This window comes from Lepidochelys olivacea, assembly GCF_965140295.1.
Source record: "Lepidochelys olivacea isolate rLepOli2 genome assembly, chromosome: 8".
NCBI classification, from domain to species: Eukaryota; Metazoa; Chordata; order Testudines; family Cheloniidae; genus Lepidochelys; species Lepidochelys olivacea.
Genome location: NC_140418.1, coordinates 21736261 through 22022544, shown reverse-complemented (window position 1 = coordinate 22022544; position 286284 = coordinate 21736261). Strand labels below are relative to the sequence as shown.

Here is a 286284-nt window from a genome sequence, read left to right as displayed (position 1 = left end):
TCTGCCTGGGCAGGGCACTGGAGCAGCAGCCAGGCAGTACTCAGCAGTGGCACACAGCTCACCCGAGAGTGCAGCCGCCCGGGCTCCCTTGCTAGCCCGCAGTGGATCAGCGGCCAAGCCCCCCACGCCCGCCTCGCTGCACAGCGCGGACAGCCCAAGCACCACGGTGAGGGGCACACAGAGAGCACGGGGGGCAGGGGAGCGATCGGGGCCAGGAAACGCTGTGGACGGGGCCCCTGTGTGATAGGATGAGTAGCCGGCTCCCCCCGCCTTACCTGCTGGGCCGCCGAGCGCCCAACGAGAGCAGCGAGACGAGGTAGTGCCGGGCCGTCCGCAGGGACCTGCCAGCCATGCTCCCGCCTCCCTCCCTTGGTCCGCTGGCGTGTGACTGAGCGCCTCCCGCCGGGCAATGCGCCCGCCCCCGGCAGAACTACAGGCCCCGTCGGCCCCCGCGCCGTGGCGTCATGGACTCCAACTCCCATTAGCCCCCGCGACAGCGGGCACAGGCCTATGTACATGCTGCCGGCAGCACAGGGCGGTGGGGACTATAACTCCCATTAGCCACTGCACACGCGGCGGCGCTCCCCATCCCGGCAGGCACCGCGCGGAGCTGCCCTTTAAGCCAGGGCTTGGGCGCCTGTCGCTGGAGCGTGGCGTTGGCAGGAGGATCATCCTTGCTCTCACCCCCCGGGTCCTAGTGCCGCCCGCGGCTGCAATATTACACGCCGCCGCCCGTAGCGGTGCCTAGCGTCTAGACCAGGGGTTGGCAACTGTTCAGAAGTGGTGTGCCGAGTCTTCCTTTATTCACTCCAGTTTAAGGTCTCGTGTGCCAGTAATACATACAGAGGGTCTCTTTCTATAAGTCTATAATAAATAACTAAACTGTTGTTAGATGTAAAGTAAATAAGGTTTTTAAAATGTTTAAGAAGCTTCATTTAAAATTAAATGAAAATGCAGATGGCCAGGATCCAGGCAGGATGAGTGCCACTGAAAATCGGCTTCTGTGCCGCCTTTGGCATGTGTGCCATAGGTTGCCTATCCCCGGTCTCGACTCTAGAGGTCCCTTGGGCTACCCTGCCCAGGCTCTGGTGCAGGTTGGGGGAGGTAGCCTGTCCCAAGCTGCCCCCTCTGTGAGATATGGGTTGCCTGTCTTGCATAGTCTGATGGCTCTGCCCTCCCCCATCTTCTGGAGGCAGGTAGGGTTGCTAATTTTCTAATCGCACAGAAATGAATACCCTAGCCCCACCCCTGAACCCAGCCCCACTGACTACATTCCCATTTCCCTTTCCCTTAGTGGCTTGCTCTCCCGCACCCTCACTCGCTTTCACTGGGCTGGAGCAGGGGTTGGGATGTGGGAGGGTGTGATGGCTCCAGAGTGGGGCCAGAAATGAGGGGTTAAGGGTGTGGGAGGGGGCTTTGGGCTGGGGCAGGGGGGTGAGGGCTCTGGCAGGGGGTGCAGGCTCTGGGGTGAGGTCAGGGATGAGGGATTTGGACTGCAGGAGGGGGCTTAAGTTTGGGGGGGCTCAGGGCTGGGACAGGGGGTTGGGGTGCAGGCTTACCTCCGACCACTCTCAGTCAGCAGCGCAGCGGGACAAAAGCAGGCTCCCTGCCTGTCCTGGCTCTGCACTGCGCCCTGGAAGCAGGAATCAGCAGGTCCAGCCCCAGCTCCCATTTTCCAGAAACCACGGCCAATGAGAGTGCGGAGCCAGTGTTCAGGGCAGGGACAGCGCCCGGAGCCCTGTGGCCCCTCCACCTAGGAGCAGGACCTGCTGGCTGCTTCCAGGGCACAGCATGGTGCCAGGACAGGTAAGGACTAGCCTGCCTTAGCCGTGCAGCACCACCGACCAGAGTTTTAACGGCCTGATTGGTGGTACTGATCAGAGTTGCCAGCGTCAAAAACTGGACACCTGGCAACCCTATGGGTGGCATGTGCCCATCACACTGAACTAGATGATCTATCGAGGTCCCTTCCAGTCCTACACCTCTGATATTTAGAGTGCTCCATTACTTCACTCCTCTTTGGACTTGAAAAATCACCTGGACTGTACCACATTTTAAAAATGTTCAAGACAGGTCAAAGGTCTGATGATTAATAGCTGTTGGGGAAGGACTCCTGCAATCTGTGCTTGTCCTGACTGACATTCTCAAAAACAAGACCACTTTATTTCTGAATTTAAGTATTCGCGCAGGGGTTTAAGGTGCTGTAATTTATGTGCATCAACTCCACAGCTGTGTCACACCATCTGCAGGCCCTTATAAGGGAAAAGGATAAAGGAAATTGAAGGGGGAAATGCTGCTGTTAATTCCTTTAATTTAAAATGCTTTAATTGGTTTTCCATGACACCCACACAATGGCAGGCTGCAGACACAAACACCTCTGGTGGTGAAGGAGCAGTGTTAGCCACAATCCATCTGAGACTTGTCAGGCTCTGAATAATAATTTAACACCTGAGTCAACATTATAGGCACTTAACACTGAGAACAGAAATGTGTGCTTTTATCATGGGGTAACTTATGCATTAGCTATCCCCCTGTAAAAACATAGTGGAGACAAGGTACATTGGTTTCTCCAAAAGGCAGCCAATGCAAAGGAGTAACAGGCTAATTCATCTTAAAAAATTGATTTTGGCAGTGAAAATCATAAAGAATATCACTGAAATGGATCATAACAAATCTGTAGCATACATAAAAGGCATTAATAGAAAAATCAACATTTATGTATGCAACAAATGAAGTAATAGAAGGGGCAAGTGTGCAAGTCAGTGTTTGCAGGACAGGGAATTACATACAGAAACAAAAAGAAAAGGAGTACTAGTGGCACCTTAGAGACTAACCAATTTATCTGAGCATAAGCTTTTGTGAGCTACAGTTCACTTCATCGGATGCATCCCATACAAAAACTTTTTGTGAGGGATGCATCCGATGAAGTGAGCTGTAGCTCACGAAAGCTTATGCTCAAATAAATTGGTTAGTCTCTAAGGTGCCACTAGTACTCCTTTTCTTTTTGCAAATTCAGACTAACACGGCCGCTACTCTGAAACCATACAGAAACAAGGATTTTTAATAATTTTTCAATAAAAAGGGGGGGGGGGAATCACATATTACTGGAAATCCAAAGGTTTCAGAGTAACAGCCATGTTAGTCTGTATTCGCAAAAAGAAAAGGAGGACTTGTGGCACCTTAGAGATTAACCAATTTAGAATGTTATACGAGTGTACAACGATTTTAGGTATATGGATTCTTTGGGAAAGGTAACAGCAAAGTATGAAGCTAATGTGCCCTAAAGGCTCAGAAACAAAAAGACAAATTAAGAGGACTCTAAATGTATTTATTTAATTTAATGACTTTTTGGTGTAGAACATGGTTTTTGAATACTTATGGTTGTCAGTTTCTCTCAAGGTTGTAAATGTATATTTACTAAACATCACAGTAGAAGTTTGCCTTTGAAAAGGATTACATACAAGGTAGTACAGTATAATGCCCTTAGGGTCAGATTTTTAAAAGAATTTAGGCAACTAATAGGATTTTCAAAAGCATCTAGGTGCTTTCACCCTTTAAAAGTCTGGCCTGTGGTGAATATTTGGGAACCAAGTTCCAGACACAAGTGATGACATGAAAAAGCACTAGGGTGTTAGATAAAGATGCAAAATAACTGTTGACAAAGGCAATCCCCATTGGCGGCTCAAAGGCATCTGAAAAGCTCTGATGTCAAACCAGGAAATGTCAGCCTTGATGTCATATAATCCCAAAAAATAAACTTGTGCATAAAAAATGAAAACAAACAACACAAAACTTTAGAAATAAAAACTAATGTTGCAATACCAACCAGAAGTGGTCTACTAGAAACTCTGTGAGACGTTGTTGCTGAAGCTACGAGTAATTATTACTATTTTCAATGATTATTTGCTATTAAAATATCACTTAATAGCACAATGACATCCATCTGCACAATGCTGATGAAGCTAAATGACGAAGTGCTACGAGTAATTAAAATAGCATTTTAAAAAGGAAATAATTTAAAGGAGTGACACTCCATTTACAATGGAGTACAAGAAACAGGCAGTCCAATTCAGGCAGTGCGAACAGCAGAAGAGACAAATTTGTCTATGAGCTATGAGGCTTTATACAGTCTCTAAAAACTGTCTGACAATTACCATTTCTGGAAGGGGATGTATGTGAAATATTTCACTGACTCAAGCCTCCTTCGGCAGCTCAAGACATTATTTCAGACGGAAGAGCTGCCTTGCCTAGGCATTGGGACACATGGTGCTTTTAAGAACACAGCTCGGGGAAGCAAGTGCTGAGCTGTACTGTCCTCTGGCTCCCTCTCCCTGCCCCCAACACCCTATTTTTGCAGCCACTGCAGGTGGCTCACTCCATCTGGGGTAACTTTTATCTTCTCTGCCCCTGCTGATGTTGGGTTTGTCCCCCTCTGTCACTGTCTGGCAGCATCTCAAGCTAGTTCTTAACTCCAGCTCCTATCTTCTACCCCTGATTTTCCCCCCTCTTTCCCCTGCCTCCAGCTGTTTGACGTTCCTGTGCATTCAGTCCCTCCCCCCACCTCTGACTCAGCCCATCCCTCCCCTCCAATTTGCCCCCTCTTATCCTATTGAGCAGCAGGGAGTGGATTGTCATCACAAGGGAGGGCAGCGGCTTCAGCAGATGTTATGGAGCAGCCCCACTTCACGCCATGTGTCAGCAAAGCCACAGCTTCTGAGGGGCAGCAGTTTGTAATCTTACACCTGCCCAGCTAGGGATCAGGCTGTGGGGCCTGCCCCTGCCAAGGTCCCAGTGTGCACACCACCAGCTCTGCTCTGGCGACCCCAGGGCATGAGCAGCAAGCCCGGCCTGTGCAGCATCATGGTGTTGGGTTGCTGCACCAGGCCCCCAGTGGGAGTGAGCAGCTAACCCCTCCCCTTGCCTAAATCCAGCCCAGGCCCACCCCTGGCTGAGCTCAGTAAATGCGCACCGCCTGGGTTCTGAACAGCAGTCTCTTTATTAGGGGAAAGGACACAGCTCCATGAAGTGCAGATGGTTCTTACAGAGGAAGCATGGGGCACAATGTGCTGAGCCAGGCGCCTTCCACCCCCACATCCAAAAGCAGGTGGCACAAGGCTACCCGGGCAGCAGGGAGGCCCACCAGGTGTGGCCATTCCCACGTTTCTGTCTCCCCGTTCCTGCTTGTTTCCCTCCCCCTCCCAGCTTCTGTTAAGGCGGCAGGGCTGAGAGACGCAGAAACCGAGCCCCCATCCTGTAATCATAGGGCACTGGGCAGGCACTGTCCGGTGAAAGCCTTAGTTTCTTTGTGGGAGGTAGCAGCATATGTCTGGCTCATTAGTGAGCGAGCACACCTGTGCCCCTGCTGGGCTGAGTTATAGGAGAAAAGGATGGCTGCCTATCCTGAAGTGACACCTGCCTTCAGCCAGGAAGACCAAACAGAACTGCAGGAGACAGAGGGAGCAGTATGCCACGGCAGGGACATGCTGAGAGATGCTCTAGCATATGGCAGGAGCAGCTGTGGTTGCTCGCAGGGGGACAGTGTTTCAAGGAACAGAAGCATCCAGTTCCCCTTCTTCCCACATCTTTGGAGACAAGGCCCAGCCTTCAACCAAACTATCAATTAGCACCAATCACAGCGTAGCCTTGGGCATGGCCAGGGCAGTGAGACCAGCAATGTTCTTTAGCAGCCTCAGCCATAGCATCCCACCACGGCTTGGAGACTATCTAGGGGGCCAGGCCAAGGTTACTGGTGGGGGTAGGGAATGGGGAGTCTCCCCAAAACTGCACTTTTAGGAAGGAGCATAGGGTTATCTAAGTGCGCCATTCACTTCTGTTCACTCATGCTGACTGCATCCAAGGCAGGGAAAAATCCCACTCAGGTACCTACTGGTGCAATACTCTGGTTTGACACTAAGACAACTGAGGCTAGCAAGAGGGAGAGTGAATCAATATTAACACTGCTGCAGCATAATCTACTCTGAACCGTACTTTGACTGACTGTAAACCAGCTTGAGCTCTTGTGTATGTGGATGCAGGGTGCATTCAAATTGGATGAAGAACAAGTGATGCTGCTTCCCCTCCTCCCCCTATGTATTTCTTTAGTGAGGACACTAGCTGGGGGTGGGGGATTTACAACTACCAAACTGCTCACGGGCTGCAGCTACAGGAAGGAACACACAGATGGTTTTGAGCCCAGCAGCTTACTAGCAGTTGCTATTTTTATTAATGGTTGCTTAGCTAGTTATCATACGAACACCCTGCGGCAGTGAGTTCCACAGGTTCTGCTGTACTGAAAGCTTACTGGCACAGTGTTCCTGTACTGCACCAAAGGGTAAAGAGGAGTGCATTGGGCTTTCCCTCTAGTCCCCAGGCTTCCTGGTTCTGCTTACTCTTCTCCATACTACGCTGGCTGAAATGGTTTCCCTTCTCTGTTCTTGCCCCCTTCTCTGGCCCTTCTCATCTTCCGCAGGCTGTCGCTGAAATGAAGGTGCCCTGCCCTGCCCTGCATGCAGTGTTGAGAATGTGCCATTATTTCAGGCAATACCCTCATCTTCTCCCCCCCACGCCCCTCGCCCATCCCCTTCTCCACACAGCTCACCGTCTGACAGTGCTGTGAGGAAGCAGCTCCATATGGCCCCGCCAAGATGCTGAGCAAGGCCCAATGGGGGTGCTTTCAAGTGTTGGCAGCAGAGCTTCCCCAGAGTTTGTTCTCCAAAGGCAGTCAGCCCTTGCCCTGCAGGGGGCAGCATTGCCCTGCACCACAGCCGTTTCCAGCAGGAAGGAGACAAGAAATAGATAAAACAGTTGAGCAAGAAGTTACGAACTTGAGACAAGCTGGCCCCCCACTGCTTAGAGGTGCTGAGCGCACAAGCTCCATGTGCAGTCAGGAGAAACTGGGGGGGAGCAGAGAATTAAGCCCAGGGTGGCTCATGAACCCCAACACAAACATCCAAAATCAGTGGCCACTAAAGTTTTAGCCTCATTGCTGTAGTAGCTTCATAGCCTTCCTCTTCCCCCGTTGTGCTGAATTTACCTGACGTATAAAAAATATGAAAGGACACCTGCAATGAGACAGAAGAGACTGCAAAAGGGCAGAAGCACACCAACTAAGTCAGAAGCTCTAAGTGTCGGAGATCTAACAAACAATGCACAAGAAAGCCCCATGGTGACATGGTCACCTTCTTCTAGGGCCTCTGGGCTTGGCCGCTGCAGAGGGAGGAGACTAGGCTAGCTCCACACAATCTCTGCTCTGGTTTGGGAGAGAGGACTAACTGCGCCAGTAGCCCAATCCAGTAAAAATCACACGTAAATTGCACCACTTCCATGTAATGCTTATAACGAAAGCTCACCCCACCCCTTGCTGGAGGATAGATCATACTGACCCACATTTGAGAGAGGGGGGAAACTGAGCACCAGAAGGTAAAGCACAATCTAAAGTCACAGACCACCTGTGGCACAATCGAGACTAGAACCCAGGCGCTTGGATTCTGAGTTACCTGCACTCTCCCCTAGCTCACGCTCCCCCATGTTTCTGTTAGTTTGTTACCAAGAGCAAAACACATCAATGGGGACGGCTGACGTTCCAGTCCCAGTGGGGTGCTCCTCCCCAGAGCTGGGCATTCCAGCTGCATGGGAGCCTTACTCTTGAAAGATTCCCCCCGCCCCATTCCCAAATATCCCTCCCCTCTCCCTCACACCCAATCTTGTCTGCTTGCCAAAATGTCCCCACCCTTGGAAAGTGGGTGCTTTCCCCATGCCCTCATCCCCCTGCTGGAGATCCAGGCTCGCTAGAATCCTCTTCCACTCTCCCTGGGGAAAAGGGGCTTGTGGCTCTTCAGTGTGTCCCAGGGCCCGAGTCTGTTTGCTGCAGGCAAGGCCTGGCTGTCCCAGTTAGGTTTGCTTCATCTCCCACTCCTGCAATGTAAGGAAAAGAAAAAAGTTTCCAGGCGTGTCGGCATGAAGAAAGAATCAGGCCCAACAGCTACAACTACTGAGCCCCATGCTGTAGACCCTCAGGAGCCAGCAGGGGTATGTCTACTCTGCAATTGAACTCCCGCAGCCAGCCCACAGCAGCTGACTCAGGCTCGCGGGACTGGGGCTGTACAATTGCTGTGTAGACGTTCGGACTCAGGCTGGAGCCTGGGCTCTGGGACCCTGGGAGGGCAGAAAGGTCCCAGTGCCTAGGCTCCAGCCTGAGCTCAAAATGTCTACATGGCAGTTTTATAGCCCCGCAGCCTGAGCCCCACGAGCCCAATTTAGCTGATACGGGCCAGCCGCGGGCGTTCAATTGCAGCACAGACGTACCCTGGTGGGCCAGGGTACAGCTCTGAGTAGCTTCTTTAGCTTGTGAGAGACCGTGTGGAAATTAGAGATGGGGAAAGCCTGAGGAGGCCCGATCTAGCTCCGCCATTCAGGGACCAAGCCAGGCCAGCTCCCTGCGCTACTGCCTGCTACAGGGCTTTGGCCACTCTAGATTCCACAGTCTTCAGTGACTGAGCCACCACCATTGCCCTGGAAGTCGGGTCATAAGTTGGCACTTCCATGAGCTCCCCCAGCCAGCCTGGTTCCTCCCAAGTCCCAAGGCTTCCCACCCCCTCAGCAGCCATAGGGCAGGCGGCTCTGCAGAACCTGGCAGAGCGACTGATGCATTAGAGCAGGGGTGGCCAGAATTTAACCAATGTACGTTGCCAAAGAGCCACAGTAATACGTCAGCATCTCCCCCCCCACCCCGCCCCATCAGCTCCAGCGCCTCCCACCCACCGGCAGCCCCGCCAATCAGCGCCTTTCCCTGCCCACCCCCGATCAGCTGTTTTGTGGCATGCAGGAGGCTCGGGGGCAGGGGGGAGCGAGGGCACGGCAGGCTCAGGGGAGGGGGCGGGAAGGGGTGGAGCGGGGGCAGGGCCTGTGGCAGAGCCAGGGGTGGAGCAGTGAGCACCCCGCGGCACACTGGAAGGTCAGCACCTGTGGCTCCAGCCCCGGAGTTGGTGCCTAGACAAAGAGCCGCATAGTAACTTTGGAAGAGCTGCATGTGACTGCAGGGGTAGCCACAGGTTGGCCACCCCTGCAGTAGAGAGTGTGGTGTTGGGGGAAGCCAGGAATGGAAGGGGGAGAGGTGACCAGCTGATTCCCCGGCCTCAGGGTCTAGGGATGGTGCAGTGCCCAAACACCGGCTGGTGAGGCGGAGGAGGATGCTGCTGGGCTGGGAGAGCACAGCTGTACCTTGGCCTTCTGCAGCACTTTCCCCTTGTTGGCAGGGAGGATGGAGGGGCTCCTCTTCCTCATTTCTGCTGCACAGTTCACTGGGACCAAGTGCTCTGTGGGGTTCCCATTCGGCTTATTGCCAGTCTCCTGGGGGTGAGAATAACCCTTTAGAGACCCAGAAAGCAGTGACAGCAGGAGACAGGGAGACAGCTAGGGAACCCAGATTAAAGCACACTCCACAGCTTCCGAATGTGGCAAGGAACATTTACCATCCACTAATGGACTGCTGGGATAGGCTGAACATTGAAGGGCACTGGCAGAGCTGGTGGAAGCCCAGGCCTGGAATAGTAGAGGGGTTGAGGGGTCACCACACAGCTGGAGAAGATCCTAGGACTGGAATGGCCAAATAGCAAGACAGCCACGGGCTGCAGGGCAGGGCTGCCTTGAGTGGGATGGGGTGAGCATAGCAGAGGGGAGGTTGCGGGTCTCAAGACTGAGGTGCATTGGCCCTCCGCTTGTATCCCTATGTCTCCCACCTGAAGCAGGCACAAGCCAATAGAAAGAAAGAAAAAAAAAAAAAAAAAAGAGTCCCACCCTTCTGCATTAGTAGGAGCATTGCCAGCAATTTGAGGGAAGTGATTATTCCCTTCTATTCAGCACTGGTGAGGCCACATCTGGAGTATCACATCCAGTTTTGGGCCCCCCCACTACAGAAAGGATGTGGACAAAAATCGGAGAGAGAGTCCAGCGGAGGGCAACGAAAATTATTAGGGGGCTGGGACACATGACTTACGAGGAAAGGTGGAGGGAACTGGGCTTATTTATTCTGCAGAAGAGAAGAGTGAGGGGGGATTTGATAGCTGCTTTCAACTACTTGAAGGGGGGTTCCAAAGAGGATGGAGCTAGGCTGTTCTCAGTGGTGGCAGATGACAGAACAAGGAACAATGGTCTCAAGTTGCAGTGGGGGAGGTCTAGGTTGGATATTAGGAAAAACTATTTCACTAGGAGGGTGGTGAAGCACTGGAATGGGTTACCTAGGGAGGTGGTGGAATCCCCATCCTTAAGAGGTTTTTAAGGTCTGGCTTGACAAAGCCCTGGCTGGGATGATTTAGTTGGGGATTGGTCCTGCTTTGAGCAGGGGGTTGGACTAGATGACCTCCTGAGGTCCCTTCCAACCCGGATATTCTATGAACCCTAGTCTTTTATGATTCTGCAGGGGAGCAGGAACCCTCTGGGAGACCAGGGTTGTGGAAAGGAAGGCGACTCCGTACCCCATTTTCAGCTTTGCTGGTCATGATGAGCCCCAGAGCCGGCCCTCCTGCTAGCGACTGTTTCAGCCGGTCCTTCACCTCCGTCAGCTTGAGCTCCAGGTCCACGCGCTGCTCCTCCTTCCCTTTGCACTGCTCCTCCAGGGCCGCCACCCGCTCCTCCAGCTCCTTCAGCTTCCTCCCTGATTGAATGAGACAAGGAACAAGACCAATCAGGTCCCATCGGCTCAGCACAGAGCCAGGGAGAGAGAGAGAGAGTTTGTAGAGTGAAGGAGACTCCAGAGCCCAAATTTACCACCCCCTCCAGTGAGTGTGGTTTGCTGGGGGCAGCAGTGATGTGCCAGCAGCTAGGAGATCGCAGATCAGCTGTTCTGGTGAGGGCCTGTTTCTAGTGTCAGATACCTGTTAACTATGCCCTGCTGCAGCCTCACTCCTTTGCTAGGATTTATTAGTACGGTAGAACCTCAGAGTTACAAGCACCAGACTTACAAACTTACCCGTCAATCACACCATCAGGCAGCAGCAGAGACAAAAACTCCCAGTACAGTACAGTACAGTGTTAAATGTAAACTAACAACAAGTAAAGGGAAAGCAGCATATTTCTTCTGCATAGTAAAGTTTCAAAGCTGTACGAAGTCAACGTTCAGTTGTAAACTTTTGAAAGAACCAGAATGTTTTGTTCAGAGTTATGAACAACCTCCATTCCCGAGGTGTTTGTAACTCTTGAGGTTCTCCTGTGTAGTACTAGTACGTTTCCTGCTCTGGCTTTTCAACCTTAGAAGCTGAAAAGGAAACAATACAATGACCTGCCTCTTTTACTGGAGGGGGACACACCTGTTCGGCCACTAGGTGATGCTGTTAGGCACAGTTTGAAGTGGCCACAGCAGCAGGTGGTCAGATCCCCGCTGACTCAGCACGACAGCTGGGCCCCAGTGTTCTGCCCAGCGGAGTGGAAAGCACTAGCCAGCCTGGCAGAGGGCTGAAGGCACCGCCCCTGCTCTGAAAGGGGTGCCAGGAACAAGGAGTACGAGGAACAAAGGAACACAGCAGCTCCAGCAGAGAGCTTTCTACTGCATCTATGCTGGTGCTGGGCCAGCAGGGAGCCAGCAGCACCAGGGCTGGGAAAGAAGATGGTACAGTCATGTGCAACCCCTATGGGGGAGCAGGGGTAGGAGTGGGAGTTTGCTGCTGACTAATAGTTGGCAACTACACTACTGGCTAGCAAAGAAGGGAGGTGGGCCTGTCTGTTCAGTTGGGAGGGGAGAGAGGAAGGGGCTTTCTCGGGTTCAGGGTGTGGCCAAGGAGATGACAGGACTGTCATGCTCATGAGAAGCCTGGAGGACCAGCAGGGAGCCTTACCGGTGGGTGGCCAGAGCTGGGACCAGAACAGGTCAGCAGCAGTAGGTCAGGCTAGGGGGCATTGGCAGAGCTGGATGGAGGAAACTTGCACCATTTTGCTGGGTTCTATTCACCCTGACTCATCCCTGCTTTGTTGGGCATTAAAAATCCACCAGCCTCATTGCTGAGATGTTCTCTGGTCTAGTGACTGTTGCCATGATCCCCTATTGCGGGGCTCGGGTCAGATCAGCCAGGGGGGTATTTCCTCTCCTTCCCAGGCCGCAGCAGGCTCCATACCTGTGCTGCTTTTTATGGCCTCCCGGAGCTCCCTCTTTTCCTTCCGCAGGGTCACCAGCTCATTCCGGATAGAAGCTCTCTCCTTCTCCAGCTTCTCTTTCTCCGTCAGGAACATCCTGGCATCCTCCTCAGCCCGGTTCTTCCCATACTTGTATTGGTTGGCATCTACCGAACAAGGACACAGCTGGTCAAGCAGGGAGTTTGCACACTGGCCTCTGCCTCGATCGAGGAGAGCGCAAATGCAGGCTCAGCGAGACGAGTTCAGGACTTGCAGCCTTGATGCCTCAGTTTCCATGATGGGAGTGTCACAGATGAGCCGGTCACTCCCAAGGCTCCACTAGGCCATGGTGGGGAGAAGGGGCTGCTTTTGGGAACAGGGGCATCACATCAGTCTTCCCAGGAGGCACAGGAGAACGCACTGAAGCCCATGCAGGATCAGCCTGAAACTGGCACCTCCTTCCCCACTGCCTGTGGAGGGGTCGCTTTTCGTTAGTGAATTCAGGGCAGGTGAAAGGTGCCAGAGGAGCAACTGAGTCCCCACTCTGTCCTTAGCAGGGGCAGTTCACACTTCCCACTCACCACAGCAGGCCAACATACCAGAGCCCCAGCTGGTAAGGAGAAGCTGCAGGCCCCTCAGATCATGCGACCAGTTACTCCAGTTCCTAAAGGACACATGGCCACCTGTGACCATCACTAGCCCACGTGGGACTAAGACCCCACCAGCTCATCTCATGGAACAGCCAGGGCTGGGAAGGGCTTCTGCCATTAGTGACCTAGGGCTCGATAGGAAATGGTGGCCAGAAATGGGAAGTCCCAATTCCTGAGCCAACTAGCCCCCTCCTGTGTGGCTGAGGTTTGGTCCCAAAGCACATTGGCCAGCAGGCGAATCTCAACCTACTTGATGCATGTCTCTTGACTTTGACTTGCGGGTCCACACGGCGTGATGACTCACTGCAGGACGAGGCATGGCGCTTCACCTGGGCCCCAGACGGCCGCGGTGGCTCCTCTACCTGCATGGATGAATGCAATGAAAAACAGATCCCAGCAGAGACGCTGCATGGCATCACTACAAGGCAGGAGCAGAAATCCGCACTAAGGGCAGGGTGGCTGCTGAGAAACCATGGCCCCAAGTGCCACTGAGAGGAAGGGGGCGCCTGTCTCCCCAGCATTCAGTTACTTGGGGGTTGCAAGAGGTTGGGTGGGAGAAGGACCATGGCCTTTCCGGGGGGAGCGTGATAGGAAGCAAGCCACATTCGTACCTGCACCTTCTCGTAGGGGACGTCATCATACACCACCCGGGAGGAGTCAGCCTGGCTCTCGTGGGAGGCGCTGGCCCACCTGGGGAGGAAGGGACGGGGAGATAAGAGTATGTCAGCCCTGACCCACACAGCGGCAACATGCCATCCTTCTCTAGCTCCTTCCACCCAAAGATCTCAAAGCAAACTTTGCAAACTTTCACGAGTTAGCCCTGCCTCCCCTCCCCCATGCAGTCCCCAAACCACTGCGAGCCAAGTCCTGCTTCAGGGAAATGAAGCCAGTCAGGCACTGCCTCCCCACCTCTCAGAGGCAGGTGCCCCACACTTTTGGAAATGTGGTAGTAGATATCCCATTCCAGGGGCAAACGAGGCACAGAGATGCGGTGACTTGACCAAGTCCACTCAGCACAGCCAGAGCTGCCAGGTCCCAGTCCTGAGCACCAGTCCCTAGACAGCTTTTATAAGGCACGCATGGCTCAGGGCCCCACAAATCATAACCCACCGCTGCTTTCCCCGCTGCATGTCCCTACCCCACAATGCTACTCATGCGGCAGGTGGTTTATTCTGGCTCTGAGGCTGCATTCAATGACTTGGGGCTTTGTTGCCACCAGGGTTTGAAGACACAAGATGCATCCATGGTGGAAGTGCTGGCTGGGATGGCCTCACAGGGAGTTTTGCTCTCCCAGGTCCAGGCAGAGAGGGAGTGGGCACCAGGTGAGCCTCATGCCGGAGCTGGATCACACCCCCCCATCCACCCCCCCCATTGCCTTAACAAAAGCTCTGAAGCAATGGGAGGAGAGCCCCTTACAGATAGGAGTGTCGCACAGCAGTGACTATGTTGGCTATTGTCTCTACATCCACGTAATCATAGTGCAAGGCCTCCGGGGTTTTCTGGGAGCCAGTCTCAACCAGCAGGATGCCAAGCCAGCGGCCCAGATCTTCAGAGCAGTTTGCCTAGTGGGTGAGAAAGCCATCATCGTGAGCATCTGGCCCCTGGATACGCATCTCCCCTTCACATCTCTCCAGGTAGATGACCCATATCCTGCAGAGCACGGGCACGGAGTTACAGCAATATTTCCCCTCACCCCCCAAAGCCTCCTTGCTTTGGGTCTCCCCACACCAGCCCAACCCACCCATGCCACACAAGAAAGCACAGGCCTCTGCTCACATGCAACACACGTGCTGAGACGCAGTACGTCTTCAACCCTGTGTAGCGAAGGGGTTCCCAGGGGAAATGGGAAGACGTTACCCTCCCTAGAGAATGAGGTTGCTCTCTCCACACGGTACCGAGCTGGATTCCATCAGCCCAAGCACCTGCTAAGCTCCGCTCCTGTGTGGAGGAGCTGTTGGGTTGAAGCTAAGAGTCAAATGAGTTCATTCACCTGCCGTGATTTGCCTGGTTCAACCAATCCAGCAGCTTCTCTGTGCAGATACTATCAGCATCTGGGCTGCCCTTATACAGTCATTCAGACCCAAGTGAAATTACTTTGTATATTACATTCACTTGTCTGAAACACATTAACAGGGCGCCCCACGCATGCCTGCTTTAATCAATTATGGAATAAAAACTTCACATAGCCTAAGGGATCTTGCCAAGATAAAGATTAGATTTAAAAGACCCCAAATCCCTTGCTTGTGTAACGAGGTGCACCACAGATGATTAATGAAAGAATTTCAGAGGCTGCTCAGCATGGTTTATGTGATCGCATGCATTCGGCTGGGCTCAGCAGTGAAACAGGACTTTGCTTTTTGGTTCTAGTCAATTTCACTTGCCCAGGCCATGCACCAGCCCACCTGGCTGAGTTTGGGGTCTCAAAGCACAGCCAGGGAAGGGGTAAGTTAAATTGTCCCTGGAGGTTTCCCATTAGACTCTATTCTGTGTCTCTGTTCAGTTCTGGGTTTCGTTAAACCCTTAAGGAAACAAACAGCCCAGGATTTGGACCCAAACTGCCCGTCCATACCTTCCAGAGGGAGACAGGAAAAGCCTCCACAGCCTGCGTGCCTCACTTGGAGCCGCTGAGAATGAAACACTCACCTCCAAGGCAGAGACCTCCTGCCCACTGCGAAGGATGCGGAAAGCAAGCGGGTGTTTAGGGCCCAGGCCTGGCACCACCTCGCAGCCACGCAGGACGATGGCATTCACGTGCGTCCGCAGGTCGGAGCGGTCCTTGTGGAAATAGAGCGTGTTGCCTTTCAAGCAACACCAACGCTCCTTCCAGCACTGGTTAACCAGGACATTCAGGTAACCTGCAGGGAGAGCCAGTTCCCCAAGGGAAGAGAGTCTCAGTGCATTTCAGCTGGACCTAATGAACCAACAAGCATGATGCTAAGGGGAAGGTGAAAAGCGAGAGCCAATAGGGGCAGTGCGGGAGGCTCCAAAATGTTGTCTTGTCTCGCTGTACTTCTGTCAGAGGGTCTGTCTACACTGTAATTAGACACCCACGGCTGGCCTGTGCCAACAGACTCAGATTCATAGGGCTCGGGCTAAGGGGCTGTTTAATTTCAGTGTAGACGTTCAGGCTCAGGCTGCAGCTGGGACCTTCCCACCTCACAGGGTCCTAGAGCTGGGGCTCCAGCCCAAGCCCAAACATGTAGACCACAGTTAAACAGCCCTGCAACCCAAGCCCCAGAAGCGCAAGTCAGCTGGCACAGGCCAGCCATGGGTGTCTAACTGCAGTGTAGACAAACACAGAGTCTGAAATGCTGCTCTGCAATATCCTACCAAGATACGTCCAGGCCTGTCAGTGAATCACTGCCCATCTCCCTACCTTTGGGTAGGCCTTGTTCCCCCACATTGTTCCGGCAGTGGAAGCACTCCACAAAGCACTGCACTGGGGCAGGACCCTCTCTCTGGGCACCCAGAGATCTGCCCCTTAAAACTGCAGAACTCAAACATCAAAGGCCCAAGTGCGGCTTGGTCTTTAGTAAGTTCATACTCTGCAAAATCTCTGCCGAAGTCAACGGGATGTTTACCCAAGTAAGGACAGTAGTATTTGTCCACAGAAACTATAGATGCAGAAGCCCTATGCGGTCACCATGCTCATCCCCTCCCTTCTGGGGGCAGAATTTGTGAGGTAAATGGTCCAGTGGTTAGGGCACTAGCCTGGGACTCAGGAGACCGTTTCCAGCTCCACAGCAGATAGTCTGTGTGATTGATCACTTGGTCTCTGTGCCTCAGTTCCCCATGGAATAACAGCACATCCCTATCTCCCAGGGGTGTAGTAAGGATAGCTACATCCCAGATTGTGATGCACTTGGGTGTTATGGGAATGGGGGCCAGTATGAGTATCTCAGACAGACAGACAGACATGGAGCTTCATTTATTTTCTTTAGCAGCATCTTATCTCAGAGGATGCTTATCTTCTGAGCAACTTACTAACTCAAAAAAAACAGGGTGGATGTGGCCCATTTCCAACAGTTGATAAGAAGGGGTGAATATCAATAGAGGGGGAAATTACTTTTTGTAGTGAAATGGGCCACATCCACCCTGATTGAATTGGGCTCATTAGCACTGACCCCCCACTTGGTAAGGCAACTCTCATCTTTTCATGTTCTGTATATTTATACCTGCCTACGGTATTTTCCACTCCATGCATCTGATGAAGTGGGTTTTAGCCCACGAAAGCTTATGCCCAAATAAATTTGTTAGTCTCTAAGGGGCCACAAGGACCCTAGTTTTTTTTTGCTGATATAGACTACCACGGCTACCACTATGAAACCTGTTACTAACTCATAGAATCATAGGGCTCGAAAGCACCTTGGGAAGTCATGAAGTCCAGCCCCCCGCACAGAGGCAGGGTCACGTAAACCTCGATCATCCCTGACAGGTGTGTCCAACCTGTTCTTAAAAGCCTCCAATGATGGGGATTCCACAACCTCCCCTGGAAGTCTATTCCAGGGCTTAACAGTTAGAAAGTTTTTCCTAATATGTAACCTAAATATTCCTTGCTGCAAATAAAACAATTACTTCTTGTCCTACCTTCAGTGGATATGAGGAGCAACCGATTCCCACCCTGTTTATAACAGCCGTTAACATATTTGGAGACTGTTATCAGGTCCTTCCTTAGTTCTCTTTTCTCAAGACTAAACATGCTAGTATTTTTAATCTTTCCTCGTAAAAGATTTAGAAAACCTGACCTATCATTTTTGTTATTCTCCTCTGGACTTTCTCCACTGTTAATAAACCCCAGAATAATTATAGCCTTTTTCGCAACTGCATTACATTGTCAACTCATTCAATTTGTGGTCCACTATGTGGTCCCAGATCTGCAGTACTACCATCTAGCCAGTTATTCCCCCTTTTGTAGCTGTGCATTTGATTTTTCCTTCCTAAGTGAAGTAGGTTGCACTTGTCTTTATTCAATTTCATCTTGTTGATTTCAGACTAATTCTTCAATTTGTCAAGGTTGCCTTGAATTCTAATCCTGTCCTCCAAAATGCTTGCAACCTCACCCAGCTTGGTGTTATCTACACATTTTATAAGCATACTCCCCACTCCATTATCCAGGTCATTAATGAAAATATTGACTAGTACTAAACGCAGGACTGAGCCCTGTGGAACCCCACTAGATACACCCTCCCAGTTGGACAGCAAGCCACTGACAACTACTCTGACTAAGTGACTATTGTCTTTCAACCAGTTGTGCTCCCACCTTATAGAAATTTCAGTTAGACCACATTTCCCTAGTTTGCTTATTAGAATGTCGTGTGGACTGTGCCAAAAGCTTTACTCAATCAAGACATATCACATCTACTGCTTCTCCCCACACACTAAGCCAGTAACCCTGTCAAAGAAGGAAATTAAGTTAGTCTGGCATGATTTGTTCTTGACAAATCCATGCTGGCTATTCCTTATAACTCTCCTTTTCTCTGGGTATTTACAAACTGATTGTTTAATACAGGGATCGGCAACCTTTGGCACACGGCCTGCCAAGGTAAGCCCCCGGTGGGCCGGGCCGGTTTGTTTACCTGCCACATCCGCAGGTTCGGCCGATCGCAGCTCCCAGTGGCTGCGGTTCACCACTCCAGGCCAATGGGGGCTGCGGGAAGCGGCGGCCAGCATAACCCTTGGCCCACGCGGCTTCCCACAGCCCCATTGGCTTGGAGCGGCAAACCACGACCAGTGGGAGCTGCGATCTGCCGAACCTGTGGATGTGGCAGTTAAACAAACCAGCCTGGTCCGCCAGGGGGCTTACCCTAGCAGGCCACGTGCCAAAGGTTGGCGATCCCTGTTTAATAACTTGCTCCAATTGTTTATGTAACTTGCAGGCTTTAGCTCTAGTGCTCTAGCTTGGAAGAGAGAAAACCAAATCACCCTGTTCAAATGGCACTTAACATAGAGAGCACCTAACAGCTGTGTAGTCCCCAGCACCTCCACAGATGTGTACCCGGAGTGCTCTGCCCTGGGTGAAACAGTCTGGTCCTGCGATCATGGACTAGGGACACTGAGCTAGAAAAGGTGTGTGTGTCTGGGTGTATATACATAAGGGATGGAGGAGGTCAATCCCAGGCTACATGCTTGTAGCAAGAAATCCCCTTCCATGTCATGGCAGAGTCCCCGATGCTGTCACAGGGCTCGTGAGCGATGGGTGGAATTCAGAGGAAATAGTGAAATTCCCTGTGTCTTGGATAGCATCCCCATCCCTCTTCTGGGTGGTCTGGCCCGTGGGCAAGAGAAAGGCATTGTGGCACAACTTACACCTGGCACCAAGTCCCCTAGGAACAACATCCACCTAGACCCAGAATACCCCTTTCTTGCTCCCATCTCCCCAGAGCCCTAGGTACGAACCACAGCAGGGGAGGTCTTCCTCGGTGGAGGACGTCTGCGTGTCCTCAGGGGACGGCTTCTTTTTGGAGAAGCTGATGATCCTGGTGATTTTCCTCCCTGCTGCCCGGCTCACTGAGCCCTTCAGTTCAGCCAAGCCGCTCTTCTTGCCTTTCCCTGGGAACAGGGAGGAGAGCTCAGCTCAGGAGTAAACAGCAAGTCCCCCCACCAAGGCTGGCCAAAGCGGAGAGGTCACTATGGTGCTGTCCTTCAGGCTGGGATTTGCAATGAGAGCAGGAAGGGGTTTTGGGTGTCAGACAGTGGCAGGGAGGGGAGGGCAGAGTGGGAAGAGATACACTGACTGGGAAAGAGCAGGACATCCCCACCCCCAGCAACTGTTGCACTTCAGAGGACTGGCGCATGGAGCCAGGGGCAGATTAGGCAGAGGATGTAAATATTCCTCCGTGGTAGGGGCTTTAGCAACTCCACCACATGCAGCAGGGCCGCATGGCAGTGCAGGGAAGCTGTGCCAGCAGGCGTGCCCCCTTCCTACCTCCCTGCAGCAGGCGGCTTTTTGAGACAACTGCAGAGAGGTGATGAGGTGGGAGGATGCTTTCTACAGTGGGGTGGACCCTCCCCTCCCCACAGCAGGGCCAGCTCATGGGCCCACAATGGTCAGAGCAGGGCTGGGGCTCTCACCGTGCTCCCTTCGGCTCATGGGGGTGCAGTTCTCTCCTGCTGCCACGCTGTCAGAGTCAGATGCCTGTTTGTCTTGTGATAACCTCTGTGAGGAGGAGGGCAGGCATCCATTTCAGTGCAGTTCCTCTCCCAATCCCTTCCTCCCGCACGAGTCCCCATGGCTTTTAACCACTTCAATGCCGCACTGAGTGACCATCCCTGACCAGAGTTCTGCGAGTCTGGCAAAGGTCGGTGTCCAGCCTAGCTCCTGATAGTCCCACCCTAGGCAGGGGGACAGGAAAGGGCATATGCCCCACCCCCATCTCCATTCCAGGGCGGGCTGGGGAGGTGGTCTTGGCTCTTTGTCACCAATTGGAGGGGGTCCCCTTCTGCTACCATAGGGGGTTCCACAGAAGGGCCATGCAAACATTGGGAGCAAGGCTGATCTTGTAGAACCCAGAAACCCAGCCTTCAGCTGCCTGATTCCTGTGAGTTTAGTCACTGTTCCCTTCTGCTGTGTATCACTAACCCCCAGGGGAGAGACAGAGAACAGGACACCTTGTCAAGGTCCATCTTGCAATGTAGCACAGGGGATGTAGGGGCTTCAGTCCCACCTGTTCCTTCTCCACTGGCACTGCTCCCTTCCTTTATCACCTGTGGAGACAGACCACTCAGCACCGGCCTCTCAGGACCCATTGGGAGCGCCTGAGCCCCGAGTCGTTACCCCAGTAACCGGGGAGCTCTGACCACACAGCTTGACCCAACCACAACAAACTGCATTTTGCTGTAGCTGTTTATGAATTATCCCTTCCTGGAATGATTGATCCCGTTCCCTGCTGCCTTCCAGAGGGGACAAAGCAACAAGTGGCACCCTGCAAAGCTCCCTTTGGAGCAGGGTCTTCTTAAAACTCCCTCCACAAAGTCCTGTTTGAGATAATAAACGGTTTGGCCGTTAAAAAGGTTTAGGGGCATTTAACGAGGACTCAGAGGACAGTCACAAAGGCCCCTTGGGTTCCAGCTAGCTGATCTGGGAGGCTTTGTCCATCTCCTACAGGGGTTCTGCCCAAGGTACCTATACAACCCCATCACCATAGATGGCGTCTGAGCACCTCACAATCTTATGTACTGATCCCCAGGAAGGCTGTAGCAGAGCAGGGAATTGAGCCTGCATCTCGTAAGTCCCAGACTAGGGCCTTGACCATCCTTCCTGTGAGGTTGCGGTGAACCTAGGCTCTCTGGGTAGATGGACACGGCATGAGGACAGCTCACCCTACTTCAGCCTTCCCACGTCCCATCCCTGCCAGCCAGGGAAAGGAGAGGGGTGACGAAAAGCTGCTACAGTCATAATGTGGGCAATAAGTGTGACCAGAACTTCTTGCTAATCTCCACACAGGTTCAGCCTGGGAGAAGTTCTCCCATCCCTCTCCCTCCCCTACATGGCCCTTCACCAAAGCACACGCAGTAGCCAGGCTGGGTAGGGCAGATCTGACAGCACCAGGAGCCCTGGAGTGCAGTGTAATGGGGCAGGGGGGGCAGAAATGGGGCAGGCTGGCGTCCCAATCTCTCAGCGGTGAAATGCCCCACATCGGCAGATTTGGGATGGGCAGGGGCTCATACTCCCCAAGGGCAAGATGGTGCTATTTAAACACACTCCTGTTTCAGGCCTTTACACACTGCCAGCTCAGAGGCAGATCTGGTGACTTCACCAAACAGCTTCCAAGCTACACAGCCTCCCACTGGCAGAACAAAGGCAGGAAAAAGGAGGGGGAGGGTAAACAAACAGCTCCCCTCTCCCTTTGCCCATGGGACTCCAGCCTATCACACAGGGAGCGGAAAGGGGCCAAGGCTCCCTGGGCCTGGTAGCTCACCCCACAGCTGGTGTCCCAGTCTGGCAGGAATGATAAAAGAAGGGTGGAAAATCCCCTTCCCTTCAGAGATAAGGCAGCCCTGGAAGCCAGGCCTTTCCCAGGAAGGCAGCTATCCTGCCTACCCACTTATGTCAGACAGGGATCACAGGAGCTAGGCCATGTACTGAGACAGCACCATACCACGGAGGAGGTTCCACCAGAAGGACAAAGGCTGGTCAAATGGGGAAAGGCTGGATTTTGTGGGGGGAGGAAGCCTGTGTGGCCAGTGGCGTGGGCTAGGGAGAAAGGCATAAGCTGCAGTAAGAGGTACCTTCAGCCACTCCTCAGCCTGCTCTTTGCTCTGCACTGCCAGCACCAGGGCCTCGGCCCCTGGCAGAGAGAAACGCAGCTCATGCTTCTTGCGGCGCCCATCCTTGGGCACATAGATGACGCTGCAGGCGCTCAGGGGCACCTCCAGGTGTGGCTGCCGGTCCTTGGAGCTTTTGTAGCACTAAAAGAAGTGGAGACAATTGTTTCCCACAGAGTCGAGGCCTGACTGCATCTCCTGCCAGGCAGTGGAGCGTGAGCATGCTAGCACAAAGGGGGAATATCCCTGCTGAAGCTCTGTCTGCCCTTACACAGGGCTTCATCTAGCGACCTCGTAGTAATTCACAGAGGTGGCACAGTATCATTAGCCTCATTTTACGGAGGAGGAAGCTACAGGGGAGTGAATCAGCCAAAGTCACAGAAGGGGCCAGGACCAGAACCCAGGAGTCCCTGCTCGCACCACCAGACAACACTCCCTTCCCAGAACCAGGAACAGAACCTGGATAGTCCTGTACCTACCCTCTGGGCCACACGGTCTCCCAGCTAACTGACCTGCATGATGACTTTACTCATGACGTTTTGCATTAATTTTTCCAGTGACAAATATACAGGGTGAACCCAGATGGCTTCTGGGTAGAGATCTGGACTGTGGGCCTCGCGGTATAAATGCTTCCAGGGGTGCTGTTATCCTGCACGGCAGGTATGGATTAGATATGCAACATTGCCATGAAAGGCAGTCTTGGCCCCACTCACATCCCCATGGAAGACACACCCTTTCATTTACTCAAGCAATTCACTGAACATACATGGTTAGGCCACTTGAAAGCAGCAGCTTTGCCAATCCCTGTCTGTCCTTTGGTGCACTTGGCTCACTTGCACCCTATACACAGGAGGCTCCCCGTTTCTCCAGCCCAGGATCTCTCAGACTCTGGATCGCTCCAAAGATTTCCTGTATCCTGGGTCCCCCTGCACTCCAGAAGCTGAAGTCTCACCAGAAGTTTGTTGTCCTTGATGACCGTCAGCTGCTTGGCCCACTGCCCAAAGCGCTTCTTACGCAACAGGAAGGCACAAATCCTGCAGTCCTTCACCAAGTTCATAGAAGCTTCCTCTGATGGCCATTGGTGTGTCAGCCGCTGGCCCTTCCCATCCTCCTCCTCTTCATCGTATGACTCATAGGAGCTGCTCATCGCATCAGAGTCATTGTCTGGAAGGAAGCAGAGACCCTCCCAGTCACCCCAGGATGCTATCGACAACGGAGCTCCAATGCCCTGCACACGGAGTGGGACTTCAGCCTGGAGGATCACCTTCTCCTAGCAGTGTCTTGGGAGAGAAAGCCTTTGTGCGCGGGGAGGGGGCAAGGGGGAATGGAGGATCAAACTCTGGATCAGCAGCAGTTCAACGCTAACGATTTCCATTTTCCTCCAGCTCCTATCCAACTTGCACTAGCATTTCTCTTTATGAAATATGCAAAACATGGAGGGTTCTAAGTGACCTCTTACATGTGACAAACCTTCTCTTTAGATGGAGAGATTCTCTTGGATCAAATCAATGGCTAGGACATGCAAGAGGCCTGACTGTTTGTTGAGCAGCCTGTGTAAGAGCAGCGTACATGTCTGAATTGCTCAGGGACTACTGACCTCCAGGAGATACTCCAGGATGCAGCTCTTTGCCCAGGCAGCTGAAGAGACTGGACAAGGAAAGTCCCACCTCTTGAGTTGTGCTGGAGCTTTTCTCAGGTTGCTTGCTGCTGTCTTTGTTTTCATTGCACTGGTACTTTAACTCAAGTCAAGGGCTCCCAGAGCAGCAGGTGGGTGCCTCTTATACATGGTTATAAACTGCCAGAAATAAATAAACCCTGGCTCTCTTCCTCGCTCTCTTTGCGACACCTAGAGCGATTCCTGCCTTGAAGGCCACAGAACTACCACTGATGGTTACCACAGGGCTGTGGTCCAAGCAGACGCTTAGGTACTCTTTGGCTCTGTGTAGGATTCCCCACCCCCATCCATCAGGCTGATGGCTCATCCCCTTTGGCTCTTTCCCCCTGGTTAGGCACCTGTCTTGAAGAGTCTTTGCCCTGGTACCTACAGGAGTTTTTCTGCTCCCCATTCATCCTGGTAACAGGGTAGTTGCTGTCGGCATCCTCATAGTAGCCATCCTCGATTGAGTTGGGGGGACTGGAGCTATCTGCAATGAGAGCAAAGGGGGTGAAATTTGTGATGGAGACCCCTGCATAGGGGCTAGGATATTAATGCGGCACATGCATGGCACAGACACTGGTGACAGGACCCATCAGAAGGCTGCACTGAAGCAAGTCATGCCACTGCTTGGAGCTCTCACGGTTGCCAACATGAGCTGCGCAGCAAGGCCAAGTGTAATGGATTAGACATGGGTGCAGTTATAGCTGGATAGAAGCACGAAGTGGTGGCATAAGGGGAGGGACTTTGTCCACAGGCTAAGCTGAAAAAGCCTCAGCAGCAGAAAGCCTCCCTCCCTTCCTCTGCCAGCTCTCCAGGAGCCACCGGAAAGCTCCACCCACAGGAGGAAGGAGACCAGCTGCCAAGTGACATGGTTTGGGAAAAGCACCCCACTCCTTTCCTGACATTCCTCCAAGGTCGCAGCCACTCCCGGGGAGGCTCAGCACTCACTCCCCCTTCACATACAGGGTCTGGGAGCGCTCTGTCCCCTTCCCCTCAGGCTGCCCTTCACACAGGCATGGAGCTCAGCAGCCAGGAGATGAGGGAGCGTTTGAGGGGCTATATCCTACAGCTGAGAAGACCAAGCAAAACCTCCCACTTTGGGGAAACCTCTTGGTTTCTTCCTTCCCTTGGGGAGTGTTGGCGCTCCGGCCCAAGGGAGCTCAGGGCAGCTGCCCCATATCAGGCCCTGGACAGTACCTCCTTGCGAGCCCAGTAACATCACCCCCGAAGGGCCTGGCAGGTGTTGCTACTGGGTGGAAGATCCCCTTCACTCTCTCTGCACACAGCAGGAGCCAGGACTGGGGCTTTGTTCATTCCAAAAGCCTCAGAGAGATCAGGACTTGACGCAGATCAAAGCCAGCTCCCACTGAACCCTCTGCCCCTTAGCCACCCCCTCTCCCTGCCCTAAGCCAGCTGTGGGAGAGACTGTCTTGCCTCAGGATCTCAACGTTCCTGGTCACTCAGCCCTGACTGAGGCGTTTCCAGAGGGGTGGGTGCAAACAGCCCCTGGTACCACCACCACATGAGGATTGGAAGGCAGCAGGGACAGGAGTGCCATTGCCCCCACCCCAGGTCATTGCCTTCCCCAAGACAAGCCAGTGAGGGCTGCCCCCTGTGGGACTCTGGCGAGGGCCCCTTGTTTTGATAGGCTGGCATGGGAGCTGCAGAGCCACTGTACAGACATGCCAGGGGCCAGCCCGCTGGGTGTTCTCCAGTCCCCTCCCCACAGGTGCTTCCTGTTTACCAGGGTTGGACTCACTGCGGGAGGTGATGTACTCGGGGGCCTTGCCTGGACCCAGAGGTAGGGCCTCCTCGTAGTAATCTTCAGGTGGGGGGGTTGTGGGAAGCGGTGGAGGAGGGTCCCTAGGAGCCTACAAAGGAGACAGAGAGAGACCAGTGTCAATTAGAGTGAAGGAGCGGGACGGGGCTGAGTTACAGGATGTCCAAGGGGCCATCAATAAGAGCTGTTCCCAAAACGGCAAGAGAAGGGTAACAAATCTCCTCCCCATCCTCCTGGATCTGTGGGTGCCTCTCCCTGTCCAAGAGGTTATCAAACCCAGAGCCCAGCCCCTCCCCCTTTTGCTGTCTGCTTCCACCCACTCAGAGCAGACAGGGACTGTGGCTTGAGAAGCCCCAGCCCAGCCACCCAGGAGCCCAGATCCACTGCCATAGTCACGTTCCAATCCAATTGCTTCCAATTCTTGTCCTTTCACTACCACATGACTGTGACAGGGCCCAATGACCTGTGGGGATGGAGATTTTGGGGCTGCTGGACTCACATTTTTAGATGGATGGCTCCTTGTGAGCTCCAAGCCAATGCCCTCGCTGGTGTCCCCATCGTCCTCCTGCATATCCTGGAGATCCCGCAGGTCACAGTCTGGAGGGGGGTTAGAGAAGGGATGCTAAGCCAAGCTATGATGCCAGGGACAGGGCTCCCCAGACAGACCTTCAAGGAAGGCCTTTCTCTTCCTCAGTGCTACATACACTGACCACCTCTAGCCCACACCAGAATTAGCTTGTTGTCACAAGAATGTCATTTATAGTCCACTTCACACCACATCATCATCTTCCCAAGCGGAACAAGTTTTGGGGTTTCTATAGGCGAGTTCGTATTTGGGTGCCCCAAAGTGAGCTAGATATTGGGGAGAGGGGTGAAGGAACTGCCTAGACCAGTGTGACAGCAATGGGGTCACACCCCGCTTTGGGCAGCGGATCTGATTTTATTGGTGCTGTGAATGTTCCCACTACACCAAGGTTACATCCTGCTCTTTCCATCCCTGCCTTGGGAGTGATCACCTGGGCAGCCAACAAAGAGGGGCTAGAGCCCTTGAGTAAAGGATGGGGCTTCACTCCCAGTGCTGAGGGAGTCAGCCCTCTGCCTGGGGTTGTGGGAGTTGAGCTCTCAGCCTTGTAGGCTGGAGCGATAGCTAGAAAGTCACAGCAGTTCAGCTACATGGCCAGCGAGGTGTGGAAGGGGGTCTCCAGACCAGTGATGAGCTGGCTGAGCTGTACGTACCAAACTCTTCAAAGAGGGACTCCACGAAGCTGGTGCTGTTCTGCAGGGCTGCTGTGTTGGCGTACATGTAGTCCAGAGCCTTCCCTGGGAAGGAGAAAAGACATTACCGCTGTTGGGGAGGAGCAAAGTCAACTTCTGACTGCAGGGGCAGGGCAGGATGGCATGGCCAGCACAGAGATCTCTTTGTTGGACCCCACTCATCAAATGGGCACATGCCCAGCTCCCCAGGAGTTGTAACCCAAGAGACCACCGCAGCCATAGGGGCACCCAGCCAGGCTAATCAGACTGTGCATGCTCATGTGAGGCACCCCTCACGAGGGCACCTGGTTCCCAAGGACAGCAGCCCGAGGGAGGGGAGAGCAGCAGGGAGGTGGCTGGCAGAGGATTGGGAGTGCACAGAACGACACAGAGCAAGGATAAGGAAGCAGAGGGGGAAAAATCTAGAACTCCCCATCCCACTGAAGATCATTTCAGAGGGTCCCACAGGGATAATTTTCACTCTGCCATGGGGAGGAGGCGGCCCTCCAGGTGTGAGGCCTGTTGGGATTTCCATGGAAATCCCCCCTCAGCAGAAACTGCCGGCAGGAAGGCCGGTGGGAATGAGCGTTTCCACAGGAAATGCAGAGCAATTCCAGCCCAGTCACAACAATTCCCTTCCCTGGGCTGGGCCTGTTTGCACAGGAGCTGCCGGTGTCAGCGTGCAGCGGCGTGCCAGGCGGCCTGACGTACACCTGCTGTGTAACTCGGGTGCCCGACAGCTGGGGAAAGGGGAAAAGAGGTCTCATGGGGGCCCTGCTGCGGCAGGGATCTGCCAGGGTTTGCGAAGGCCAAAGGCGCCAAAGGCCGACATGAGCAAGCGCTTCAGCCGAGGATACGGAGACCCGTCGCACCGAAACCAGAGAACTTTCCGTCCCAGAGCACCTACAGCTCCCATCGCACGGCAGGTGAAGTCATAATAAATACAGAGAGCTCGTCGGTACCCAGAAGGCATGAATAAGTCAAAAGGGTAGAGCAGCAGGATCTTGCCAGCTATTGTTTAAGGCCGGTATCTCTGCTACTCAAGGTCAACTGGAGGACTCTTTCTTTGCACAAAAAAACCACCAGAGGGAGTCATGCGCCTCATCAATAAAGGGGCCTGATATGCAGCCAAGCAATAAATGACTCTCTAGGGAGAGATCCAAGGGCTGGGCGCTCCACCTTCCTGGCTGGATGCTCTGCCTGATGAGCTAGAGGAGAGCCAATGCTAGTTCATTCATGCCTCACCTCAGTCTTCTGCATCCCCATTTTGTATTCACTGCACTGGGTGAAGGAAAAGGCAGTTTCTACGGCTGCTCCAAATTACCTCGCTGCTGCAGAGGAGTCTAGTCCTGAACTACAACCTCCCTCTGTCCCCAGCCAGGAGATCGCAATGTCTGTTTGCCATGGACAGTCCTTGGCTGAGACAAGCTTTTCTCCTCCCCAGCTCCACGGACAGATCTGTGAATCCCCCAGGACGGAGATAGGCTGCAGGAGCGAGGGCCTGGGAGCTGCCTACAGGCAGGCTTTACCCCAAAGCACCAAGAGGGGTTCTGACATCTAGTCTAATTTAGAACCAGGCTTTTCCATCCAGGGCATCCTCCAAAACGTAATGCTGTAACAGCAAGTGCACTGCATAGAGCAGGCCTGCGCTGAGGCTGTGCAGGCTGGAGGTATGACACTGCCCCCCGGCTCTGAGTCAGGGGCAGAGCCTCCTTTGTAAAGCCAGTTAAACCTCAGGGCAGTCCTGGAGAGAAGTGGGGGGAGAAGAAGCTGAGGGTGGGTAGAGTAGGGGCAAGGAGCGCTTACTGACCTGCAGGGGGCTGCAGCTTCTGCAGGATAGTAGAGACGGCCAGTTTCTTCTCCATGGTGGTAGCGCTCAGGTATTCATGATCCAGCAACTTGAGCAGCAAGCTGAGCTCCGGGAGGAGCTGGTCCAGCACTGGGAAAGCAGCAGAGAGAACAGGAGTCAGGGAGCCAGTTGGGGGAGGAGAGAACAAGATGATCCAGGCTGAGGGGTTTGGGCTACTACAGAGGCTGGAGGGGAAAAAGCAGCTTGGGGCAGGGACTCTGTGTTTTGAGTTTGTACAGTGCCTAGCACGATGGGGCCCTGGTCCGTGATTGGGGCTCCTAGGTGCTACGGTGATACAAATAACAAAACACACACCACCACCTACTGAGTGTTTGGACAGAGCTACAGCAGAGCCTACGAGGGAGCTGGAGACTCAATAACTCCATTTCCGGCTGGTCCCACAGGAGGGCACCCACACTGTCAGGTCATCTGATCCTCGCCTGCAGGCAGGGGACCCTGCTCCCTGCTTTTGGATGCCCTCTATAAAAAAAAAAAACCCCTCTCGGGGGTCATTTACATATTGATTTGAAGCCAGGGTCCATTTTTCAGACTCCCTGAGGTTTGGGGCCAAAGGGGACGTCAGATAAATAGTCTCTGGTAAACTAAATGCACTTAACCCAGAACTAAAAACATATTGCGCATGTACAAGCAGAGGCAACTGCAGGTGAAGAGCAAAGGGGAAGATGGGCGAGCAGAGACTCTAAGAGTACGTCTACACTACGAAATTAGGTCAAATTTATAGAAGTTGATTTTTTAGAAAGCGATTTTATACAGTCAGTCAATTGTGTGCCCCCCCCCACACTAATGCACTAAGTGCGTTAAGTCGGCGGTGTGCGTCCACAGTACTGAGGCTAGCTTCGACTTTTGGAACGTTGCACTGTGGGTAGCTATCCCACAGTTCCCGCAGTCTCTGCTGCCAATTGGAATTCTGGGTTAAGCTCCCGATGCCTGATGGGGCAAAAACATTGTCACGGGTGGTTTTGGGTACATGGTCATCAATCGCCTCTCCCTCCACAAAAGCAATGGCAGACAATCGTTTCGCGCCTTTTTACTGTGCGGCCGCCATACTGCTTTCAGCGGATGGTGCAGTAGGACTGCTAAGCGTAGTCATCGAACCACTGCTTCCATTGCCACTCTGCTCTCCTGGTGGTCTTGCAGGGCCACTTCTGCTGCAACTCTGCTTGGCTGCTCTTGTCTCGTCATAACACAGCAAGCGTGCAGTCCGCTCAGCTGTTGTGTCCTGGCAGCAGATGATGCAGTAGGTCTGCAAACCATCGTCACTGAACAACTGCTTCCGCTGCCACTCTGCTCTCCTGCAGATGCCATACCACGGCAAGCATGGAGCCCGCTCAGATCACTGCAGCAATTATGAGCCTTGTAAACACCTCGCGCATTATCATGCGGTATATGCGGAACCAGAACCTGCAAAAGCAGGTGAGGAGGTGATGGCAGCATGGTGACGAAAGCGATGAGGACATGGACACAGACTTCTCTCAAAGCACAGGCCCCGACAATTTGGTCATCCTGGTGGCAATGGGGCAGGCTCATCCCATGGAACGCTGATACTTGGCCCGTGAAACAAGCACAGACTGGTGAGACCGGATAGTGTTGCGGGTCTGGGATGATTCCCAGTGGTTGCAAAACTTTTGCATGCGTAAGGGCACTTTTATGGAACTTTGTGACTTGCTTTCCCCTGCCCTGAAGCGCAAGAATACCAAGATGAGAGCAGCCCTCACAGTTCACAAGTGAGTGGCGATAGCCCTCTGGAAGCTTGCAACGCCAGACAGCTACCGGTCAGTCGGGAATCAATGTGGAGTGGGCAAATCTACTGTGGGGGCTGCTGTGATCCAAGTAGCCAACGCAATCACTGAGCTGCTGCTATCAAGGTTAGTGACTCTGGGAAATGTGCGGGTCATAGTGGATGGCTTTGCTGCAATGGGATTCCCCAACTGTGGTGGGGCAACAGACGGAACGCATATCTCTATCTTGGGACCAGACTACTAAGGCAGCCAGTACATAAACCGAAAGGGGTACTTTTCAATGGTGCTGCAAGCACTGGTGGATCACGAGGGACGTTTCACCAACATCAACGTGGGATGGCTGGGAAAGGTACATGATGCTCTCATCTTCAGGAACTCTGGTCTGTATGAACAGCTGCAGCAAGGGACTTACTTTCCAGACCAGAAAATAACCTTTGGGGATGTTGAAATGCCTGTAGTTATCCTTGGAGACACAGCCTACCCCTTAATGCCATGGCTCATGAAGCCATACACAGACACCCTGGACAGTAGTCAGGAGCTGTTCAACTATAGGCTGAGCAAGTGCAGAATGGTGGTAGAATGTGCATTTGGACGTTTAAAAGTGCGCTGGTGCAGTTTACTGACTCGGTTAGACCTCCGTGAAACCAATATTCCCATTGTTATTACTGCTTGCTGTGTGCTCCACAATATCTGTGAGAGTAAGGGGGAGATGTTTATGGCGGGGTGGGAAGTTGAGGCAAATCACCTGGCCGCTGATTACACGCAGCCAGACACCAGGGTGGTTAGAAGAGCACAGCAGGGCACGCTGCGCATCAGAGAAGCTTTGAAAACCAGTTTCATGGCTGACCAGGCTACGGTGTGACAGTTCTGTTGGTTTCTTCTTGATGAAAACCTGCCCCCTTGGTTCACTCTACTTTCCTGTAAGCCAACTGCCCTCCCCTCCCCGCTTCGATCACCACTTGCAGAGGCAATAGAGTCATTGTTATTGCAAATTTATGCATTCTTTATTAATTCGTCATACAAATGGGGGATAATTGCCAAAGTAGCATGGGAGGGGTGGGAGAGAAGGGAAGGACAAGGCCACACTGCACTTCAAAACTTGTTGAATGCCAGCCTCCTGTTGCTTGGGCAGTCCTCTGGGGTGGAGTGGTTGGGTGCCTGGAGGGCCCCCCTAATGTTCTTGGGTGTCTGGGTGAGGAGGCTATGGAACTTGGGGAGGAGGGCGGTTGGTTACACAGGCGCTTCAGTAGCCATCCATGCCTTTCCTGAATCTCAACCATACGCCAGAGCATATCAGTTTGATCCCCCAGTAGCCTCAGCATTGCATCTCGCCACCTTTCCTCTTGATCCTGCCACCCTCCTGTAGCTCCCACCACCTGTCCTCGTGTTCACTTTGTGCTTTCCTGGACTCTGCCATTGTCTGCCTCCACGCATTCTGCTGGGCTTTCAGTTTGGGTGGACTGCATGAGCTCAGAGAACATTTCATCGCGAGTGCATTTTTTTCGCCTTCTTATCTGTGCTAGCCTCTGGGACGGAGATGCTAGTGGCAGCGTTGAAACATTTGCAGCTGCGTGAGGAAAAAAAGGGGATGGTAAAATTGAAAAAGACACATTGGCCATTTAAAAAGGAGGGGCTGATGTTTTCGGGTTAACATGCAGCACAAACCCAACGAACCTCCACACACACCCAATTCTCTGGGATGATCGCTTCACCCCTCCCCCCACCACATGGCTAACAGCAGGGATGATTTCTTTTCAGCCGCAGGCAAACAGCCCAGCAGGAACGGCCACCTCTGAATGTCCCCTTAATAAAATTCCCCTATTTCAACCAGGTGACCATGAATGATATCACTCTCCTGAGGATAACACAGAGAGATAAAGAATGGATGTTGCTTGAATGCCAGCAAACACCGGGACCACATGCTGCCATGCTTTCTTATGCAATGATTCCAGACTATGTGCTACTGGCCTACCATGGTAAAGTGTCCTACCATGGAGGATGCAATAAGGCTGCCCTCCCCAGAAATCTTTTGCAAAGACTTTGGGAGTAGATCCAGGACAGCTTCATTGAGATGTCCCTGGAGGATTTCCGCTCCATCCCCAGACATGTTAACAGACTTTTCCAGTAGCTGTACTGGCTGCAAATGCATTCCAAGTCTTCAGGGCAAATCATTAAACATGCTTGCTTTTAAACCGTGTATTATATTTATAAAGGTACACTCACAGAGGTGCCTTCTTTGCCTTGAAGGTCCAGGAGCCCAGGTTGGAAGGGTACTGGCTCCAGGGTGATAAACAGTTCCTGGCTGTCCGGGAGAACGGTTTCTCCGCTTCTCTGGTGTGCGCTATCATATTTCTTGTCCCCAAAATCCTCATCCCTGTTGCCCGAGACTCCCTTGCAGGAGTCCACGTACAGGTGTGGGGTAGTTGTAGGGGCACCCCCTAGAATTGCATGCAGCTCATCATAGAAGCGGCGTGTCTAGGGCTCTGACCCCGAGCGGGCGTTTGCCTCTTGGGTTTTTTGGTAGGCTTGCCTGAGCTCCTTAAGTTTCACACGGCACTGCTGCGGGTCCCTGTGATAGCCTCTGTCCTTCATGCCCTTGGAGATTTTTTAAAAATATTTTGGACTTCCGTCTTTTGGAATGGAGTTCTGATAGCACGGATTCGTCTCCCCATACAGCGATCAGATCCAGTACCTTCCGTTCGGTCCACACTAGAGCTCTTTTGCGATTCTGGGTCTCCATGGTCACCTCTGCTGATGAGATCTGTACGGTCACCTGTGCTGATGAGCTCACCTGGCCAAACAGGAAATGAGATTCAAAAGTTCCTGGGGCTTTTCCTGTCTACCTGGCCAGTGCCTCTGAATTGAGAGCACTGTCCAGAGCGGTCACAATAGAGCACTGCGGGATTGTTCCCGGAAGCCCACACTGTCTAATTGCGTCCACACTAAGCCAAATTCGACCCGGCAATGTCGATTTCAGTGCTAATCCCCTCGTTGGGGAGGAGTACAGAAACAGATTTTAAGAGCTCATTAAGTCGACAAAAATGGCTTTGTTGTGTGGACGGGTACAGGGTTAAATCGATCTAATGCTGCTAAAGTTGACCTAAACTTGTAGTGTAGGCCAGGGCTAAGGGAGTGTCTACACTGCCCATATCATGTGTGCAGTGTAGTCACACTTTATCGCCGGGGGAGAGCTCTCCTGGGTATAAAAAGATAGCCACCCCGAGGGAGGGGTGGTAGCTTTCTCGCCGGCAGCGCAGCTCCTGGCAATAAAACATTGTCTATAATGGTGCTTCTCAGTGCTAAAACTTTTGCTGCTCAGGGGGGTGTTTTATCACACCCCTGAATGACTAAAGTTTTCGCGCTGAAAGTGGCAGTGTAGACACCGCCCAAGCCTTGAGACTGAGCAGGTCTTAACCTGACACCCAGCTGCCAATAAGGATGGTGTCAAAAACGTTATTTCCTCCTATTCCTTGACCTGAACTTCAATTCCTATCAGGGTTTTTTAAATAATCCCCCTCCCTGAAAATTTGGGAATTACGTTCCTTATATTTTTTTTTTCCCCCCGTGGGGCATGGACACATCACTGGTATTTTAGGGTAGCTCTTGGGTGCTGGAAGCCAGTTTCAGAGGAAGAGCATGGGAACATGGGATGTTTTGAAATCAGAGCTTCCTGAGGACCTTGCAGGCCTAGCATTCTGAGCCTTCTGACTTCAATGCAGAGAGGGGCTGCTTCAAAGAGTTACACATGATTGATGTCGTTTTAAACTGGTTTAGGAGCCCCTTTTGCTTTGTGGCTTCTGCTTCAACAAGGCCAGCTGGCCAGAGACCCCTCAAGCCGCCTCTGGGCTCCTGCAGCTTTTCACACCCCTGCGTGGAATGCAGCAAAAGCCAGCTGGTATCGTCAGAGGTGCTAAAAATCAAGCTGCTGCTACAGAGCAGGGAGGGAGAGAGATAAGAGGGGCTGAAGGGTGGGGTTGACGTTGTGCAGAGCACCCTTTGTCATCCAGAGAGCGGCTGCTCTCCTGTCCAGACACCTCTTGGACAGTGTTTACTGTGCAAACACACACACATACAGACTCTTCAGACCTTGTGTCACAGGCAGGAGACAGCTGGCCACCTGCAGAGCTCACTCGGGAACACTGGCCTATCAGATCACTATTCAAATGGCTCAGCAGGGCATTCCTCAACTTCTGATTGGCATATAATACAGTGCCCTTGTCTATTATTTATCACCCATATTACCATAGAGCAGAGGTGGGCAAACTATGGCCCGCGGGCCTGGCCTGCAGGACCATCCTGCCCGGCCCCTGAGCTCCTGGCCTGGGATGCTGTCCCCTGCTGTCCCCCCCTCCCCTGCAGCTACGCAGTCACGCAGGCAGCGCTCTGGGCGGCGGGGCTGTGCACTCATGCAGGGCATGCTGCTCTGAGTGTCATGGTAAGGAGGCTGGGGGGGCAGTCAGGGGACAGTTGGATAGGGGCGGGGCAGTCAGGGGACAGGGAGCAGAGGGGGTCTGGATAGGTGGTGGGGTCCCGGGGGGCGGTTGGATGGGTCAGGGGTTCTGAGGGGGGTAGTCAGGGGGCAGGAAGTGGGAGGGGTGGATAGGGGGCTGGGGCACAGCCTTCCCTACCTGGCCCTCCATACAGTTTTGCACCCCAATGTGGCCCTCGGGCCAAAAAGTTTGCCCACCCCTGCCATAGAGCCTAATGGTCCCAGCCAGTGTGGAGCCCCATTGCGTCACCTACCGTACAGGCAGACAACCCCTGCCCCAAAGGGCTCACAGTATTCTTGAATACCTACAGGAGGCCTCCAGGAGAGCTGACAATGCAGCATAGACTCAAGTGCCATCAGCACACAGAAGACTCTCAGCTCTATAGTCTGTGTGTCAAATGGGAACTACACCATGGCCTAGTTTTCTCCATGCCTGGCCCAAGTCAGCAGCTGCGTGAAGAACAGCTGGCTAAAGTGGATCCTAGGCAATATTGGAGGGCGTGGGGAGGATACTAGCTAGATCAAAACACAAACTGAAACTGCTCCACAGAACTTGCCTCCACTCTAGGTTTGTCTTGGCTAGGTTTTAAAGGCGACGCTGTTAGTAACATGGTCTAGTGGAGACAGAGGACGACTCTGCCCTGTCTCCATCAGGCGTTTGGGTCTGTCAGCCCAGCAAACGAAGGCGCGACTAGCGCAGACAGGCATAGCCCTCAATCTAGCTAACACCGATAGCAATAGCGGGGAAAATGCAGCAGCACAGGACAGCAAGTAGGAGTACAGGCTCGCCGGGGACCTGAGGTAAATACTCAGGTTGTGAGCCCATGCTGAAGCCTGTACCACCACATCTACACTACTCCTGTCGGTTGTACTAGCTAGATGCCCATGCTGGTGTCAATGCCTACCTGTGCTACAATCACACTTTCACTGGGGGTGTAGAAGTACCCGTCGAATGTGTGAAAAAGTGCCAGCTAACCCTGCACCTTTAAATCTTACTGATAGCAAGCCTACAACATCCCCTTCTTTTGAGGGCATCTGCCCTCAGCCTGGCAAATCACTACATTGCCCAGTGCTACTGGATACCCAAATAACCATGTGGTGAAACGGGCCCACTTCTGTCTGTACCCGATGAGAAGATTGCAACCCCTCCTAGAAGACACAGGCCTGGCTACCTTGATCTATGCACTCATGACTTCTGCTTGATTATTGAAATTCATAGCTAGGAACAAAGCACTGGGTCCCAAAAGAGATTCCAGCTGGAACAAAACATGGCAGCCTGTCTGCTTCGCAATACAGACTGGCATGAACTTGCTCCCGGCACTGGCTCCCCATCGAATACAGAGCCCAATTCCAGGTCTCTGTTCTGTTATCCAAAGCTCTCCATGGAATTGGCCCAACTACCCAAGAGATTGCCTCTCTGCCCATGGCCTCGGCCTCCAATGGCAGTAATGGTCCGCTGGAACCGTGAACCTGTTGACCCTCAGATTAGTCCAGGAGGCAGACTGCACTTGGACTATGGCCACAAACTATAAGAATGACCACAGAACTAACCACTTCCACAACTGAATGCAAGAGTCATTTCTTCAACTTAGCTTTCCCGCTCTTTCCTACATTGTTATTTCTGGTTGGAGAGGCTTGGAGGGGCTCAGACAATGTGCTGAGTTATGTGGGGGTGAAGGTGGGGAAAGTGGATCTAGGAATCTATATAGCGAGCTACATTCCAATAAGCAGGTGTCCACCACATACCTGTTAACCCAATTCCTTACGCAAGTTCCCATCTCCGTGCACCCCACGGCAGACAATACCCTAACCAACCATATATACTACAAAAACACACTCTGCAGCTTTCATAGCGCTTCTCCGAGTATCCCTGAGGCTGAGTGGACTGGCTTCTCCTCCCCAGCACAGAGCTACCATCCAGGGGTTTGGCCTGCATAGGGAGTGCAGGTTTAGGCTTGTCGGATTAGGGACGTGAGAGCTGGGGCGGATAAGATCCAGACAGGCCACAAACATCACACAGCCTGAACGAAGCTGCTGAGAGTTAACGTTTGCCCCTCTACTTTGTTTCGTTATTTTTCATTTTCACGCTGTCCCAGGTCCTAGCGGGACCAAGTCCAAAAGTGCTGCGTGACTGGGCCGTCCTTGTGGTACTGCTGGTCCAAATGGAAGCAGCATCTCGCTGGATCTCTCATGTGCAAGCATCACACAAGATCTACAGCCCAATTTTGCAGACTCAGGAGATTCTGAGGAGGTCTGGAAATGCACCTGAACTTCTGGGGGCTAGCTTCGATCTAAAACTAACCTTTAAGGTTTGCCCATCGCTAGTTATGGCACAGCAGAGACTTCAACACTTTAAAAAAAAAAAAAAAGGCAGCTCTTTGAGAGCAGAAGGCAAGTCAGATGCAGAGAACACCAGGGACAGGAAAAACCTGCCATTATAGAACAGCAAAGGGAAGAAACATCAGAAGCCAGAGATAGAGTCTTTCTTTAGGCATGTCTGAGCAATCACCTGTTGCCAGCAAATCTGGGAGGACAGGAAAGTGTGGGCTAGGGAGGGAAAGGCTGAGGACCCAGTGGGAGAATTGCAGTTGAGCCAGCCACTCATCTCTGTGTTGATGTTAGTGTAAGTCATAGGACCTCCTTGCACCACAGTTACCCAGATGGTAAAGAATAGGCAGTGAAAAGAAACCAATGAACCAGGCCCAGCATGAGCCAAGATCCCCTGGGGGAAAGCACGGAGGAGGAGGAGGAGGGGGAGGGGAGAAAGGACTTGCATGCCCCAGTCACTGCAGCTTGCTCGGAGGTAGAAAGCAGCATTCCCAAGTCAAGAAGAGCTCTCTGCTGATTTCATACAGCTCAGCAAGCCCTCCACCTGGGACCCTGCCCCGTTGTGGGAACCTTCTCTCTCTCCAAACTACCTTCAGCCCATCCCTTCCCCCACTGCCTTCAGGGAATCAGTGTGTGTCATCAGCACAGCAACAAGATACCCCTGAACTAATCTGCCACTGGTGGGATGAGTTTGTCAGCTGCTGTTATCCTCCCCGGCACACCCAGTTCTTGTCTTGCTTGTGGGAGGTCGGAAGAGGGAATAGGACAAGAACAAAACTATACCCAAGCCCAAGTTCTCCTTTGATTTCATCATGGGTCCTGGAGACCCAATAATAATCCCTGCCAGCTGGTCACCATATGAGGCAAGAGTGTATTGAGTGCACCAGTGGTGGGTGCCAACCTGAAGTCAGGCTCTGAAGGGATCCAGGACGTCCCTCCCCTCATTCCAGGGCTACCAGCAAATTTGGAAGGCAGAGATTAGTGAATCCCAGTTCAGGGGGCCAGAGGAATGCGCAGTGAACCCCATTGCTGCAGGGGTTGCCAAGACGATCCTGTACCAGTACAAACATCAGCCAGACCCTGTTCTGAGATGTGCACGAACTGCGGGTCAGCAAAATCAGAGCCCATTGCGGTTCACAGCAGGCTCCAGGTCTCCGCAGCCAGAGTGGTGGGAGGCAAGTTCCTGGGGCTGACCACAGGAGGATTCTAATGTGCTGACGAATGGAGCGGGGCGGACGGTCGAGATATGCAGCATGTGCATGCAACAGCCCCCCAGAACAAAGAGCTTCAGTTCCACGGCGTGTGGGAGGTGAGCAATCTGGCACTCGAGGGGAGGGTGCCACCCCCTAGATTGGGATGCCTGCACAGCAATCCCCAAACCACACAGGCCTCTCGTTGCCATTCGAAATGGAAGCCTGGTGAGCCACCTGGCCTGGGGGGATTTGGTGTTGTTTTTAAACAGGACTGGCAGCGAGACCTGCTGCAACATCTTGCCATCTGTGTTAAGGAGGTCCTGAAAGGAGCAAGCAGCTCCAAGAGGAGCTCAGTGGGGGTGCTCCGCCTCCTACGGGGTGAGTATCAAGGCAATGCTCCCGCATGGTGCCAGGGGGTGCTGTGCTGCATAAGGCATTGGAAAAGACGGGTCCCCGATTGCTAATGTTCATTAAAGACCGTGTGGGCATCTTGCAATAGTTGGGGGAAAAGCCCACGTCCTGTCCAAATGCCAATTCAGACAGCGGTCTATGGTCCCTAAATTCTCCCTGCAGCTTCTATGGGAAAACGGCTTTGCTATGCAGCTTCAAGACAAGATTCTCCTTCACTTGGTGTGGTGTTGCTTTATGGCTGATGGCACCTGCCACCTTCCATCCCAGAGGCAGCTGCATTTCAACGGAGCTCAAAGGGATGCCAGTGTCTAAGCGCTTGTGGACAGAGTCCAGGCTGGTTTCTCAGGAGTTCAGCTGAGGCAAGGTAGGGCGAAGCTGGCTTTAAGCCACCCCGAGCAGCTCAGGCTCCAGGCTGAACTGGGGGCCACAGCACAGCTCTCCCTTATGGCCGCCGTACACGGTGGGCTGTAGGTGCTCTGGCCACTCGCACGCCTGCCCCCAGCACACCCCTCTGCCATTTCCAGCGCTGGAGGGAGATGGCGCAGGATCAGATGGAGCAGCTCTGCATGGGTGGGGGGGAATTCCACCAGGGGTTGTTCCAACCCCTTTGTGCCCCAGGAGATGTAGATGGGGCCTTGTGAGCTCGTCATTGTTCAGCTGCTGGGCGGGGGTGTCTCCAGCTCAGCTCAGGCAGGTTATGTCTCCCTCCGGGCGAGGCTCTGCTACGGAGGAAGGATGGAGAACTGAGCAGTAAGCAGGGGGCAGTGCTGGCCCAGCTCAAGAGGGAGGGACCCTGTAGAAGTACCCGTCCGGCTGCTACTCCCAGACCTGGCGAGAGACACTGGCTTCTTCCAGATTTATTTCCAAAGATGCTCTGGTCTCAGATGGAGTCTCTGTCCGTGACTGATGGGTTCACCAGCCTTGAAACACGGCTGCTTTGATAAATGGACTGAGAGCCAGAAGCTGTCTAGTTCCATGATCATGCTTGTGGCTTCTGCAGAAGCGGGAGCTTGTAGTTGCATGCGGCAGCCCCCTGGGAGCTGGCACTAAGCTAGGCTGGTCCATGGCTGTGGGGAGCAGCAATGCTAAGCAGGCAGTCCTGGCCAAGCTGGAGAGAATACAGCTGAGGTCCAGCTTTGCCAACTCTTCCGATTGTCTCTCAATGTTTGGGGGGTTTCTCAGAGCCCCAGCTCATGGTGCCAGAGGACTGTGAGAATCTTGGCTTTCTTTTTAAAAGTGAGCCCACGTCTAGCCCTCAGGATTGCAGAGAGCAGCCGGAAAACAGGAACTCTAAAGGCTACGAACCAAAGACAAGAACCCAACATTTTCAACGTCTGGTTTTGGGGGGCCGGACTTGAGTTTTGTTCACTTTGGGGTGGTGATTCTGCAGGCCTAGAGCTGATGTGGACTCTGAATCTGGTAGAGATGGGCCCAGCCACACTCAGGTTCCCCCTACTCTCTCCCCACCTCTCCTCTGGCTGAAGGTGACCAGACAGCAAAATGTGAAAAATCAGGACGGGGGTGGGGGTGGGGTAATAGAAGCCTATATAAGAAAAAGACCCAAAAATCGGGACTGTCCCTATAAAATTGGGACATCTGGTCACCCTACTCTGGCTGGACCTGAAGCCCTGACAGCTCTGGTTTCTGCGGGCAGGTTTCTAATCCAGGTCACTGCCTGTCCAGGATGCAGGCAGGATACGGCCCTCACAAGCCTCTTCCTGCCTCCTCAGCTGATGCACTTCTATCTCCACAAACCTTCTGTTTCCTTCTCCCTCACCAGAGCCAAGCTAGACATTAACCCCTTAGCACCTTGGTGGAGATGGATTTGTCAGTGCCTCTCTCTCCACCAATCTCCATGCAGGGGGTTTGCAGACGCCCTGCTCTATCGCTGGGCTCCAGACCATGAGGGGCTAGGAATCAGATCTCCACCCCTCTCCGGAAAGCTTAAGCAAGGCTTGGGAGCAGGCCCCACCCAGGTGGTCTGTGGTGGGAGAAGGTGGTGTGTAACACTTGGTTGAGAGAGACCAGGGCTCCTGTGGACTATAAACACAGCTGAACTCTTGAGTGGGAAAGAACAGAGACACGGGACCAGCCTGCTTAAAGAGTGTCAAGCTACTGCAGGAAACCCCCTCCCCTGCTAACGGCTCCAGAGCCACAGGGCCCAGTGTGCTTGAGGTTAGGGTTGCCCATTTTGGTTGGACGTATTCCTGGAGGTTTCATCATATGACATTAATCTTTAATGAAAGGTCAATCTTTAATCCTGGAGGGTTGGCAACCCAGGCTCCAGACACCACCAACAAAATAAATGGATTTCTTCAAGCGCAGAAGCTGGGGGAGGGGTGAATGAGGTCAGATAGTTTAACGGGCTGGGACAGTGCTCAGCTGCCACCTAATCAACCTTTCATTGTCCTCATTCTCCAGGAACCTGTGGTGCGGGGTGGGGGTGGGGTGCCTCCCAGTGGGACAATCTCTCTTCACAACCCCTTGAGGTCTACACTGGAATATCCCCTCAGGACACTGGACCAACAAACCGCAGCAAAAACCACCACCACCACCACCACCACCCAGAAACACAAGGATGCTCCACGGGCCAAGAAAGCAAATCACCCCTTTGGGGTGTGTGGGGGGGGTGTCATTCCTCCATAGCTCAGGAGGGGTGACAAGCTGGTGGGGCACAAGGGTTGAATGAAGTCTCTGGGATCCTCAGTCTATTGTGCCTACTTGTCTTTTGGCACATAGCTGACCCAGGAGCCTTGTTGATAGGCTCCGGCAGCAGACAGGGAAATTCAGTCCAGCCAGCATAGGGAGCGTGTCATCCACACACACCCTCCCACTCCCCCACATGGATGGGAAGTTTGCTGTCAAGACCCCACCTACCTGGCAGCCTCCACTATAGTTCTCTCCCCTTCCACTTCTCAATCCCTCCTCCCAGTCACTGACCCAGTCATTCGCTCTGTACGTTAACAGGGTTTCTGAAATAAAAGGGACACTCAGTTGCCCAATACCTCTACCCTCAGCCACCTTTAGTTATTAGCGGTTCACTCAGCTAAAGTGACATTGACGAGCGAAGTTAAAAATCACCCAAACGAGCCCACGTCATCTCCACATTCCACCACCGGCTGGGGCAAAACCAGGCTTAGGGAAAGGGAACAATGCAGTCCAGGAGCATCAACTCCTCTGGGCTGCCCTACTGCAGAACAACCCGTATGTCCCCTATAGCCATACTTCTAAAGCCGACCTTGGCCTTGGCGGTTAAGAAAAAAGCAATGCCCGAGGGCACTAAGAAACGCCCTCCTCCCATGCAAACAGGGCTATTCTAACAAGTGGGACCTTTGTCCTAAACCTTGCACACCCCTCCCTGCCGTGCCCAGACTAGCCACCCATACCGGGCACTAGACCTCAGTCTGTGGTGCAGGCTAGGCCCTGGCCTCTTGCCAGCCTGAGTCACAGCCACCAGCTCCTGCCCGAGGGGGTCAGACTGGCAGAGGGTGAATGGGACTATTAATAGACCAGCCGCTTGCCCAAAGCAGGCGCAATGTGGTATGAGGGGGTGACGGGGAAGGGTCAGGAGACCCCAGTGTGCACACAAACTCCAAGCAGCGTCTGCAGAAGAGGCGAGAGCCCTGATAAGGGAGGCTTGTAACGCAGCATTGCAAGCTGGTGAGCTCATCCAGTACTGCCTTGACGGATGGCTCTGGAGTTGGGGTGCATGAAGCTAGGATCCGGACCGGCACTGAGGGCTCCTTTGTTTTCCCCTTGGCTGTCCCCGCCTGTCTCCCTTGTTAAACGCACACCAAAATACAAATTGAAGGGGGGAAAAGCCAATCAAAGAGGCCTGTGATCCCAGCTGGGGGCATGCGAGTCGCTGAGCTGAGTCTGCCCTGGGGGAGGGGAGGAGGGGAAGGAATTAATTTCCGAGCTCGTTAGGCTCCCAGCCCAGATAAGGTTAATGTGGTGGCTGCAGGAAATGAGAGAGGAGACTGTCTGAGGCTTGGTTCTCAAGGGGCTCTCCCCCACCCCCATTTTGCCAGCAGCTTTTGCTAGAGTTTGGGGTGCTAGGCAGGTAACCAACCTCCACTGACAGTGGGGAGTCCCATCTTCACCCTCACCTTCTCATTTACAATGGGGTGGTGCATGGTAGCAGGGAAATGTCAGGACCTTCCTACTCTTCAAGAGGGTACAGCCACGATACAGGGGGCTGGGGGCAATGGGGTAGTATATGGCACCCTGCTAAAGGGAAGATGCATCAAGGAAAGTCCCAGTTAAGGCAGGGAAATCTGAGACATTAGGTGTGCCTTGCATCTCCCCTCCCAACAATGCAGGATTGCTCCCTGTACTGTGTTCTCCCATCTAAAATAGCTCAAGAAATGAGGCTTCTATCATTTTGTGAATTTTGTGTCTGCTGGCCAGGCCCCGTGGAAAGCACTCAAACCCTTTCCCTCCCCCGTTTCTGGAAGACACCAGCACTGACCCACACAGCTCTATTAATGCTGAGGAAACCCAGGCAGCCATTCACTTCACCCCACACACACCTCCAAACCCTGTTCCCTTTAATGGGTTCCCTTCTGCTCTCATAGTTGCTCATCAGTTTGTATCTGAGCATAGTATAAACCCTAGGTAGGCTCCCACAATATTGCTCTGCTTCACTCAGCACTGTACAAGTGCTCTGTTCAGCCATGGACAAGTCCTCTCCAGCCGGTAAGACTTGGAGCACTGGAAGGAGTAGAGGGAAGAAGAAACTATGCCGGGTCAGGAGAAATGGACTTTCCATTAGCATAGTTCAGAGTCCCACCTCCCAGCACTGAAGCCCAAGTGACTAGATTGTCACCCGGAGGCAAATGACTCAATGGCAGGATGGAAACAACTTCCAAGACAAATACAACCAGTTAGCAGAGATCTACCTTCGTAAAATAGATTGTAATAGTTTGCCCTTCTTTAGCACCATCCATCATAGGAGCCAAAGCTCTGTACAGACATTAATTAATCCTTCTACAACCCTGTCAAAGTAGGCAAGTATTTTTACACTGATTTTGCAGATGGGGCAACCGAGGCATAGATCAATCACATGAGTTTCTCACGGTCACACAGCAGACCAGTGATAGACCAGGAAAAGGAATCCAGGAATCTTTCTGATTAGTAGATCACAGTCAGAAGTGGTCTTAGCTGTTTTGCCAGCAGGGCAGAAGAGATTTTCACCCCCCTTCCTCCCCCCCCCCCCAAAAAAACCCAAAAAACCAGCAGAGCAAGCAAAAGAGCTGGACAATCGAGAGCAGAGCAATATATATATATATAGCCAAGTGGCAAGCAGTTCAGTGCCCCCTGGAGGTCGGTACCCCAGTCCTGATTGCACTCCCTCATGGATATTAAAGAAATGACATAAGCAAATCTACTTCTCTGAGATTTCTCTTTGCCCAAGAAATTGAAGACTCAGAGCAGAGGCCCCCCCAGGAACCAGAGCACCGAGGCAGGGGCTGTGCAAGGCCTTCCAAATGGCCTGGTGTTTTGGGGGGTTTAATGTTCCGAGTGGCTGGGCGTCTCGTGTTCTCCCTCGAAAGCATTTGTGTCAAACAAACAATTCTGGCCTCAGGGGCTCGATCAGCCGCAACCGTGAAACCACAGAGCCCTGGAACAGAAACAGCAACTGAGACATCAAAAGGGCCTTCCTGCTCCCCAGAGGGGAAACTGAACTCCACATCAAAGCTGGCCAGAGGGTCTGAGCAGGTGAATGCAACCAACAGGAGACCCCACGCCCTCACCACAGAGAAGTAGCCTAGCTGATGAGGCATCTCTAGGGGGCTTCCTGCCCTTATCTGGCTTTAATGAATGGCTCTCACCTGTTTGTTTCTTCAGGGACTTCACTAACTCGCAACTGCTTGTTTTTAACCCCAGACTTAGTTACCTGGAGCCCTGCGGGGCTGAGAGGCCCCTGGAAGTAGGTGAGTCTAGGATGGAATAGTGACAGAGGCCTTTCTAGGGCAGGGGCAGCCTGGTCCCTCCCTTGGTATCCTGGACCTTCCCCAAGAGGGAGCTGGTTTCCAGCCACTGCTTTTGGGATTTGGAAAAGGGAGGGAGGGATTTTTAGTTTGTTGGAGATAGGGAGTTGTGGAAGCAGCTGGTTTGGTGCTGGCACTGACTGCCATAGTGGGGAAGCGGAAGTGACTCAGCTGAGCTGTTGTGGGAAGCCCAAGCCTGGAGTAGCAGAGGTCAGGACTGAGATGCATTGGCAGAGCCAGTGAGGTGGGACAGCACTGGTCTGCCCACACCATGCCTGGCTCTGGCCAGTGCTATCAGCCCTTCGCTTTCTTGAATGCCAAAAATACCCCACCAGAAAGCAGATGCGCTGGCTTCCCTGCTGGCTGTGCAGTCAGCCCAACCCCTTCGGGGGGCGGGGGGGAGGGTTGTTTCTATCCTCCTGTGCAGAAGGGAGAGACTTGACCAGTCCTGCCATCGTGGGTGTACCTCCTCTTCTGTTTTGTTTCTTCAGTGCAGAGAGCTCTATCTTTGGAGCACCGCTATTTCCTCAGGGGGACGGGGGACATTCCCACATTGCTGTGCCATAAAGGCATTGTTTGGTAGCAGTTAGCAGCTGCTGGCCCTCCTCCGCGGTGCTGCTGCTAGGCGCACTCCCATCCAACCTGCAAAGAGCAGGGCACAGAAGAGCTTTTGCAGCAGTTTCCCAACCAGCGGAGCCTCAGGGAGGTTTGTTTCACTTGGAAAGGGCAGTGGCTGGACTCGTGGCATTGATCCATACACACGGGCTGGTGAAACTACTATGCGATAAGGCCCAGCCACTTACAAGGACAGGTCCAAGCCGGTGGCTAGGAGTCTCACTGGGTTAATGCACTGGCCTTTCACCTTGGTTCTAATCCTGCCCGGAGGTCACAAGCAGGATATAGAGGCCCTCGCCTGCCCCCATGTAGGACAGGTGGGCATGGTGCCCCCTCCCAAGCCTGATTGGCCAGGGAAGAGCTGTAATGAAAGTTGATGAGAAAGCATCTCTGGAACCCCCTGTATCTTCTCTGTGCTTGGACTCCCATCCCCAGGTCTGCAGCACTAGAATCACTGAGCTGCTGAAGCCCTGACGTCCTGTCCCTTCCTTCCTCTGGCTGGACATTTACAAGCATTTCCTTCCGATCACAGGTGAAGGCCAGGAGTGGGAGAGTGAATGGGGGAAAATGATGACCATTGTTTGTAGCTAAAATAAAATACACACTTCCCGTTGCTGTAGGCAGGGCCCCAAGACAATGCAGCTGCCAGTGGAGGGCTGTTTAGAGCAGCAAACAAACCAGCAATAAACAGAAACATTTATAGTGCTACTGACCCTTGGAAAGCCATAAATAGCCAGGGAGCCCAGGGACAGCCATGGAAGGGAGTGAAAATTGGGGAAGACCAGGGGAAAGGGAATTAGCCTGCTACATTTCACTTTTACAAAGGTGAAAACTCACCCCTGCTGGAATTGCTCAGCTGCCTGGATAGAGTAATGCACAGAGAGCAGCTCTGATAATGCAAGATTCATTTGCTTATCATTTATTCAGTGAAATGTGGCCAGCTTCATCAGATAAATTATTCCCATCCACTCTGCATCAAGGCTAGTCCTAAACAGACAGCCTGCGGGCCCATAGGGGATTCTTCACACTAGAAGCCGGTTCTCCTAACTCCCAGACCCCCGCCTGTCACACCATGCCTGGGTTTGGCTGTTCTGGCCACTTCAACTGTAGCTCACATCAAACTCGTGAGCCTGGTTTATTACAGCCAGGAAGGTAGGTCAGGACACCATGGTTCTTCCCTACTGGTTTGGGAAGTGCCCTTAGATCTTTAGTGTGCACCTGGACAGCTCCCCAGAGAAGAGTCATGTGAAGTGAGCTGTAGCTCACGAAAGCTTACGCTCAAATAAATTTGTTAGTCTCTAAGGTGCCACAAGTCCTCCTTTTCTTTATGTTTGTGACCATGCAGGCCCCTGCAACATGCTCTCAGAGGCACTCCCCCAGTTCTGCTGCCTGCCTCCCTCCCAACCCATCCACAAGCCAGCATTCAAGGTCTTGTTTATTCACTGTAAAAAGCTGCGATTGCTGGAGCAATTTGCTCAGGGTCCCTGCTCGTTCCCCACACCTCTTCCATTCACAAGCTGCATTCTTTTCAGTGGGGAAGGAGGTGGAAGGGGTGGAAAGCACAGGCCCCAACAGGCAAGGAAGCTCCCTGGTGTTGGAAAGCTCGGCTCTCCCACCATTGTTCCTTTGTGTTGGCTGTATTATTCTGAACTTCCAGAAAAATCGTTATGAAGCTGGGAACCTGCAAAGTTTGCTCTCCATTGGGCCTCTCCCAACGCCTCAAGAGAGGTCCACTGGCACATGCTGTAGTGGGGATGGGTGTCCTAGGAGGACTAGGTGTACGCAGCTGGGGCAGCAAGAAACATGGCAGCAAAGAGGCTGAGAAACACAATGGGGAGTAGGAAGGACTTTCAGAATCCCCCACCACACCAAAGTCCCCCGCAGAGCGTGGGAATGGCAGGGCTCCCTGTGGTGCCTGCTCCCCACGAGATAGCGCTCATGCTGTTGGCCCCCCTCCCGACGTGGCTGCGTTTCAGTGGTGATGCGTGCATGCAGATGAAGCACCTTGGGGACTCACTCTTCGCTAGAGTGCTTCGGTCATTAAGAAGCCCACTTAGGTCTTACAAGACGTTTCCAGAACTGAAGGCCTTGGGGATTCATGCAAGCCTAGTACCCATACTCAGGCTCATCTGGATTGTCTGGCTAGAGAACACCCAACCCTCATCCCCTTCTATTATTCAAGTGCTGAATACTCTGAGGACTGGGTTACTAGAGGCAGTTTGCCCTGGAAGAGCCTCTGCTAGGCTGAGGTGCTCCTTGCGTAGCCCCTGACCCCGACACTGTTGTTGCATTCTAGCGCCCCATTGCTGAGCAGGAGCCAATGCTAAGCTCTCCTTAAAAACCATCTCCACTCATCCCCCCCCATGTGTGGGTTTGCAAGCCTTCTGACCTCATTGGACCGCCCTGGAAGGGAATTTACCCACCCCACACATACAGCAATCCTCCCTGCAGCCTCCCCAAACAGGGGACTCTAGGATCAGAGACTGGCCGGCTTTGCCTTTCAGAACAGGTTAAAAATCTCCACCATAAGCCAACATTGTGTGAGTCAAGAGAGGGATGTGTGTCTCCCTGTCCCCGTGTGGTGATTAATAGCCTTACCTGATAACGCTAGAAAAATCAGCCTTGAAGGATTAACATGAGAGCCACTCAAAGGCAGGGGGAAAAAGGGGGCGGTGTGGTCTCAGTTCACAATGTAATTGCTAGCTGGCTTCGCTTTTTACACAGGATGAAGGAGCCTGCAGGTTTCAGAAGAGGCCCACCGGCTCCCTTGTCCTGTCCCAGTGCTGGGGGAGAAGACATGGGAGAGCCAGAGATTAGATAGTAAGAAGGCTGCAATAGCACTGACCTTCTTCACCCTTGGCTCCACCGGGGACCATGACTCACTGCTGAGAACAGCTGGCAGCAATGGGCTCCCCTCTGGGCCAGGCTGAAATGCTAATGTAGATAGGCCCAGACCATTTTCAGTAGCGTTACAGCTGCCAACGTTGCTAGCTGCACTGCATTCAAGTTCAATTTGGCTCCTGACCTGAGGAGACCAGGAGTCCCCCTGTTGATAAACAATTGCCTGGAATGGACCATTTTCCTGGCATAAATAGGGCTTTTGCTAGGGAGCGCTTATCACTTATTAAGTGTCAAGTCTCTCAATTACACAGGAAGACGCAGAGATCCTGGTCCTAATTCTCAGTTATGAACTTGTGGCAGGAGCAAAGAGTGCAGGGGGGCGGGGGGGGGGGAGGACAGTGCAAGTCCAAAGTGAAGATGGGCCCTGGGAAGCCCACGATAGCTGTTGTTCAACGCGTCCTACATGGCCTACACCCTTCCTCCTCCTGCCCCATTTTCTACGCCAGGGAACAGTGCTGGTTTAGAGCTCTTCCATCAGCTCAGCCCCTTCACCAGCCAGAGAGGCCCACAGAACAAACGGTATTCTCAGGGAGTTCATTCTACCCCCTTTAAGAAGCCAGAGCAGCAAAAAGGGGCCTTAGTGTAACAGGACGGGGCCTGCTACCTTCAGTTCATAAAACCGAGTGCACGTACCAACAGTCCAAGACCCAAGGAAGGGGCTGGAGGGAGAAGGAACCCACAGTTCTCCATTACAGTAAGGGATTCCAGCTCTGTTCAAGCTTATGCGGCATTTTGCTTTTAAGGTTGCCAACTGGCCCTTAGGAAGCAACATACATATATCTCTACCATGTTCTCTAGTTTGGTAGGGGTCAAACCCCAAATGGAGAGAGCTGGAGTTACAAACGATAAACTGATTTAGCACAAAAAGCCCTCCTCCTTTTGGACTCTCCAAGAGCCAGAACACACTGGATTTAGGGTAAAATCAGGCAATGTGATTGCAGCATGTGTAGACATACCTGAGCTAGCTTTGATCTAGATAGCTCTAACAACAGCAGTAAAGCCACGGCAGCACAGGCTAGCCACTTGAGTATATAAACCAGGGTCCCAGGTGGGCTTGTACTCAGGCAGAAAGCCTGAGTTGACACCCACATTGCTGCGGCATCCCTGCTATTTGAGTTAGTGAAGGTACGTCTACACATGCTGCAGTCACACCTCTGACTGCAGTGTAGACGTACCCTAGAGACGGGGGTAGCTCCACTGATTCCAGTGGAGTCCCTCCTGACTTGCCCTTTCATGCATGAAAGGGCACCTGTTGGGGCCTGATTGTCTGCTGAACCAGGGGTTTTACCAGCTGGCTCTTTAGCTCACACACACAGTGGGGTTCACTACCTGGCATTTAAATACTGTTTGCGTATACAGATAGTGAGGGAACAACAATTAAAAAAAACCCCCATTATGCTTCTTTCCTGTTCCCCATGGGTGCCATTGGGAAAGTCCTGTAGGATGCGGGAGCATCAGGACACTGCTGTTGGGCAGTTTGGAAGCATTTGCACCCCTCTGCTCCCCACTTTGGTGCCACTCAAAGCTAAGGATCTGCAGATTATTGCAAGAAGCATAAAGGGGCTTGTGTGATCCTTTAGCTAATCACTTATGTATCTTCATCATTAAATGGATGGAAGTAGCCTGTGCATGAACCTCAAATCCACATCTAGTGACAGTAGGCAAAAACTCCAATTGACTTCAGAGCAACTCTACTCACTTAGACCAGGGCTGGATGAGGGCCAGCCCATTCTCCTCCAGACTGACTTCTGTCAACTCTTTGCACCTCCAGAGGTAAATCTTCAGCTCTGCGGAGTTTCGGTTTACCATCCCTTGCCCCACACATGAGCCCCTTCAGTTCAGTAGTCAGACTGATTTCTCATTTGTGGCACGGTACCTCCAATTAAGTCTGGAGTCATGCCAGGGATGCACTTGGCTGAAGGAGTGGGGTGTTGACTAGCTTTCAATAATCCAGCTACTGGGATCATTTTCAAACAAATGAAAACTCCAGGCCTAGGGCACCTGGGGGAAGAAAAGTGTTGCTCTTCACAACAGCATAACCAAACAATGGCTCAGACCCAAGAGATTCAGAACTATACCCTGGCATTTCTAGTGCCTTTCTCTGAACTTGCTGAAAGAGGAAGGTCTTCCACTAGGTCACGTCCTTGTGGTTGTCTGCTTCTTATAGCATCAATAGAAACAGGGGTGAGGGAGTGGGTTATGGTCACTGTATACTGAACAAACACAGGTCAGCAGTTTGTACATGCAGCTAGTTTGCAGTTCCACATTCTGTCTGGGGAGTTGCAGAGTTTGTGCATGTAATTACGTGGCTTAAAGAAATACAAAGAGCTGGTATTTATTGTCACCTGTAGGGTTCAGAATTAACATTATATTAAGGCGAAATGGGACACTTTGTGCTGCTCCAGACAGACATTCTGAGAAACCCCAGGCACTCACACTGGGAAACTTCTTCACAAGCACAAGGCCTATATATTTTTTTTTTTTAAAAGTAAAATTTTGCAGAATCAGAATCTGCCAAGGAGGCCGGATAATACCTAGATGGGAGTGGCCAGGAGTAGGACACCCCAACCTAGTCCAAAAAGCACTTGTGCCTTTTACCCACACAAAGCTTCAGCCCTAGAAAAGCCAGACTGAAGGCTCCAGCATCGGATTTGGATGGGCAACATACCTTTCCTCATATGAGTAGCCATGCTGAAGTCAATGGAACAGCCCACATGCCTAGAGACTAACTGCATAAGCAAGGGTCTGCTCTTGCAGACCCCAATTGCAGTTTGGTTGCAGAGTCAGTTGCTGTCATATTTAGACGTGAACTTGGAGACACTTTTAAGACATTTTAGTGACTCAAGTCATTTTTCAACTAGTGAAACTCCAAACTAGCAATTAGAGCAGGGGACTGGGAGTCAGACTTCCTAGATTCTACACTGACTTCTGCCATTGGCTCAGTGAGAGATCTTGGGTAAGTCACCTCCCCCTGACCCTGCTCAGTGCCTCAGTTTCCCCATTGCTAAAAAAAAGGATTTGTTGTGAAGCTTAATACTTTTAAAATGCTTGGGGGGTGTGTAGATGAAAGATCCAAGAGAAGGGCTAATTATGTATTTTCTAGAGTTCCCAAATTAGGTTGTTTTTACTGGCATGAGCATCACACATGTGGACATTAGGGATGCGCATTAACACATACTTTAAAGAAAGTGCGTGTGTAAGATTTAATGGATGTTAACAAGAATAGCTAATAGAAATGTATGCAGTGGTGTAGTCCTATCGGTCCAAGGATATTGAAGGGACAAGGTGGATGAGGTAATATCTTTTACTGGACCAACTTGTGCTGGTGAGAGAGACAAGCTTTCCAGTTTACACAGAGCTCTTCTCTTCCGGTCTGGGAAAGGTACTCCGAGTGTCACAGCTAAATACAAGGGGGAACAGATTGTTGAGCTTAAGCAGTTAACACATATGTCAAGGGACCACTTAAGGTCAAGTGGCCTGTTGACACCCCTCCAGTCAAAGAGGGAAAAAGATGGGGGGGAGGCAGCTGGGGGTCATTGTTAGTGGGTTACAGGTTGTTGTAACAAGCCATAATTCCAGTGTGTCTATTCAGTCCCTGATTTTTAGAGTCTAGCTAAATTATGAATTCAAGCTCCTGAACTCATCTGTTGAAGGTGTTGTGGAGGTGTCTTCTGAGGATGAGGGGAGAGGGAGAATGATAGTTTTGTAAAAAGTGTTCACCCACAAGTGACAGGGTGTTTTTCTCTTATCATTATCCCCATGTTAATCACTGCACTCTGGAATGAACTGTCTGAGGTAAACATCTTTAACGGTCCCTTGAAAGAGATGTTAACTACTCATGCTAAACTCTTTTCAGCCCTGTATTTAGTCCACCCTGTATCTGTTTACACTAGGGACCTTACAGCGGCACTGCTGCACTGGTGTAGCTGCATGATCTCCCGTGTAGCCGCATGATCTCAATGTAGAGAGAGAGCTCTCCCACTGACATAATTAAACCACCCCCAACAAGCAGCGGTAGCTATGGCAGCGGGAAAGCATCTCCCACCCACATAGCGCTGTCCACACCGGCACTTTTGTTGGTGTAACTTATGTCACTCAGAGGGGTGTTTTCCACACGTAAATTATACTGACAAAAATGCTAGTGTAGACACAGCCTCACCTACCTTGTCTCTCTAATAGAGATAGAAGAATACAGCTGCCTTCACACTGATTCATAGAAATGGAAAAGCCCCATTAGGTTACCTAATCCATCTCCTGCCATTGGAGAATTGTTCTCTTCGGTATATTCTCCAGTGTGTAATAGAGAATAGCTGCACAAATTCAAAACATGAGCTATCCAGATAATTATTAACAGATCATTTAAACTCACACAAAACATCCCCAGTAATTGAATTGGATATAAAAAATAAATTAAATTCACACAGCTAGATACACAAGGGTTTGATGGTTTCTTTAGAGACCTTGAAGTCTGAGGATGGGGAGGTGCCTGAGAAAGAGATTATTAGCAGACTCTCTGAAAGGTTTTTGTGGTTTGTTACAGCTAACCAAGGAGAAAAAGCAAACTGAACTCTCCTGAAATGGACAAGTTGCAGCTGTCGGTCCACTGGTCAGAAGGGGGCTATTGTTTTGGATTTTCTTTGGCTGAGTAAAACAAAACAAAGAAAATACACTACTGTATATATTCACAAACAGCGATGCCATGCCTGACTGCCCCTTGTGCAATGTAGAACAGGTCTGCTCACCTGCTATGGAGACCCCTGCAGCTCAAAGCCATAGTGTGGCAAGTGGCTCCATCAGTGATGAATTGCCCAACTTTGATCAGTTCCTATACCAGCCTTTGCCCCCCCCTTACCTCATCTGCTCTACAGCTATATACAAACACACACAAACCCGCATTGTTTCCCAACCTGGTTACAAACATGGTTCCAATCTGTAGTATTGACTGGATTGTAACCATAGCCCATAGCTTTATAGGTACTTGAGACAGATTTTGCCCAGGTAAGGATTACAGGTTTGGGTCATTTGATTAAAGGCCAAATTATAATCTCATGTACAGTGTAAATCTGGAGTAGCCCCATTGAAGTCAATGGAGTCACACCAGTGTAAATCTGTTGCAATAGAGATCAGAATGTGGGTGTATATTTACAACCACTCGCTTGAGAGCACTTCATGATGTCTTAAACAATGAATGAAGAGAGAGGGCTGAAATGCCCTTTTAAAGGAATAGCCAGCCAGGGTGCAGACCTGCTGAGTAATGTATAAAAACAAACAAGACCAAAGGAGCGAGTGTTCAGATTACTCAGAACCCAGAGTAAACTCTCTTTTTCAAGCCAAATGCTGGCATCGGTCTCTTCAAAACAAACCCTGTGGAGTGCAGAAAGCAGCAGGTTTGCCTGGCCTCCGTGCATGGCCCTCCCCTTAGATAGGGGACAAGGGCCCAGGAGACCACAGAGACTGGAGCAGGGAGCTGCTCAGTGGCACAGTTCTGGAGGGCAAGCCAACACAGAGAGCCAGACCCCCTGTCAGGAGGGAAATGTCTCCCCCCACCCGGTAGTCTCTTTAAGCCCCCAATTAAAGCTGCCCCAAGGGACATGCATTTCCGGTACTGGGGTTTTCTTTCCTGGATTGGTGTTGATTTTGGGAAACGAAAGGATGCAAATAGCTCATGAATAAAACCCACAGACAAGGGGGCTTCAAAGAGCCTCCAGGAAGCTGCAGCCAAACAGACAAGGACAGAGGTTTCCATCACCTCCTCTGGGAGGCAGAGAACAAACACGCAAACAGGAAGGGCCCCGTAGTATGGTAACACAGCTATTTATGCCTTCAAAGCACTCAGTGACCAGCTCTCTAGTGAGCTGTCCCAACCCCCAGCGAAGGAAAGGTCCATATCCTTAGCCCTATTTTGAAGATGGGGAAATTGAGGCAGACAGCCACGTGTGATACTTATACAAAGGGGTGACTGCCATCTAACTAGCGATGCCCTCACAGAGGTGACCTTAACAGAAACGTTCTGGGCTCATCAGAAGATTTCTCAGTGGAGTTAAAACGAAGGGATACCCACTGGGCAGTTGGATCTCAGGAGCTACCGATAGCTTTTTGTCCTCAGCAGCCTATCTCTACAGGCATTACGAGAACCTGGAGGCAACATCAGGAAACCCTCCCAGGCCGAAGCTTCCTCACTGCCAGAGCCATTAGCTCATGGTGCTGGGAGAGGATCCAAAATATTGGGTTTGTCTTTGCTTACCCACCTCTCTCTCAGAAACCCTTCGGCTCCACCGTGCCTCCCCCATCAACCTCAAGCTCCAGGACAGCTAAGATCACTGCTAATTGTGTTCACTGCGGTGGAAATTCTGCACACTCAGCACTCCAGGGCTCAGTTACTCCAGCCATCATTACAGCTGGCCCCCTGGCATCACTTACTGCTGAACGCTGCAGAGACAAGGGCATGGCCTCGATGGTTAGCAAGGCACAAAGGTGGATCTCTAGAGATCCTGTAGGGCTTGAGTATCCTCTGGAAGGGGGTGGGGACCCTCCACTCCTATTAAAGTCAATGGGAGCTGAAACCACTCACAACCCTGCAGTATTAGGCTCATATAGATGTCACACAATATCCCAATATGCTTAGGGTTAAATAATCCATCTTCAGGAGAGAACAGCTGAGGAAGGGGGAAAATAAGACACAGAAAAAATATGTTTAGATTTGGCAGAATCAGTGAGGGGACATGGGGAGACTGGTCCAGACTTCCATGAGCTGCAGAGCAGAAGGCTCTTTCGCCAGCTGTGGCCAGAATGGATGAACAGAAAACATGAAGCTGTCGCTAGAGCAGCAGAGGATGGAGCAGAGTGAGATCCAGCCCATGAGGTCAGCAAACCCACGGAGAGTTTAAAACCCCCTCACCCTGGGCAGTTTTGACCTAGAACCTGAGAATGAGCAGGGAGCCAAAGGGGCCGTGTATACAAGACACACAGTGTAAATGACTGAGCACCACAGGAGAGCAGCACAGAGTCTGTCGATGGCTCAGCCACCCTCAATAGCCCAGAGTGGGAGCTCCTTTTCGGAATTCTTTGCCAACCTTAGATTTTTTTCCTGAAGCGAGGAGTTCCCGCTATACAGAGTCTCAGTTTAAAATAATAAATTTTTAAAAAAAGCACAAGAAGAATTTGGAGGCACAGAGTTACATGAAAAAGTTCCCCAAAGCACCACTTTCTATGCCTGGCAAAGGCTGGCATGTGCAGCAGGCATGACTGCCACTGCACCCAACTAAACAGTGTTAGCAAGTGATCAGGAGCCCAAGGGCTACTCTTAGTTTACACAACCTGGATCTAATTGCAGCACAGCCACCACAGCACCCTACACCTTGAGCTAAGCAGCTACTGAAGAGCAGGATGCCATGGCGAATGTGTGCAGGTAGCACTTTGCTCACTATCAATACACAGCATTGGTGTTTCGCAGGGAAAGTTGCCACAGAGAAAGCAAAGCTGCATGCTTGGGACAGCAGTGTGGTAGAAGGAGATTCTCCCATGAATGACTGTGCACACTGAAGGGATATTGTGCTCTGTGATTTGTGTTCCCCAATAGGTTCCTTCGAGCCCAGCTGAGAGCAGGATAAGGGTATTTTCTCAGCCGAGACCAGCCCTTCCCTTTCCGCTCATTGCGGAATGCCATCAGAAGAATCAGGTGCAGCATCAAGGTCGTGGATTTCCTATCAGCTTAACCCTTCCTGTGCTGGAGAGGACAAGCCAGCTTATAAACTTAACCAGGAAAAAACCCCCAAACAAAACCAAGACACCACATAGTCTTGGACGCATGCGGAGATTTCCGATTGGCGGTCATTGATGTCACGCAGGTTTATAGACAACAGATCTGGGCATTTCCAAGTCTGCATTCAATTTCAGGACAGTGCCTGCTCAGGGGACAGGAATTGGGGTTGGTGGGGTGTGTGGTAGCTTCTATTCCTGACTCGAGCAAGTCCTAAGCAGGTTTCTATCCCATGCTGTGCCTCAGTTTCCCCGCTCTGTAAAATGATACTAGGTCGCTACAAAGTACCAGCAATGAAAGTCAAGCCCCTTGAAATGAGATGTCACATTTTGGTTTATTTCATTGAAATTTTACCAAAAACTTGCAAAGTTCCAGGATTTTAAAAGTTCAAAAATCCAGAAGCACCCCCCACCACACACACACACTAGTCGAACCTTCCTTCCTAATGAATTACCAGGATGTCTCCCTGCTGTTCTGACTCTTGATTAGCAAAAGACATTTGGTGTCACCCAGCAGTTGGGTTTACTGCGGTTCTGCTTTCAGGACCGAGTGTGTGAAAACAATGCTGTTGGAGGAAGAAAACCCATGGCATTTGTAAAATTTCTAATTGCAAAATTCATTACAGCAAAGATTAATTTTCACATCAGACTATATGAAACATCAATAGTCTCACTTATTTCCAGCAGAAGCCTGCCTTTTTTTTTTTTTTTTTGCAACAAATGTTATGAAAAGCAAAATGTTGGGGCAACAGAGTTACTCAGAACTAAACTGCAAATACAGGGGAGTGAGAGGGTTGGGTTGGTGAACCTTCTTAAATAATACACTTATTTATTTTCACACAGTGCTGGGCAAGCCTTTCCTAGTGCCTAGAGGGAAGGATAAGGTTTAAATGAAAAGTGCTTTGAGCTCCTTGGCTGGAAGATGCTACAGAAGGGCAAAAAGATTTTAGTACTGTAAGTGGATGAAAGCCAATGCAGTCTCTTTGGCCTCATGTGGGTATCCACCAGTCCCAGGTGGCCTGGATGAGCTCTGCTCATCAGACTTTTTGCAAGCTTGATGGGGTAGTGCATGGAGCGGTTTATTCATGCCATGTTCCAGCGCGGCTGGGCTTGCGTCATCTACTGCAGCTGAACAACAGAGTCAGAGGGCCTTGACGCGAACAGAGTGATCATTCTGGAGAACAGCATTTCCAGGTTACAGTGAGCTCTGGAAACTGGGCACCGTTTCCACACCACACTTTATGCAGGACAGCCCTCTGAGTGATAAGTGGCCTGCCCTGCAATAGCCTGAGGAGTGTGGAACAAAACAGATATCCATTGCCAGCAAATAGTAAAGTGCACAGGCCTGCTCATGGCTTTTCTCCAACCCAAGTAGTCACCCTCTACTGATATGAGGAGGCTGGCAACGTGCAGGATGGTATCACTCCAGATATCCAGACTGAGGTGCTGGGGAGGGAACCCAGTCACTGGAGTCACAGCTGTTCCTCTTTTCCCAGGATGGTCCTTTCTGAAATTTATTTGAAACTCGTGCTCTAGCAAAAGGCACTCAGGACAGAAAACTTTGCCCTAATTAGAGATAAGCCTGAACCAGAACCCGAGATCTAAATACCGCCACACTTGGGGCTCCAATCACATCTCTAGTTACAACCTCCTCTGATCCAGTAGATGCAAAGTAAGGAGCAGATTAGGACTTAGGGATCTGGAGCCAGAGGAGCTTGAACTCAGCACTGAGCAGAAGCTAAGCAGCAGGGCATGGCTAGTTGCTGCTGGCCACTCCTAGGGGTGGTATGTGCTGCCTTGTATGAGAGGATGATCAAGGATTCAGGAGTGTGAGGAAACCTGGTGGGGCACTGGAAGGTGGAGTCCCTCCACGGAGGTGCAAGCCTAGCAGGAAGCAGGGCCAGCCTCATGGGTGGGCAATGCCGGCAACAGCTCAGAGCACTGTGACCAGGGGCACTATAGTCAAGAGCTGTGTTTCTCAAACTGGTGGGGTCCCAACCCAAAAGGGGGTCACAAGGCTATCGTAGGGGGTCAGTCGGGAGAGTGGCAGCTGGGCACCCAGCTCTGAAGGCAGCACTGCTGCCAGCAGCAGCGCAGAAATAAGGGTGGCATGATATTGTAAAGATGGCACCAAAATATAAGCTTGCCCAGGGTGCCGTTTCCCCTAAAGCTAGGCCTGGAAGGAAGTCTTGTTTACAGAATGAGCTGCTGAAGTTATTGGAGATCCTGATGTCTGAGTGACGGTGGGCTCCTTGTTGCCTGCAGTTCCATTCACAGTGCCTGCCCAATTACCTTCATCTTCCCCTGGAATTGCTGCACTCCAGGCTGATGTTCTGTGGGTAGAGTAGTGGGGGGAAGGAGCATATGCAGCAATGGAAACCCATCCAAAAGGACGGGCTTCCATTGCTCTTCTCTGGTTTGCACTGAACTATAAAAAGCGGCTGCCTTTTAGTCCGGTTAGAATTGCAGTGGCTTAGTTTCCAGAGGAAGGAATGGCTGCAATGTGGGGGAGAGCTCTCCACTTGCCTTGGAAACCAACAGCTGGGCTGATACAATATTTCTCACCCCTTCACCCTCTCCACACGCCCTTCTGCAGGGCTGCATTTTAGTAGAGGCTGGGATTCCTGCAGCAGAATTTTAGGCAGCAGATCAAGTATGATCCAGGGTCCCTCCCACCAAGCCAGTGCCTCCTTGTTCCTGTGGTGAGATGAAGTCAACTTTAGCCCTGGTGCATCTCTATTGGCATCAATGGATTTACACCAGGAGGAATTTGGCCCGAGAGCTGGAATTTTAGAGAAGTCAGGAAAGAGCAAGTAATGGCAAGAAGCAATGGGTCCACGAGGGCTGTATCCATAGCTGTCTAACACAATGCTCAGATTAGTTGCTTGTGCTGGCCTGTCTCTTGTTAAACTAAATGGCCCCCTCCCTACACCACTCATGGCTTGTTGCTAAAGGCTCAAAAACAGGAACTCGTCAACAAGGGAGATCAGTGCAAACACATGCGTGCACACTCAGAGCATTATTACACAAATCACAAGAGTTTTCAAGTTCCACTGCTCAGGAGCTTACAGGAGGGAGCAGGAAAGCTGGACCTTTCCCTGGGGACAAGAGTTTTCCCACACACCCTCACTTGCAAAGCATTTGGTTCACCTGGAGCATGAAATCCAGTAAGGCTAAGGGCCAGAGAAGCACTAAGCAGGGACAAGGGGCAGAGCATGTGTGACATGGAAGCAGCACTGGATGTGGCTAGAGGGCAGAACATAGGCAATGCAGGGGGGACATGTCTTTTCTATCCAGGGTGAAGGACCCAGCAGTTAGGAAAGGGGAGCCCCAGGACACATCTGAAGTTTCTCTCCAGTCACTGATGCTCCTTCCAGAAACCACACAAAGCATGGAGGGCTCCCAGAGCCTGCAGCTGATAAACAGAAGGGCAGCAGGACGTTTAGATTAGCACAGAGCAGCCCGGGTGCCAATGGCAATTTATTGTAAACATGAAAGGAGAGTGCAATTGCTGCTGAAGTTACCATAGAAGGCACCTAGGAGAGAGAAGCAGCAAAGCAGAGCTCAGCACAGGCAGACCTCAGCCCCTACTTGGAGAGTCACAGCTGGTATACACTGAAGAGTTACATCGGCATAGCTATGTCTCGCAGTTAAACAGCCCTTAGCACAAGCCCCATGATGAGTCTGAGTCGGCTGGCCTGTGCCAGCCATGGCTGTCTAATTGCAGTGTAGACAGACCCTCAGAGTGCCCAACTGGAAACTCATCTTACTAGGGAACCCCCTTAGTAGGGAAATGCTGGCATTTCACAGACATATTCAGCCACATTTTTAAGGGGCCACTGATTTTGAATGTCTGTTTGGAGATGCCTGAGAATCAGGCCTTGGGTGTCTCAAGTTGCACACTCAGGATCAGTGGCCTCTTTTGGAGGCTGTGTGTATCAGCCCTTTAATTCCTTCAGTCCATTAGTTTGTTAATCTGCTGGTCACAGGAGTGCAAATGTTAACACCCAGCAAAGGGGATACAGTGGACTCCACTGAAATCCTCTGAAGTGAGGATGGGGAAAATTAACTCCTTTTTTTAAAATTCAAGCTGTGGCTTCACAAGCCCAAATAAAATGGCCACATACAAGGGGTTACAAGCACAGTACTGTGTCAGCTGCATACACCTCAACCCCTTCCTTTCCCGTGAGGTTAGGATTAGCCCCATTGCACAGGTGGGGAAACTGAGGCACGGAGAGGCAACATGACTCTTCCCCCAATTCCCAGAGGAAGTCAGTGGCAGAGCTTTCTGTAGTCTGATTCCCAATTCCCTGATCTGACTCCCTAGACAGACACATGGTCCAAGTGGCCAAGGAATGACCCTTGAGCACCATTCTCAGTACTGTCCTGAGCACCACACACCCAGCAAGGCTACCTCACCTGAGAGAGCACCCTGCCCCAGCTGTGAGAAGTAGTCCCAGCTCCTTTGCTGACTAGGACAGGTCCCTATGCCAGATGGCTGTGCAGCAGATAGGGTGACCTGAGTTAGTTAATGAAGGAGAGGGCTGTCAGCCTTCCCCCCAAGCCCCATCCTTCACGGTGGATAGGCAGTCAGCTCTGAACACTGAGCAACCTTGCAATGAAAAATAATAATAAATCCCAACACAAGTTTCCTCTAGGAGACACCACCCATCCTTTTACATAAAGGGAAGGGAAACACTTGACTCTCAGAAGATTTGTCTGCTGCTAATGCAGGGCTCAATCGAGCTCAGAGCATTCCCACTTTTCACAGCAGAAGTGACCCCTTTGGGAGGCTCATTCTCCTAGTCTCTCCTTCATCCCACTGGCCCTGTACCAATGCTCTACAAAATGCTAACAGTGCTTACATTGGAGTCATCTTGCCTTTCTGGTCCAGGGATGCTCCTCCCAGATCTGAAAGTTGGGATCTTCATCACAAGTTGCTGGGTCAAGCAGGTTTATTTATAACTACAAATCAAAGCCATGTAGCTAAATGAGATTGGCTCCAGAGACATATGCAGGAATGCATATACATAGAGGAGGTATGTATAGCACTTCCAGAAAGGAGCAACACTCCCATCTGAGAGCTACCCCTGCGGGTATCCTGGGTTAGGAAGCACCTTCCACAGATGGTCTCAGATGGCACTTCCCTCCTGGGCTGATTCACTCAATGCAGAAACACAATCCTATATTACACTTGAATGCAATTATTTTTCTTACTGTTCTTATTCATCCCTTAAATTCTTAAAACATTTAAAAACAAAACAAAAAAAGCTAGGCTACTTTCCATCATTAATTTCTCCCAGTTTGGACAGTGAAACATGGACTCTATAGTCACTAACTTTTGTTTCTAGTCAAGGTTGCTCTCAGCTTCTCCAGCACTAGAAGGATACTGTGATATTTGTGTTGCTGACACTAAAGGGGAAGGGTTATTAGTTAGAGCTGCTGGCTCTGTAATTTCCAAAAAGTTTCAAGGAAACATCTCTATTGATCTTAGGTTTTTGTTAAAAATACATACAGAGCTTGGGCCAAATCTTGAAGTCCTGCTCAGGCAAGAAATCCCTATTGACTGCAATGAAGATATTGTCTGAGTAACGCCTGATTTAAATCAGTTTAAAGAGCCTGAGGATTTGGCCCCGTTAGTCTGGGGATACATTGGGCCCCAACAGCCTCCCTGCAAATGGCTAAGCCGAGAAGGGGAGCTGGTTTACAACCCACCGCGCAGTGAGAATGTAGGGCCCAATCCTCCAACACGGTCACGCAGCTCTTGATCCGCGAGCAGCCCCCCCGACCCCAGCGGGGCCACCCCCGCCAGCGAACGCCAACGCCCCGAGCCCAACGCGCGCCGGCGCGGCGCCCCAGCCAGCCCTGGGCCCAACAGCCCATCGCGGAAGGATCCGCCGCTGGGATGAGCGGGGCAGCACAAAGCACGTGTCTAGGAGCGCAAGGCCATTGGGTGCCCAGGTGCCAGGCAGCGCCACCTGGCCGCAAGGACACTGCTCGGGTTTCCCAGCCGTGCCTGGGTCCCTCGGAAGCGCCTTAGCGACGGGAGACAAAGACAGCGGGGCGGCTGCCGTGCCGAGCGCTCCAGCCCCCCTGCGGGAACAGCCTCCCCCACAGCGCTCTGGCTGCAGCCCCTGCGGCCAGCCCGGGCGGGCGCTTGCTGCTGCCCCAAACACGCACGAGGTCCCCTGGGACGGGACCCAGCCTCTCGGCAGACCCTGGCGAGTCCCGCAAGCCGGGTGCTCCCGCACACAATGGGCGGCCGCCCCCCGCGGAGAGCAGCGGTGGGTGTGGCAAGGCCCTTTCGGGCCAGGGGGTGGCAGGGGATCGGACCCTGTGCTGGGTGGTTATGTCCTGGGCCTGCCCCTAAGTCCCGGGGGTTCTGCCCGGGCTGGGCAGCCCCGGGGCCGCAGGAGCGGTGCCGGGCGCACGCCGCGCTCAAAGCGAGGAGCGGGCAGCAGTCCCCAGCGCCGCGATCCCGCCGGCGACTGGGCGCTAGGGACCGGAGCTGTTCCCGGGAGAACCCACCGCAGCGCCCAGACGGGGCACCTGCTCCCCGGCCCGGCCTGACAGAGCCAGTGCCCGCAGCCCCCCGGCCCGGGCTAACGCACCCAGCCCGTGCGGGGCAGCACGGCCCCAGCGCCCGGCCCCAGCCCCGAGCGAGCCGCGCTTACCACTCAGCCTGTCCATGCTGCCGGCGGGTGCACGGGCGCGAGGCGGCAGCGAGGGGTGCAGGGTCCCGACCTGGAGCGCCCGGTGTCCGGCCAGAGGATGCGCCTGTCTCGCCTGGCACAGAGACGTCAACCTTTAAACCAGCTGCCCCGCCCGCCCTGCGCTTCCCCGGCTGGGTGCGGGGTCTTAGCGCCCGCCCAGCCCGGCCGCCGCACCAGCGGCACGGCCCTGCGCTAGGCGCAGCGGGGAGGACACCTCTGCCGCCTCCTGCCCCTCCTCCCCGCCACATCTCCCCAGCCAGCCCCCGCCCAGCCACCTCTCCGGCCCCCATATTCCCCCAGCCAGACCCCACCCCACCCACTGCTCCTGCCCCCCCAGCCAACTCCCCCACCCCAGCCACCTCTCTGGCCCCCACATTCCCCCACCCCACCAACTGCTCCTGCCCCCCAGCCACCTCTCCGGCCCCCACATTCTCCCCATCCAGCCCCCACTCCAGCCACCTCTCCTGCCCTCCCCATCCAGCCCTCACCTCTCCACTGCTCCTGCCCACCTCTCTTGCCCCCCACAGCCAGCCCCACACCCTCCCATACTTCTGCCTCCCAAGGTCCACCCCACAGCCACACCTTCCACCCACACACCTCTCCTGCTCCCCCACAGCCAGTGCCTCACTCCACCCACACACTCCCCAAGCGCTTCCACCCCCCTGCAGTAACAGCCTCCCCACAGCACTCTGGCTGCAACCCCTGCTGCCAGCCCAGGCGGGCACTTGCTGCTGCCCCAAACACCGAGCCCCTCACCCCAGCCACCCAGCTCTCCTGTTCCCCTCTCTGAGCCAGCAGCACCTCACCCACCCCAATCCCTCAGCCTCTCACCGAGATCCCTAGGCACCGTGCTGCAACAGCCTGTTCCACCATACACACACCAGCTTTTCTCTCCCTCCCCAATACCTGTCCACCGGCAAAGCTCAAATATGGTGGGGCACTGAGCAAGCCAAGAGGAACACAAGCAAGCCGCAGATCACGCAGAGCTGAACAACGGGGGATACTTTTAACAAAAATACAACTCTTGTTTCCTGAGTCAGCACTTTTACTGTACATAGCCTGCCTTATTGGAAATCCTGGGGTGAGTGCAAGTCTGTGTGGGGTGGAGGAAAGCTGAGTCTAAAATGAGGGGCAGTGATCAGGATGTTCTCCCCCTGCCCTTACACTAACCCCTCCCCATACTCCCCCTTACTCATTTCCATAATGATAGGAGCAAGGCTCTCCTACCCTGAGAAATAGGCCAGCTTTCAGTTTCCTCCCAGGTGAAACCCTAATCACTCTCCTTTCCCGCTGCTGTGCTTCTGTAACTCCCAAGCTGCTCTTCCTTTCAGGGTTCTGGGGTGTTTCCCTTGTACTCTAGATCTTGCATCACAGCTGGGGTGACAGGCGACACCTCACATGGCAGGCAGCATCTGGAGTAGCAGAATTCCCATAAGTACACAGTCTGTGTGGGAGTGAAGCCCGAGAAGTTCATCCTGATCTGGGCTGGGAATTCGTCACCTGCTTATCTTCTGCTGGCTTTACAGGATGGATCAGCGTAGGGCATGTTGTTGATAATCACTGGGACTGAACAGACACACCTGGCAGTGCTCCTAGAATGCTTTTGTGAGGTTCAAGGGTGCAAGGGGTAGAGGTCAGCCACCAGCCAGTAACATTGACGCTTCTGGGCTCCAACCTGCGCAGACAAAGGGACTGGCATGTTGTGAGTCCACCACACCCAGGTGTGTGTTTGGGAAAGATGGATTTGCACTGTTGTCTACCCAGAATAGATGAACATGGACAGTGTCAGTGGAAACTCCCCCCACAACACTGCCTTCCCTATGTTTCAAAGTCGTTCTGGAAATACCAGCTCTATCCAGAGAAGTTCAGACTCTCAGGTCTGCTGGTATCTCAGCCCCTCTGCTGAGATTGTAAACACGGGGGCCAGTTAGTGTTTCTCCTGGCAGTCATTTCCATGATGTGCACATTTGTCTGCAGAGAACTCCCAGACTCGTGTCACGGGACCTTTCAGATCCTTGTGACTTTTAGGCACTACCACTCCCAGACCAGAGCTGAATGAGTGATACAGAGGCAAATAGCTCCATAGCCCATTAGCACCCCCAAGAGCCAACTATTCCCCAGAGGAGCCAGCTGCCTTCCCAGACACGCTCCCTCCCCAACCCCATCCGGGAACCCAGATTACTTTCTTTTCTCAGAGCACATTGGGTTTGCTGCAGCTAAACTGCAAATAGATCTTTTCCTCCAATTCAAATTCTGGTTAGTGGTGGAGGGCACACTCAGGCCACAGCTTTCAAAGCAACTATAGAAATGGCCAGCTGGGCCCAGACAAGCTTGTGGTTGTGGCCTGCAAAGCACTAAAATTAGCAGATTAGAACCAGCCAGAACAATGGTCTTCATGGAAAGGTTTTAATGCCCCCACCTCACCCTTCTCCTTGTGGTGAGCTCCTGGGGGAGCAGAGCATAAGGCAAACACTGCTCGCTGCAGGGATTGGCTCCTTCTTAGAATTCAGTAGGCTGCCTCGCTGGAGAATAGATCTGGTGGGATGGGAATACAGCCTGTACTACAGACATGGTGGACACCAAACACAAAGGTGACAAGGAGACAGCCCTGTCTGCTGCCCCCTTAAGGCATATACAGGAACAGCACATGTCTGCTAGTAGCATATTCCGCCAGCCAAGGAAATTGCTCCCAGTGCTGTTTGGTAAATCTTCTTGCAGCCCTGCCAGGCCTTTTGCACCTTCCTTGCTTTTTGAGAGCAGCTGCCTCCATTTGTCCTTTGTACTTTCATTATGTTTTGACCTTTCCTGTCAACCTCTCATGGGCCCAACAGGAGTTTTGCCTTTGATTTCAGTGGGAGCTGGTTTGGCTCACCAGTATTCACACATAGTTTGCTGCTGGGGTTAGGTAAGTGAAGGAAGGTGCTTTGCCTCCATCATTGTGGGCCCTTTGGCATGCTGGCTAAAATCTGTGTCTCCCCCGCTGAGGCTTCTGTTCCCAACTTACCCTAAAGACAAAGGCCTGTGTGGGAGAATAGGGCCCTTTGTCTCCCCTGCCACAGAGTGAGGAGCAGGAATACCAAGGCCAGAGGGCTCATGCTGTATGCACTACAATGACAATGCAGTGGGACAAACTACACGAACAGGGTGGCAGGGTGCTGGGCTTCAGCTTTTCCCTTTTGCCCCTCCTCCTGAAGGGCCACGCAGGGGCACCCCACAGGGCAGCTGCCCCAGGGCACACTACATAGGTACAATATTAATAAATGGAAACATCCAACCCCAGCACCTAACAGATGGCAGTCCTGCATCTTTCCTAAAAGATCCTGCACTTCAACTGAGTCTGAAACGAAACTCAACAATCACAGCTGCAAACATCTTCCTTTTTGACAGGTTCATGGGGAGGATGTTTCCTGGTAGGTTCCCCCTGGAAGATCACAAACTTGGAGGGAAAGCCCTGCCTCCCCACATAAAACAGTTTACTACTGTGCCCCCAAAATATATATCAAAACTACCTGCCAGGAGCAGGGATCAGCAATTATATTCTGCCAGCGTGAACTAGTGGACTGATCACAGGGCTGGGAGCCAGGGATTTCTAAAACTGGCTCTGTCTGATACACTGCAATAAGTCACTTAACCACTCTGTGCCTCAGTTTCTCCACCTGCACCACAGAGATAAACACACCTCTCCCACCAGGGGGATGTGAAGAATATTTAGTTAATACTTACAAAGTGTTTTGAAAATGAAAAGTGCTTTGTGAGTGCTAAGCATCGTTATGATTTGAAGCTCTGAATCCTCTAGAGATTATCACGGGAGTTGCTGCTGGAGACTGAGGTTTCTCATAGCCCCAAATAGCTGAGCTTGATTTAGGGAGATGCAGTTTTATGTGGGTGAAATCATTATAAATACAATTGGCTGCACTTACTGCTGTGCTAAAGTAGACAGAAGCAATTACCAGCACAATATTACACTCTTCACTTCATTCCACAGCCCATTCCATGCTGAGGTAAAGCTTAAAGACCCATTGCTGCTTGTTGAAGACATATTTTCTTCCTGCTGCTCCAGTCTCATGGTGCCAGCCAGGGGGATATGCAATGGTGCCATGTACCAGCACAGCAGGGCAATGGGCCAGAGTGGGTAGTTCCCCTATCGCACATTGGGAATCTGATGCCAGTTCTTTGTGTATTGAGTTTGGTGGCCTCAGCCTAGAAAGTAACATGAGGCAAATGCAGCACAATCAGCAGCAAGAGGCTGGTTCTCTCTGGGGAGAATTCAGCATTCACCTGAGGATGGCCTCAGTGATGGTGCTCACCTGATGAAGGGGATGAAACCCAGCAGATGACAGAAACCAGCATGGAAAATTCCCAATACAGGTTTTAAAGATAATCACTGATAATCAAAGAGCTGGAACAGGCCCATTAGGCCATGGAGTCCTTTCCCTTTGCAAGAGCAGAACATTAGCCTCCACTCCCATAACAGAGAACATAACAACTGATATGACACTGGAGTGTGAGCTTGCTTTGCTGGGCATGGACTGGAGAGCATGGGGTGGGCACTCCTGGGACCTGCCTGAACATTCACTCAAGAGACCAAACAGGAAATCAGAGAAACATACAAGACAACAGGCAAATGGATTTCTGTTGAAATAGCATATTAGTAAAAACACCAAACAAGCAACAAAACTCTACAATTCCCCCCAGAGTTATAGAGAGTCCTTGCAAATGTCTTTATTACCTCCCTCCAAGAGGCTGCTCTAGCAATTTGATCTGGGACAGGGGACGTTACTAATGGCTGAGAATCAGGAAAACTCCAGCAGATAAAATAAAAAGGGGAGATGCAGCTGATTCAGTTTCTAACAACAGTCTAACATGCCTCCTTCCCCCTTTTCCTACAGCTCTCAACCAGCTACTTACACACCCGCTTAAAATCTCATGAGTAGACAGACTCCAAACAGACCCCAAACCAGCTGCTGCTACTTCAGGACAATTCCTAACCAGAGAGATGGGGCCTAAGCTACAGAGTTCAAAGAGTAGCATCCCAACTCCCCCAAAGTCCAGGCCTGGATGGATCTGGGATCTTGATTCAGGCCCACTTCAAATCCTTACAGCCACAAAACCCCTCAGCAGAGGTGCTGTTAGGGACATATCCACCCCCGATCTTGGGCTTTATGCATTACACTTTGTAAACGGCTTGGATCTGTTACTCTGATGTAAAATTACTAACAGTGGCTTTGGATGTGGGGGGGGGGCTCTGATGAGGACAAACCACCGTTCTGTTACTTGCAGGAGAAGAAATTTGCAGGTATGGGTGGAAGGAGCCTGGAGCAGCTGGAAAGGAGTAGACTAACACGGCTGCTACTCTGGAGCAGCTGGGACACTGTGGTTTGGAAATATGAAGGTTGGGAAACCTATTTCATAGCACAGTACTGACAGAATGACTCCTGTGATCAATGTCAAATCACTCTGCCATGGCCTGTTATTAAAGAACCGCCACCAGTACCAGGGAAACTAGTGACAAATACTCCACCCAGAACAGTTCTGCTTCTACTGCCTATATTTCCTTTCCCCTGTGCTTTAATTCCCAGGGACTGTTTTCAGGCCGTGGGGGAACATGTCTCTTGGAAGCCTCTGTTGCTGCTTATTTACTATTCCTCCCTCTGAAGTCATAATCATCTGCTTGTGACATCCCAGCTGGCTCTGTGGAGAGACATGTGATCTCACAAGCAGATAAGTACTTTTGTGGAGGGGAAAGGAATAAGCCACAGAGGAATGTAAGACCCTGATGGGATGAGATCCTGTTTGCAAATGTCCCCAGTAATTAAACAAAGAACAGGGGAAGGGAGATGCTGGGAAGACAGGGTCTCTCAGGAGGATTGTCCCCCTGAAGAAGGCTTTGCAGAGTTTACCATGTCAGGCTGGTGGCCCTTTAGATAGGACAGGGGGATGGTAGGCTCATCAGTGAGCCCTCTGGAGCGAGAGGTAGCACATGTTCCAGTCTCTCAGCTCTGGGCCCTGGAAGTGTTGCAGATGACACAGATCTGACACATCTTGTAATGTTAGGTTTCAGAGTAGCAGCCATGTTAGTCTGTATCCGTAAAAAGAAAAGGAGGACTTGTGGCACCTTAGGGACTAACCAATTTATTTGAACATAAGCTTTCGTGAGGTACAGCTCACTTCATCGGATGCATTCAGTGGAAAATACAGTGGGGAGATTTTATATACACAGAGAACATGAAACAATGGGTGTTACCATAAAGACTGTAACCAGAGTGATCAGGTAAGGTGAGCTATTACCAGCAGGAGAGCCGGGGGGGGATCTTTTGTAGACAGCCCCCCAACCTGAAGCAAATATTCACCAGCAACCACACACCACACAACAAAAACACTAACGCAGGAACCTATCCTTGCAACAAAGCCTGTTGCCAACTGTGTCCACATATCTATTCAGGGGACACCATCATAGGGCCTAATCACATCAGCCACACTATCAGAGGCTCGTTCACCTGCACATCTACCAATGTGATATATGCCATCATGTGCCAGCAATGCCCCTCTGCCATGTACATTGGCCAAACTGGACAGTCTCTACGTAAAAGAATAAATGGACACAAATCAGTCGTCAAGAATTATAACATTCAAAAACCAGTCGGAGAACACTTCCATCTCTTTGGTCACTCAATTACAGACCTAACCCTTCAAAAACAGACTCCAACGAGAGACTGCTGAATTGGAATTAATTTGCAAACTGGATACAATTAACTTAGGCTTGAATAAAACTATTTCCCCATGTTTATTTCCACACCCCCCCCCACTCTTCCTCAGACGTTCTTGTCAACTGCTGGAAATGGCCCACCTTGATTATCACTACAAAAAGTTCCCTCCACCCCGCTCTCCTGCTGGTAATAGCTCACCTTACCTGATCACTGTCCTTACAGTCTTCAGAGTAACAGCCATGTTAGTCTGTATTCGCAAAAAGAAAAGGAGTACTTGTGGCACCTTAGAGACTAACCAATTTATTTGAGCATAAGCTTTCGTGAGCTACAGCTCACTTCACCCATTGTTTCATGTTCTCTGTGAATATAAAATCTCCCCACTGTGTTTTCCACTGCATGCATCCAATGAAGTGAGCTGTAGCTCACGAAAGCTTATGCTCAGATAAATTTGTTAGTCTCTAAGGTGCCACAAGTCCTCCTGTTCTTTTTACATCTTGTAATGATTCCCTATGATTTGCATCAGCAATGCCCTGCAGGGTTTGGCTGCCCCTGAGCTCCAGTGCAGGGGTATTCTCCCCTGGCAGCTGGGGATGGGAGAGCAGGAGAGGGAGAGAACAAAATTGAGGCGCTGCCAAATTGGGGTGAGGGGCCATGTCACTTCTACCAGGTGCCAACACAGATGGCATCTAGGGAGGGAGTCTATGTTAGCAAGGGGTGGGGTGGGCCAGGCCAACTCCATTCACTTTCCTCTTTCAGTTCAAGCCCAGCGGGTAGGACTGATGAAGGGGGAGGGAGACTGCAGCCCCCTCCCCCAAGCACTGAGAAGAGGGGCAGTTTAAGTATACCAGGAACCATCCTACTATCAATGGCTGAATCAGATGGCAGGGCCCCGCCTGCTGGGAACCCTGGTGTGAGGGAGGGAACCTCTTCCTCTGGCTCCTGAAGGCGCCTGGCCAGGCTGTGCAGCGTGAGTGATACCAGGCCAGGAGCCCAGGGTGTGAAGGGGCAAGGGAGGGAAAAGGGCCAGTCTTTTACTGAACATGTGTTGCAGATACCCCCTCCTCCACTGGCCTGGGATTTCCAGCCACTGCAGGTGAAGGTGGGTGTCTGAGATGGCCTGAAACTCCAGAAGGTTCAATACACAAACATTCTCACACCCCGCCCCCAATCGTATTAGAATAAAAAAAGAACATAAAGGAAACAAAGAGCATAAAAATATCTGAGAGACTTCAATTTGCTCTACGGTGTTCCAAAGAGAGTGGCCGTTCCTCCTATTGTACAATAGAGAGAGTTATACAGAGCTTCAATATAGAGATCTTTCTATACATATATATATATATATTTATAGGTATGTATATATTTATAGTGCATTGCGTTTAAAACAGCCGTGCCTGCTTCTTCAGCTCGTTCCTCTTCCACAGGGCCAGGCGGTCGAACTCCGCAATGGTCATGCTGAAGATCTGATAGAACTCGTCCTGTGACAGGTGGCGCTGTGGGGACAGCAGAGAGGGGCATGAGGCTGGGTGTATGGGCCTGTGACAACATGAGGGAGTGCGGCTGCCATGGCTCATAACTGAGAGGGCCTGTGCAGATGCCATTGTGACTCTGCGGGAGCATACGCAAGCGACTGCCTCTGTATATGTGTGCGTGTCTGTGTGTGCACGCATGTCATTGTGACTATCCAAGTGTTATTGTGTGCAGCTGTGTGTGTATCTGTGTATGTGCAATTGTAAGTGTGATCAGATGCAATTGTGGCATGAGCACACACAAATGCCTGTGAGTGTGCGATTGTGGCTGTGCAGAGCTGAGTGTGTGCGATTGCGGCTGTGTGTGTGCCTGATGAGTGTGAGCGTGTGTCTGAGTGTGATTGTGTGTGAGTATCTGTGACTGTGGCTGGGTGTGAGCATGACCGCATGCCAGCGTGTGCATAAGTGACCCCCTTCCTCAGCCTGCGGCTGGGACACAGATTTGCACTGCCAGTGCTGAACCCCGAACACCGCGCTGGTGACCTCTGACCCTCACCCAGCACTGGGGCTTTTGTTGGCTTCCGGCAGCCAGCCCCCCACAATGGGTCAGTGACCTTCTAACCTGAGCTTTTCAAAGGAGGGAAGCTTGGGAAAGAGCCGGCAGGGGGAATCCCCTCTGAATTGTCCCAGAACTCGATGGGGTGGGGAGGAGTGATAGCATTGCTGCGCTCAACAGGTGATGTCCATGCAGACAGCATTAACCCCTGCTCCATCTGCAGGGACCTTAGCTCTGAAACACCTCAGGTCTCCATGCTGGGAGATGACATCTAACAGGCAGGAGGGCAGCTACCCTTGCTCCATTCGGACCTCCTGCCCCTGCCCTAGCTGCACTGGGGGAGGAGGGAGACAGTGTCAGAAGGGAGTGTCCCAGTGATATTCTCCCCAGCAGGGAAGGCTTTGCTTACCTCTAACCGAGTCCTGTCCACATCCTTGGGCAGCTGGTTCCTCCCCCTGGTGGTCACCATGAGCAGCTCATAGGGGTATATCTGCAGAGATAGATTAAGAAGCGTGGGTAGGCTCTCTGAGCTGAGGGAACCCACAGCAACAACCCAGCGTCTAGTCCTTGGGTCTGTTCTGTTTGGCTCAGGGGTGGTGATTCTCAGGGGCCCAACTCTCACGGCAGAATGGAGCTCAAGCTGACACTGCAAGGCAGGGGAGCTGCTCTGATGGAGAGGCTGCCCTGAGGGGCGACACTAACCCAGCTCCCTGTCTGCCCATCTCCAGGCTGACGGCGAAGACCGCTTGGCTTGTCACAGAATGGTTCCAAAACTTTTTACTCAGGCAACTCACCAACTGCATTTTGTCTTTTTTTGCAACCCACCATTACGTACGTGCATCCTCTGCCCTGGCACCTCAACCCTAACCCTGGCCAAGTGTAGAGGAATGGCCAGGGAATGAGCCTGCCCCGCATTCCCCCTGCAGCAGTGGCTCCTGTCCCATGAGGCTAGAACCGGCTCCCTGCTCTGGGTGTTGTGACCTGGCATGCAGGGTTGTAGCACTCGGGTTTGGTCCAGTTGGTGGTGCTACAATCCCATGGGCCAGGTTGCAACACCTGGAGCGGGGAACCAGGCCCAGCCCTGCGAGACTGGAGCCAACAATGTGGGGCGACTGCGGAACAGGCTCACAATTCATCTCCCCAACCCATCCAGGGTCTCCCCTCTGAACCAGGCTGGGAGAAATGTATGTTTGCCTAGGCCAGCGCCCAGTGATGCATTAACCTGGTTCTGGACATAGTGACCCAGCTAGAACCTTCTTGGGACTCACTGGTGGGTCAGGACCCACCGTTTGGGAAACACTGGTGTAGGCGATGACCTAACATCCTACCTAGCATCCCCTCTCCCCATCTAATAGGTTCAGCATCCACAGCTGGGTGGGAGCTGCTGCTGCTGAGCCCAGCACGACAGCTGTGGTCACCCACCTCATCAGTTCTTCCCCCAGCATGCAACTTTGCTGGGCAAAGCATTTGGAGACACCCGCAACGTAAACCATGCTCAATTGCAGCCCATTCTGTTGGAGCTGATAATAGCAGGAGGGACAGGGTGGCTGGAATTGAGGGAAAGTGAAGCCAGGGCATGTCTGAGGGAAGGGAAGGTGTCTGGAAAGGCCTCAGTTCAAACATGGGCTCCGGAGACCAGCCCAGGACACAGGAGATGGAGGGACAATCCCCAAGGACCCTGCCCTGGTGGCATTTGGACATTAGATGGCATCACTGACTGGATGGCAGCTGTTCCCCTCTCCACGGAGAGTTTTACCTTGTATTCTGTAGGGAGAGAAAGAGAAGGAAAGAGACAAGAAACGAGTCAGTCAGCAGCCTCTGAGCCTTCCCTTTGCCATCAGGCGAGAGCCCCGACTCCCCACAGGAGACATGGCCCCAGGTGTGTTCTCCCCTTGTCTGTCTTGCCTCTGGCAGCTGCTCCCAGGGGGCTGGCCTGAGGGTGGGGTTACAGTGTGCAGGCTGCTCTCTCTCACTCCCACAGCTCCTGCCTTCCCCACTGCCACTCTACACCTGGCATCTCACTCATGGTTTCTAACGCAGCTCAGGAGGAACGGAGGCACCAGCAACACTGCGGACAGTTCAGCCCAGCTCCATTGAGAGTGCTGGTGAAGTCAGGGCCTGATCCTGCAGGGTGCTCAGGGCCCTTCTGCAGCATTGACTTCATGGGAGTAGAAGGTGCACAGCTGCCTGCAGCATGGTGGGGCCTATGAGAGATGCTACCAAGTGTTTTAGGCCCTAAAGGTACTTGTTGCTTTTCAGAGGTTTTTAAAAGGCTTTTCATAATATGAGCCCGAGTCATCCCTGCTCTGGGGCTGCACTCAGCACTAGGCAGAGGAAAGGGGGGGCAGTGGTGGGTCTCCAACAACTAACCTGACCCTGCTGCTAATGGCCCCTAAGGAATAACCAGGGGGCAGTATTGTTCAATGAAGGGGATATGAAATGCCCCTCATATGCTCTATGTGCTGGGGGTGGCTCTCTGCCAGCCAGAGGGAAACTCGCTGTCATGAGAATTCCCTGGATGATAGGTCAACCACCATTGCAGCCCCTTGATGCAGAGATGAACTGGGCCCAATATTCATAGGAATAGTTTCATTACAGTACTTTTACATTGCAAAGGAAACAGTGCTATGGTTTAACTTTAACCGTTCCCCTGCTGGGTTTGTAACCCCAACACTGCAGGAATTTGCTAGGGAACGAGAACTGGAAAGAAAAACTAACTGGACAGTGACAAAGCAAGAAACTGATTAGCCTATTTTCATTCCCCAAGCTGGCAGAAATGCAAAAAGCAATAGCAGGAACAGTGACAAATCCACGGATTGTTCTTTCAGTTTTACAGTGTCAGGGACCATCGGTAACACAGCTTTGAAATGCATCATTAGCAATGTTTCAGAGTAACAGCCGTGTTAGTCTGTATTCGCAAAAAGAAAAGGAGTACTTGTGGCACCTTAGAGACTAACCAATTTATTTGAGCATAAGCTTTCGTGAGCTACAGCTCACTTCATCAGATGCATATCGTGGAAACTGCACCAGACTTTATATATACACAGAGAATATGAAACAATACCTCCTCCCACCCCACTGTCCTGCTGGTAATAGCTTATCTAAAGTGATCATCAGGTGGGCCATTTCCAGCACAAATCCAGGTTTGTGAGGGTGTCCCTGATCTGCTGCCACAGGGCCAGCTGGGGGCTCTAGGCAAGAGCACAAAACAGTGTCTCTTGTGCAGGACCTGCAGGCTGTCGTGTTCAGAGCTCACAGCTGACTCTGCTGCGCAGGATCTGGAGGAGACTATCTAGCAAGCGCTCACTCCCATAAGAGGGGCCATTCTAGGGCCTCAGCAGGATGGTGGTGTCCCTTTTAAGCACATTGCCACAGGCTCTAGCAGCACATACTGTAGGACTGCTCAGGCTTCCCAAGCACTGTGCCCTGCTTACCTCGCATCCCCCAGTTGACAGCGTTTGTGCTGTCATAGTGGAAGAGTTCAGCGCTGGGGGGCTGCAGGAGAAATGAGCACACAGAGGGGTCAGCACAAGGGGAGTCTAGATAAATACTCAGCCCTTCTATCGCACCTTCCATCTGGGGATCCCAAACCATTTTACAAATGTTCTAATTAATCCATCCCGAAGTAAGTGTCATTCCCCTCATTTTACAGATGGGGAAACGGAGGCACAGTGAGGTGAAATGAATTGCCCAAGATCACATAGTGAGTTAGTGGCAGAGTCAGGAATACCACCCAGCACTCCTGACTCCCAGACTGGGCATACAATCATAGGACCATTTCTAAAGTCCTTGTTGCCCAAAGTTACACAGCAAAGACATCACTCTGGAAAACAAACACCTCCCGACACTCTGAAGCAGAGGTTCTGTTCCCCTGCATCTGAACTCTAGGAATCTGGAAGAGATTTTACTTTCAGGGTAGGGCACTTGCCACTCCTAGATTCCCAGAACTGGGTGAGGCTTTTCTGATCTCTAGTTTCTACTTGGATTCCACACAAAATACACCTGGGAATCTCTGGATGTGTCTTAGCAGAGGTTGCAGCGCCTGGAGGCAGGTGCTATGGCCAGGGTGCCTCTGTTCCAGGAATGCATGTACCTCCAGAAAGAACTCCCCCAGTTCTGAGGATCCTGAACCCCAGACTGAGGATTCTGAACCCAGGCACAAAGAGGTTTCAATAGCCATGAGGATACTGCCCTAGAACTGCTCCCCCTCCCCATTTCACAGGAGGAATAGGTACCCCACCTGTGCAGCCACTCGCCCATGAGAAACACTCTGAAACACCGCCACCTAGTGGCAGGTCAGGGGTAGCCAGAGACACTCACCCTGTGCAGCCCGTTCCTTCTGTAGGCAGGGAGGGATGCAGATTTCGAAATGAGGGGATCTGAAAAGAGAAACAACAAACTGCATAATCCCAAGAGCAGGGACTTGTGCCTTAGAAACCCTCAGCTACTGAGCCAAGGCCAAGGCATCTGGTCCCCAAACACAGCTCAGGTTTAACTATGAAGAGGAAGGAGGACACCTGCAGGGTCTAGCCCAGGTGACGACACTCCCTCATAGCCACAGCATTGGCAGGTGCATCAGAGAAAGGAGAGATGCAGTGCTGCAGCTGGTCCCTTCTGCAGGCGAATGCAGGAGCCCATTGGATACCTTGCCTGGGGGGTGGGTTCCTCTGCACTTTATATTCCTGGGTCTACCCTGGCAGGCCCCTGTCCCAGTCACTTCCCTCCCAGCTGAGGGCTGGATACCCCTTGGGGTCCTTGGATTCTGCTCCCAGTGGCTGAGTGGGCTGTTTCCCTGGGGAGTGAGACACCAGGACAGAAACTCAGAGCGCTGAGTCACCTTGGGCCCAAGTGGCAGGCTGGGAGGGGCCTCTCAGGACCTAGAAGACTTTGCTATATGCACTCTGCCCCTCCACCTGAGGTGACAGACACTAATGCAAGAGGCCTCCCATCCCCACTAGGAGCTGGGTACACAGGAATATCACCATGTTCCATGGGGGAAACAGACTCAGGACGCCTACAATTTTAAGTCGACCTATTTTAGGCCAACGTAGGGCAATGCCCACCAACTCTCCTTCTGTTGGTGGTGCACGTCCTCACCAGGAGCACTTCCACTGACTGAAGAGGGGAAGTGTAGTGGGCAGACAGCCAGACTCTCAGCTCTGCACAGCTCCCCGCCAGGAGCCTAGTTGCCCCCTGGGGCTTCTCACCTTCCTACTCCCAGCTGGGAGCAGTGGGGAAGCCGCCCGGGGCTTCTTGCTTCCGGCGGGGAGATCCACATCCAGAGTCCAGTCAGCTGCCATGCTGCCAGTAGGGAGGGAGAAGCTGGGACCCTAGTGGGCAGCAGGGTTCCCAATAGGGACCTGTGTGGAGCTGAGAGCCCGGGGTCTCAGCCCACTACGCTTCCACTCTGCAATTGATGAAAGTGCTCCTGGTGAGGATATGCACGACCAGCAGAAGCTTGGAGAGGAGGCCTGGCAGCAGGTCCAGCAAAGCCATGAAATTGACAAGACAGCCAACAGCCCATGTAAGGAACTCAGCATCTGCACAGACCCTGTGTCACCCTAACTACACCAACATAAGCCCTATGCCTCTCGTGGAGGTGGAGTTATGATGTTGATGTAGTAGGGCACTTACATCAACTGTCTTATGTTGAACTAACTCTGTAGAGTAGAGCAAGTCTGAGAGAGAAGGGACTTACCCAAGATGACAGCAAATCAGCTGCAAAATAGAGACTGGAATCCCGGAGTTCTGACTTCCACTCCCATGCTCTTATGACCAGACCACACTCCTTTCTAAAGGAAAAGCCACCCTGGCCTCTCTGCCTGCAGTGGAAAACCCCCTCCCCACCCCACTTTCACAAGGCCTGCAGATGGAGGATCACAGAGTGGAAGGGAGGGGGAAGATATACATACCACTGTCAGCTAGGTAATGTGTCCGGGGAGCTGCAATGAGAGACAAAGCAGAAAGTCAGCACATCAGAGGCAGAAAGGCATTTACTGTGATAAAAAGCCCTACCAGGCAAGAGGATCTGGGTTTTCAGAGACCGGGATCCCTCACCTTGCTTCCATGGCCAAGGACAACCTCACTTCACAGCATTCTCTGCTTCTCCCAGCACTACCCCACCCTCCCTCCCACCGCTTTCATCTCCACAGCATTTACCCTTTCTCTTCACAGCACCTTCCAAGTGAGCATCTCAAAGTGCTTTATGAATATGGGTGAGCTGAGCCTTCCTGCCTGTTGTGGTAACTGGGCCTGCAGACTTACTCTATGAGCTCAGCTATAACAAGTGAGTGGAAGTTTATAAAAGGTCACAATGAGCTGTAACAACAGATCTTGATGGGAACAGGTATGCCAAGGAGACAGAAAGACTGAACAAGTCCACACACAAAGGCCTATTGATCTAACGCAAGGGCTGGGTTAAGCTCATGCGCGATAAACAAGAAAAGTGTGGAACCAGAAATCAGTGAACCAAAATTGGTGTGTCAGAAACTAGGCCTAATTGGTGGACAAAATGAAGGGATGGGCTATTCCACCCATCACTCCCTTTTGGGGTCCTTAATGAAAGAGACACTGGGGGAAAATTAACTGCTGGAGAGAGCTTCACCATCATGGCTGCCAACCCCACCATATCCTGGACCTTCTTTGTCCTAATTCTGACAGATGTCCTGATCAGACTGGGCCAGAGACAGGGACCTAAATGACACCGCAACTTCCACCAGTTCCAGCCTAATTCCAAATATCACCTGGGATGTGAGATTTTCTCTCTCTTTCCTCCCTGGCATATGTCCTCTTCCTTGCCCATCTAATTTCCTTTCTTTCCTAACTCTCTCCTTTTTAGCTTCTGTCAGGCTTAGCTGGCCAAGACTATGGATTTTGCAACAATGCTGTAAGTCTGTGACCAGAAAGAGGCAGCTAAAAGCAATGCTCTAAACAGCGCAATGCTGGTACGAGTTTTCCAGGTCTCCGATTGGCTGATAAAACCATGTGATGGGCCTGTGTGTCTCCAGCAGAGAGGTTGCAAGTGAAAGTCAGAACCAGAGACAGAAGCTGCATTTTCCATCGTTGCTGTTCTTTTCTCTCCCCTTTTTGTGTTTATCTTGTTTTCTCTTCTCAGGAAATGGGACTGGACTTTAACAACAGCTCCAGCCCATCTCAACTAACTTCTTCTCTTTTACCTAAAAAGGACAGTTATTACCATCTCTCATACCACCTAAGAAACTGTCAAACAACGTTTTTTTTTTAAAGGGAATGAGGGACGTTGTTAAAATGAAAGCCCAATTTAATATTTGACATTTCAAATGCTTTAACTAGTTTTCCATCTTTTTCTGTATCTTTAATAATGGGTTACTAAGGATTTTTAACAGGGTGTTTGCCATGGTACTAAACAGACTGACTGAAGTCTCTATATACTAAACACCGAACCTTGTTTAACACTGTTTAATGTTGGACAGAGACCGGGTCATGTTAATACCTTTAACTCTCTGTGCCCCTTTATTCCATCTAAATTAATACAAACCCTCCCACCCACATTCCCAGAAGGATTTGCCCTCATTTTACAGATGTGGAAACTGAGGCACAGAGCGAGAAAGGACCACACAGTAAGTTAGTGGCAGAGTGGGGATTAGAACCCAGAGCTCCTGATGCCTAGATTGCTACTCTAACCACTAGACATGCTCCCTCTCTACAAAGGCCTGAGAGCACGGATGCAGTGGGCCCATCCTCCATATCACTATTCGCAGCTCCTGCAGCATCTTGCGAGCTTGGCCACTGGGGCTGAGGGAGGTGGCTCTGCCCATCTGCAGAGGGGAGACTGCATCTGAAGCCTTGACGAGACTGCAGCCTTGGGAAGCTCAGAGCTGCCTTTTAAGGCCACAATTACTCTGGCCATATGGAGAACTGCTAACGGGTCTGTTAACAGTGGCAGCAGGTTCTGCCTCTACTGCTCCCTCCCTCTGAGAGCTGATGCGATTATGGGACCTCAGCCAGAGCAGCAGGGCTTGTGCATGGGCAGGAACCTCCCCCTACTCCATGCCTTATATCCCCTGGCGGACCCGCCTCCAAGCAGCACTGAAATATCCCTGTTTTCAGAGAGTGGCACTACTGAGACCCCATAGCGGGCAGGAGCATCACCACCAGAGCAGCCAGCGAACTCCTCCATAGGAACTCAGTCCAACTAAGAGGCCAAATGGAGGATGAGCTGGCAAGTTGGCTACGGTGCCATCTAGTGACCAGACAGGTGTGTTATTTCTTTGTAGGCCTGAATTTCCCAGTCCACAGAAAATGAAGGTGGGACTGACTGCGTGGCAGCCCTACGAACGGGCACCCCTAACTCACAATGACAAGGGGCTCCCAGAGAAACTCAGCTAAGCCCAATGATCTCGGGAGCTGTATTTGTCTTTGTGTTTGTCATTTCTTTGCCTCATGGATATAGCTATGGGACCAAACTAACACAAGCTCTGGTCTCCTCAAGGCTTCTCCACCATCTAGGCGCTCAAATACCCTAACAGACGGATCTGATGTTATTCTGGCTCCCTGAGGCATTCAAAAAACCAAACACAAGCACCAAATACCTGAAGCATAGACCCAAACACTTGGCCTTGTACACATGCCTAGGGGAGTGTGTGTAAAGGACAGATGGTTCCCTGATGCAGCCAGCAGGGGAAAGAATTGTCCAAGACTAATTTCTTGGGGCAAACTATGTCCCTTACAAACATCCAACCTCTCCAGCCGTGTTGAAAGGCTCTGGTTCAGGTGTTCTTTCTTCCCCACCATGCCAACACCTCATGCCAGGTCGTGCCCTTGTAATGGAAGTAGAAGTGGGAACACAGTATGTGGTGGGAAGAAGAGATAGCAAAGCCAATGGCTGATTTTTGTGATGTGGCCACATAGTCTGAGACCCACCAACTCATTTCTACCCCCCTCCCCCGGCCACAGAACAGCCCCCTGCTGGGAGAGATTGCTGGCCAGCCCTATGGATCCTTTCACGCTCACATGGCTGGATCCGATCCAGCCTGTGTACATCTGGGCATTGGGGGTGAAAGACTGTTTATCTCATTCACAACCCCAAACGTCAGCCAGCTCCCAACCAATTAGAAACCACAAGCTCTTCATCTTGTGTGATCCGAGAAGCCTGCCCGCTGCTGCTATGGTGCTCTTCGCATTCCTTACAGCCGTTCAGTGAGCTCTCGTAGCCGGCTGTGTGCAGGGCCTCTCTGCTACCGGCTGAGCTGCGGGGCGGCGTCCAGGGGTCAGCGTAAGAATTGGATCGTGCCTTCATCTCTTCCTTCAGGATCAACCTGCCGATGCCGCTCTGGATCTAGGCACCGCGAGGGGAGACGGAAAGGAAAACGCTTCAGACACGGACGGGAAGTTCTCTGCCAACCAACAGCGGCAGCACAGCTGCTGACATTACCACGGCAGCATCACCCCATCACGGTGTCAGCACACAATGCCACTAATGCTGGAGTTTGCTGGTCCTGCACTCAGAGCAGGTAAGGCCAGCCCTCCCTATGGTTCTCACATCCAACCCAGCACCCAGCCAGCAAAGAGGGCTTGGTGCCCCTTGGTGAACACATTGGCTCCTTCCCCTCCCCAAGCAACACCTGCCCCATATGGCAGCTCCACCCTCCCCCTGGTCACATTTCATAGGAGAGGGTTCTTAGCCAAAGTCATTAGGTCTGTGGGTGTCTGTGCAAGGAAGGAGAAAGTCCATGAAGGGAAGGAAGGCACCAAGGAACAAGTGGGCCTGGGCGACCTAGTGCACCGGCTTCCCCTGGAAAGGCCTGAGCCTGGAATGGAGGGGCCCACAGCATGTAGACGGCACAAGACCCACTCCTGGGGCAGAAGCATCTGGAAAAAGCAGATGTCACAGATTTACCCCAGCTGTGATCTCCGAACAAGGAGATTGGGCCAAGGCAGTCTTTCCTGGCTCTCTGCCATGATCCCTGCCAGGGCGTGTGGCCTCCAACCTCGCCACCAGCTCTCCTCTTGTTTCCTCTGTTGCATTTCTCTCTCAGGGGAGGAGTTGAGAGGAGATACCAGTGGGTCAGTGGGGAAGGGATGAGACAGCCACTTACCTTGTGCATCCCCTGGTCAAACCCGTCCTCTTCTCCCCCTGATGAGAATCTGCGGGCTCGCGGTGCTGCAAGGAGACAGGGGTCAGGCCCAGTCAAATGCACAACATGGACAAATACAAACAGCAGGCAGACACCCAGGCGGGATTGCTAGCGCTGGGACCCAAGGTGAATGTGCATGGCAAATAATCCAAAGGCTGAGGGGACTGCAGGTCCTAGATGAGTCATCATCTTCCATTGGTGCCTACCCTTGATTTAACTTACATGCCCTCAGCACTGGGCCTTGCCTGGGGAATAAGGGCTCAAAGTCAACTCCCTCCCAGAAAATGACACATGCAAAGGTTGTTATTGGGCTTCCTGTGGCCTTGGTCGCACCCAGGGCAGGTCTGGGCTCCCTCATTACCTTTGGGCGAACCTTGGAAAAGCCAGTACTCGGACTCTGAGTGGTAGTATGGGTCCGGGGAATAGGCTGGGCTGTATTTGGAGGACTGTGCAATGTCTTCGCTGGTTTTGCTTTTGGTGGCTGCAGGTGGATTGTCTGCAAAAGCAACAGATCGTGAGATTTAGGAAGGAAACCCAAGTTCTGGAGGAGATGCTGTCAGCATCACCATGGCTGTCCCACACAGACAACCAAGTGCCTCCCAACTCCAGTAAGTGGAGCCCCCTCAGCTGGCTTCAGTTTGGAGAGAACAGTTTGGAGAGAACAGCTTCTCCCCAAAGCCTGAGGGGCCAGGTATGTCCCCCAAGTAAAGGGCAGCCAATGGAGGTAGTGATCTGGCTGAGGCTGTTGGGTCACCCAATGGACCTGGAGATCCAGCGGGGGGTGTGGCACATCCCCCTGCTCCACTCTCCCCAGTGGCTTGAGGTCTCCTGTCCTGATTGGTAATAGTCCATGGTCAAAGTGCTGGACAAACATTAACTGATCACACCTCGCACTGCCGGGAGGTCAGTAGCATCACCCACATTCTACAGATGGTGAAGCGGGGGCACAGAGAGGGGAAGTTAAGGTCATGCAGCAGGACAGTGGTAGAACTGGGAACAGAACCCTGTAACTCCCAGCACCCAGCCCCAGGCTCAGTTGCACACAGCAGCTCTGTAGAGAATCGGTCGGAATAGGTTGCCAAGCACTCGGATTGTCAGGGCTCTGTCCCCTGCACTCCACGCCAGCCTTGCATCTTGCTCTGAGTCCACGGCGCTGAGGTGCAAATGCCATGACATCATGATGCAGAGCCTTTGGCTGCCAGGCTGAGTTACAAGGTAGCCACCAGGATGGTGCCGATCCAGAGCCCACTGTGATGCTGGCTGGTACTAATTTCTTACTCTTCCTCTTCAACCTACAATTTTCCTACTGCACCAACCAAGGAAGCAGGAAAACACTAGTGCTACTGAGACCAGCTTCTCCTCCCTCCCTAGGTAACCTCACCCCAGGAATTCAATGTCATCACCAGAAAAGGGCAGTAAAAGTGTCCTGGGGACTTTTTGAGCCTGAGCAGAGATCCAGAGGCAAGGGGCACAGCCCCGGGACAGGGCAGAGGGAAGGCGTGAGCTTCCCAAAGGGCGTGTTTGAAGGGATGGGGGAGGTGACGTGGTGGGTTTTGTGTGTGTGTGTGTGTGTGTAAGGGGAGCCCCATGCACAATGTTGTTGGCTCTAGTTACAGCCATGAATTCAGGCCCACAGCTCCTGTGCTGAAGAGCTACAGCCCGCAGCAGCAGTGGGATGGGGTCACCCCTCCGTGCACAAAAGGACTCTAGGTTGGCTTCAGGCCAGACGGCCAAACGTTGGAGGCTCCTGCTCATATGGTTAAGAAAACAAAATGGCTGCCTCTTCAGAACTAATCTCTTCCTCAGCAAGCACACGAGGGGCAGAGAGCATCCCGGCAGGATTGCTGCCACCTGGGCTTATGGTGAGCTCAGAGAGACGGTGCCAAACTCAACCTCAAGGCCTGGCCAGCTAAAAGTGCTCAGAGCCCCCCAGTAACATGCCAGGGGTCAGTCCAGAGAACATGGCAAAGGCAGCTACTTACAGCGCAGAGGGGTGCAGACAGTCAGCAGGGGGCGTTAAGGGTGTTAGGCAGACAGGACAGGAGAGACGCACGGAGGGAGAAAGGAGAGACAGAGTTACGGTTTCACAGGAAAAGCTGGTACACGAAGCAAGTTGGTGAGCACACAACAAGTCCTCCTCAGCAAGGGCCTGGCTGGTGCCAGGCGCCCTTGTGCCACCTCCCCAGACATCTCCCACTCCCACAACCCCAGCCCTCACCGGGGTTCACTCTCTCCAGGTTACCAACACTCTCTTTCAATCTGTAATGTCCGCCTGGGACGGTCAGGGGTTTTCAGGAAGTTGGGATTCCCTTTTTAGTTTTTTCCAGGTAATTTATATTATGGCTAGTGTAAAAAAAGCACTTTCTGCTCACTCCTCTCTCCTCACAGTTCTGACAGTGCACCCTGACCCGCAGCACACCTCTTATTCCAGCCCTACACTCTGCTGTTAATGCCCTTCAGGCTCTTGACCTGCAGCACCCTCTCATCCCCTGCCATTCCAGTCCCTGTCCCCCCCATACTCTGACACTGTCCCTCAGTCCTGACCTTCATCACCTGCTTTCCCAGCTTTGGCAACTGCTGAGCACTGGAGACAAATATCCAACCTGGTGTTATATTTGAGGAGGGGATTGAACCTCCAAATAACAGGTAAGCAGATAGATCTCCTGTGCCACTCAACTTCTCACTCCTACCTCCTGGGCTTTTTGCTGAAGGCAATGTGAAATGTCACAGCTTTGTGCCTGCACTAAATCCCACGCCCGAGCAAATGCCGCCACCACCTTTGCCAGCACCTCCAGCCTTTCTCGCCACCTCCTCCTGCGCCTGCCAGGGCATCCCCACAACCTAACCCTCTGCCTAACAATGCCATTCCCCTCTGTCCTAGATTAATCTTATCTCGGTCTCACACCGGTGAGAATCTGGAGTAACCCTGTCCTAGTCCAAGAAGTTACTCAGCAGCGTAACTGGTCCCTAATCTCTGTCTGGCCCTTCCAATGTCAGGACTATTAAGTAATTGGCAATCACCCCAAAGCAACACTCAGACTATACCGTGTCGTTTATAGATGGGGGGTTTCCGGTAGATGTTACTCTCTCCGGCAGCTGGAGAAAAGAAAAGAAAAGAAAAGAAAAGAAAAGAAAAGAAAAGACATGGAAGTCAGTGTGTGTTTGCTGGGAACAGTGGATATGGAGAGGGCCTGGAAGAGGAGGTGCAAACCCCCAGTCACTCATCTGTTACGTTCAACGTTTTTCACCTCCATGGACTTTAAGCAAAAAAATGCAACCTAATTCCAAGGCATTTCATCAAAGATGGATCAGTGTCTGGTTTGACTTCTGAGGTGGGGGAGAAAGAGGGTTAAACCTGTTTTGGAAGCTAAGCACCCGTATACTATGGTGATGGGTGCTACAGAAAACCCTAGGGTAGAGAGGTCGTGTGTGTGCTAGAGGACATGCAGTGAACATGCTGAGTGTTAACACCATGCACTGACAGAATGGCAGATGCTTCTTCTTCCTGTCCCCACTGTTGGCTCTTCTCAGACAAAGGTGTCTCGGAGGGGAAGAGGGAGAGGGGACACCTAGAGACCCAGGATCTGGGGATACGTCTCTGTCAGTCAGCCCCATGGAGTAGTTACTGATGGATTTTTAGGAGGGAGATCATTTCTTGGGGGTGCAGGCATCTAGAAGAACTATCCATGATCCACCTGAGAGCAAACCAACATCATCAGCCAAAGCCTCTTTCAGCAAGGGAAATAGAGCTAGCTGGGAAGAGGAAGCAACCTGGAGACTGTGCCTATAGCTACCCTACCAGCGCTAGGGCCTATCAGCTGAGCTGGCGGAGCAGGGATGGGGCCATCCATAAAAGACATCAGCAAACGGGCAGGGGACCACATATAGCTGTGGTGGTGGGGTGGCCAGACAGGGAGAGGGTGGAGATAGGGCCATTGCAAGGAGCATGGGACCCTGCAGGTGTGTGTAGAGCTGGTCACCATGGTGATGGCTGCTGCCATGGATTGGTTACATGGGCAAGCATGAGGAGAAGGCTGTGAGGCTGCAGCTCCAGTCCAGGCCCTTGGTATCTTCCTTGAGAGATGCTAATTCTGCACTGTGTATGTGCATACTAAAGGTGGCCTGGATTTTTTAAACACCTCCCGCAAAATCTGGGTGCCTTTGGTCCCAGGTCACCAGCTCGGCCCACTCTAGAGACAGGGGCTAACTGCAACATAAGGAATCTAGGTCTGCAGTCAGCACCCCACCACCCAAGTCTGTGGGTTTGGTTCAGGCCCATCTTGAAGGTGAACTTGAGAGCCAGTTAAATGGCTTTAGAAGGGGGCACAGGTCAAGGTCCCTTGAACTTATTAGGGTGGGTTTGCTTTACGTGGACTGAGTGGATAGTTTTGGATTTGACGAATGGTCCAGTCTGTCCCTGTGACTGCAGCTGGGAGGGGGAGTGAGTACCTTCTTGCTGCCCTAATGCGTATCCTGAAGAAGTGGGACAGGTGCTTGTTTCCCTCCCAACCCCTCCGAAGATCTGTGGATGGATTGAGGGGGCAGTGGGCCTTACCTGGTGGCCCCCTGGAGTCCCTGCTGGAGGGGAGCAGCCATCTGGCAAGCCCAGAAGACTCTGGGGGAAGGGTGCACCGGGCCCTAGGGGGAGTAGGAGGAGTATAAAATAAATCATCTGTAAAGAATGGGTATAGAAAAGGTTCTAATCAGAAAAGCTTTGCCTTGTGATCTGCTAGGGAAGGGAGGGCAGGGTCCTTGCAGGGAATTTCACTTTGTGGGGGGCAGGAGGCAGTGGGAAATGGCAGGGGAAGGTATAGCAGACTCTGGACGATGGGAAGTTTAGGTGGGGTTAAAGCTGCAGGTCTTGTTTATGGATGGCCTTTACCGTAGGACGTGTCCTGCTGCTGCTAGCTGACTGTAGGCAGGCAGTGGTGCTACTCATGCGATACACACATACAGCACATACATGCATGCAATAGACACAGTGCTCCCCACAGGCCGGAGGTCTCCAGAGCCTACCTGGAATGTGGAAATGCTTGGGAGCTTGGTATGAGGTTGGAGTAGAAGACCTCACATCTAACTGGCTATAGTAGGGGGAGCTGCGCCCACTCTCTGTGCCTGGAAAGTGCGGATCAGAGGGAGTGACAGTGATTGAGAGAGAACAAGAAGCAGAAGAAAACTGGTGTTAAATGCAGCCATGTTAGAAGAGCAGCAAGCCACGTGTGAGTCAATGGCTGGGGAGGAAGGAAGGGATGGATGGATGGGGGTGGGGTTTCCTACACACGTCGTGAGGGAGGAACTCAGGGTTTATAGACAGGGGTAGACGGGAACCAGAGGGAAATCCACGGGTGCATGCCATTCAGGGGCCTAGCCCAGAACCCATTGCAGGGGCCCCAGACTCCTGTCCAGGATTCCCCTGTCATTCTCACTGGTAGGGCAGTCTTTGATGGCGACTGTGCTAAGAGCTTTATCTACAAGGGTTGGAGCCTTACTGAACAACACGGCGGGGAAACCAGTCTGCCAGACTCATCTCTCTCTGGGTTTTCCTGCCCATCGCCTCTCCCCTCAGATCTCAAGGTACAGCTGTGCCCTGCTTCCTCACCCGAAGATGGGCTAGCCGGGGTGTGTGTGAGGAGTCACCCCCCACGTTGACAGGTACATGCATTCTGATGCATCCCTCGCTTCCCACGATAAGCAAGTCGAGCACCAGCTGCACCTCTAGTTCCAGTGCCGGCATGGAGCCACCATCTCGGATTTTCTGTAGTGATGGGGCGACGCTGTGACTGAGTTGGTTATGAGACAGGAGGAAGGCCTCAGGGAGCGGAATCGGCTGAACTGGATTGTGCATGAGGCAGCCAAAGGCAGGTCACTCCACTCTCTCCGGCACACACACCTCAGAGAGGAAATCCCCTTTCCCAGCATCCTACAGGCACTGTCGAATTTAACTCCTCCTTGTTCGGAGTTGGGATTTCCCCAACATGACTTGTGCTGCTGCCAAAGGGATGGCCGAGGCCTCCGGGAGAGGCGTGCGTGTCCTTGTGATCCCAGCACGCTGCTCTGCTGCTCTCCACTGGCTGTTTTAACCAGGGCCAGGCCTGGTGGGGGGTGGGCCAGTGTCCTTACCTGAGCGGTAGTAATGATGTGGGGAGCGTGGGATGGTGGGAGACATGCCCTGGCGGCTGTAGGTGGGGGAGTCGATGTAGCCCGGGCTGGAGGCCCGTCTCTGTCGTATGTCAATACTTTCATAGATATCCTGGATGGGTGAAAGGAGATGTGAATAAAGGGCATGGGTCGGAGAAGGTACATGCGCCTCAGGCTGTGGGGCATGGAGATAGCTGAAACAAGGCCTCATAAAGGAGTCATAGAGTGGGGGAAGGAGGTGTTTGTCTAGGCAGAGTCACAGCTTTTCAGGAAGGCAGGGTCTTCTCTTTCCTTCAGGGAAACTTCTCCCCTCCCCCCATGGCAGCCAGGGTCACTGACTCTTCTCAGCTTGGACAGGGTAAAGCCTCTGTGATGTAAAGGTGCAGTGGGTGTGGTGAGCTGGGTGGTGCACAGGCCTGTGTGTGGCTGTGGAATGAGTGTACAGTGCAAAGCAACCATCTGGCACTTAGAGACAACAAGTCATGCATCTCCCATGTGAGCTCTGCTCCTCTCAGCATGCATGGGGCTTAACAGAAATAGCTATCTGGAGTCGTGTGTGTCCCCTGCAATGGATCTTTGCAAGCAGAGCCGCTGAGAAATACCACATTCCCATTATATGGTGGTTTGACTTTCTTGGTGCCTGGAGAATTCCCTGTTTGTTCCCCTCACAATGTCCCCAAAAGCGTGATGCTTCCTCCTCCACCCACTGCTTTGGCCAAGGAGGACTGGATGCAGCTCTCTCCAGAAACTGTCAACATTGCTCCAAGATGCAACTGATGGGCCCACCTTTGTGTAACAAAGATCTCCCCCCTCTTACATCAGGGCTGAGCACCCGGGCCCTGTTCCCTGTTCCACAGCAATCTCAGGAAAGCATGGCAGGACTGTCGGGCTGGCACTGCAGTCCTAACTTGAAGAAAGCAACTTCCAGTAGAATTACTGCTTTAGCATCACAAGCCAAATTCACTCTCGGAGTAATTCCACTGACTTCAATAGAGTTACAGCAAGAAGGGATTCAGCCCAACAACTGCCTCCATTCAGAAACTGCATTGTCAGGCCTGAGGGGTCCCCTTGGTCCAGCCAAATCCTTCAGTTATAATTCCATGCAGGTCCCACCCACCTCCAGCCTTGTGGTCCCAGAGGTCTCCAGAACACAGTGTGCTTACCTGAGAATATGGAGACAGCGTTCCAAGGGACTGGAGGGGGCAGGAGGACCAGAGACAGCGCAGGAGGGAGAGAAGAGAGAGGGACATGATGAATGGTCAATGTGACTGACCCGGACCTCATAGCACTTCATCTGCCCAAAATTACAGCCCTCTTAGTAAAACCACAACCTCATTAAAATGGCCAGGCACTGAGGGAAGCCTGTGGAAGAGAAGGCTCCATCACTGGGAAATACATAGCACCCTGTCCCTCCACCTCAGCTACTCTGAGTCCAGGCTGGAGTGCAGCGGGGCTGCTTTGATCCCATCCAGCCACTGCTCCAGGAGAAATGCCTGGTGGAGGAACTCAAGGGAGCAACTCATTTCTCCCCCATCTCCTGGGGAAGGGAAGAAAGACTTTGGGGGAATTCTTCAGCTTCTGTCATTTGATGCAGAATATCCCCCTTCCCCTTCACTGGAGCTGGCAGGCAGGTGCTCCCATGGCCACGCTGGTATTTGCCTCATGCTGGGATACACAGTGTATGGGAGAGTGAAGCCATCCAAGCTTGGCTTTCCCAGTTTGGAAACAACTGAAACAATCAGCCCTTGGAGCCCGTAAATCAACTCCTTGCCTGCTCGTGTCTACGGAGTCTGACCGGTTCACAAAGTGCCCAGCTCTGCATGCTTGTAGCAAGACTCCAGATATAATGCTAAGTCCAAGAGGGTCCTGCTCTTGCCAACCCAGACCCTAGCGTTCAGAGGGGATTTCTCCTCTCTCCTGACTGTCTGAGTTTCACATACAAATGGTGACATTACAGCAGCTGCACAGATGAGGAAGGTGAGGAGAAATGCCCTCAGAGGATGAGAAGGGACAGGCTGAACCTGGGAAGCTCCAGATGCGAATGTCTGGCTGTGAAAGCTCCTCGCTGAGGCGTCCCTTGGAGCTCGTGAAACAGCCACAACTAACTCAATGGGGAGGATAAAAACAGATGGGAGCTAAGCGAGGTCAGCTGGGTTCACAGGAGACACCATCCCACTATGAAACACAGCCTCGTGACCTACCATGCACATACAGGGGTCAGAAGATGCCACCAAGAGCAGCACTGGGCTGTCTGTACAACACACTGAAATTGCATCAATCCAGGGGTTTATACCAGACAGCAGCAAATACAGCAAGACCCACCCACAGCAAAAGGTTCCAAACCCCACCTCACAGCGTTGTGAGCCCTCGGTAACAGCATGTTGCTGAGCCATCTGATGGACAGTAGCTTCCCATGCTACCTCTCTGTTGCCCTCTCAGTTGCACTATCCCCTGGTGTTGGAGGTCTGTGCCACTGCATGCCATCTCTGTCTGTGTCATAGGCCATGTCGCTGTCCACAAGAGGCCCTGACATGGCAACCTGCATTCTCTGCTTTATCCAGAGATCATTTGTAGGCGCAGCTCATATAGATGAAAGGCTGCAGAGCCCCCAATGTACAGTGCTGTAGAGAGCCTCGGGGCAGTTGCCTTAGCCAACTCACAAGCCAACCACCCTTAGACCTGGGACTAAGACACAACTGAGAAAAAGCAGAGGTGCAAGGAATCCAGAAGCCAGCAGGGGTGTTTTCTTAGCTTCCCCTGTATGGTGCTTTCCAGAATCCAGGGACCCATTCTCCTCTTGCCTACACCAGTTTTACACTGTGGAATGTCAGCGACCTCCATGGACTAAATCTCAATTTACACAGGTGTAAGGGAGAGAAGAACCAGGCCCTCAGTGCCCCAAGGCCCTGATCTGAGGCCATTAGGAAAATCAACACAACACAGTGAGCCTGTGTCCTGAGCTATGCTTCACGGGCAGGTGAGAGCCCCATACAGCTCTAGAACACTGCACACAAAGGACAGCGTCACTGCTCCCACCTTGGTGCAGAGGGCACAGACAGCGGAGTGCTCTGGATGGATGGCTCATGATGAACCCTGGCACCTGCTTCACACTGGAGATTTCAGAGAAGTTGTTGCCGGTTATTACAAAGGCCTCTTCTGTGACTATTTTAAAGGGCCCAGTTTTGCCCTCAGCTTCTGCAGTCCTCAGTGGGAGCTGGATCAGGCAGGACCTGGCTTCCTTTCAGGTCAAATCCATGCACTCATCTCCTTCCCATTTAAGTGGGTGAAATTGTCCAGCAGTCCCAGTCCTACCTCCAGGAGTAGAGCAGAGGACGTGCCATGCCAAGGGCTGTGTTGGTTTCATTCCACACAGCTCTTTCTAATATCCCCGTGGACATGGACAACACCATTCAGCTCCCTGCCCCCTTCCCCTTCCCATCCAGTGGAGGCAGCATTAGATAAGGGCTGTCCTGCCTAGGCCCTTGCTCTGCGGACACTGGTGAGGCTTCCCTGCAGCAGGCCATCTGGTGACACTGTCCTACACCCCATGTAAGCAAGGGAGCGTGCCCTTTGGAAAAGGGACTGCTGGGCAAATAGCTGCAGTTAAGGATCAGATTTTCAACAGCACCATTTGGTGCGTGAGCAGTTCAGGTGCCCATAGAGTGATCCTGCTGCATATCTGTCCTTATAGTCTATGCTGGGGCTGAGGGTTATGCGGCGACACCCTTTCCCCCTCATTCATTTCCTGGGCTCAGATGGACTAGGGGACATTCCCCAGAGGAGCCATTCCTTGGGGCTGCCTTTCTCCCCAAAACACTCCCTTCAGATTACGTGGTGTGGCCATCGCTAATGGCCTCCATCAGCATGGGCAGCCTCGTAGATTGTGGCTAACTGATGCTGTAGCAGTTTTCTGGCTCTCAATCTTGTGGCCCACAGTGGAGGAGGCTGGAGCCAACGCTCCTGTCCCGGTCCATCCTGGATTTCCAGATGACAGACAAGAATCCTCCTTGGAGATGTTCTAGGCCAGATTCTGTTCTTGGTTCCCCCACTGTAAATCTGAAGTAACCCCACTAATGCCAATGGAGTTATTCAGGATTTACACCCACCGAACTGTAATAAGAATCTGTGTCATCCCACCCACCACCCCATAACCCTCATCAGATCCTGAGGTCCCTGTCTGCAAATGCTAAGACTCAGTACCTCCCCATAGCTATATCTCTCCAGCGTCTCGTCTGATGTGTATCTGTGATAGGGCTCGTAGGAAATGAGGTCGGGACGCTGCACCTCGTAGATGGCTTTAATCTTGGGAAGAGCTGCCAGGTCTTTGTAATTAAGGATCTCATTATCCACTTTAGCCTAGGAGAGGGAGAGACAGAGGCAGAGAGACGGAAACAGAGAGAAAGATGAGGAAAAAGGGAAAGGGAGGGTGGAATATACAGTGTGAAGCTCTCATCAGAGCAAACTGATGTGCCACCACAGGAAAGGGAAAAATGTAAGGAGATGTCCTCATGAGAGGCACAACATTCTCCCAGGATGAGAAGAGGCTGCAGTGGGGAAAGGGCTGGGTGGATTATGGTGTTCAACTGCCTTGGCAATACTCTTCCGAGATCTCCCGTTCATCACAGAGGGCCTGCTGAAGTCAAGGCAGACAGACACTAAGGGTAGACTTACCCCCCAAGACCCCTTTCCCATCCCCATCACTTGCATTGCAGATTGGAACTGAGAACCTGCTGCTCCCAACCTGATCTGTGCAGGGAGATCTCCTCCTCCTGTCCCCGCTGGAACACATGGAGCCACCCTTTCCCCATCACATTGGAGACTGTGCGGCAGAGCTGTACTTACACAGATGACTCGGTTGGGGGAACCAATACTGGAACCAGGGGGTGAGATGGAGGTTTCTGATGTTCTTCTGTGCTGTGTGCATAGAAAACCACAAACTGGTTCAGAACTGAAGCTGACCATCATTCAAATCATGGAGACTGAGGGACCAAATCCAGCCTTGGCACAAGGCAGGCATAACGCCATTGAAGTCAATGGAATTTCACTTGCTTATATGAGGGCTGAATTTTCCCCCACTGTATAACTCCAGGACAAGGACAGCACCCCCAAAGTCCCCCACACCCCCAGCAGCAGGCTATAAACCTGTGAAACTGCCCAGCAATGCCCTCTGTACTCCCTCCTAACCACTAAGATTGTTGTATATCGGCATTCTGTCCGGGTTCGCATAGTCCAAATGTGCAGTTCTCTTTAATGGCCAGATTCTGATCCAGCGAGACAGGCCCTGCCCATTAAAATCGAATGATTCTGAAAGACATGTAGCATGTTGTCTGCTGGTTGCAGACACACATGCCGCTGTTAATCATACCTAATGGTAACTGAACAGAGCAGCAGTGAGTAAGTGCAATACAGGCTAGAGAACACTAGAGGGAACCTGGGGCAGGGCTTGGAAGGGAGAAGAGGCAAGAGGGGGAAGGACTGTTACAATCTTTGGGTTTGCTTCCATAAAAAGTTTGTTTCTAGTGAGGACTTCAGTCCTTCAGACCAACCCCCACAACGGCCTGTCAGTGAATTGGCAGGCATGGTTTATTCCAGCATTGCTCTGGCATTTTGCACCACAGCTGACAATGCATGTTCAATGTGCACCTGAGGACTGTGAGCATGGTCAGCAGCCTTGCCATGGACAAAGGCCTCCCAGTGCTTCTTCTGAACGGCGCACAAAGAAGAGGTTTGAGCAGGCCAAGTCATCAAACTTTCCAGCAGGATGGAAAGGCGCTTTACAGCAGCTTGCATCCTGCAGTATGGCTGTCAAGCTGTCACTGAGACAGCAGGGAAGCAAGGGACTGATCTGGCTTATCCTGATGTTATGAAGGGTGCAGAGGCAGGCAGCTTTGATGGGCCATATGGTGACTGCTCTCCTGGCCTGGAACATTCCTGGGTTTGTGTCTACCTACAATTTAACAATCGGAACAAACAAACACCCACTAAAGCACAGAGAGGCTGGCCGGTCTCTGACTCTGTGGGCTGGGCCTGGAAGCATCTCTCCGCAGGGGAGGAGGAAATGACATATGGAGTATGGGGGAATGATGCCTCCTCACACTGCTCAACAGCACTCCCTGCAGACATTTACAGAGCTGCAGCTGCTCTTCAAATGGAGTCCTGCCCATGACTCACCATGGCTAGAAGGATGATGGCTGCAATGCAAAACCTCTGAGGCGGGAGGGGGATCCTCAAAGTTCTGGGTTGCAGAGGACCCTTTGGAAAGCAGGAGGCTGAATGTGCTAACCCTTGGGCCAGGGTCTTGCAGTGTTTTTGGTATGGCAGGTCCCCCTCAGTTTGGGTCTTCCCCCCATAACTCATTTCCAGCCAGGGACCAGAGCTCTCAGGGGCACTTTCAGAGATGTCTGGTTGTCTTGGAGGCACACTGGAAAGTGCTTCTGGCCCAGCCACCTGTCACAGAAACTCCATCATGAACATCTGATGCTCCAGCTTACCTTCAGTTTCTTCTCTGCCCTCGCTGCCTGTTTGCAGATCGGGTGCCACACTTCAGAACCTGAAAGCCAGGAGAACAGCAGAAGATCAGAGCCTTTCAACTCTCCACTGGAGAGACAAACTTTCCACTCACAGTCAGAACCAGATGTAATAGTACCCCTTCATCCTGACTGTCAGCACACCCAGCTAGCTTAGTCCTGGACCTGCAAGCAGCTCTGCAGATGCACTTCAATCCTGCCTTACAACTGCCCTCACTATTATAGTGCTGGATCCTACAGCTCCGCTGAGAATTCCCAAACCTGGCCTGCAGCATCTCCTGCTGTTCCAGTACTGGGGTTCTTGGGAGCAAAGCCTGGAAGTCATATGCATCTTTTAGATCAGGGGCTCTCAACCAGGGGTACGCATAGCCCTGGGGTACACAGAGGTCTTCCAGCATCAACTCAGCTAGATATTTTCCTTGTATTACAACAGGCTACATAAAAAGCACTAGCAAAGTCAGTACAAACTAAAATTTCATACGATGACTTGTTTATGCTGCTTTATATACTATACACTGAAATGTAAGTACAATATTTATATTCCAATTGATTTATTTTATAATTATATGGCATAAATAAGAAAGTTAGCAATTTTTCATTCATAGCATGGTATGACACTTATATTTTATGTCTGAATTTGTAAGCAAGTTGTTTTTAAGTGAGGTGAAACTTGGGGTACACAAGAGCAATCAAACTCTTGAAAGGGGCCCAGTAGTCTGGAAAGATTGAGAGCCACTGTTTTAGATTGTCAGCTCTTTGGGGCAGGGGCTGTTTTGAGATCTGAATCTTGTACAGCACCAAGCACATTGTAAAACAATGAACAGGGATGATAATGTTCCTTCAGAATTAGGAGGAGACCAGCAAATTCCTTTCACTTGTGATGTAAACTTGAACTTGAATCCAGGTCTCCACAGATAACAAGCCAGTGCAACATCCCCCTCCTACACGTATGCGTCTGTCAATGGGAGACCCTGTGAGCCTGTAAATGGTGCGAGTCTACATCAAATCACCAAGACATTCCAATGGAGCCCTCACTGATGGAATACTGAGTGAGACTTAGACAGCATAGCTGCACAGCTGCTCCCGGATGGGAGGAAAGCGACAGGCACCCAGGCCCAGCAATGTCTTTGTTAGTCTTTGATTTGTCAGGTTTATTGACTTTCCTGGGCACCTTCTATATTATAGTGTGGCCACAGGAATGTCCTTGGACTGGGGCTGATGGATAGGAGGGCAAGGCAGAGGCACTGGACCAGTGCTGTAATATGATCTTTTGTGCCTCAAAACAATGCATAAGTCTTCCTTTCCAATCCATTGCAGCCTCTCTAGCTCCTAAAGCCCGAGATTACTGGCTGGTAAAGGTCAGTGTAAGCTCACAGATCCTCGGTTCTCTTGGCTACATAAGTCATTCACTGTTGAATCTGATTGTGCGGATGGGTCGATAGAAGACTAAAACACCACCAGCCAAATGCCAGACAAATAGCTCACCTCAGAGGTGAAGGAACAGATTATTTAAAAATAAACTTTCAAACAGAAGAAAGGGAACTTGCAGGTAGAAAACTGACAGAAACAACAAACCTCGACTGGAAAGTCCATTCCCCATTTACCTACCTACCAGGACCTGTGTTCAGGATTCCGTGCTTTTCCTGGAAACAGCGGAGCAGTGTCCTGCCCCATCCCTGCTTTACGTGGCCATATTGGAATCAGCTGTTCCTGGGGCAACACAGAATCTTGAACTCAGGTCTTGGCTGGTAACGTTAGACGTTCACCTGTGAGATCAGGAACCAGCCCCCAAGGGAATTCAGGATCAGAGTCAAGGTGAGAACGTGGCTGTAGCAGCCCCAGACTGGGCATGTACCCAACACAATCGATCCGATAGTCCTGGTTCATAAATTATCAATGCCAGAAAACCAGACCCCTTCTCTTCCTTCACCCATTTGTTGGTGTCACATTTTGGGCCCCTGGATGCCATGATAGCACCGGTCTGTCACAGGCCATGCATTAGGGATGACAGCCAGGTGCAGAGCTTTCATAAAACATCCCTCCCTCTCCACCAAACAAGGGGCACTCTTCTGGGAGCATGCTGGCTGACATTCCAGCGTGACACTAACAGCATGGCCACTCCCCTGTATTCGTGCCAACACGATTAGCATCTCACGGAGGAGTCAGTCAGCCCCGGGCAGAGGGCTCCTGCCACAAATCCTGCAGTGTGAGAGCGGGAGGGACCCAGCCCTGCAATTACCCCTCAGACCTACAGGGGTAATTAATGACTCAGGGCGACAGGCAGCTGCAGGTTACCTAAGGGAAAACACATCCTCCCTCAGAGCTGGAAATAGCCCCAAAGGCAGCTTCAGCGGGGGATGAACAACTCCAGAGACCCGATTATTTATTTCCTTCTTGCTGAAACCAGTCAAGCACACTACCTGTGCTGCATGGCTTAACCCCTTCAGAGCTGCACTCAGCAGAACGTGGAAACAGAGGAGGGTTGGTTTTGTGGTTAAGGCACTGGCGTGGGACCTGAGAGATCTTGGTTCAATTCCCAGGCTCACTGTGAGAGCTCAGACACCATGTTCCTTAAACCAACAGTGGCCCGTGATTGTGTGTGTCTGTTTCTCAAGTTGGGCACCCAAAACTTGTGGCCATTTATGAAAACACTGGTCCTGTTCTCTCTGTGCTTCAGCCTTCCCACTGCAAAATGGGAACAAGGAGGCAGCTCCTTACCTCACAGGGGATGGCGAGGGCTAACCTCTGAACAGTGTGAAATGCTCTAGACACTACAGTGCTGGAGGCCAAAGAAGTTCCTAGATCGGTGGCTCTTTAGCCATGGCTGGGAATCCCCCACCTGGCTCAATGATCCCCAAAGGGATCCAGTGGAAGATTCTCTGACACCATTGGAACACAGCTAACTTGCATTAACCACAAGTTAGCAACAGCTCTGGAGATATGATTGCATGAGCCAGCCAGGACTGAGCCTAATGTGATAGCCACTCCAGAGGGCTCTTCTGGGGCAAGTCACCACAGGGATTTCGACTCCTAGTTCGCCTGCCAATTTCCATCTGCTTGCTGTGATTGGGGTAACCCCACTCCCAGTTCAGTTCACTGCATTGCTGGTTTAGCATGCGACACTAGTGACCATCGGCTGGGGGAGATTTGTACAAGGCCACACTCCTGACATTGCTGGGCTCAACAAATTATGTTACAGGCAGAGTTCAGTGACAACAGATCTGTGGGGCACAGAGGAGGTGTTTATCTGCCCATCCCACAGCCTGAGCTTTCTCCCTGTGGCGAGGGTGTCCATACCTGTGAGGTACATCTCCTCCCCTTCCGTGAACATCTGGTGGCAGCGGACGCATCTGGCACAGGTTGGGTGGTAGTGCTTCCCTCCTGCCTACAAACAAGCAGAGGAAAATGGCTCCTAAGCAAGCAGAAGATGCAGATACACTTTTGTCTCCATTCCTCTGAGTGTGAGCTGCCCAGTCCCCTCCACACTCCTTTGGCTTGCAGTGCAAAACACAAAGCAAGATGAAAGAGCCTAGCAAAGGAGAGCTAGGGCCCCAACAAGGAAGCACAGATGGCAGACCAGCCCTAGACTCACTAGGAGACTAATATCTTTGCCATAATGTATGAAGAGAACCCATGTCCAGGGTCCCATTTCCTGCAAGCAAACTGAGCGCAAGGTGGATGTACAATGCTACAAGCTCTACCTTTCACACTCACCTGGCAGTGGGGTAAATGACTATCCAAAGTGCAGGGCAGCAGAGAATTAGGCCCAGGCAGCCCCAAACCAGCAAACTGGGGACCAAATCCTGCAAACTTTGACTCCCACAAGCACACCTCAAAGTCAACAGTATTACTTATGTGAGCAAGGGCTTACAGGATCAATTTCTGCATTTGCTTTTGGAAGGATTCTGTAGCTGTAGCTCAAAAATGTCCTATTGTTCAGCTATGGAGCCATATTTTTCACCAGTTCCCACCCCAAACATTTCCACTGGAGTTGGACAGAATACCCACTTTGGCCCAGGGGCGTCACAGCTGTGAAATGTCACAGCTGTGAAATATCATAGCAGTGCCATAGTCTTCTGTTTGGCAAACTGTCACTGGGATTTTTACCATCTTGGGAGCGGGAGAGACACACCCACAACAGTACAAGGGGCTCACTAGGTTTCATTTTGCAGCCCACTCCAATGGAGCAAAAGCCAAAATGATTCCTGCTTTATTATTTTTTTCCCAGCCCTGATTTCTTGGGACTCTCTAGAAACTTTTCTGCTGCCTTCAGTGCAAATGATGCCCAAACTTTAGAAATAGCAACCTGCTATTTTTCCAGTTGTGATGTAGCTGGTCTGTTCTCCCTGAACTCTGACAAGGATAATAGGTTTAATTAGTAGCTTGTTTCCACTCAGAATGTCTGCAAGAATTTCAGTTATAGACTCGTTTGCTGGGCTTCCAAGCTCAGAGGCAGCAGTTGGCTCTGGGCTGTACTGAGACCTGGTCTGTGCTGTATACAGCGTAACCCCCAAGGGACATTTTACGATAATGTCAGAAGGGGGAAAGACTATTAAGGCTGGTAAAGGAATGAAAGAAGAAGGAAGGGCTGTTGTAATTTACTGTATCTAACTTAACTGTTTCTCTTGTATCAGGAAACAATGAGGAGAATGGGATAATTTGCTAAGAGGGGATCACTGACTCCATCATGAGAAAGATTCTTACTCGATTATCTATGGGGCACTGATAATTGTATACAGAGCTTTTCACCATCCTAGTCTTGTTTCAGTTTGACCCAGATTGGTTTAGATGGAAATGTTACTGTCCAGTGGCTCTTCTGCAGCTTGTGTATGACATGAGTGGATGGGTCTCAGCAGCAGATGTCAACATCATGCAATGCACCCACGCGACTGGTATTAACTGTCTGTTTCTGGTTGGCAGCTTCATCAGACAGGCCCAGGACCAAATGGACCACGGAGACTGAACTCCCCTCACCAGGTATGTTGGCAGGGTCACTGTGTGAGGGAAGCTCACTCTGCTGCCCATGCAGTCCATGTTTTGTACACAAGCAGAGGAGCTCAGGGGCTCGGGCTGCGAACCCAGCATCCATACTTCACGAGTGCCAAATTTCACTTCCAAAAGAAAGGACGAAAGTCAGAAAAGCCACTTGTGGCACTAGCTGTGGAGAAGGATCTGACACTAGTGCAGAAGAACGAAGGGCCCAATCCAGTTCTCACTGAAGTCCAGAGGACTTTCCATTGCCTTCACTGGGGGCTGGATCGGTCTCTAAATGAACAAGGACAAGTGGAGCAGTCTCCACTGTCCAGAATGCTTTTGGACCACATCTTTCTTTTAAATATATTATATATTTTAAATAATCTGTTCAATTGTTTCAAGATTATGCAAATCCTAACCCTGCCCTGCCTCTAAAAATCTAAAACACGCCCCCCTTGGATTTGTCAGGAGTCTGCTCTGTATTTCCCATTGTTCAGAAAGGCTTTGGCTATTTTTATTCCAGACACTTTGGGGAGGTGTACCCTGTGACTGGAATAGCAAGGGTTATTACAGGTCAGGTCAATACTGAGCTGTATTGGCTGAGCTGTGTGGAGACACAGGCTTTAAATAGGATGGGACACTGCTGGTCAGCACTGAGATACACTAGCTTGGCTGTGCAGAGCAGAGTACACCACAGTTCAGGCTTATCTTTCCCTTTAATCACAAGCTCTGAAACAAACATCCACAATTTAAAACTCAACAGTCCCTCTGCAAGGAGAAGTGATTACACTTCAAAGCAGAATGCAACAATCTTGTTTATTTTGTATTGATTACAATTACAGCCATTGTAAAAGCCTGATGGAAGCTGTGAGTGAAGAGAGCTACTCATTATTACGTGGGGTCTCTTAAAGATTCATTAATCATTCAAGGCTGACTGCACAACTCACAGTCATTTGGAACACCCAGAGGGTCATGGGATAGCGCAAGAAAGCTCATTAAGGCCTAAAATTATTTAAAGGAGCCTCTTCTATTTTGAGCTCTGCCAGACAAGACAATGAAAGCCTGTTGCTTTAAGGAAAATAATTCAGCATCCCACCCTAGCCTAGTGACTGGTTTGTGATTGGCACTCGCTGGCCAGAGGTGCAGAAGGAGCCCTCTTCAGAGCAATGCAGGAGCAGAAGAGACACGGGAGAAAGGTGAGGGGTCACTCACATTCCAGGCCATGACTGAGGAGGGACACTGCACTGGCTTTCTAGAAAGATAGGTCAAGTAGTGCCCCAAGAGCTCTCTGCGTCTCCATCTCTCTGCAGCCTTCACTGCACAGCACATCCGCTCCCCATGCCCTGTTTCCCTCAGCTCCATTCCAATAGCTGGATGAAAGTCAGTAACAGAGTCTGCCCAGAGGTACCCCAGAGCCCAGCTGATTTATTTCCAGCCCACTTGGTCACTATTGCACAGTTCCCTTGCCTGGGCACAGGGAATCCCACCTGCCTGTTGCAGCAGAGATCTCAACTAACGGGGCATGGCTAATGTTCAGAACGCTGCACAGACATGAATCAATTCTTCCCCACAGCAGGCCATGAAAGGATCATTATCCCCCCATCGCAGATGGGGAGGCTGAGGCAGGAACCAATGACGGAGGTGGGTGTGAACGGTGGTGTCAGTTACAAGCTGGTGAGGTGGCGTAACGTGGACACAGAGGAGGCAGAAGAGCAGTGTGGCAGCATGAAGAACAGCCCCAGGACGGGGCAAGAAGGTGGAAGGCAAGGCAGCTCCTCTCACTCTATATTTCCCCCTGGTGGTCACTTTTCTGGTACAACTCTGCCCTTTTGCTCTCCAAGCACGTGCACATTGACCTCTGATGGAATGGATCCAAAGAGGTGAGGTGATTTGGCTGAGGTCACAAAGGGAGTCAGTGTCAGAGCCAGGATGAGAGCTCAAGAGTGCACAGCACCCAGGTCTCAGCTTCAGCCACTTGTTAGCGATAGTCCCCTGAACGGGATGGGGAAAGGGTTGGATGGCCCAGGGGGCTTGGTACCAGCATCCAGAGATTTTCGCCTCAAAGTCACTGCTTTGGAGCCAGCCCAGTTCAGTAGGGGACCAAAAGCAACTACCATCTCCCGGCTCTTTGGTGGCTCCTGCACAGAATGAGTGAGAGAGGCCTCAGCCCAGCTACCACCACAGTTGCCGGCTGGCTCAGCAGGGAAGCCACAGAGACGGTACCCCACTCCCTCCAGGGCAGCGACGAGGCACACTCCCCTGCAGCTGCCCATACAGTGCCCATCATGGTGGTACACACAGGACCCCTCTCCAGGGCACTAAATTCACTTGAAAAATTTCTTTCAAAAAACAGCCAAGTTGAGTGAGAGCAGTGGCCAGCAGGATCACTCTGCTGGCACCTCTGGATTTCAGGCCCCCTTCGTGTCCCTGAGGGTGTCGGAGTTAGAAAAGCCCTCCATGCCTTCTGCCTAGGACTAACCTGGCGTGGGAACCATGAGGAGCCCAAGACACCTCCTTTGCAGTGCCCTCCCTGACAAACAGCACTTGGAATGAGCTCCATTAAAGGGACGGAGTTCCTCAGACGTTCTTGTTAACTCCTGGAAATGTGCTGGAAATGGCCCACCTTGATTATCACTTCAAAAGGTTTTCTCTTCCCCCACCCCACTCTCCTGCTGGTAATAGCTCATCTTAAGTGATCACTCTCCTTACAATGTGTATTTTTTCATGGTCTGTGTGTATATAAAATCTCCTCACTGTACTTTCCACTTTATGCATCCGATGAAGTGAGCTGTAGCTCACGAAAGCTTATGCTCAAATAAATTGGTTAGTCTCTAAGGTGCCACAAGTCCTCCTTTTCTTTCTACTAAAGAATCACACCTAAAGCCCTGCTGGGATGTAGAAACTAGCCAGGTCCTCTGTGCTGCATCCTTGCTAAAAGAACAATACAATGCTGCTTGGACTCGCTAATACCATTCACATGAACTCCCGCTTCTCCTCTTGACTGGCCTGTCTCTCTTGGATGCTTGCTCTTCACCGCTGGCTCATTCTACCAGCCTAAAGGGCGTGGCTAGTGGGCTTGGCTCGGGCCTGCTGCTTCCCCTTGCAGACAGCTCTGCACCTCTGCCAAGCCTTTCCCCTGCTAGTACACAGCCACATGACTAGCAGCCCTGTTGGATGTGTTGCCATGGCAACTGGTAGGGGGAGTGGAGTCTGGCTACAATCACGCTCCTAGGTGACTGTATTGAGAGAAGCATCTGAAAAATATGCCAGTGTCACCAGGAGAGCAGGGGCAGTAACTGATGGTTATCATGGGTGCTCAGCAATGCCCATGCTGCACCTGGGAGATCAGACATGGGCTGGCAAAGTCCCTGGCCTCCAATAACGGGGGAACGTGGCTAGGATTGCGGAAGGGGCAGGGGGTCCCTTTGGAGAGGCACTGAATTCCAGCTCAGGTGCTGGGGCAAGGCTCTCTGTGGACAAATACCACACTGCCTCTGCCCATCCATCCATCCGTCCCCGGTGCTCAGATATTATAGTGTGGGACATGGTGCCATATTAGAACCCACGCAGATCTCTAGGAAAACACCTATTAGACACCCACACTACATACACATGCTGACACCTGCCATCTGGGAGGACTGAACCAGGGGATCCTCCTTCACCCTGCCACTTGTGCGAAAGGAATAACTTGCTCAGCTTCGAGTAAGTAGCTGGCTCTTGTATGTACCCATCACCTGGGCCACATCAGCCAGCCATTTCTATTACCACAGTCACCTGTACCACCTCGCCACTGCCCTGCAAAGCAGTGCTGCTGCTTCTGTGGCTATGACTCCAACGCCAGAGGCCAGTGCTGCTCTGTCCCACCCCAATCCCTGGGAGCCAGCCCCTTGTGCATTCAGGATACCGAGGTCAGTCAGCGTCCATACCTCCATATTATAGAGGAGGAAACTGCGGCCCAGCGACAGCAAAGGGCTCACCCCTAGGTGCACAGGGAATCAGTGGCAGAACCAGGAATGGAAGTGAGGACCTGCAGTGCCCTGCTCTAGCCCATAGATCCCACTACCTTTCAGTCGTTTGCATCACCCAAGTGTGACCGGAGGAGCTGTGGGTTGCAGAGAGTGTGATTTAGGAAACACCCAGTTAAAATGGCTCACGACAGTGCTTAGGTCAATGACAAAACTCTCAGGGGGTCCCTTCTGCAAAGGGCTGGCTAGATGGTTCCTCTGCACCGTGGGTGGGATTCACTCGCCCAGCCCTCTCCTGCTGGAAGGAAGCTAGCAGTTCTCTGCCTGCCCCAACTCACCTCCAGGACCCTGCCACTGATGTACCGGTCACAGGTCTCACACTTAATGCCGAACTGGGCATGGTAGTCAGATTCGCAGTATGGAACACCGTCCCTTTGGAGGAGAGAGGGAGACAGGAAGTGAGAGGAGTGGGAGGGCACGCAGCAACTGAGAGACCCACCCCACACACACACAGACGATAAGTGGCTTTCACTGCATCAAATGGCTCAGCTGACACGTGGCCTGTATTAGAACGACCTCCCCAGAGGGGTGTTTGCTGGGAGGCTCTTCTGCTATCAAGGGAGCAAGCAAGTGACCATTGGAAGGTTGGCGGTGAAGCAAGAGGGCAGCTTCTTCAGTTGTCACCCCTCCCACCAGAGGCTCTCCTCACCTACCCCATCCCTGCCCATTCCCACCCTCTCCCCCCACCCCCAGGCTCTCCTCACCTATCCCATCCCCGCACCTCCCCACCCCGAGGTTCTCCTCACCTACCCCAGCCCCGCCCCTCCCCACTCTCTCCCACCACAGACTCTTCTCACCTACCCCTGCCCTGCCTGTACCCACCAGCTCTTCTCACCTTCCTGGCCCCTTCCTACCCTCTCCCGACCACAGGCTCTCCTCATCTACCCCAGCCCTGCCCCTCCCACCTCTCCCCTCATCTACCCCATCCCTGCCCCTCCCACCCTCTCCCCCCACAGACTCTCCTCATCCTTCCCTCCCCACCCACTCCCCTGCAGGCTGCCTTTCCTCTATCAGCTTGTTTCCCCTGCAGGCTCCAGCTCATTGCTCACTCCACACAGGGGCAGGGCGAGGATTTTATTACAGGCTTCACCTTCACGCTTCAGTGCTTTTCTCAGAGAGCAGCAGGAGAGCAGTTCCAAGTGCAAGGGGACATCTTCCTGCAGGCCAGGTGCCTGATCCCCCCACACCCAAGCCAGGCCAGGCTCATGCAGCCCCTCCGCCCCCAGAAGGGGATGCAGGGCTCCCGGGCTGCCTGTCAAGAGGGCCCCATGCTACCCTTGGTGTCTCAGACCCACCGCATCTGCACAGACCACAGCAATTGTATGTAAGAGAGCACTATGTCTCTCTTACAATTGCATTGTATGTAAGAGAGCAGTGTGACTGCTCAGAGCTCCGGTATGAAACTGCAGAAAAACCTGAGTGTCTCTGTATTAAGTTTAGAAGTGTGAGCAACAAGGGTGATGTTGTGGTGGGAGTCTGCTATAGACCACCGGACCAGAGGGATGAGGTGGACGAGGCTTTCTTCTGACAACTAATGGAAGTTACTAGATCGCAGGCCCTGGTTCTTATGGGAGACTTCAATCACCCTGATATCTGCTGGGAGAGCAATACAGCGGTGCACAGACAATCCAGGAAGTTTTTGGAAAGTGTAGGGGACAATTTCCTGGTGCAAGTGCTGGAAGAACCAACTAGGCGCAGAGCTCTTCTTGACCTTGCTCACAAACCGGGAAGAATTAGCAGGGGAAGCAAAAGTGGATGGGAATCTGGGAGGCAGTGACCATGAGATGGTCGAGTTCAGGATCCTGACACAGGGAAGAAAGGAGAGCAGCAGAATACGGACCCTGGACTTCAGAAAAGCAGATTCTGACTCCCTCAGGGAACTGATGGGCAGGATCCCCTGGGAGAATAACATGAGGGGGAAAGAAAAGGAGTACTTGTGGCACCTTAGAGACTAACCAATTTATTTGAGCATGAGCTTTCGTGAGCTTGATTATCATGCACATTGTGTAGAGAGTTGTCACTTTGGATGGGCTATTACCAGCAGGAGAGTGAGTTTGTGTGTGGGGGGGTGGAGGGTGAGAAAACCTGGATTTGTGCTGGAAATGGCCCAACTTGATGATCACTTTAGATAAGCTATTACCAGCAGGACAGTGGGGTGGGAGGAGGTATTGTTTCATGATCTCTGTGTGTATATAAAGTCTGCTGCAGTTTCCACGGTATGCATCCGATGAAGTGAGCTGTAGCTCACGAAAGCTCATGCTCAAATAAATTGGTTAGTCTCTAAGGTGCCACAAATACTCCTTTTCTTTTTGCGAATACAGACTAACACGGCTCTTACTCTGAAACCTGTCATTATGAGGGGGAAAGGAGTCCAGGAGAGCTGGCTGTATTTTAAAGAATCCTTATTGAGGTTACAGGGACAAACCATCCCGATGTGTAGAAAGAACAGTAAATATGGCAGACGACCAGCTTGGCTTAACAGTGAAATCCTTGCTGATCTTAAACACAAAAAAGAAGCTTACAAGAAGTGGAAGATTGAACAAATGACCAGGGAAGAGAATAAAAATATTGCTCGGGCATGCAGGAGTGAAATCAGGAAGGCCAAATCACACCTGGAGTTGCAGCTAGCAAGAGATGTTAAGAGTAACAAGAAGGGTTTCTTCAGGTATGTTAGCAACAAGAAGAAAGTCAAGGAAAGTGTGGGTCCCTTACTGAATGAGGGAGGCAACCTAGTGACAGAGGATGTGGAAAAAGCTAATGTACTCAATGCTTTTTTTGCCTCTGTCTTCACGAACAAGGTCAGCTCCCAGACTGCTGCACTGGGCAGCACAGCATGGGGAGGAGGTGACCATCCCTCTGTGAAGAAAGTGGTTTGGGACTATTTAGAAAAGCTGGATGAGCACAAGTCCATGGGGCCGGATGTGCTGCATCCGAGAGTGCTAAAGGAGTTGGAGGATGTGATAGCAGAGCCATTGGCCATTATCTTTGAAAACTCATGGCGATCGGGGGAGGTCCCAGAAGACTGGAAAAAGGCTAATGTAGTGCCCATCTTTAAAAAAGGGAAGAAGGAGGATCCGGGGAACTACAGGCCAGTCAGCCTCACCTCAGTCCCTGGAAAAATCATGGAGCAGGTCCTCAATGAAGGACTTAGAGGAGAGGAAAGTGATCATGAACAGTCAGCATGGATTCACTAAGGGCAAGTCATGCCTGACTAATCTAATTGCTTTCTATGACAAGATAACTGGCTCTGTGGATGAGGGGAAAGCAGTGGACGTGTTGTTCCTTGACTTTAGCAAAACTTTTGACACGGTCTCCCACAGTATTCTTGCCAGTAAGTTAAAGAAGTATGGGCTGGATGAATAACTATAAGGTGGCTAGAAAGCTGGCTAGATTGTCGGGCTCAATGGGTAGCGATCAGTGGCTCCATGTCTAGTTGGCAGCAGGTATCAAGTGGAGTGCCCCAAGGGTCGGTCCTCGGGCCGGTTTTGTTCAATATCTTCATAAATGATCTGGAGGATGGTGTGGATTGCACCCTCAGCAAGTTTGCAGATGACACTGTACTGGGAGGAGAGGTAGATACGCTGGAGGGTAGGAATAAGATACAGAGGGACCAAGACAAATTAGAGGATTGGGCCAAAAGAAATCTGATGAGGTTCAACAAGGACAAGTGCAGTGTCCTGCATTTAGGATGGAAGAATCCCATGCACCGCTACAGACAAGGGACCGAAAGGCTAGGCAGCAGTTCTGCAGAAAAGGACCTAGGGGTTACAGTGGACGAGAAGCTGGATATAATTCAACAGTGTGTCCTTGTTGCCAAGAAGGCCAATGGCATTTTGGGATGTATAAGTAGGGGCATTGCCAGCAGATCGAGGGACATGATCGTTCCCCTCTATTCGACATTGGTGAGGCCTCATCTGGAGTACTGTGTCCAGTTTTGGGCCCCACGCTACAAGAAGGATGTGGAAAAACTGAAAAGAGTCCAGCGGAGGGCAACAAAAATGATTAGGGGACTGGAACACATGACTTATGAGGAGAGGCTGAGGGAACTGAGATTGTTTAGTCTGCGGAAGAGAAGAACGAGGGGGGATTTGATAGTTGCTTTCAACTACCTGAAAGGGGGTTCCAAAGAGGATGGAGCTCGGCTGTTCTCAGTGGTAGCAGATGACAGAACGAGGAGTAATGGTCTCAAGTTGCAGTGGGGGAGGTTTAGGTTGGATATTAGGAAAAACTTTTTCACTAGGAGGGTGGTGAAACACTGCAATGCGTTACCACGGGAGGTGGTGGAATCTCCTTCCTTAGAAGTTTTTAAGGTCAGGCTTGACAAAGCCCTGGCTGGGATGATTTAGTTGAGGATTGGTCCTGCTCTGAGCAGGGGGTTGGACTAGATGACCTCCTGAGGTCCCTTCCAACCCTGATATTCTATGATTCTATGATAATTGTTTGGAACTGCTGGCCCTTGACCAGCTTCTGAGGAGGGGATGGAGTGGGACTCCTGGGGCAGCTAAGCTGTGCTCTGGAGTCTGAGGAGGAGGAGAGGAGTGGTACGAGGGTACAATAGAGTTGCTCTTGCCTGCTAATGTTACTGAATTTGCCTGAAGCCTCCTAGGGGCCATCTAGCCTGGACTGTAAAAGCCTGACAGTGGGCATGCTTCATGAGCCAAGGCTGTGCCAGAAACCCTGCAGCTGGCCAGCATGCAGAGCAAGAAACCCTTTCCCTGCTGCCTGCTCTCAGCCTCAGACAGTCACAAATACACACGGAGACCCATAGCCCTCGATGCCGCTGCTGTGCCCAACACCACAGCCACCAAGGGGTGAGGAAGAGTGACAGCCTGCCTGGGCCAAAAGCACAGGCCACTCGAGCTAATGGAGACTCTGCCCCGGGGGACCAGCACTACGGCCTCTGACAGGTACTTGAGCAGATGCGCTGTTCCATTCGGAAGAGGGCATGCGTGCCACATACTCACCAGCCGGCCCTTTCCCTGTGCAGTAGCATGTCTTGGAGGGATTCCAATGATCCCCCTCCCCATCATGGTGAGCCCCTTCCCCAAGTTTCCTCAGAGACGTGTCTAGCACTTCCAGGATGCATCCTTCCCACCCAGCTGTGGGGGTGTGTGTGGAGACAGGTGATCAGCTGGCTCCCCACCCAAAATCCATTTTTGTGATATGATCTTCTGAAGCCCCTGCAGCCTGAAGGACGAGGGAAGTCGTGAGCCTGCAGCAATCCCAGGGGCGTACACTAGCCCTCGGCCTCCTTGCTCCCTCCCCAGTGAGTGGCCATGGTGCAGTGAAGGATGCCGGGAAGGGATGAGGAGACACTCACTTGCTGATGTACTCGCCGGTCAGGATGATCCCGCAGGTTTGGCATTTGAAGCAGCTGACATGCCACTGCTTCTCCAGGGCCAGGAGCGACTGGCCGTGCTTGATCTCCTCCTTGCAGCCCGCACAGTCTGGGGAGACAAGGGATGGGGCAGAGCATGAAACCACCACAGCTTCCTGCCCCAGGGGGCTCTGCAGCCTGGCGAAGGCGCAGCTGGCAAACCCTCTGGGAAATCGCAAGAGTTGGCAACACTGAAGCCCTGCTCTCATCTTGCTGTCACCTAGAGCAAGGCACTGTGACTCGCATATTTCAAACTCTGCCCAAGCTAGAGGGGACATATTGAGACACTTTGTTGACTTGTGCCATCATTCCCTAAAGTCTTGGGAGCCGGGACAGGATCCTGTGCACACCGAGAGAATCAAACGCACAGCCCCACACTTACAGCAATGCACACAGATACACACACAGACTCACACTGAGGGTAGGTCTGCACGGCATTCGGCAGTGTGATTGCAGCTCAGATGGGCATACTTGCACTGGCTTTATTCTAGCTAGCGCAGCTGAAAATAGCAGTGAAGACCCAGCAGCATGGACCCTGGCACTGGATTGTACAAGCTTGCCCAGAATCCGGAGTACATACTTGCATTGATAGTCCACACTGCGGTCCATGCCACTTTATCTTCACTGCTATTTTTAGCCAGGCTTGCTAGAGTCAAGCTTGCAGTGTGAACATACCCACAGGTACACACAAATTTCCATGCACAGAATCAGAGAGAAGTGCGTGCACACACACACATGTAGAATCAAACCACTCTCTCCCTGAATCAGACACCTTTTCATCCTCCGATATGGGTGCTGGGAGAGAGGCCTCCGATGAGAGCTATCCCAACACACATTGCATTTTTCTTCTAATGGGAATATGCATCTTCAGCACGTTCCCTAATGAGTTCCAGCACTTTGCGTATTGCGTAGCAAGCTTCTACAGTTGGTGCTAAGAAAGAGCTGGGCTCCTCAGAGGAAAACTGGGTGGGATGGCCAGGACCACAGACAGCACATGGGCAAAATGCACCGGGAACATGCCATGATCCTACTGAGCAACTGGCACCCCCAGCCTTGCCCAAAGCAGATGGCCTCACTTGGTGGGCATCGGGGCGCAGCCAACCTGCTTGGTTTGTCCTGGTTTTCGATCTGCTTTTCTGAGATTCTTAGAGCGAAAGTTGGCAGGAAGTCATGTTTGGAAGGGGAATAAATAACAGTGACAGCCACTTCCCAGCTTGGGTGGATGGGGATGCAGCAGTCTGGTGTAGCCAGGGACTCTTTGCCAAAAATTTCCCAATGTTGCTAGCAGCAGTTCAGCTCCACCAGTGGGAGCCCTGGTGCTGAGCAAGATTTACCCATTCGGTCATGAGCTAGGTGACCCTGGGGTTAAAATACTGGCAGGCCTTGAATCCTATCTGTATTACTGCTCCTAGCATAGCTCCCCCCTCGGGTAGCAATGGTGGGAAGTGTCTGGCAGCAAGCCGAGCATAGGAAGGGCTGTTCTCTAAGCTGTGTCTACATCAGTCCACTGCAGTATTTACCAGCCTTCCTTCCTTTCCCATTTCCCTGGGCTCCCATCAAGGCTGGAAGCAGGAAGCATATGGGCCTTAGAGCCCTGGCTTTGACTCTTCTCTGCCCTTCTCTCTCTCTCTCTCTCTCTCTCTCTCACACACATCAGGGACTCTCTAGGATTTCAGGAGTCTGTGTGATACATGGACAAGGTGTTCCTTTTTAACCTCTTTGCTGCTGGTCTCCAGGGAGATTTCAGTCCCCTGTGCTACACGAATGCAACAAATAAGGTGCATTGCAAGCCAACTGAGTGGTAATCTTGACAGCACCAAAGGTGTGTTTTACCCAGCACACTTCAGGGCAGCCTTGCAGCTGCATTTTACCCCCATGCATCTGCCTCATTGGCCAGCACTGGAGGGACATTTTGACCCTATATACCTGGCACAAAGAGCAGCAGCTCAATTAACCTCTTCTCAACGTTAGTCATTCTCTGCTGTGCTCTGGCACGTGCCCCTACATGGCACAACTCCCCCGGGTTTGCTGCTCACGCGCCTTTCAGATTTGCTCCTGTTATGTTGGCAGTCAGGAGGCTTTGGAGGAGACTTGCAGAAGCAGCCTGCAACCTTCTTTGGGGATGTCCTCATCTGAGAACTTACTCTTGCTTTTGCTACTAGACCACAGTGGCACTTCCCTCACCTCCCCTAGGGGTCCGAAGCTCTGCAGTCCCCAGCTGGCTGCAGTGCCATGGAGGTGTTAAGGGTGCAGGCCAGGAGCAGTGAGAGAAACTGTCTTGGCTCATGCACATCCTGGATGCCGCCTGCAGCTAGTTATGAATAATCCATGCTGCCCTCGGGTAACCTCAGCTCTGCAGCCTAGCCGAGGAGCGTCTGAGAGCGGATTTCAGAAGCTGTGGTCTCCAGGGCACCTGACCGGGAAAGGAGATGGAAGTAGTTGGGAGGAAACAGATGACACACGTGGCTCCTCTTCCCTTCCTCTCTGCCAAGAGCCTCCTAATGGACACGGGGCGGGGGGTAGTGGTGGCGGAAAAAAAAAAAAGCAACCTTGTGCTGACTCAGCGCTAGTCTGCTCTAGCTCGGATAAAACGGGCCTTGCTGCTTTCATCACCACCATCTGGGGTCTGTCATGTCCAGCTCTGCCAGGAGTGTCCCCACTGGGGCAATGGGTTCACTGGCCTCTCATGCCTGGGGCCGACAAGAGCACACTGTAACACGATGCCAAGGCCAGACCCCTGAGCTAGGTTCACACCAGGTCAAACAAGTGGCCTCTCCAGTCCGGTTCCCCATGTCTGCCAGTGGTCAGTACCAAATGCCTCAGAGGAAGCACTGTAACAGACAGTAATGGGATAACCTGCCTGGAGGGGAGGTTTCTTCTTGACCCCATCAGTTAGTGGCTGGCTCATGCCTTGAAGCAAGAAGGGTTATCGCCTAGATACATTTTAAAATTCTGTCCAGCGTAACTGTAGCCTCAACTCGGGGGGGGTCACGGGATGGAGCGGACACACGAGAGAGAAGTGGGGGACTTACTGTTTATGGGTTCCCAAGTTCGGAGCAAACCAGACCCCCTTAAATCAAATTGAAATTAAAATGAACTAGATTTAAATAACAAATTGGGATTTCCCCCCTCTGCTTTCCCCCACACCTCCAATGCAAGAGCTCCCTGAATCCGAGAGCTATGGCGGGAACGTGAATCAAGCCCACGATGGGAAACTCCACAGTTCAGGGGCCCACACCTTGGCCTTAGGCCTCGAGTGGGAAAGCAAAACGTCACCACTTCCCCTGCCCAGTGGCGTGAGGGCAGATCAGCCAGCGCCGTGGGGTCTGTCTGGGTTCACTGGGTCAGTGCTGTGACTTTCACATTCTGATCCACAGACTTCTTTGCATTAAAATCCCATTGAAAACAGAGAAACAGAAGGAAGAAGTCTTCCATGGCAGTTTCTAAAAATGGACATTGTTCTTCGGAGAGGCTGAATCTCCCTCCATTTGAGCTGTCACCTGCTACCCTCTATGGCAAACACATATGAAAACTTCTCCACAAATGTAGGGCTGGCTGCCCAACACACCCTGTCTCCCACCCACCAGCTGACACTGGTGTGCTCTCTTGGGCACCTGCTGAACAGTGCAACATTTGCAGGACTCCCGCCAGACTGGCCTGGCAGAGCAGTGAGTGACTCCTGCTGGTCTCAGGGGTGTCCCTTACTGGTGCTGCAGTGAGGGCTTGTGCTCCTGCCACTCAGCAGTGTGGTACAGCTGATATGACAGGAGTTTGGTCACCAGGGGATGGCATGGCTCCCATTTATCTCAGTCTTCTGCCATCTGCGCAAGAATTATGCTGATGCAGTACTCCCATGACTTCTCCCATACACTGTATATGTGGGTACCAGCAAAGGATAGACCAGTTATTAACTCATTGCAATCCCCTTCCTTGGACAAGGGCCTCAGCCTGCTCCCTCTATGAATGGCTCATCAGTGGCATAAAGTCCCATACCCCCTAGCCATATATTGGGCATTCAGCCACCTTTGGTTGAGGGCAAAGCCAGATGCCCCCTAGCCAGCCCACAGAGCAGCAAGGAAAGTCTTTGCAGTCACACAGGCTGCTAAGCTGAGTAGACAGAGACACAAAGGGAGGGAGGAGGTAAGAGGTGAGAGCTCTAAAAGCCAAAGTGCAATGTAACTGGGGAGAACCAAGACAGAAAGAAAGAACGAGAAAGAGAGAGAGAGGAAAAAAAGAAAGATACTGTAAATATAAAAGAAACAACAAGACAATCCTAGGCCTAATCCAAAGTCCATCAAAGCCAATGGAGGCTTTCCACTGCCCCCAATGGGCTTTGGATCAGGCCCTGTGTGTGAGGGTTTGGGAGGTGGCTGTTCAAACCCAGCTACCATAGCAAGGTGAAGTGAGTAAATAAAACCCTAGCTAAAACCAGTGCCTGTTTCCCCTGGGTGGTGCTGCTCATGTACAGAGAGAGAACCCCTGGAGCTCAGTACATTTCTGAGGAAGAACACAAGTGAGCAAGCAAGACCCTGCTTTTCCAGAGCAGCTGCTGGCAGCCCCAGCTTCTACATTGCTCAGTTACCTGTGATCGTAACAAGTGCACTGAATCTTGCTCTCAGGTGTCACAGAGTGCCTGGCTTGTACCTCCTGGGAGCAAGGGCAGGAGGAATGACTTGTCCTCCTACTCCTTGCCTTCCCTTAACAGGGCAATCCCACCTCAGACTTACACAGGCGAGGTGAAACACAGCATCCGCATGAGGATCACAGCACCTTGTCCTTCCTCCCCTCCCTGCAGATTTTGGGTTTGGGTATTGTCCCAACAATCTAGTGCTGTCTTCAGAAACGCCGCTTCAGACTGCCTCAGGCTGCAAAGGGCTCGCTAGCAAAGCCCTGCCAGGTCATGAATACAAAATGGGATTTCCAGACACCAGTGGGCCATAAGGAAAGCCCAGGTGGAACTGGGAGATGCCCTGTCTGAGATGCCTCCCCCATCAGCTCTACAAATGAACCCTAACCACACCCGCTTCACCAGTGCTTCACTACACTGCAATACTGGGGCCCTTCCCGTTATTTCCAGCACTGGGGAGAAATCCAGCATTGGGCATGTGCACCACAAGAGAAGTCCTCTGCCCTGGCTGAGTGTCTGTGTTCTAATAGCATCTCTGATTGCTTGTGGGGATGGGAAAGCGTGGGTCTGTAACTGTGGTAGGAAACATTGTACAACTCTTCTCATAGCCTCTGAGTACATTTAAGGAAACACCAGGGAGCAAACAGATCACATTGCCGGCCCCGCATATGGATCCAGCTGCTTCTCTTCCTGGTACCTGCTATTGCTGGGTCTCTTAAAGACACAGGCTACCGCAGCCATAATGACCTAGCATGGAGCAATTGCTCCAAGATGGGCTTTCTCTGCCAGGTCACATGATAGCACCAGGGATCAGAACCTGCAGGATCACCTGTAATTAACCCTTTACAGACAGCACACATGAGAGAGCAAGATCAAATCTATCCAACTTACGGCTCGGCCCGTGAATCTTGATAGGCTTGGTGCTGATCAGCGAATGGGAACAGGCTTGGCAGACGCAGTCTTTCCCACTGAATGTCACTTTGTCTCCAATGGGGAACGGCTTCCTGCAGCCACAGAGAAGGCAGGAAAGCATAAGAAACACACCTCCCCTGCTTAGAGCTCCAGCTAGGCTTCATGGCTGCTCCCTGGGTTAGTCTGTCCTTCTAATCCCATCCATGGGCCTCCGCTTATTCCCTCATGGGGCAGTCATTCAGGGCAGGGGCACCAGCTGCAGCAGTCTTGGTCCCACTCAGGAGTGGTTGCAAAGAGCTGAGCTGTACCTGTCTCTTTCCTAGTTTCTCCCCTGGTGAGATCAGGCTGTCCAAGGGAAGGATGAAGCAGGTGTGGGGAAGATCTTGGGAGAAGAAGAAAGGGTCTAAGGGGCAGAGCAAGCAGGGTGTCAGCTTGTCAGGGGGAGGATTGAGGCAAGACAAAGGATTGCTTTCTTCCCCTGATGAAAAATGGTGATATAGGAAATGTACACACGCACCTAGATGAATGCACACACCTACAATCAACCACACAGTGAGACATACACCAGCAGAAGTGTACACCCCTACATCCAACCACAGCTACACACATAGAGATACCTCTCCCTGGAGAACGCACACAACCACACACAGAGGCATGCACCCACCCCCAGAGATATGGGTGCAAAACATGGAGAGAGACATGCACAAACATTAATGGATTCCAAAGGCACAAGGGACCACAATGATTATCTAGTTTGACCTCATATAGAACACAGGCCAGAGAACTCCCAAAAGTAATTCCTAGAGCAGATCTTTTAGAAAAACATCCAATCTCCATTTAAAAATGGTCAGTCATGGAGACTCCACCACAATGCTTGGTAAGTTGTTCCAGTAACTAATTACGCTCACTATTAAAAATGTGTGCCTTATTTCCAGTCTGAATTTGTCTGGACTGTGTTATACCTTTCTCTGTTAGATTGAAGAGCCCACTATCAAATATTTGTTCCCCATGTAGGTACATATAGACTGTAATCAAGAAACTCCTTAACCGTCTCTTTGGTAAACTCAATAGATTGAGCTCCTTGAGTCTATCACTATCAGGCATGGTTTTTAATCCTTTAATCATTTTCGTGGCTCCTCCCTGGATCCTCTCCAATTTATCAACATCCTTCTTCAATGGTGGACACCAGAACTGGACGCAGCATTGCAGCAGCGGTCGCACCAGTGCCAAGTATAGAGGAATGCATCAAAAACATGCAGGAATACAGCCACACAAAGGCGCAGACGTCCACAGGGACAACACCCGCACAGAGACACGGACACGCACACAGTCACACAGGCAAAACACAAATGGTTATCTCTGCACTGCTGCTCTGCTCAGGTGGCAGGGCACACAGAGTAAGGCGCTGTTGGTGGGGAGGGTGAGTTTCAGTACCTGGGTGTCAGAGTACAGAGCCAGATAGGAATAGCATAGTGGGCTACGGATTAGCATTGAGAGGCTGCACCAGAGCTGGGTTGGGGGTCCTAGGACTGGAGTAGCAGGGGTGATGTGAGTCAGGAATGAGGTGCCCTGAAAGGGCAGTTTGAGGGGAGCCTGTCCAGTGCCTGGTTCCAACCCGCTTCCTTTAATGGTCCCTTGATTCACTCACAGTGTTAAAGTAATAGACCCAACCCTCTCCAGCACTGCTCAGAGCTGCCCTAGAGGAACAGTGTCTAGCCCTCTCCAGACAGATTTACAGTTCCCCGTGGACATTAATAGCTCCCTGTGACACACAGCTGGTGGTTCACTGCTCCGTGTCAGCAACTCTTCTCAGGACTGACAGACTCACTACACCCAACACACTGTTGTCATGAGATATACCCAAAACGTGGCATGCAATATATCACTGGAAAACTAATAACTCACTGATAATTAATATTCCTGCCTGATCTGTATACAGTAAACCCACAAATAGATAGATGCTGGAAATATGTGACTGAAATGTGTTTAAACCAGGCATGTCAGGGGGAGCTTAAAAATTGGTTTTCTCCAGACAAAGAAAAGAGGCCAACACCTCATAACAGGTGTAGCCAAATTCAATGGGCTATTCATTGGTATGAGCGGTTGCAGGAAGAGATAATTTGCATTGTGAAAATCACCAGCAGGAGAGAAGACAGCCTGGTGTCTACACCAGAAAGCCTGGCATTCACACCCAGCAGGGAAAGGAACTTTATCTGGGGATACATTTCCGAAGAACACATTTCAAAGGTTCATTGGACTATAAAGACAGGGGGAGCGAACCCCTAAGTTATCCTTCACCTGAGAAGACAAGGAAAATCAGTGCCTGGGAGTCTGTGGGGAGCCTGATTAAGAGCTACCCAGCCATTGCTGGAGGAGGAAGATTGCTGAGGAAACTACCTTGAACAAAGACTGTAGCTTGTTAAGTTAGGCCTTAGCCATTAGAAGGGATATTTTTACTTTGGGGAGGGTTGTTTGTAACTCTTTCTACCTTTATCCCTTAGATCTGAGCTTGCTTAAAATCTCTCTCTTTTTGATTAAATAAACTTGTTTCACTTCTGCCTAAAACAACCCAGTGCTTTAATTGAACTGAAGTGATTATTAGCTCCAGTCCAGATAATACACTGCTGTTTCTCTTCTGTGAGCGTTTCAGCAGAGGACTGGGCACGGCAGGGAGACAGGTTTGGAGATATTTGGGACAGAGTGTTGATGTCACCCTGCAGCAAACAGTAACTGGAAGGGAGATGTGACCTGCATGTGTGTATGCTGGCTATTGGTCTCCGGGCTGAGAGCAACAGCAACATAGCATGCATTTAAGACACCCAGAGCTGCAAGGGAGGTGGTGACACAACCCCTTACAGATCTGGGTTGAACCCCAAAATGTCAGACCCCTTCAGTGTCTGCAGTAACGTTTATTCACCTTGTACTAACATTTAACACGTCAGATCCTGACATGCTCTCAGTCCAGCTCATGCACCTTGGCAGTAATTACCAGCAGTGCGAAAAGGAAAAGCCACAGCAAGTCAGCTCATTCCTTTGCACACGCTGGCTCAGGGAGACATATGGCCATGAAGACCTTAGCAACACCTCTGCTGAGGAACAAGCTCTCCTGCTAGTTAGTTAGTTGGTTTAGTTCATTCTTTCAAAAACACAGTTCTGTGCAGTGTCTCTGAACGGCAAGGCCATTGTAAGCTTCTCCCACATGATGCTGCTACCACACCTCACCCCTGCCCTTAGCACCTGCTATTCTAGTCCTGCACCCCCACAGCTCCCTCAATGCACCTCAGCCCTGCCCGTAGCACCCTGCTATTCCAGTCCTGCACCCCCACAGCTCCATCAATGTACCTCAGCCCTGCCCGTAGCACCCTGCTATTCCAGTCCTGCACCCCCGCAGCTCCGTCAATGCACCTCAGCCGTGCCCTTAGCACCCTGCTATTCCAGTCCTGCACCCCCACAGCTCCATCAATGTACCTCAGCCCTGCCCTTAGCACCCTGCCATTCCAGTCCTGCACCCCCGCAGCTCCGTCAATGCACCTCAGCCCTGCCCTTAGCACCCTGCCATTCCAGTCCTGCACCCCCGCAGCTCCGTCAATGCACCTCAGCCCTGCCCTTAGCACCAGGCTATTTCAGTCCTGTGTGATGAACAGATTATCTCCATTCAGCCAAGGTGGGGATTGTGCAAAGCCAGAGGGTCTGGTTAGGAATTCACCAAAGCTACTTTCAGTAGTAAACTCATCCAGGATTGGAACTCAGTTCCCCAGGGGTGAAAGGTGAGGGTTCTGACTTGCTTTGCTGCTTCCCTGTGGCTTTCACTGAGGCAGGAAATGGAAGACTTGCTTATTGGGATGCCAGACTTTGGGCAAAGTGGAGTAAGGAGAGAAAATCCAAAGAATTGATGTATGTCGTTGTCGTCGTCGCCGCCCCCGCCCCCCGGCACCACCCACTGCAATGTCCCTGGTGGGAATAGCATGTTTGCTATGTCTTAGGGCACCCATTACACCAAGCTACAAAATACATTCAGGGCATTGCTGAGACGGGTCCTTTGCCCCAGCACTGGCCTGAAAACCAGCAGTGCCTTCCGAGCTTCAGGCATTGGCCTGCCCCTGGGGAGGGGGTGTGGTACCCTGCAGCTGCATGTCCAACTCACCTGCACATGCTGCAGACAAAGCACTTGGGGTGGTATGTCCTGCCCAGGGCAGAGATGACCTCTCCAGTGATGAAGTCGCGGCAGCTGTCGCAGCGGGTCCCATAGAGCTGCTGGTAGTCATGGGTGCAGATGTATTCTCCATTCTTAAAGAAGAAGCCTGACTGGGCCAGGTCACAGCCGCACACTAGAGAGGGAGAAAACAACCCCAAGGGGAGAACAGTCAGCTCAGCAGCGAGCACCTTCACAAGCTGGGCATGTTTCCTCCAAGGGCTTCCGAGAGGTGCCACGCGGTGGGACTTTCCTGAGTCAAAGTGAAGTCACAGGGGGGGTCGGCCTGGGCTGGCATGGTCACAGCATCTCAGCAAAGCACTTGGAATGCTCCAGGGCATGCTGCACCCAATCCCATAGGAACAGCAGCTGAGGGCACGCATGGAGTGAGGCCATGTGCTCCCCCAGTCACCTTTACAGAGGTCCCCTCGGGGCCCCTGTATCTTCACTCCTGGTTTTCACATTCCTCCCTTTCCTAGAGCCCCACCTTTTTTTTTTTTAAATGGTTGCAACGTGGCCTACGCACATGGGAGCTTTGAATTAAGCCTCAGAGAATAAGCATTAAGGTGAAGCACTAACTCCGTTGACCAACATAGCCCACTGGGCTGGACTTCTCTATAGAAGTCACTAGCCACATCCCAGTGCACACCGAGAGGGTCTCCGGGAAAACCTAGCATGAATTCTTCAGCCGTAGTCTCCCAAATGTGATTGTTCCAAAAACTTGATCAGGAGCCTTGGGGGCGGGGATCTGGCCTGGGAACTGCAGACATCTCAGTAGGTTCCTCCCTTTCCACAGCTGGCCAGCTCTGAAATGCTGAGGGGCCGGTGGGCACCTCCTTCAGCCCCACAAGATGTCACTGTTGGGCTGCGGGCCCAGTCCAGGATGAAGCCTCCTGGTTTTGGAAAGGGATGGGCCCTGCTGAGAGGAAACTGTAGGCCGCACGCAATGGTCAAAGGAACTCGCCAGCAAGATGATTCCAGTGCAGAGCAGCCTGGCACGACCGGACATGGATTAGGCTAATCCAAGAGCTGCATTATTCCCTCGCCCTGCCCACCACACCTGATGGCACCTACACAGGGTCAGGCACATCCCTCTTCCCTCTACATTGTGCCTTTACAAATGTAAAAGGTTTTTTAAATGTTAATTGCTTTAGTGCTCATGAAAGTGATCTCCAGGTAGTATTAGCTAGCGCCAGGCATGCTGGGGACAGGAGCCATGCAAACTTCCTCCACCCAGCCCCAGCCCTAGGGCTTACGCACTGGCAAGCTCTTCCTGCAGGCTTGGCTAGGAAAGAGGCCACGTAGCTGCAGTAGCTGTCCAGTGGCTCTAATGGATAAGCCTGGCCCCAAGGCTGCTGTGCCAGGTTTGGAAAGGCAGCCACCACCCCCTCCTTCACCTGCTGTGGCATCAGATTACAGTGGCACCAGCATGAGGTGAGTGTCATGATTACGAGTCTGACTTTTACCTTGACTCTCTTTCAATACCAATAAAGCACCACACGCTCCAGGGATTGTCCTTTGAGCAGGGGTACAGAACTGAGGGTTTTCCAGTGAAATCCCCCCTTCAGCCTGGGAGATCTGCTGCAAGGAGGTGCAACTGCAGAGAGTAGCAGAGCAGGCAACCGAGCATTCAGTGGCACAATCCATCCGGCCTGGATGGTGCATCTTCTGCTCCCTTAGTTTTGCCCATGACTTGGGACTGTTACCAGGAGCTTTTAAACCACCCCAGGAAGCTCCCATGGGTGACAGGTGCCTCTTCAGTTTGTTTCTTTTAAAAGAAATCAAGAATCAGCAGGATTCAGCTGCTGCTCCTGCTGCTTTGTCATGGCAAAGGCATTCACAGCCCTGGAAAATAGCAATGGGAGTAGGAGCACAGAGCTGCTGATGCTGGAGACAGGAACAGGACTAATCTCAGCCCATTAACTTCTCCAGGAGAAAGAGGCTGCCGTTAGAACTGCCATGCAGGTGGCATGGCTGAATGATGCATGAAAATGCCTGTCGGGGGCTGAGTGGCCAAGGGGTGCTGCTTGCTTGATGGGGCAGACAAAGAGCTAATTCTGGTCTGCGAATGGATGGGGCCCAAAGCCCTGGCAGGGTGTGTGTGTGATTTAACATCACTGCATCAACTCAGGAGTGCAAACTCATGCTTCAGGCTCTCTTATATGCCCTCTCATTCCACAAGCTCAGCAGAGAGATCCGGGCACCCAGGAATGAGGCAGGGGAAAGTGCCAAGATTATCTCAAAGCACTTTATTGACATTAATGCCCCACAGTCCCTCTGTGCCATTGGGCAGTATCACCATCCCTATTTTACAAGTGGGGAAACTGAGTCAGGGGAAGGGTAGTGACTTGGTGCTCCAAGGTCACACAGGAAGTCTGTGGCACCTGCCACAACACGGATTAATCTGGTTCCATGCTCTAATACCTCAGGCTCCCTCCCCTAGCACCAAGTTGTAGAACAGAACAGCTAAGCTGTGTGGGGAGTCCAGCTTACAGTCAGGGTGGCTGGGTCTGCACTTGGAGGGGCGGACCGGACTTGCATGGTGCTTGGAGAGACTTGAACACTCAACGGAAGTCCAGCAACCCCTTGGGGTATTTAATGCTAAGCTGCCAGCCATGCTCTGTGCAGCTCTCCTGTGTGCTTGTCCAAGGCATTGCAGGCCTGGGAGCAGATATCTGTCCAGCCCTCTGAGCCTTATGCCCTGCCAGGGACACTTATCTGCAAGAGGAGCTTCTCAGAACAACCCTTCTTCTCACTGCCTCCACTGATACCTCCAGCTTCCCCTCTCCTGCTCAACCATCAGTGCCTGCCCCCACCTCCATTCAGAAAGCAGCTGGAATGCCCAGACCTGCAGAAGCAGCACGCAGCCCCCCAAAGTCTGCAACAGCTCTGTGTAGTGCTGTGTTTCTCCCACCTTTGCACAGATGTGCGTCCACTCCCCACCTCCCCGCTGGGGACAGTGCCACCTGTGGGGTAACGCTCAGCTCCCCGGGCCTCTCGGAGCAGACAGTGCTGTTGCTTCACTCGGCAAGCAGCCCTGGGGCAGAACAATAGCAGGTGCCTCCTCATTCCTCCTTCTGCATCCTCCAGGTGCCGCAGGGATGACGATGGACAGAAGGACGGACCAGCTCTGTCAGACTCAGCGCAGGCCCAGACACAGAGGCAAGAGCTGCAGAGGCAGGTTTTGGCCCCATCTGCCCCAGGGCCAGAAGCACGTTGGCGCTAACCGTTGGGCAATCGCTATCGAGCGCTCTGGGCTGAGGGCAGGCAGGGGAGATATGGGAAGCCTGGCGGGGGAGCAGGGCTGCAAGCAAGGAGGCCAGCACAGGGGTTGGGGAAAGGTGAGGCTGGGTGGGGAAGAAGCTGGGAGGGGCAGGTGTGGGAGAAGGGTTTCCTCTCATAATTTATTCCCTTTCACTTTGAAATCAGATGGCAGCCGCTGCCAAGCTCTCCCCGGTGGCTCCTCGTCCCCTTTGAAGCTGGAGCCAGTCTGAGCTCTTTGTCTGGTGGAAGACTTTGCTGTTTCGCACAGATAACGCAGTGGGGGAGGGGTTTCTGCAGCAGAGCGCCATGCACCTGCAGGCCAGCCCCGAGAGAGGCCTGGGCCCGGCGGTGGGGGTGTCTGGGAATCTGGGAATCTAAGGCTGGCTGTAACCTGGGGGGGGCGGGTCCCTGTGTACACACAGGGCGGTGTGTGCATGCAAAGGAGATGTACGTATATATATATCTACAGAGAGAGAGATAGTGTGTACGTGGGGTGGGCTCTGACTGTGCGAGAGACCAAAACTACCCTGGAAAGAGACACCCTCCTCCCTTCCTGTGCATGAAGGAGTCACTAAGTGCAGGTGATTTGTGCCCAGGTTAGCGTGAGGGAACTAGGAGGGGTAGAGGTTTGTAAGAAAGAAACCCTAGTAATTCTGTACTTTACAATTTATAGATCCCATTATTGGCCTCATAAGAGCGGCTCTTTTAATAAACGGACTAAGGAGCCCGTTAGCATCTGTTCAGGGCCATTGGCTTTAACGGCCTCTCAGCTCTGCTCCCCTTAAAGCCATCCTCAGGACCGGGGAAGGAGCCCAACTGGCCCACGTTGCTCTCAGCAGTCACGGCAAATGGCCCAGAAAGAGCACAGGGAACTGGTGTGTTTGGGCAATGCACAACGGTGGGCAGGGGGAGCTTTACGGCTCCAGGAGGCAGACTGCAATGCTGCTCAGGGCACTGTGCCAGGAAGGCCTTGCCAGCTGTTGGGAATGTGATGGCCCCTGCGTGAAGTGAGTTGGTGGCTCTCTGTGAAGTTCCTAGTGGCCAGGTGTCCACAACACACAAACCATCGTCACAACCCTACGCCCCATCCTCCACCCCCCGTTGGCTCATTCCCAGAGTGAGGCAAGTCCCAGGATCCGGCTGAAATTAGAAAGTAAGAAGCCCACACTTCTCCTACACAGGTTGGTGGGCCTTGTCAAATGAATTAACTGCTATTAACCTTTCATTTATCCGGTGCAGCAAACGTATGTGGGGCTTTGCGGATACAGATGGGGTCAGGTGTATTTCCCATCCCAGCTGCTGCAGGAGATGCACTGGGGCCAGGCTTAACATCTCTACTTGGCATCTTCACTGATCTGCCTTATTAAGCGTGAGAGTGTCTTTGAAGCCTTGCAGCAGCACATGGCCAATGGGGAAGTTGGGGGTGTGCAGGGCGTTTCTCCTTTGATCAGCCTGTGTGAAAGCACCTCTGGAGCAAATGCGCTGTCCCCCAGGAGTCCCCTGAGGGAGTTTAGCCCTAGCTGCAGTACATGGCGTCCTGGAGCACATTGATTTCATCTTCATTTCATATCAGTCGACTTCATTATTGTGGATTAGTCAGTTACCAGTTGAGGACCCTGCCAGGAGCAGCTCTTGGTTTCTGCCCCCTTTCCTCCAGGTTTTATCTCAGCTGGGGCCAGCTCGCTGTCAAGGAAGCCTGGGGGCAGCAGCAAGGCTCAGAACAGCTACTCTCTTCTCCCCTCTCCCTGGGGCAGGAGGACTACTAGGATACTGGCTGAGGCAGACAGCAAGGCCATGCATGCAGATCAGGATCATGGTACATGAGCTGAGCTGTGCAAAGGTCCAAGACTAGAAAAGGAAAGGGGGGCTGTAGGGCAGGATTACGGTGCCCTGGAAGACCCATGTGGGATGCCAGGACTAGACTAGCAGAGAGGTTTGCAAATGTGGAATTGAGGTGCATACACAGAGCTATTGGGGTAGGAGAGAAGGGGGCGGAGTTTGCGCAGCACTCCCCCAAGCCTGGCTCTAGCCAGCTCTCTGTCTCTCCTGTGCACAAGCACTAAATCCCCACCCAGGGAATCAGAACTCCTTGTGAGAACCACGTAGGTTTCACCACGACTCAGTGGGGCTGGATTAGTCAGACAGAGGCCTTTCAGCTTCCAGCACAGATACCAGGTAGGTGGGGCAGCACGACCAGAAATCCTTAAAGCTGTAGCCTCCTACCTTGGCAGGTGAAGCACCTGATGTGGAAGTGATTGCTCTGGACGCGCACCACCTCTCCCTTACATGTGTCTCCGCAGCGGTAGCACTGGATGATGGTGGAGCTGCCCCGGGAGCTATACGGGTTTTGTTGATAGGGAACTGCTGGTGAAAAGGAGAGAGTGACAAAGACAGCGTGTGTTATCACGAGGGAAGCAGTGTGTCCCAACGGGGCACTGCCCAGCTGGCTGCAAGTCATCAGTCCAACACAACTTAAACTGTGAACTTAAACCATCTTTTTGTTGAGTGTTTGTAAAGCACCTAGCACAATGGGGCCCAGATCCATGACTGGGGCTCCTAGGTGCGACTGCAATACGAATAACAAACACTAGTCATAATAGTGATGGAGAAGAGCTACGTAGTGAAAACTGTCAGCAATTCGTCACCTCTGTGAAAACCGTACATGCCCCAGATGGGCTGTCAGTGAGAGGTAGCTCTACTGAGCAGAGTAAGGGACTGGGAGTCAAGAAACCTGGTGTTCTGCTCCTTGCTCTGCCCCAGATTCACGGCAGGCCACGGCCCCATCTGTGTTTCCCCATCTGCACACTGAGGATAATGAGACTGACCCAGCTTTATAAGCTCTGCAAGGTCTTGAGACAACAGGTTTTAAAAAGGGCAAAACATCATTCCTTCTCCTCATTCTAGGTGAGCAGGCTTGGAATAAACCACCAACTGCCCCCCCACAAAAAAAGATGGGGCAGTTCTGCATTATGGGCCACATGCAAGCCATGTACCCGCTTCTCAGAGGCTCGTCAGTTGGCTGCACAGAAATGGAGGCCAAAAATGGAAATTGGGATTGGCCACTGGGCCCTGTCTCCCAAGGTGCAGCCCAGGACTCACCTGGCCCCAGATTCTTACTGGCTTTTACCAAGCAAATGATGCCAAGAACCTGCCGCCTGGAAACGTGAGAGCCCAGGAGCAGGAGGATCCGTGGGGACACGCACTGTTCTCCCAAACTCAAAGAGCCTCAGGTCTTGCACTGGCAGGTGGAGGTCCCTGAGTCCCTGCTATCCCAGGGGGCCAGGTGGGGCAGGGCACTGGTTTTCTGAGGTTCCTTTCAGGACTGGTGTAACCATGTAAAAAAAACCCCAAAACGTAGCTGGGAGGATGAGAATTGAAAGCACATGCATCCTGCAACCGTGCTGAGAAGTACAGCCCCGAAGGAGCCTGTCCCTCCCACACCTGCCCCCGCCCCATTGTCTCCCCTTCCCTCCCATTTGGGTTGTATATTTACTGCTGCAGCCAGACAGCGTCTCTGCAGTTCCCAAACATCTGTTCCCCAGCCCTCGGAAGAGGAGCTGCTGCCTGAGTAAACACATCCTAGTCCAAACACTAACCCCACTCTCCAGCAGATGCTTCCCAGCCGCAGAGTCAGCAGGGAGCCTGGCGAACAGCAAGCCCTCCCAGAAACTGCATCTCCTCCCTTCAGAGACCAGCACAGCAACTTCCCTCCCCACCCAGACAGTTGCCCCTTGCTCCTTTTGCATGATCAGCATGCAGCCACCTTGCTTTCCTTTTCTAAGGTGAGTCTGGGACTGGGGAAAGGCCCCATCAGGCATCCCCAGGGAGGGACGTCCCTTCTTTCTCCACAAACCAGAGGTAGTAGGGACAGTGGCTGGACAAGCTTCCTACCCTCTGCCAGGCTGGTGCATCACAACAAACCTGGAGGGAGAGCATTAGTCATGTTCTGTAGCCCATTCAGTCCTGGGCATCTGCTGAGAGAGACAACAAACTGACAATGCCAAACTTCGTGTGGGGGGGGGGGGCGGGGGAGATGGGATTTTAGCGATGCTGACACCTATTTCATTAGGAACTGGAGTGACACCCACTAATTTATTTCATCCAGGCCGCCAAACAGCTGTCAAGAGATAACAACTTTCATTCTGTACGGACCTAGGTTGGGATCAAATCTGCCCCCGGGTGGAGAAAGGCTCCACTTTTCATCATCAACCCCCAGAACTGGTTCTCATCACCAGTCTGTCTGGGGGATGGGACAGCTCTCTTGTGGGAAGTGTTCTGCTGGGAGCTAGAGAAACACTGGATGGGAGCAGCCTCTCCAGAAATCTCCTTGGGATCCCTCAGGGCAGACACTGGAAGGGCAGTTAGACTGTGGAGTGCTCTGTTTGTCCAGGTAAACGGTGGAAGCTCCACTACTTGAGCCATTAAACTGGAGAAAACCCTGGAGAATAGACTGTAGGGCAGGAGCCCACCAACTTCCTCAGTCTGACGAACATGGAAAAGATCCTCTGGGGGATTCACCTCCAGCTCCGCTCCCCAAACCCATGTCCCTCCCTGCTTGCTCAGCGGAACATTTCACTCTGCAGACCTCCAGGAAGGGCTGTGTACACCTCAGTGTGAGAAGGACGGCTGAGCAGAACAGAACCCTGCTCTTGGCTCTAGGGGAAGAGGGAGGAACTATACAACCGAAGGAGTCCTTCCCCCCTCAGATTTCGATAAGCAGGCTCTCCCTCAGAACACAGACATCACAGAGGGATAAAGGGCACGTCCTGTCCATTACAATTTCATAGTCCTTTGTTCTAGGCGCGTCTCCCCCATGCAGTGTGTAGGAGCTTTTGGACACGGTACTGGGGTTTTTAGGCCTGAGCAGCAAAGTATTTGTTCCTGCTGCCACTACTGTAAGAATGCAAAGAGAGCGTGAGGCTCGGAGGAGATGAGTGGAAAAAAGGCAGTAGGGTGAAGCCCCTGAGCAGGAATTTAAGTGGTTGGCGAGTCTGAGCCAATGAGCTGGAGGCTTGGTAACCCCAGGATGAACTGTTTATATGGGGAAAAAAGGAAACCGAGGTCACTGAAAGCCTGGTACATGAACAAAGGCCCAGAGCTTGAGTGAAGGGACATCAAACAGCAGAGATCTCTCCGCAGAAAGACACATCATTCACTGTAGCGATGGGGCTATATTCAGCAGATTTGGTGACAGACAAAGAGAATCAGCCCACTGTGGGTTCTTATGCTAAAAACCCAAAACAAATTAAAGAGTATCTTGTGCCCAAATTCCATCTGATATGCCAAACCCTTAGCCAGTGATCATCTGAGCTCTTTTACCGGTCACTGAGACCAGCTCTTTGGGTGCAGAACAGCGTCCACAATTAGTGACTTCTAGGGTGTGGCCCCTAGTCCTGCCCAGACAGGCAATCCATCTCACGATATTTTTGAGCCTGCTATTCTCCATCTCCCCTTCGCAGTGTGGAAAGCTGCTGCCTAGGCAGGGCATGGGAAAAGCACACTATCCCTGATGCATTTGATATAGGTCACATCCAGAGACAGACTCAAGCTCAGGCCTAGATCTGGAGCTGAACTTCCAAGGTTTGCTCGACTTTTCATCCTGCAAATGTTTTGCATACACAGAACTCCCAGTGATGCCAACACAGATTCTGCAGGTGGAGGTTTGCAGGATTGAAACCTAGAGCTGTGGTTTGGCCTATCACAGAGATAGCAACTAGCTGCAATGTGTGGCTCTGGACCTGAGCTTCTCCAAGGTCCCAAATGTTGGTTCTGACTCGCTTCTAGTTCCAAGAGATGAAATTATTCCCAAATGGGCTGTTTTTCCTGATGTTTGAAATGAGCTGGGCTGCCCAGTTGGCGAATCCAGCAGTGACAGCATAGGAATCTCCGAGTTCTGCCAATAGAGCTCATCATGGCAAACTAATAAAACCCAGCAACAAATTCATGTGCTTGCTCAGACATCGCCCATATGGAAATAAATAACAGGACATGCCTCTGGGTCCTCGATCAAACCACAGAACAAGGCACTAAAAACAGTCTAGCATGGACTGTTACAATAGACAGCTTCTTAATAGGGAGCATTTATAGTACAATTGCATGCCTATGTACAGGCGATGTCTAGGGCCGTAGAGAACTCTTCTCTCAGGAAATGCTTGATGAGAGAGGACTGTATATGTGGAGGAAGGAAAAGAGCCTAAATGCTACACTGGCTAGGCTCTCTCCCTTAGTATGCTCAAACACTGACCAGGAAGAAACCTACATTGGCCTCTAGAGGATGGGGCCTAATAGTCCTTTTCCAGCTCTCATTTCTGAGAGTCCATGAAATCCAAGACTGTTCTGCAAGCCTGAAGCACAACTGTTAACAGCACATAGTCTAGGAGGGACCCTGGATCAAGTGGTCGGGGTCCCCCAGGGATATACATGATACTAATAGGTGGTATATTGCAATAGCTTGTGAATACCGATATCTTCCATATGGGATGCCAACAGAGAAAGGGTTATAGCGGTGCAAACTGCCTCTGCCAGCCCATGGGATAGAGCCACGTCACTCCAGAGGCCTCGGCCAGAGAAGCTGGGGATGTGAGTCGAGGAATTAATCAACATTTGAATAAACATTAATAAAAATCTGTGTCGGAAAATTCATCCATCAATTATGGGCTTCTTGTCTCTAGGGGGAACTTCCTGGTGACCATAGCAACATGTCACCAAGCCCTGATCTGATAATCTGACAGAAGAGAGGAAGGCAGAGAGAGCGCGAGAGAATAGGAAAGAGTAGGAGAGTGATGGAGGAGACTATAATGGTTATGGAAGCCAGAGATTCAGCTTCTGAACGCAATTACACCAGTGGAGTCACTCCAGATTTACACCAGCATATGTGGGATCAGGATCTGGCCCAGGGAATCATCACCTTCTTGCATGCTCGCTTTGCTCAGCATGAAGTGGAAAGCTCCCCCAAACTGAGATTAGCCTCAGGCTGGCTCCGGAATTTCTCCCTCTAAACATCAGTGCTTTGTTTTGCTCTGCGGCCTTTTGTTTTCGAGAAGCTGGCTGCTCCCTCTTGGCCCTGCACAGGAAGTATTACACATTGCTACACGCCCTAGCAGAGGGACAGCCGATCAGGGCAAAGCTCATTATGCCAAAATAATCCAGTAATAATGTAAGTGGCATTAGGCGACTCACAGGCTGAGATGCAGGAGTCCAGGGCAGGGGATGGGGATCTGAGCTGCGCTGCCGCTGGAATGCCTTAATCTCACACTGGTTCACTCCTGCCCGAGATGGACATGCTTGTTTAGCAAGAAAATTAAGCCAAGTTCACCTAATTGTTAATGCGCTAACTCCTAACGGCAGCACTAAAGGTTCCGTAGCGCTAGATTCCTCCCTGGTGTAATTCCAGCCTCTTCCAGCAGGGGTGATTTGGCCTATAGAATCCGATGTGGCCCCCTGGCCGTTGTTTACCTATTTTTACCCTATGCAATGGTGGGGGTGAGGAAGGGAAGCCATCTGGACCTCACGGCTACCCAGGCTTGGGCCGTATCTCTTTCCAATGTCTTTCCGGCTGCATTTGTCATCTCCAGTCAGTGATCAGGACCCCACTGTGCTAGACACTTTCAGAAGCCTGGGACCCGTGGCCACATCACCAAGGGCTGTGATCTTGTCAGATCTTACAAGCTGGGTGGGGCTGGGCCTGGATAGGAGACCACTACGGGAAAACCAGATGCTGTAGGGGTAGATGCAGCTGCTAGTCCCTGGAAGTCAATCCTGAAGCAAAACCCTAGCAGAGCACCAGGCGTGCTGTGCTGCTGGGACACCAGCTGAGATGCCACATACGACTATTCACTAAAGAGCGTCTGGGGCACTTCCCCTTCAAGTAATTTGATCCAGTATTCGTCGGTTATCGCTTCCTCCTAAGGCCCCTCTGCAGTCTCAGTTCGGTAAACTGTTTTTCTTCCCTTCCCGTCCTGTCCACATGCTGTCTGTGTCCTAAATCGCTGTGTTCTAAATCGCTATGTCCTGCCAAACAGCTGCTGCGTTCCTCCCCAGAGGAGTGGCCTGGGGAGCAATCCCCGGATAGTCTGGGATCCTTCGGGATGAAAGAAATTATCTTCATCAAAAGGATAGGGGAGTGAAGCTGACACAAATAACAGGCAGAAGCCATCTGCCAGGTGGCAAAAGAACCTGCTGTCACCAACCATGCCCCCTATGGACATTGCACTCATCGGCCAGGGCTAGTGTCCCCACCTGCTGCTGCAGTGAGAGTGACTGGTGCCTAGATACTAGCTGCTTAAGAAATGCTGCTGATAGATGTCCCGGGGACTGTGGAATCCGACCTAACAGGGACTCAGAGCAGCATGCCTAGGTGCTGAGAAAGTGTGAAGCATCTCATGTGGCTTTGCAGTGCCCCCTGCTGGCTGTCCCAAGAGCTATTGGCTGGCTTAAAATGGTCATTAACAGCTTCTGGAAGGGTCTTGAGTGCCAGATATAAAGAGAGCGTACAGACCAGCTTGGTGCTGTGATGGAAGCAGTTCAGACAGGGTGATATAAACACAGAATCAGCTGGCTTGTGGGTGTGATGTAAGCAGCACAGGACTGCCTTACAGATGAGACGTGATCAGCAAATCACCTGATTGAGAGGTGTGACATAAACAGAGCGTAAGACCGTTAAAGGTGTGATATAAACAGAGCATAAGCTGCCTCAGCAATGAGATATAATCAGGGAGTCAACTGACTTGGAAGTGTAGAAAGCAGGCTGGATCAGCTAGCCAGAATCCCTGTGTCCAAGTGCCCTGTTAAACCCTGCGTGCACTGAGCGGACTGGACGAGTGTTTTGGTACAAGCTGGATTGAATCCATGTACTCAACAGGAGGAGAGTGTCCAGATGCACAAGCTGGACATAACGGAGGCATGGGGCTGTAAGGGGAGCAGGGGCCGTAGCAGACATTTTGTAGCAGCTGGAATATAAGCTGTGGGGAACAGGAGACCAACGGGTATTTCTAAAATCTCCCGCCACTGTCCTGTTTTTTAATCCTTGCTCACCTGATATAACCCCGTCCCGTCTTGTATGCCATTAGTGCTCCAGGACATGTCTGATGTGTGTAAACCGTGACTCCAATTTTCATAGTCAGGAGCACGCAACTGCAAGCTGTCACACCTCGCTTGGAGATCCTGACTTTGTTTGATACGAGTGTATTTGAGAGACACCTTCCCCCACAGTAGCATGGTGAGTCTGATATAATTAACTACTGGTAATTAATGTTTGCACAATGCTTGGAAAGCCACAGGTGAAGGGTACTGCAGAAATGCAAAGTATTCATTATTAACCAGAACCAGTATTGTGCGTTGTTGTGTGAAGTGTATTCTGGTGTACCGATGTGTATGATATGGGTGTGTAGGTGTAGAAGAGCTGAGTGTGATGTGGGTGCGCAGAAGTGCATGCACATATATGATGTGGATGTGCTGGTATGCATTGGTGTGCAGATGTGTGCATGGACGTATGTGTAGATGGTTGATGTGGGTGTGTTGGTATGGATGTACGTGTAGATGTGTGATGCTGGTGTGTCAGGGTGTGTGTTGCTATGGATGGATGTGTAGACGTGTGATGCAGCTGTGTTGGTATGGATGTGTGCTGCAGGTGTGTATTGGAATGGATGTATGTGTAGATGTGTGATGTGTGTGTGTCAGGGTGTGTGTTGCTATGGATGGATGTGTAGACGTGTGATGCGGGTGTGTTGGTATGGATGTGTGCTGCAGGTGTGTATTGGAATGGATGTATGTGTAGATGTGTGATGTGTGTGTGTCGGGGTGTTGGTATGGATGTGCGTGTCGATGAGTGATGTAGGTGTGTTGGGGTGTGTGTTGGTATGGATGGATGTGTAGATGGGTGATATGGGTGTGTCAGGGTTTGTGTTGGTACAGATATATGTGTAGATGAGTGATGCGGGTGTGTCGGGGTGTGTGTTGGTCTGGATGTATGTGTAGATGTGTAATGTGGGTGTGTGTTGGTCTGGATGTATGTGTAGATGTGTGATGTGGGTGTGTGTTGGTCTGGATGCATGTGTAGATGTGTGATGTGGGTGTGTCGGGGTGTGTGTTGGTCTGGATGCATGTGTAGATGTGTGATGTGGGTGTGTGTTGGTCTGGATGCATGTGTAGATGTGTGATGTGGGTGTGTCAGGGTATGTGTTGGTATATGGCTATGCAGTGGAAGTGCTGGTGTGTGAGGTGCTAGGTGTGGAAGGGAGTGGCTGGCCAGGAACACATGCCATTATGAAGGAGGCATGTGCAGTCTCTGTAACTCTACAGAATGGGGTTCTTGGGTCGGCCGTCCCCATGCAGGTCAGCGCCCTATGGACGCTTGTCCTGCTCCCTTCCTGCGTGGGAAGGAGCTAGTGAATGATTAATAATATTAATCTGCTGCACATTTCCTGCAGTAATTGGCCCGTAAATCATCCTCTCAGAAAAATCCACACTGTGCAGAGCTTGCCAAGCGCAGGGAATGAGAGCGTGGTAGGTTTTACAGGAGAGTGGCTCCTGCAGGCTGTTCGCATTGCTGCCAGGTGTGGCATGGTGTGACGAAGGACTGAGGGGCAGCAGCACGGGAGGAGCAGGGAGGACATGACTTGATAGAGGTGCAAAGGGGAAACCTTCACAATGAAATGAACCCCAGGCTGAAAAAGGCACTAGGGCCCCAATCCAGCAAGCGCCTACACACATTCTCAGCGATAGGCTGGGGGGCAGTCCCACTGAGAACATCTTGGAGTAAAGCACGTGCTTGAGTGCTTTGCTGGATCAGGGACTAAAAAAGAAAAAAGGAGACTTGAGAATAGCCCATAGCCAAGTAGTGGATTATTGTCGTTAGCAGCTGGGCCTCAGGATCCTGGGGTAGGGCATGGGGAGGTAAAAAGCTGAGTCTGCTGCTCTTAATCCCCTCAATGCCCTGCAGTGGGCTACCCTGGCCTTCTCCCTGCTTACCAACTACCCTGCAGATAATGCCCTGCATGGGCGTAGTGTCTGTGTGTCCTGCCAGGCATTGTTGGAGACGCTACTGTCACGGGGGAACTGGATTAGAGATTGATTCTCGAAGTGGGTACGCCCAGGGCGGGTCTCAACATCCATCCATTCAAAGCTGCCCCACACAAACTGTAGCTGCTACAGTTGTTAGCTACCTGTAATTAGCTGCAGCCCTCGTAGTGGCAGGCAAGGGGTTAACTGGGCATGGCCTGCCCAGGACAGGATTCCCAACTGCAGACAAACCCAAACAAAAAGGAACTACAACCCTGCCCCTTTATTTACATAAGAAAGAGGACTATGAGCATGGGTGAGGTGACCAGGAAGGTCCCTTCCACATGAAGTGCTCCTCAGGAGCTTTCGAACACCCCGAGATGCCATGTCCTGTGGCTGCTGCAATCTGTTACCCAGGGTGCTGCGTTATGGTGCCAGGGCACTGGATCTGGACCAAAGGGAGCTGCCAGATGTGGGCCCATATGGAAAACAAGCTGCTAAAGGCAGCTGATGGGCTTCTGAGCTGAAGGATTAGCTATGAGCCTTTGCCTGTACTGACTGTGGCTTAGCAAGAGGAAGGGAGAACATCAACAATCATCATTGTTCCCCTGACAAAGCTGGTACCTGCCTACCTCGCTCCAAGACCTGAGCCCAACAGGCTGGTGGACACTGGAAGGTCAAGGGACGTCCCTCAGTGAGTGGCCAGGAAAATTTTTTGCTTCAAGTTCTTTTACGGAAGGAGGCTGGGGCAAAATGCCAGATTGTCAGCCATGGAAAGGAGCTGGGTAGAGGTCAGCGCCAGAGGGAGACCCCTGCTCTGATAACTGGAGGGGAAGCCCATGTCTTGGTGCCCCAAGGGAGACAGAATCCGCTGAGGAATCTGTGGAGATGAAATGGTGAGGAGAAGGGGACCCAGCCCCCAGATGAGGGTGTGGGCAGGGTGGGGCCTGGGCCCTGAGCTGGGCTAGAAACTTAGAGCCAGGGCTCTGTTATCCAGCTGGGAAAGCTCACAAGCAGATACCACTTGGGACTCTTTCACTGAAGAACAGAGCTGGCTGTAATCTCTTCTCCCAAACTCAGAAGTAAACAGTTGCTAAAGTCCTGAGCCAAATTCTGCCTGGGGTAAGGCCTTGGAGTTGCACCAGCCAGACTGTGTACAAACAGCCACTTTCCAATGAGGTGACCCCACAAATGCAGTTACTTCTGGGCAGTCTGGGGAAAGCCAACATTAAATCCATTGAAACAGGGAACCCCCAAATACCTGTCTGGCTCTGCGGTTCTAGCATCCCAGGCCCCACACTGACCACAGGGCTATTTACTCCACCTGCAATTAATTTATCTAGCAAAGAAAAGAGCAGGGGCAGCAAATGTCTCCTTTTAGTTCCTGAAAGCATTCTAGGCTTGCCCTGGTCACTGCTCATCCCCACATCTCAGACTACCCTCAGTCAGGATGGAATTCAGGCCTGTTTCTCATCCAGGGGACAAGCCAGCAGTATGGGAGGAAGGGAAATACCCCAGCATGTGGAGATTTAGTTAACCCTTTCCCCACAACCTCAATGTCTCCCCCGAGCCTCTTATCATCCAATAAGCAGAAACCGGGATTAGGGATGTATAGTCTGGTGGTTAAAGCAGCAGACTGTGGCTCAGGACTCCTGAATTCTGTTCCTTGCTCAGCCATAGGCTTCTTGTGAGCCACTTCAATCATTCTGTGCCTTGGTTTCCCCATCTATAAAATGTGGATAATGATTCCTCCCTACTCCATATCGCTGCGTTGTGTGGACAGAGCCATACTATGGTGGAGACGTCGAAATTCCTCAATAGATAGAGGGAGAAAAGAAAACCACAGTAGTTTTACTGCAGGACAGAGAAGCACCTTCCCTGAGGAACTTCAGGCCAAATCCATTCATCCAGTGAGACCAGGAGAAGGAAAGCTCCCAACGCCAGTTCCCAGTAATACAAGCACCTTCCTCTAAGATCCAACAAGCCCATCATTTCAATGTTGACTAAAAGAAGTGGATGATCTTGTTAATTAACTGTATGGCCAGCTCTGTGCAAGTCACAGATTGCAGAGCATGTGGTCAGGTGCCTCCTGCCAGTAACAGCATCTGAGGACACAGCTCTAGGCTGTCACTGTTCTATTATCATGGATCTTTCTGGCCTCCCCTTTGCTTGTGTCTCATTTCAGAATTCTTGGAACAGCCAATTCTCTAACCATCAGAGCGGGGTTTGATGTTTGCATGTGTGTGTGTGTGTGTGTGTGTGGGTGGGTGTAATACAGATTAGAGTTTGGAAACTGGTCTGGGGTGGGAGGTGTAGGATCTTGACCATTTCTGGCACCTTGATATCCTGTTGATGGGCCCCGCTCGGGAGATAGTTGGTAGGACTATAATCTAATGAGCACTGACAGCAGCTTTTGCCTTTCTCCCTTAGCAGGTGAGGGGGGAGAATGCAGAGATCTCTCTCTCTTCTCTTCCCACAGTCGTCACTGTACACTGTTTGATAGAGATGAAGTTCACAAATCAGTAAGTGTGTCCCACCAAAAGAAGGCACGAACAGATAAACAATGAGCGAGAGAATTTTGCTGCCACCTGAATGCAGCAGACAGCTTTTTGGTCAATGTTTTCAGCCGGGGCGGTGATTTTATACACCCAGCATCATGTACCTTGGCCCTGATTTTCACCCACACTGATCATTCCCAGCTCCAGTTGAAGTCAACAGGACCTGAGGGTACTTGGTGCTTCTGAGAATCAGGCCGAAGGGGTCTCAAGTTGGACACCCAAGAACTGGAGCACCCAAAATTGGAGGCCCTATCTGAGAAACAGTGTCATTTATAAATAGCTGGAAGAGAGGTGAACTAAGCAAAGGGGCAGAGAGTAGTGGCTGAGGGGATGAGCAGCTGCTGGGGCAGGGATAGTGGAGTGATGCTGAAGCACTGGGTGCAGAAAGCCGGAGACGGTGATGCCCACTGGATTCTGCCCAAGACGGCTACATAAATCAGGGCTATCATACCAGTCGATTGGAAGGGGATATGGTGATCCAGTCAGTGAGAGGAAAGCTGGTAAGTTGGCAGGGTCTGTGCTCACACATAGGCTAAATACATTGTACCCATTCTGAAACACATTGTGTTAAGGGGTCCAGAGCCCTAGTCTACTGTACAAGGCACACAATGGTGTGCAAGGCACTTTGCAAACTTGGAAGAAAGTTAAAAGTCCCATCCTGCCTCAAGAAGCTGACGATTTAATTCATATGCTTGGGAGGGGGGAGGGGAATCAGTTAGTTAGAGGGTCAAATATTCAGTTTAGCACCTGAAATTCATTCTGCAGGCATTGCAATGCCAACAAAATTTTGTACATGGAAATTGTGCCCGCAGGTAAAGAGACCAGCCTCAGCCTTGCTAAAACTTGCCCCGTATGGATCTGTTCTGTCCACAGATGCACAGGTACAGCTGTCACTGGGATTTGCACAGGTGTGTTTGAGAGCCAAGTTGGGCCCATGTGACGCACAGCGTAACATCCTGACAGATATGCAGATACAAAGAGAAACGCTCTATGGGAAGTACTGAGCATAGATCTACTGCCGGGGTGGCCAACCTGTAGCTCCGGAGCCACATGCGGCTCCTTGTCTAGGCACCGACTCTGGGGCTGGAGCCACAGGTGCTGACCTTCCAGTGTGCCGCGGGGTGCTCACTGCTCCACCCCTGGCTCTGCCACAGGCCCTGCCCCCGCTCCGCCCCTTCCCGCCCCCTCCCCTGAGCCTGCCGTGCCCTCGCTCCTGCCCCCTCCCGCCCCAGAGCCTCCTGCACCCCACGAAACAGCTGATCGGGAGGTGCGGGGCGGTAGGGGGAGGTGCTGATTGGTGGGGTTGCCAGTGGCTGAGAGGCACTGGGAGGGGCTGGGGGAGCTGCTGAAGTATTACTGGCAACGTACATTGGTAAATTCTGGCTCCTTCTCAGGCTCAGGTTGGCCACCCCTGATCTACTGACTTCAGTGCAAGTCCCACACACAGAGGGCTTGCAGGGTCAGCCTATTTAGTTTGCATGAACCTATCATGCAACAAGCAGGTTGAATGCCAAGCCCAACCCCTTTGATCAGGTGCACTGTCTCTTTAAGTTTGCCTTTTCTGATGCTGCCTGACTCCCATTTGCCAGCCTCAGTGAAGGCAGCAGTGTGTTGTCCCTGGTGGTCCGAAGTGATCTCCAATCCAAGAGGCTGCCCTGATGTTTGGGAAGGAGCATGCCTCAGCTGAAGCTGCATGCTTTAGTCACACTACAAGCTGCTGCTGGGCAGACGAAGGTGGGGAAGAGCAACAGGAGCTGGCACAAGGCCGTTCGCCGGCTGACAGCCTGGCCCAACGGCTAGCATAAGCACAAGGGAAAGGGCTAACTCAGAGCCATGGTAGCCAGCTGAGAAACTCTGACTGCAACCCACAACAGCCTGATCTGAAGTACTGGCTGGCTCTAGCTGTGTAAAAATGGCAGTAGTTCCTGGTGGAAGATCAGGACTGCTGGTTCGTGCCCAGTTCTCAGCTGCACAGGAATCACTCCAGGCTCCCAAATACAAGAGACACAGGTGCGGGAACTGTTTTCTGGGTTGGAAGCCCATCAGGACAAACACAGCCGTGGGCTAGGAAATGATGCTGCACTGATCCCCCGCTTTGCCCTGCCCTCCCCTCCCCTCTCACTCCCTTTTCCACACACATGCATCCCCTGCCCTTATCATCCCTTGGCATCGGAGCTGCTCGTTACAACCACAAAGGGTCAAACGCTTATATCTGTACGTTTAAAATGTACCAAGATAACTAGTCTGAGGGCCAGGGTGATTTACTGATGCTCTGTAGTGAGAGAAGATGCCCAAGGAAATTGCATCCACCAGGGACCGCTAGGCTTGGGAATTGGGTCTGGGTCTCTAGAACCGTGGTGGAAAACTAGTGTGCTGGCAGGGCCCAGTTTGGCACCGGCGGATTCAGTTACCAGGCTGTTGCTGGCCAGCTCTACTGAATATGGGAAAACTGATTCTTCATCAAAACCTTCTTTGAGCGACAGACGACATTTGGACTGAAGAGAGAATTTTCACAGAAAATTTTCATTTGGGACAAAATTTTCCTCACTGAAGCCCCAGAATTTTTTCAGTTAACGTTTTCAGGTGTTGGTAAAAAGGTTCAGATTTTGTTTGTTGAAAACAAGACATCCTTACCCAACCCCAATTTTGTTTTACAAAAAGTGGTTTTAAAAAACGGAACATTTCTTCTGGGTTCTGAGGACACGTTGGAAGCACTGCAGATTTGTTTAATTTCACATGGAAGATAATTGGTGGATTTTCTGATCAGCTCTAATATAAATTTCTGAATGGTTTGGGTCCTGGCTGCCTGGATGACTTCATAGTTCCACCAGGGAAAGGGGGTCAAGCTAGCAGCCCCCTGGTTTAAAATGGAGACGACATTCTCCAGGAAGGGCCTGGACTCTGCAGTCACCCCCGTCCACAGCCAGGAGTTGTTAACCTTCCAAGCTGGCTGTTTGCCGCCCCCCCGCCGCATCTCCTGCACTTTCCTCTGTGGGCAGCTTGCAGGCAGGTGTCACTAGTATATTACTATTCTAGTTGAGAATTTCTAGTCCAGATGAGCCTGGTTGGGATGTTGGTTTGCATTTTTCATTTTATTCCAATAGTTGCATGTTTTTGAATGATTGTCACTGCACCCAGAGCCAGGGATACGCACTTCTAACAAATCACAAATAATAAAGGATGAAAACAGCAGAGGGGCTGCGGGTCAGGAGTGAGGTGCACTGGCAGGGCGGGTCTGAAGGCTGGGAATTTGGTAGGCAGGGCAGGACTGTTTAGGGGCCCCTCTGCCTTTGGTAGGCAGGTCAGGACTGAGGTATTTCCACCCTCTCAGCGAGTGCTGGAGTTAGCTAGTGCGGTGTGTCGTTCAGGCAGGATTAAAAACCTTAGGCAAAACCAGGCTGGCTCCTTCTCTCGCCTCTTCCATCAGAGCCATCTACAGTTTACAGCTACAGGTCTAAACTGTGCTACTGCTCCTAATCTGGCCTCAGGCTCCCCTAATTAGATCACAACCAATTATTGCTTCCACCTGCCTTGCGCTTTCACCCTCCGTAGCCATCACCGGCAAGTGGTGTCACCAAATAAACAAGATGTGGATGCTCAGGAGGAGAGCAGTGAGCAGAACCGAAGTGGCAGATGCCGACTCAGATGACATCACGTCTCTGCTGGCTGCAGGACAGCACTGTTAAAGGCTGCCAGACACATCACACTCAGCAGGGGCTGGCATTCACAGGGGGTTGTGTTTATTTGGGGTTTTAAAGGGAGGAATTTAATGCAGTTTAATGTTCATGAATATACAGGATAATGCTAGCCAGACCAGCTGTGGTTAAGCGCTGTGCAATCCATCTTTGCATAGCTCTATCAATGATCCTCAGTCCTGACTGGTAGCTGCCCCACTGTTCCAGTCCAAGCACCCCACACTGCTCTGCTATTACACTCCTACCTCACAGCACCCCCTGCTCTTCTAGGCCTGAGTCTCTCTTGACTGGCAACTGCTCAGCTGTCCCCGAGCGGAGTGAGGATACAGAAGGGGCATGAAGGGTGAAAGAATGTAGGCTCTGTGAGAAGTTGCTTGCATCCACTAACGGCAGGGAAATGTCAGAGTCAAACACACACAAGTCTTTGAAGCAACAGCTGCTGGACGATGATGTGGGAAGACACGTTAGCGGTGCCAGAGCTCCACGCTACCAGCAAGGACATGTCAACACCACGTGGTGAAGCGTGCTTGGGAAGGAGTCGGACATGCTGTAGGGAAACACTGCCGTGGCTCCAAAAAAGAAGCAGCAAAAAAAAAATAGAAAAGGGGAGAAAAAAAGAGGGAAAAGAATAAAAGGAAAGACAAACAGAAAGGGGCTGGGGAAAGAAAGAAAGAAACGCAGAAGAGAAAAAAGGAAAAACCTAGAACAAGGCAAGAAGAAAACAAGCATAAAGAGGAGAACAAAGAAAGAGGGAGAGGAAAATAGGAGGTAGGGAATAAAGACAGGGCTCAGAGCATGGTTAGTTTCTGGCTGGGCTTATGGAAATTATACTCTAAACTCAAGTGTGGCAGGAAACTGGTGATTGTCTCTGTGCGCTGAGTAACCCAGCTACCTTGCAATGCAGCTAGCGGCTTTCATAGCATGTTTGCTGCTTGCAGGATGTTTACTTCCGGAGGATCTGGCAGGCTGTATAGAACCCTAATATACAGGAGGAAAACCAAAGGCCCGAAAGGCATGTCTACACTGCTGTTGAGAGTGAGCCTCCCAACCTGGTTCGACAGACTCATGAAAGTGGGGCTCGAGCTAGCATGCTAAAAATAGCAACATGGCCACTCTGTAGGTTGGAGCTCTGCCTCTCAAGCCTCGGGGGTCGGCTGAACCTGAGAGCTCGAGCTCCAGCCTATGTTTAACACCCTAGTTTATGCCTTACTAGCATGAGTCTTTCTACCCGGGCTGGGAGGCTCGTTCCCAGCAGCAGTATAGGCATGCCCTTCGGGTCTTTGGTTTGCCTCCTGTATATTATGGTTCTAATGGAACCTCTTGACCCCTCAGACTGTGCCAAGCCATGCAGCTAAGCCTGGCACCTTTCATTTGCTACCCTGCAAGCTACAAGCAGCCCATCCCGTTGGTAGGGCGTCATGATGTCGCACCACACCGCTGCAGCCTCTTCCATCCCCACAGCAGAGTTTGGATTCTTCTCACCCCCTTGAAATTGTTTTGTGGGACACGAGGTGCAATGTGATCAACTCTCGACATTTGATGATTTTCTTGACACTCCTCTAGCTGCTGGAGTCACGTTATTACATGAGAATATCAGCTTTCGTTAAAAAAAAAAAGGGTGGGAGGGGCTTTTCTAGCTCTGATGGCTGTTGAGAAAAGCTTGAAAACCTGACCTCTAAGTGCTCCGAAAGCAGAAGGCAAGTGAAAATAGCCCAGTATTTAATGTTTTTAAAATAGCCTGATTTTTGAACACTCAGAGCTGGCAATATAGGGACAGACTTTCCCAGTTATGGCCCCCTTGCAAAATTCAAGCTACGGAGCAACACAACCATCCATCAGAAGGTTAATATGCTTAATAGTAGTTGCCAGGTAACCCTGCCTGGTCCGCAAGGAACACTCATCAGCCAATGAAAGTGTGTTCTGAGGCTATAATGCTCCTCTTTGTGTTTCACTGGCTGAGTGTGCTGCCACTCCAGGGACCATATCCTGCTGGGGGAGCTGTGTGGGTGGAGTTTCTGGGGAAACCAGCAAAGTGCATTTGGTGGAGGGCTGGTTTCATTCTCTGCTGTGATCAGTCCCCTTCATACTGCACCCAGAATCCTGCAGAAGTGACAGGTCCATAAAGGAGTTTATCAGGTGGTACAGAGCTTCTGTAATTGCTGTGCTCTGTGCCCATAACAGATCCCAATGCAGGGCATGCTAGGAGCATGTTGAGGAGATGGCAGGACTACTGGATAATTGGCTGTGGAATGGCCCTGCAGCCTTGAGGCTGCTCTAACTTTTACCATGGGCTGGGCCCAGAGTACAGGAGGTGCAAAGGTGCCTTAAAACAAAACTTGGGAGGAACAGAGATTCTGTCCCCATCTCCCTGCTTGCGTGTGCAGGTGACCTTAGCTCTTAATCAAAAGTAGCTAATACATTCCAATGGGCTTCTTCAGGGTGACTGCTATACATGTAACAGTCAAGCCCCAGCTATGACCAAGGCAGGCTTGGAACAGTGTGGGGCAGGTGACCCTCTCGCTGCCAGAGCAGCCCACAAAGCTGTACTGCACTCTCAGCCCAAGGGAAGAGGGGGTGCTGGCTGAATTCTCAGCTCCCCTGTAGCAACGTTCCAGGCTCTGATACATTTGGGGGTGTTCTTGGGGACACCCCTGGGAGTCTGGCTGCATTCCAGGGGGTCTCCCCCAAGTGTCTCAGCTCCAGCATTTTCCCTGAGGTTCCCCCCAACACAGCAGTGGGAGAACGAGGAGCCTGGATGTTAAAGGGACAGGAGACATTGTGCAGAGTCTCAGCTCTGAGCCGCTGGATGTAAGTAAGGGGATTAACCACCCTGCCGTGCTGAGAGGGGACGGTGGGGGTGATATGGCTGGAAGGTAAAGCAGGTTCAGCAGCACCAAATGGGCCTGAAAATCCTCCAAGTCCTTTCCATTAAAGCAGCCCTTTTAACGAGCAAAGCCGCCGGGATATTCTCCCTGTTGGGGCAGAGTGAGCCCCAGGGAGGCGGCTGGCCCAAGCAGATGTCACAGGGCTTGTGGTAGCGGGGGAGGCCCCCTGTGCAGGGGTAAGCAGCCTGGGCAGCAGGCAGGTTCAGCCACCACTCAACTAAAGCTTGCCCAGGGCCTGTGCAGCCCCCAGCAAAGCTGCTTAATCCCCAGGATCCATGGAGACAAGCCAGTGTGCAGCACCGCATTAGTGCCCTCCTGGCACATGGGAGCCTGCCACGTGTCTGTACACAGAGGGATGAATTGGGGGGTGGCGAGGAGAGGGTGCTCTGAGCCAGCTTGCTGGGGAGCGGGCACACAGAGATGAGGCCTGTGGGTGTTGCTGTGTTCCATCTGAGGTGGCAGCCCCCCAGCATTCCCACAAGGTGACACCCCCCACACCCAGACACAGTGTACCACCTTGAGGGGACTGGCGGGGAGTGTGTGTGTGGGGGGAGCTCCCCGGCTTTCCACCCAGCAGGATGCCTGCCTCCACTGCTTCCAGCAGGGAAGGACCTCCCTTGGGGAGCTCCGAGCACAGCCATCAGCTCTGACTGTGCGCAGCGGCTTTCCACCCAGCAGGATGCCTGCCTCCACTGCTTCCAGCAGGGAAGGACCTCCCTTGTGGAGCTCTGAGCCCAGCCGTCAGCTCTGACTGCGCAAGACTCAGGTTTCTCTTCCGTAGCTTCCGGCCCACTCTCCCTTTTCTATAGCACAAGTGGGGGGCCATATCTCCACAGATGGTTTTTCTAGCTCTCAGGATCTGCAAACACAGCCTGCACCCGTGGGGGTGGTACCACTGGGTTCATTCCCTCTCCCACATCAGCACCAGGGTAAAGATTCCACTGGGGTAGATTCTGCTGCCAGTGTCCCACGTGTAACCCCACTGACAGCAGCCAGGCTGTACAGGGGACCATGTTATCAGAGCCGGCTTGGGCCCTGCCATTGGAAGCGAGGCAGCAGCTCTGGAGCTGAACACAACTCCCTCTCCTCCAGTGCTACAGGGTATTAAGGAACTTGCTAGTCCCCCTCGGCAGCGACTCTGACTCTGAGCTATGCAGTGAGCAGCCTGGCAAGGTGCGAAGGGGCCATTTTTACAGAGTCCCTTTCCAGCACAAAGCCACATTTTAAAGTTGAATCAAATAGCATGGCACTCTCTAACCAAAACAACTCAATAAATGAAAAGGCAAATGGTCTAAAGAGAGCGTAATGGTGGCACAGAATTTCCTGCCACCTGGCAGACTCTGTATTTCAGGACCAACTTTGAGGCAAAAGCTTCTCTCGGGGGACACTGTCAATATCTTCAGCTTCCAGTAGGAGGGCTGTGCCAGGAACACTCTACTTCTGCCTGGAACAGAGAGGGAGAGTGGAAGGGATTGGGGGGGCGGGGCGTGAACAGCAGAGAATACACGGAGGAGACAGTGGGGGTGTGCAGGGTAGAGTGTTTGTACTAGAATGTAGGTCCCATGTGTCAGTGTGTTACAGTATATGCTAGATTGCATTCTAACATCATAATGCAGTCTAACCCATGCAAACAGATAAATGAACACACATGCTAAAGCAGGCTGCCTGTGTTAGCAGGCAGGTTTTATTGCACGCAGGTGTATTAGCATGTGAACATCACAATGTGTAACCCTATCGTGGATGGATCTTCCCTACCTCTGACTGATACCAGAGGGGCTTGTCTTTAAAGAAAAATAAAACACACACAACACACACAAAACCACCACCTTGGTTGCACCGGCGTGACAAGCTGTACAGATAACATCTCACTGAACTGAAATTGTTTCTGTTTGCTCATGAGTGTGAGCACACCTGTATTAGTGCTGTATCTGTGTTATGTGCTACACCGTGAGTAAGGCTGCAAGTCTTTCACGGAGGTGATGGAAGTCATGGACTCCGTGACTTTCCGGGACCTCTGGGACTTCTGCAGCTGCAGTGGCTGGTGCGGCTGACCCAAGCATTGCTCAGGCAGCCCCAGTTAGCTGGTCCGATAGCATGTATATGTTAGCATGTGTGTTCCAAGAAAACTGAAGAATCAGTAAGCAGCTCCCTGGGACCTGCAATGATGTGTGGTGGGTGGCAGGCGAGGGGTTGGGAGGGAGAGGAGGACTACAACAGCTGGTTGCAATTTCTCTAGGAAACTATTGCTTTTCCCTCCAAGCCAGGCCCAAGCTGTGTCTGGAGCTGGACGCTAGCTGGGTGGGGTTTGGCTTTAAGTTAAAGATCAACAAACAACTCCTGAAAGTTTCTTGCATCTGCAAGCTGAGCTCATTCACTTGTCCCGGGGAAGGGTCTGTGGCAAATTCAGCCATCCTACCTAGGCCAGCCTCCGAGGTATGTCCACACTACAATTAAATGCCTCGGGCTTGCCAGGCTCAGGGCCGTAAAAATGTGGTATAGACATTCGGCCTTGGGCTGGAGCCCGAGCTCTGGTACCGCATGAGGTCTACACAGCAATTTTACAGCCCCTCACCCTGAGCACGAGTCAGCTGACATGGGCCAGCCGCAGGTATCTAATTGCAGAGTAGATGTACCCCTAGAGGCTTCCTGGCCTGCCTCTCCCCATCTATGATGCTGGAACTAGGGGCGCTGCTGCACTTCCTGGCTTGAAGTAGTAAAAACAACCCAAATGCATGGTTTCCTCCTCTAGCACCCCCCACTCGAAAAATTGTTCCACCCACTGCCTGCAAAAGACAGGAAACACACACCTTTTTTCAGGGAGGAAATGAATAACTGGACAGGCTGTTGTAATAGGGGCCACACATCTGAGCAGCAGGATAGACAGCATCACCTTTGTAGCTAGCACAAGGTAGCTTGGGATTTGGAGTCTGCTGCCCTTGCTCCTGGTCAAAGAAAGCCAGTGTAAAACACTGAGAACTGCAAGCAAAAATCACTGCACAATCTTCTGATCCTCGGGTTGCTGTTCCCAGTCATGGAATAGACGGGGCTAACTTCCCTCCAGGATCAGTTTGGCTCCCAAAGGAGAAAGAATGGAGCAACTCATCAGAAAACTACTTTTATGACTCTGACTTTCCTAACATCATCCGGCTAGGAGCAGTTCATGTGATGGTGATGCTTTCATAAAAGTCAGTCTGCGTGAACACAGTACGGAAGCATACAGGTTAGAGATGGGAAAGGCCTATTAGATCTCTCAACACATCTCCCAGCCAGTGTAGGACGGTTTCCCACCATGCACAGCCTAGTGTATAATAAGTCTGCACTTGTGTATTTCCACATATCACACAACTGTGCACCATACGTCTGTAAGGGTGATACATGTATGGTCTACATTAGGGTGACCAGATAGCAACTGTGAAAAAACAGGGGGTAATAGGAGCCTATATAAGAAAAAGTCCCAAAAACCAGGACTGTCCCTATAAAAATGGGACATCTGGTTACCCTAGGCTACATGTACCATGGATAGGTAGCCACTGCATCTATGCAGCACAGGTCTCAATGTGAAGCAACTGACAGGTTCCACTAACCTGTATTAAATACATTAATTTATTTTTACACTCTGACAGCACCTATCAGTCCCTAAGGGCAGGAAAAACTACCCTAATATACAGAAATCAAGTTCCACAGTAACTTTTAATTCCCTGGCCTATTATACCAGAGAATATTTCAGCAGCTCCCAGTGCTTCTGGGAGAGGGACAGAAAGGACAGATGTGTTTTAATTAATACTGGTGAAAATGTATGGCCTCTGGGGGGTGGGGAGTGATGGCGAGCCAGGGGCAGCGAGCACAGGGGACGATTCAGTGCAGCCGCTGTCTCTCTAGGCATTTACAATGCTCTTGGCACTGGCCTCCCAGTGAGCTCTTAGTGAATGTGTGAGAACAGCTGGGCAGCACCTGCTTCTCTCTCCAACGCCAGCTGGAAGGGAGGGTGCTCAGCACCTCCCAGAGTCGGAGTAGAGCTTCCAGGGCTCCTTTCATCTCCACAGTGTCGTGAGGACATTAGCTAATTAATGCCCTGAACCCACGCCCCGTTCTGACATGGAATCAGACTGACGAATGAGTCCCAAAATAGCTCCACTTCCAGAGGGATCCACCCTAAGCATGAATCCAGGGTGCAGCTGACATCTGAAAGGTGGCAGAGGGCCCAGCAACAGCTGCTATGTCGAGAGACAGCGGCAGCTTCAGAGCAGTCAAGCAGGATGGAACTCCAGCCACCAAGTCCCAGTCTGTGGCTAGCGGCACGTGGTGTCCAATTGTGGAAGAGACAAGACAGCACTTGGTTATGAGATGTGCTCAGTGGAGCTGCTCAGATCGCAGAGTCCCCTGTAACTGGCGATGCTCCGCTCTCCTTCAGAGACAGCCCCTCTCAGGCTGTTTGGGGCAATAGTGTTTTAAGAGTCTCCCGAGGGAAGGTAGGAAACACCCGAGCAGCACAGCCTGGAGAGAAACTTCTGTAGACTCCATGGAACTGCAGCTCCCCAGCCCAGCATAGCAAGTGGCAGCATTCTCAGCCAAGGAGACAGCCGTGTGGAAGCACTCTGGAACAAGCTCTCGCTGAGGTTATTAAGCTGCCTCCTTTTCCAACATAACCATTTCATGGGTGTCACAGACACTACGTTGCCTGCTCACAAAGCCAAGGAGTGAATGCTCTCCTGCCCCCCACTCACAGCTGGAGTGATCGAGGGCAGGACATGTGCTGCAATCACAGCATCAGTGATGGGGGTGCAGACTAGTGGGGCTGAGGGCACCTGCAGAATGATGGGGATTATTGTAACTTCACCTTCCTTGTGGCTACAACATGCCTGATCCTCTGAGTGCTGGATGGTATACCAAGGCATCCTGCACTACAGCCAGCATAGCCAGCTGTGGCCAGGATGTTATGAAAGGCCCTAGCTTGTTCTGGTTTCACAGCTCTCTGCCATTATCAGCTGCAGCTGTAAACTCATCTGGAAACACAGGGGACAAAGAAGGAGAAAGAGAGGAAGAAAGGTAACGGAGCTGCTCTGTGGACTTGAACACACTGCTCTGATGACTGAGGAGGTGGAGAAGTTGTATTCTGGACTGGGGCTTTGGACTGTCCAGAGTTCTGTATAGGCCTCTGGCCTGGCTGGCTGAGCTCTATAAAGCTGGGCAGGAATCATTCTAGGCTTTCATCAGCCTAAGCCACTACAGGCCTCTTGGCTCCAAGCTAGGGCAGCAAGATTTCTCCTTAAACCTGAATTTCCAACAGGTTAAAGCCTTGAGGATGGGTCTAGGAGGAAGCAGGGTACGGCAGGCCAGTCCCTGATCACATACAGCAGGGAGGCCAAGGAGCTGCCAGTGGAGATGCAGAAGGAATAGTCAGCAAGGCAAGAGAGCAGAGTGGCCGGAGCCCAGAGGAGAGAGAGCGAACAGCAGTATCAGAGATAGCCATTGCAGAGAAACGCAGAGCCAGGCAGCTTTACCTAGTCCAGAGACAGTGCAGCAGGTCTCTGGGAGAAGTCGTCTCTGGGGAAGGAGAATGTCTGGGCACTGAGTACATGCCACACTTCACACAGACCTTGAGGCCATCACAGAGCTGAGAAGTTTGACTGTCAGCTCCAAATTCTGCAGCCAGCAGTCTGAGCCTTCCCTGGCCAAGTGCCTGCTCCAATCAGGGAGCAGACATAAACTGCAGGGGCCACAAAGCCTCTGCTCCTTAGAGTGGCCTCGGCGTGATCCTGAGCAGTTCAGAGAGGCTGGCCTCACTTTCTGCAGCCCTTCTGCACACTCGCCACAGGAAGGATCCCAGAAGCAGGTGGGATGTCAGTGTTACCAGCAGTCATTCCATCCTCCCCCTTGTCAAGTCACTCCTTGAAGGCTGGAGACTGAAATCTGTCTCCTGAAAGATGTTTCTCCCCCCCAGAGCCATCCGAATAGCATAAAAACCCACTTGCTCACAGGTCACTGAATTAGAAACCGGTTTTCAGTGCAGCCTGTTCAGGTCCCTTTGCTAGTCGCTGTTTACATGCTGTCACCAGACCACAGTTTTGCTCCTACGAATGGTGCGCACAGTGGTTCCCTGGCCCGTTGACCAAGAGTCACTTACTGAGAAACATCCATTTTGGGATGAAGGAAGGGCTCTGTTTGCAATGTTAGGACGAGACTTCATGGGAGGGACATTAACCCATGTGCCTATCACGGGATTTTTGCACCTTCCTCTGAAGCAGCTGGTACATGCCACTGGCAGAGATAGGACACTGACCTAGATGGAACTCAGGTCTGATCCCATCTGGCAATTCTATATTCTTAATTCATCAGCTACCTAGTTCAGCTAGCTCTGCTCTCCACTTACTGGTGTGTTTCTTCTTCTTCCCCTTATCCCATCAACTGGAGTTGAGTCATTATGCAAGCATTCGCCAGCTTCATCTGTCCGAGGTGGCACAGAGGTCCACTTGCTTGCCTTCTTCTTTGATGCAATCCATCCATCGTTTCCTCGGCATCTCTTTCCTACCACCCTCTCCTGCCATGTTATCTTTCGCAGGTCCCCTCCACTCGTCATCTGCCCATGTCTGAGCCAGCAAAGTCACGTTTCCTGGATTTTGTCAGCTGCCTCATGGACTTTGACTTCCACCACCTAATGCTTTCATTTAGCAATCTGTCCATCCAGGTAACTCCTCTATGACACACATCTCATCTCAAACATCTGTTGGCGTTGAACCTGCCCGCCCTTTGTCACCCACACTTCTGCACCACACAGCACTGTGGGGTGCACCACTGTTCTACACAGCTGGTCTTTTAGACTCAGTGGCATACACTTGTCACACGCAACCCCTGAGATGTTTTTCCCCACTCTTCCAGCACTTCCCATCCTGGACTGCATGTCACGTCAAGCTTGCCATCTTCCGTGACCCAATCGCCGAAGCCCTTGAACTGGTCAGTCCAGTTTAGTCTCACTCCATTAATCTCTAGGTCCAATTTCTGTGTGGTAGCACTGTTGACCCACATAGCCTCAGCCTTAGTGGTGCTCATTTTCATCCCATACTAGTTTAGCTGGTCTTACCATTTTCTCTATGCCTTCTTTTGAGGATGCCCTTATTGCTATGTCATCTGTATACAGCAGCTTCTAACCCTTTCCCATTGGGATCTGGTTTACTATGGTAGGGTGGCTCCGGAGAGCTGGGGCTGGCAATCAGGCAATAGCCTTACTGTTGTCAGGAGCACATGGCTAGGCACACTGGTCTGCTGTCGCAGAGTTCCTGGAGTGCTAGGCACACCCTGGTTAGTGGTGGTAGGGTGGTTCCTGCATGCCGGGATATGCCTGTTTGCATGTTATTGTAGGGTTGGCTCACAGGCACTGAGATGTGTCCCCTGGTGTGCTGCTAGAGAACTATTTGTGGGGGCTGGGCTGTCTACGCTACTTTGCTGTCTTAGGACTTCTCCTGAGTGCTGAGCTGCTGGTATTGATTTTCTTTCCTTTCCGGAGAATGGAACAGGGAAGCTTTTTTGTGGGAGGGGAGGGGTACGTGGAGGAGCATAAGGAGAAAATGACATGGACTGTGGAAAGGCACTACCAGGAAATCAAATTCTAGCCCTTCCCAGCTGGGGGGTGGTGGTGGTGGTGTGTGTGTGTCCTGGAAGGAGGGATTTGTCTCCTCACCCTCACACAAGATGACAGAGGTACTTCCCCTCTCTGGAGGAAGCACATGCTCAGACACTCCACCCTTGCTTATGTGCATGCACATGAATCCCCTTCCTAGTCCAGGAGGCTGCAAATGACAAATAACAGAATTCTGGATTAGGCCCCTGTGAGCTAGAGCAGGGTTATCTTTGGGGATTACAGCGCATGTCGGAAGGGTCACCCAAAGGTTAGTAGGTCTAACCAAGCCAAAGTCACCGAAGGAGATATGTGGTCTCCTGTTGGAGACCCCATTCTGGATCATAAGCCTACTCTATTATGGAATTGTATCCTGCACAGCCTGAATCACCCCCTAAAGATCCAGAAAGATCTCAGCTCCTGCTAAGTGATCACCCCAGCTGATCCCACACAGGGGCTATGGCATTAATGAAATCCCTGCATCGCAGCTGGGCGACCTGCCAACAGCAAAGCTAGTGTGCTGGGCTTTTAGCCATCACATGGTCTGCCTGCCCCAGAACAGCGTGGGCAGGAAGCAGGCATGGCATGACATGCACACATGGGAACCCGCAAAGAGCTGTGAGGGGCCACTTTACGTCAATGGTCTCACTCAGAGTCTTCAGTGTGGTTCTACTCAGAAAAGCGACTCTCTGAAGTAGCACCTTCTGACTCTACAGACCTGCTGCTGCCCATGTGCATGGGCAGTCAGAGCTCCTAGTGTTTGGGATGATACATTTCTGGTTGGCTCTGGATTCCAACCAGTGTCACCGGAGCAAACCGACTGAAAACAATGGGGTTACACAGGCATCAATGAAGGAGACATATGTCCTGCAGAACCTTTATTACAGTGATGATCTTTGAGAAGGAAAGAAACCAGCTTGACTCTCAGAGCCGAGGGCAAGCTGGCTGAAGTGGCATTTAGAGCTACTGTTTGACTTGCAAAGAAACTAAAATTTGAGCTGGAAATAATTGAGCACTGGCAAACATCACTGCCCCAAATGCTGTTGTATCAGTCACTTTTCAGAGCTGCCCTGCTCCATAAGAATTTCCTGACCTTCCTGTATGGCACCATGATTATATTACTGCCTGTCCCATCAGTTTCTTCACATAGTTCCTGCCAATCCCTCCCTGCCCTCCAATCCTTACCCCGGCACATGTGCGACATGTTCTGAGATCAGCATTTTAGGAGGTAAAAGGGTTCATTTGAGGAGAGTCCCCACTGAGAAGCTGAAGATGGAATTTCATTGTTACATCTGTTTTGACTTAAAAATCTTGTCCAAACAGTTAGAGATATAAATAAATTGTGGATGATATTAAGGGAGTGAGAGGGAGTGGAGAATTGCATCCTTAGTTTCCCTTCTCTGTAACTTGCAGTGTTTTGAACTTTTGATGGTTCACAGGCCAGGGGACAGGAGTTGGAGATACCCCAGGAAAGAGTCCTAGGTTAAAAACAAACAAAGGAAGAGTTCAGAGAGAGATATGTCTCCAATCCGTGGCCATTTTCTGAACCCAAGCCACAGTGGTATTGGCCATCAATTACATCCTTTAATGGACATGATGCCCTGCACGACTCAGCCAGAATAACTACACTAGCATCTTCCACCCACTGCTTATCCCAATTTTTAGGAAAGGCGAAATGGAAGCAGACTGAGATGAAATGAAAGCCCAGGCCTGTAAGGTGCCAGCCACCCTCAACTCCCACTGATCTCAATGGAGACGGGCCATTCAGCACCTTGTAGGAAGATGTCCTCAGGACCTCACAGGATCAGCTCCTTAGATCATCAGGTACAGCTCTCAAGCTGGAGTCTGCATCGGTGTGCAGCTTCCGTAGTCATGCCCACCAGAGAAAAACAGGTATAAAAAAGCTACCACGTCATTACAGTGGAATTTACCTGCCTCTGAGCCAGTGGTGCCTCAAGTTACCAAGCCAGATCCTATAGTGCAAGGCTCACAAGCAGTCCTTTACCAAACTAAAACCAGTTACTTCTCCCCAGGAATCCAACCTGCCCAGCCCTTTCACAAACTCCCTCCCTAGCACCATCTCAGCTAGGAGGGAGATGGAGGTAAGGTACTTATAGTCTTACCCGCTTTCCCAGCATGCCTCACTGCCAGGGTATACTGTGTCCGTGTTCTGTGGGAACTACAATTCCCAGAATGCTTCTTTCCTAGGCTGACGACAATTGCAAGACAAAACTGGACTATGAACCCCTGTTAAAGGGTCAGCTCACCCAATGGCAGCTGAATTCCCCAAGAATTGCCCTCAGGGTATTCACAAGACACCTTAGTGGCAACTCCAAGGAGGCTCTTCCTCAGGGAACTGAGCAAGTCAATGAATGTTAAAATGAAAGGAGTCCCATTCTTGACTTTGGGGTAGGAGGTAAGACATGGTTAGGGCTGGGAAGGTGGAAAAGATCCAAAGTGTGCTGGGTTGTCACCTGAAAAGCAGTGCTGATTTCCATACCTGGTTTGAGTCAGGGTGAAAATTACATGCGTCAGGCAGAGGGAAGGAGCAACTTTGAGGCGGGCTGCGAACTGGTGAGTGTGCCAGCTGGCTCAGCAGTGAGACACAGTTCCGAACACATCTCCTCCTCCAGCTTTTATTCATGAGGTGTTTCAAGTGGGTTGGTTATAACAAGAGAAACAGCAGGCAAAGTGGCTTCACAGAACCACAAAGCTAAGGGGGAAACCCCAGTCTGGGACTCCAGCCCAGCACTGTGCCAATTCATAGAATCATAGAAGATTAGGGTTGGAAGAGACCTCAGGAGGTCATCTAGTCCAACCCCCTGCTCAAAGCAGGACCAACCCCAACTAAATCATCCCAGCCAAGGCTTTGTCAAGCCGAGCCTTAAACACCCTCTAAGGGGATGGAGTTCCCTCTTCTTAGGGGATTTGCCCCAAACGCCCACCACGGGGCTGCCCCATATTTCCTATATAGAGTCTGATTGGGACTTCCTGCTCCATCCCTTAACCCTGTACAACTGCAGGGGGACTAGGCAGGGAGCAATTTCAGCTCTTATGTCCTCATTTTTCTTTCTTTCTTTTTTTTTTTTAAACATACATTTATGGCTCATTATCCAAAGCTCTTTGCCTAAAGAAATCCTGCATTTGTGCTCAAAATGGCAGCCGCATGCTAACTGGGCCCAGCGAGCAGGGCAAACTTGTCCCGAGGACATTGGTACCTTGTGGGCACAGCTGAGTATACTTCCCTGGACTCAGTTTCACTGCCTGCCTTCTGTCCCCTGGGAACGAGTGCTGGGGATGCTGCACCCAGAAGCTTTACTGGGAGAGCGCTGAATGTCAGTCAGTCAGCACTGAATGAGAAAGGCTGACAGATCACTGAGGAAGGGGAAGGGCGAATGAGCTCTTACACACACATACAAGTGCTCTGTGACACAGTGGCATCTCATGCTGGGCCCAGGAGGAGGCTGCGGAAATGGTGCCATGGACAAGAGCTGACACAACGGAAACATTTAGGCTGGTTCCTTGCACACGCATGCACCAGAAACATCCAGGACAGAAACAAGTGCATTTCTGGCTCTCTTGCTGCGGTGTTTCATATTTGCAGTTTCCTGTATGGAAATACTCTGTCCCCGTAGCCCTTCCCCCTCCACCCACAAAGCTCATGGATGTGTTCCATTTGCTGAAACATATGGTATATACATCAAAGAGAAAAAGAGGATGCTCTATTTAAAATATTACAAAGCTAGCTGAGAGCCAGAATGTTTAAAGTAGGACACTATCTGAGTCGTGAGAGAAATGTGAGGATTTAGGGTTTGCTGCTCTGGATCAGAAAAATGGTCTATCTAGACTAAAGCGATAGATACAATCTGGTGTCCTGCCTCCTGCCACTCTGCATCAGATCAGTGGGCCATCTATTCTGGTCTCCCACTTCCTGCCATACCAGATGAGATGATTAGTCCATTTAGTCTGGTAACCTGGAATAGCAGGGTGCAGCTGAGACTCAGATACATATACACAGCAATTAAACAACGGCAGCTGGCCCAGATCAGCTGACTCGGGCTTGTGGGGCTCAGGCTGTGGGGCCGTAAAATTGCTGTATAGATGTTAGGGCTTGGACTGGAGCCCAAGCCCCATCCTTGGCTCCAGCCCAAGCCTGAATCTGTCTACACAGCAATTTTTAGCCCCACAAGCCTAAGTCAGCTGACCCACACCAGCCTTGGCTGTGCCATGGGTCTTTTAGTCATTGTAGACATACCCTGGTCCTCCTAGGCCAGTATGCCATCTCCTGCCACATGGGGATCTCACTGTTCAGCATCTTGCCTCCTAATTGGTCTACACCTGATGCTTCAGAAAAGTAGTCAAACCCCCAGGATGCTCTGAGTCCATTTCTTCCTGATCCCTATTGTGATCAGCTGATTCCTTAAAGCATCAGAGTAGATTAGCCAATTCTCTATTGTGTCATATATTTTGAATAGTGGCACTGTTAATATATGTGTAACGCATTTACTCAAACAAATATGACCAATGTATGAAGAGAATTTTTTGTCTCTTTTAGGCACAGACTAGCAGACTGGAGATTCTTTTACCTTCTAAACCTCAACTTCTTTCCGGCTGGGGTTGGTTCTCCCATACTCCAGAGCAAATGGAGTGCACTCCCTGGTGTTATTTTAAATCTCATTCACTCCGACACTGAGCTTCCAATCTGGAAAGCTGCCTAATAGCCAAGGAATGAGGAGCCCAATATTTGCTAATTTTAACTCTTTCTACTCCAGGAAGAATTGAAATGAAATCTCTATCCAGGGACACTCTATAGCTCTCAACGCAATGAAATGGGAATTTAGACTGGACATGACAGCTGGCACACAGAGCTCTGGAGTCTTCCAGGGGGCAACTCTCTCATAAATAGACCACAACCATGGGGGGAGGGTGTACATTTACAGGGTCAACATGGAATACCTTCACTGGGTTGGGAGGCAGAAGGTCCAGAACCAGAAGACAACAAACAGCCAATCCAATTTCAGCTGATTAGTTACTGGTTACAGTTGTAGTCTAAAAGGGTATAGGCGCTTTACTGGGTGGATTCCAAGTTCCATTATTTCTATCACAGTTTGAATACAGGTTACCAAAATCTGGAATGTAATTAGTTTTCCTGCATATACTTCATGTGTGTGTTGTCTGCACATTTGTGTAACTTAGTTCCTATTCCTGCAACTGATAGCGTATGGCTGGACTGCTGCATCCACACAAAGCCCCATGCAAGTCAACGGGGTTCTGCCTGTGAGCAGCAACGTGCCTGCAGGCTAACCAACTGGAGGCTCGGAGCTAATAAATAATAATAAAAATGAGCGTGGAAGTGAGCAGATTCATGCTGCTGGAACCTGCCCATGCAACGCCATTGAAGGCAATGGGGTTGGGTGGGTGTAAATGTAGGGCAGAACTCTCCTGAGTCCCAGTCCAGTGCTCTATCTGCTAGGTCACGCTACCTCCCCGTGTAAGATCCAAAATGCTAAAGGAAAGGGCTTCCTAGAGAGTATTCATTCAAAAATGAACAAATGCATCACGTTGCCTAAGCCTTTCACAGTGACAGGTCTTTGTGCGAGGACGTTTATGGTACGAGCATGTGCGCTTGCGTGCCTGGTCTGTCTACGCGTGTGTACAGTAGCTAATGTGCCACATAATGGAAAATACAGTGCATGCTTATTTTTCTTCATCTGTCATAATTTCTCCTGTGAGTAAGTTAAAGATAGGAACTGGAGCCTTTAATTGGTCACAGAAAGATCATATCGTCCTGTGAAGCTTAAATTAGACACTGGAACATGCGCTCAGGTTGTGGAGAGGGAATGTTAACTGGGTGCTGATGCTCCCCTGGTAGCCTGGGGAGAAGGGTATTGAGGCAGCATGGCAGGGAGATCACACTGACCAGAAATCATTTAATGGCACAGTAAATACTGAAGGGCTCAGGCAGAATTGCTAGCTCCCTGCCCCTTGGCAGCAGCAAACAGATAGCCTACAGGGTATATCGACTCTGCAATCAGAGGTGTGACTGTACAGCATGTGTAGACATACCCAAGCTAGCTCTGATCTAGCTAGCTCCAATAGTAATGGCAAGGAGGCTACGGCGGCACAGCCAGCAGCTTCGGCTGTACTAACCCCCATGGGACCCTGATCAGGTACTTGAATGGCTCCCCCTCTTGTTTGTTTGTTTCATCTGCCTGTTGAGCACAGCAACAGAGCATGGCACTTGTTGTCTTAGGCCTGGTCTACATGTAGCCACGATGCTCAGGGCAATGACAAATCCACACCCCTGAGTGCCATAGTTAAACCAGCTAAGCCCTGGTGTAGACATGGCTAGGCCAAAGGAAGAATGCTTCTGCCGACTTAGCTACCACTGCTCAGGGAGGTAGATTAACTGCAACAATGGGAAAAGCCCTTCCGTGGCTGTAGGAAGTGCTACAGGGGCATAGTACTATGGCTGTACCACTGTAGCTTCCATAGCGTAGACGTGGCCTTACACTAGGTTATAAACCCTCAGGGGCAGCCTGTCTCCGCTGGGTGTTTGTGCAGCACCAGCACCATGGGGGCTGCCAGCACTACTGACATACACATCATGAATAAACCAGTCCCATGGATACTAGTGGGGGCTTCTCTGTCTTTTACTCGCCCAGCGGCTCAACGCTCCACAGCATGCAGCTGTTGGAGCCCCTTTAGCATCCATGGTACTGGTGTGACAGCACACAGCTACGTCACTGCAGCTGTGCTGCTGGAGATGCTTCCCACAGCGATGGAAGGGGTGTCTCCATCACTGTCGTTAATCCACCCCTCCAAGAGGTGGTAGCTCGGTCGATGGAAGAATTCCATCTACGCTAGCAGCATCTTCACTAGGGCTAGGTTGACCTAGCTATGTTGCTCAGTCATGTGAACTTTGCCCTAGGCCTAGCTGGACCTAAATCTTAAGTGTAGACCTGGCTTATGTTGTCCTCCATACTGTACCTATTGTTCTCCTCTCTATTCCCTGCTTCCTGGACCCAGCCTCCCGGGGAGGATTGCTGTGCACCATATAGACAACTTGCCACCCGCACTGTTTCCCCAGATGCCACAGTGGTGGGCATCTCTCCCCAAATCCCAGAACTTTTCCATGAGCAAACATCCCATCATCCCCCTTGCAGCCCACATGCCAAGTTCATGGAGGTTGGAGATACAGACACTGTAATAAACCGGTGCATGTTGTCAGAGTCACCAGCCTCCCCTCGCTGGAAAAGGCTGCACCTGGTCAAGTGTTTACTGGTTGCCTCTGCTCTGGAGCCATAGCTTTAGCTGGAGGCCTGGTTGGAAGAGTCAGAGGTTGCGAGTTCCAGCCTCGGCCCTGCACTCATTTAGTTAGCTGCCAGTCATGTGTGGGGCGATTGATGATTAAAGCCCAGCCTCCCAGCTCCACGCATAGGCTGCTGCCATGGAAACACGAGTGCCTGCTCACTTACACAGAGATAAGCAAAGGGCCTCCGTGGCCTCAGCTTCCTTTGCCTGGACTTAGAGGACTTCCAAGCAGCCTGGGGAAATGCTCTAGTCTAGTCCAAAGCTGTTGCCATTCATTTTCCATCACATGTCAGTTTCACTTGGCCAGAAACAAGGCTTTCACTATCAAATGACAGCCGTTTTTGTTCTTCTTGCCATCTGCATGTTTGTGTATTTCCCTTCCCAAAGAAATTAGCAGGCTGGGCCCCCGCCAGGCTGAGCACTTAGTAAACATCTTCACATCCGTCTGGACAGCTTTGCCATTTCTTTATGGATCCACAGACATAGGCCCAGTTCTGAGGCTTGTCATACAAGTTCTAGCTGCCATCTCTATTACTTCTACAGACAGAGGAGGGCAGCATGAACCTGTGCTCCCAAATCCAAACAGCCACCTAGGCATGCAGAAATGAGAAGGTTGCAGGCACATCAGCAGATCTCTGGGGGGCTTGTGTCAGCAGTCTGATCTGGTCTAGGGAACCAGAGCACAGGTGACCACATGCTCTGTGGCATGGGGGACACGGAAGCAGGGAGGGAAACGCTGGCCCCATTGAAGTCAATGGGAGTTTTGCCACCGACTTCAGCATGGCCAGGGTTTCACACAGAGACTGGAGCAGCTCTCTCCAGAGCCATTGTCTGTCTGCCTGGGTCTGAGCATGGCTCCAGCATGCCTATTCCAAGGGGGAATGAATCCATGCCAACTATGCCTAGGAAGTGCTGTCACTCTCTCATCTACGAGCAGCATGCCCCATGCTCTGACTGGCACTTTGACACACAGAGGGCACCAAACTCTCCTTCTCTCCCTTCAGGGCATTTGCCATCACATTCCATGGCGTATTTTCGTGTTTTAAAAATATACTACTTGCAATCAATCAAGTCCCACCTCACCCTTGGAATCATCCTCCAGCTCGAATGGAATCTGGCAAAACTTGTCTTGCTAACACAGGGCCATGCAGCATTCTCTGCGTAGGGCACCCCACTCCTGCGTCCCACCCTGACCTGCACAGCTGCTTTTGATCTTAATAGCTGCTTCAGGTTAGTACAGCATCAGCATGGGACTATCTGAAGCCCATTAAGATGTTTGGGCTAAAAACAGTTTGTGTCAAGGCCTTGTGGGCACATCCATTGCATAAGGACGGGGCACTGTCCTGTGGTCAGAGCACAGCACTGGGAGTCAGGAATTGGATTCCCAGCTCTGCCTCTGACACGACTGTGCGATCTTGAGCAAAGCCACCCCAGGGAGTTAAGCGCATAACTCCCATTGGATTTGATTGGGATTTGGGCAGGCAGCTCACTGAAGTGCTTTGAAAACCCCAACTTTGGCCTCTTTGCTCCTGTTTCATGATCTGCAAAATGGGGATAATGAGATCCAGCTGACAGGGGAAAGAGGCTACGGGCAATCAGGTTGCAGTGAGCTGAGGGGGAACAGAAACACGCAGTGTTATTGTGCTCTTCAAGGGGACTATTTCGATTATTATAGCTACTCTGCCTTGGCAAACTGCAGCTTGGTTTAGGGTTGTCTGGTAAACAGACTTGAGTTAGCACATACACAGACATCTGCCTAAAGCAAACAGCAGCTCAGAAAAATACAAGAGAATTTGGCAGCACTTTTTGTGAAATAAATGTGTATTTAATTGGGATTTATTAGCATGGTTTTGCAATAGCAATTGATTATCAAAAACAAATTCTTTATGGGGGTTTAGCAACTATGCGGGAGATTAATGTCACTTCCAGAGCTAATCCTCTGCAAATACATTTTTTTCCCCAGTAGTCAGCTATTAACATGTCATCCTCATTATCTCATTAAAGGCACACAGCACCTCTGACAACTGTTTAAAAAAATATATTATTGGCCTTAAAACATCACTAAACAATCATGAGTCAAGCTGTGCCATCAAATATATACCCACAGTGCATAACTGGGCCAGATCCTCGGCTGGTATAAATTTAGCTCCATTGACACCACCAATTCACACTAACTGAGGATCTGGTCCACTGACTTTAATGTGAGTAGTGTGTGTGTATCCAGCTACAGAATATAGCCCTCTGTACATGCTGTTCTGTGGCTGCTGATCAATTAAGCTTTTCTCATTCGTGTCCTGCCTGGATTCATTCATTGATGTCACAATCAGAGACTGGATCTGACGGTAAAGGTTGGCTCTGGCTATCAACTTTCCCAAAGAGTCAAGGCTGGTTAGATCCTAGGTTTTGCTTCAGGCCTAATGCAGAGTTTATGACATCACAACTCCTTGTGCGTGATGGATCGTGATATCATCAGTGGCAGATGATGACCTGGCTGCCTAGGTCGGGTTAGATAGGAAAGGGATGTTCTGATGGAGATTCCTTGATGAGTCAACACACTTAGTGCTGAGGGAGAGGAAAGGCAGGAGAAGGCTGCAAGAGTGAAAAGGGGTTTCAGAAGGTGTTATATGGCTTTAAATGAGCATCTGCCAGCATGTGGCTGTGGCCTGTTAAGTCTACAGAGACAGCTTTCACTGCTGTAGTTACTTTATGTTGCTCAAATACCATTTGCTCATTAAAAACATATTTATTGCAGATTAACCACCACAATGGGCAGAGGGCAGCAAAGCCTTGCTATGAAATTAAACGCGTGGCACGGATGCCAGGTCCTTCCCCAGTCCCACTGCATCAAGGTGTTGCTACAACATCCATCTGGGCTGGGCTGTGGTGGGGCTGCCATGGGACCTAGGCACTATACCCCCCTTTCATTTAAAGACTGCAGTTGAGCTGGCCGTGAGGTGAGGGGCCGGAGCCACACAGGGTATCGAGAGGCATTACAGGTGCAGGGTGCTCTGGAGTAAGAGGACAAACAATGCAGGAGCTTTAGAAATCTGGCTTCACTTGTCACCCTCCAGGGCCGTCTCCATCGTGTCTGTGATCTGAGCAGCGGCTGTCCCAGAGATAAACCTGTTTGCTCCACTGAGTCGGTGAGATCTTGCCTCTCTTCCCTGTCCCAGCCCCGTCCCTTCTGCCTCTTCCAACCTGCACAGCAAGCACATGGCCCTGGAGTGGAGCATCCCAGGGACAACACGCACTGCGAGCTGCAGCAGAATCGCCATGGCAACCCCTAGATGCAGCTGGGGTGAACAAAGCTGACAGGATAAGAAAGGGAAACAGCTCCTCACCCAAAGACCTGGAGTAAAAGTCAGAGGCAGGCACACGAAGCCAGGTTGAGATGGGACCTCATGTAACACATGCCTCTCTCTAGTTTCCAAAGCCTTCCGAACAATCCCAGCTGCCTCTCTGATCCTCACCTTGGTATGACCTTCAGGGAGGGGACTTGGCTGTGAGCAGCTCATGAGGATGCCATAGTTTCAATTTACTTTTAAAATTACTTAGTCTATGAAATCTTTGCATCATGGACTGTCTTGTTCTGTTTGTACAGTGCCTAGCACCGGGGGAAGGGGGCGGGGTGTGTCCTGGTCCATGATGGGGTCCTAGATGCGACAGCAATATAAATAATCACTAACCAACAGTGTGGTAGAAGATGACAGAAATATCTTAGGCCAGGTCTTAGAGCCTGAGACAGTGCTGGGAAGCTCCCTTGAGAAGCTCCCTGTGCATTACCATGAGGATGCTCCTGGATAACTAGGAGTTTCTGGTGTGAGGCGAGAACACCATGCCCATGTATCTAAAGCCCTTAAGATCTCTCTACAGGCAGACCAACGAAGAAGAGGCACAAAGAAGAAGTTGGGTGCTCTTAGCTGTGTGCCACAGACTAATTTGCAGCTCTCTCTAGAGAGAGGATTGAATCAAACCTTAATCTACCCTGCCCCCATAGGTTCAGATCTAAATTGGTCCAGCACCCCAATAACAGGATGAACCAAAATCTCAGATCCAAATACCCCTGAATTATGGCAAAATTTGGATGCAGCAGCTTTGCATTCAATGCCCATTGCTATTTGAGCTGGGCCTGGCTGTTTGACCTGTTGGTTCCCAAAGCAGTGCAGGGCTGACTGCATGCCCTGCTGCAGGGGACGGCCCTGGCTGCTGTACATGCTGGCAAGCTGTGTGCAATGCTCACAGTGAAAACCCCCAAGTCATACAAAGCTTGAGGAGTTTCAGGTATGGGGACACAAGCCGTGTACCAGCCAGGTTTGCTGGAAGGTTCAGTGGAGACCAACGTTGGGCCCATCTGGAATCTTGCTTGCCAGTACTGTGCAGGGGCGTGATGGGAATGGCCTTGGGATTTGGCTATGGTTTCACTGTGTGGCTTGGGGGTTATTCGAACCATAAATCTGAAGTGCAAGTGAGTTCCAGGGATGCACTCAGAAAAATGTTGGCACAAGCCCCTGTGAAGCAAACGTAGCACAGCTTTTCCTTTTCCAAAAGGAATGCTGCCCCCGCCCCTTCCTCCCTGAAGATTATAAATGGAGTGAAAGGCAAAGAGAATTAAAGACAGAGGTTAGGGATAGGGCTGGAAACAGTAGCTACAACGTCTCTTCACTGGAATGGAAAGTAACAGCCCACTTGGCCATTTATTTTAACGAAGTACGTCCCACAGGGGAAGTTCCCCTTGTGCTGAGTTGTCCTTGCAGTAGCTGAATGCTAAAACAGGAAAACAGCCTCTTGTCCTGAGCGAGACAGCAACTGCCTAGCTAGCGAAGCCTCCAGCCCTGCTGCATGTCTGCAGCTGAGGGAATCACAATTCAGAAGGCAGAGCATGGTCAGGGGCTGGTTGCTGGGAGAAAGCCCAGGAGAGCCCTCGGAGTAGTCGAGCATCAGCGCTGAAGAACTGTGTGGGAAAGGGCTGCTGAGTGAAATCTCTCAGCCATTTTAATGAACAAAAATGGGAGAGGAGAGAGAAAGTGTCAATAGCAAGAGTCATTAGTGTGCATTCCTGATTACCAGCCTGGGAATGGTCAGGAGCGATAGGTGACAGAGCACAAGGAGAACATCTGCAAGGGAACTGGGCACTCCTGTAACTCACAAGTGGGCCAGGCTGCCACAAGGAGTTAGCGCATTTAGCCTCTCCTACTGGAGGCCTGGGTTCAAATCCTGCACAGCTCAGGCGGTGTTGTCTAGGTAGTTAGCGCAGGGCACCGGGAGTCAGGAGTCTTGGGCTCCATTCCCAGCCCTGCCACTGTTTCGCTGTGTGGTCTTGGGCAAATCCATCCATCTAGTTACTTATATGGTCCTCAGCACTGTAGTATCTGAGCGTCCCACAACCATCAGTCAAGTGACTGACCCCAGGGGCATGCAGGACTCAAACCCAGGTCTCCTGAGGCCCAGCCCACTGTACAAATACACAAAACCTTCTTTCTACTTTGCTTCCTTCTCTGCCCCTCAGTCCCCTGGGGAGACCGATACCTGCCCTTCTTTGCAGAGCCCTTAAGTGATATATTTATTCTAGTCATTTCCTCACAAGCAGAATGAATTTGGTGCCCTTAGCCTCATCTGCATCTATCCACACCACACTGTTCAGAGTGATTGGCAGGCAGGGCTGATAGGCTGGATGAATTGAGGTGCATTGACAGAGAGGGGCGGGTATCCCAGGTCCAGAATGGCTAGGAGTGCTGCATGTCAGAGGAGTGTTGATGGAGTAGGGTGGGGACCACAGTACAGCACATCAGAATTCAGGTGCATTGACAAAGCAGGGTGGGGATTCCCAGACTTAGAATGACTAGGAGGGTAGCTGGGTGGGTGTACACTGACAGAGTGGGGTGGCAAGGGCAGTGGGCTGGGGGTGCACTGGCAGAGCAGGGTGGGAACATTAGCGGAATGGGGAGCACTGGCAGATGGGGGTGGTGAGGGCAACGGGATAGGGGTGCACTCACCACGCTGCATGAGGGAATCTCGCACAGCACTTGCCTTCTTTATTCACCACAATTTAAAAGCAACCACTTAGACTCCTTTCAACCGGGACAGAAATAAAAGGAGAAGAAAAAGCACTTGGATCATGTCGGGTGTTGCGACACAACCTGGGAAAAGCAAACAGCAGAGCCTGCCTAGCACAGCGAACTCCCACCGAGTTTATGCAGGGTTTTCAGGCAAAGATGTAATTCTCTCTCCCCTTCCTTCCCATACTTGCTCTCTCTTAGGCAGAAGCCCAACTTCAAAAGGAGAGGGGTTGTCAGTGTGGGAAGCAGCAAGCAGACAGACCGTTCTGTCTCTTGTTAAATGCCCTCCATGCCTTTCATCAGCATTGGGGGGGAGGGGGAGGAGGAATATTAACTGATTGTGCCCTTGGGTGGAATGCCAAGTACTGGGGCCAAGTTCTACTGTCACGCAGCAGCAGCCTCGTGCTCCTGACTGTGGGGACCAGCGACAGAGCTATGTGAAATACAGGGGTTTTATCCCCCCCCATGCAGAATCAGCCCCCCCCATCTTGCTGGAATATATGTATAATAAATCCATCTGTGTACATTAAGCACTGGAGATCCTCTTAACACTCCCGCTCTCTGCGCTGGAGTCGGAATTAAGCCCAGGCTCAGAGTACAGTAGGTACGAGAATAGAGGCAGTCTCCGATAACAAATCCATTCATGTGGCTAAACTAGGCCGCTCTGAGGTCAGAGCTCCCTCCCCCACCCACCCGACACAATCCACTGAGGAGCATTCTTCCACTGTGGAAGTGACATTCCATCTGCCGGGGATTCTGGGAGCACAGTCTTCCATCCCCTCATTAGCAGCAATTAACGTGTGGTCAGCAGGCCAGGCCAAGTTGGCCATTTCCAAAGAACAAGTCCCTTTTCAAGGAATAGAATGGGGAAAATATCAGTCCGTGGTTTGTTGTTGTTAGTTTTGGTTTAAATTGGATTTGCAGGATGTAAAATGATTTCATTAATCATACTCTCTAGTGCCACCTAATCAACTATGGTGCAGGGTGAGAACACCCAGTGCAGAATTCTGGGGAAACGGCATTAACCAAGGTTGGTTAACCATTTCTTGTGTTAGCTTTCTAAACATATAGTCGATTTTCTGATGTATACAGGGGAAACCACTGGCTGGAGATTGCATTTACTTTATCCTTGTAAAGGCAGCAGCATCACACAGGGTAAGGCAGAGAAACTCTGGCTCAGCATATTGTGGGGATCATGGGCAGGGCTCTCCCTTCACCTTGTTGCCTTAGCAAAGCAATGCTATCTCTCTGCCCAATGGCACTGCTTCCTACCCATGGACAACGTGAGCTAAACAAATGAAAACAGATCCAAGAGACGTGCTTTCCTGAGTAAGAGAGCAGAAGAAGTCAGGAGAAATGGGTGAAACAAGGAAAGGAGGGAAGAAAATGAGGAAGGGCTGTGTTGCACGCCTGAAATACGACCAGTGCAATTTACCCTTAATAGTGGATATTGGTTCAGTGTTCCTCTTGGCCCTAGCTTTATTAATGATCAAGGCCTTGAGCAAAAGCTGGAGCTGTTAACCCAACTTCTCTCTCCAAATCCTTCTCCCAGGCCAATGGGGGCTGCAGGAAGGGCAGCCAGTACATCCCTCGGCCCACGCCACTTCCCACGGCCCTCATTGGCCTGGGATGGCGAACCACAGCCAGTGGAAGCTGCAATCAGCCGAACCTGCAGATGCTGCAGGTAAACAAACCAGCCCGGCCCACGAGCAGCTTTCCCTGGTGGGCCGCAGGTTGCCGATCCCTGAGCTAGATGCAGGTAGTAATGGACTCTACTCCCTTTACAAGGGTATAGAGGGTAATGGAAAGGGAGCATGCTCTTTGGCAAAGAGCTCAATAGAAAAGACCTCAGGCACACTCCAAGCTAGCTCTGGTTTGTTCTCAGACCCCAGCCCAAGCTGTCAGCTGTCAGAGCATACTGGGAAATGGTATGCAAATGAACACCATCCTTTTAGAAGAGAGGCTAATACATGCATTATTCCTGACACCTGTGTTTTACTGAAGTCGGTTGGGTAACATTAGCTCTTTTCCAGTTCAGCCTCCATGTCTCCCAATTATTTGGGAAACTGATGCGGAAAGAAATACAAAGCGAGCCAAAGACAGCGTGGGAACAATGACCTGCACTTGACAGGCTGGCAAGTTTGACAGAGGAATCCTGTTAGCAATGACCTCTCTGCTGTTCCCAGCATTGGGAAGAGGATGAAAGTGCTTCCCAACAACCTGTACAGAACGTGGCTCGGCCAGCCTGGCTTCTGGCAGGCAGCTCTGCAAAGTTTTAATTGTTGGTGGCTCAAGCAGGGACCTGGGAAGGATGAATTTGGAAAACACACCAATACAGACCCCTACCACTACAACACATTGTGCTATATAGCAGCCTTGCCAAATCCTTCTCACCTAGGAGGAGCACAAATTTTTGAACTGGGCAAATGTAATATCTTCCCATTTTTCATTATCAACCTTGGCACAAGGCTGGCAAGTGGATTTTGTGCCAGGGCTGGTAAGTTCCCAGGATAATTTTGGAGGCCTGCTGTGGTCTATGTATTTCTTCTAATGGTTCATAAAATACACAGTAGCCAGCATCAAAATCACGTAATTGGGTGGTGCTATAAATGTGTGTTAACAGTCATTAGCTCTGGCACCTGCACCTGCTGCAATGCGGGCTGACACAGAGCTCTTGGCAGAAGTCACCCAAGATCCCTGCCTCTCCTCCCCATAAACTCGCATGGTAATTCACACATGTCCCTACTGCACTGCATGGAAGTGTGAAATATCACACAGATTAAAAAAAAACAACAACAAAAAAAACTTGACAAGTGTTTCAGTGGTGACTTCATCATATTTCAAATATAGAGAGGGGGGCCTGTGGCTTGAAATAGATTGTGGCAATGCCACACCTTGTGTGATACTGTATGACGGGTGCCGCCGTGTTCAGATCTGGATTCCAGCTTACACAGAGTCTGGAGGGGTTGTGACTGGGGAGGTTTGGTTTGGGAGCAGGTTTTAGACGTTTGAAATTAACAAAGAGAAAGGGGAATAAACCAAACCAAACCAAACGAAAATGTAGAACACACAACACAGGCTTGGACTTTCCTAGTTGCCTACAGGACTTGGAGAGTCTCCAAGTCACCTGAGGGATTTGAATGCCCAATTCCCAAAAATCTCAGCCTAAGTCATCTCAGCCATAGCAGGTGTTTGGAGACAGGTGCACTCCGTTATCTTCCACCAGTGAGGGGGAGATTGCCTAAACCACAGATCATCAGGGCAAGGTGGCAAAACTGGCTCTGGAACTTTTCTCTTGGATACCAGGAAGGAATATTCTGTTTAAAAATACACAAGAGAAAGTGGAAATTGCCAGGCAAATGGATAGGAAACTCTCCTCTGTTGGGCTGCAGGACTTTGCTGCTCTGCCATGTTCCTCTGAACATCCACGTGAGGCTGTTACGTGGAGGAGCGCACAGAGCAGTTGACAAAACCCCCAGAACAGCTGAGTCCTGCAGCTCTGCCAATGCAAACTGGCAGAAAGTGGAAACCCAACAGCCCCTAAACTGCAAAGAATTACTGCACAAGACCCAGATTCTATATGGGTCACTTTGTGGATGTTTTTGCTGTTAGCCCTTATTCTTCCTGTAAGAGCAGCTGAGTTCCATGTGGGAACGGTCACGTCTGTGGAGGGGTTGCTTCCCCCTGCACCTGTGTGCTGAGAACTTGCCTCATCAGCTCACCGGTAAGTATATGGAGTCAGAGAGGGGTCTCCATCCTGGGATTTGTGGGTGAGAAATGAAAACCGTTTATCTCACACTAGCCTAATGATTTCCCCTGCAGCTCAGGGAGTGACAATCGCAGAGGGCACCAGGGGAAGCAAGACCAAGCAAGGCTCAGATATTTTTAAAATGACAACTTGTCTCGCAGGAGCAGTGAGAGTACTTTTAACAGAAGCTGTTTGGGCTGGTGGTGACCTGACGCCTCTCCTGAGCAATGTCAGCTAGCCCATATCAGAGCCAGACTTTTGATAGGGTCCCAGTCACCCAGGGGCACATGGCTCAGCAGCACTATGTGACAGCATTCCCCCAGTGTAATCACTCAAATGCCTTTCCCTGAAGTCTTTCCATTACCCCCCAGCCCAGTTTCCTCTTCTTTCCTTATTAGGGATCCACCCACCCACCCCTTTCTTTTACCACTATTGGCTATTTGAAAAATGCCATAAAAGCTTTTGAGTGGTAACATCCTCAGGGATCTGGGGTTTGGTATATATAGCCCAGCACAAACAGACCTCACTATATACCTAATCGTATAGGCAGGTCACCTGCCTGTTATAGCGAGTTCATTTACAGGGAGAGGTGGGACTCGGCTTGCCATTCAAGCCATTCCCCATAGCATCTTTGCTGGAGTTCATACATCTTACCTGGTCCTTACAGGGATTCACAGTAGCTGCTTATCTGTGGCCAGTTGTTTGCACACACCCCTGGGCCAGACTGAAGAGCTGACCAGTCCCAAGCTGCAATCTCCCTCTCATCATCCCTCCCCAGAGCACATGACGGGTCTTGGCAACGTACGCAAGTCACATGCAATAGGCGAGGGTGTGATGTCTGGAAGCAGAGTCCCCATAAACACGGGCTATTTGATGAGACCACTAGAAACAGTCCAAAAATCTTGTCCTGTTAATCTACAGAGCCAAGGAAGGAAGGAACAAAGGAAGCCGGCAGCACTTAGCTTTGGGTCTAGTTTCCACAGAATACATTCTGCACCTAAGCGAAGGCAACAGCTCTGTCTGTCATGACAGACAGTTAGTTAATTTCAAAGAGAAAGGGGAATAAACCAAACCAAACGAAAATGCAGAACACACAACACAGGCTTGGACTTTCCTAGCTGCCTACAGGATCTGGAGAGTCTCCAAGTCACCTGAGGGATTTGAATGCCCAATTCCCAAAAATCTCAGCCTAAGTCATCTCAGCCATAGCAGCTGTTTGGAGACAGGTGCACTCCGTTATCTTCCACCAGTGAGGGAGAGATTGCCTAAACCACAGATCATGTCATGGTCCCAGTAAATCCTTTGGTTAGCCACTTGCTGGTCTTTGGGGTGTAACACACAAGTGCGCCCATGCTGCAGAGACATTCTATCAGGCTTCACTGAGAAGTTATGTTGCATTTGTTATGTCTACACTCCATAACCTATGCAATGGTCTGTATTGCCACAGGGACACAACTCAAGGGGTGGACAAGGAGGTTGTCCTACTACATTGAACAAACTCCTATCTCCTCCATGAACAAAGCAAAGACCTCCAGAAGCTCCTGCCAATAGAATGGAGATGCCCTGGGTTTTTTTTTTGTTTTTTTTTTAACTGGACCACTAGTCTAGGGATACCATCTGTGGGAGGAACAGAACTTTAGGAAGGTCTGAGTTCAAGGATGCCGTACTAAGGCTGAGTGAAGATAGCCCAATGCATATAATGAAAGAGAAGAGTCAGATTTCTTCGGATGAAGCATGGATTCTGAGTGTCATTGAGGAATGAGTATTTTGAACAGCTTATGGCTAAAGCCGACCAAAACAAACTGGAGATAGGAGGAGACGGACCTTGAAGGCATCTCACCAGCTTCAGAGAAATCACCACTCCCTGTTTCTCACTCTTTCCTCAAACTGTTATTCCAAAGTAAACTGGCCATCTTCCCAATAATAAAGCTACTCAATGACTGACCAGGAAAAGGATCCAGCAGGACAACTGAAGTGCATGACAAAGCAACCTCTGTGCCTGGATTGCACGGGCCCCTCCAGATAATAACCTTCTAGGCCATTGATTGGTTAAAGCTAGTGAACGTTGATAAATCTTTGTTACGGTGGCAGAAGGCTCCCTGTTGCAATCCATCTGTCTCCCTTTGCCAGCTATGTGTTTGCAAGCTGACCTAGCCACAGGAAGGCTGCCTCAGATGTTGCTGCTGGTTGGGATTACACCATGCATAATCTGATAGATGTCCTGCAGCGTGCTAATGTGATGACACAGTGTCACTGTCAGGATGTGCAGGAGTTCTTTTGCCACCTATCACATTATCAAAAGCTGGGCGAGTCTGGAAGCCAGCTCACTGTTCTAGAAGAGCCCCAGCCAGATCACATCACTTTCAGAGGACACTTTGGTGACCTGAATATTTATAGCATGTAAGATACTAAAAAGAACTCATCTCACCTTGCCCTACCTTCTTCATTCTCTAAGGACACTAAGGCTGATAGCTAGTAATGAAATATGAAAGGACAACCCTACACTCCCTCCCGCTCCCAAAGTGGAGATACTAGAAGGAGAGAAAGAGGCGCAGTCTGGAATTCTAGGGGTGTTGTCATATTGTTAGAGACTGAAGAGGGGGAGAGAGGCCATATAGAATCCATGGGAGACACTAAGGAAGCCTGCGCTCTTTCCCACTCGAGGGGCTGCTTTGATACGAGGAGAGAGAAAATATAGAGCAGACAACAGCTGCCGTGAGGGGAGGGAGAGATTACACTGTTACCTGGAGCACTGCCTGGCAGAGAGTTCCTGTGGCAGAAGCAGTGTTGAGAGCAGTTGGAGTCTAACTGTTTATTATTATTATTATTTTAAAAAAAAACAAAAAAGTGAGGGTGATTAGCTATTGGAACAAACTAGAAATAGAAGTGGTGGATTCCCATCTCCTGAGGTCTTCAAATCAAGACAGGATGCTCTTCACCAACTATAATGCAGGGGTAACTGTCCTTAAGATTGATGGCCTGTGTTATGAAGGAAGTTAGGCTAAATGATCAAATGGTCCCTTCTGTCTTTAAACTCTGTAAATCTATGAGCTCAGTGATCCTCCCGTGAAAGAACTGCAGTGTGATGGTCTAAGCCCAGACAAGAGACCTCCTCTCCAACTAAACTACACACCAGGTCTGTCCCCCTGGACATGATCTGAATGCAGGAGGCTTTGGGATGACAAATGCTTCCTGTTCTGTATATGAGGTGGCTGCTAGGTCTTCCAGCCATCTTCTCACTGCACCAGGCAGAAAGATTCAAGCCCCCAACAGCAGCGGGGAGCAGGCGCAGGACTCAGAGACATGCTCTTCTGCTTTTGGGGAAGGAGAGGATTAATTGGTCAGAGACTCACCTAGGGGAGGCGGGGGGGAAAAACAGTGACCCAGAGCAGCCCAGCTCTAGAGAATACCAAACAGCTTTTCACTAAAGCTCGGTCACATCACCCAGTGGCTCAATGGAGGCTCAGCAGCTGCTGAAGAACAGCTCCGTCTGCCCACAGAATTCTTCCGCAGGATCGCCTCCTGATCACAGCGCCCTGGGGGAGAGCAGTGCGTCAGACGTTCCCTTCTAACAGGCTTTACCTGGGGGCTCCAACGGATCAGGACATACTCTGAGAGTCTGGTAAGAACAGAGATGGGCGATTGGTTCTTCTTTTTGGCAAACAGTAAATTCACTGAAAAAGGCATTTTGACGTGTTTCAGCTGGAACGCCCCCCCGCCCCCATACAAACATTTCCAAAATGTCAAAGGGAACTTTTATAAAAAGGTCAAACCGGAATGACGTTTCCTCAAGGAAAGTGTGACTCAATCTGCCATTTCATTTCACAGTGTGGTTTCGAGTCAACATTTGAAACATTTAGTTCCAACTCAAAGTGACAATTTTTCTTCAGTTGTTTGTTTCGTCAAGAAAATGCAACTGTGTTTTTTCAACTGATTTTTTTTGGTTTGGGGGTCTTTTCCAAGCACTTGGTCAAAAGGGAGTGACTGAGCTCCATCAGTGAAATAGGCTGAATGACGGTGCCTGCTGGTGACTCGCCATTTAGCATCTCTCCGTCTATACCCTAACACGAGGCCTCTGCTCGAGCCATTTCCCCCACTCTCCCAGGCAGTGCCGCTGGAACCATGCTGCAGCCAATCTCAGCTCTCCACACTCTTACCTCATCATTCCTTGGTTAAGCTCTGAATAATGCAGGATGACGACGACAATCTGCTTATTACTTCGTGGCCCACCGCAGAGACAAGGAAAAACTACTAGCCCTTCAGAAATATTCCATCGTTAGCCACAGTGATGGCTACTTAGGCTGGGCGATTATTATGGTGGGGATGTACACTCTCTCATTTAGAATAGACTGGGGCACTGAGAACAGACGGGTGGCTCATGATCCACCCACCTGTTTGGAAGGCAGAGTTCTAATCACATGGGGAAGGGGGAAATGAAATCGCGTCCTTAGCAAACTTGCCCTCCCCACCCTAACCTTTGCTCTAGGCATATGACGAAGCCTGCATTGCAATGCTTCTCTTGCAATCAGAGTTGGACAAGCACCTCCTAACTGACAGGTAACTGGCTGGAAACAAGTGTCGTGATCCCCTTCCCATCCTCCTCTTGCCCTCCTGGTTAAAAGTTTCAGTATAGGAAAGTCCTTGACCAGGGCTTGAAACTCAGTCCCACTCCTCCTCCCAGCCTGTACCCTCCCCTCTTCTCAGAATCCATATTTCACTGCAAACAGCTGCGTCCAGGAGATTCCAGCAGTGAAAACTGACATGTGCCAACAAGTGCCTCTGAACAAAGAAGAAGCCACCAACCCCAATTGGTTCCTAAACCTCTTTGAACATCCTCCCAGCCCTGAAGTCTGTCCTGAGACCCTAGATCAAAAGGGCCAAAAGGTTTCCTAGCCCTACCCCAAGTGAAGGAGTCAGAAGAACTGCAAACGCACATAGTAGGAGTGATGCACAGGGCACCGCTAATGTGCTTTTCCCAGTCAGGGATTCTGCCAGCATGTTTATAATGGTGCGTTCTTTGGTACAGAGTTCAGAGGACCATACTCTCTGGAAAAGCTTGCCCTGGGTCTTGTCCAGTGTAAGCTCTTCATGGCAGGATGTGTGTGTGTAAGTTAGATAAAGGGGGCTCTCCAATGATAACGGTCCAAACTAAAGCTCTTTCTCAGGCAAGTCTCCCACTTGCCTAAGTAAGGACAACAGGATGTAGCCTAGTAATAATAAGGCTGGCCTGGCAGCCCATTGCCCCTCGGCAGCACTTCATGGAGCCCGATTTCTTGTCCTGGGCTGAGAAATTAGCAGGGAACCACAGAGCTCTATAGGGTGATTCAAAAGCCTTCCACAGCATCTAATTTCCTATGCAATAGGAAATAATAGCTTCTAATAGCTTCTAATAGACTCTAATAGCTTCTTAGAGTCACTACTGCAGAATTCTATTCATTTAATCCCTATTATCTCTGGTGGGCCTGCTCCAGAAAGTCCTGGATTCATTTCTATAAGGGCCCATATTCAGTTCTACTGTGGGACTTTTCCATACGAGCCCATAGGATGTCCTGTCCAGTTCTCCCCAACCAAAAGAATGGGCCTGGCCAAGTGAGAGAAGGGTAAAATAGGGATAACAGAAAGATGAGGGCAGTTTATGGCTCAGAGGGGAGCCGAGGTGGATGGAGGAGAGGGAAAGGACACACCAGACAAAGCAACAGCTACAGTTAGCTCTTGTTCATTTCCAATCATATGTCCTGCCTCTTCTTGTCACTTCCCAACCCATGACAAATGGCAGGATGGATGCTACTGAGAAAGCTTTTAAGCGAGCAAGACCAGTCAGGGAAAATGCCTGCATGAACTAGGCCCTGTCAAACACCCGAAACACCAGCAAGTGTAATGGCCTCCAGTGCCTGAGGTCCCAGAGAAGTTTGATTAGTTCTGTACTGTTATTCTTCAGATAACCCTTCTCCAGAGAGCAATGTGCAGGCAGTGGGGCTGTGTATCACAGCCCTTACAAGCTTTCCAAAATTTCCAGAGATTTATGGTGCAACAGTGAACACAAAAGGCAGAGAGGGTGGTAGCAGATAGGCTAGCTTTTGTTCACCATGTCATCATCGCTGTAAGAAGCAAATGTTTCCAGCAGTGAAACATTTTGCTGCAGCATCCGCCGCCCTGGCCATGCCTTCAACTTGCCCGGGAGCGGCTCGCACACTGCCTGGGTGGGAATGGGTTCACAGCGGCCAGAATTCCAGCAGGACATGGGGCTGGCAATGTCACTCTCTGCACCTGTTTATGTAGCAATCCCTCCCACCCCCCCCATCTTGCCTTGTTCACTGCCCTGCCAGCAGCACTCTCCCCTTCTCTCGTGAGGTGCTGCAACGCTCTCAATAGAGAGGTGCTGATTTAGTTAGTCTAAAAATACCTAATTAGAAGTTCCAAGCACTTCATTAGGGGTCCGTCATGATAGGACTGCAGGCTCTAGCAGGAACTTGGTGGGCTTGTTGCCACTCCCTCGCTAGATCAAAATAGCAGGCACCATGCTGCCGACTCATTGATAAGAGGACAGTCTATCATTAGCCCAGCCTGCTGGCATCACAAATATAATTATCTGGCTAAACTGATCTCAGCTCTAGCATTCGCAAACTCGCTATTTATTTTGTGAGATCCTGTCAGGCACTCAGAATAATTCAGTTGCTACAATTGACTTTACCGCTTACTTTTCACGGGCCTTCCTTCAAGGCTGGTGAACATGGCTTACATTTTCCCTGCCCTCTGAGGCGCACCCTGCCATGCAAGATGGAAGGAAGCTCGAGAAGAGCAGTGAAACCTGACGGGACGGAAATTTGCACTTGACCACGAGGGTAGACAGTAGCTGACTGGGATCAAAATCCCCTGGGCTGGCACCATGTGCAAAAAATTAATAAAGACACCTCTTTTGGAATGTGCACTAGCAGGAGCTAGAGTGCTGCTTGTTGCCAGGGAGATTGTGAGGAAGGAATCTAGGCTGCGTATTAACTAATGGGAGATAGAGGTGGGCGGAGGCTTTGGTGACACTACAGACTATGTCTACGTTTGAGCTGGGAGGTGCGATTCCCAGCTCACATGGATGTACCCATGCTAGCTCTGCTCAAACCAGTGCCCAAAGACAGCAGTGTGGCTGGGTAGCACAAGGCAGCTGCCCAGCCTTCCCTCCCCCCGCCCCGATACACACGCGGGCAGCCCAAGCTGCCACCTTGTGCTGCCGCACTTACCTCGTTATTTGTAGGTGCTAGCTGGAGCGGAGCTAGGGCGGGTGCATCCGTGGGAGCTGGGAATCACTCCTCCCGGCTCCAGTGTAGACTGCCCGTAGTTTCAATACCCCTACACCATGGAACTCATTGCTGGAAGGTCTCTGGATGCTAGACACCAGAGGTAGTTCTTTACTTCCAAGGCCTAGATAGATCTGCCTACATCTCTGCTCTCCCATTGCTACGGTCACCTCTTGCTGCCTGGACTGTAGCAATGGCAAAGCAGAGCAGAGATGTAGGCACTCAAGCTGCTCTCCTTAATGCCCTCTTTTGCAGCTTTCCCCCAGGCCACCCCTCTCTTGCAATTTCCTCTCTCCTGGTGCATCACTAGATCTCCTGCACATTCATCCACCTGGTCAACGGACTTTGAAAGACTGTCCCTATGGCACCTGAGGTTTCCTGAGATGCTGCCTTGTGTGACAGAACTAAGTCCTGGTGGGTTTGGGGAAGAAGGGACAGCAATTTTGTTCCTCTGGATTAGCTTGGCTCAGAGGCAGAACCTGGGTGTCAGTGAGGTTCCCGACTCTTAACTATTCTTTCTCAGTGTGGCTGGCTGAGGCAAAAAAGGAGGTTGAAGGATTTGCTCAAGGTCATGCCGAGAGTCAGTGGCTCAGCCTGCATAGACCCTCCTAGATCTTTACTCTGACCCCTAAACCACACAGAGTTCCGTATTTGATGCGATCCAGGTTCAGAGCAGGACAAGCTGGGTTCAATACGCACTAATGGACGTTAGCTTGGGTTTAATCTCCTCTAGGAGGATTTTCACTTGGGTCTTTGATCAAAATAGAGAAAGGCCACAATGATGCTTTGTCATGAATTAACTGCTCAAGTCAGAGCAGCCACAGGTGGAACAAACACTCATATTAGGAAGCCGTGGCTTGACACTGCAATGTTTTCATCTCCATGTCATATGATGCTGAGTTCTCTCACCACCAGAGTGCCACCACTCACTGGGCTGAAATACATTTGAGGCTCAGTAACCAGGGTACAGAGATGGTTGGGGACTGAGCTGAAGACACCTTCACTGCTGTTTAGTTGTGAACCCCAGAAAGGATTGAAGGTGTGTTTCCCATTGGTGCTACTGCATTCAACTGCAAGGGTCAAACCCTGGTTCCACTCAAGTCAGTAATAGAACTCACAATGATCTCCCTGGGACCAGGATCTGTTCTCTTGGCCTGAAAGGCAAGCTGTAAGAATTTCAGCTCAAGTGTATTCTACCTGGAATGGCCAAGGTGCTACTGGCTTTGGAGACCAAGCCCACACCACAGACCTGAGACACTGAAAGCTGCCTGAGATTTTCAAAGCTGCCTAAGGGATTTAGACACATGTGCCATTAATTTCAATGGGAATGGGGTGTCTAAACCCCCTGGACAGTTGGGCAATATTAGACTTAGGGCCTTCAGTCAGCAGAAAGACGAGGCCTTTCCAGCATGGCTGCACACAGGAACGGGTGGTTGTCTTCTCCTGCTAACATCCCTCCACCCACATTGTCCTGGGAGCAAGCATAGCCTGTCTGTAAACTAGGAACGCATTTATGGCCAGTAACCTGTAGAGATTTTGGAAGCTGCACAGAGCAAGCCCTTTTTGGCAACAGTTTGCATCAAGCGATCCAGCTTCGATAGAAGTGCTCAGAGGCATTGATGTTCCTATTTATAACCCTATGAATCCATTTGTAACCAATTAGTGGTGCTGGCTGGAGCAAGAGGTATAAATAGCTGAACAAATGTAAATATTAACACCGCAGTCTTTGATCCAGCCCTCTGAACTGTCACTGTGTGTCCTGTGAATCCAGCCCACTTAGGAAAGAACAAAGACCCTTTCCCCACATTACAGCAATCTCTGACCTTCTCTCTCTGCCCTTCAGCGTCAGGACACATTTGTAACTGAGCTCTGGGTCCTTCATATCAGGGCAGCTTTTCCATGCCGGGCTGTTTCCCCTTGGAGGTGGGAATGGGGAGGCAGAGAAGTGTGTACAGTGCCTCTAAAATCAGGTTCTATTTCAAGCAAAACTCCTCCATCCCCACCCCTGTCACTGACTGGCACTTCAAGAAGGCTGTGTACAATTCCATGCGGTTTGTGCACCTGTGTGGCCGAGGTCAGACGAATGGACGGAGCACGGAATATCCCATGCTGAACTCTCTGGAGACCCCCACAACAGGATGAGTTAAGGAGAGTGCAGCTGTCCTCAGCTCTGAATTTCCTGCCTCTTGGTGGTTTCAGGCAGGATCTTAATGTTATCAGAATGCACGGTTTAGAAATGAAGGAAGGAGTCGTAGGAAATCATGGGCCACTTCCTGAGTGGGTGTAAATTGCTGTAGTTTCACTTAAGTCAATGGAGCAATGCTGATTTTCACCAGCTGAGGTTCTGGCCCCAGGTGTTTGGACGGCATGAGTGATCTATTATTATTTGTATTCTCTGTAGCACCTAAGAGCCCATCATGGACCAGGCCCCACCGTGCTAGGTGCTGTACAAACACAGAACAAAGACAGTCCCTACCCAAACAGTTTCCAATCTAAGACAATAGATAGATACCAACAGCCAGGGGAGTACAAGGAAAGGTGAGACAATTTGGTCAGCATGGTAGGCAGTGGTCTGAGCACACCAGCAACGTGACCGTTGTCCAGTTTTTTGTAGGCCTCCTGGCAAAGGAGAGTTCTGAGGACAGTTTTAAAGGAGCACAATGAGTTAGAGATATTTCAGTGTCCTGCCTCATCAGAGACACCCCATTTGGCTCCAGATCCTGCTCCGATTCCCTCAGCTAGGAGTGCGCTGCACCGCCCTGTGCAAGACTTCGGTTCCCTGCCCATGCACGGCTCTGGGAGTGACCCAGCTCTGACTCCAAATCCTGGCTCTTCCCTTCAGGCCAACAGGCACTGGAAACTCTTTGGGGGTGCTTCTATCTGATCAGATTGCATACCCATTTCCCGCACTGGGGCAGCTGCTCGGAGCGGGGTGCCAAGGACGTGCCTGAACCCAACACTAACACGTACACCACTGAGAATACTGGTGCTGGAAAATGTATGCAAAAAGCTGCAGTGTCCCTGGAGCCAGCACACTCAACCGCTGGGAGAGACTCCCCTCCTATCACTCATCTCTCCAGTTAACAAGTGGCACCGGGAGTCTCTAAATGGACAGCCTCTCCTGAATGGAGTCCCTTCCAGTGCTCTTGGCCAGAAGAGCTGTGGGTCACAACGAGATGGCATCTTAAGGACTAAGCTGAGAAGGGAGGGAAGACACCAGGACCAGGTTCCTGTTTCTCCCCTGCAGCATTGCGGAAATTTGATGGAATCTCAAGTGCCTGGCACAGCCTAGCAGGGGCCTGATCCTGGTGGGGGCCCCTCGGTGCTACCATAAGAAGCAGCAGCACTATGGCAATGGATGCACTAAATAGATAGCCAAGTAGAACTCCCTTTTGTGCCCAGTTCGGGCTCAGAATCCTTTGGTGAGGATAGAAATGAATTACATTTCCAGGCTTTCATTAACCATAATAATTATATCACATTAACAGCCATATAATAACACCACCACATAAGCCCCTTTCATCCAATGATCACAAAGCACTTTACAAAGAGAGTCATTATCCCAGCTTCACCCTTCAAATGGGGAAGTTGACGCATGGCAGGATGATGTGCCCAAGGTCGCGCAGAAGGTCAGTGGCAGAATCAGGAATACTCCTGGGCTCCTGAGTCCTGGTCCCCTGCTCTAGTCACTTGATCATGCGGCCTCTCATATGGCACATTTCTCTCACCCACAAGCGAGGGGCTAATTCTGCTATTTGGGTTTGACTGGCCCCTCTGCACGTGTGGAAGCTTAGTGTTGCAACTGGATCATTAAGAAACACTGGTTCCACAAACAGTGATTATCAGCACCCAAGCTGGTGGCTAAAAGCTGGAAGCAAATAACCAGGAGGAATTGTTATGCATTTGTCAACATTCTTTTGAGGGCAAAATCCCTTCCCAGTCTCTCCCGCTTGAATCCAGCTCCTTTGTATTCTCAGCTGATCACCCTAATCCCTGAAATCCAGCAAGCGAAGAAGTACAATCCCGATCCCTCCAGGCCATTTATTCATCAGCCGTGGAGTTTATCAACTAGCAAGACACAGAGGGTGGGTTCATCCACCTGGTGTCTGAGGAAGGATTTGATCTCTATTGTCTCCTCTGTGAGCATCTCCCTAAACACCCGCCCAATAACATGTAGGCAGCCCATGTTCCAGGTGTGGCTCCCGCAGAGAGCACCTGGAAAGTTTACTTGTCTATGACACAGTCCAACAAATCTGGGATCACCTGTTCTGTCGGCTGGAGCTTGCCAAAGAATTTTTCCTCGCACTTTGCCTTGAAGCTACTCCACCCCCATGGTGTTGAGAAACCCAGGACTGGCAGGCCCAGGACTGTGATGGTGCATAGAAGTCACTGGGCTGCCGTTCTTGGTCAGTGGGAGTTCAGTTCTTCACGCACATAACCTTTAGAACTAAAAAGCAACCTGGGGGAGACCAGCGTTACCATAGGAGACCAACTCTCAGATGGTATTTTGCATTGATTGATTTGGGTACTGTCTGATTTGGGTACATTTTTAAGGATATGGGCCAAAGTTCTGCTAACAAGCTAGATAATAACAACAATAAAAGAGAAGAGAAATAGATAACTTGCAAGCACCAATTAATCCATCCCTCAAGACTCTAAAATCTAAGTTGCAAAATAGGGAGCCATCCAGACTGGCAGTAAATGCCTGTACTGATCTCATGCAGCACATTAGCTAGCTGTGCTCTGCTTATTTAGCAATTCATACGTAGCGTGTGTCTGTCTCTCCCACACATACAATAGATACCCACTAACCTGGATAAGGGAGGGGACATCATTCCTGGATCTCTCTTCATTCTGATCAAACTCTGCCCACCTATCAGATCATGTCTATTTATACAAAGGTGGTGGTACAAGCGATTCTCTTGCACATCAGTGTGTGTGTGTGTGTGTGTGTGTGATTGCACAGATCCTTCAAACCATGTTGCGCGTTGACACTATATTCCATGCACTGCTGTCCAAAAAGTCTTTAAAGGAGGTGGACATGGGGCTTGAGCAATTAGTCATAACAAAGAAAGCCTAAGAAAATAATTCCTTGTCGTGAAGCAAAAAGGGGGGAAAAAACCCCAACCCATTGGGCTAGTCCACCCTGATGTGACATTTTCCTTCCTCTTCCTCTCAGCCAGACCCCATGCAAAATAAGCCCCTGTTCCCATAGCAAAGGAAGAGCTGTACTTACTGCTAGTGCTCATGCTGCTGATCCTGCTCTGTCCTTCTCATTCAGCAAAGCTGCTCTTTCAATCCTCTTTCTTTTTTACGGGTCCGGGTTTTCCCCCTTTTCTTCCTAGGAAAAATATTTCCGTGCGATTGCCATCTAATTCATGCCCAGGTGTCTCCTTGCGTCCCACGCTATTAGCTCCCCAGGCTCCTGCCTTTGCTCTTAATTTTGAGCAGGCAGATAATAAAGTCAGGGGTGGGGACAAAAAGAAGCAGGGAGCCTGAGAATAAACCAGGGCAGGGTGTTCCTCCGCCTCTCTCTCCTCCCAGCACCCGATCCGCCGTGCGAAGCCGCACACAGAGGCGGCTGACTGACTCCTGCTCAGGGCTGAGTTCTATGGAGGGTGCTGTCATGCACTGCAGACCAATTCCCGCTACAGCGCTTCTTATAGCTCAAGGGGGGGGGGGGGGTGGACCACAGAAAGGGGAGGGGGGCCTGCACAGAGCTTGCTCATCGGAAGAAGCTGCTCACCCCAGTTGTCACATAGCTATTGAATGGAGCCGCGGGGAACCCCACCTAGCGCTCCCCTCCTCTGGGGCAAGTTGGTCAGCAGAAGGCTCGTTCCAGAGGAGTTCCGCTCAGGCGGGGCTGGGCTTGAGACAGAGCATTTGTGATGAGAAGGAAGAGAGGAGGGAGAGAGAAACTGAGCTACTCTGGGCAGGGTTTGCTTGGCTTGAGCCAGCTGGTGGCGAAGGGGCTGTTCGGGCTGCCCTCTGCTGGCTGAAATGCGCCGGCGCTTGTTGCATGCGATGATGTTTGCAAAGTGAAGGAAACAGGCAAGCAAGCAGGTGTATCCATTTGCAATATTGCAAATTCCTTCCCACCCCCCTCCCTCCCCCTCACTCCTCCGATGGGTTCTCCAACTTTCACCTTTCCCTATCATCACGGTCCCGACCATATTTACAGCCAGGGAGGGCTGCCTGGGAGACCCTCCAAGTTTCTTCTTCAGTCAGTTTGGCAGAATAGGATTTGCATTTGTTTACAATTTCCAGGGAGAATATCAGTGTTTATTTTTAAGCATTTTTTCCCCATTTTGATTGATTTACATCGTCATCGTTGTGCAAACTGATGGGCTTTCGGCATTTTTTTCTTTTGATCCGTTTAATTTTTCACAGAGTGGGAAATTATGGGGAGTCAGACGTGGCTTATTTAATAACAGGAGACGATTTCAAAACATTCAAGCTTTATAATTGTTAAAAAACAAATTGTCAACACTACATATCAAACTATACAATGTAAGTGTCCCTAAATCAGACTCTAAGTTCTCAAGCAGCATTTTTCTTACTTTGCCCATTTCAGTTATAATTGCTGGAAATATTTTTTCCTGGGTTTGGTGTGTGTAGGGCGAAATCGAGCTTTACTGACATTTACCGATAAAAATCGAATCCTTCCAAGCCTAAACTTAAGTGGCCAAAGGAGTCACTACTGGCCCTCTTCATCCGTACCTGAGCATCCGACCTTTAGCTCCTGTATCTCCCACCTGTCATTCCGTAGGAAGGAGGCTCCTCCATTTTGGCGCCTATAAAAACACCTGGTATTCTCTCTCTTGCACCATAGTAAGTGATCCATCCCAGAAATGCTGCTTAGTGAACTGAGGCTATAGAAAATACTATTTTATGCTAAAGAAAAGCCTCTCTTGTGTTAAGATTCTCACTCAAGGTTTCTTGGTGTCCTGGTCCCTCTGGCTTCAGTGGAAGGTTTGCTGGCTTAAGGGCCACAAGATTTGACCTTTGGTTGCAGGTCTTTTCCCCGCACCGTGTCCCACATTTGGAACTTGGGAGCTCTGCTGACATCAGGATGGCAGGGAATGATTTGGACGAGCGCTGTACGGGAACTGGAGGAGGGTGTATATCACACCTGGCTGTCTAGATGGAAGGAATGCTCTTCTCTGGGAATCAGTGAGGAGCTGTCTTTGCAGGCGTCAGATCAGGGTTCCGGAAAGGACTTCAAAGTCACTCACTCTTTGTTTTGTTAGTAACGCTGAACTCACCAGAGCTGCTCATGGAGTTCAGTCAGCGGCAAAGAGACTCTGAGGAGCTCAGACAAGGCTCAAAGAAGCAAGCAATGATCTCATGTCCAATGAAAGGGGTTTCTTTATACAGCGTGACAAGCTTTGCATCTCTCGCAGCTCCTTTGCCTGCACTGCCTGCCATGCAGGCAGGGCCATTTTTCTGTTTGATTGGAGAAAGCAGATGTTTCAGGGGACATGTAGCAGGTCGTGTGAATTACACGTGCACCTTTGGTTGCACTGCAAACCAACTGACTAAACCCTCTATGTGTCTATTTCATTTGTATATCATAGGAGCAATCTGCTCATTTCCACAGTGGGGGGGGGGGTCAGGACACTGGAAGGGCGTTTGGAAATTGACATGGGGAGAGAGGGGTATAATTTAAAACAAGAAAGCAATGCAGTTAGTAAGCCAGGAGTCTACCACCACTCTGATCACTTTGCCTATGTGTTGTATACCTGTCCCCTGCCCTTTGTCGGTCTTTGAACTGGTAATAATGCCTGTAGTTAATGTTTTTTTATAGGAGTCTGTTTTCAGTTGCTTATAACTTTGCTAAACAAGGTTGAAATTTTCAATGCCCAGTGTCCGGCTTGGACTGATTTTTTGAGGAGATGGGAGGGGGAAGTTTCAGCAAAAATGGCTCACCTGTTTATGAGAATGAGGTTAGGGGAAAATACATTGCTTGAAACTTGGCAAGCGAGTCACCCTTGGGCCAGAGAAGTCTGTGTTGTTGTCCTTATGTAAGCAGTGTCAGGATGAGCTCCACCCTGACATCTGGTAGTGAGGTGTGGCAAGTTGTGGAAAAGAACTTCAGGGGCCGATCTCATTTGCATAGGCACACCCACCATGCCTAGAATGAGACCATAGCTGCCCAAATGGTCACTTTGGCTGCTGTGGGATCCCCAGTGTCTCTGTTATTGGGGCAGGAAGAATAAATTGTTATTACCCTGATTATGGGAACTGTGCTTGGAACTGTATGTGGCCTTTTGTTATGATGGAGGGATTCACCATCAACTAAGTAGCACTCGCTAGGCAAGGGTCATGGGTTCCAAAACTCTGTGAATTGAGAGAGACTTGAGATAGGTATTAGTACCTGGTGGTGTGGGCCTTACATGCTAATTGCACTTCCTCCTCTCTCCACTGTGGAATATCAGAGCTAATTTTGATTTCATTAGAAGTCTAGTTATAGGCTGCTGAGCTCACTTTGGGCTGACAGTGCACCAGCACTGGGGCTCCCCTACTACAAGCTGAATTCACCTAAGAGCTGAAATCACTGAGTGTTGTTAAGTAGTGGGGGAGCTTGAAGATATATTGTGGAGTAGTTTGCGGGATGGCTGGTGAAGCAGTTCCAGGCGGAGCAGTGTGTGGATGGCAGGAGCTGCTTGTGGGCCGTGGAGCTGAGTGAAGGAGTTTGTGGGGCGGCTGGCGGAGCGGAGCTGAGTGAAGGAGTTCGTGGGGCGGCTGGCGGAGCGGAGCGCAGCTGAGTGAAGGAGTTTGTGGGGCGGCTGGCGGAGCGGAGCGCCGCTATGGGGCGGTCAGCTTCAGATCATGTAAGGTGCCTCTTATCCCCCTGTCCCATTTCCACCCAGGTTGGGAGGTAAAGCTCTGCAGATAAACTTTCGAACTCTGGGGCTGCCCTGACCAGGGACAGAGACTTTTGGGGCATTGGACTTTTGGGACTTTGGTTCTTGAGTCCAGCAACCCCAAATCACCCAAAGGGAAAAAGGCAAAAATTGGGGCGGGTTTTTTTTGCTCATGGGTTGTGTTATGAATCCTGTTGGTGGTGTTTCCCCAACATAATGCCACCTTGCTTTTCTCTGTTATTAAAAGGCTTTTGCTACACACAGACTATGTGCTTGCAAGAGGGGAAGTATTGCCTCTTGGAGGCACCCAGAGGGGGTGGTATATATTTGTCCCAGGTCACTGGGTGGGGGCTCGAGCCGGTTTGCATTGTGTTATTGGAATGGAACCCCTAGATATTGAACCCGGCCCTTGTTGCTGCCAACTCTGACGGGCAGAAGGGTTACACTTATAAAAATCCACCGTGACATATCTGAGTGACACACCTCTGAAAATCACCATTTGCACATGCATATTTTGAGGTTTGTTAGAGGCTGGCAACTAAATTCTCCAAATGTTCCATCTGTACTGAGCATGCTCCACCAGGGCAGAGGGGCTGAGTAGGACTTTTCCTGCAGTTGCTTCTCCCACCAACCAGAGGCTGTTGTGTCAGAGAGGGGAGACTGTCCTCTCCTGTGCTCTCAGTGGAACCAGGAAAAGGAGGATATAATAGAATATATTCTGGTGTTTTAGGTTTAGCCAGTAGGTGGTACCCTCTGTAACATATCTGGACTTTGCAACAGCCATTCCTGGCAACGCAATGACAGTGAGCATATCTGGTGTGTATCTCTGGGAAGGCAGCTCGGTAGCCAGTCCATATTGAGTACAGAAGCCTGCCCAGTTAGTAGCAGTCCTGCAACCTGTATAAGGTGTATGTGACAGAGGAAGTCAGCAGCCTGAATCAAAGGTAGAGGGAGGGAGGGGAAAGGGTGGTGGAATAGGAGCAGTCTGGTTAGGAATGGGGCACAATAGCCCATAACCCCTAGAGAGCACTGCTTTCCACAACCTGGAAGAGAGTCCAGGTTTCCTGAGTCCTAGCTTTCCTCGGCTAACAGCAAATATTTGGGAAACCCATTAGCAAAGGGGGTGTCTTATCTCCCTTTAGTGACTGATCCATATAGAGGATAACTGCTACCACTGACTCTGTTACCTCAAGTGGTAGATGGCTGTGCTACGGAGCTAAAGGTCCTGCTGCTGCTGACCTAAGAGAAGCACCAATATAGTTCCCCATAATGGAATTGCTGCTTTTCCAGTTTGCTTTTTTAAAAATACTGGTTTTTATCTGTAATTTCCTATATTAAAGGAACATTACTGTTGCAAAGCTAAGCACTGACACATTAGGAAATGCCAGGAATTAGATTGCCTGTGCCACCTTAATATGGCTCTCTTGTGCCTAAACATTGCACCATAACACTTAATTATACAATCAAACACATTTTTTTTCCCACAAGACTCCTGCCTCATTCAGTGCGCAGCATGGATGGTGCTAAGTGATGAATCAGGGTTGTGTAGTAAATGAAGCTGCCTGTCCTGGCTTCATTTGGTGCAGAAGTTGGAAGCTGTGTAGCGAATGAGGCAGAGGACTGCAGGAAAGGACAGGGTGGTCGAGTGGTTTAGGCTGTTGAATGCGCCCTGGAGAACTGAATTCTACTCCTACCTCTGCCACAGCGTTCAGGCGTGATGCTGGGCAAGTCTTTTAAACCCAACTTCTCACAAGTGGCCATTGCTTGTGTTCCTCATTTTTTTTGGCGCCTGACTTGAGACCTCATGGTCTGATTTGCAGAAGTCCTGAGCAATCAGCGGTAAGTGAAGTAAATGTGAGCTGTGCTCTGAACATGCAATGTGCTATGAAAATACTACAGACGCTGATAAATCAGGCTCAAGATGTCTCAGGCTGGACTCCCAAAACTACTAGACACTTAATACGTTTTGGTCTTAATCTTTCTGTGCCTCAGTTCCCGACCTGTGAAATGGGGATAATAGCACCCCCTCGTCTTACAGGATTGCTGTGAAGATAAATCAATTCATGTCTATAAAGCACCCAGATCCTACAGTGCTAAGCGTGATAGGAAAGCCAGGGAGGAAATTAATAACCCAGTATTTAGTACAGGATTTGATGGTGTGCAGTAAACATGACATTGGGCCACACATTGTATGATGGGGATAAAAAGAAATACTGAATAACTAACTACCCATTCAGTGAGCACTATCCATATGGTGCACTGTATGAGGCAGGGGTCCTTTGGAACAAATAGTACAGTATGTGATCATTTAATTAAAGACTGTACCATAATGTCGACACACAAGAGAGCTGAATGAAGGCTGCACAGGTAGCTTTAATTCTGGCATTTCCTAACTTTTGAATGCTTGACTTGGCAACCTTAATGTCCCTTTTCATCTCGCTTTGTTTTGTAGATAGCTGTGGTGAGAGAAAGGGAGCAGCTGCCAGAGTGTTCTCCACAAGGGACCCTCAGCTTTGGACCTGTCTCCCTCACACCTTCCATACTAGCCCCCATCTATTGCCTTTCAGGATGCACTGTGAGGCCCATTTGCTTTCCCTAGTGGTGTGGGAGTGGGAAGGCTTTTCGTGGGAGATACATGACTTGCTGCTGCGTTGTCATAGGTTGTTGGGAAGGGGCAAGGGTGCCAGGAGTTGTCAGGGCAGGAACTCCCTCTTAATAGACATGTGTGCAAGTCTAAACATCATCAATCTGAGGCCCTGGGTGACATCTACGCAGGCCCATTGCCTTCAGTGCAGGAGTGAACTAAATTGCTAAGGAGAAAAGTCCTGACCTATTAGAAACTGGTGGAATTTCATGCAGAAACTCTAGTTGTAAGTCGGTTGGAAAACGAGTGATGTCCAGATGTTGCTCTCTAGTGTAAATCCAGAGTCACTGCCTTTGAAGTCAATGGAGTATTCAAGATGTACCTGAGATCAGAAACTGGCCCTTGGAGTCCCTAGATAAGCTGGTAGTCAGGACAAGGGGCGGGGGAGTGGTTAATTTCTGAGATGCTCTGGTTTAGTGGAGCAGTCAGGAGCATGGGCAGCTACGGTAGAAGTGGGCAGAACATTCAGTGCTTCAGCCAGCATAAATCCCTACTCCCATTTCCCAACTGCAGCACCCACAAGTTGTTTGCCAGTGGTTGGGCTCTGTTCCAGTCTACACAGCCACATGACAGCCCTTCCCGGCATTCCCCAGAGCCGAGAGGAGGAGACACAGAGAGACAGGGGCAGATGTTCCCTGGGCTGCATGCATTACAATGATAATCAAATGATAGGTTCTTTTCAAGCAAACTCACATTTTCAGACATTAATTTTAGCACTGTCCAAATGTTTAGGGGGGAAAAAACTACACAAACTGTCTGAAATGGTTGTGGGCTGGCCCTGCTCAAGCATTGCTCAAGCATCGCTGGAGTGCAGTTTTGGTCAGCTCTTTATGAGCATCCTGCAACACAGACAATACATATGTGACTAAAGGGACAGCGCTTCTGAAGGAATTTGGCCTCTATTCGCGGAATTCAAATCACAGAAGGAGCTAGAGGGCTTTTGAAATTGACTAGCTTCTTTACCACCTAATAAACACGCCAACATCCCAACATAAACATTCCTGTGAAAGGGTGGAAGTGTTCCTCGAAGAGGAAATCAGAAGAGTGGGCACCAGGACGCCTGGGGAGACCTGCCTTGCCATGTGAGAATTTCTGTCCCTCCACTTACCCCTATCTAAGATGCGGATAATAATACAGACCCATCCAACAGGGGAATTGGGAGGCTTAATTAGATGGGTGACTTTAATAGGTTGCCTGGGGGGATGGAACTGAGAGCACAAAGCTGCAAATAATTCACCTGTCAGTGTCTAGTTTTCATCAACCTTTCTGGTAGAGTTTATAGCCTTGCCCTGGACCAATCCCTAGGGTTGCCCACTGCATGATCAGCATTTCAGAAGGGCCAGGCTGAGAGCTCAGATAAGTCCCTGAGAAAGCAATAAACCCGTCACAGGGACAAATATCCACTTGTGCTGAATAGGGAGAATGGTACAGACAATTAACCATGCTAAAGACTAGGGGCTAAGTCACTCCTGGGGTAACTGCTCTGAACCCAATGGAGTGGCATTGCAGATTCACAGGAGGCCCTACAGCTGTTAAACCCAGACATTTCTGGTGTCTTGCTCCAAATGCTGTCTGCTCTGACAGCACAGGCTTCTGGGAGGAGTGTCGCTCCCAGGAACAGCAGCATGCCGGGACCTGCTCTGAGGCTAGGACTCCCTAGTAGTTGGATAGAGATTGATACCCTAGCTCAGACACTCTGGCCATGAGTTTTCACTACTTGTGCATGTGCAAGTTTACACATGCATGTACCTGTAGGTGCATGACACCTACACTACACCACAGCCTATGTGGACAATTTACTGTGCAAAAAATGTGCACGTGAAAAGTTACCCACGCTGCCTTGTGAAAGCCAGGCTCTGAAGCAGTTCTGGGGTTAGATCGATCGTCTGATATAAAACAACATCAGGGAACTGAAGTCAGTGGGGCTCTGCTGATTTATAGTAGTTCAGGTTCTGCCCGCTGAAGTATCTGACCTGCTTTCAAGAGTCCTGCTGTGTACCAGGCCATTAAGGTCACAGAAGTTGACTTTGGTTTTTCGTTTTCCCTTTCAACTTTCCCTGCAGCAATGAGGATTGATTGAAAGAAAGAGCAAGCACCCTCCCCCGAACCATGAGGTCAGGATCCAAATACGTGGTCAATGGATGGTCCTACCAAACATGAGAGTTTCTTGTAAAACAACCTCAGAGCTTCCTCCCTTCATGGAGGCTCGTTGGCTCTTCTCCCTCAACTTTCCCAGACCCCCTTAGGGGATAACATAGTAAGAGCAATTTAGCCTCCGCAAACATTTCTTCTGTCTTGTTGCTGTAATGGCTTTATCACAGGTCTGTGTTTTTCCTTCTGTTCCTCACATTGTTTCACTGGGAAACTCAAATTCAAAGTGGTTCCTGCAATTTTGGGGGTGAAATTCAGTTCTGAATGTGAGGAACAACCAGCGCTAGCCAAGTATGGGACTGGCAGGTACTGCACAAGCTTTCCTCCCCTCTGCCAACCTCAGCAGTGGCCTGCCCATCCCCCCTGCTATTCTAATCCTTCCTTTTCCTCCACACCTCTTATACACCCAGCCAGTGCACCTCAGTCCTGATCTGCAGCCTCCGCTCCTCCTGCTGATCTAGTTCAGGTACTCCCACAGCTCTGTCAATAACCCTCAGCCATGACTCACAACATCCTCTCTCATTCCCAACTCAGGCACCTTGTGACACTGTTTGATAGTTCTGGGGTGTGCACATAATCATATGTAGGCAGCAGGACTAAACTCATTTACTCTTTTGTTTTAAGGCAGGAGTTGAACTCAGACCTCCAGAGCTGAATGGCCAATGCAAGAGAATTAAGATCATTGCATTTCAGTAGCTGGACAGAATTATGTAGTCAGTAAAATCAAATTTCCTTCTAGAATTCCAGTAACTGGACCTGAGCGATTCATGTACAAAGAATACTTTATTCAGCTAATGTGGTCTCTTTTTCTGCCAGAGAAATGCCCACAGATATATGGTGATTTTGTCAAAATTATTGGTTAGTTAAAATAATTCAATGATTTTTTTTTCATAAATTTCCTTTTCCTGATGGTTTGATATTCCAAATTTGAAATCTGAGCTGTATCTCCAGGGGTGGCCAACCTGTGGCTCCGGAGCCGCATGCGGCTCTTCAGACGTTACTACGCGGCTCCTTGCATAGGCGCTGACTCCGGGGCTGGAGCTACAGATGCCAACTTTCCAATGTGCTGGCGGGTGCTCACTGCTCAACCCCCTGTTCTGCCCCAGGTCCTGCCACCACTCCACCCCTGCCCCTTCCCCGGAGCCTGCCATGCCTTTGCTCCTCCCCCCTCCCCACCAGAGCCTCCTGCACACTGCAAAACAGCTGATTGCAGCAGGCGGGAGGCGTGTCGGGGCGGGAGTCTCTGATTGGTGGGGCTGCTGGTGGGTGGGAAGCGCTGGGGACTGGAGCGGGGTAGCGGATGTGGGGCTGCTGACATATTATTGTGGCTTTTTGGCAATGTACATTGGTAAATTCTGGCTCCTTCTCAGGCTGGCCACCCCTGTGTCTCTCTTAGATATGATTGGTCATATAAGTCGTGGTATTGTTTGTGCTCCCTGATTGACTGAGCATAACTCTTAACATCACATTTTTGGTGTTAATGCTCACAGAGAAATCAAACCTAATATTTCATTCTTGTTATTATTTGAGCATGAGACTTAAAATTCACTTAACACTATTCAACTTCAACCACATTAAGTTGCAATGTTTTTGGAAAAATTTTAGTCCAAAGTGGACAAAATTGGAAATTTTTGTGAAAATGGGTTTTTGTCAAAAATTTCCATTTTTGGGGATTAAACTGAAAAATGAGGTTTTTAAAATTTATTTTAAGTTTAGCATTTTTCACCCTTGCCACTCCTTCCACCTGTAGTGCAATAGCAAAATAATTTTTTAAAAAAGGGTAAAAAGGGAAGATGGGCATGGGGGAAAGGTAAATGGAGTGGGGAAGGGAGAAAAAAAGAAAACGAAGCATTTTGAAAATGAACATTTTTGATAATTTCATGAACATTTTCCAATAAAAATTGTTCCTGTTTGAAACCCACAGGACGAAAATGACTGACATTTCTGGCAATTTTTCTTCCAATTTTTGGACAAAATTCGAAGAAATCTTTGCAGAAAAATCAGGTGCAGTATTTGCCTATTGCGTTACTAGCCTGCAGTGCCTTTAAAGCAGAGACATATTCCCCACAGACCCTGGGGAAAGGAGTTGGACTTTTACGTCATGGCACAGAAAATGATTTTTGGGAGTTAGCAGCAAACGCTTTCTAGTACGTGTTTGCTGCAGGCATCAGCTAGCTGAACTGGGACATCCGCTAAGGACAAATGTCCTCTAGGCCAGTGCCTCTCAACTTTCCCAGACTACTGTCCTCCTTTCAGGAATCTGATTTGTCTTGCGCACCCCAAGTTTCACCTCACTTAAACTACTTGCTTACAAAATCAGGCATAAACATACAAAAGTGTCACAGACACACTGTTACTGAACAATGGCTGACTTTCTCATTTTTGCCATATAATTATAAAATAAATCAATTGGAATATAAATATTGCACTTACATTTCAGTGTATAGTCTATAGAGCAGTATAAACAAGTCATTGTATGAAATGTTAGTTGGTACTGAGCTTGCTAGTGTGTTTTATTTTGGCTGTTGCAAAACTAGGCAAATATCTAGCTGAGTTCCCTGTATCCCATGGAAGACCTCTGTGTACCGCCAGGGATACACGTACCCCTGGCTGAGAACCACTGCTCTAGGGGCTAATCTGAGATCAAGATGATTTCACTTGTGTCCACGGCCAGGTGCCCAGAGGTGAAAGCTGAGGATGCTACTTCACTATGTCACAAGCCTTTCCCTGAATATGACTCGTTTGTTTGTTTTCATTTTTTCTTACAGCTGCAAGGATCTGAATGTCCTTACCCTAATCTCACAGTATTTCCCCCTCTGAGACACATGTCACGAAGTACAAAGCTGTTTACTGGGAGGGCTGTGGCTGGCTGTTTAACTGGTTAACTGAAGTTAATGTATTATTACAACTCTGGTTTGGATTTGGAATGATCACTGTGAGGGAACAGGTCTTCATTATTAAAGCAAAGGAATGAGAGCTGGGGCTCCTGGGTTCTGGTCCTGACTCTCATTGGCTGGCTGTCTGATCTTGGGCAAGTCCCTCTGGCTCTCAGTGGCTGTTTCCCTAGATCTAGCTGAATTCATTTGGGTGAAGCACGGCAAGATCCTTGGTAGGATGGCGATAGAGAAGGGCAGTGGGTTAGATTGCTATCTGGAATCTCACTATCAGCAGAAGTTTGAAATAGGGCTGTCCTGGAGTCTCCAGGAATTAAAGATTAATCTTTAATCAAAGATTGTCATCTGATGAAACATCCAGGAATGTGTCCAACCCTAGTTGGCAACCCTAGTTTGAAAGAATGTGGTCCCCTCTCCGTTCCAGAAACGTCAATCTCTCCTTGTGGGTAGCTGTGTGTCTCTGCGGTAGCTGAACACTGTCAGCTCATAGTCATAACCCTGGCTCATCCTTGTTCTGTAATGTGCTGCAGTTTGCTTTTCCCTCTTGTGGTCCAGTCCAGCCACCAGCCCTTACTCTAGCTCTAACATGCTAATTTCTATGGTCTCTGGGGATGCCTCATAAGAGGCATGTACCCAAGTGCTAACCGGGCTTGGTCTCTGCCGAGACCGGAGCTGTTTCTGGCACAGTAGCTGCTGCCACCTACAGGCTGTAACAGTTAACGCCTCAGAGAATGGAATAACATTTGCACTTGGCATTTTTCATCTTCCGAACAGCTTTACAAATATTAACAAATGAATCTTCACAGCGCCCTGGGCAGCCAGGGACTATTGTTATCTGTGTTCTGCAGATGGGGAAACTGTGGGAGGGAGCAAAGTGAGTTGCACAAGGCCACAGGAGAAGTCAGAGCCCAGAACTCAGGACCTCCTGGTGCCTATCCTGGTGTTTAGACCACTCAATCACCTGGAAGGCTGCCTGCCTAGCTAGTGCTGCTCTCCAGATTCAGGTCTCCGTGTGTGAAATTACATCGAATAGCTTACTGGACTACCAGCAAGAACCTTCACGGTGTCCCCTGCATCTAAGGGCTGTTTGATGGGCTGTGGCTATGTGACTTGTACTGGGTCCCAGTCCAGTTTACAGGGAACAAACAGGCACCTCAAGAAATCCATCCCCTCAATTGCCCCTTTTTTTGCAGCCTCAGCAGAGCCAAGCCCTGGGGACTCCTCCCCTCTCAGCTGTGGAGGCAGTCCATCCAGGTCAGGGTTCAGACACATCAGCACTACCTTGCCCCTGCCCCAGCCGTACCTTCCTTGGGGATCTAAACAGAGGACTTCAGGCTCTAGCACTGTCAATCTGGGGATGCCAGACAATGCTAAATTCACCTAGATAATTTAAGGGGAAATTTAAAGGATTTCCAGCAAAGACCCTTTGCTCAGTTACCGGAATCAAGCAGAAGTTATGCAATAGAGGGCTGTGCTCCAAAACTCATTAATGTCCTTTATTGTGCATAGCAGAACTGGAAACTGCAATCAAAGGTTCTTCCGAGGTTGTTTATTAGTTTTACAGATAACAGTGGCCAAGTGCCGGCTGGGGGGCTGTGATACTGCAGAGTACAGGCTCCTCTGACATTCCAGAGGTAGAGGAGGAAGGGGAACTGGCTTTTTTTTTTTTTTTTTTGTCTGACAGATTGTGTAAGTGTAACAATGGTGTTTTTGATTGCCTGCCAGTGGATCTGTGCAGTGTGGCTGAGCTGAAGGTTTAGCAGACTAGTTTAATGAGGTTTGTCCATGTCCCTTATCAGAGTTCCTGATTTGAAATTTGCCTCTTTCTGCCACAGAGATGCGAGCAGCCCTTTCACACTCTTTATTATAACAGTGTCTGAGGATGGTCGGGGAGAAGCATGTAGAGAGGCAGAAGGTAGGAGTGTTGGACTGAGGATGATGGACTGAGGACTTTGTGAGCCAGATTCTTGGCTCTGGTTAGCTGTGCTTAGGGCTGATAGAAACCATTAAATCACCTTTCAGCTCCCCTGCACCTGGAGCTGGTGTCTGTTTTCCTCTGCACTAGCAGCAGTAAAGTCTCCTAGGGACCATTCCATAATCTGAGAACTGCTGGAGTGCAAGATGTTCTTGCAAACCACAGGGGTAGAGGAAAGGGGTGGGGCAGAGCTGGCATAGAATGGGCTACACCTATTTTATGCCACCCGGGGGTTCCCCTACATCAGCTTTCATGAGCAAAGCCAAGCTGCTAGAATGGGGGCTGAGAATCAGTCCCCTATATATCCAGGAGCCCTATACATCCAAGAAAGGGCACATGATAAGTGATAGTGACTTATAGCATAGGGAAGATGTCCATCTTATTTCTCCTCCATGGTTAGCCACATGGAATTATGGGCCTGATTCTGAACTGAGTTATCCTGGGGTATAAAACAACCAAGTGAGTAACGGTGCTTGGGAACCATAGTGATCCTCACCTCAGAAGTACCCTGGATAGCTAGCCAACCTCTGTGAAAACATGCTGTTATCACTCTTACTTCACTCTTCCTCCCACCTTGTTGGGTATTTCACCCACCTCTTGTGCCTTGTTTGTAAGCTCTTGGAGCAGGAACTGTGGTTCTGGTACAATACTGAGCACAATGGGGCCCTCACTGCTGGGAGCCTCTGGCCTCTACCACAGTCCAAAGAATAAATGACACATTTGCTTAGAAACAACAGAACTGAATTTAAAAAGCAGAACCTCTGAGATGGGAAACTCCAGGTAGCGTGTAGAACTAATCCTCACAATCACGTTATTGCAGGGCAATGGTAAATGCTCTCACTTCCTTCGTCCCACTGCTTATCTGTGACCTTCACTTTTGTCCCTGATTAGTCCGGAAACTCTTCTGGGCAGTGACTGTGTCTTGGTGTTTGAAGCACCAGGGACACTCACAGTGTTAAATACAAGCGACCACAATAATATGAATTAATTAATAACCAAATGCATGTTTTCTCACGGAGCAACAGAGATCAAGGCCACAGTCTACACTGCTCTCAGTCAGTTCCTAAGCCACCAATGCTCTCAGCCACTCTCCCACATGGCTTTGTCGCCTGACTAATCAATTTAAACACAGATGCAGCTACACCATTTGTTGCAACAATGTACCTTTTTGTGTGCTCTAAGCAGCTTCTGGCCAATAAAAACACAGCAGACCCATGTGGCCTAATTTTCAAAGGTGCTGAGCATCTCTAGCTCTGACTGAAAACAATGAGAGCTGCAGTGGGGAGACTAGGTTCAGCATGTGGGAAAATTAGATGCATGGAGTGCAGCTTAGTCCAGTTGCATAACTTTGAGTTGCTGGACTAATTGAGTAGCACTGTACAACAGACAGCTTCAGCTGACTGCAGTTCATGCAGATGAAAGGAAGTTAAGAAGCGTGCATAAGGAAGAAGTGGATCAGTGAAAGGTTCTTGATGCTGAGCTACATGTCTGAGGTATGAATGAAAAGAGGAGTCTGTAAAGGCAGGACCAGCTGGCTCCATTTCAAGGCGTGTCCATGGCACAGCTGCAGCTATGCGGCTGTAGCACCATAGGGTAGATGCTCCCTTCCTTGACGGAAGGGGGTTTTCCAGCGGTGCAGGTAATCCGCCTGCCTGAGTGGCAGTGATTACGTCGACGGAAAAAGTCTTTCGTCGACCTAGCTGGAGCTATACAGGAGGTTAGGTTGGCTTAACTACATCTCTCAGGGGGGTATGAATTTTTCAACCCCTTGAGCCATGTAGCTAGGTCAATCGAAATGTTAAGTGTAGACCAGGGCTCAGTGATCTCCAGATACAGCGTTGCTGCCTACTGTTTCAGTCAGGCCCGCCAATAGGGGGGCAAAGGAGGCAATTGCCCAGGGTCCCGAGTGATTTAAAAGGGCCCATGCTGTGGCAGCTGGGAGCCCCAGAACCTTTTACATTGCCTGGCTAGGCTGCAGGGCTCCTAGGCGAGCATGGGGTGGTACTGGTGGTGGCAAAGGCAGCTGGGCGGGCACGTGGAAGCCCTGGCCGTGCTGGAAGGGCACACCCAGCAGCGCAGCTGGCAGCAGCTCGCTGGGCACCAGCCAGCGCAGGCATGGCACTGCCCAAATGTCAGGTGGACCGTGTCCGCGCAGACGCACCTTGTGCATGCTCCAGCTGTTGCACATGGTCTAGCTCTGCGCCCATGTGGTGACGCCATGCCGGACCTGGGGGCCCATTGACTGTACTACCCTGAGGCATGGAATTGCTGTCAGCACGCCTGGTTTCAGTGAACCCCTCCAAAAACACATGCCCCAGCAAATGGGCTCCTCCCACCCTACCTCCATGCTGTCCACTGCCCAGGCAAGAAACAGGTTTTCCCCTTTGCTGCCCAATGTCCCAGGGCCTTCCTCTTTGTGCCTGGCCTTCTAGGGGCACCCAGGAAACAAGACTACACCCCTCAACCCCTTAATGCCTGGCACAATCAAGAAGCAGATTCCCCCACCCCCGAGCCGCCTGACATGCCTGAACTTGTTTGCAGCTTGCAGTGCATCAGAAGTTGCAGGATGGACGTGAGCTCTGGGCAGCCGGGTTTTTTCTTCCCTTTGGCGCTGTGTCACAGTGACTTAGAATGCTAAGCCAGAAAGGAAATGGCTGGGTCAGCCCACGTAGCCCTTCCACCGGAGGAGCTCAGTGCCTTGCTAACACTGACAGACTCTCCTCACCCCCATTTCACAGAGGAGGAAGCTGAGAGCAGAGAGGGAAAGTGATTTGCCCAGGGTCGCACCGCAATAGGGTGACCACCCTTGTGGGATGGAAATAGGAGACAACCGCTGGAAAGATAAGGGACAACGCTTTTTTTTGAAGGGACATTTTAGGGAAACTCCATTCCCCTTTCCACTGCATGTATTTTTCTCCCCTGTACATTTTTACTGCCTGCAAGTATGTGATGCAATTATCATGAGCTTCAATTTAATGTTTAAAATGGTCAAAGGATGACACTTAAGGGACAAATCAATAAATTATGAGACGGGTGGTCACCCTAAGGGACAAATGAATGAACTATGGGATAGGTGGTCACCCTACACAGCAAGTCAATGGCAGAACCAGGAACTGCAGTCAGATCGCCTGACCGTAGAGCTGTGCATAAAACCTCTAGACTATGAGAAACCCCCATTGTGCTGCCCCAGCATAAGAGTCCTCTCCCCTATGCTCATGGCAGCTCTCAGTCTGGGGCCCGAGTCTCTCCTCATCCCCTTCCAGTCCAAGCCATTGCTCCTGGGGTTGTCTCTGTTTCCTCACCCTTCTTGTCGCCTGCTCTAGGGCCTGATGACAGAGCAGAGCTTTTCCACTCGGAGTTGATGTTTAACCAGCATTAAAACATCTTAACCTCAAGGGCACAGAGGGGAGTCAGAGGCCTGGGGAAGCTGGAGAGCAGGGCAGGTAGCCAGGCCGGAATAGCTAGTTTAGTCAAAACAACAGCTCAAGAACAAGACGGACAGGCTGCTGGTCCAGCCTCGACCGATGCTAATCTGGCTCAAAAGAACCCCAACCTGTTTCCCCAGCCCCTGGTGGATTTACTTTCTGGAAACCCAGCTCTGAGGTAGCTTTGGTGCTTTACTTCTGTGAGCCAAGAGTCCGAAAGCACTGAGTTGTTTACAGCACAGCTCCTGGGTAACTCATTGACCTCAGCATTCAGCTGCACTGCTGGGAAACAGAGGTCCCCTGCATGATAAGCTGCTCTCACAAGACATTCTTTTCTTTGTGCGAGGGAGTGGCTGTGTTGTGCCTGCCTGCCTGGCTCATAAACACACACACGCACACACATACACATGCTCTCCCTGACTCGCCCGGCAGTGCTGCTATCCTCAGGCACAAGGGTGTCCACACAGTCCCTCTGGGGCACTTCCTGAAGGGCCTGACCTGCAGAGACACCTAGGGAGAATGCTGGGGAGCAGAGCGACCTTGGGCCGATGAAGAATCAGGTCAGTAAAGCTGCTCGCTCTGCTAGGCAGTTGCGTTTGCCTTCTGTGGCAATCTGCCTGTCCCGCTGCAGTGCCTCTTGCCTACCTGTGAAATTTCTCAGCTGAGTAAACATAGCAGGGAGGCAGGTTTTCAGGCATTTCGAACAGCCCTGTGGATGGTACACAGCCACAGGCAGCCCGGCGGAGGCGCTGGGGAAATGGAGCTGGGATTTTCAGTCCCAGCTGAGTTAGGCGCTCAGATACCTTGGTGATGGGCACGGCCTAAGAGCCGGAGCAGAATAGACTAGTTTGTTTTCCTTGGAGGTTCAGAGGTCTAATGAGCAGGGAAACGCAGAACAGAGCTGGCAGCCTTTCAGGTTTTACTGAGGTGAATTTAGTGTTGGTGAAAGGTGCTATTGTGACAGCCCAAGACACCAAAGCCTACTGTGTTATTACCACAGTACAGGCAATGCCTGGGCAATAGGCAATCGCAGGGCAAGCTCCCCACCCCATGGCTTAGCGTGCCCCACTGACGCTGACCTGGAGGATAGTCCTAAGGGAGGGCTGGGAGGTGAGTCTCTGTGGTTCACTCAGAACTTGGCTTCCTTCCAGAGACTGCCAAGCAGGGGGCAGCTAGTGCCAGTTGTGCTGGAGGGTTCGGGTAGGGACCCTCTCCCATGAGGAGTTGGGAGTGGAGGCCGCTCATGTCTTTCACAGGACTGGCTGTTCACCTAAACCAGGTGAGGCTCCTCCTCAAACCAGCATGTGAAACGGTTTGCTTAGTCACTAGGATGAGGCTTTTCAACTGAGCTCGGGGCCAGATTTCCAAGTGCTCAGCAGCCAGAGCTCAGTGCGGGGATAGAGAGGTAGGAAATGGGGGAAGTGCTCCTCTGGGTGCCAAGTTCTTTGGAAAATTTGTTCCCAGCACATCAGCACCAGTCTGGTAGGGATGTGTGTGGATTACCCCTCTGCCCCCAGCCCCCAACCTCCTGCTTTCACAGGGACAGCTGAAATCCACACTTGAATCTGAATTTCACCACTGGCTCCTGGATCTTTATGCTGGGAGGCCAAATACCTCCCAACTTTGGGGTTTTCAAAATCTGGAGCTAAATTTTGTGATTTGAGCCCATTTCCAGCATCTCTTACGTTATGGCCAGGAACAAGCTCCTTTGATCTGGAGGGACTAATGGGGCAATACTAGGGAATCCAGCATGGTTGCTTTCCAGCCCACTTTCTGTCTGCTCCCCTCAGCTGCACGGAGAGTTAGCAGTAGGAGGACTAGGAGTGAACAGAGACTGGGAAAACAGGGATTATTTGTTCTGTACAAACAAGGCCAGGAAGAGGAAGTTACAGAGTGTCTGGAGGGCTGCAAAGAAGGCGAGTCACAACAAGATGTTAGTGAGAGTGTGGGACCGGGGGCAGGGAGGGCTAAACCAAAGCTAGGCAGAGTCCAGGCACTGGACAATAGGAGTAGAACTGGGCAGAGAAAGATAATTGCATGTTCAGAGGATTTTGATAGTTTAAAATTTGGTTTTGTTCTGAATAGGAACGAAAACATTGAAATTCTCCTCAAAAGGGCCTGGAACCTTGGCTCTCCGCAGGGCCACAGACCTCAGAAGCCCTGGGGTCCGTGGCTTTGAGTAGATCTTGATAGTGGCCTGCCCTGGTGCCACGGGCCCTGGAGTCTCTGACTCTCAGGCAGATTGCCTGGCGAGCTGTCCCTGAAAGTCTGGAGTCCCCAGCAGCCCACCAGGTGGGCTGCCCTGGAGCTGCGCGGATGAGCTGGCAGGATGCTCGGGGTCCCATCTGAATTTTGTCAAAATCAAATCGTCTCTGCAAAGACAATGCAGTTTGGCTGAATCAGCAAATTCAGATGGCTACAATGTTTCACTGGAATTTGTTGGACCAGCTCTAGTTAGGAGTACTCTGCTGGGGGATAACTGGGCTAAATGCACCGATACCCACGGCAGCAGTACCAGCTTGGCCAAGGAGCAATTCCCTGTAGGATACAGACACTGCCCTGCATGCTTAAATGGACCAGGCTGACCCACACTGCCTCCTTCTGTCCCAGGCATTAGTATTATTTATATTATTGTCGTCCCTAGGAGGCTCAGTCATGGCCCAGGAGGACTGCACTGTGCTAGGTGCTTTCCATCATTCTATCATGCTGCTGCTTCTTGGGGAGAAGCACAAGCCACTGTCCGGCCTGGCTTAGTAGTGTTCTAAGTTGAGGAAACACTTTCTAAATCAGCACTTGTCCCTTTAATTCTGTCTTTGGCCCATTGTTCCCTTTGGCCGTGCCCTGCTCCGACACCGCAGAAAGGGTGTGATACACACAGTTACTTTGGGTAGGCACAGCACTGCTAATTTAGTCTAGTCATGTCCTCAGCCGATGATGCTCCAGATGAAAACCAAAGCAAGTTATCCTGCGTAGGTTTATGACCATTCAGTTCCTGGTTTAACCACCCCCCGCCCCAACAAGAGCACTGTCCATGCCATCTTTCCATCCCTTGGGCACTTTTGGAGGTTGTCTGATAGACTGAGGCTAAATTACACCCTTGCTATAGACATTCCAATGGCATCTGCCACCCTCAATGTGCCTACCTGTTGGGGAGAACGCCATGGAGCTTGCAGTGACATCTGGCACTCTGAGTCTGGGGGTGGGAAAGGACCTTTCAGGCCAGTGTGTTGCTCTTCAGTGACCTGAGCCATGAGTTTAAAACCTCTCCCTGTGCCATTTGGTTGTATTTGTGCATCTCAAAGATAGCCCTGTGACAAGAATTAAGGACCTGTGACAAGAACTAAGGACTGGGCAATAAGAGTTTAGTGCCTGGCTCTGCCATGAACTCTGTGTGACCTTGGACGACTCATTTCCCTCTTTTGGCCTCAGTCTCCCTGTCTGTGGAATGGGGAGAATAATACTTTCCTAATCCACATGGCAGTTGTGAGGTTTAGTCCGTCAAAGGTTGCAAAGTGATCCCCGGATGGAGAATGCTAGAGAAGCCACAGCAATATTATTACTGCAGGTCAGAGGTGCTCGTGAAAGAGTCAGATGCAGGGTTGGCTTTTGGGGGCAGGGATGGAGGGGAATTCAGTGTCAGTGCAGAGAGGGTGTATGTCTGAGATGAGGCAGAACAGCAGAAGAGGGGGGTCCAGATGGCTTCCAGGAGAACCCCAACCAAAGCCTACATGTGGATTTCCTCCACCACTCTCTGAAGCCTGGAATGCCAGGAATGTATTGCATGGCATTCGAGATATGATCTGAAAAGACAGAGAGAGAAACGAACCCACTGGAATCACAGAGCGGACACTGGGCAGCCGCAGCCGCACCGGCCTGGGAGACAGGCCCAGCCCCACCCCCCGCCTCGCAGATGCCCAGCAGCCATCAAAAGATGCATTGTGCATTGAGAGTCTGAGTCCCAGTGCCAGTGAGGAGAGAGCGCCATTGCAGGGCTGGGTAGCACCGGACTCTCCCCACGGCCGTGAGAAGGGACGACCTGCCGGCCTCGGGCCTGGGTGGGATGGTGGACACATGGGCTGCTGCTTTGGTGCCCCGTTGCAAAGGGATCTTTCATTATGGTGCGCAGGTAAGCTGTCTGTAGGGATATCAGCTCCCTGCATTCTCCTAGCTACTGTACAATGCTGAGCTGTGGGTCCTTTAGCCTTATATCTCACAGTTCTGCCATACTTGCCGGGAAAGGCCCTAGTCTGGTCAGGTCTGGCTCTGTCAGACTGCTCACTCACGCACAGGGACAGCTTCTGTTCTCTCTCTTTCCCTCGCCACTGCCTTGCCAGTGCCTTCTGCCTTTGACATGCAGTGAGGGCATTCTGCAGAAACCAGCTGTGTCATCAGGGAGAGGAAGGAAGGAGTCATTCAGTTTGCTTGTGCAGAACTTTCTTCCAGGTTTCCCTGGGAAACCTTCAGCAACCCTCTGCCTCCACTTCTGCCCCCTGACTAACGGCTCTTTGGGGCAATAGTAGGGTTTGCAGACAGCATCATCTGGTGGTGTTTGCCTTTTTAGGTCTGAATGCACATGGCAGGGCCCTTTGTCTTGGTGCTGTCAGGCCTGGTGACCTGATCTGGCAGAGCTAACATGCTAGAGAATGTATTGTAGGGAGGAGTCCTGAGGTGGCATGAAGACTGGCTGGATGATGATGTTTCCCCCCAGGCTGTAACTTTTCTGACTCGCTGGGTTCTCTCTCTCCTGGAAAGAGAGGAGGGCCAGATCCTGATGTCAGCTACTCTGGCGGAAATCTGGAGTGAGTCCACGGCAGCAGAATCCCTGTGAATTTGCACTGCAGTAGCTGAGTTACAAACCTGGCTTATTGTTCCCCTGAACCCGTTGCTGGAGGAGTTCAGCTCAGGGTTGGGATTCGCTCAGGAGATCTGCTGTTAGACGTTACAAAATATCATCTCAGCAAAGGCGGGGTGAATGAGTCACTGTTGGGAATTGCCCCGAAACCCGGCAACCAGTTTCAATTCATGTATCGAAGCGCTCCTAGTTCCCTTTCTGAGGCAGCAGGAACAAAAATAAACACTGGTGCGGGCAAGCCTGTCCCCTAGTCGTCCACGCTGAGCCTGCCTGAGACAAATGTCCCCAGCGATGTCCCATCAGGGCTGTTTGGCAAACCCATGGCAGCAGCAGTGAGAGTAGATACAACACTCTGGAAGCAGTACCCTTCGTTTTTGTTGATGTACCATTCCAGCTGGGTCCCATGGCCAAGAATACCCTACTCTGTGTCTGATCTGTTTTGTCTGCACCATGTGTTCTTCAGGTGAAGAGCCGGATTCCTGTTCTCCCACCCCAGCCCTACTTCTGCCCACTTGGTCCTGTCTGCAGAACTACACAGCTGAGCCTCAAGAAAAATGTTTCCCGGAGGAGACCATGGCATCAGGTACCTGAACACTGGAAAAGGGGAACATCCCACTGGTCACAGTCAGATGGACATTGCAATATTGGTGCCAATCAGCCTCTTGCAGGGCTACTGGCCACACTGAGTCGGAGATAAGGCTCTCTTTGTTATAACGGCAATAAGAGCATTAAGTGTGGAGAAAGGAAAGAAAAAGTGACGTGGGGGAGGGACTTGTTAAATGAATACTAGTCAAGCCCTAGTCTCTGAGGCAGTGTGGTCTAGCAGATAGGGCATTACATAGGAGTCAGGAGACTTAGAGTCTATTTCAGTCTCTGCCACTGACTCATTTCCTGGCATTGGGCAAGTCACTTCACCCGTGCCTCAGTTTCCCCATCTGGGGAATGGCGATATTGCTACTTATACTCCTTTGTAAAGTGCTTTGAGTTCCTCAGATGTAAAGTGAAATATAAACATTTAGATAGGGGCTTCTGCGTGTAAGCAAAGCTCACTAAATAAGCAGCCTGGGGCTGTCTTTTCTACTGCTAACAGTAAATATGGTGTATAATTCCATGTGCAAATGGCAGTTTATTTTACAAACTGGCAAAGCTGACTAAATAAAAAGAACATTAGAGAACAGTTATGGTCAGAAAAGTGAATTACAAAAGTACCTGCATTGTTACAGTCTCTCATCTCTTGGTGCACGAACATCTTTCAAGTCACATCGGCTTACTGACAAAAACTGGGTTTTAATCCTGTTATCCCTGCAGAGCCAATGCAGCTGTGGAAGAGCACACTGGATTTTAATGCACTTCAGGCATCATTAATGTAATTGCCAGCTAAAGTTCCAATTCCAGAATCTTTATGGCGATGGTTGATGATGTGTGAAGCAGAAAGAATGAGGCTTGATTTTCAGATGCCAGCCTGAGCCAGCAGTTTGGAAAATCTCATTTTGACTGGCAAGATGACGAGAAAGGTGTTATTCAAATTACTGAGCCTCCTGCATTGAAGAAAAGTAATAACTACAGGATCCCCCAAAATGTCGCTTTTACAGTGTCATGTTACTGCCCAGATCAGCATGCTAAGGGTCTGAATTGAAAACAAGAAGGGAAAAACATCACAGCTCAGTGCTACTCCTGTACTGGGGCAAAACCAAACAGTCATTAAGGGGTGTTCCATAGTGAGGGTCCTTAAGAACATAATAATCCCACTAATCACTACAAAATTCTCCTCCCCCCCCCCAGCCCCGTAATAGCTCACCTTAAGTGATCACTCTGGTTATAGTGTGTATGGTAACACTCATTATTTCATGTTCTCTATGTATATAAATCTCCCCACCGTATTTTCCACTGAATGCATCCGATGAAGTGAACTGTAGCTCACAAAAGCTTATGCTCAAATAAATTTGTCAGTCTCTAAGGTGCCACAAAGCCTCCTTTTCTTTTTACTAATCTCTCTATCTCTCTTTCATTCGTGAGTCAGTGTGATATAAGAGACAGTGTGTAACCCACTTAATTTGTTTTAAGAGCGTTTTGTAAGGTAGAATTTACTGTATCTCCTCTGTGAAAACTGGCAACCGCCCTTCTGTTTCCATGATGTCTTGTTAGGTAACCCCAGGCAGCTGGATCCAGGAGATCAGCCTGCACAGGTAGCAGAGAGCCCTCTGGAGACCGAGTCTGTGTCACTGGCTGTAGGGGAAGGATTTCCAACTGGTAAGTTATTGTCTTGTCCATAGTCAGTGTTTCTAATGATAGTATGTAGCAAAGACTGACCCACACCCAGATGGATCTTCCCAGCCCACCAGTTTTTCCTTTTTAATATTAGTGTCCGGAGAAACTATTTGGGGTGAGCATTGGTCTGACCTGTGTTATTTAAGCAATGTAGCAAATTGAGGGTCAGAGGCATGGGTGGGGCATGCAACTCTATGCCGGGCGGCTTTAATGCCAGGTGTCATCGCAGGACACAGCTATGCTGGTCAGATGTCTCCATGGCCCATACCATAATACTTTCCTCCTTCTTTACAGTGCTTAATCACCATTATAGGCTGTAGGTAATCCCCATTAGGGTTAAGGGACCTTCATAAAAGTGAAAGACTGAGAGCAGCAGATGGAGCAAAGCCAGTGCAGGCAGGTGTTGTGCAAGCTTCTCCCACACAGCTCGGCCTGCAGGCCTCAGTGTGGGGTCTGCAGCTCTGCAAATGCACCATCTGCTATTCCACACAGCTAAGCCAATGTATCTCAGTCTTGATGTGCAGTGCCCTGATGTTCCAGTCCTGGAGCCTGTCCTCTGCAGAGTCAGCCAGTCAGACTGTGTAACACACAGTCATGTGATGGTTTTGCATGTGGATGACAGTCCATGAGGATGAGCCTTCCAGACTCGTCTGGCTTGTCATCTAACCCAACCCCACTAGATGAATGTTCGGTCTAAGGGTGAGGTCAGTGCCCAAAATGGCCAGGTGGGGTGCTGGTGCTTGGGTTATTGTCTTTTATTTTTTTACATGTAACAGCTGCTCTTCTTTAATCAGCCGTGTTTCATTTCAAAGAGATTGCGCTTGTGTTCTCTGTTGAGAGTCGCACTTCTCAGTGTGTCAACTCCCAGCTGCAGAAGGCAGCAAGGAAGAAGCTGTGGGCCCTGGAAAATGATGACAAGGACATCTGTGATCTTTTCAAGGTGAGAGTCCCAGGTGTGTGCATGCAAGAGCAAGAGAGGGTGGAAGGGGAACTGCTCACATGCACCTTGACTGGATGGGAGCCACATGGTGATAGGAGAGTGGTGGATGCTAGAGGCAGCCAAAGAGTTGTGAGGTTTTCAAAGGTGTCTGAGGGAATTGGGTGCCAAAATCCCACTGAAAGTTAGCCTATGCAGATAGATGGACGGATAACCAATTTAGAGATAGGGCAATTCCCTTTCATTTTGTGTCAGCCAAGGTTCACAGAAGATGTCAGGATGTTGTAAGATTAAATTTAAATTTAAAAAGATGCCATGTATTAATGTTCATTGGTCTGATCTATCCTTCTGCCTCAGTTCTTCAAGTCCCATAGTGTTGCCACCATGTAGTACCACCATGTTCTTTACTGATATCTCTGTGATGGTCTCAGCTACTCAGAGGCTGGAGATCTGGAAGAAGAAATGAGTACAACTGCTGGTGACAAGGGAAAGTCTCTTTATCTCAAGAGGCAGATCTACAGCTCTCAGAATCAGAGTGTCCCTTGGATCAAGTCACAGGAGGGAAGGATTTCTTACACCCCTTAAATCCAGCTGAGCGGTAGTTTGGGAGGTGCCCCTGTCTTGATTAAACACTGCCCCTCCACCCCCATTGAACAATACAGATACCTGCATTTCATAAGCAGAAGTGCACTGGAATGTGCAATAAAGTTAGGAAAGGATTTTGTGGGGAGAGAGTTAACTCCCTCTCACTCATTCTGCTGCATCAATGAGCATCAGCGATGATAAGGAGGGAAAAACGGAAGAGATTCAGTCCTTCCTTTTGGAAGGACACAAATGGCACAGCCTCCAGCAGGCAGAAAAGCCCTGCCTGTAACCCTGGCCATGAACTCAGAGTTCCAGATCTCCAGGTTGGACCACATCAGAATCCTGGTTCTGTATTACAGTTCTAGGCCCTTCCGTTATTAGCAAACATGAAATGTACCATGGCTACCCCTTTTGTCCTTCCCTCATATCATGGCTGCCAGGGCAGAAGTTCCAGCTGAACTCCAGGGACTTCTCACATCCTTGTGTTATCTTCTCTCTGTAGGAGCTCTCAGCCAGGCTGGTCTGTATCCAGGCCCAGAAGGATCGGTTCCTCCTCACCTTCAAGACCACAGAAGAAATCTGGAAGTTTTCCACATATTTGGCTTTAGGTAGAGCACTCATCCCACCAAGCAGGGAGAGGGGGTAGTCAGTAAGTGGGGAGGTTGAATCAGATCAAATGCCCCATGCCAGAGAAAGCCTGTGAGTAGGCATTAAGCCATGCCAGGGATGCCATTGGCTAACAGGGTGGAAAGCTTAATGAGCAAGGGATGGTGCAGGAGAAATATGTAGCATGGTACCCAGCTACAGATTTATGAAGCCACTGTCCAGCTCAGTGCAAGAGACACTGAGTCCATATCTGCCAACCCCTTCATTGCATACAATGGAACTGGGAATCACTGATAAGGATGGACAATATCATCACCAAAGAGGCTGTTGCTGCACTGGTTGCAAATAGCTGCTCTGATGGATGGCAGAAACAGGACTTTGTCCTTTTACAGGCTAGGAGTATATGGAAAAGGAGCTTGTTTAGACTGTGTTCTTTCTTCGGTTTATAAGGCTACGTGGCTTGCTGTTTGGAGCATCTTCTGTTTGACCGCGGGTACTGGTTGAACTGTTCTCTGGTGGAGGACACTGGGATCAGAATTACTGTAGATGAAGATCACTTGGCCACCATGTACCTGGGTCTGCTACTCCAGGAAGGTGAGAAGCGACTGCCCATCTGGGGACATGCATCCCAGCAGGATTGTGGTTTAGAGGGTGCAGAGCCAATCTGGGTTCCAGATTGCGTGGATATATACAGAACACTGCTAATTGCTTCCCTGCTTCTGTTTGCAGGTCACTTCTTTTCCAGAGCAGTGTTCAGTGTGCCTCAACCCCTGGAGGGAGGAGAGGAAAGCTTAAAGCTGCACGAGAACGAGCTAGTCCATGTGAAGGACATTGGGAAAGAATCGAAATGGGAAGGGATGTCCTTATCAACAGGTCAGCGAGGCCTGGTGGCTGTGGCAGCCATAGAGCCACTCCCCCACCCATTTTACCAGTAAGTACACAGGCTGTGATGTTCTACACAAGGGGCCATGCTGCCCACCCAATGTTTGTTCCTGATCATGGCACATTCAGGGTCCCTATTGCCAGGGCAGCACCAAATCCGGGTACGGGAGTACTCTTATCGCTGAGAGTGATGGGGCAGCCCTTTGTACCTGAACAGTAGTGGTCTGGAATTTCAGCACCTTTGTAAGATCAAGGGTTTAATTCTGGTCTTACTCTGCTTTTATACTGATGTTGGTCCTTTGACTTCAGTGGACTTACTCTTGATTTATGCTGGTGTAACTGGGAGGAAAAGCACAGGATTACATAAGGATTACATAAAGGATTACATAAAGTTGGTTGAAATTGAAGGCTGCCACAGTGGCTGGCTGTTGAGGAATTACTGTTAATATTGTGGTCCCTCATGACAGATACCTGGCTAAGCCATCGTGACATGAGCATCACTCTCAGCAACCATTGTACTTGCTCAGTGAAACTCCACTCCACAGCCTGTGAAACTCATCATGCTTTTAAGTGGGTGGCATTTTATGTCACTCAGATGCCTGTACCTGCGCTTCTTACGTACTACCCTCTAGAAATATGGCATGACCAGGGATAGTGGATTGGCAGCACTGGACATGTGCCATGTGAGCTCCTGCTACCTAAGCTCCTGCTACTCAGAGCACTTTTGGTACCCATCTGAGCTTCCCCTTGACAATGTGGCTGGTGGCCTGAGAACACTAACATTTATCAAGTGAACCATTCTCAGAGAGAACTGATGTGTTTATCCAGGGTTTCCTCTGTTTAGGTGGTTTCTGAAGAACAATCCAATGAGCTGCGGCACCTCCAAGGAGATCAGCGGGACAACCTCTCAGCCCATTGGTGTGTACACCTTTGTAATAATGCAGTCTTTCCAACACGAGGCCACCATGGCCCTTACCACACTGGGTTCAGCTATGGAAGGGCCTCTCCCACAGATGCACAAGGCATATCTCTCTTGCTCCAAAAATGACACTTGAGTTACAAGAAGCAATGGAGGAGAGAAAAGCAGCATCTTCAGGTTCTCCAGCATTCTGCATGGGGCCTCGAGACAGCATGTGCTTTTGAAAGGCTAACCTTAACAGCCTAGGGTAGAAAGAGCTGCCGACAGTCTGCAGCATCCTCTTATATTCTTTCCCCGCCTTTCCACTTTACTTTTGTTCTCTCTTCTCTCTAGTGCCTCTGTTTCCTTTGGTCCTGTAGGGCCTGAATGTTAAACAATTAGACACACAGAAGTGCACACACCATAGCACACCAGACTTGTGCCTGCAATCCCTGCAACACCATAGAGTAACTGGGTGAGCACATGTGCACACAGCCATTTTTGGGCATTTGCCTCCTCTTGTGTATGGTAACTGCATGTACAAATTAGACACGTCACTGGGTACAAGTACTTGCCTCTCTGCAAGTCAGACCATGAAACATTCACAGACATCTCTGGCAAACTCTGTTCTATGCAGAGTCAGTTTTGCTGTGAGCAGTATGATGCAGAGAATCATGGATTTATTTCCCCCAACCAATCTTCATTATCGGGGTTATTTGCAAGGATTTGGGTCTTTCTCCATCAGGCATCTGACCTGCTTTTTCTGCTTATACCTCCCTCTCCCTGATATCACAAGCATCTTCGCAGAAACCACAAAAAGGAGCAGATCAATCAGGGACAATGGGACCCTGTTTTTATCCACTGCATAAGCATGATCTCTGATTGGCCACCCCACTTCCAACGAGGGAAGGTCCAAATATGCTTAGCACTTGGGCCAACCCACTGAAATCAGATTGTTTCCCTTTGTTTCTCAGGCACGGGGAGGTGCACGGCCACAGAGGATCACAGAGGGAGAGGATGGGATGAACTGAGTTTCTCCAAGGGAGATAGCATAGAGGTTGTTGGTTTTCTTATACCAGGACTGCTGTGGTTTGTGGGGAAATCCACAAGCAGTGGGACCATTGGCTTTGTCCAGAGCAAACACATAGCAGCAGAAACTTGTGAACCTCTGTAAGTATTCCAGACAAACTCCTGGGGCAGGAGGGAGGAAAGGGCTGACTTAGACCCATTCCAGGTATGTGCAGAAATCCCGGTTTCCTTGCAGGAGCTATGTCTAGATTCCATCCCAGGTGTGCTCCGAAGCCAGATTCTCCCTCCAAACAATAAACAGACTGAAGGAGTCTCTACTTAGAACAGACTTAGCTCAGACCTCCTCACAGTCCTGGGTTTCCTGGGACTGTCCTGCTTCGACCCCACCAAGCCCCTAGTCCCAGTTGAAGTGAACATTTCCCACATTCATGACCACCCTGGGTGGGGCGGGGAAAGGGACCTCATAACCGTGTTTGAGAGGACCCCAAACCGAGTAGTGTTGTGGCCTGGCCCACGGAGTCACAGTGCCGCCCAGCTGCCCTTCCACCTACAGAGAGGCAGACAGGCCAAACCTGCATCCCACATTAGCCACTTGAATTGTGGCAAGGTATGTCAGCTGTCACTTCTCCCTTGTCTCAGGTAGTTCTCAAACTGGCTGTTTGTGCCTGCTAAGAACAGTACTATTCTAGGCTCTGGTTTGTTTTATAGTTACACTTGTGTGCTGCTCCTCCCCCTCATCTCAGTGTCACACAACAATTGGCTCCTCTCCACCCTTTTAATATCAGTTGTAAATGTTTATTGGCCACCTAGCTTTGTCAAAGAGGCTGCAGCTTCCTCTGATGGTGATGCACAATGGGCCCTGAAGGAGGCAGAGGAGAGCGCTCAAGAGAGTTCTTTTCTCTGGCCTGCAGGAGAATGCAGCCACTTTGTCACAGCTCCATGCTGAGTGACATTAAACACCAGCTCCAACACCATCAAAAGGAAAAGGCAAGAGCCAGCAGATGAGGCAGGCAGTAACCCCCTTACCCCATAAAGCCCTTGGCAGTGGGCTTTGTTGGCTAATGGAGGACGTAGGCTCCAACTAGAGATACCGCTACTGGGGCTGCAGGTTCACAGAATTAGCATTTTGGTCTGTTTTTCACAGGCTTTCCAATGCTTCAGGCAGCCATTTCTGGGGGTGGGATAACTCAGGATCTTGTCTCCTTGTGGCTTTAATTGCCTAGTTGGTGGAAGTACTGTGAGGAAGCCAGACCGCATTTTTTCCACTCCAGAAGTGGCTCCCGGAGGCAAATAATAAAAGCCCTATTAAAAACACACATAAAAGTGCTAAAAGGAGTGCCTCATACCACGGGCATAGTTTGGGGGAAGGCGGGGCAGGCATGGAATTTGTCCTCCACATGTGGCCCCATGGGTCTTAGTGGAGATGCCCCCCGCCCCGCCCCCAATATAGAAGTCAAACCTTATACCCCTTGTCTGTGGCGCACCATACATGGGAGAGGGAGAATGCACAAACAAAGCCTTGGGCTTCTGCAGCTGTGTTCAGTTGTGCAGCCAAGGGGGTGCCATTGTTGCCCCTTCTGAGATCCCGGGTACCTTCGTGGGTGGCTAGCCTCTCCCGCCACACCTTCACTACTGTTTCTAGCACGCTAGCTCAGCCAAAGTGGGTGCACGGATGTCTGGAAATTACACCTCCAGTGTAAGCATACGCTCCGGGCCTGCTGATCACTTATATTCTGCAGAGGTTCTCGTCTTGCTTAGGGGAGATTTTCCTTCCCCTGAAAAAGGGCCACGCTCCTGTTAGAAATCAGATCCTTCCCTTTGCTCCTGCTCTCGCTCCTGGCTGGTGAAAGCGTTCTTACGGTGGAGCTTCTCTTTCTCTGCAAAGCTTTTTGCACCTCACCCCGGGTATGTGTTTGGCAGACTCCTTTCCACCCACATCCACCGCAGCACAGCACTCCTGGGTGTGGACAGGGCAGAGGGAGCCTATCTCCTTCTGTGAGCCCGGTCCTGCTGTGTAGCCAGACTGACATTCCCAGCCTCCACTCCAGCTGCTTGGGGAGCCTTGCCTTCACCCCAGGACGTGCTGCAATAAAGTGGGGTTATGGAATGCCCTGGCCTCCTCTCCAGGATGCTGCTCAGGACCCAGGCTGCCTGCCACCAGTTCGTGGTGGAGCACTGCAGGAGGTGGGCTTGGCAGCCCTGCCTCAGCTCCAGGACACAGCTCCACTGGCAGGATTTGCCTCGGGATGCAGGGTGTGGGAGGCCAGCAAAGCTGAGAGCCCCGTTGAGTTCCCATGTCAGCGCTCTGATGGGGGAGGGGAGCTGGGCTCCTGTATCCAACCATGACAGAGCGCTGATGGTGGTGGAGGGAGGGGGTTGGGAGCCCTGGCTCTGCCCCATGGTAGAGCTATGGTGGGGGGATTAGGAGCAGGTGGCATGGGAGAGCTGCACTGGCTAATTCCCACTGGTTTGTGCCCCAAACACAGGGGAAAGGGTTCAGTGTTTCTAAGTGAAGAAGAGAAATCCTCCCTTCTCCTCCTCCCTGGCAGCGAGCAGCACTACACCAGCCTCCTCGAGGACCTGGCCCGCACAGACATCACTTCTGTGTACAGGCTTGGTGAGTGCCCCCAGCTGCTTCCTTGGTGCTGCAGCCCTGTCTCTCCTTACACGGGGGCCAATCTGGCAGTCTCTAGCAAGTTCCCTGCCTTATACCCACATTCGGACCTTCAAGGGGGAAATGAGCTGCTAAATGGATGCAGGAGGGGCCGTATCTCGGGCAAGTCCTAGGCCAGGGGTGGGCAAACTTTTTGGCCCGAGGGCCACATCGGGGTTGCGAAACGGTATGGAGGGCTGGGTAGGGAAGGCTGTGCCTCCCCTAACTGCCCCCCCAGGACCCCACCCCCTATCCAACCTTCCCTGCTCCGTGTCCTCCCCAACCCCCCGGGATCCCACCCCCTATCCAACCCCCCCTGTTTCCTGTCTCTTGACCGCCCCCCCCCGAACCTCCGCCCCATCCAACTGCCCCGTGTCCCCTGACTGTCCCCCGGGGCCTCCTGCCCCTTATCCAACCCTTACCCTGCCGCTCAGAGCGGCAGGACAGGCTTATTTGAAAGCATGGGAGGTGGGCGGGCGCAAGCCGCGTTGCTGAGGGAGAGGAGAGACAGCAGGGGGGGCCCGGGGGCTAGCTCCTAACTGGCCCCTGAGTTCCTGGCCGGGGAGACTGCTGTGGTTTGTGGGGAAATCCACAAGCAGTGGGACTATTGGCTTTCTCCAGAGCAAACACATAGCAGCAGAAACTTGTGAACCTCTGTAAGTATTCCAGACAAACTCCTGGGGCAGGAGGGAGGGAAGGGCTGACTTAGATCCATTCCAGGTATGTGCAGAAATCCCGGTTTCCTTGCAGGAGCTATGTCTAGATTCCATCCCAGGTGTGCTCCAAAGCCAGATTCTCCCTCCAAACAATAAACAGACTGAAGGAGTCTCTACTTAGAACAGACTTAGCTCAGACCTCCTCACAGTCCTGGGTTTCACGGGACTGTCCTGCTTTGACCCCACCAAGCCCCTGGTCCTAGTTGAAGTGAACATTTCCCACATTCATGACCACCCTGGGTGGGGCAGGGAAAGGGACCTCATAACCGTGTTTGAGAGGACCCCAAACCGAGTAGTGTTGTGGCCTGGCCCACGGGGTCACAGTGCCGCTCAGCTGCCCTTCCACCTACAGAGAGGCAGACAGGCCAAACCTGCATCCCACATTAGCCACTTGAATTGTGGCAAGGTATGTCAGCTGTCACTTCTCCCTTGTCTCAGGTAGTTCTCAAACTGGCTGTTTGTGCCTGCTAAGAACAGGTCTATTCTAGGCTCTGGTTTGTTTTATAGTTACACTTGTGTGCTGCTCCTCCCCCTCATTTCAGTGTCACACAACAATTGAATCATAGAATCATAGAATATCAGGTTGGAAGGGACCTCAGGAGGTCATCTAGTCCAACCCCCTGCTCAAAGCAGGACCAATCCCCAATTAAATCTTCCCAGCCAGGGCTTTGTCAAGCCTGACCTTAAAAACTTCTAAGGAAGGAGATTCTACCACCTCCCTAGGTAATGCATTCCAGTGTTTCACCACCCTCCTCCTGAAGAAGTTTTTCCTAATATCCAACCTAAACCTCCCCCACTGCAACTTGAGACCATTACTCCTTGTCCTGTCCTCTTCTACCACTGAGAATAGTCTAGAACCATCCTCTCTGGAACCACCTCTCAGGTAGTTGAAAGCAGCTATCAAATCCCCTCTCATTCTTCTCTTCTGTAGACTCCTCTCCACCCTTTTAATATCATTTGTAAATGTTTATTGGCCACCTAGCTTTGTCAAAGAGGCTGCAGGTTCTTCTTACAGTGATGCACAATGGGGGGGAGGGATAGCTCAGTGATTTGAGCATTGGCCTGCTAAACCCAGGGTTATGAGTTCAATCCTTGAGGTGGCCATTTCGGGATATGGGGCAAAAATTGGGGATTGGTCCTGCTTTGAGCAGGGGGTTGGACTAGATGACCTCCTGAGGTCCCTTCCAACCCTGATATTCTATGATTCTATGATCCTAGCCCTAAACTGTAACTCACCAGTAGAGGTTGCTGCGCTTAACTGTTCCCGGCTTTGGGTAACCTGCATGTAGGTGCTAATGCTGCACCCCAGCCCCTAGTAAATGACCTTCTCGTGGTTTGAGGCAGCTTCTTCGGCAGATGGGCCCAGCCTGCCAGGATCAGACAAATTAGTGAAGCCCTTTCAGAAGGATTAAATGTTGAGAGGCAAAAAGAATTCAAAGGATTTTCTTGTCAAGTGGGAAACATGATGTGTGTGAACAGAGACCCCGCCACTTCTGCTCCCTAGCCCAGCATTTCTGGGCTCGCAGTGGGATTCTGAGATTGTTAAATGACTAAAGTGAATGGAAGTGATGTTTGCTTGCTAGAGCTGGGGGCTGGGAGCCAGGATTCCAGGGTTCTATTCCCAATGCTTGTTGGGTGATCTTTTGGCAAGATACCCAACCTCGCAGCCTCAGTTCCCCCATCTAAAAAATAGGGATAAAAATATTTAGCTACCTCTACTGCGGTTTGGGAGGCTTAATCCATTAATGTCTGTAAAGCATTTCAGATGGGAGACAAGAGAGCTGCAGCATTATAAATTCTCTTGCCTTCAAGCTTTGTGCTTTAAAGGACACTTTTCTGCACACACAAGGCAATTACCCTTAAATGCATCACCTGCCATGTCCAGAGTATGTGAAAAGGCATGTGAAAGGCAGAGCATGTGTATCCCCTAATAGCAAGCCTATAGGGGGTTGCACACATAATGAGAATGAAGACAGGCTTGATCCCCAGAAAGTACATTAGCCCCCGCCCCCTCCACTAGCAATTTGCTCCCCGGAGTGCCTCATTGTCAGTGAGAGATGGCATTGATAAAATCTTGAGCCACAAAAGATGATACCCTCTCATTTCCTGTGTGGGTGTGATGTTGCCAATACCCAATCAAATAAACCCTGCTATCGTCCAGCATTTGGGTACTGTTCTCCATGTTCTTGCATTGATCCCAGCCCTTCAGGATGGGGGGTGGGGAATTGAAATTCTAGCTGAATATGGAGTAGGAATATAGAAATAAATCCACTCCATTGAGTCAGAACACTATAGTTTAGCTGAGATTCAGCATCCTGGAGAGGGGGCAGAAGAACCCTTCCAGGACAGGCTTTGAAGTTACAGAGCTTGCCTCTGGCTGCTAGCACTGACCATGTTTTATTTCTGTTGGCCGTGTAGCTGGTTTCGAACCCACAGCCACGTTTCCAGGAGGGCCATCTGGTGAGTGCATGTGAATGGGGAGATGTACTTTGTTCTGCTGGATTTTGAGGAGGAATCTCCATGTGGGGAAACATTTCTCTGTGGTCTATATGTCCCTTTCAGAGGCTGCTCTTCAGGGGTATAAGGACGTCCAGCTGTTCAAGACCTGTGGGGAATCTGCTGCAAACAGCCTGTCCACACCTAGTGACACAGAGCAGTCTAGCCCGGAGGGCGAAGCATCCCCCACTGCCCTGGAAGAATTTCTTCTGCGGGAGCCAGATGACCTCGATGACCCCAAGTTCTTTATTGACCTGAATGCTGGGCACATGGAGGACGCTGAAGTCTTTGACCCCATACTGACCTTCCTTAACCAAGGGCGCTATGTGGCCCCTTTCCAAAGCCTCTATGACCTCTCCTTTTCCTTCCTCCGCTCCACTTTTTATGGCTTCTCTGATGAGGACAAACTGGTCTTGTACCTCGAGACCTCCAGAAATTGGGCCAAGAGGACTCACTTAGGCTGGGCTCACACCAGGCTCTGTTTCCTTCTGGGAAGGCTGTGCATCAAAAGGGTCAAGTTCTCCCAGGCCCGAGTCTATTTTGAAGAAGCCATGAATGTCATGGACAAGGGGTTTGATGACCTGCCCCTATTGGCTGCACTGCATGTGAACCTTGCCGCTATCTACCTGAAGCAGAAGATGAGGCACAAGTTCTTCTCCATGCTGGGGAAAGCTGTGGCCCTGCTGGCCTGCTTGCCTGGACACTGCTTCAGCTCTGAGAACGAGTTGGAGGTCGTGAAGTACATCCTGAGGGAAGCCATCGTCGTGGGCAATGCCCCCTTGGAGGCCCGGGCCTGCTTTCTTGTTGTCAAGCTTTTCCTGCAGTTGGGCAAATATGACGAGGTCCTGCCCTTTGCAGAGCGCCTTCAGTTCCTCTCTACCTGCGTCTCCAGCCAGGACTCCAGTGCCACATGCTTGGACACGACCCCTATCCTGAGCTACCTCTATGACAAGAAGTACTTGCCGCACATCACGTTGGCTTCCACCAGGCTGTTTGTTCCCAGTGGCATAAAGGGGGCACCGACGCCTATATGGAGAGCTGGCTTAGTCCTCCAAAATACCTCCAAGCTCTTGGGAAGCCAGCTGGGCAGGAGCAGCGTCCCAGCACTTGCTTGCCTGTATCTCAGGCATGCATTGGCCTTCTCCCATGAGAGTGGAGCTGTGTCCACCCAAAAGACCTTGTGTGCTGTCTTGTCCAAAATGTACCTCCAGCATGACATGTTAGATAGAGCACTTTATTATTCTGCCAGAGCTGTAGCCCTTGGCAGGCTGATGAGTGAGGAGGAGGCCTTTGAATCTTCCCTTTTCTTGGGGTGGATGTATGTTCTGGCCAGCCAGCCGGCTAAGGCTAAGGCGATCATGTTGCGGCTCCTGCATTCTCTGCGCGAGACAGACAGTGTTACTCAGGATGGGGCAGTTCGCAACCTCCTGGCCATTGCCCTCAAAGAAGAAGGAAAGGTGAAGAAGGCAGCAGAGAATTACCTATGGGCCTTAAAAAAAGCCAAGGAGACTGGCAACAGGCAGAACCAGGCTATTGCCCTGGCCAACTTTGGACACCTGACTCTCTCGTGCGGGGCGAGCCAGCTGGCAGAGAGCTACTTCCTCCAGTCTGTTCAACTGTATATTGAACTCCAGGGTGGGGAAGATTCAGAGATAGAGCTGGTGCAGGTCCTTCTGTGGCTGGCACAGGCCATGCTGAGTAGGCACAGGATAGAAGACAGCAAACTCTGTTATGAGCTAGCACTGGTGTTTGCCCTGAAGTCACACAATGTGAAGAGTGAGTATATTAATTAGGGTTTTGTTGAGGGAGGAGGGTATAGAGGGAAGGTACTTGTCTTTTTGCTGTATCTTCTTAGATCTCTAATGTACCCCATTTAATCGTACCCCCCTCCCCATACCATACAGGTCAGCTTCATATCACTGAGTCCCTCTGCCATTTCTACAGCAAAGTATCCCCAAATCCCGGGGCCTGCATCACCTACCATGAACACTGGGTATCCCTGGCACAGCAGCTCCGGGACAGAGAGATAGAAGGGAATGTCCTGCAGACCCTCAGCCAGCTCTACCAGACTCTAGACATACCCAAGTAAGTCAGTCCCATGGTCATACCCATTGCAGAGGTTGCTGGTTGGGAGTCTCTGCTTAAGACCAACAGCTTCCTCTCAAATGTACAGGGCACGGTCTCCAGTGGGCCAAGAAGAAGAGGCGATTATATGTGTGTCATAGCACTTACCATGCCTCACACTCTATCAGCAGAAGTCATGAAAAAGGCAACATTTGCCAGCCTTTACTATTCCGTCTCTGCCGATATCTCATATTGTAAGTAAAGGGGGAAATGGTTTAATTTCAGATACAACCATATGGTAACTTGGCAAATGTTGAAATTTTAATGGTGACCACTATGCGATAGGATTTAAAACAGGTAGTGGTTCCTGATATTTGAACTACATGGAAATACACACTCTGCCTTATCTCCTGCATACTACCAGAGGTTGTAAGAGCTGGCAGCCTTACACTGACCTGGTACACAGGATACAGAGTGAAAATTTTAATAAGCATCTCCTCAAGAGGCTGTGATAGGAGCATCTTATGCAATAAAGAGAGCTTAGTACAAACAGGTGAGTTATAACCAATTGAACTGGGTCTGGGTGAGATCCATCCCTTCTGTAACTCTGCTGACGCCAGTGGACTAATGCTAGGGAGGAATTTGGCTCAGTGTCAACCGAAAGGGGTTCCCTAACTAGGGCTTGAGTTGTGCTGGACACTCCGGAATGCTGTTCTGGCACTGGGTTTTTTTTTTTCTTTTGGTGATCCAGTACTTCCATTACTGAGTGATAATCCCAGAAGTACTGGGAGTGTGTTCCAGCACTTATTTTTTTAGGACTTAGTCGCTGTCCCTAACCAGAATAGGAACTCAGCCTCTGACACTCTAAATACCCTTCAGCAAAAATCTGCATTATGCCACAGAGATCAATAGGCTCAGAGCTCTGTCAGATCAACTGAGGGTGCAAATTCTAGGGGGAAACAGCTCCTAGGGGAAATGCCTGGTTTCCAGTGCCCCTTGATGCACAGACAGATTAATAGATTCCCAGACCAGAAGGGCCCGTTGTGATCAGCTAGTCTGACCTCCTGTATAATACAGGCCAGAGAACTTTCCCCAAATTGTTCCTGATGAACAACAGCATATTTCTTAGGAGAAACATTCAATGTTGATTTTTAAAATTGTCATTGATGAAGAACCCACCACAGCCCTTGGTAAGTTGTTCCAATAGTTAATCACCCTAGCTGTTAAAAATGTACACCTTTATTTCCAGTCAGAATCTGTCAAGATTGCACTGTACCTTGGTCTGCTAGATCAAAGAGCCCATTATCAAATACTTGTTCCTTGGGTGACTCTGGGGGGTTCTGTTTCTTGAGGCATAGATTTGAAGGCTGTCAAGGACCATTAGATCATCCCGTCTGACCTCCTGGGTATCACAGGCCAGAAAATTTCACTGTTACCCCTAGATTGAGTCCAATATCTTGGTGTAGATTAAAGTAGAGTTTCCAGAAAGATACCCAATCTTCATTTGAAGACATCAAGAGATGGAGAATCCACCACTTCCCTTGGTAGTTTGTTCCAGTGGTGAATCACCCTCCCTGTTCAAAATTAGCACCTTGTTTCTAATTTGAATTTGTCTGATTTCAGCTTCCAGACATTGGTTCTTGTTGTTTAATCCACTAAGAGCCCTTTAATACCCACTGTTTTCTCCCCACGAAGATATTACACTCTGTAATCAAATCACCTTTTAATCTCTTGAACAGATGAGGCCAGAGGGGACAGGGAGGCGCACAGAGTTTGACAGACAACTGTAGTATTTAGTTTTTTAAAAGCAAACATGTTGAATCGCACTAAGTTAGTGCCAATCTCCGTGGAACATTTAACTGGCCAGGCATGTGGTCATGGAATAATTTGGATATTAACCTGCCCATGCGAGGTCACAGTGAGCTCAGAGGGAAGGAATGCAGGAAGCAGACACCTGTCCTGTGAACTGTTCCCTCCCTGAACTAACAGGACAGCTGGAGTCTGGGAGCCCCAAGGACAACAACCAAACAGGCAGAGCTGCCATACTGTGCTGGTACTCCTGCATGCCACTGCCCCCTTCTGGATGAAAAATGAGATGCTCAAGTGCTTGTCAGTTTGCCCGCTAGTGGCCTGGAAAGAGGAGCTAGGCCCTGGAACTGTTGCTAGTGGAAGTTCCCCTTTAGCTGGAGTGAACAGGAGAGAGATGTGTTTGGGGAACCAAATGTTGCTAACTGCAGGGCTGATGTATGTAAGTGCTCAAGGCTCGTGTAGTTGGACTATGCCACTGCATGCAGCAGCGATTTGCTCTGTACAGGAGTAACCTTTGGGGTTAGTGCCAGGGAGCCGAACGGAAGGTGGTCCACATGGGGCTGTGACAAAGGGGGAAGGAATGCAGGACGTTTTGCTGAGCTGCAGCTCTACAATTTCTCTGTAATGACTGATCACTTGTTAACCCTACAGGTCCCTGAGACGGTCTCTGGACTGCACCAAACAGAGCTTAAGGATCTTCATTGACCTGGGGGAGACAGTCAAAGCGGCTCAGGCCTGGCTGCAGGCTGGAAGGCTCTATTATCTCCTGCAAGAGGATGAGCTGGTGGAAATGTACTTCCAGGTAGGGTGTGGGTGGCTGGAAGAGTTTGCCATGGCAGCTCTTTGCTATTAATCTATAGGCATGGCTACCAATCATCCAGCCACCCGTTTGCTAGGAGTGTCTTTGGCAAGAAGATCCCACCATGCAGAGGGTCCCCTCACTGTTAACTGGCAAACCACCAACTGAAGGAGAAGTGAGCACACTGGTGTGTATGGAATAGCAGGTGTTACATGCACAGCCACTGGGGTTTGGTGACCTCCTGAGTGAAAGGCATTGGATTCAGCATGTGAGAATAGAAACTCGGATTTTCAGAGGGATTGTCAGGGGTTAGGTGCCCAGATCCCATTGAAAGCCATATAGACTAAAGGGAAGTGGTGGAAGCCCCATTGCTTAGGACTAAGAACAGGCAGGACAAAGCGTTACACCATGTAGAACAGGGAATAACCCTACCTTGCCAACTGGGTGGACTGGACTGCATGATCTAGTAGGTTCTGTCCATCTCTAATTTCTATGATTCTAGCATTTGAACAGTAGAGGGGAAAAACAGCCCATAATCTCTGGTGGAAACATTGATTGCGGGAAGCAATCTCTTTTAAAGAGGGTGCCCCTCCCATCAGCCCCAGACTAAGCAGAGCAGAGGGTTGCTGATGGTGTGATCTGCTGCTAGGATGTGCAGTAAAGCAACAGCCTGGATACGCAGCATTAGGAACCCTTTAAACTGGTGGGACTGGCCGGCATGGGGTTTAGTGCTAGTAACAGGGGAGAGACATTCACCTTTATGTCACCAGCATGAATCTAAACCTAGACAGTAGTGGCTGGAAGTTGTCAGGATCAGATGGCTTCTCATGGACCTATGTGTAATGAATGGGTGGCCTCAGCCTCCTTCCTGATGGTCAAGTGCTCACAGCAGGCAGATCAATGGCGCCATCGTCAATGGTAGTAATTAATGCCCTGGCTGGTGGGTGGTTTGACCAGGGAGGCCATGGATTTAATGAGCAGTGGAGAGTGACCTCTCATTAAGGAAGGGGAACTATAGGCTGAATATCAGGCAGCAATTCCCAAGGGTGGTGGTCTCCCCGTCTGAGGGAAGATTATTTATAATACTAAGCATACACTAAGGAACAATCCTGCACTGGCTGGGAGATGGCCTAAATAGGACCTTGTAGCCAAATTCATCATTGCAACAAGCGGGTGCTGCCCCACTGATGTCAATGTAGCTACATGCGCGCGCTCCAGCCATACATTTGGCGCAGCTGGTCTTTCCCCTCTCTAGATTTTGATTCCCTCAGCGCCCTTTGAGGTGGTTCCACCAAGTTATGGCTGAAGCCCAGCAGCAGGGCAGCATCTGGGGAAAGCTTGCACAGCCACTGGCGGCCCTGTTCCACTTCCTATGAATAATATTCAGATGTCTTTGGTTTCCAGGGATGTCAGTCTGGCACATCACACCTGCATGGCAATTTGGGTTCCGCTCCTAATGTCAAAACTGCACGCATGTAACTTGCAAAGGCAGTTATCACAGCTAGCTGTGCATGAATAGCAGTAACTGTGCTTCCAAATGCAAATGACCGGTTGGTCTCCTAATTGCATGCATAGCTGCTGCAACTGAGAACGCAAATTATGCATATACTCAGCTCTGAAGACTTGGGCCTACGCTTCTTATTGTTATAGTAGAAAATCACGCAGAGTGTGAATGTGGCGCTGCCTCTTTCAGGCTCTCACCCTGAGTCCTTCTCCTTCCAGGCAGCCATACAGACTGCACTGATACCAGGGGAGTTGTCCGTGGCCATGGACCTGTATGAAGAGGCTGGGGATATCTTTTTCAATGGCAACCGAAACAGGCACCGAGCAGTGGAATATTACAGGGTACCTAGCCCACAGAGCATTGGCATCAGGGTGACCCGGCTGTGCAAATGGCCACAGCAAGATCTCCAGCTGAGCGGCATGTTTTGTGAAGTCATTCAGAAAAGGCAATAGAGAAGCTGAAAGGGGAAAATGGTGGTGGGGAGGTGGGATGTGTCCGAGCATGAGAGAGCAAAGATGACCATTGCACTCTGCTGGGCATGGCCAGAGGCACAATGCATCAGGTAACCTGGCTCTGAAGCCCAGACACCTCCGGCAACAGTTGCTGCCTCAGTCAGAGCTCAGCTGCGAGAGGGGACAGGGTTTCCTAGAAAGCCTGAGCCGTTGCTTCCCTGGAAGCTCACAGGATATACCGAGCAACCGTGGCTGTCTTTACACAGAATTACATTGTACCCAGGAGAACTGAGTTCTGAGGCTTGCAGGGCACTGGCTGGTGGAAAGTGCATGGGCTGTAGGGATGCTTCATGGCAGGGCAAACAGCCAAGGACAGAATGTGGCAAGTGTGTTGGACTGCGGGCAGAAGCCATTTATGGTTCTTACACAGTTCCCTTTACTATAGCGTCTGCAAGGGCTTTCCCCTGAGAGGTAGGCAAGTGTTATTAACTCCTGTTCATACGGGCTGAGGCAGAGAGATTAAGCAACTTGCCCAGGTCACACATGGTCTCTGAGGCAGAGCAGGGAAATTAACCTGGCTTTCTAAAGTCCCAGGCTCATGCCCTGACTCCTGCACCATCCTTCCTCTGTAGCTGGCACCTTGGGGCTACTCTGTGCCGTGCAGGGTTTGAACTGGAATTGCCCAAGATGGCTGTGGGCTATTGTCCCCTCTCTCCCCAGGGAGGTGCTGTGCCTTTGGCCAGGAAACTGAAGGCCACCAGGACAGAGCTGCGGCTGTTCAATAAGCTGGCAGAGCTGCACATTGGGCTGCAGGGCTACGAGAAGGCCCTGGAATTTGCCACACTGGCAGCCAGGCTCAGCAGCAGCGCAGGTGAGTGGTTCGGTCCCCAGGCATCAGAAGGAGTTATCTGTCCCCATGTCTTTTCCAAAGTGTGGGGGGGTGGGTGGGGAGGAGGCAAGAGAGAAAAGTCTGTCTGAATGTATTGGCCAGGAAGGTAAGTTCCTAGTTTAATGAAGGCTCTGGATGGTCTTTTACTGTCTCGGGGTAAAGTCTTCTTTAAGCACATGGCTGGGGCCCTGGCTGATAGGCTCATGGAATGCCTGGCTCTCCCACGCTGCCGTGGGGGAGACCTGAGTCTGATGGGAAGTTTGTTGTTTTGCCAGAGCCTGGGATATTCAGGGTGGTTGTAATGTGGTGATGCCTCACCGCCCTGGTTCTTCTTTCCCCAATGGAACTCCTCACCACCCTTGCCCAATTCTGGGCAAGAATTGCTTCTGCCAATGCCAATATATAGCTCTTAGCTGCACCCTGTGTTGAAAGAACCCATGCAGACCTGGCATATCCATAGAATTATATATTGAATTATATACACAGAAGCATTCATCCCCTGTTAACCTGTGCTGATGGTGACAACGATCTTCATAGAATCATAGAATATCAGGGTTGGAAGGGACCCCAGAAGGTCATCTAGTCCAACCCCCTGCTCAAAGCAGGACCAATTCCCAGTTAAATCATCCCAGCCAGGGCTTTGTCAAGCCTGACCTTAAAAACCTCTAAGGAAGGACATTCTACCACCTCCCTAGGTAACGCATTCCAGTGTTTCACCACCCTCTTAGTGAAAAAGTTTTTCCTAATATCCAATCTAAACCTCCCCCACTGCAACTTGAGACCATTACTCCTCCTCCATCTTGTTGATGGCCATGTCCCCACTGTACCATCTTCATGTCCATTCTCACCCATCTCCTCATTCACAGATGTCCACACTTCCCCTGACTGTGAAGCACACCCATTCTAGAATTCCTCAGGGTCCATGGGCTCCATGCTCAGTTGTCCAGGAATGGGAATGATTTATAGCTGGCTGCAGTATCATTATATCATTTTCCAGGAGATCAGTTGCAAGAGCTGGTTGCATTTCACCGCCTGGCTACGGTGTACTATTTCCTGCAGATCTATGAGATGGCAGAGGACTGCTATCTGAAGACACTTGCCCTGCACTCTCCGGTGCTGCAGTGTGCGGAAGAGGCCATGTACTATTGCAAGGTTTACTGCCGCCTTGGCAACCTGACCCTGCACAAACTGAAGGTGAGAAGCGTCTTTCCATGCTGTGCTGAATATAATGGTCTAGCTGGAGTATCTGCTAGAGTATCCCTATGGCTATCCTGGAATTCAGCTGCTAGAACAGAGGGGTCTAGTGTAGACAGAGATCCAGGGACTGGGCCCTGGTCCAGTTCCAGCACTGGGCACTTCAGTTCAAACCAGTCCCTCATGTTTTCCCTTGTCCTTTGTGATTAGGATGAACAAGATGCTGCTGCCTACTTCCTGTTGGCCCTGGCTGCTGCCACCGAGCTGGGAGACCAGAAGCTCCAAGGTGCCATTCATGCCAAGCTGGCTCTCATATACAATGCTCCCCTGTGGTAGAAGGGCCCGGATTGGTGTGCTACATATCGGGCCAGGTGGCTGAGTGAAGGAGGACATGTCGTTTGAGAAGCCTCCTCATGGGACCCACACGCTCCTACATGGAAAACAGCCAAACCAAGTTATCTTCTTACCTCATTGCTGAAGGGCAGCCATGTGCGTTCAGAGCAACAGCAAACATATAGTCCTGCGCCCCGGCCTGTTCCCAAGCCAGGTTATCGTCATGTGTCTAACATTCAGATGGAAAGACCAGCTGTTTGGGACAAGACACCTTCCCCTGAGATCACTCGCAGGCTTTGCTCTTGGGTCACCTGGAAACCAGATGAAATCATCATCCCAGCCTGGTCAGTTAGCATTAACTGCAAAGCACATAAGTAGGAGACACCGCCACCACCACCCGTACCCTGCTTCCAAACCAGACTTACTGCATTTTCTGTACTACATGGGGGAGGCTCAGTGGCAACACAGTTATCAGCCTGAGCTAGGATGGAACCAAAGTCCAGTGTTTGGGAATGCACGGGATGGAGATTGTGGAAGTGGCCACTAGATGGCACTCCAAGAACGCAGCTGATCTGAGGGGACTGGTGCTGAAACTCATCCCCCCTGATGGTGGGAAAGTGTTTTGTAGGGTCATCAGTCCGATGCTCATCTCAGAGAATACGCCCTTCCCACCTGCAGCCCTATAGACTTGGGCTGAACAAATGGCCTTTGGGGCCATCGGTGGGAGCTTTGGCTCTAATTCCAGGGGTATTTTAACGTGTCCGATAGCAATTGTATTATTTATTTCTGTATTTTCTGTTCAGTCTGTCTCCTGTCTGTGAGGGGGCAGATGAGCTACCTAGATGCCACAAGCACACAGGATCAGTTATAAAGCATCCCTCCTACAAAGCACCATGATGTATGTTCCAACAGCTAACCCAGCACCTATCTGGGGACAGTAAATAGGTGACAGTTTCCCATGCAGGAGGGAGGAACTGTCCTCCCTAAAGCCACAGACAAAGGGTAGGATAGGATTCTGGCTTTGCAGCATGAATGCCATGGGAAGAGGGAGGAGCCCATGCGTCCGCCTTCTGCCTGCACAGGAGAGGGCATTGCTAAACTGCAGCCCTTGCTGTCACTTTGTGCAAAGCTGCAACATGCGCCTCCACTCATACCCCAGCAAGTGTGCAGGGATGATGAGCCATGATCATCCCCTCAGCCACGTTGGCCTTGCCTCCTCGGGGCTGTGCTGCATGGATATGTCAGATGGGAACCCAGACTAGCTCCCAAGGGACTGCACTAGGTCTGTCTTAATATTGGCGCCTTCTGGGAAGAGTGGGTGGAAGAGGCTCTTCCCTCTGCCCAGCTCTTTCTCCCTGTACTCAGCCCCTCTGCACAGGGACAGTCAGATTTTGGCCCAGATGTTGCAGAAAAGTAACCAACAGCGCATTGCACAAGGAGCAGCAGCAGCGCTGGAGGTGCTGTCTCTGCTCTGGCCATGATCTGCAGCCCAATCCTGCTGCTGCTGGTTTCTAAATATTAGTACCTTTCACTGCTGGGAGATTTCAAAGGAAAAACACCTCGCAAAATCTCTATTTCTTGAGCCCTTTGCATCCACTTCCTCTTACCAGGTATGAAGCCCTGTCAAGGGGAGGGGAGGAGAGATTCCAAGAACCAGTGTGTTTTTGTCGCTCCCATCCCATCCCCTGCCGGTATTATATTTGATGTGATGGGGAAGGCTGGGGAAGCAGGTACTTATCTGCTGCCCAGGGAGTGATGGGGAAGAGGGAGAGTGATGGTGGGAGGGAGTGTAACACACTTGCTATTTCCATAATGCTACAAATCCTTCCTGTTTCCATAGCTCCTGGAATCTCAGGGTTCTCAGCAGAAAGGCAGCCAGCTCCGTCTGGGGAACGGGAGAGCCACTGTGGGTGGGGTGGCATGGAGGGGGAAGGGGGAGCATGGCAGCCACTGTTCTGCCCCACCAGCACTGCCCAACAGGGAGGGGAAGTGACTCTGTCCTGGCAAATCCCAAGTCTGACAGTGACCACCTGGCCTGTAAAGTGGAGCGGCTAACAGTCGTCCTGTGCGGGGACCGCCCATTGCACAGGTGGCAGACGCCAGGAAAGTTAGAAGGGTGTGCTGTGCAGAGGGCAGGGCACATGCAGAGCCTCTTCACACCAGCCTGCTTTGCGTCTGAACGCCTACTCCCTTGGGATAGGTCCTGGGATAGTGGGAGAGGGAGTGTTTCTGTGAAGACCCCTGGCTGCCTGCAGTAGCAGTCAGCCCCTCTGTCTTTTGTTAGGTCAGTAGGACACCTCATACTGTGAAGCTTTGAGCTGCACGGGATGCTGGAGATGTAGAAAGACACTTTAGAGAGTGGCAATGGAACAAGCAGATAGGCAAGTGCCAAGTACGCACAGTGCTTCTGAACACCTCGCACTTGGCTGTCTTCTAACCATGTCTCACCACTTGAGGGCAATAAATCACAGTTCTTCCCGCTTGACATGTCTGAGTCCTGACTGAAAACAAACAAGGAAGATTTTCATTTTTAATTGATATGGATTTACGAACTGGTTGGGGGCGGGGTTTAAGATGCTGAGGCCCAGTGCTTCAGGAACGCCTGTGGAGGGCTCCATGTTTGGACAACTAGAGTCTTATACGTCCAGCCCTGTCTTCATCAAGGGACACAGTCGAGAGCATTTTCATACTGTTTTTATTTATTCGTAAATCCTAAACAAATGACTTTTATTGCCCAATGGTTTTTGCAAACACTGGCTTCATTCCCCCCTCTGAACTGTATGGAGCATCTGTCGACATGGCAATGGATTGTTTGCTGCTTGTTTACCTGAGGGTGACCAGTCAACAACGCCATCAGCCTGTCAAAACTGCCCTGGGGATAGCTTGGGAAGGTAAATCCTAATCCCATCCAAAGTACTGCAGACTCTTAGAAGAGCCATTACCAAACCACTCTCCTCCTCCCGCTACTTTTTAGTCTCTAGTCTCAAATTTCAGTGGAGTTTGCCCAGCCTGAGCCAGTAACCTCCTGAGATACTTGAGGTTGAGTTCCAGCCTCTTTTGCTGTCCGAAATATAGGGATTAAAGAAGTCTCTCTTTTTCATTCATGAGCTCAGACTAGCTGAGTGGGGAATGGACCTTGCCTTAGAATCAGAGAATATCAGGGTTGGAAGGGACCTCAGGAGATCATCTAGTCCAACCCCCTGCTCAAAGCCAGACCAATCCCCAACTAAATCATCCCAGCCAGAACTTTGTCAAGCCTGACCTGGAAAACCTCTAAGGAAGGAGATTCCACCACCTCCCGAGGTAACCCATTCCAGCGCTTCACCACCCTCCTAGTGAAAAAGTTTTCCTAATATCCAACCTAAACCTCCCCCACAGCAACTTGAGACCATTACTCCTCGTTCTGTCATCTGCTACCACAGAGAACAGTCTAGATCCATCCTCTTTGGAACGCCCCTTCAGGTAGTTGAAAGCAACTATCAAATCCCCCCTCATTCTTCACTTCCGCAGACGAAACAATCCCAGTTCCCTCAGCCTCTCCTCATAAGTCATGTGTTCCAGTCCCCTAATCATTTTTGTTGCCCTCCGCTGGACTCTTTCCAGTTTTTCCACATCCTTCTTGTAGTGTGGGGCCCAAAACTGGACACAGTACTCCACATGAGGCCTCACCAATGTCAAATAGAGGGGAATAATCACGTCCCTTGATCTGCTGGCAATGCCCCTACTTATACATCCCAAAATGCCATTGGGCCTTCTTGGCAACAAGGGCACAATGTTGACTCATATCCAGCTTCTCGTCCACTATAACCCCTAGGTCCTTTTCTGCAGAACTGCTACCTAGCCATTTGGTCCCTAGTCTATAGCAGTGCATGGGATTCTTCCATCCTAAGTGCAGGACTCTGCATTTGTCTTTGTTGAACCTCATCAGATTTCTTTTGGCCCAATCTTCCAATTTGTCTAGGTCCCTCTGTATCCTATCCCTGCCCTCCAGTGTATCTACTACTCCTCCTAGTTTAGTGTCATCTGCAAACTTGCTGAGGGTGCAATCCACACCATCCTCCAGATCATTAATGAAGATATCGGACAAAACCGGCCCCAGGACCGACCCTAGATACCGGCTGCCAACTAGACATGGAGCCATTGATCACTACCCGTTGAGCCCGACAATCTAGCCAGCTTTCTAGCCACCTTATAGTCCATTCATACAGCCCATACTTCTTTAACTTGCTGGCAAGAATACTGTGGAGGACTGTATCAAAAGCTTTGCTAAAGTCAAGGAATAACACATCCACTGCTTTCCCCTCATCCACAGAGCCAGTTATCTTGTCATAGAAGGCAATTAGATTAGTCACGCATGACTTGCCCTTGGTGTATCCATGCTGACTGTTCCTGATCACTTTCCTCTCCTCTAAGTGCTTCAGAATTGATTCCTTGAGGACCTGCTCCATGATTTTTCCAGAGACTGAGGTGAGGTTGACTGGCCAGTAGTTCCCCGGATCCTCCCTCTTCCCTTTTTTAAAGATGGGCACTACATTAGCCTTTTTCCAGTCTTCCGGGACCTCCCTTGATTGCCATGAGTTTTCAGAGATAATGGCCAATGGCTCTGCAATCACATCCGCCAATTTCTTTAGCATCCTCGGATGCAGTGCATCCGGTCCCATGGGCTTGTGCTTGTCCAGTTTTTCTAAATAGTTCTGACCCACTTCTTTCTCCACAGAGGGCTGGTCACCTCCTCCCCATGCTGTGCTGCCCAGTGCAGCAGTCTGGGAGCTGACCTTGTTCGTGAAGACAGAGGCAAAAAAAGCATTGAGTACATTAGCTTTTTCCACATCCTCTGTCACTAGGTTGCCTCCCTCATTCATTAAGGGGCCCACACTTTCCTTGACTTTCTTCTTGTTGCTAACATACCTGAAGAAACCCTTCTTGTTACTCTTAACATCTCTTGCTAGCTGCAACTCCAGGTGTGATTTGGCCTTCCTGATTTCACTCCTGCATGCCCGAGCAATATTTTTATACTCTTCCCTGGTCATTTGTTCAATCTTCCACTTCTTGTAAGCTTCTTTTTTGTGTTTAAGATCAGCAAGGATTTCACTGTTAAGCCAAGCTGGTCGCCTGCCATATTTAAAATTCTTTCTACACATCGGGATGGTTTGTCCCTGTAACCTCAATAAGGATTCTTTAAAATACAGCCAGCTCTCCTGGATTCCTTTCCCCTTCATGTTATTCTCCCAGAGGATCCTGCCCATTGGTTCCCTGAGGGAGTCAAAGTCTGCTTTTCTGAAGTCCAGGGTCTGTATTCTGCTGCTCTCCTTTCTTCCCTGTGTCAGGATCCTGAACTCGACCATCTCATGGTCACTGCCCCCCAGGTTCCCATCCACTTTTGCTTCCCCTACTAATTCTTCTCGGTTTGTGAGCAGCAGGTCAAGAAGGGCTCTGCCCCTAGTTGGTTCCTCCAGCACTTGCACCAGGAAATTGTCCCCTACACTTTCCAAAAACTTCCTGGATTGTCTATGCACTGCTGTATTGCTCTCCCAGCAGATGTCAGGGTGACTGAAGTTTCCTATGAGAACCAGGGCCTGTGATCTAGTAACTTCTGTTAGTTGAGGAAGAAAGCCTCGTCCACCTCATCCCCCTGGTCCGGTGGTCTATAGCAGACTTCCACCACGACATCACCCCTGTTGCTCACACTTCTAAACTTAATCCAGAGAATCTAAGGTTTTCCAGCAGTTTCATACCGGAGCTCTGAGCAGTCATACTGCTCCCTTACATACAGTGCTAGTCCCCCACCTTTTCTGCCCTACTTGTCCTTCCTGAACAGTTTATATTCATCCATGACAGTACTCCAGTCATGTGAGTTATCCCACCAAGTCTCTCTTATTCCAGTCACATATTAATTCCTTGACTGTGCCAGGACTTCTTAGTTTGTTAGCTCTGAGGGACACAGAGTGTGGATACAGCAAGGGTAAGGGAATGCTGTGCCCTGGGATGGGAGGCCAAGCACTCGTAGTGCTTCAGTCTGGCAATGCCTAAAAGTGGCCTTAGGTGCACTTCAAAGGCACGTGAGACTCGTGAGGGAGGAAAATGGGTTTTTATTCGGATGTCTGTTCATGACAAGGAAATTCTAGCAGTCAACATCACTTGGGTGGCAGAGGATGACCCAGAGCTTTCCCATGATGTTACACAGAAAATATAGGACTTGAGGATCTGTACAATGGTATCTGGATTTTAACTTTAGTTCCTCATCGAGTTCTTCATAGATCTTCTAGCTGAAAGTGGCATGAAATGCAGGGCTCCCTGGATCAGGGGTCAAGATGATCCAGTATCCCAGCCTCGGGGCCAGCTGGAGGTCAGAGCATCCTGAAGAATGCAATTAAAGAACCTGATTCTCATTTACACTGACATCCCTTCACACCACTCTGGTAGTGTAAGTGTAGTGTAGCTTTCATGGACTTTAAGCCCCACTGGTATTTCTAGAGAGTTGTAAAGGCGGCCTTCTCTTCCAGGACACTCTCTGTCATGCCTCTCAGCCAGCTAATGGGCACAGAGTGCAACAAAGACCCAAAATGAGGGACATAGAAAACTCACTTATGCAGGAACATCAAATGCTGTCAGATTCCTTTCGTTAGAAACAATAACTCTTCCCACAGCCTCAGCATCAGGGTTTTGCATTTCTGGTATTAACCACTTTCAACAATGGAAGTGAGAGAGCCTCAGGTGTGGGTACAATGGTGGGGCTAAGACTAGTGATGTCCCTCGAAAGGAGGGACCCGAGAGAGTTCTGCCCGTGGTTTATTCCTGGCTAGATTTCATTCGGAATTCACCATGGCTACTTTCAGATTGTGTGTCACCTAGTCTGAGGCACTTTCACTTATCAGCTCATGCTTGTCTTTATTTGCATCTTTTATTATTACCGATTAATATTTGTACCGTGGTGGTGCCCAGACGCTGCAGAGAGGTCCCATATTGCAAAGCACTGCCGCAGAGGGACAGGCAGACATCGTTCCAACCCCAGAGATTACAGTCTCACTATCTTAGTTTGCATTTATCCTTGTAGAAATTAAATAAACCTCATAATTGGTGCAAAGTAAATTCCCCTTTAAAAACAATTCCTTTCAGTGTTAATTATCTAAGGTCTTATTTCTAACATAGGTGAGGTCAGGTCGGTAGCTGGTGTGAATCCATGTAGTTCCACTGAAGTCAGTGGAGACATGGCAATTTGCTCCTCCTGACAATCTGGCCCATGATTTGTAACCTGACATGGCCCCTTTAAATCACAGCGAATGATTCTGTGCTGCCTGGGAAAAATAAGTAACAGAAAGAATCTCTTCTTGGGAATGTCCCATGTAGCACCAGTTCCCTTCCCTGCTACCCTGTCAAATCTGGGCTGCTTTCCTAGCGGCATGTGAGGTCATGATAGCCAGGGATAATTCAACTGAATAATAATGCTTGGAAATAAAATATTAGAGGGGTAGCCGTGTATCCACAGAAACAATGAGGAGTCTGGTGGCACCTTAAAGACTAACAGATTTATTTGGACATAAGCTTTTGTGGGTAAAAAAACCCACTTCTTTAGATGAAAAGAAGTAAGTGGGTTTTTTACCTGCAAAAGCTTATGCCCAAATAGATGTTAGTCTTTAAGGTGCCACCGGACTCCTCATTGTTTTTGTGGAAATAAAATGAAACTTGGAGAGTTCAGTCGCCCCTGTTCCCATGCTGCGGCGTCTGTGTGTTTGTCAGCCTTACTGTTCATGGGGGAACAGGGCAGGGACGGGGACCAAGGAATGGAGAAGCAGGACGTGCTGCAAACCAAGACTCAGGTGCATTGGCAGAGCTGGTGTCTGTGTGCACAGGCTGGGAATAGCAGAAGCAGCTGCAGGTCAGGATTGTGGTGCGTAGGCAGAGCTGTGGTGAGGAAGCCCCATCCTGTAGGACATGGACAAAAGGCTAGATCATAGGGAAAATCCTACCTTGGCAAGGGGGACAGACCAAGAGGTCTAATAGGTCTTTCTCCATCATTAGTCTCTATGATTTAAAGCATCTGTCCACCCTGCACCTGGTGTTAGCCACACTATCCGTCCCTCTTTCTCATGAATACTAAATTCACTCCAAAGGGTTAAAGAAGCAGAGTAAAAGGAAGTTTGGATCAAGTCTCTTCTCACAATAGGTAGCCATCAAATTATGCTGCGCCAGTCTGGGACCCTCGCTCTGGGCAGCACATGGCTCTGTCTGATTCTATACACTGGACCCACCTGGGACTTGGTCGCTGCTCATGGAGATAGTTCAATTCACCTTTCAGCAAAGGAAGCTAAAAATGGCACAAGAGGTGAAATGGTGTGTATGGGAATATGCTTGCCTGTGACAACTGAAAACAACAGCTCCAGTCACTGTGCCTACCAAAGAGTATGGTAGAAATCTTCCTGCTATGGGAATTACTAGAGATGAGCATGGGCTCTAGTCCATGCATTTCCAGCAGTTGGGTCTGAGTCTGCTCTCACTCACGCAGAGTTTGCACCAGTGTAACTCCACTGGCTTTAGCAGTCACTCCTGATTTACACCAGCATGAGAGCACAAGCTGGCACTCCGTGTTCATATTCTGTTAATGCCTCAAGAGCCCTTTTATGGGCCTGAAAGAGAGGGAGATCGGATTTCAGTTCTTGGACAGTGGAAATACCATGAGAAGAACAGATCTTGTGTTTCAGAGCCCCATAAATGGCTTCTCAAGGCACAAAAAATCCCACAAAACCAAGCCAAGAAAACCCTCTGAAAAATGTATCTCGAGATAAAGACAGAAACGTTAAGCTAGCTGGTTTCATTTGGTTTAACATGGCTACCCCTGTTTCCTGAGGAAGATGGATGCCTAACAATTACAAGATTTTCTACAATGCTAAGGTGTCAAACAACAGCCCTCTGAACCACAGAGGAAAATACCTTAGTTACCCAGCAAGTTGAGTTAGCCACCCAAAAGGTGGCAAGTGGTATTAAAGTCTTTATAATCATACATATAAATGTAAGGGAGTATAACAGAATGTTAAATCTATAAGTAGGTTATGGCAGTCATGTCTAATTTTGCTATCTCAGATAAATGTGACGGAAGGGATGTTATGATGGTAGCTTCCCAGTAGGGGATAGTATGCTTCTCTATAGGATAATGTCTGGGAATGTAGAGAACTCCTCTTTCAGGAAGTGCATGATAAAAGAGGATATGTGGAAGATAGGGTTGCCACCTGTCTAGGTGTTCCCAAGATTGTCCCTTTTTAGAATAGCTGTCCTGGGAGATCTGTGAAGGTGCTCAGTACACATTGCCACTTTTCCAGTCTTATGGATCATCCTGGATGTCTCAGCTTTTTGTTACCTTGAAGTTGGCAACCCTAGTAGAGGAAGGACTAAAACCTGAATGGTGCATGGTCTTGGCTCTTTTGTCCTATCCTTTAATATTGAACAGAAGTATCAAGTTGGTACAAACTAACTGTTGTGTTTTTATTATGAAAATGAAAACATAACTGAAATGTTGCAATATAAATCGTGCCGCCTGGTGCCACGAGGTCTGCGCACTAAATGCAAAAGGAAGGAAAGAAAGAGAGAGAGCAAGTGTTGTGTTTTTTTCTACCCTCTGTCTTTGACTCATGGCATGACTGGCCATGAGTAAAATGGAGCTTATCCCACTTTGGAAAGATGGCTTGAGATCCCCAAATGAGACCTGCTGTAGAACAGCAAAGCTTTAGTGTCAAATCACTATTTCCAAAGGAATGCCGGGGCCCACTAACACCCTGCACCAACATTTCTTAATTGTTTTATAACCAGATTGTTACACAAGTTACTTACATTATGCAACTATCCAGGATTGTCCAACAAAACCCCCCAACTACAATAAAACCAGACAAAATCCCCTTTCATGTAATAAGGGATCACGAGATTCAGGAAGTATCTTCACAGCAAACAAATGTGTTCTGCATTTGGATTAGTTAACCGCTTAAAACAGCAGTGAAAACACGGCAACTCAGCTTTAACTCAGGTTATCAGCTCCACTGCAAGCCTATAAGGGAGTGGGGATGAACTCAAGCTGAGTTAACCAGAGTTAAAAGCCCACTTGCCATGTCTTCACTGCTGTTTTAGCCCAAGTTAGATAACCTGAGTTAAGAACCTTTTATTGCAGCGTAGACGTATCCCAAGGGTGAGATATTCAGAACTGCTCAATGGTCCCTAACTCTATGCCCACTGAAGGTAATGGGGAGCTTTAGAAAATCCCACTCTCCGTGTAAAGGACCGTTTTTTCCCCTCATATAAACATTGTGCTGACATTTGGAGCTACACTATGGCTGGAAGCTTCCGCCTGCACTGCTTAGGGGTACAGAAAGACTGTGCTGCTGTGAAAGCCCGTTTGAGGAGTTCTAGCTGCCCCAGCCGGAACTGGGCTTGGGTTGGGTGGGCTAAGTAGGAAGTACACACTGCAGGGGTCACCCACCATGCAAATATGCTCTTATACGGCCCCATGACCATAGTGTCAGAGCACCTGCCTAGTATTTAATTATAGAAATAACTCCAGCTGGTTGTAAAATGAAAACCGTATGCCAGTGGTTCGGTGGGAAGGCGCTTAGTGCTCTTGTTATGTAAGAATTTGTTCTTCCTCTTTCAAAGGCGCTCTGGTGCTCGGGGGCCAGTTTCTTTGTTTTCATTCTGATTCCTGGATTGTGTCACGACAGCCCTCCTGGCTTTTGAGCATTAAGCCTTTTCTTTTGTTCCCGTTTACCATCATTAAGCAGCGTGACAGGAATCGTTGGCGCTTGGGCTGTTTCCTATGCTAGTCGCCGGCGCTCACGCGAGACGAGATTGCTGCTGCCAGATTTCCTGTGCATGCTTCCCTCTCAGTGACGCGCAGGAGCCATCCAGACCTCAGGGTGTCGTGCATAAGCTGGGAAAGCTACCAGGCAAGCAGATTGCTCAGGACTTCATGAGTGTCCTGCCTCTCAGTCTCAGCCCACCATGGCACCAGGATCCATCCCATCCTCCCTGGAGCCAAGGCAGGATGAGGAAGAATTAACAGGGTAGCAGGATGGAGAAAGCAGCCTGCAATTAAAATATTTCCCACCCAGTCATCATTTGATGCCACAATGTCGCTGCCACGCTTCTGTAGGTTTCCATCCCAACAACATACACCACCTGCCAATCATCTCTATTTGGAGGGGACTGTATTTTAAGTCAAATATTTACCCTGTTCCCCACTCTGTCCTCTTCTAGTCCAAACAGATTTCAGAAAGAGAGTGTCTATTTGTCGTCTCCAGTTGTTCCCTGTCTGGCTTTCAAATGCTGGCAGGGCTGTCTATGCGTGAGGGCTCCCTTGTGGGTGTGAGACACCATGGGCTCCATGAAAGATAACCTAGAAACCACACACTCCCTACTTTGGTCTGCCAGACATAAATAGCACACCAGAAACCTAACCTTTTAGCCTGGTGGATGTGGTTAGTTGCAGGTAGCCAATTGCGGAGGGTAAATGGGCAACCCATTATATTATGATACAGGTTGTGTGCTGTAGCTTTGTAGTTCAAATTTGAAAAGGTGCCTACAGCATGGATAATGTGCTTGCTATCAATCCGGTCTCGAATTTGGGAGTACTTGACGGTACAGTGTAACCAAACTGCTGTCTTGTGCTCCAGAATCTCAGCTCTCATTTTAAAAATGATTGTATCCCCTGTAGTGGTGAAGAAACCCTTTGAAACATGGTGTGAGTGTAAATGATGTAGCAACATCTGCTTGAGTCTGCAGAGAGTCTGGAGCAAAAGCGAAGAGAAGCATGACTTGCCCCGTTCATCTCAGTGAGGTGTTAACTCAGAAGCTTTGCAAGGATAATTTAAATGTCAGCATTGTTCCCTATTTCATTAACGCATAGAAAGCCTAGAAGAAAAGAGAAGGACACTTGCCTCATGAAGAGCAGCACAGTCTATTCTGAGTGGGCAGAGTTCCTAAGAGCACCACACTTTTTTTGCAGCGTGACCCCCTACTTCACATCTCGTTCAACTAATCAGATCAAATCAATGGTTTAAGCATCATGCCTCAGTAGTAGCTGGCTATCTTATCCCTGTATCTTACTCTGTGCTTCAGCTTCCCTATCAGCTCTTACATGTTATTGAGCTGTTGGTCCCCTTCTCTGCTCTGCCAGCACTCCCAGCTTTCATTGCCCTTTAATTCAAAGGTGTCTGAGGGAATGATGAATTTTCTCCCACATCATCCCTTGCGCAAGGGAGGGTCTCTGTCTAAAATTCCATAAAGCCGCTACCTTTTCTTCCTCCGAGTCCCTTTTTAAAACTCAAACCAGGTGCACTGGTAGAGCTATTCACTATCCCCAGCTCTGTCATTTCCCTGTTCCCCATCCTTCATCCCACTGAATTGCTTTTGTCCACTTGTTGTCTCATTGTATGCTTGGATTGTAAACTCTTTGGGGCAGGGGTTGTCTTTTTAATTTCACATGTGCACAGCACCTAGCACACTGAGGTCCCAATCCCTTCCTTTAAGGGTGCTACCACAGTTCAAATCAATAACAATAACTCTTCAGTCACTCTGCCATGCTGCATAGCAAAGTCCTACCATTCAAAAGCTTGGTACTGCATTCTTAACGTGTTGAGTCATCCAGGCATTTCTCCCCCACTATTTTAATGCACACTAACAGGTTGTAGTCAAGAGGCCCGCTGCACTGTATACAATGCAGTGTGTGGGAAGGGAGGGTTTAATTTAAGCAAGTTATGTTATGTTTAGTGCCTCTTGGCTCTTGCTGGGGCTCCTACCATCTATCTCGTATAGGCTGCCGACCATGCATATTTATGATCTCAATTATAGTTGAAACAAAACCCGTGCTGCTGGGAAAATAAGTTAATTTTAATTTAAATTGCCCACTTTATATACTTCATGTACCTCTGTATGGCTGAACTGGTGGTGTTTACCAGTCTCCTCATTACCTTCCCATCCCAACTAAAGGAGATGCTGATCGAAGGCTATCATGCTCCCCTTAGATAACGCTCACTGGGATTCTTCCCCAGAGCCAGTCTGCCCTTCAGATCTACCCAAAAATACAGCCAACCAAGAAAGAAACCAAAGCACAAAGTTTATGAGAATGGAGGAATAAAGGAACACTCATGGGCTGTCTCCAGCTGTGAAACACGTTTGTCTGTGTATGAGAATCTTTGGGCAGAGTATAATGCTACAGTAGACCTCAGTTACAAACACCTTGGGAATGGAGGTTGTTCATAACTCTGAAATGTTCAGCACCCTGAACAAAACACTAGGGGTGCTCTTTCAAAAGTTTACACTGAACATTGACTTAATACAGTTTTGAAACGTTACTATGCAGAAGAAAAATGCTGCTTTTTAACTAGCTTAATTTAAATGAAACAAGCACAGAAACAGTTTCCTTGCCATGTCAAATCTTTTTTTTTAACTTCTCCCTTCATTTTTTTTAGTATTTACATTTAACACAGTACTATACTGTATTTGCTTTTTTTTTTTTTTTTTTTTTTGGCCCTGCGGCTGCCGGATTAGGTACTTCCGGTTCCAAATGAGGTGTGTGCCTGACTGATCAGTTCGTAACTCTGGTGTTCGGAACTCTGAGGTTCTACTGTACAATTCAAAGTTGTCAGTTGTGCTAGAAAAACACTTGTCCACTGGGCTCAGGAGGCAGAGATTCCAGCATGCACTTTCCCAGTTATTCCCATCCTATACGCCCTTCTGTGGCCTCAGAAGCCCTTGTGTTCCAAGATGCCCCAGAATTTTTATACATAGTCATACCTCCTCTTAAAGGGTTGGAATTGCTTTGATTTTGGGAGGGTAGTTTTGAGTGGTGGAGGGCGGATTCTACAGTTATCTCCCAGGAGTGAGGCTGGGTGGGTGGGAAAAGCCTAAGACTGTACAGTATGTGTATCGCCTTGTTCCATGAACCAGATTCCAGGCTGTGTGATGCTCTATGTTAGAGATTAACAGGTCCAGCACCCAGACTCAGCCAGACCTTTCCGTCTTCCAGGTTTCCATGCTCCTGACCACTGTGCTGAATGGACTGAGAGCAGTTCATTAGAAAGCATAATTTCTAGTTCAAAACCACGTAGTGTTTACACCAAGATGAATACATATCTATCTATGGGCCAGAGGTTCATGGGAATCCCACCCAAGCTGTGCAGTATTAGAGGTATCATCCTTCATGTGATCTGTAAACCTCAGCTCACTTCTGCCTATCTCCAAGGAGCTGTGCTGGTGGAAAGCAAAGACCTCAAGGTGCATTTCAAGAGGAGTTTAAGAATCACTTCATTGTCCTGGCCAACATTCCTTGCTTGGTGGCCTGTTCCAACACTTGATGATGTCAATGGAAGAGCACTAGACAGGACCCTGGCAGGGGCTCAAATGTCTCAGGTTGTTAGGGAGCTATTGGTAAGAGCAAAATGTCTCCTGTATTTGCCCATAGAGCCCAACTACTTTCTGAAAGAGATGGTCCCAACCCTAACCCTAGCTCTGCACATCATGGCCTCTCATTTCTATAACGGGCTAAGCCAAAACCTCCCATCTGAATACCCCCCACGTGTGCGAAATCTGGATTCGGTTCTAGATGCACGTGGGCCCTGTCTCTGTTTTCTAGATACTGAATGTCTGGAGTGTGGAAGGCTGCAGTGAAACCAACTTTCTGCAAAGATTCCAGAGGGCCAAAAAGTGTCTTCAAGACTGATCCTCGTTTCCCGAGTCACAGCGTGGTGCAGTGACTTGCCCATGGTAAATGGTCAAGTGGAGAGTAGAATGCAGCTCTCCTGATGTCCAGCCCTGTGCCCTCTCCGTGAGAGCACACTGGGTCATTGTGCTGATGACTGTGTGCAAGACAGTGAGCTGAAGGAATGCACAAGGATGTTTGCTTGTGTATACCTTGCAGGACGTTTGATGTTGGAGTGAATGCAAGTTTTTCTTACGATAACAGCAGACGGCCTTGCACATAGGTCTTCTGGTGATGTGGTGTGTTGAGAGGCTATTCTGGTATGTATTGGTCACTCACTGGCCTGTATTCCAGCTGATCAGGTCTCACCAGAGTGCACAGTTTACTGTCTGTGGTTTTTGTCTTGTGTTCATAGTACAGCTTTGTTGAAATATATGCTCACTCACTGCTATGTTACATGAACGAGGATTTATCTTTTCACCACACCTAGCTTGCTTCCAAAACTATTATTTGTTCGGAGGAGACAATATGATCTTGACAGGATCTTTGGGCTCTAGTTCTAGGAGGTCTTTAGCTTGTCAGTCATAGTCTTTGCATGTTTCTCTCTTCCTTTTTGTCTGCTACTCCTTCCACCACTGCTGGTGGTAGTAATGTTGGTACCATTATTAATGGTACCAAGGTATGTGCTCATCTTGACATCAAGTGTGGTACCGGACTGCTATTAATGCCTTCTGTAAGAGTGTTTCTCCATTCAGAAATGGGTTGCCATATATTTTCTTTGCTTTTTGCAGCTTTCTTTAATGGAGACTTAGCAATTTTAACGGCCAATCAGCTTTGCCATTTGACTGGCTGTGGTATGATGATGATGTAGTGTGACCAGATTCCCATTCCCAAGCAAATTGCACAAAATCACTGCAGATAAACTGGGATCACTTGTCTGGAACTATATTGTATGGGATACCATGCCTGAAGAAATGCTTCCTAGCTTTGTCTATGATGGTGGCTGCGGTAGTATCTGACAGCTCATCTAGCTCCTAGAAACCTGAATAATTATGTACACTGAGGTAGTTTGGGTGGTGAAAAGGTCCATTCTCTCTGTGCACCAAGGTCTGTTGGGGTTGCTGTCGCTTTTCAGTATCAGGGGGTAGCCGTGTTAGCCTGTATCCATAAAAACAACAAGGAGTCCGGTGGCACCTTAAAGAATAACAGATTTATTTGGGCATAAGCTTTCGTGGGTAAAAAACCCACTTCTATTCCAGAATGGCTATTAAGTATTCTTGAGAAAGTTTCTGTCTCAATGATCACAGCTTATATATATGATGCTATCTTGGATGCTTATCTCATCTCATTAGTTCCAGTATTCTTGAGAGGCAGGTGGGCTTCTCCCCTGGTCCTGACAGAATGACCAACATGAGCACTTGTAAATCTTTGACTGCATAGTTTGCTCTCAGACTCTTTCCAACCCCTATTTTGAAACTGGCACAGAGTTGACCTGGTTGATGCATTCTGTGTCTTTCCTGTATTTCAATCAGGTTGAGGATCTCATATTCTCCTTCAGTTGCCATATTTTCCCCCTGCAATGCTGCTTTCGATGTAATGTACATCTAAGTTTTAGCATTGGAGTTTCAGTAGCATGCACTAAAGGCATTTTGGGGCCATGAGCACTGGTTTTTTAACTCAACTGGATTCCCATCCTTGAACATACCCGTCCAACTTTTCACATGTAGACATTTTTGCAATACATTCCTCTTCAATTTGATTCTGTTTTTGTTCTGTTGTTGATAGTGACTTTGTTACAAAAGCTTCTGGCTGTCCCTTTTGCAGGAGTGATGACCAAAGTCCTGTCTCTCTGGTATCACATTGGATGGTTGCCTCTTCGTTCACACTGTTGTATTTCAGGATGGGATAGTTGGTCATCAACTTTTTCATACAAAGGCTGCATCATCTTGAAGTAACCATGTCTATGCTGCATCTTTGGCCCATAGTCATCTCAGGGGTTAGCATACATTTGCAGGCAATCACAATTTCATCTTATTATTCAGTTTTAGATTGACTTCCCTGGCTCTTGCTAAGAAGTCAGATGTTGTCTCCTATGCAAGCTGCTCAGCGCCAGCTGTTTTGGTTCTCTGACTCTGCCTGGGCAGCGCTGTTCCACCCTCAGTGTTTCCTTTGTTGACATCCAGTGTTCAAAATGGATAATAAAATTATTTAAAAAAAAAACCCACCCACCTTTCTCTACCATGCTGCTAGAGCCTGTGTCATTCAGAGGGGTCCTGCTAGTGCCTTTAAGACAATGAAGTGTGAGTCATCTAGATGGAGGGTGTCTGTTTGCCATTGTCTCCATTCCCCAGAGGCCTCTGTGATAAGACAGACAAAGAGAAAGGGACATTTCTGATGTCCCAGTTCCTGACAGCAGCCCCCAAGTGCATGCGTGAGAATCTCAGGAATGATTAGCAGCTCGTTAGTATTTCCTGACACACAGGCTAGCGTCTGTCATGTTGGGCGGCCACACAGACACAGCTCCGGCTCTCGCAAGCATCCTGAAGCGCTCCCTCTGCCAAACCGCAGCTGCCGTTTCTGTGTGATTGGGGGAAACGAGCCCTTTCCTTCCCCCGCCTTCAACAGGGGTGAGAGGCCTTGCTTGGTATGAAAATAAATGTGAACCACGGTCAGGACAAAGGCGAGTCCCAGAGCCAGATACTGTTGTAAACAGTGTCTTTCCTTCCCCTCCCCAGGCCCTGAACATTCCTGGTGGTTTCCCTCCTGCCCCTGACAGCAGGGCTGCTGTCTCAGGGTTTGGCTTAGCATGAAGACTTGGTTGGTTTTGGTGCACTTTTCAGAGAAATACGTGCCCTGCACCAGAGAGATGTGCAAATCCTGCCTAGTAACTATGCAAGCACCTCAAAGGAAATGGGAGAGGGAGAGGGTAGGGCTGGGGAGGAGGGCAGGGGAAGGAGTGTCGGTGAGGTGGAGGAACTAGCTACTTGTTTCATGTCTAATGTTCTGGTGATTCAGAGCAAGGGTGGTGGTGCTTGATTTCATTCACCTGCTGCCATTCTAAATCAGCAAGGAAAGCGAATTTACCCCAGCTCCCTCCCTTCCTTGGAAAGTCAGTACATGTGTATCCATATCAATGGTATGGTGACCCTCCCAGGTGGACATGAGCTCCCCTGGAGACATAACAGAGGGGTTATAGTTAGTTTGCAATGGAAATGGAGTAGATCACTCTCTCCTCCTCCTCCCTTCACTTTCTAAGCAGCAGGGTGTTTAGCACAGGAGGAAATAGCCTCTAGTGAACAAGATGGAGGTGCTGGTATGAAAATCAAGAAATGGCGTGTTAACCTGAGTTCCCTTGAGTATAGGGAGCTAGGGTGTAGAAGTAGAGACTAGACACGTGGCTTGTCAGTGCCACAAACTCAGGACTGTGTTAGACCCTAGAGCGGAGGGAGGACACCCTTAATTGGCACTAGTACAGTGGTTTCCAAACTAGGGGTGCCGCTTGTTCAGGGAAAGCCCCTGCCGGGCCAGGTCGGTTTGTTTACCTGCCGCGCCCACAGGTTCGGCCGATCGCGGCTCCCACTGGCCGCAGTTTGCCGCTCCAGGCCAATGGGGGCTGCGGGAAGGGCGGGCAGCACGTTCCTCAGCCTGCGCCACTTCTCGCAGCCCCCATTGGCTGAGAACGGCAAACCGCGGCCACTGGGAGCTGTGATCGGCCGAACCTGCGGACGCGGCAGGTAAACAAACTGGCCCGGCCCGCCAGGGGCTTTCCCTGAACAAGCGGCGCCCCTAGTTTGGGAACCACTGCACTAGTAGAAGTTCTTTTATCATTTCTGAGGACTAGCCACTGGGGCGCTATTTCTCTCTCACACCCCCACACCCCCACCATTTCACAGCAATCAGTGTGGGCACACAGTTGAGCAAAAGAAAACACGTGTCTCGATCACTATTGATGTTACCTGCAGCCCTGTGGGGCTTTCTCCATTCTGGGCTAACTCCATGCAGGCCAGTGTTCCCACCTCAGAGGAAGGTGAAGGCTCAGTGACCAAGAAGACACACTGAGTGACTGCAACCAGGTCCGCTTACCTTCTCTGTAAAAGGGGAAGCATAATACCAATCCACCTGTGGGCGTCTCAGTCCCAAGGTGCTCAGAGCCAATACCACCTTGATGGCTACAGCACTAGAACTCTGACTCAGGATAGGCCCCCACAAAGGAAAGGGTTAATCTCCTGTTTTAGGGTTAATTTCCAATTTTTTTGCCTGGGCATGTTGGCTCTTCCTGTTCTTGCTAAGATACCCATATTCCAGGGTTCTTCTGGGGCTGAGAACCAAGTTAATTAAAAAGATATGACAGCTTTTAACTGAACAGGTGGGGAAGGAGCAGATCCCAAAGGAAAAGGCTGAAGGTATCTGGAGTGAAGAAATCTTCACAGAGGACAGCTGGAAGGCTTGATTGGAGCCCTTGTCTGGAGTGAGTGAGACAGTGACAGGTCCCTCATCTGCGTGACAGAGGTGGCAATTTCCTGCAATACCTCTGGGAGATCTTAGTGACTTAAGTTTAAATAACTTGGGAGTCCGTTGTATTATGAATGCAAAATTTATGTATCATGGGATTGTGTGTAACTTCTCTCGAGGGGAGTCGTGGCCAATGTGAACCCTGGGAAGTGTTGGGAACTTCAAAGGAATATTTTAAACAATGTGCCAGATTAGAAAACACGTTTGGGATGAACAAAGTTAAGTGGATTTCATAGGAAACATCTGGAGGGGAGGGGAATGTAAATCTTTTGAAGTTGAGCCCTGAGGAGACAACCATTTGATGGGCTGTTTACCTGTTCATAGTCTCTGCAGCTCAAAGATCCAGGCTGTATCAGGGAAAGGCTAACCTATGCATTTGTGTTCTTGTTCTGAGCAAAAGGTGCTATGAACCTGTAACCACAGAGAATGCCAGAGTGGGGTTTGAAGAACTGACTCTTACTAGAGCCCTTGTTGGAGTTGTGGTGATCTCTGGTACCTTATTATCACATGTGTAGGTTCCTTTATTTTTTAAATATGTTTTTTCTGTAATGCTTCCACCTTAAGAATAAACGTGCTTGCTTCAGAAAAGCTGTGTGGCACCTTATAACTGGGGGACAATTACTCTGCTTACAGCTTCTGAGGAGAAAAGTAAAGCAGGCCTGATTAAACATTCTGACTTGTGGGGGAATTCACAGTGCAGGCAGGGAACTGTGCATCCAGTAAATACCCTGATCAGGAGGAAGAGAGATATGGATCTCTCTCTGCCCAAGAGAGGTGACGACTGAGGAGCCCGGAGCCTAAAAGTGAGTGCCCATGCTGGACCACAGAGGGGGAATACAGGTGCAGTAGCCCTTAACTGTAACCATCTGGTCACTGGACACACTCTCATCTCCCAGGGTCTCCATTAGCAGTGTGTGTTCGTTTCTAGATCTGGATTCTAGGTGGGCGATACATTACAAGCTGTTTCCAAAAGGCCTTACACGAGCTCCTTAAATTGCCTGTGTATATGTTCCTGTATTCAGAATGAGAGATGTGCACGCAGACATATGCCCCCCAGGCTGCTGTCATGATATTTGTGTGACAAACTGCAGGGCCATGTGATAAATTGCTTTTGTCATGGGTCTTTGAGCACCTCCCCAGCACTTGGCTCATTAAACTGTCTCTGTAGCATGTATTTATATATATATATATATATATATGTATAAAAGCAACACACACAGTTCTCTGCAGATTAGCCTATAAATAGAGAGATGAGCTAATATTTAACTCATTTGGGCACTTTGCACACAGAGTCTATGCATTAATCTCTCTTTTTTTTAGAAGCTTTAATTAAGCTAGATTTAGCTGCAGCAGGCCTGGGGACATCTCAAGTCAAGACATGTTGCAGTTAAATGTTTACACATAGTAAATAATTCTTCTCATTTAGTTAGAGGGTGATAATTGTTATCAGATTCTGAAGGACTCAGAGCTTGTGTAAACACTTAAATTATCCTCCTCGGTTTCAAGAGACTAGTCAGGGACTGTTTGGAAATCTCTTAAGTTTCCATAGAGCCAATAAACCATTCATTTGGGTTCTTTATTCCCCTTGAAGAATTGCTCATCCTTAGCCGTGCTGCCAACAGTCGGTCTTTAGCTGCTAAAAGATAACAGGCACCAGCCTCACAATAAGCATCACCACAGCCGACACAAATCCTGGACCAAAATGAACCAACCACAAAATGTAAGAGTAAAATACTTCCCAGTGCTGCAGCAGCCTGCCTCTCCAGGGCCTGATCCTGTGAGGGACAGAGGACCAATTCCCACTGATTTTAAAGAGAGCCAAGGGGGCTCAGTGTCATTCAAGGCTCTTGTGCTGCGCAGTGAAAGCATTTCCACGGGCTGTATATCTTTCAGCTAATGTTGGCATAGGTGTGATGTTGCATTCGTTGTGGATCTGACAGTTATTGTTGCAACAGCGGCCACTGGGGATTGAATTGAGGATTACAGCTGGCTGGGAATTTTTCAGCAAAGCTTTTTTTTTGGTCTGAAAATGTCAATTCCTTAATTGAAACTTTTTGTGGAAGCATCTCAGTTTTCATTAAACCCTGGGGAGTGGGGGGTGGGGGCTGTAGGTATGTGTGCCAACAGACCAGTGGTTCAAGTGCTCACCTGGCCTATAGGAGATGCAGGTTTAAGTCCCTGCTCTGAATCAGGCTATGGTCTATTCTTGGATAGCTCTTGCGCTCATGGTTTTCGGTGAACATTTTTGAGAGGTCTCATTTGTGTTCCAACGTGGAACAAAATCAAATTTTGAAACCTCTACATGTTTTGTGAAACAGAATGCTTGCTTTTTTGGCCAGCCCTGCTAGGGATCTCCAGAACTAAAAGCATGAGTTGCTACAGCTTGAGCAAAAGAACTAAGCTTGGATCTAGGAGCTATAGCAGGCTCACACCCTCTGAGGACTGGGCACAGCGGGGATGCAGGACACACAATGAACAGCGTATTGCATAGTCACCACAGATCCATGGCACTCACATATTGCAGGGTGGGTTTCTGAGGAACCTGTGGTAGCCAGGCACTCGACTCCCATTGAATTCCAGTGGGATTCAAACACCTTATTTCATATATTTTTAAGGTCAGTGAACGGGGTCATTAGGATCACATCATCGGACTTCTTGCATGACACAGGCCACTCACCAGTCATTCCTGCCTCAAGTCCATATCTTCTGGTTAACCTATATATAGCATGTCTTTTAGAAAGATATTCAATCTTGATTTAAAGACTCCGAGTGATGAAGAACCAACCACACCTCTAGGTGATTTTTTCTCATGATTAATTACCATCACCATTAAAATGGTGCATTATTTCTAATCTGAATTTATCTCGTGTTAGCTTCCAGCCACTGGACTTTGTTACACCTTCGTCTGCTAGAATGATGAGCCCTGTATTATCAGAAATCTTCTTCCTGTGTTGGAACATACAGACTGTGATCAAGTCACTCCTCAACCATCTCTTTGTTAAGCTAAATAGATGGAGCTTCTTTCATCTCTCACTGTAAGGTCAGTTTTCCAGACCTTTATAATTTCCTTACACATCTGGCCAATATCTGCAAATAATGTGTGTGAGTGTGTACACAGATGGAGCCTTTCTAAGGGGGTAAATTACCTTTTTGGGGTAATTTAATATTCTGCAGAATTCTACAGTCAGGTTGGGGAGGACACACAGAGTTTGATAATTTCCCTGTCTATTACAACATTCATTTGATGTTCAGTTCATCAGTTTAATAAAAATGGCCCTGTTCTTGCAGCCTTTATTCATGCAAAATGCTATATAAACACATATCAAGAAATGCCGAAGCATTTAAGATGCAATAAGCGATGTAATAAACAATCACTGAGGACTGAGGAGGGAAGACAAGGATAGCGTGTGGTTATGTTGACTTGCTATGTACAGAGTGAGATGGCCTGATTTATTTGATGTTTTTAATATGACAGACATAAGTACTTACAAGAGATCAGCACTAGGCCAGTGACATGTGGTAGTAGATTATATTGCCTGGTTTTTAGGTGGCCTGAGGAGGGGTAGGAGTTGTGCGTCCTTTAGTACCTAAAAAAATCGGGCTTCGGAGATTCAGATTTCCATCTGGTATTCCCCACTGACTGGCTAGGCTTGTGTGGACAGTGGTGGGATTCTTCAGTTCTCTATTATCCCACTGGTCGTTCCTGAGAAAGGTGCCAACATTTAACAGTGACCAGCGGGATAGGAATTGGCTCAGATAACCCTTAAATAAATGAGAAGCAAGGTTCTAACAATGTGACTAATGTGTGACAGATGGGTTGATTCCCGTGCCTGGGTTCACAAGTTCACAGCAAACATTTTCAAAGTTATAGAGCAAAACTTACATATGTTCTTACAGCCTGGAATACAGCCATTACAAGTGAGATTAATGCATGCAGTCGCTTACAAGCATTTCATAGTCTAACCACTAACTACATCCTATTAGACTAATATTTATCCTGAGCAAAGCTAACATACAGGTGAACTGGTCTGGTCTCCAGCTATGAATTTGTCAGTTCTCAGCTAACGCCTACAGCCTGGGCAAGAACTGGCATCTGGCCTGGCCAGCATCACAAAGCTATCGGATTGCACTGACATTTGATCGGACTCCTTCCCCTCAGAATGAGAGCGAAGGGGAAGCAGCTGGGGGGAGGGAGAAGCCATCGGTGGGGGTTTAGGGAGAGCAAAGCCCAGTGGGTCCAGCTTGGAAATGGGCAGCAGAAGAGTTGCCCTAGCTAAGGAGAGCTAGCAGTGAGTGACCAACTGTGTGGATTTGACATGGGAGCAGGAGAAGGAGGAAGGCCAAAGCCTGGCCAATCACAGTTTGGATCTATTTCTAGTAAGACTGAGTGAGACTGACACTGCTGGGGATTCATATCCAGCCCAGATTGAGCAGGTCTGTCTCTGGTAGGGACTGGTCTCCAATAACATTAACCTCAGCAGGGATGGTGATTACCTGATATCAAACCCAAATGTCTAGTGGTGTGGTCCCCCTGGATACTGATTGGGAACCAGCTATATGTTCTTCCAGCTTCACCACTTGTCAAACCAACATTATAGTCATCATAATCGCACATACCCTCGGTGAGGGTGGTCTTGCATTCAGAAAAAGAAAGAAAGCAAAGGAAGCTTTCTATCTAAGCAGGAAGGAGCTCTCCTGAGATACATAGACACAAATATTCAAGGTGAGCCTTCCAGCCCCAGTAAGGATGTGCATGGTGAGGAGATGCCCGATCTTCAGGTTAGTCAGAGTGCAGGTGACCTGGCAGCTACTGCAGCATCCATATCTCCATCTCAAATGGATGTAACCATGCACATTCCTGAAGAAAAGTGTAGATCAGAGAAGAGTGTGGTGGAGGCGCAAGAAACAGCTGCTGCTGAGTTTAGTTCCTTAAGTCTAGATGATCCAGGACTATGAACCCACTCGAGGAGTAGCCTGAGGGACTTCCTTGTACTGCATGGGCCACAGCAAGTAAAAAACTTCATGTTCCCCAAAGACAATGAAAATAGAAGTTTCCATCTAACACATTACTGGTGTGAAATCCCCAATGGTGACAAAGTGGAGAGGCCATGGCTTATGTACTCAAAAACCCAGAATGCTGCATACTGTTTTTGTTCCAAACTCTTCCAGTCTAATGTTCCAGCCACATTAGGTTCTACAGGAACAAAGGACTGGAAAAATCTGGCTAGAAATCTGGCATGCCATGAGAAGGCAGCAAATCACCAGAGAGCATTCCATAGGTGGAAAGAGCTTGAGATGAGATGGAGGTTAAAGGCCACCATAGATAATCAGCATCAGGAGAAGATTGCATCAGAGTCTCTTTACTGGCAAAATGTTCTGAAAAGGCTCATTGCCATTGTGAAAATGTTTGCTACCCAAAACCTAGCACTGCGTGGCACTTCAGATCAGCTGTATGTGTCAAACAATGGAAACTTCCTTAAAATTGAATTCTTTAACCAGGTGCTTGATTGTGCAATACAGTCAGTTGAAGAATGTTTCATGCAGCTCAAGGAACACAGCTGTATATGTATGATATTCCAAAACTCCTCACTATACCTGAAGAAGACCTGACCTACACCAGCAATGCAGGGCACTAGACACAGTGTTGACACATGATGACATGCGTGATACTGATGCAAGTGATTTAGGTGATGAACTGAAAACCCTTTCAAGATACATTTCAGCAGGATCAACTCCAAAGGCTGTACTGGAATATATGTGCACAAATAGGATGACCACCCTCTTTCCAAATGCTTTTGTTGCTCTGCGCATACTTCTAACACTTCCTGTAACAGTTGCCAGTGGAGAACGCAACTTCTCCAAGCTGAAGTCAATAAAAACACTTCTATGCTCCACAATGACACAGGAGAGGCTGGTCAGCCTTGCAACCATCTCAATAGAGCATGAGCTGGCCTAGACTGTGGACCTTCAGAAAGCAGTTCAAATCTTTGCAACAAAGAAGGGACGGAAAGCACCACTTTGATTATGCAAACAGATAAAAATGCCAGTGTTTACTATGCAGACAAGAAAAGTTACATTTGCTGTTCAGGTGTTTGAAAGTTAAGTGTTACTTAAAATGCCCTATACAAAAATTTTAAATTGTTAGTTCTCCTTTACTGGGGTAGGTAGAGCAGTACCATGAGAGGAGTAGAACAAGAAGAATGCAGAACTGAGACCTTTCGAAGTTTTGGCCCAAGCGAGGTGGAATGGAGGCGTCATTTGAGCTCCCCGCCTCAGGTATCAAAATGTTGTGGGCCAGCCTTGGTATCTCCAACCCAAACAGAGTGTTTGGGATTCCTTTTGATTGAATATAGCTAGACCCTTTTAGTGGTGTTATTGGATACCAGTCCCTACCAGAGACAGACCCTAATAATAAAGATCTTTGTATATTCCAGAAGTACTTGACAATACTCGACCCGTTCCTGCTATTCCCTCCAATGCCCTGAGGTCAAAGAGCCAACTCATATTTCCTTACAAGTTGACACCCCTCTCCCTGCCCCGCCCCATCTTGTTTAAATGAATGTATTTCAAATTTAAGATTACCCTAAACTTCATTGGCCTGTGGCCTTGGTTTTTAATAATGTTTCTAGATGAGTCACAGGCCTGCTTATAGCACTGTTAACATGTTAGAGTGAGCGGTGTATTATTCTCTACACAGAAATCAAAGATAGGATTTCAAGAACATGGAGATGGAAGGTAAGGACTGGGGGGCTGTTAAGAAATTCTGGAGCATGACTGCTTTCCTTTACCATAGAGGCTGCCTAATAGAAAAAGTTAAGAAGAAATAGTCTAAATATGTTCAGTCAGAAAATCTGGAATGATTTTCTGCTCCACATAAGAAAAAAATGAACAGCCAAGTTATTCAAGTAAATCCTGTTTGGCATATAACCTGTTACTTAAGTGAAATCAAATGGCCCAGATTTAGGCTTATTGCTTAAGACCCATGAGTTAATCCATAGGGTTAAAGGTGATAATTCTGGGAGAAATAGACCTAATTATAAATTCACTAGCACAATCTTTCAACAGCAGCTCAAGAAAAGGAGGTAGAATGACTACATGGGCCTCATCAAGACTTTGTAAAAACTTTCATCAGGATTGTCTCATGGAATATTGTTGGCCTTATGGCAAATTGCCGGCACTACTATGATGGGTCCCATGCTTTCTCTTCTGTGGGGGAGGAGGGTGTTTCAGGGCGCCATTTCTCGGCCCTTATCTGGGGTATTAACTGTCCCACTAGTATCCCAGAGAAGGGGAGTGGAGAGGGAGGGACCCCAGGCCTGCCCTCTACTCCGGGTCACAGCCCAGAGGCCCTAGGGATAGCGGCAAACCACTTGGACTAGTGATTCCTTCCCCGTCCTACATCCCTGTCCAGCCCTTCAGCTTGTGGGGCTTCCTGCCCTCTCTCTGCTTGGGCCAGGTTTCTCCCAACCACTTGTGTCTGTGGAGTCCCTCTGCTCTGCACAAGCCAGGTTTCCCTTTATCTAGGGTCTTGGTCTTCTGGCCCACCACAGAACTTCTCCAAACTCTCCTCTGCTTCCCTCCAAACTGCTCTCCTTCAAACTGCTCTCTGCTCCAACACCAAACCACTCTGCTTCAACTCCTGCAACTATCTGATTGAAGCAGCGGTGTTTTATCAGGTGACTGGCTTCAGGTGCTCTAATTAATCTATAGCAACCTCTCTTCCCTCTACAGGGAATAAGGCTCTCATCATCCTTGAGCTTACATATCTCTCCTCCCCTCAGCTCCGTGTGCAGGTGACAGAGTCCCCCTCGGTGCGCCACAGGTTGGTCCTGGCAGAAGTCACCAGAGTTGGAGACCTCCTGGACTACGGCCGGGGAGACTGGCTGGATTCCCTGACACTCGCTCAGTGCATGGGGCTCTCCCGGCCTTGTACTCCCTGGTGCGTACTTCAGGAGGTGAAGGCTTCTAAACTGGACAGTGATAATCAACCCCGTCAGGTGAATTTTTGTTCACTTGCCACCTCTGAATGGGGGGATATTAGCTCAGGCAGAATGTGTTCCATCTCTGAATTTGAAGTTGTAAATTTGAGGCAAATTAAATGGACTGCCTTAGTTAAACCTAAAATCAAAGAGAAATTTGTGTTTAACAACCTGATCATTTTGAAGAAACAACTTTTGGCCCTTAAGGGATATACTGCTAGTCTGTATAGTATTTATTGATATTGTTAAAAATACTACAGGGTGATTTAGCTACGAAGAAATGATATTTTCATCACATAAAAGAATCTGGTATGGTACAGATTACTTTGGTTATAAGAAACAGCTTCAGATTATATAGCAAGGGAAGTTAGAAGCAGAAGTTCACCAGAATCCATTAGGGAACATAAAAAAAATTAAATAAAAAGTTTGGAATGAATTCGAACTCACTGCTGCTGACCAAAAAAAATTACTTTTCTTTTGAAAGTTGGTGGTAAAGGGCTATATGATAACTCAGCCACTACCCCTTCAGCATGGTCTGTTCTGATGGACCTTACCTATCCCACTCTTGCAGAATGGCCACCAGTTTCCATTAGAGATGTTAAAACTTTAATAAATCAACAACATCATAATAAATTTCCTGCTGAAGACTTTATTCCAACAGAAGTCTATGAGGATCATATCAATTGAGGTGTTCCTGTTTCATCAAAATTATTTACCAATACAAATACAGGGGTCCCAGCTGATTTATCTACGAGTAGTATTGTCCCTCTTTAGCAAAAAGATGAAAGAAATATTCTTGGGAATTAACCTCCAAGTCAGACTTTTAGCTGTGATCTTTAAAATTAGAAGACCAGGCTGAGAGCTGTAACCCATTTGGAGAGGCACGAGCTAGTTTTTGGAAAGCCCTGCAACGAAGGTAATTGTTTTGTGCTCTCACATTTTATTTATAAATACTGCTCCCTCAAAGGGAGGTTGTGGTGCTATTAGAGGGGGAGCAATATTTTACCCCTAAAATTCTAAATCAAATGTCAGTCCCACTGTACGAAGATGACGTGACTTTGTTGTCCCAAACACGTCTGGGTCTGAAGTATCCTTGAAAGGATTTTAGCATTTCCTGTTGACAGAGGTGTATGAATACAAACTAACAGAAAACTAAAGGAATTTCCTTTGGCTGTAAACCAAAGTTGCATTAATGGATAATCGATTACCACTGTATTGAGTTAAATCCTTTTCTTACCTGGGTATTTGCTTTACATGCAAGGGTGACAGGGATAAACACAGAATCATAGAATCGTAGGACTGGAAGGGACCTCAAGAGGTCTTCTACTTCAGTACCCTGCACTCAAGGCAGGACTAAGTATTATCTAGACCATCCCTGGCAGGTGTTTGTTTAACCAGCTCTTAAAAAACTCCAAATTCCACAACTTTCTTAGGCAATTTATTTCAGGGTTTAGCTACCCTGACAGGAAGTTTTTCCTAATATCCAACCTAAGCCACCCTTAGCGCAATTTAAGCCCCTTGCTTCTTGTCCTATCCTCAGAGGTTAAAGAGAACAATTTTTTTGTGGTGCATTGGGTCTGGGAACTTTCCTTTTAGCCTTCAGTTCCACAGGGGAAACCACCTACAGTCTAGAAGGAAATGTTCGTCTGTGTATTTTCAAGGCTCCAAGCTCCCCCAGGCTCTCTCTCTTTGGCTACACATTATGGTTGATCTTTCTCTATCTTTCCTAAGACTCTCTTCTCTAGACAACACTGCTTGTTCCAAGAGACAGGAAGCACAAAGTCACTTCTCCATGGAAAGTAGCATTTCTCAGGACTGAGGCACATTGGAAATTGCATTTATTCAAGGTCTACAAACCTGGAAATGGGCTCGGGGATGAGGCAGTCAAAGTGGGCTGAATCATGCTTTCTCCCCTGTAGCACCTGGGTGGGTTTTTGTTCTCAGTAATAACGAGCAGCCATCAAGTGCCCTTTGTCAAGACATCTCTTTGTCTGAGCTACCTACATATCAAGAAACTTTAACAAAGGATTCCATGGGAGAGCAAAGAGCAGGAGGACATGTGACTCTAGCATTGTGAGAGAACTGATAACAGCAGCCATTTATTCCAGCAGAATAGTTGGGGGATAGGAGATCTTCTCCATTCCCCACTACTGATGGCCTCAGAATTAGATAGTGAAGCTGGGAGGCATTTTAAGAAGAAGAAAAGCTGATGGAGAAGGAGACTCGAGTGGCTGCTTTACAAACTGTTTCATTTTTCTTCAAAATGAATTGGCTGAAATCAGACAAGACCTATTGTTAAAAGCATACAGTCACTTTTTTAATTACCCTGGCTGTTGGTAAAGCCTGCTTAGAAAGTGGAAAATCATTCCCGCTCCTCTTCTGCTTTTCTTCATTTCCATGTGGGGGAAAAGCAATTACCAGACTACATTGTTAAACTGCAGGCACCTCATAGCCAAAGGCAACAGGTCTCTGGAAAAATCCCAAATAATAACACTAATAAAAACCCTCTGTAAAAACAACTCAGCTGAAAGAAAAACAAAGCCAACCAAAGCATACACCTGGAGAATGCCACAGATGTATCTGGGGGCATGGAACAGGGAAGGTACACCATACTGTGAGCCTACAGGGGAGATACCCTGGCTTCCTCTATCATCTCCATATGTGGGTTGGCAAAGGACTCCGATCCGACCAATCTTAACTGCCCCTTCCAACAGTATATTGCTGGTTTATTGGTTTTGATTTATTTACACACACACACACACACACATCTGTGTATGCTAAAGCTCTGCTCAGAAAATGACTCAATAAAAAAGGCACTGCGGCATTCCATTGTTTCTCAATGTACCAGTACAAAGAAGGGGATGGCGAGGACGGGCAATGATCAGCTCTGCTCTTGCAGCTCAGCAGCTGAAAATCAAACTGGGTTCTTTCCCCCTCACAGGTCACCCCCAGTAAGATTTTGCAGGCCAAACCCCAGCCTGAGTCCCATCACATTGTGTTCAGTGGGCTCGGAAAGACGTGACTGTGTCCCCAGGGGATGCACGGGTGCATAAGTTGGCCCTAAAGGTTGGAAAGAACTAACTGTCATTTGGGCGGGGGGGGGGGCACGAATAGAAAAACTACCTATTTGCTGAAGGGGCACCCACACCACAGCTCTGCCAACCCCCAACTGTGGGAGGATAGAGAAGGAAGCTGGAAATGAAGTCAGTCTTTTTAGTAAACCTCTTAGGAGCCACTGGTGGAGTTCTCTGAGCAACCATTGATTTCCATGGCAATGTGTCACATGGAAATTCAGTAGCATTCAAAGTAGGATAGCTTGCAGAGCTGTCCCTAGGGTATGGCAAATCAGGGCAACCACTCTGGACCCTGTGCTTTGTGGGGCCCCACAGGTCGGTGCGATTGGAAGTGACGGATTCGTCACTTCCGCCCTGGACCCTGCACCCTCCTAGGGATGGCCCTGATAGATTGTGACCACAAGGGCCTCATAACCCGCTGCTGGTGGGTTTAGACAACTGCCTAACATGCTGACCAATACCATCTCAGTGTTTTCTCTTGTCTCAGACTGTAAGGGGCAGGATCTGTCTTCTAGTTCTGTGTTTGTAAAGCATCTAGCATGGCAGGGTCCTGATTCATGGCTGGCGCTCCTAGACACTGCAGTAATAAATAATTACAACACCTGTGTGGGTCATTTACAGAGCAGCAAAGGAGCTGAGCATGTACATGGCTTTCTGCAGTCCAGCTCTCATGATTCAGCATTTCTCATGTGGCGTCCTATCCAGGCTATTTATTCTTAGGGGCTCTTGTTATTTATCAGTCCCCCCACATGGGTATGGTATAGGGAGCTGGCTTAGCTGTGCAGGCTGACTCGCACTTCTGTTGGCCACATCAATATTCATCTCTTTGTAAACATAGCCTGCCCCTACTGCTTGGAATCACTTGAGATTATTCATATTGATTCAGCAACCCGTTAATGATTAAATACAATGTTCCTCAAAACTAATATTTAACAGGAAAACCTGATTGGATTTGTTATTTTCTGCCTCGTGGAACATGCTGTCATGGTGTAAATGAAGAATCATCCTATTGTCTTTTAATAAAAATTTCCATCTCCGGCAAATTTGCATCCTACTGGTTAATTAAATATACTATTAGCATACTGTGCACAGTATAATCCCCACTGTCACCCAAAACCTAATAAACAAAAGCTATCTCAAGCAAAGCATCTCCTGGAGGTTTGCAGGGCTGGACCCACATTGCAGGTAAAAATCCAGATGGGGTGGGGATTTGTCCCCCGTCTGACACTCGTGCAGAGGGGGAGAGAGCATCAGGACTGGAACAGGGGTGCTAAAATCAGGACTTGGGTGCACTGGCCGAGCTGTGTGGGGCCAGTGACATGAACAGCAGGAGGCCAGGATAGAGGTGCATTAGGACAGATGCATGGCAATCACGGACTAGAATAGTAGCAAGCGCCATAGGTCCCAGCAGAGACGCATTGACAGGACTGTGTAGGGCAGAAACTTGCAGAACACTTATCAGTACTTTTATGGCCATTACCTTATTGCCATTGTATCTGAGAGCCTCATAATCTCTAATGTATTTATCTTCATAAAACCCTTGAGAGGTACCATTATCACATTTTACAGATGGGGAACTGGGGCGCAGAGAAACTAAGCAATTTGCCCAATATCACCCTGTGGCAGAGCAGGGACTATGAACCTAGATTTCCCAAGTCCCCATGCTAGCACGCTCACCACTAAACCATCATTCCTCTCTACACTATCCCAGCCTCTGTCACACCTGACATACTATGGCTGGCTCTAGCCAGCTGTTTCCATTTCTCAGTTCCATGGGTACTAAATTCACTCTGAATTTTGTAAATAACAAAAATTAGAAAACAATATTGCCTAACATTCTGTAGCCGGCCCAGAGTCCCTCAGCAGATAGTTGCAGTCCTCTGTCAAACCCTGCTTAGACATGGGAAGATCCAGGTCTAACATCATAAAGTCACCATGCCTACCCATCCTGCCAGCCCACCACCACACTTCTCAGGCGTGGTCCCATGCCTGCAAAGTCTGGAGTCTTCAAAATTATTGCAACCTGAACAACCTTGTGCAGCCCTGGACACAAGCAGGGGGAGAATGGTGAAAACAAACATGCACGGTCACGTTACAGTAGCTTCACTAGAGCTGACGTAAAGCAGCCTGGCAGAGGTATGTTGCCTACGAGGTTTTCACCACGTTAGCTCTGCAAAGAAGACCCTTAACAAACCCTCATGGAAGAGCAAACCTACCCACATTGAGAAAAAATAGATGGATATGGACTTTCTGTGAAGCTGCATGAAACTTATTAGCACGCATCTCAGATCACAATAGCCGATGGACACTTCCAAATCATGGTCGTGTCATTAGTTCTGAGTACAGTAAACTAGAAGCCAATTTATCTTGATAAAATAAATTCAAGGCACAGTGCATCACACCTTTCGCTGGCCTGCTTTGCAGATGGCAGCTGACAGATGACATTTGCCTGGTAAAAGTTGTCACCATGAAACTGCTGCTTGAAGCAGACCAGCTGTATCCTGCATACTGTCCCTACTTCACCATCAGTCCAAGCAAAGCAAAGCAACAACGGAACTTGGGAGGGGTGGAGCACGTAGGCTTAGTAACCAGAAGTTAACATGCGGAGGGAAAACGCTTCGGCCCAGGTAAGGCTTTGCAGAAACCTCCAAGAGAAGGGTGGTGTAGGGTGAGAAAGGCCAGAGCAAAATCAATCTACAGTTCTCTCTATTTGGGGCGTGGAAATGCTGGGCTAGGAACAGAACCTGCATTGCTTCCATGGCCACTTTTATCTGTTGCTGGCCTGAGGGCAAAAAGAGACAGAACTATTAGCTGGAAGTGGTTAACTCACATGGCATTGCAAAGCATTATTAGCTAGGTCACTGGACTGGCTCATCATGGGCTCACTGTGCACAGCTTCCCATTATGTCTGATGGCAGTGGCTGTGTCATAAGAATTACCTGAACTCCATCATCACCTCCTTTTAGCTATTCCCCCAATCCCCACTTCATTCCCAGGGCTCTGGAGATAGGAGGCCAGGTGAAAATAATTCTTCTTAACCTTTTCTCTATCTTAGTTCTTCCGCATAGTAATGAAACAGTTCTTTGCTTTTTCATTGGCCTTTCCCATTCATCAGCTCAGCAAGTTTCAAATTAAAATGAAATTAAGCCTCACTTGAAGGCAAAAGCCATTTAATGATTACCCAATGTCTCCATTAAAGATGAAACAAAGCATAAATATTTATTCATGCCTGAGAGAACCTGCCTGGTGATGACACCACATGTTGCTTAGGTAATGGGAATGGGATTGCTGTCTGCACTCCTTACTGCAGGTTTCCTATATTTCAGCTAGCTGTAACTCTCCATGTTTACATGGTATTAATAGAACTGTTTTTCTGTCAAGTGATAGAAAATGCAGTAAATTAATAAGTAATACACAATTTTGGCACAGCCCTTTGCATTTAAGGATCTCCAAGAGCTTTGCTAACATGAATAAGAACCTATACAGAAAAATTGTAGCCATCCATCTGGGAAAGATAGATATTATTACTTGTCTTTTACACAGGGAAAAATCAGGACACAAAGAGATGAAGGGACTTGCCCAAGGGCCACCAAATCAGTGGCAGAACTAAAAAAGAACCCAGAAACCCTGACTAACAACACTCTCCTCCCCTATGTTCTTATATGATATAGAAATCTGGGATCAGGTAAACAGTCATCTTTGTGTAAGCGGGGGAATAGTCCCGCTCTTGTGGGGAACTTTCCTGGCTTCTGCACTACCCCGGTGAAGTAGGCTAGCGAAAGGATCTGAGTCCTCGCTCCCACTTCCTTTACCCAGTGGCCACCCTGCCCTTGAGGACTCACCTTCCACTTTTCTGTCTGGCAGAGTCCTCGTAACCCCAACAAGGCTGGGCCCCGGATTCCTGAGGAGTTCAACCCCCAACCCTGCTGTGGTCACCTAGGACAGGGGCTAGGGTGTTCCCACTCCGGGTTTCTCTCTCTGCACTGGGAACTTCTCTGACCCACTTACCATTACATACAATTTAAAGCAAATGCAAGCTATTTAATCAACAATTAATTTTAAAAAGAATAAGGGAAAATGGGAAAGGTTAAAAGAAACACATCACCCCGCTCTGTGGCAGGGAACATCACAAACAGTGTCTCTGGAATGTCCAGGCAGTTCACAGTCTGTTCCTTGCAAGTCCCAGGCCTTCTTCTCAGGCCCTGGCTGTGCTGCAGGGATGCTGTGGGTTGGACACTTGCTCTGGCGGTGGCCACACGCTCTCAGGCTCTAAGTGGTAGGACCCTTCTTCCCAGCATCGCCCCCGCCCTGTCGAGGTTATGATCCAAGTCTGGCCTGCAGAGCCCGTTGGCTGAGGCGTCTCCCTCTGCTGGGCCTGCTATCCAGGGTCCCCCTCGCTCTCCCCAATTGCTCACCGCACCCAGCTCCAGATCGCTCCAGCCCCAGCTGCGCCACTCTGTCTCTGCACTGCTGCTGCTTCTCTGCCTTCAGGTCCCTGGGCTGCTTCTTTGGCTCCTCTGGTTGCTGCAGCTCTGCTCCCAGGACAGGTCTGCTCTGCAGGCTGCTTCTGTGACTCTGCTCCCAGCACTGACCTGCTTCATGGGCTGCTTTTCTGGCCCCTCTGGCTCTGGTTGCTGCAGCTCTGCTCCCAGGGCAAGGCTGCTCTCTCTGGGCTGTGCCTCTGGCCTTCGGGCTGCAGCTCTGCTCCCAGGCCAGGGTCTGCTCTCTCTGCATCCTGCACAGCTCAGCTTGGGCCCTCGCTTTCTCCTTAGCTCAGCCCCACTCTGTCTGACCCAGGCAATTCCAGCTCACACGGAGGATGGGACCTCCCTGGCCTCCTGACTCCCTGATTAGCCTGCTCGCCCTGTCATTCAGGTTGACCTGGAGCATTGGCCTCTCCCCATTGTTCCTGGAGACTGTCCATCTCAGGGTCCTGATTTCCCATAGACCCTTCCCCTTTTAGTACTGGGAGCTAGCCAACCAAAACACCGCACTGAATGTTAGTAAGGGGGCAACAGTCCCCTTACATTTGTGTGACAGCTTCCTCAGACACACTCCTAGAGAATTCAGTCTGTGTGGTAGAGATTCCTGTCAGATATGGATTCTGTGATAAATGCAATCTGTGATCCATGGATTTCCTGACTCAGGAGTTTGCCCTATGACATATGGATTATTCCTTCTCATCTCTCCCCACAGCCGGCCTTATGAGTGGGTGACATGGGCATCCACCCAGGGCACCATGGTCAGGGCGGCACCAAAGTCAAGAGGCAAGAAGTGGGGCAGGCCTAGGGTGCAAGGCTGTGGAAGGGAATGTGGGGCAATGGGGGGAAGGGAGGCAGCAGAGCCTGGGTGTGATATAGTGTGGGTGTGGAGTCCAGGGAGGCAGCGTGGGCCAGCAGTGATGGGAGGATGCAGGGTGGGGGAGGCAGCAGGGGCCGGGGCACCAAAATACAAGTTCACCCAGGGCACCATTTTCCCTAGGGCTGGCCCTGTCTCTCCCTCTCAAGATGCTTGTACTCGAGCTAGAGAAGTGTATGAGGTTGATTTCCCAATATGAAGCCCTTCTTGGAAACCAGAACAATGGGACTGGTGAAAATGACATGCCTCTGTTTTATATATCCTTTCTAACAGTCTTTCCCTAGCAGTTCTATACCTGAAGGCTTAACTTGTTCTGAAGTGTCCAAAGTGTAAGCATCAGTCCCAGCAGGAATCAAGCAAGCCTCTTGTATTCCATTATAGTGTGAACGCCGAGGTGGTCTGTAGTTTCCAGCTCTTTTCTAATCTGAGAATGTGTGATCAGTTCGCCCCCTGCTCTTCACCCAGGGACATCAGATGTCTGAGAGACTGCTCTTCCTTGCTCCCCCACAGGGAGAATGCACAGTCAACATGTGCGGGCAAAACACTTGTGACCCATCCCTTTGGCTCGGATGACCCTACCTCAGAATGATATCCTTCTGCACATATGAACTGGTTCTCACAGCATCTGAGAGATGAGTTCTGCAGAGGAATAAGGGCTTTATTTATATCCCAGACATTACACTCCAAAGCACTTGAGACCAGAGCACAGATCCAAAACTCACTGTCTTTTGAGGATCTCCTAAGCTGCTTTTTTAATGGCAGCCAGGACTAGTGAAATTGGACTCCCTGGGTCCTGGCTGGAGCTGGGAAATGGTATTTGTGACCCTTTGTCTGCACGCTGCCAATATTGATATGAGAAACCTCACAAGAGAGCGTGCCCTGAAGACATATTTAAATGTATATTTGCACAACTGTTGGTGCTGGAAGGATTTGCACGTGTTGTGTCCCTCTGCTTCAGTAAATACAATGGGGATTCTTTATTGAGGCTTCTGGACACCCATCAGGGCCTGTGGATTTCTCTGGAAAGGCAGATTCTGATTGACCAATATAGACTGTGTTGCTTAATGTCACCAAAGGGTCCCCTAAATCCTGTCTTGGACTTCATAGACAGGGAATGGACTCTAGAATACATTACAGCCCGGTTAGTTTGAAAGCTCTTTGTGGGGTTAGGAGACATCCAGTCAGGGAGCAGAAACAATACCAGTGTGATTTAGATGGCCAATCACAAAGTGGGAATAGTAAACTATGCCTAATGAACACCTGAAGCTGTAGGCACAGCCAATAACATTCAAGCAGCTGCCCATTGGCTGAGCTAGGCTTCTGTGAACCATTTGCTAAATACTGCATATGGAAGCATCTGTAAAAAGCGAAAGAGTCAGTTCAGAGACAACAGGGCAAAAATCTGTTTAATACAGTTCACCTAGCTCTAGCCCTGACCTTAGATGTAGACCTAATCCTTCTGTGATTCGATCGAGTTGGGAGGATCAAAGGAGAAGGACTGATTTAGTGTTAACAAGTCACAGACAAGCTTGTAAGATGGGGTGTGTGTGTAGATGGATTCTTTTTCTGTGTATAATAATACAAAACCAACCGAGCATTTTGTCCTTACCAAATGATCAGAATAGGAAACTCCTTTGGCCAGGAACTGGATTGGGTGGAATGGATTGTTTACGAAGTCAATTAAGAGTCCTTAGGAAATGATTCCAGCCTGTGAGACAGAAACATAATCAGAAGCACAAGTTCTGGAGGCAGTTGGTAGTGGTCTACAGGCAAAGAAACATGGGAAAGGATACAAGTGGAACTAGTTAGACAGGACAGAGCTGCCAAAGGTAAACAACCGAGTTGCATGCAGCAAATGTGGCCTAGTAGAGCTAACCTGGAATATTTTGAGCTTCTGTTGGGTCCTCAGTCCACGATGTGGTGCTGACTGTAGTCTTGGCAGATGCTGTCTTTCTTTTCCTGGTGAAAAGGGGTCTCCCATAGACATAGGCTACAGCAGAAGAGGAGCTGTGGGGAATGCATATGAGATTCAGCCCCACCATCATTACAGCCAGAGTCCTAGGTGAACTTCATGACCACATCACACTCAGCAGGTTTGGAAGGGGGAAGTGAAACCTCGAGAGTGTTTCAGGCACTGATCATTTTGTTGCTGTTAACTTGTATTTCTGCAAAGCCCGTAGCTAGGAAACTGCTCACCAACTGTGCAGCTAGTGCTGCTCAGCGTGACTTTCCTTTTCTACCAGCTCCCAATTGAAATGACAGGGAGATGATTTCCTTTCTCTGCAGCTTAGGCTCAAGCTGGGAGAATTAGAAAGAGAAAAAACTAATTGAACAGAGAGCACATTCAGTACATCCACCAAAAAGTCTTGTCCAATTTCTCTCTAATTAGAACAACTCAGAACAAATCTTATCACCTGCACTTTGCTTCTTTGTTAATGTCCCCAGTGATGGAAGGGGAATAGCTGCTGGGAAACGCTGCCCACTTGTGTTCATTCACACACTGCCCTCCATATTGTCACTCCGGGAACCTCAGCATTCCTTTCAGAGCCTCCAGCACCCTTTACCCTCCATTTCAAGGCCACAGCACAACACACCCAGCTGTGGACACTCTCTTTTCACTTGAGAAGGACTGGATATAGATTTGATTCATCTCAGAAACCATCATGGTGCTCCTTCATTGTCCAGATGGATTTTGCCCAAGAGATAGGGGATATTCCCTTTGCCAGAGCCCAATGCTTATAGGGCAGTGAAGGATTAACCCTTTCTTTAGTCATTAGCCAAGGCTAAAAATGTTATTCCCTACCCCAGCTTGCTCTACTTAAGGCTTAACAGTAAAGAACTTGCTCCATCCCTATAGGCTGCTAAGGGGCCTAACAAAGAACATGGCAAACAAAGGAATTTTCAAGCATATAAGAGAATACTTTGCATGCAGCATTCCCATGATCAGAGAGTCAGGCATAACACAAAACATGACTGAGTCACACATCAAGATGACTGTGGAGACAACATGAAAAATCTTCTTCATATACCTTTCCCCCTCCCTCTTTTGGAGGTCCTGATTGCTGCTCCCATCTCCTCTTGCCCAGGTTTTGGTAACCATGTCACTATTCTAGAGTCCTCCAATTCCCTCCTGGCTCATGGGGATAGAGAAATGGGATGGGAAGTGGAACTCAGGGCTCCATGCAGAGCACTAGTCACAAAGCCCACTGGTTCAGGCTTGATTATTATGTATCTAGGTAGTTTCACGTGCCCCACGTTATGTATTTTATGATTTTAAGACGAATGACGAGACACTATGGCACCCTGCTGCCACAGTGATGGACATTTTAGAAATGCACTGGCAGAAAGATGTGGGTCTACTTCAGTATGTCTTTACTATTTATTGTAATGAACCTACTGAACAGTAATAGGTCAGCAGAGAGCAATGTGATGAATCTGCTAAGGAGGAATCAGGAGGAAGACAGGGAACTGGGTGCAGGGAGGTTCCTTGGCAGTTGGGAAGCAGTGGATTATGGAGTCAGCAGGGCAAGGGCCCCTGACAGGAGTGTGGTGGCTGGAGGCAGTGGGCAGAATGTTGATTGTGATCCAGTAGCTGAAGCACCTACAGCACTTGCCTGGGAGCAGTGTGCCTGACAAGGTACGGGGATCGGTGTCCCATGGCCCCCTCGTCCCCCCACAAGGAAGTGACTGCTACTCTATGTAAACTATAGAAAGGTGACCTAAAGAGTCGTTCCAGGGCTAATTTGTGACTTCAGGCTACAGTGAACACTACTGAAAAGTCAGTGCTCCCCACCCGTTACCCACACCACAGCACCTGACTAACACAGTGAGTTTCTATTGTAAGTTATCATCTCGGGCTGGTAAATTTTAACTGAAAACCTAGCACATCCATCATAACAGGAAAACTCTCCCCAGCTAACAGTGAACTCGGTGCATTTCCCGAAGCATGTCCAGAACCCGCAGTGCATTCCCAGAGCCCAGTTGTCTGCACTGGTATAAAATACCTGTGAACAGCAAGAGCACTCTAGGTGCTAGAGCCATGCAGAGAAGTGCTCTGAGTAACCCCCTTCAGAAGCCAGTGCTGATATTTAATGAAGCTGATTCTTATTGGTCAGAGTTTCAGCCCTTTAAAATGAGTGGAGAGACCATTCAAACAGTTCCGTCGGGTACAGTACAGGACATTTTCTTTTTTTGGCCCTTTAACACCTTCTCCTTTGTGCACTAATTTTATTACATGGATAATCCTCTGTGAATTAGAGGATCCTGAATTCAGAATCAGTTTGTTTTCTTGCTTAGCGTTGGGGATGGATTCAATGTGGTTTCCCCCCTTGTTTTTTTAGGTCAAATGATTTCCCCCCACCCCTTATTTAGACAAAGATGGTAGAACCATATAATTTCAAAACCAGTGCATTGTCCTCTTGTTACTATTTTAGCACATGCTTTGTCTGAGAGTATTGCAGTATATGTAGCGAGGGAGACATGATTTTGCTTTATCCGCTCTATGCCTTTAAAGTTCTAGAAGGCTTTGATGTTCTGGGGGAAACTGCCAGTCAGACTCAGCCTGTTCTAGAGAAAACATACACAGGCTGTACCTATTCTCTTATGGAGACTTTACTTTTGTTCTCGTTAAGCCTAAAATAAAAGCAATTAAGACTGAAACTATATGGTCACTCCTTATGTGTGGAAAACATAACAAGGACAGGATCTACACAGGGGCCTCATTTCAGAAAAATTTCCAGGGCAGGGCAAAGTTGTGTCAGCATATAGGATATCCTCTGTGATTAGTTTATATTCTGCAAAGTCGGGGTGTGTGGAGTGGAAGACCTAATGGGGCATATAGACCAGGGGTTCTCAAACTGGGGGTCAGGAGGTTATAACATGGGGGGTTGCGAGCTGTCAGTCTCCTCCCCAAACCCCGCTTTGCCTCCAGCATTTATAATGGTGTTAAATATATTTAAAAGTGTTTTTAATTTATAAGTGGGGGGTCGCACTTAGAAGCTTCACCAGTACAAAAGTTTGAGAACTACTGCTATAGATCATTGGTCTCCAAAGTGGGGTGCGCAAGACCATCCCTGGGGGTGCACGGCAGGAGGAGCGCCGCCGAAGGAGTGCCGCTGGCATAGCGGCAGCAGATCTCCCGGACTTTTGATTCTTCGGTGGCACCTCGGCTCTCCCCGCTTCATATTCGGCGGCACCTCTTCTCTTTTTTTTTTTCTTTTTGCTTCCCTAGAGCTGGCCCTGGGGGTGCGCAATCCAAAAAGTTTGGAGACCACTAATATAGACTATGAAAAGTTGGGGGGGGGAGGCAACTTCTCCCCTAAAGCCATAGCAAATCACCCATAATGGATCTAAAACAAGGAAGAGCTCGGAGGAAGTGAAGTAGACATAAAGAGGTCTTCTGTTGAAATAGAAAATCTTCAAGTTATGTCCCCACACATATCACTTTCAGTATCCAGTCCTCATCAAATACCTTGAAGAGGCCAATTTCCACAAAATCACTCACTGTAGGCAAAATTAGCCTACACTAATGTTATGAATTGGATCTAGAAGCACTTTCATTGCCTGATTTTTGCATAGTTGAAAGTTTCTACCTTGAGGATTTGGTTTTCTTTAAATAACCAGTGACAACAATTGCCTCTACAAGAGCCAGTTAATGTTCCTTTGCTGAATTCTATCAGAAATGGATGATAAAAATGGCAATACCTAGCTCTTAGGTCAGCTTTTCATCAGTGGATCTCAAAGTGCTTTACAAAGGAGGTAAGTCATTATCCCCATTTTACAGATGGGGAAACTGAGGCACAGAGTGGGGGGAAATGGACTTGCTCAAGATGGTCAAGCAGGTCCAGGGCAGAGCCAGGAACAAAACCCAGATCTCCTAAGTGCTCTAGCCACTAGAGTACACTGCCTCCATCAGGACAGGCACTTGTTGATCATTAGGAGTCTGCAGACAAAACACCTTTAGCAGTCACTGAATCCCAGCCATTGTCAGATACTCCAAAGATTAAGCTCCTTCCTTCTGAAGAAGAGCTTCCTGCTGCTGTTTCAGTGAGCTCAAATGCAGGTGTTTGGACACAACACCTGCACATCACTAGGGAAAGGGTTCTGTTTAGACTTAATGTGATGTGATCACACTATCCTAATGACCGCCATTCAGCAGGACAATATTGGAGCCAGGATAGCAGAGACACCTGTCAGGACTAATTTAGGAAACAGAGACCCCTTAACTCAGCCCTCCTCGCCTTTACACTGAGCTCATACCGTGTCAAGTGAGGTCTGCTGGAGTAAGGGTTATGGAAAGTTCTTTTTGCAGATACAGACTAACATGGCTGCTACTCTAGAAAGTTTTGTTCTTAATGGAAATGTTGGGTCAGGAGCTGGCTTACCAAGTCCCCTTGTAACACACAGCTCAGGTTATAACTTTGTAGGTTTTTAGTGGCTGCAAAAAACCTTACAAAGAAGCCCACTGGTGTAATTTGGAACCAACTTTGCTCCTAGAGGTTTGCCCATTCCTGGGATCTCAGGTTTGGTTTCAAAGGCACAATGGTTGGATTGAATCCCCATTTATTACAAAAGAAGCGAGAGTTCAGCTCAAGTTTAGACCCTCCAGGGGACTGCATGTCCCACTGGTGTCTTGGAACGAGTTGGAATTTCACAGCTGCAATGCCCAATCTAAATCCATTAGCTTAGTTCACCCTCTGCCTGCAGCCAGCGTGTAGCTTTCACTTCAGTAACCCTCTGGAGGGACTCTTATCCCAGGGCAGCTGCACTGGGAAGAACTAAAACAGCCCAGATTTGCAGTGTGGACCATAGACCAGCACAACTAGGAGACCAAACCACAGGGATATTTTAGGGCTGCTTTCCCACATACTAGAGGGCAATGTGAATACACCGCTCAGGGGCAGCATGCACATGCTCTTGTGCAGCAGGCATATTATCAATCATCATCAATTATTTCTATTATTATAGCACCCAGGAGTCACAGTCATGGACCAAATTCATTGAAGAGACAACAGTGAGGAGGTTTTCTCTCCTAGATCTGGGGTCAGCTGGAGATCACATAATGACAAACAGGGGCACTACATCCGACAGGGATGGCTCTAAGGTGGGCTCGGTGTGGCTGGTTTCCGCTCTAAGGTGGGCTCGGTGTGGCTGGTTTCCGCTCTCTTTGTACCAACAAAATCAGTGCAAATGGGCCACAGAGCTACCGTGGCTCAGGCCCATGGAGCGTACAGGCCGACTGAGAATTCTTTCAGTGTAATGCAACACATTGCGTATTTGATAGACGGACACAGGCCAATCCCAGCAGACTCCCAGGAAGCAGGCTTTGGGTCACTATTATTCTTATCACTAACATTATAGCAGTGCCTAGAAGCTCCAAGCAGGAGGGGACCCAGCCATGTCCGGCCCTGGCAGACATACCAACCTGCACTTTTGAATCCTGTAGGTAACTGGAGAAGTTGGCAATACCCTGGGTAGGCTGGAATCAGTGGCTTTGTTCGTAAGTGTTAGCCTTGGAGCCACTTTCTGCAGCATAGACTCTCCCCCTCCTTACTATTTTAAGCAGGCTACAGGTTTTCTGCTTCTAAGTGGAGGAAGCTGGGTTGGTCCAGACAGCTTGCAGTGCCATCGTGCAGGAGAGCTGGGTTTGGTTTCCAGTTACATCCTCTGCCATATAGCCTGGTAGCAGCTGGGTGTGCTGCAGCGACTATGCACTTTGGCTGTTTAGGGACAAAAGTATCATAACTAAAACAAGGGATTCTGACACAAACTGTAAAACAAACACAACAAATGTTCTTTATGCAAACAGATGATGAATCCTCCCCACCAAGGACAGATCTTACAGTGATTTGCATGCAGAATGAAGCATAAATGTACGATTTCTCATCACAGTAGCTGATCTTGGCAGCCAAGTACACACTTTTCACGATTATATTGCAATTAATTCAACTTAACGCCAGAGCTACTTTTGTTGTTGTTCCATTATTTTTCCAAGACTTTGTCATACCTGAACCTTCTCTTTAGAATTACTGTCTTCTCAACACAAGGGGAAGTTATTGCCTCTCACATTTAATTTCCCTGGCAACAAATTCATAAACCCAAACCCCAACAAACTGAGTCCGAGAGATGCAAATGTATATCAGGCAAGGACAATTTTTAACTGCTGGGAAAAGAAAGTAGAACAATTCATCCAAAAACAGAGGAACTAATTTTGCTTGAGTTAACCCTTCACGTAGGAACACATGGTGTCAAACTTGATTAGATCATTGGACTGTCAAGTCCAGTGTCTTGCCTCCAGCTCTCGCTAAAGTAATGCCTGATACATCAGAAGATAAAACAACCCTGTAAAGCCAAGTGTGCAATTCTGTTCTTCTTTTCCCTTACCCCGGGCAATCAGCTGAGGCCCTGAAGCTTGAGCTTTCAATCCCTTTACAATTCCGTCCAGAGCCTGCAGAGCTGCAAATGTTATGGATGGTGGTCGTAAAGTAATCTGGACCTTTGTCAGAGCCAGCCATAATATTTAGCTTGATGTCCTTCTGCAGCAGTTACTCCCACAGCTCTGCCATAAGCTAGAGGGAGAAATATCGCCCTCTCTTTGCTTTCAGTTCGAATCTGTACATTCACAGCAGTGATTATAAACTGAATGACATAATAGCTTCTTCACTCAGACATGCCTAGAAATAGAATACAGTAAAGCTAGAGGGTAAGACGTGGCAGAGCGCTAACCAGGAGCCACTCTAGGAGACGGGGCAGGATTTTCAACAGTGCTTCTAGGCGCCCGACCTGAGACTAGAACTAGTTGGAAAAATTTCAACAAAACATCGTTTCATCAGAATTTTCCAATTCCACAAAATCAAAATGTTTTCTAGAGATAGTTCAGTTTTCGGAACAGAATCCTGCCTGCTAAGCCAGTTGCTAGACAGCCTGGGCTCACAGGGTCTGTGGCTTCAGGGCAGCGCACCCCACCCCCCAAGGGTCTGCAGCCCACCAAGTGGATTGCCCCTGAAATGGGGACATCAGAGCTTCAAGGTTTCACAGCACTAGGGCAACCAACCAGGCAGGATCCAGACCCTTTAGAGGTGAATTTCCAAATTTGGGAGCCTGGGGGAGGTGGGAAGGGGAGGGTTGTTTTTAATCAGAATGAAACCAAATGCCAAAATATCAAAATCCTCTGGGAAACAGAATTACTTTTCTCTGCTCAGCTGAGCTGGTTATACCTTAGAAGGGCCTGGTTTCCTGAAAGTGCCAAGCTCCGGAGCTGCCTCTGAAAATCAGCCAGCTTTATAGTATTTGAGTCTGAACACCCCAAAACTGAGCCCTCCCCCCAAACCACTAGCTCTTTATCGAAATTGTAGCCAGAGTGCCTTACCCTTGTCAGTAAACACTGTGGTCCCTCACCACCTCTCTAGTCTGCTGGGGTCCCAGTGCCAAGATGGCTCTAGTGTCCTTGCTATACCCTTGTTTGCTCTTTGTTTAGAGATCCCCTGAGAGCAGCGCTCCTGCTGAGGCGAGAGATGCAAGCATCCCATTGCTCACCCCCACAAGGCACTAGAACCTAGACTTCTAGTGATACTGAGGAACCCTCAACTCCCAATTGAAGTCAATGGGAGCTGCAGATGCTCAGGCCCTGGGTGTTCTCATTCTGTATCCCCTCTTCTAAGCACCGTGGTACAGGCATGGATGAGTGTGGGTGATACACAGCATAAGAATGATCCTTCTCTCTTGCTATCTTTTCCTTTAGAAGTCTGCAATGTTCCATCCTTTCCCCAGCACAGAGCTGAAACCTACCCTTTCCTATGGAAGAGGCTCCTTAGATAATGGAGTGATACAGCAGGAACACAACTCAGCTAAGCTCTGGACTAGAATCTCTTTGTGAAATAGAAAGTCTTTAGCCTAGCTCCACCCCATTTTCGCTAACCCACAAAGTTAAGAGTTATTTTAGGTGATGAGGAAACAGCTTCCTTGCCCTAGTTCAGTTGCCAAACACTAGATCTCTGAAACACTCAGCTACTAACTATTGCCACTAGCTAAGCTCAGCTGAGGCAAATTTACAGAAACGCCTGCATGATGACCAGCTGTTAGCAGGAAATAAGGCAGTAAGGGCACAGGGTACAGTACAAAAGGCCTGAGACAGGACTCTAAAGTCATTTCTGTTTGACAATTGAAGGGAACAGATCAGAGTGTAGAAAAGTTAGACTGTAACCTGGATTATAGTTTTGGACTGTGCTCAAGAGCTAAGCAAGCATAAAAATCTTTGTTTTACATCTTTAATTGGATCTATCTGTATCCTCTTTAGGCAGTGTAGCTTGATGATATGTATATCCATTTCTTTTAATAATAGCCCACTAATGAGTCTGTTTCTCTAGAGGGTTATCTTACAAAGACAGTGAGTCAAGGGGGACACCAAAGCTGAGTGGCCTAAAGTTAGATCTGGCTCACCCAGATACTATAGTAATGAAGGTCATATAAGTTAACTCAGTAGACAGGTTATCCTGTCATTTGATTCCTAGTCTAGGAGGCCTGCTGGAAGTGGGCAGCAGGCAGATTTCAGTTGCTTCCCCCTGCTTGATTGCAGTAATGCAGTGGACAAACAATGTGAGGTCATCTGGTGTTAAGGAGTGTACTCCACCCTGAGTTTGGTGATTGTGGAGGGTAGAACTACTTAAAGATTCAATACAGAGTCAGTATCGCAGCCTGTGTTTGGTGGGAGCTCTTCCTGACTCAGAAGTGCAGTTTATTTTGAGGTAATGGAGGAGAGGATGCTTGATGCTCTTCTGTTCTCTTTGGGGTCATATGCTACTGCCATCACCATGGTATCTGTGCTGCCAGTATCCCCTTTAAAGCTAATCCCCTCTGGGTCTGCTTGGATAGGAAGTCCAAACTCCTGACCACATGTTAGAGTAGTTGAGCATTTGCAAGCCAGCTCCCATGAGGTAGAGGGTCTCGAGAAACAGCCACCCGTGGATTCTTGCCAAGTGAATGGTTGCTTATATCTCCTTTGTTTACGGTGCAATTTCTACTGTAATAAATGATAATCTCATTTATGAATCACAAGCAGACAGCCTTCAGCTAAAGCATTTTTCTGCCACTGTAAAGTATGCCCTGATCAGCAAAAGACAGAGAAATAAATCTGGCATAGACTGAACCCAGCATTTGAACAGGGCACACAGCTCTTTCTCACCCAGATGAGCACAGAGGGATGAGAGGAAATTTCCCACTCAGTGAAGCCTTTTGTCTTTCTTCTACTAAGACTTTAATACTAGAGAGGGAAGTTGGCAGGTCTAACTCCATTGCTCTCAAAGTACTTCACAGAGGTTGGTATTGTCATTCCCATTTTATCAGGGAAACTGAGGCACAGAGACAGGAAGTAATTTGCCCAAGGTATCATAGTAGTTCAGTGACAGAGGAGGGAATAAAACCCATCACTGTCTAATCCCAATCCCGTGCCCTACTCTCTGGACCTACTTGCCTCAATATAACTTTATTTGTTCAGTGTGAGGTTGCCTTTGAGTTCACGCTTGAGGAGGCAATGAGGGGGAGAATTCCTGTTACTGGGATCCCTTAGGATCAATCCCCAAACTTCCTCTGCCTCAGAGGTGAGCTCTGCTTATGTAAAGTCTCCCTGGTTTAGGCTGATGGGCAAGGACTCCGGAGGGAGTTACAAACAGAGAATATGCATTCATCACTGCATCAGAATTTAGCTTGCTCAGTGGTCCTAGACACACCAGGCACCGGATCTGCCTCCTGTGATTAAAGAAGTCTCTTTAGTAGTTAGACAAAAGCTAGTCCCATTCCTTGAGGATAATAAAAGTCCCTCAGAGCAAGGAAAAAGCAAGTAGCTCCCCAGGCTTCTCTCCACCTTTTAGAGTAATCCCAACACACTCTCCCTTCCTCAAACCAACCTTCTTTCATCTCTTGATCAGGATCTTCCTGCCTTATTGCCTCTCTGCAGGGAGGGCAGACAATGGAAGTTAGGAACCTAACTACCTTTAAAGATCTGGGTCCTGGAGACTTTCGGAGGGGGAGAGATTTAACCCTTTCACCTCCCAGCACAGGGGATGTGGAAGTTTTGGGAAGCAGACCCCCACTGGAGAGGTTAGACTTCTGCCTATTTGAATTTTCCGGGCAAAGCAGGTCTGGTCCCTACCAAGCCTCAGGGGGTGGCCTGAACACAGTGGGCAGTGCCTGCTGAGCACCCAGCCCAGCACCCACACTTCTTTGGGAAAGGTCAGCAGTGCTTGTGAATGGATTCCTAGGTGGGTGGGCTACAGACAGCTGGAAAAATGGAGAGGAAAAAGATTAGTCCAGCAAGGCCATGTGAGGAGCCCTCCAGCAGCGCCCGGGTAGCTGGGAGAAGAATGTTAAGGGCAGTCGTGAAGGGCACTTCTGTCATCAGGCAGACATCTGCATGGGGCAGGCCAGAGCGGCTGAGCCTCCACAGGCAAACAAGGCCCTGGAAAGACTAACGCCAAAAAGGGGATGGAAAAGTAGCTCAGTCATGAACTTTCGTTCCCTGGTAAAGGGTCTGGAGGGAAATTCAGACACAGGTGCAGCCAAGGCGAGGATGCAGTGAGCCAAGTTCTTTTTCCTCCGTCTAATAATACCATGTGACCTCCCCCCTGGAGAAGTGTTACAGGGGGTGAGTTGTGCCCTGGGTTACATTAGGTCACATGCAGTCAAGCACTGAGGGAATCTGAGCTGGTGAGGCTCCGGGGGAGAGGCAGCGGTCAAGTAATTCCACCCGTGGGCATGATCCTCTACTCAGTTACACCCGTTATGCAGGGATGTAGCTCCTCTGGCTTCATTGGAGTCACCCTGGATTTACTCCAGCATAACTGATAGGGGATCAGGCCTAGTAAGCCTGGGCTGAAATCAGGGTAGTTGATGCAGACACAGGTGGCTGCAAACTCCAGCAGGGGACTCTGCCGGGGATGACCTCTAATTAATTATATCAGCTGGTGACTCTTTCTAAGAGAATGAAAGTCCCAACGGAGGCACTCTTCCCCTCCGCCAACTCAGCCCTACAGCACCCCTGAGAGCTTTTAGGGTACCCCAGGATTTGGAGCTGTGGGCTCCCCTGGAATAGAAACTAACAGCTCCTCTGGCAAGTGAGAGGATGCTGTGGGGAGCTGTTAGTGAGAGAGCATCTGCAATGCACCCCCTAGAGCAGTGTTTCCAAACTTGTTCTGCTGCTTGTGCAGGGAAAGCCCCTGCCCGGCTGGGCCAGTTTTTTTACCTGCCGTGTCCGCAGGTTCGGCTGATTGCGGCTCCCAGTGGCCGCGGTTTGCTGCTCCAGGCCAATGGGAGCTGCTGGAAGCGGTGCAGGCCAAGGGACGTACTGGCCACCGCTTCCAGCAGCTCCCATTGGCCTGGAGCAGTGAACCGCGGCCACTGGGAGCCGCGATCGGCCGAACCTGCGGACACGACAGGTAAACAAACTGGCCCAGCCCGCCAGGGGCTTTCCCCGCACAAGCGGCAGAACAAGTTTGGGAACCACTGGCCTAGACGTTAGTGATTGGTGCTACATAAATAAACCCTTTCAACAAATCCAAACTGTCTCCTCACCTCAACCTCCCTTGCCAAACGCCCTGCATGCGACTCTCAAATACGAATTGGATTTATTAACAGCATACACATAGCAAACAAGCCTTTATCATCTCCTGAGCCTTGGTTGGGACAGAAATCCAGGCATGAAAAGGGAACAGACTCATGCCCCCTCTACCACCACCCCGACATGTGATCCTAACAGGGTGTAGGACTGTTGCACTCTGGAGGATAGAAGCTATGTCACGCACCAAGGATATCATCCCATCGGATGCTGTGCCAAAGTTTCAGGGATAAACCTCCTGTACTCAGGGCTATATGATGGATCAATTAATAAAGATTAAAGCTTCATTGCGTTGCCTCCTGTTGCCATAGAGCCAGAAAGAAGCTGGAACGCTCAGAATTATAAAGCACTTTCCCTGCAGACCTACCGCTGAGCCCTCCCTGCCAGCTACCTCTGTGCCAGAGTAAGAAGAGGGGCTTAGAAATGGCTGCCTTTCTCCTTCCAAGCACCTCCAGAGGGACCCCCTCCTCAGGCCAAATCCTTGGCCCATTTAGTACCAAGAGGCAAGATTTGGGCGGTAGGTCCTGAGAGGGGCAGCCCGATTCAGGCTTCTCTATCCAATGGCAGGCTCCCCAGGGCTGTAGGTTGCTTGTATAGCAGTCCAGAATCCACGCAGCTCTCATTGGGGGTATGACCTCTCTCACCTGCAGCTCTGACCCTGCAGTGCCAGAGCTTGCAAGGGGGGCAGCATAGGGACACGTCAGCCCTACTCTGCTCTTGCACCTGGGCAAGGTCTCCCTTGGTACACTGAGACTTTTGCTGTACTCAACAGGAACGGTATAAATGGGACAGAGTAGGGGGCAGACCTGGCACCTGCTGTCTGTATTTAGGCTGCCAAAGGCACTGTGTTTATGCTGTGGACAATACAGTTTAGAACTCCTCCCACACCTTCCCTATGAGCTCATTTCATGTAGGCCAGCATCACCCCCGGGCTGCAGTAGGTAACAACACCTGGTCATTGTTGATTGGGGCTAGATTAAAACCAGTGAGCAAGGAGTTTGTGTCCTACTGCCTATTCCCTAACACTCTGTCACCATCAGCAGGTGGCCTCTTCTAGTTTACTGCACCTTCAGAGCAGGACAAACCAGGATGTGATCTGGGTTCATTCATATTCATTTTCCTTCCATCTTCCTGTGTGCTCACTGCGAGCAATCCACATCTGCTCTCACTTGTCTTGCAACCCCAGACATTCTCTGCCCCTTCAGGCTGGCTTCAGTCAGTCCAAACCCTGTCTGATGATTTGGACTTGCCTGATTTTTCTTGACAGTTATATTATTGTAACCTAATGTTTGCTCAGTCCAGACCTTGCCTACTGCTGCTGCTCCTGGTGCTACTGATTGTGTGAGGCTATCCCCCCATTGTAGGGTCATGCTCTTGTTAGATTTAATTGCTCAGATATTGAGTGGGTTCATTACTCAGATACTGACTCAAAATGCTGTGTGGGACCTGCTTCTAGAGATGGAGCTGGTAACTGATTCATTACTCGGCTTATTGAAAGAAAGCTGTGCCCAGTTTTGCTCATCTCTAACTAGCTGAATATTCAAAAGGTCAGAAAGTATCTCAGAATGAATCAGATGTGAGATGTATATTTGAGCAAAAGGATTTTTATTTCAATTGGCAGTGGAAGCCATCATGCTTATAAAACTTAGTCCAACTTTTCCGCTCTGAATATGACTCTGCATGAATCCCTGCACCTTCTGAACTCCTGCTTCTAATCCCCCTGGCTCTCCAAATGCCCTGAGATTGACCAGAGGAGGAGATGTAGCAAAATAATTTGATTCTATTTCTTTTTCTCTCCTATCACAGCTCTTCTGCTATATAATAATGCTTCTTCTCTTTCTTAGTGTTGATTAAAGCATCCAATTTCCTCACTGAAACTGCCCACCTAGATCAGTGAGAGGAAATCCCGGTGTGCCAGGTTTGTTAATTAAGAATTTGAGAATTAAACCTTGTGTTTCAGGGCATAAACTGATCACCATCAAAGCAATGAGAAAGATTCCTCATTTTGTTCCAACCTCTCCCTCTCCCCATGCTGAGTGCTGAAGTATTACAGGCATTCTGGTGGTTTACTTTTATGCCTTCCTCTAAAACACTGGCTGCTCTTGGAGATAGATCTAAGGTCTATTATCCTGGTGTGTTAAAAGGCAGGATGTCAGACTAGGTGGAACATTGTTCTCTTCCAGCACAACAGGAGGAGGGACACCAAGCAAGAGCGACATTTGATCTTTTAATAATTATTCATCCTTTGTATTATGGTAGCACCTAGACCCCCAAACTGAGATCAAGACATGCAGCAGGTCAGTGGATGAGCTGAGAATAGGTCCCAGGTCTCCTGACTTGTAGGCTGATGGCCTATCCGCTAGGCCACACTGCTCCCCAGCTGAACCATGCTGATATGGACCATGTGTACCAGACGTAATACCTTGCACAAAAAAAGAAGAATGGCATATTAATGCTTTGCATCAGTACAGATTCCTGTGGGAATATCTACGAAACCCACATTAATACCCTATTAGTTCATTAGGATTCATACTGGGGCCAGGAAGTCTTCACCAAAGGAATGAATAGCAATGAGGCCATTATTTGACAGGGTTTACTGGAAACAATTACTTTTTTTCCATGCGGTATTAGTGTAGCGTAGCCAGAAGGTGATGTTCTAGGCAGAGCTGAGAGACGTTGCCAAAATGCAGTGATCTCGTAACTCCTACCAATTGGCAGCTGAGCCTCTCTTCGACACTCCAGGGTCATGCTTCCCTGATTATTTTAGAGGCCATGACTTCCTGTCTGATAGTAGGAAACCATTCCAGAGCCATTGCAACCATGCAAGGGGTCACCTGGGAGAATCCAAAACTGGTCAAGGGAGCAACAGCTGCTGACTTCTTTTGCCTACTTTCCTCCTCTTTCTCCACTGCTTTTAGGAATGTGGGACTGGGCAAATGGAACAGTGCCCACCTGTTTGCAGTGTGAGATCTGTGTCTTTCCCCTGTCTCTCTGTCTTGCTTCCCTTGGATTCTTTTCTCAGTATGTCTCACTGTCTTTTCTCTTTCTCTCTTCCTCTTTCTGTCTTTGTTCACTTCCCTCATCCCCTCTTTTTCTAAGGCTGTGATCTCCCCTTTTGCATGGGGAGAAACAGGGTTTGGCTGCCACTGAGGCTCAGCTGCAAAAGTGACATTTTGAAATCAGCACTTACTCTGAAAACAACCCCCTCGGAGGTGTTCTGACCCTACCCTGGCACTGGGTGTGTGCATGCACTCAGGGTGGGGTATGGTCTGGGATAATGAGTGCTATGCCTTCACCTCCTGAACAAAACCCCCCAAACACCTGCAAGGCTAAACTCCTCAATGCACAATTTAAAATGAAGAGGGGAACGGAGCAGGCAGAGCCAGGGTCCCCAGCCAGTGAGGAACAGCCTTAAGCAATACAAAATGGTGTCATCTCTCGCAAGCTGACATGCGGGTGTCCGAATATGGTTTGCTTTCTCCCAGGTTGAGTGCCTGGACAGCCTGACACTGCATGAAGCCAGCTTCTTCTGTTGCTTGTTTTCTCACATGGAGGTGGATGCATGGTCATGCTAATTCCACCCTCAAAACTCTCCGTGTGCTCCCCAGTATAGGTGCAGATGAAAATTGTCTTCCTTGTTTTTTAAAATCCTCCAGAGACTCACCCCAGTCTCTCTCCCATCTCCTCCCTGATCCACCAGCACTGCGCTCCATTTGGTCCTTCCACATGATCTGGCTGCCATTGACAAAAGTCTCCTCCTCCGTATCTCCTGCCATCTGGAATGGCTTCCCCTGTCTCTCCAGATGATTGGCTGTCCATCTCATTTCAGATCTGATGAAAGTCATCCCTGTTCTCTCGCATCCTTCCCATCCCCTCCCACATCCCCTGGCTATTTTTCTCTGTGATTCTATCACCCAGCTCTGTAAAGGGTTGAGGGATACAGTTGTATGAGACGCACTTGGCTAAACAAAGTTACACTGCATTGCGCTGATAGCGGGCGGATAGCAGCTTTGTCCCCACATTCATTATTTCCCTGCATTTTTGTAACAGCATCTGAATGTTGTCTGCTTAGTAATCTGCCATGAGTCAGAGGGGGTCTCACTTTAGATCAGCTTCTGACCTGGAACTGAAACCAAGCAAAGACAGGCCTGTCAAGTCAGGCCGGGTTTTCCCCTCCAGTTGCTCCTATGGCCCGGGTAGTGCTTGTCCTGAGCTACTTTCGCTTCAAACTCTGCTAAAAACGGCTCTTTGAATTTTGGTCCCAATAATCCCACCTGCTCTCGAGTGCCTTCCAAAAACAGTGCCATGACTCCGTGCACACTCCACGTGTAATAGTACCCATAGGCTCCATCTTCTCTCAATTCCCACTAACATCCACGAGAGCTATGGACGTGCAGCGTGAGGAGTCCATGGGAGTCTTTCCATTGAATCCACTGGGCTTTGGATCGGGTCCAGTGGGAAGAATGGATTCCTAAAAGGGCAACGTAGCTCTGAAAAGGGTCTCCTTTCCCTCTTGGAAGAGGGGCACTGCTTTTCCTGAAGCGTTTGCACTTGGTGGGCAACTCTCTAACCTGCTCTGTTAGAAGTGGCAATCACATGTAATTACACTTAGCATGAAGGTTGAGTAGCCCCATAAGGGCTAAATCTTAAAGGTTAAATTTTATCTCTATTAATGGTTGAGCAATTTAGGCTTACATAGAGGCATAGTGGTGTACAGGGCTTCACTGATAACTGGATCTGGAAATCATACATAGATATGATGAGCTATTTATGCTAATGGTATCTATATATGATTATCATAAATAGCTGGTACTGTGTGGGTTTATATTCCAGTAAGACTAATGAAAGCTCACTCTTCTTCAACACTCAGTGACAGAAATAGCATTAAGCTAAACTTACCCAAGGGACTCTAGTTTGAGGAGGAGGAGACCCCAGGAAGTATCTCTTTCCTGATCCTGAAACCTCAACAAGCTTGTGCTGAATTTGCATTTTTGGTGTCCGTATGGCAATGATTTGTAAAGTTGCTTATACTTTTTGAAGAAAGATTTATGATAAAAAAAATCTCAATAGGGATTTAATATGCGCAAACTATACAGTAAAATGTCAGGTGTTTCTTTAATGCAGCATATGGAGTTTATACCCTCTGAAAGGAAGCACACAATCAGAATCAAACAATGCATGAGCTTTCTTTTCACTGCAAAAGATTAACAGCTGCAGGAGAGAAAGGCACTTCAAATACCTGCTACTGCACCTGTGACTATTGCATGCCATGCCTGGCATCTTCATTTCAATGGCAGGATTTGTGCAGACACCAGGCTATATAACTGAGTATGCCTTTAGAGTAACAGCCGTGTTAGTCTGTATTCACAAAAAGAAAAGGAGTACTTATGGCACCTTAGAGACTAACCAATTTATTTGAGCATAAGCTTTCGTGAGCTACAGCTCACTTCATGCATCCGATGAAGTGAGCTGTAGCTCACGAAAGCTTATGCTCAAATAAATTGGTTAGTCTCTAAGGTGCCACGAGTACTCCTTTTCTTTTTGAGTATGCCTTGAATCCCTATGTTACAGTGCCAAGCACAAAGGTTTTGCCAATGTAGAAGGGTGCGGGCGTTCAATCAACTCAGTAGCTAATTTAATCATCTCAAGGTCTACTTTCAAAGAGTGGCTCCTGAATGTCTATGCTATGACTAACCAGAGTCTGTATACTCCTAAGACATGAGACGCTCACTGGATGGGTAGCTTGAAACATGACTGGCTGTTATTTCAGTAGAGGTGGCGAAAAAATTTTAACCAAAAAGTGGGATTTCATCAAAAAAGAATTTTTTTCAAGGAAAAATGTCATTTGTGACTAAACTTTTCATAGGAAAATTATGAAGCACAGCCAAACATTCCATTTCAATATGAACTGAAATTTTCACTTGGTTTCAGTTTTTGAAGACAGAACAGTTTTCAAAATGTTGAATTTTTGTTTTCCCCCTTTCTACTCCTTGGTTTGTTTTGGTTTTTCTGAACACAATAGAATGAACGATATGGAAGGTGTTTTCCTCACACTTTCCCCACCATTTTTTCTTCCAACCTGTAATACTTTAAAACGTCTCCAACAAAAGAAAAAAATAGAAGGAAAAAAAAAGGAAAGTAAAGCAATCAAAAATCCTGGCCATTGTTCACTTTATCGCTTTCGGGCAAAAAGAGAGAAGTGTGGGGAGGGGTGGCAGGGGTAAAAATAGATTTTTATGAAAAAAAATCATGAAACATTTTGCAAAAATGACAAATCGTTCCATTTTGATCCTTGCAAAATGGAAACAACTTTGAAATTCCAACATTTTTGTGAGATTGTTCTTCCATTGTTTTGACCCACTCTGTATTTAACCTATTCTTCATCTTGACTGATGAGTGGAGATGGCCAGTTTTGCAATATTTGTTGTGGTATGTTTTTGCAGTGGCTGTGGCTTATGTGTGCTTTTGCAATAAACCAAGCAGGACTAGATGATGGAAACCAGACTGGAATTTCAGTTCTCCAAAGCTGCGAGGCTAATGCATTCATCACTTTGCTGCACTCTAATGGCACGTGAGGTAAAATGTATCTCCACCACTGATCCACCTGCCAGGTATATTACCTGTGTTGGGCCTGATCCAAAGCCATTCAAGTCAATGGGAGTCTTTCCATCCAGCTGAATAGTCCACAATCAGGCTCATTGTGATTTCATTGGCACTTCAAAGACAACCAGCTCACCATAGAAGTTGCAGCAGAGAACAGCAGCATTAACAGTTCATCCTGAAGCATCGAGTACCCTTCTGCTCCTTCAATTTCAAGTTAGAAGTGTTGTCCTGATGAGGGGAGCAGCATCAATAAACAGGTCTATTTTTTTGGCCAGGCATGGATACTCTTTACTTTTATTTTCTGGGATTTAATTACCAACATTTTCATTTTGGTAACACCATTTTCTCCCCTGGTTTCACTTCCAGTTGTCAGATCAGGGCCTTGTCTGCACAGATCCACATTTTCATTATGAATTTCTTGGGCAAAAAAACATAAATAAAAATTAAACCACTCTATGAGCCGATGAGGCAAAATCCTTCCCAGCAGCGCATCCTCTGCCAGGATTATGCATTTGAAAGGTGGCCCTTTTGTCAATTTCTATGGAAACTAAAGCGGCGTGTCAGAGTCTCAAAGTTCTTTCATAATACTCAAAATTATGGTAAATTACCAGCATGCAGTTATTTAACCCCACATTTACTGACAGGTGGTTTGTGCCTAATAGATTAGAAGGCAGATGTGATTAGGAGATGCAAAGATCTTCTTCCCAGCCTGACAAGCAGGGCAGAGCTGTCTGGCATTGTTAGAGTCTATTAAGACAGGACTGGTGCTTCTTCAGTGGGGAACTAGTGGTGGCAGCAGATCCGAGAAGTCCTGCTGGGGGAAGGCAGGCATCAGGAATGGCAGGATAAGGCAGGGAGAGCAAATGGAGGCTCTTTATGCTTCTGTCTCTGGCTGACTTGGGGCAAGAAGATTGAGAGGCCAACGATCATGAAATAGTGGTGTCGTAGGCTCCCGTGAGTCAGTGGGTATCTTATATGCGTCTTAATTTTACAGCAATAAATTGATATTTAACTCAAGATGGCCAGCTGGGCATTGTATTCCATAGCATAAACCAATCTTTTGCTGGTCTAAACCAAAAGGTGTAGTCAGAGTTAGGCCTCTGACCGGGCCAAGTTTCGTGGGTTAAAATATTAGAAATCCATAGTCCGCTGGCCCCTGGAAGAAGCAGCCAGCCTTTTCTGTCTTCCCTCCTAAGCGGTGACTGGCTTCTGCCTGCTCCCAGCTCTTCTAGACACTGGGGGACCAATTCATTTTGGATCTGCCAACTGCTGATTCTGATTGGCCCTAGGTAGCTCATGGAGGTCTGAACTTTCACTGCTCTTTTTCTCCTAAAGTACACCTGCCTCAGACATGCCAACGGGCCTCCAGCATGAGGCAGCAAATGCCTGGTACACCCCATCACAATTCAGAACCCTAGAACAAGAAAACATGAATGTTGCTGGTCTCTGGAGAAGAAGAACCTGAGAGGGAAGTTCATGCAAAACCAAAGAGAACATTGGCTGAATATCGTTAAGACATCCTTGGGTCACATCACAGGCCGAGAACTATGGTGGCTGTTGGCAGATCATCGTGCAGCCATCTTTTCATCATCATCTTAGAACAGCACCTATTGCCACAATATCCGAGGTCCATCACCCTTTGTCTCCATGATATGATGCCTCTGTTCATGAAACCCAAAATCTCATTGGTCCTTTCATTAAAGCCAGTGATAAACAGGATGCTAAACAATAGCTACTAAGTTAGACATTTTAAAATCAGCAAATCCTGATAATGTGAATCCAAGAGTTTTAAAAGAGCTGCCCGAGGAGATTGGTAGACATTAATGAATTTTTTTTTCAAAATGGACTGGAAGAAAGCTAATATGCCTATATTTTAAAAGAATAAATGGGATGATCTGAGTAAGTTTAGGCCTGTCAGCCTGACTTTGATTCCAGGCAAAACAATGGAGCCGCTGCTACAGGATTCAATAAAGAATTAAAGGAGAGTAAAATAATTCATGCCAATCAACATGGATTTATGGAACACAGATCCTGTCAACATAACTTTATATCTTTTGCTGATGAGATTACAGACTTGTTTGATAAAGGTACTAGTGCTAATGAAATATACTTAAGACTTCTGTAAGGCGTTTGACTTGGTACCACATGGTATTTTGATTAAAAAACCAGAAGGATTGAAAATCAATGTGGCACACCATTAAGTAGATTAAAAACTAGCTAACTGACAGGTCTTAAATGTAATTGTAAGCAGGGAATCATCATTGAGCAGGTGTGTTTCTTAGTGGGATCCCCCAGGGATTGGTTCTTGCCCCTTTGCTATTTAATATTTTATCAATGACCTGGAAGAAAACATAAAATCCTCACTAATGAAGTTTGCAGACAACACAAAGATTGGGGAAGTGGTAAATAGCAAAGAGGTCACTGATACAGTGCAATCTATACTGCTTAGCAAACAGGATGCAAGCAAATAATGTGCATTTTAATATGGCTCAATGTAAATATGTACATCTAGGATCAAAGAATGCAGGCCATGCTTACAGGATGCGGGATTCTATCCTGGGAAGTGGTGACTCTGAAAGAGATTTGGGGGTGCTGGTCACTAATCAGCTGAATGTGAGCTCCCAGTGTGATGCTGTGGCCAAAACAGCTAATGCGATCCTTGGGATATAAAAATGGGAATATCGAGCAGGTATAGAGGGGTTACATTACCTCGATATATGGCACTGGTGTGACTGCTATTGTGTCCAGTTCTGGTATCTGCAGTTCAAGAAGGATGTTGATAAATTGGAGGGTGTTCAGAGAACAGCCACAAGAATGATTAAAGGATTGGAAAACACGAGAGAGATTCAAGGAGCTTAACCTATTTATTTTAAGAAAGAGACTGTTAAGAGGTGACTTAATTACATTTTCTAAGTACCTACATGGGAAACTACAATTTGATAATTGACTAACAGAAGGAGGTATAACAAGATTCAATGGCTGGAAGCTGAAGCTAGACAAATTCAGACTGGAAATAAGGCACGCATTTTTAACAGTGAGGGTAATTCATTATTGGAGCAATTTACGACGGATTGTGGTGAAGTCTCCATCACTGGCAATGTTAAAATTGAGATTGGCTGGTATTTTGCTAAAGGATATGCTTTAATTCAAACAGAATTAATTCAGGGAAGCTCTATAACCTGTTTTATACAGGAGGTCAAACTAGATGATCACAGTGGTCCCTTCTGGCCTTATCTATGACTCTATAAGCCTGGCCAGATTCAGCACTCAGAAACTTAAATTGATACAGCCTTGAGATAAGTACTGGAGTGGAAAGTAAACAAGAGAAGGCTGCAGGAGTTTGCAATGCAGAAAAAGAAATGATGGCCACGGTAATACAGATGCTATTGAAGCTGTGTGTGTGTGTGTGGTTATAAACATCTTGCCTGACCTGCTGCAGGCCTGGCACCGTGTTCATAATTGTAGCTGCCTGTCTAACATTGCTGTGATGGCACACTGAATCACTGCACAAATAAACTAAAAATGACACACCATTAACTGAGACTCAGGGAGCTGGAAGTCAGGTGATGGCAGCCCCTGCCTAGGAGGAAGGTGCTATTTCTTCAGACCAAAGAAGCTGAGTAATGAGACCTGAGCCAGAGAATTTAAACACCTTGAACCACCAAAGATTAGCAAAGGATAATGCAAACAGGAAACAAAGTTTATATTTAAGATCAGTCCATTCTCTGCTCCTTCCCTTCTTCCTCAGGCTGAAAGAGCAACAGGACTCAGAGTACCATGAACATTCTTCTGGACCACTCTCTCGGTCCTTTTTCCATTTGCTGCTTCTTGTGACTATCCAGGGTAGAGGAACTCTGGAGAGAATCCAAGCTGATGGTTATTCCCCAGCTCTGCTAATGCTGCAACTCTGTGGATAAATCTAAAGGCATGGGGCATGCTCAAGGGTGCTAAAGTTGCCCCCCCATCCTGAAAGCAATCCCAGTTTTGAACTACCCCACATCCTCCTAGGCTAGAGTTGGTGATGCTGGGAGGATCTGAGGCTGAATTAGTTAACCTCTGACTATAATGTTCTTTAGGCCCTTCTAGCCCCCCATTTCAAAGAAGATCAAATTATTATGGAGGTCTCATGATGTCACCATGCCATGCCCCTCTTTGAATCCTTTCATGACCTTCCTCCTACTTACAGCACCAGGCTCAAGTTTCTCATTCTCATCGTTCAGGTCACACACAACTGTCTCCAGATGTTGTTATAATTAATAATACCTAGCTTTTATATAACACCTTTAATCTGGTGATCTCAAATAACTTTACACAGGGAGGTCAGGATTATTATCCCCATTTTGCAGATGGGGAAACTGAGGCACGGGGAGATCTTACCCAAGATCATCCAGCAGGCCAGCAGCAGAGGCAGGAATTGAACCTAGGTCTCAATTTACATTGAGTCCTAGTCCGGCACTCTGTCTCCTAGGCAGCACTGCTTCTTAAGGCCTCCACTTCTAAGCCTCACTCTGAGTCATGTCCTTTGTATCCCACTCTCATTTTTAAGCTTTTTTCCATGCTGTTATGGAATGCTAAACTGTGTTATACTGTTCAGCCACTAGGTGGCATTGTGTGTAAAATACCTTATTTAAAAGAAACCTCAAGGATTCTATGATGAACACATCCAGTGTGTGTAAGTAAATTCTGTGACCAGTCCATATGTGGAACAAAAGAACATGACATGGTGTCAGGAATAAACTAAGAACAGAAACAGAAGGAAAACAGCAACAAAGTTTGCAGACAAAAGGAACAAAGAAACAAAGGTGGCAGGAACTCAACACTCTTCAATGCACAAAGAATTTCAGCTTTGACAAACTGTCAGAGTGGATAGACTGGAAACAATATTTTGCATGACTTGGCATTCCAAACAAATTCCACAAAGAAACTGGAGATATACATGTATCGTCTTTAACTTATGCTATGGGGAAGCAGGCAGAGCATATCTTTAAATCCTTTACTGAAGACAGTCATACAGGTGACTAGGAAAGGGATCGGGCTAGGTTTGAAGTATATTTTTATATTCTAGAGAAATGTGGTTCATAGGCACCGACTCCGTGGGTGCTCCAGGGCTGGAGCACCCATGGGAAAAAAAATAGTGGGTGCTCAGCACGCACCGACAGCATCATGGATCAGCCCCTCCCTTGCCCCTAGCACCTCCCGCCCGCTAGCGGCCTTGCAGATCAGCTCCTCCCCTTCCGTCCCAGTGCCTCCTGCCTGCCACGGATCAGCTGTTTAGCAGCGTGTAGGAGGCACTGGTGGGGGAGGGGAGTAGCAAGGGCGGGGTGCACTTGGGGGAGGGGGCGGAACAAGGGCAGGAAGAGGTGGGGTGGGAGCTTGAGGAAAAGGGTGAAGTGGGGGCAGGGATGGGGTTGAGCACTCCCCAGCAACTCATAAAGTTGGCGCCTATGATGTGGTTTATGAAGGAGCATGTTTTCACCAGAGAATTCAGCCCCTGGGGAGAATGTTGCATGTTTTTTAAGAGCTCTGCATATGCTGGCTGAAAGCTGTGGTTTGGGGACTGCAAAACACGAAAATATCAAAGACAGGCTGGTTATTGGGTTAACAGATAAAAGCCTTGCACAGCAGCTACACTTGAAGAGAGATTTAACCCTAACCAAAGATATACAGGTAACAAAACAGTCAGAATTAGTCAAACAACAGAACAAAGGGCAGGAGCAACTTGAAAACCTGAAACTAGCTTTGAAGCTAGAAACAGACACATAAATGTTAAAAGTCATTATCAACCTCCAAAGTGGCCAGACAGGAAGAGAGTAGCCAAATCTGATAAAAAGGCTAGAAGAGCTTGTGAACACTTTTACAACAGAAGTCACTCACTTAGAGAACTACCAGGTCTAGAACCTGGTGACTGTGTTACTGTCCAACTGGATGGAGAAATAGGATGGACAACTCCTGCTGTTGTGAAGAAAAAGAATTCAGCGCCCAGATCCTATGTGGTTGAGATCATCAATGGAGAGTTGAACGGAAACCGTCGACATCTACAGTTTGTTCCTCAGAAAGAACAATCAACAGAGCAAACTCTATCAATGGCAAATGCAGAACAAGAAGACTCAAGGATTCCAAACCAACCACAGCCAGTCATTGCCCCTACTGGACAGCCTGATGACCAATTTGTCATGCATTTGGGCCATGTAATTAGAAAACCAGTACAATTCTGGGACACTCAACAGACTGATATGTACTGAACTTCAAAGACAGCGTGATAGTGTAAATATTGTAAATGGTAGGAATGTAGAACTTAAAGGGGGAGATGTAATTGAATGCTAAACTGTATTATATAGTTCAGCCCTACTGATGAACCTCAGCCATACCTGGCAGAGCATTAAAGGATCTTATGATGACCACATCCGGTGTGTATAAGCAAGGTCTGTGAACAGTCCCTATCTGGTACAGAAGAACATGACACATGCCATCTCTAATGCTTATCTGTAAGAAGCACAGATACAGCTCAGAGGGGCTGTACACCACATAGTTCACATCAGTTGCGGTGGATACCCTCCTCCAACATTAACAATGGGCTCGCCACCTTGGCTAAATAAAATAATTCTGAAAGTGTCAGTAACAAACAAACAAGTTGCAATTAGTTCAGGAGCAATGAAGTCTTTCCTGCTGCCTTGCTGTAGAAGCAAACTGGATGAGTGAAAGATTTGTAATATCTGCTGCATTCTGCACTCCCTACTGTTTGCAAGATAGTAACAAAACCAAGACACATGTGGTTTTAAAATTAACCAATTTACAGTTGCAAAACCTGATCAGCTGCAAAAATGACACAGTACCAGAGAAATCTAGACCATAGAATGAGCAAACGGATATTAAAAGCAGTCCTTTTGCTGCGAGGTATAAGCAAGAGCTGTTTGCCTTTTGGAGAGATTAAATAGATTAATAAAATACTCCCACTTGGACACCACTGTTTGTGACTGCGGCTGGTTCAGTCAGATTAACAACAGCCACATAAAGCAATTTTACATTCTCCTATCAAGACAATCTAAGATGCCATAATTCATGTTTGTACATCTAACCATGAAAGGATGAAGCTGTGTTTTATTGCAGCCATACGCCTAGGAATATCTCCTTGCAGTTATTTTTTGGGATGGGGGAGAAGCTTTGGGCTGCATGAAACTTTTTGGAAAGTAAGAAAAATATTTAGATCAATTGTGAATGTCTGGGTATTCTAAAAAAAAAATCTTTTGGAAAGCATGGCTCAATTAATCACTTTGCCCCATCCCAAAAACCAAGGCAAACATCAGTGCTTGCTCAATTCTAGAAGCTAAAACATCCACAATGTTCAGTATGTGGGGAGTATAAAGAAATGTTGAGTTGATAAATGGTTGGTGGATTAGGTAAGCCCTACTGAAACTATGTGGGTTGGCAGGCTTGGATCTGGAACTAGACAGAAAAAAGATACATGAGGCATAATTAAGTTTTGACACCCTTTGGTGCAAGGTGCCATAGGCATACAAAGTGCCACTTCTATGCCTTCAGCTGAGTTGTGCCCGCTGATGGCACAGCTGAATATGCCCTACCGTTTTCTAAGCCCTACTTCTTGGAATCAAAAAGAAAAGGAGTACTTGTGGCACCTTAGAGACTAACCAATTTATTTGAGCATGAGCTTTCGTGAGCTACAGCTCATGAGCTGTAGCTCACGAAAGCTCATGCTCAAATAAATTGGTTAGTCTCTAAGGTGCCACAAGTAATTTATTTGAGCATGAGCTTTCGTGAGCTACAGCTCATGAGCTGTAGCTCA

At 49.7% G+C, this 286284-nt stretch overlaps 4 protein-coding genes and 1 long non-coding RNA gene across 8 annotated transcripts in view; 1 reads left to right on the top strand and 4 right to left on the bottom strand.

Annotated features, from left to right (window-relative positions):
* Positions 1-400, bottom strand: part of GRPEL2 (GrpE like 2, mitochondrial) — a 23351-nt gene extending 22951 nt beyond the window's left edge. The window contains exon 1 of the mRNA XM_084637019.1: positions 276-400. Within this exon, the coding sequence (XP_084493145.1) occupies positions 276-352 (77 nt within the window). The 5' untranslated portion in view covers positions 353-400. The remainder of the gene's footprint in view (positions 1-275) is intronic.
* A 4577-nt stretch (positions 401-4977) lies between these two features.
* Positions 4978-62842, bottom strand: AFAP1L1 (actin filament associated protein 1 like 1). Of its 3 annotated transcripts, none has more exons than XM_084637016.1 (19): positions 62679-62841; positions 28518-28646; positions 26690-26773; positions 25953-26050; positions 25418-25544; positions 24062-24160; positions 22969-23180; positions 21981-22160; positions 20361-20456; positions 19824-19908; positions 19149-19301; positions 15396-15607; positions 14169-14314; positions 13364-13442; positions 13003-13114; positions 12105-12269; positions 10473-10651; positions 9220-9348; positions 4978-7914 (listed from the first exon to the last, which is right to left on the bottom strand). In XM_084637016.1, exons 1-19 carry the CDS (start codon positions 62692-62694, stop codon positions 7891-7893), a joined length of 2325 nt encoding a protein of 774 aa, XP_084493142.1. In that variant the 5' UTR covers positions 62695-62841; the 3' UTR covers positions 4978-7890. The 3 variants fall into 3 exon arrangements, with proteins under 3 accessions (XP_084493142.1, XP_084493143.1, XP_084493144.1); XM_084637017.1 differs by having other exon boundaries at positions 25433-25544; positions 62679-62840; XM_084637018.1 differs by lacking the exon at positions 9220-9348 and having other exon boundaries at positions 62679-62842.
* Positions 62843-67346: 4504 nt separating this feature from the next.
* ABLIM3 (actin binding LIM protein family member 3) lies at positions 67347-179385 on the bottom strand. The gene is made up of 22 exons (XM_084635725.1): positions 178989-179385; positions 123821-123961; positions 118286-118469; positions 114121-114233; positions 108546-108672; positions 103504-103597; positions 97524-97611; positions 94191-94249; positions 92542-92613; positions 91900-92055; positions 88863-88892; positions 87682-87811; positions 86578-86676; positions 84607-84657; positions 81923-82057; positions 81523-81587; positions 80615-80762; positions 77359-77388; positions 75767-75825; positions 74867-74941; positions 71856-71936; positions 67347-70914 (listed from the first exon to the last, which is right to left on the bottom strand). The coding sequence occupies exons 1-22, from the start codon at positions 178999-179001 to the stop codon at positions 70801-70803; spliced, it is 2064 nt and encodes a 687-aa protein (XP_084491851.1). The 5' UTR covers positions 179002-179385; the 3' UTR covers positions 67347-70800.
* Positions 179386-199724: 20339 nt separating this feature from the next.
* On the top strand, positions 199725-225159 carry SH3TC2 (SH3 domain and tetratricopeptide repeats 2). 2 transcript variants are annotated; one of them, XM_084636663.1, is made up of 18 exons: positions 199725-199834; positions 201024-201143; positions 202706-202810; positions 203641-203768; positions 204853-204958; positions 205407-205550; positions 205686-205887; positions 206683-206756; positions 207711-207906; positions 210252-210382; positions 213553-213594; positions 213697-215406; positions 215535-215715; positions 218155-218305; positions 220025-220147; positions 220979-221129; positions 222145-222341; positions 222552-225159. In XM_084636663.1, exons 1-18 carry the CDS (start codon positions 199780-199782, stop codon positions 222675-222677), a joined length of 3942 nt encoding a protein of 1313 aa, XP_084492789.1. In that variant the 5' UTR covers positions 199725-199779; the 3' UTR covers positions 222678-225159. The 2 variants fall into 2 exon arrangements, with proteins under 2 accessions (XP_084492789.1, XP_084492788.1); XM_084636662.1 differs by having other exon boundaries at positions 203623-203768.
* Positions 225160-258340: 33181 nt separating this feature from the next.
* On the bottom strand, positions 258341-260389 carry LOC311525097. Its single transcript, XR_014712680.1, has 3 exons — positions 260151-260389; positions 259884-259982; positions 258341-258913 (listed from the first exon to the last, which is right to left on the bottom strand). It is a non-coding gene; the product is annotated as an uncharacterized lncRNA (long non-coding RNA).
* Positions 260390-286284: the final 25895 nt, after the last annotated feature.

Excerpts from the sequence above, each read along its gene's own strand:
- SH3TC2 (XM_084636662.1), top strand. The coding sequence starts at position 199,780 with ATGGGCTGCTGCTTTGGTGCCCCGTTGCAAAGGGATCTTTCATTATGG. Across the intron at positions 205,551-205,685 it reads GGGTCTGCTACTCCAGGAAG|GTCACTTCTTTTCCAGAGCA; the intron begins GTGAGAAGCGAC and ends TTCTGTTTGCAG. Across the intron at positions 218,306-220,024 it reads TGGTGGAAATGTACTTCCAG|GCAGCCATACAGACTGCACT; the intron begins GTAGGGTGTGGG and ends TTCTCCTTCCAG.
- AFAP1L1 (XM_084637016.1), bottom strand. Across the intron at positions 24,161-25,417 it reads CCGCAGTGAGTCCAACCCTG|ATAGCTCCAGTCCCCCCAAC; the intron begins GTAAACAGGAAG and ends CTCTCATTGCAG. Across the intron at positions 14,315-15,395 it reads AGGAGGTCTCTGCCTTGGAG|GCAAACTGCTCTGAAGATCT; the intron begins GTGAGTGTTTCA and ends CTCACCCACTAG.
- ABLIM3 (XM_084635725.1), bottom strand. Across the intron at positions 103,598-108,545 it reads ACCGGCGAGTACATCAGCAA|GGACGGTGTTCCATACTGCG; the intron begins GTGAGTGTCTCC and ends TCTCCTCCAAAG. Across the intron at positions 84,658-86,577 it reads CAAGCATTTCCACATTCCAG|CTGCCGGAGAGAGTAACATC; the intron begins GTAGGCTCTGGA and ends TCTTTTCTCCAG.